General features: G+C 36.2%; 2 protein-coding genes across 7 annotated transcripts; both read right to left on the bottom strand.

Annotated features, from left to right (window-relative positions):
• Positions 1-16,743: 16,743 nt before the first annotated feature.
• On the bottom strand, positions 16,744-41,030 carry LOC109097936 (UDP-glucose:glycoprotein glucosyltransferase 1-like). 6 transcript variants are annotated; one of them, XM_042718736.1, is made up of 41 exons: positions 40,879-41,030; positions 39,895-40,033; positions 39,720-39,799; positions 39,318-39,448; positions 39,109-39,221; positions 38,330-38,504; positions 38,126-38,222; positions 37,930-38,011; positions 37,718-37,818; positions 37,018-37,117; positions 36,099-36,159; positions 35,189-35,280; positions 34,850-35,000; positions 34,651-34,770; positions 34,439-34,524; positions 34,039-34,174; positions 33,781-33,912; positions 33,366-33,530; positions 30,990-31,110; positions 30,356-30,454; positions 29,537-29,560; positions 28,291-28,385; positions 27,309-27,515; positions 27,024-27,155; positions 26,810-26,940; positions 25,306-25,401; positions 25,122-25,224; positions 24,634-24,713; positions 24,227-24,416; positions 23,264-23,422; positions 23,092-23,177; positions 22,910-22,994; positions 22,163-22,251; positions 21,974-22,078; positions 21,113-21,197; positions 20,331-20,513; positions 19,734-19,894; positions 19,320-19,434; positions 19,118-19,234; positions 18,841-19,006; positions 16,744-18,339 (listed from the first exon to the last, which is right to left on the bottom strand). In XM_042718736.1, the coding sequence occupies exons 1-41, from the start codon at positions 40,937-40,939 to the stop codon at positions 18,314-18,316; spliced, it is 4,677 nt and encodes a 1,558-aa protein (XP_042574670.1). In that variant the 5' UTR covers positions 40,940-41,030; the 3' UTR covers positions 16,744-18,313. The 6 variants fall into 6 exon arrangements, with proteins under 6 accessions (XP_042574670.1, XP_042574671.1, XP_042574666.1 ...); XM_042718737.1 differs by lacking the exon at positions 29,537-29,560; XM_042718732.1 differs by having other exon boundaries at positions 21,974-22,251.
• A 4,536-nt stretch (positions 41,031-45,566) lies between these two features.
• Positions 45,567-177,052, bottom strand: hs6st1a (heparan sulfate 6-O-sulfotransferase 1a). The gene is made up of 2 exons (XM_042718738.1): positions 176,202-177,052; positions 45,567-49,009 (listed from the first exon to the last, which is right to left on the bottom strand). Exons 1-2 carry the CDS (start codon positions 176,720-176,722, stop codon positions 48,286-48,288), a joined length of 1,245 nt encoding a protein of 414 aa, XP_042574672.1. The 5' UTR covers positions 176,723-177,052; the 3' UTR covers positions 45,567-48,285.
• Between the last annotated feature and the right edge of the window lie 64,764 nt (positions 177,053-241,816).

Here is a 241,816-nt window from a genome sequence, read left to right on the forward strand (position 1 = left end):
AAAAAGTGTGGCAAAAAACGCTGCACAACGAGAAGAGGTGACCGGACCCTGAGGAAGATTGTGGAGAAGGACCAATTCCAGACCTTGGGGGACCTGCGGAAGCAGTGGACTGAGTCTGGAGTAGAAACATCCAGAGCCACCATGCACAGGCGTGTGCTTTTGAACCAGAAACAGCAGCAGAAGCGCCTGACCTGGGCTACAGAGAAGCAGCACTGGACTGTTGCTCAGTGGTCCAAAGTACTTTTTTTTCGGATGAAAGCAAATTTTGCATGTCATTCGGAAATCAAGGTGCCAGAGTCTGGAGGAACACTGGGGAGAAGGAAATGCCAAAATGCATGAAGTCCAGTGTCAAGTACCCACAGTCAGTGAAGGTCTGGGGTGCCATGTCAGCTGCTGGTGTTGGTCCACTGTGTTTTATCAAGGGCAGGGTCAATGCAGCTAGCTATCAGGAGATTTTGGAGCACTTCATGCTTCCATCTGCTGAAAAGCTTTATGGAGATGAAGATTTCGTTTTTCAGCACGACCTGGCACCTGCTCACAGTGCCAAAACAACTGGTAAATGGTTTACTGACCATGGTATTACTGTGCTCAATTGGCCTGCCAACTCTCCTGACCTGAACCCCATAGAGAATCTGTGGGATATTGTGAAGAGAAAGTTGAGGGACGCAAGACCCAACACTCTGGATGAGCTTAAGGCCGCTATCGAAGCATCCTGGGCCTCCATAACACCTCAGCAGTGCCACAGGCTGATTGCCTCCATGCCACGCCGCATTGAAGCAGTCATTTCTGCAAAAGGATTCCCGACCAAGTATTCAGTGCATAACTGAATATAATTATTTGAAGGTTGACTTTTTTTGTATAAAAAACACTTTTCTTTTATTGGTCGGATATAATATACTAATTTTTTGAGATAGGAATTTTGGGTTTTCATGAGCTGTATGCCAAAATCATCAGTATTAAAACAATAAAAGACCTGAAGTATTTCAGTTGGTGTGTAATGAATCTAAAATATATGAAAGTTTAATTTTTATCATTACATTATGGAAAATAATGAACTTTTTCACAATATGCTAATTTTTTGAGAAGGACCTGTACTGTATGAAAAGATTATCACAGTTTGCATTTGGTGTGACTTAGTTACAGTCATATTTTTCCAAAAAAATTGCTCCAAAACATCAGGGGTCTCATTTATAAACGTTGCATACGCGCAAAATGGGCATAGAAACATGCGTACGCAATTTTTCACGCACATATCGTGATTTATAAAAAATAAACTTCTAGACCATGCGTACAAACTCTTTTTCCTGGAGTGAGAAAAGTAATGAAGTAAACAACAATTTTAAACTCTGTTTTCATGTCGACATACACATCTACATTAAATACTCCACTCACATTAATGGAGATAAACACTAAAATTACATAATTTTACAAAAAACATAATTACATCATTTTATTAACAACAGGCTACATAATATTCCTGTGTAATGCTATGTTTTAATGGCAGTGAGGAGTGCTATAGGTTTACAATAATTATTCTTTGAGTTGTTTGTTATTTTATTAAAAAAAATAACAAACAACAATGAATATTGGAATATTGGAAAATTGCGTACGCATGTTTCTATGCCCATTTTGTGCGTATGCATCGTTTATAAATGAGACCCCAGGTCTTTACACTACAACTTCTTTCCTACAGTAGATTCCACCAACAAGATATTTTGTCTATACTGATAAACAAATTTCTACACAACACAACAAAACAAAGCTCTGACTAAAATGTGAGTTCTTACTCTCCATTTCCTACCAGAAGTGTTCTGGAGACAGAGCCCGTTCTTGTCCAGTTCTTGGACATGCCAACTGGAATATTTTGCAAACCAGCTGCGTTTACACAAACTTGAGAAATGAGCAGAACGGTTCCCCAGAACCCAGACCACAAAACAACTCAGGCAATCATTCATTCATTCAAAGTTAGCACAAAACATTCAAGTCAGAAAGAGAAGCAAAAAGTAACTTCATGACACCCTTAAGAAATAACAGTTTCTTTTGGTATTTGTTTTGAAAGCGAACATGAATTAAGCTCTCGACTTCAGCAGCAAATAAAGTCTCATCTCCATACCTCACAGCAGGACTGTTTGGAGCTCCCAGTTGGTTTGTCCCTGCTTGAATGAGTTCTCAGCTCATCTGCATAGTCATCCTGAAGGGAACTTCATGCGCTTTTAGCAAAACCAGCCCTGTCAAACTTCTCCTCACCTTCAAAATGAGATCCATCCGCTTATGAAACATTCATTAATGTGATTCCACCTAATGAATCGGAGTCAACAATGAATTATGTATTGTTTTCTAATTATTTACTGTTTCCATAATTACAGAATCACACATTGAGACAAATCATCAGATTACAAGTGTGTTTTTCTCTTGCTGTTTATGAAGACCCTGATAAAAAAATAACAAACAACAATGAATATTGGACCCGTTGGACCCGAATCACAGCCTCGATGAGATCTTTCATTAGAGTTGTAATTTGATGCAATCACACAAACAATAACAGGATGGCTGCCTTGAATTTTTTTCTCAGAAGAAAGACAAGAATCATCGAACCATAATTTTCCATTTGTTCCCATTGCTCTCTATAGGAGAAATAACTGCAATATTACAGAGATCTTGTAATTTTACTTCCCAGCATGAACTTAATTATGGAAAGGAAATACTGTAGGAACGTTCCTCCATTTTCCTTAGGATCTATGCACCTGATGAGAAATCATATTGGTCTTGCAGGCTCTTAAAATCCTTTTCTGTGGGATTTAAATAATAAAATTCTACTAAATGAAAAACTAAACTAAATATCAATGCTTGTGAGCATATTCCAGATACAGTATTCCCTTCTTTTGTGCTTTTGTTAGTCAAGCCTAAGGAAGCCCAATTTCACCTCAGTACAAAAGGCTTGATAAAGTTCCAATTAATAAAGTGAAATATAAAGTGGCAGTTGTTAAATATAAAGTTGCAACTGTAACCATCTCAATTATATGAAAATTTGCAATTACAAGAAATAAAGTTGTAAGATATAAAGTAGATATACAACTTAATGTAAATGTATCTATAGCTATCTTTTTTTTTTAACTAGTGGGTGCAGAACACTGTAGTTAATTTATACAAGTGAGGATAGCAAAATAAAGTAAACTGTGATGTATTATACCCAAAAATTCTTCATACAGTCGACTATCAGTAAAACTGATTAAACATTTGGGTCCAAAAATTATTTAGACACTTTGACCTAACCATGGTTTGCTTAAGGTTATTTTGTTATTTTTTATTTTTGTTAATTGCTAATGCAAACATTTTAAACCACATATTGAACAAAATTATGCATTGCTTTGTAATTGGTTGACCTAAATTGGTATTATCTAACTGTATACTTATATTTAACAGCTGACAGCTATTCAAGCTAATTCATTACATACCTTCTATCAAAGTTATCTGACATTATCAAGACAAATTTGTTCTAACACTGTTTAACTCTGAGTTCTTTTCATATTTTATTACAATGTTCTTAACTATAGCGAATAAACTGATAATGTGAGAATTGTTGAAGGTGTCTGAATAAATTTAGCTTTGAGTGTATGAAGTTGCAACTACAAGAAACAAACTCACAATTAGAACATATAAAGTCACAATGAGCTTTTTATTTTCTTACTCTAAGACAACTGATTTCTAGAGAGGCCTGTGTGGGACTGAATTTCTGTGCAGTTTTTGTCTATGTGAGTATCAGTAAGTGCATTGATTGGTTGGCGCTTGTGAACATCTCTTAGCATGACGAAGAGTGAGGTGTTACAGCTAGGGAACACTTCTCTAATCACATTTTCATTTTGTTTTACTTAATGGATATTACTTGCTCCTGCTTTTTTGGTGCAGCATTACAATGATTTAAGCGTTTTCTCTCGCTTTCAAAGTGTCTGCTTAGCATTTGCTTTCATGACGGACTTTATTTATCTCCCTGTTTTCAAAAGTAATTTCAAGTCTTAATGAAATGCATTGGGTTGTCTAAATCCCTTTTTAAAGGAGAGTGATGGATGGATTGATGGACCCTTGAAAGAGTGTGGCCATACGGAGGGGTGTCAATAACTCTATTAGCCTGATCACGTCGCACTGGCCAGCGCTTGCACGCACATAGTCGTAAATCCTTCTCTAATGCATAAAAGCAACTTTAAAGTGCCAATGATTCTTTAAAAGGCATTGCGAAAGGCGTCTCCACCTTGACAAGAGTCATGACGAAATATCCATATGCTCATTTCCATTTCAAAACGGTTCTTTGCGCTGCCAAGGACAGAGTGTTAGTCCTCTTAACGGGTATTTTAGATTTATGTTTTGTGCAAAAACACTGGTATTATTATTGTCATCACTGCTACATAAATCATAAACGAACCAGCACTGAACTCAATGGAGTTTTGTAGACTAAATCCAATAAAAATGGCTTTTAATCCATCAAGCTTGTGAAGTTATTAGCGGTACAACCTGTGATGGAATGAAGTGAGAGATTTCAGAGGGAGGAAGAAACTGTCGGCTTCACAGACCAGATGGAAGGGTCCCGTCTTCACAGCCTCCCACAAGTTCCAGCTTCACCTCCACCTTCTGATTCCTGTGCTCCTCCTAATGATTTCAGAAGATTTTCTCAAAGCTTTGACAGACATTAAAGCAGGATGTGAGTCCGTGGAGGTATCGGCCCCCCTCTGATAGCCGGTACATTGATGTCTGGTTGATCTGAGGGATGGGCTGAGGTCTTCTGTCATGGCTGTCCTCTGTGAGAAAGACCAGGGTGAACAGTGTTAGATTTCCACCTGAATTCAACCTGGCAAATGATACTGAGCTATTTTAGTGCCTGATGTTTCAGACATATTTACGTAAGTCTTATTTCGACATAAATGACTGGCAGGCAATATCAATAGTTGTGCATGGCAGCAACGGTTCTCTCTAAGCTTCCACACACCAATCAAATTCAATCTGACTATTTTTAAAATGGCACTTGGACATATTTATGACTTTAGCTCACAGAGTCTCATGTCTCAAGTGACTCTAACAGATGGATACCAACCAAGGCAGAGAAAAATCTGTGAAATAGGCCATTAGCACTGATTTTCCATCTTTTTATGAGTTGTGTGCTTTCATTTAGCATCTAAGGGTGAGTAAGAAATGCATGTTTCATGCCCCCTCACACTTCCTCCTCTGTCTACCGTCGCATCTGATTCCATTTTCCCTTTTATGTCTTGCCAAATTTCACTTTTTCCCTCCACACAGTTGTTAACCTGCATCTCTTCAGCAGAAGGAAGCACTTTATGGCGTTTTACAAACACAAACATGATTCTAAAATGAGTTAAGAGGACACAAATGATATCTCAGTTGTAGAGATATGTCAGTGAAGTATAACTGAAGTGCTAAATAGTTAGTGGCTGTGAGGCTAGTTTAGTGGCTGTACAATTCAACAATTTAGCAATCTCACATTTTCTCTCTTACAGAGTTTTAGATGTGATGAACAATGTGCTCAGATTTCTACTCAAATACCTTTAAAATACCAACTTATCTAGAGGAGTCTGTCTACATCCTAAACTATGCATGATACACACACACACAAAGACCCACTTAAAATAACCCACATAATGCTTTGAATTCCACCACAAAATATCAACCACAGCTCATAAAACAAACATCCCAAGAACTCACTCTCAAATCTTATTTATTTGGCTGGCAATGATAAAACATTTCACTGCAAGCATGAAATAACACTTATAATAAGCGAAACACATGATCAATATATATTCATAAAAATATGAATGTTTATTTATTAATATTTAGATACACTAAAACTAGCCCAACCGTAAAACAGTATTTTCATTCTTATCAGTATTATAATACACAGAAAATATAAAGAGAAAAAAGTTGGTGAAACTAATATAACAGTACAGTTAATTTTTTAAAACTATGTTCATTATTAGTGCTCATTCATAATGGTTAATCTGTAAATCTTAAAATGTAAAAAATGTATATGTAGAAATTACATTTTATATTACACAACACTGTAAGAACTGGATAGAAGACTCATATTATAGCCAGAAGCAACAGTCATTGGTTAAAAATGTCTTATTGGTGGATTTGTTTCTTATAAACACGCAGGTTTTCGCTTCATAAGACAGTAATTGATAGACTGGGTTTGTGTGGATTACTGTGATGTTTTTATCAGCTGTTTGAACTCTCATTCTGATGGCACCCATTCACTGCATGTAATTCCAAATGCATCCAAATCTGTTCTGATGTAACAAACTCATTTACATCTTGGATGGCCTGAGGGTGAATACATTTTTATTTATTTTTCACTTTTGGGTAAGATATTATTTTAACCAAGATGAATAAATGCTGAAAATCTTAAACCTAGTCTATGATATCCACAGTAATTTTACAGCTCTATATATCTATCCATATATCAATAACTCCTAAGCAGTTACTTTCTTTTTTTCGTCTCTCCTTCAGAGTTTTAGGAGGAAAAACTGTATGAAATTGGCACTTACATAAATATAAATGAGAACTCCATTAAATTTCCTAAGCTATGAGAGATCAACCTCAGAGCGATCAAGTTTTCATCTGGGTTGAAATTAGCTCTAAACTTAACATCCACCACATTAACACTCAACACTCTTAACATCCTTCTCTTAGCCTAATTCGGTTCCTTTTTATTTCCCAACATTGCACTGACTAGAAGCACCTTTCCATGAGTGAGTAGAGGATCACTAATACAATTTTCATTGCAGACGTGATTAATTCATCTAAACCTCTTGTTTAACCCTCTTTGCACAGTGGTGGGGAAATAAAAGATGTTTCAATTCAACTCTCTTCTGAGTTGGGATGTCGTCCAACATAAAAACTAAAAAAAAAAAAAAAAAATCCATATTTCATTTGAGTACTTAAAACGCTGTTGTGCCGACAAGGCTGGATGGAGTCATTAGGCTGAGGCCCCTGGTTCCTCCGTTCTAAAGAGAGAACAGGACAGCTACACACACTAGGGAGGACACAAGGGATCAAGGGCAGGGAAAGCGTGCAAACACAAGCTCAGGGCTGAGTTATCAGTATTGACTGTGCTTCAGGCAGGACACCGGAGGATAGAGGGGGCTGTGTGTGCGTGTGTGTGGTAGATGTGTTAGCGCAAACCTCTTTATTCTTTCAACACCTGCTGAAGGTCAGTCAGATGCAGTGTTGCCAATCACCTGCTGGGCATGAGGTTGCAAAACACATCCCACACCACAGCCTCCTTACCCACTGTTAATTGACGGTTGTCACTTCTTAGAGAATGTCAATCAATGTTAATCAGATTTACTCTCTTATTTAAATCGGGTTTTCACGCCAGATGCATTTACAATGTCCTTTTGTGTACCTTCATAGCAGACTGATAATAGGAATCACGCTGAGGAACCCCGCCATGCCTTTGATTTTTTGCAAAACTGTGAACACACACAAAACAAAAAACCTTCATTTGTTGAAAGTGACATGTACTTGTTCTCTGTGGACATCAGAATCAAGCAATCAATATTTAATTGAGCCTTTGTTTTTGTGCAGAATTTGTAATTCATCGTTCTCTATATAGGGTAGCCTCAACTGCGCTACCACTGACATTCACTCAGTCATATGATTCTCATTTATACATGCTGAATATGTTTAACACACCTGATCAGACCTAAAAACATTGATTTAGTGCACTGAACATAATTTAGACTCTTGAAGGGATAGTTCACCAAAAAAATTAAAACAAAAATTTTTTAAAATGAACGCATTTTTAACGAAACCTGAGAGATTTCTGTCCGTCAACCAAAACTTTGATGCGTCTAAGTTAATTAAGACATCATAAAAGAAATCCATATGAACTGAGAGGTTTAATTCAAGTCTTCTGAAAAAACAGGGTAGTGTTATAAGATGAACAGATTACATTTAGGCTTTTATTTACATATGAACACTGATCAAAGCACATACACAGAGCATAGAAAGTAACTGATGACAGCATTTTCGTTTTGAGAGAACTAACGCTTTAAGGCACACTTCAAAGGTATGATTTTATTTGTATTTATATTAATAAATAATTGAATCAAGCTGCAAACAAATGATGCAAGGCTTTTTCTCAAAACCAACTTTCTCAGTCATTTGTCAACCTAACAAACTTTATTGGTCCAATGTTTTCCTTGGAACTGTATTTCTTTAAAATAAATGCCATTTGGTTTGACATTTTGCTATCTAATGCAAAGACATTTAAACACTGCATGTGTTGTAAATGTCCAAATGCTTTTTAAGCCACTGTATTCCTAATAACTGAGGGGTCATATAATCATATTCCGGTCAATCTGGTTAAGGGACAAAACAGAGGGACATTGCCTTAGTCTGCGGAACCGAGTCTTGTGTATCTTGTTGAAATATCACATAGTTTAAAAAAAAAAAAAAAAAAAAAAGATTAAGAAAACCTACATTGCAGGAGAAATGTGAATATGGTAATTGGCAAATACAGTGTGCAAACACGCAATCATCTCTTTAACAACGTGCCTGGTTTTGGTTTATCAGTGAGGAGGATCTAGATTTCTGGAAGTGTTCACAGACCTGGTTAATCAGCAGTGAGATCCTGAAGCCATCAGTCAACATGCTGTGCTCTAACTTCCGACGGCAAATGCTTCATGTTGATCATAATGGGAACTCTGGCACCAAAACCTATTAGTCTTGGCTAATCAAGTGAAAACTCATATACTATACGGCCTGTCTAATCAGCTGTGAGCACATATATTCACTGGCTGACATAAATGTGTGTACCAGGAAAACAACCGTTTTGGCTGGTTAGCATGACCCTGTTAGCCCCAGCTGGTAAAAGCCTACTATGTGGTTATGAAAAGCATATTTTCTAACTTATGGACATTCTGAAGAAAGCAACACACAATTGCTAACATTTTAGTATAGCTGGAAAAGCTAACAGATAGCTTTATAGACTATTTATAGACTTTCTTGGTGTGAACACACTTTCGCTGACCTCAGGCTAATGATCTAAATATAGAGCAGAGACTGTGCTGTGATTAATAGTAGCTAAAGGCTAATTTAGACTGCTACAATGAACACCAACTTATTAGGATTTGTCTGATCATTGTGGTAACCCTGTTTGTTCAAGCAGTGTGAAAATGACAAATCAAAATCTAACAGCTTAGAAGTTAGAAGGTGTGGCACATTAGCGTTTGTTGGTGAATGTGTGAGTCATTCACAAACCAACAAGAAACAACACAGACGTCTTTCACCCTGTCTAGGATGTCAATGTATAGCAGTAGGCTATATGATTAGAAATTGTAGTTTTACTCCTAAAAGCCATTGACTGGATGTTCTCAAAAGATAAGTGCCCTCTGCCATCATCTTTGTATCTGAGAGTCACTTTGAAAAACAAGACCAATTAACTATTAAAAACCTTGAGTGTTCGTCATGTTTACATGCTACTGAACGGTTTGCTGTCAGTGGCTCATAGAGTTACAGCGCCACCCAATGGCTCACCACATTACTGCATCATGAGCTAGGACTGGATGCTAAAATAAACTTTGACACTCATCCATTACATGTCATTAATATGTTTTGATACAGATTTGATATAACAGTCAACAAAAAGGAATAAAACATGTTCTGCAAGTGTCTTTCATCCTACCGAGACATTTGACCACCAGAAAAAAGTCAATGGGACCCACAGAGCCAGACTGTGGAGTGAGAATGACATAAAGGTTATGGAGGAGAGCCGCAAGGTTGTATCATCACCTGCTGACCCAACCGGCTTTAAGATGAAGGCTGCTAGAAACAGAGGTCGAGGGACCTGTATGGTTGAGGGACTAAACAGCAGGACTGCAGAACAGTCATGGCTTGAAAGGCAATCAATGCTATAAAAAAAAAAAAAAGCAGATGAGACCTTTTGCTCCTCAAGATTAACAACAAGGTGCAGTCATCAGCTCAGAATAGGTCTTGCAGCAGAATGACAACTCACCACCTTCTCAAGGAATACATTTTAAAAATTGTTTTTGTTAATTGAAATAAAACTGAGATAAAATATAAATATTGGATGAAAAATTAAATCTACAAATTACAAATGTTGCCTTTAAGTTTAAGGTGAAGTATTAAAATTCCAAATGATTATTATTTATTTTTAGAAGAATAAAAAAATAAATACAATATATAATAAAATAAAATAATAATAATAATAATAATAATAATAATAATAATAATAATAGAAAAGCAGCTAGGCTATTTCCAGTTTACTGACAGCCAAGAATCTATCTGAAGTGAAGTGAAATATAGGTGCATCTCAATAAATTAGAATGTCATGGAAAAGTTCATTTATTTCAGTAATTCAACTCAAATTGTGAAACTTGTGTATTAAATAAATTCAGTATACACAGACTGAAGTAGTTTAAGTCTTTGGTTCTTTTAATTGTCATGATTTTGGCTCACATTTAACAAAACCCTCAACAAATTAGAATACTTCATAAGACCAATTAAAAAAAAAAAAAAAAAAAAAAAAAAAAACATTTTTAGTGAATTGTTGGCCTTCTGGAAAGTATTTTCATTTACTGTACATGTACTCAATACTTGGTAGGGGCTCATTTTGCTTTAATTACTGCCTCAATTCGCCGGGCATGGAGGTGATCAGTTTGTGGCACTGCTGAGGTGGTATGGAAGCCCAGGTTTCTTTGACAGTGGCCTTCGGCTCATCTGCATTTTTTGGTCTCTTGTTTCTCATTTTCCTCTTGACAATACCCCATAGATTCTCTCTGGGGTTCAGGGCTGGTGAGTTTGCTGGCCAGTCAAGCACACCAACACCATGGTCATTTAACCAACTTTTGGTGCTTTTGGCAGTGTGGGCTGGTGCCAAATCCTGCTGGAAAATGAAATCCGCATCTTCAAAAAGCCGGTCAGCAGAAGGAAGCATGAAGTGCTCCAAAATTTATTGGTTAACGGGTGCAGTGACTGACTGGTTTTCAAAAAACACAATGGACCAACACCAGCAGATGACATTGCACCCCAAATCATCACAGACTGTGGAAACTTAACACTGGACTTCAAGCAACTTGGGCTATGAGCTTCTCCACCCTTCCTCCAGACTCTAGGACCTTGGTTTCCAAATGAAATACAAAACTTGCTCTCATCTGAAAAGAGGACTTTGGACCACTGGGCAACAGTCCAGTTCTTCTTCTCCTTAGCCCAGGAGTGGCTTAACAAGAGGAATACGACAACTGTAGCTAAATTCCTTGACACTTCTGTGTGTGGTGGCTCTTGATGCCTTGACCCCAGCCTCAGTTCATTCCTTGTGAAGTTCACTCAACTTCTTGAATCGATTTTGCTTTACAATCCTCATAAGGCTGCGGTTCTCTCGGTTGGTTGTGCATCTTTTTCTTCCACACTTTTTCCTTCCACTCAACTTTCTGTTAACATGCTTGGATACAGCACTCTGTGAACAGCCAGCTTCTTTGGCCATGAATGTTTGTGGCTTACCCTCCTTGTGAAGGGTGTCAATGGTTGTCTTCTGGACAACTGTTAGATCAGAGGTCTTCCCCATGATTGTGTAGCCTAGTGAACCAAACTGAGAGACCATTTTGAAGACTCAGGAAACCTTTGCAGGTGTTTTGAGTTGATTAGCTGATTGGCATGTCACCATATTCTAATTTGTTGAGAATTGGTGGGTTTTTGTTAAATGTGAGCCTAAATCATGACAATTAAAAGAACCAAAGACTTAAACCACTTCAGTCTGTGTGCACTGAATTTATTTAATACACGAGTTTCACAATTTGAGTCGAATTACTGAAATAAATGAACTTTTCCATGACATTCTAATTTGAGATGCACCTGTATATTTCAATTAATACACAAATTAAAACACTTTATTATTAAATACGGCAAACTTAAATATATATATTATCTTTTGTCATTTTTATTTCTATGCTTTTTTTATTAATTTAGTTTAGAAGGGCTGCTTCAACTTTTTATTTTAGTTAGTTGCCACAACATTTATTATTAATATTTTATATGTTTAAACTAATTTAATATTTTATTTCAGTTTTATTTCAATTAACGGAAACTATTTTAATAGTTTTGGTTGACAATAACAACACTGAACTAGAACATAGTTTTGACTTTCTAACCTTATGACATCGTTCTACTTTCTACCAATCTGACCACAGGAATCAGATCTAATCGGATCATCTCTTGCAATTTTGAGAAATCTTTTGTCATTTGTGTTTACCACGCGCATCTGTGAACGGCTGTGCTGAGCTCAGACTACTTGGCTGTTGAACATTTCTCATTAAACTCGGCAAATTCACTGCAGCAAACGAGCTTAAAGCCCAGTCCCAGCTGGCAACATGCTACTAAATCTCTTCTCCTGCTGGGCCGAGGATGACACGGGTACAGGCGGCACACGGACAGCCTCCTGGCCCAGACCGACAGACGTTAGCGAGATCAAAGTAAGGGCAGAAGGCATCGGGATGCCCGTATATACCCAGACAAGGAACGTGGCTTAACAGATGTGGGTGTTGGTCATTACTATCAGTGATCCGTTTTAATGTGCCCGCTAAGTAAGGGACGGCTGACCAGTGCCATCTGGATAGAGACACAGAGACACGGACACTCTCTCTCTCCCTCTGTTCTAGCTCCGGAGCCACGGAGTCTCCCCCAGCAACAGGAGGGCTGCCCATTTTCTGTCCGTCTCAGTCTCTCTCGTCCAATATGATGCCGCTACATCACTTCTCTCCCTCATGAGGCCTCAGCGGACCGAGATCACCATGACCGGCGAGCAGAGAGGAACGAGACAGCAGTGAGAGACAGATGAGATGGAGAATAAACCGGCGGATTAAAGGTCACAAAAGGCGGGAAGAAAGACAGGAAAGATAAAACCATGGGAAGAGGGGGAGAGGAAGAGAGACGGGGAGTGGGGTAAAGACAGACAGCACAAACTCATCTACATGCAAATTCATCCTCCTAAAAAGAGGTCTGGAGAAAAAAGCGGCCAAAGCAGCAGAGGACGAGCAGTCTGCGCCTAATGTACAGAAATAAATGGCATGCGCGTTGTCATGGTAACTATGAACTGACAGAGAGAAAGGGAGAAAGAATGGATCCAGGCTAAAACTATCATCTTCATGTAAATGATCCTCTTTCTGGCTCCACTGCTCTGCTCTCAATTGATATTGACAAACTTTTTGTTTTTTTTCTTCCTCTGTAAATAGCAGCATTAACTCTTTATGCTCCAGGAGATTTCAACACAGAAACTCCTGTAAAGTAGATTTAAACACTGAAACTACTGTAAACTTCTCACAAATGAAAACAGCGATTATAATAAAGGAATGGCTCTTTTCCCTTATATATAAAAAAGTACAGTCTACAGCAGGGCCGGATCTAGAAAATAATTTTTAGGGTGGCAAAGGGGTGGCATGGGGTCTATGGGGTGGCAACACCAAAGCAAGCCTCATGCGTAGTTTTTGTGGATTTATGGTCTGACATACACAGTTGTGTTCATAAATATTGTGTTAGCATTAAGTAATCATCTATACGGTTTAAAATGTAAACTAAATAACATTTCAATATCCATCATGGCACCAAGTCAATACACCATATAAAAAACTTCAACAGGTTATAAAAAGGTTTCTGAGCTTGTATCACTAAAGAAAACATGCGGATCTGTTAAAATTACATAGGCTACTTAATCATGTTCAGTGCAAGTTTAAGAGCAACAAAAACTTTTGAATTTCCTAACATTGGAAAGAAATACAAATATTAAAGCACTGCAACTATTTGGTTTTCTGTTATTAACAGAGATGAGAATGTCTGTAATCACCCAGAACAAACTCTAGCAACTATATACTCTAGCAACACATCAGCAACTGCATAGCAAGAGCCTAGCAACCACCCAGAATATCCTAGCAACCAACTAGCAACACTTTAGCAAACATCTAGAACATCTAACTGACCAAACCATTTACGTTTTTAAACAAGACTTTAAGACACACATTTGCAAAACTTTGCCTCTTTTTTTTTTCAAAACTTTACACACAAATCCAAGAATTGCACTCACATCTCTTGCAAAATGAAACACTACATTCAAAATATCACAAACACATCTTAAATACAAACATTTGCAAACACCTTTGCCATAATATTAATTCCTGTTAGATTTTGTGTTACATAGAGAATTGTGTGTTGTGTCCTGTAAAAGGTGTTTTGTGAAATTGAAAACTGAGTCAAAGGCAGAGAACTAGCGTATGGTTTGCAGATTTGGTGTGTGGTTCTGCTGTTCGAGTGTCAGCTTTCAGAAATTGTGTGACAAGTAAAGATTTTGTGTGTAAGCAGTTGAAGAAAAAAAAAAACTGTAAATGCTTACTATTCAAATACACGGATGACTTTCCTGCCTGGTGAACACTGAGATCAATAACACCGTGACAAAAAAAACCCCTCTTACTAGGATTCTGGAATTATTTTTGCAGCTCAATGTCTATAACAGCATACATAAATTAAATTACAGGTACAGATGTATAATTCAGCAATGTACTTTTGGGAAAAATCATTTTCATTTTACTACTGTAAAGTAATCTTGCAGTAGATGAAAAATTACTAGAAAAGTTTAAATACCAAAGAATTGTATGAACTTTTCATGCACCACAATACAGTACACTAAAAATACAGTATACAGTACTATAGCAGTTTCTTGGTCTCCTGACCTATATCTCTAGGCAGTCATTTCTCAGTTCTTCAAAAATGCAGTACACATAAAAAAATGGTTACAAATAAAATTTGACAGTCAACCGCTTGATGGTATACAACATGTGCTACAGTTTACTGTACATAGAATAGTGAAATTTCCAGTGCTATACTGTTATTATACTGTATGTATACCTAACTCTGCTATTAGTTTCCGTGATTGGCATCTACTTATTAATTTCATGTTATTGTTTCGGCGTGGAGCGAGCGGTCGGAGAATCATATCACCAAACAATTACGCGATGAATCTCAGATATATCTGGACAGAATTAGATTTCTCAGAGGACTTCTGAGTTACCTGAAAAGCAGTGATTATCTGATTCACGAACAAATGTAAATCAATTCGTTAGTGAACTGGGCCGAGCTTTGTGGTTTTGACTCAAAAAGAACCGGTTCATAAGAGTCATTTGTTAATGAAGCCGATTACGCTCCGTGCGCGTGCAACCATCGTGCACAGTTTATTAAAAGTCGTGTTTTTGAAATTTTTTTCCGTTACGCTGTCATCACAGCACATAAAACACTGCTTACATTTATATTTTATTTTCTGATAATTCTGGTGTGGCAGGTGAGTAGATCCCGCTAAACTAAATATTTGAGGCTGGAAAGATTTTTTAATGTTTTTAAAGTCTGTTATGCTCACTAAGGCTGCATTTATTTGATCAAAGTAAAAAGAGTATTTAAAAAAAAAAAAAAGATTTCTTCACAGTATAGCCAAGCTGAATTTTTAACAGCCATTTTTCCTATCTTCAGGGTCCCATCCTTCTGAAATCATTCTAACATGGTGATTTGGTGCTCAAAAATATTTCTTATCTATTTGTGAGGTTTAATATTTTTGTGAAAGTGTTTATTTTATTATTATAATTTTTTTCTCGGGATTCCTTGCTGAATAGATGCATTCTTGCTGAATAGAAGTGTTTAATTTATCTCAATAAATAAATTAATAAATAAAACAACTTACTGACCCAAAACTTTGACTGGTATGTAATACCATAGTACTGATGATAACATTTGAATGTACACCAGTACTGTACATGATGATATTCATGTACATGTATTTTAAAACAATTTCAAGATGCATGTCCAAAAACTATGGTATTGCCATGGTACTGAGTCCAAATAATAGTAGTACCATGGAACTTTGTTGTTTGTGTCAAATCTTAAAATCTAACCGTCTGCACCCTTCACAATTCATTAAACCATTGATAAGAGTCAAGGACACTCTTGTTGTGTAATAACGAGAGTTTGAGGTATTTAATTGACTTCACTAAGGCAAAATGAGCTCTAATTTGTGTGCTAAATGCCTTATTCAAGATCATTTGGGAGCTTAATATTATAATGACAAAACTGAAAAGAACTTGGAAAGAACTAACGATGAAAATACATTAGCGATGAAGGACAGATTACGGTCATGTCGTCTTAATGCAGATACGAGATATAATGTCTAAATAACAAGAAATTGCATCATAAATATGAGAGAGCTGCAACAAGATCTAAAGTTTCAAATATAGGCAAACTTTATATGCGCTTAATAAAATTAGCTTACAATGACATATGACAATATATGACACTAAATCTGCAATAATGTCTTGAGAAGGCACAGTAAGTGCTGGAAAAACGAACCATTTCTCATATATTCCTTTTATTTGCATCTGTCCATGCAAAGGCTGAAGAAATGTTTGGTTTTACTTGTGCTTAAAAGTTTTATTCCAGTTTTATGATAAACTATGGGACGTTTTAGTGCCAGAGACAGAGCATCTAAAATAAAGGTAATAATCATCATTCTCTCTATATATATTATTGTCATAGTTTCACTACTGGATTGTGCTGCCATCATTTGGTAGAATAATGCATTGCAATGAGTGGACTTTTTCTCTTTCTAAAAGTAGTGGAAAGAAAACTATTTTTAAGAAATAGTAATAATAATATAATTATTAGCTGCAGATTGTAAAAAAATAAACATTTTCTATTTGGTACATCTTTTATTACAAAATATTGTCATCCCACAATTAATCTTACAGTAATTCCAAAGCATCATAGTATTGATTAAATCAGTAATATTCCCCATATTAAGTGTACTCAGTAAAAGAACAGTAGATAAACCACAAGACACTGTATTTTACCTCTCAGACAAAATGATGCAGAAGGCACTGTACAAGCTTCACTTTTCTTTTCACTTTAAAACCTGACATTATACAGACTCTAGGATCTATTGGCGATTTCCATGTAATATTTCCAGGTAATAACCAGAAATGAAAAGTGTGCACATATCTATATTGCTTAAATGCAAAAAAAAAAAAAGCCCCAGCCCATGGTTTATGATTAAATGTTTGAAATTAGTGGTCATTCTCAAACCTATAAAAGCATTACCACAGAAATGGACATGAAAAAAACCTGGACAAAGCAACCACATTAATGACTTATTGAAATCCAGTGATACTAAAAGAAAACAAACAAAAAGTACATTTAAACAACCTGTAAATACCTGCTAGCAGCTTCTCTGAAGGAAGTTGGTGTTTTTCCACCCTCGTAATCTTCTGAAGACATCTTTCTAATCTTGTAGGCCTAAAAGGACCATTGACTGAGTTTCATTAACTGACTTTCATTATGAATCATTTTAATGTGGAGTAACCAAGAACCAACATTAGGCTGTGACAACACTACTGGAGCTTTTCAATGCCCACTGAGATTTTTCAGTAAATTAAAATGTCCTTCTGCGGAATGAAAAAAAATTATTTAGCTGTGACTAAATCGACCGAATAGATTGTTCCAGAGTTAAAAAGGTCTTTTGATGCGTCTCTTTGAAGAGGGATGTGATTTTAACATTTTCGTAAAACTAATCTGCTGTATGGAAACACCACTTTCAGAATCACAAAAACAGACTAGCGCTGGCTGGTTTACATAAAGATGAATCTGAATTTTTAAATGGAGCCTCTAACTGAACTGTGATGTGTCACAGGAAATGATCTGTGTTTTAAAGTCGAACTATTATGACATCACTTTGTTGCCATGGCATTTCAACGCCATGGGTGGCTTTTAAAAGAACAGTCTGCATGTCGTCTTTCATGATTTAATAATCATTTGCATGAGAGCGAGTTACAGAGGGACATTTATCAAATCTGCTTTAATATTAAAACTGCGCACATGCAGTTGCTCGTTCAATTATGTTATTCCCTATGGTACTACCTCAACCAGTCGAGACTGCGCTAGCTTTTTTAATTTTTTTTTTTTTGCTCTAGTGGAAATGGCATTGTTTATGGCATATGTAAGGCCCAGAGTGTTGTAGGGGGTTAAATATCAGAAGTGCCTGGATAGAGGAGATGTCCTCTGCTCGTGTCGTTTACCCAGAACCCCAACACGTCCACAAGCATTCAGATACTGTACAAAAGAGGGAATTCTGTATTAATTCTGTTCAAGTCAAGTTCAGCACGAATGTCAACCCATTCCTGGAGGATAGGCTTGGTTTAAAAAGGGTGAAGAAAAGATGACTCTTTGAACAGAGTCCCCTGTTCTTCAGTCGCAGAGCCTCAGCTCAAAGCTCTGAGTGTGTGTCACCACCTAACAGAGAGAAAGAGCAGAAAGAGACTCAAAATAAGCAAATAATTATAAAAAGCTACTCAGCATTTTGCACGATTAGGCTAAACTTTGGTGTTCTAAGGAGACTTTTTTTTGTTTTTTGTAACTAGAGATATTAGATAAGAAAAAAACTAGACATTAGATAAACTGTTAATTAATTAACTATACAGGTTTGTCCCAGCTCAGAGATCTCGACCTTCTCAACTGTATCCTCCGATTTAAAATCATACACTATTATTTAAAAGTCTGAAGTCAGTAAAATATATATATATATATATATATATATATATATATATATATATATATATATATATATATATATATATATATATATATATATATATATATATATATATATATATATGTATGAACAACATATCTAGTCCTATTTTGAACCATAATTGTGGAAAGTGCCATTCAACAGGTTAAAACATCACAGTGACATTCACTAACACAAACAGGAAAAGGACAGATTGGTTTCACCTGGGTGTTTTCTGTCTGTTTGCTGATAGCTGTCTGTGGTGCCTCTCTCTTTCTCTTCCAGGAAATTGTTGTAGATTCTCTTTATCTCCTGGTCATAGTCGCTCCACTCAGCTACTATACGCACAGCAGCCTGCAGCTTGGGCTCTTTTGTCTGTGGATTATTGCACTAAGACAGACAAATACAAAGTGTTAATTACTGACAAAAAACAAACATGAAAATCAAACCAATTGTTTTGACAAATTCACAACCGTTGTGTGCAGAGAGCAACTGACTTACCAGATCTATAGTCTTGGCTTTCTTTTTAGATGCATCATCACACCAGGTCTCACACCAAAGCCACTCCTGAGGAAGTGACTTTATTGGCACCTGATGGATCATGTTGTTGGGCAGATCCTGAGAGAGGAAAACACATCATCAATGAGGAGCCCAAATGAGGAGCCCAGTGAAAAGGCTTTCTGTGAAGGAAAGAACATCCCACCTGGTCCAGGTTGGACAGGCTGTTGGGGTCCTGACTCAGACCCTGGTACTGGCCTCTCAGTCTGTCTCCAGCTGCGATCTTCCTGAACTTCTTCAAATCGACCACATATAGAGCACTGGGGAGCACACAAAATCAAATCAAGTCACGTTGATCTATATAGAGCTTTATACAGATTGTTTCAAAGCAGCTTCACAGCAATAAACAGGAAAATAACATTTTTCAGTTACGAAACAAATTCAATTTCAACTGCAAAGCAGTTTTACAGTAGACAAATCATTTGATGTACTGGATCTTATGACTCTACTGCGGCATTTTAAATGGAAAAAATTGGGTTGTTTGGTATGAATCATCTTTTATCATTAAAAATGAGGTAGACAAAAATGCCAGACAACAATATTAGCAAACCATTCTTACCTGATGTGGTATTTACGTCCGGCCAAGTGACTGGCCCAGTAGCCAGACGTCCAGAAACGGTATCCATCCATCTCTCTTCGGCTCTCACAGAAAGGCGTGTAACCGTACGGCGCTCCCTCCAGATCGAAGTCCCGCAGCTCCTTCAGGTCTGTGCGAACTATCTGTAGGAAAAAGCACAGCAACAACATCTGTCAATCCTAGACGGTGTGTCTTTGTATTCACAGACAAAAGAAAGCAATAGCTGGAAATGGAATCAGGACATGATATGGTCAGATGAAAACCTGCATTGCCATGAAGAAACTAAATCTTAAAAATTTTTTATTTATTGTTGTTTATATTTAATCTTCAGCTGTATTTTTCTTTACCCAGAGGTGGCAGCAGTGTATCATCAGATGTTTAATGTGCATGCTGCCCTCTCCAGTTTGCATAACAAACACCTCGCATTACAACTACTTCTGTGCAGTTCCAGTGACTACAAATGGGTGATCTGTCTGTACATAGACTTTGGAAAATAAATCTCATAAGAGCATGCTTGTGCTTAGTGCTCACTAGAGACAGGATTTCATGCCACACAACTGCACTGCTCTGTTTTTGTACCTGATCCGCATCTACAAACAGGATCTTGTCCACAGCCAGGGGGAAGAGCACATCGAGGAACAGGATCTTATATCCCCAGATGATCCTTTGCTTTTCCGTCTGCTGGTGAAGCCAGCGTGGCCATTTATACTGTACCAACTCATACTGGAAACCATACTTCTCTGCCATATACGGAATAAACTCCTACAAAAAGATAGACAAAAATATTTAACACTACTGTAATTGTTAATATGAATTTATTAAGTAAGGATGCAGTAAACTAACAGTATAACATTACAAAATATTTCCATTTCAAATAAATCCTATTCTTTTAGACATTTTATTTATCAAAGAATCATGAAAAAAGCATCATGGTTTACACAATAATATTAAACAGAACAATTGTTTGCAATACTAATAAAGTTAAGAAATCTTTTTTTGAGCACCAAATTGGCATATTATTATGATTTCTGAAGGATCATGTGACACTGGAGTAATGGCTACTGACATAAATAACATAAATATAAAATATATTAGCTAAAATGCATAAATGCATTTTAAATCCTATTTTAAATAGAAAATAATATATATTTTGTAATACGGCTGCATTTATTTGTCAAATGCAGTATAAACAGCAATATTGTGAAATATACATATTTTTAAAAAAAAATCTATTTAATAGATTTAATTATTTGATGGCAAATCCAAATTGTTGAAAACAAAATATAATATACATTACATAAAATATATACAACATAAGGGTCTGGTAACAGTGCCATCATGTCAAATCTCGAATCCAGTACCTTAAAAGTAGGAGACAGGTAGTTTTTGAGGAACCAGAACTTGACGGGTGTCTTGGTGTGTTTGAGCACAGACATCATCATTATCCTGCAGAGACAGAGAGAGGCCAAAGCTCAACACAGAGTGCCTGCAGTGACAGGCCGCAGAAGAGTTATGCGAGTGACCTTCTAAACTGAGCTGCATTACACAACCAATAACATTGCCGCTAATAAGACATAGCAAGTCACAGAGATCAGCATTTAAAAACAGGCCTAAACAGAACTATATACGAGGAGGAAAATGTCACAAAAAGTCAAGATGTGACCCAAGCCAGGCGGTCATGTAAAAGTTATTGCATTTTCTTAATATGTGAAATTAGAAGATGTATGTGTGTCATTTTTCAATTTCACATAGGGATATACACAAGAGGACTTTTCAGTATTACATGTCAAAACTGTAGCCATCTCTGCTGCACAAGAATAATATTAAAGTCATATATTTGTCATAGCACAAATGTCATGATTCATTTGAAAACACGAACAGAGCTCTATTCTAATATATTTTGTCTATGAAAACAACGACAGTCCTGACCACTTGTACATTTGATGAACAGAAATATATTGGTTATGCTGAACAGGCCAGCAGTTTATGAATATTAAAATAATCAAGCTATGGCATTCACAACTACTTTAATATATTTTCATGAATGATCTGTTAAGCTGTTATATGTTTATGTAATCGGTCAAAATTGATGTTGTCTTTTTCTGATGCCATTATATATACAATATCAGTGTATTCAAGAAACCAAATATTTTCTTCACGTTTACAGTAATATTCATTAGCAATGCTGTCACTGTTAAATCCAACTGAAAGCAGCTGTTTACCTGAGGAACCTCTCATACAGGTGACCAGAGGCCACAGAAAAAATGTTAATGACACCATCTTTCTCCTGTTTGGGTTCTTCTGGCTTTGAACCTCCAGTAAAACCTCTGAAAGAGATAAAGAAAGAACCATTAACAGACAAATACTGTAAGTGAGAGCTACAGTAGAACTCAACAGGCAATGCTTTGTACCTGGTTATAGATGTCCAGAATCCAGAGTCGTTCTCATGGCTATCATCACTAAGAAGTTCCTCTTTCATCATATCAGGCTTTTTCTGCACCTGCAAACATGATATAGGGCTACAGAATCTATGTATGAAATAATAACTTCTTAGTAGGATGTTTAATATATCCTAAAATATCCTTTGTTATAGGGAATGCAAAATGCAAAATGCAGTTTCACAACCAGTAAGAAATATTAGGGACATTAAATATATTTCTCAATGTACCAGCGACTGGCAGGTGAAATTAATTTCGACGTGAAGTGAACACGACTGCCATCTTTTGATGAGGAAACAATAATCCAAACCCTGAGATGAGCACTGCTGCATAAACAAACACATTCCCTCTGGCCCATGCTGTATACTTAAAGCCCCAACGTGTCAAAAATTCAGATATATATAAACACACACTCATCCCAGTCCACATTCTTAATCCACCCACAGCCCCACAGGAAGCAGCAGACCTCGCATTGGACACACACCCACGCAACGGCTGACATGTGACAGCTTGTCAGATATTAAGTATATATACTGGAAAAGTAAAGACACTCTCTCGCTCTCCATCTCTCTAGTCTAGCAAAAATGGAAGGAATATCTCACACGCTCTTGTCTACAGCCACCTGAGCACATTTATCTCTGCTAATAACCTCAAACTACAGAGACAAAGACCTCGCATGTGACCTCACCCCGACACCTGATTCAGACACCCATTACTTACTTTCACTTTAATGATCTTGCTCTTGAAGTTGTTGAGGACGACGATTAAATCATCAGCTTCGGCTGGAGAGTCTGTGCCATCGTGACTGCGACAGGGGAATTAAAATAGTGAAGAGACCAATCAAGTGAAGAGACAGAAGGACATTAAGAGAGATCAACGTCTGACATGTTATAATAAGGTACCTGTAGATTTTGTAGATTTCATCCGACCTGCCTTTCCGCAGTCTGAGAATCCAAGCTCCTGGGTTTGCTTTTAGTTGGAAATAGCCCTGTTAAAGATGGATCACAATAAGCGACAATGACCTCTAAGGCAATCAGCAATTATTTCCAAAATTAATCTGTGACGTCCACTCACCAGGTTGGCCATGACGATGGTGTCGACTATGACAGGGTCGGAGGCAGTGCCCAGAGTGAACTGCAGCCCACGGGGCGGCTGACCTGTGGTTACGTCAAAACAATGACCCTCAAGTAATAAATATTCCAACTCGTACTCAGCGGCCACGACACTGTCAACCTGCAAATAAGAGGATATGACTTGAATACTAATGATTACAATAATGAATACCTGCACATCGCTTAATAAAATGTGTAATATAACACAAATAAAATTCATGTTAAAAAAATATTGGGTTTCTTGTCTGTTTTACAATAACTGTGCTTTGAAGAAAACTACTAATGCAAAGTATCAATAGCTTGATATGCATGCAGTAAAAATATATTTAAAAAGTAATATGTTAAAATAATATTGCAATTTAAAACAACTGTTTTCTATTTTAATTAATTTTGAAATGTAATTTATTCCTGTGATGGCAAAGCTGAATTTTCAGCAGCCATTCCTCTAGTCTTCAGTGTCACATGATCCTTCAGAAATCATTTTAATGCTGATTTAGTACTTAGGAAACATTTCTTCTTCTTCTTATTATTATTATTATTATTATTATTTTTCAAGATTCTTTGATGAATAGAAAGTACAAAAGAACAGCATCTACTTGAAAAAAAATTGTGTGAAATTATAAATATTAATTACTGTTTTTTTATATTATGTGTATTATTATACACATTAAACCTTGGTGAATAAAGAATACATTATTTAAAAAAAATAAATAAATAAATAAAAAAAAGTTTTTGTTACATCAATAAACTGCCACAAAAGTTGGACGTATCAATAAATATAAAGTACATGAAAAGTCCATATGTATAAATGACAAGTTTATAGGTTCTCTAAACAGTTTGAATGAAATTAAATAAAATATCCAACTCTTCACCTTATTTGACCTAGATTTCATCATTAATCAATAAGAGTGATGAGGATTCCTACCTCTTCAAGGTAGATGTTATCAAGATCATAGCGTGTGTGGACAGACTCAACCATCCAGCTCTCGGGGGTGTTGAGGTTGAGAGTAAACAACAGCGACTGTGGCATATCCAAGAATTTAGCCATCGGACCAGGAGCAAAGCTGCTATCTGCCATAAACGAAACCTCCGGCTCCAAAACATATCGATAAAAACTGAGGAGAAAAAATGGTTTCGTTTTAACAGAAACAAGAAAAGATATTTTAAAGCATAAGCTAGCCTAAAACAATAATGTAGCACTCCAGAGTAAATTACGTCTTGTCATGCCCCATGTTATTGCAGCCTGTAAAAATATTCAAGTAAACAGTGAAATGTGAAGGTGACTCTACGCTAGAGCATGTGTTCTAACAAAGACAGTGTCTCTCTTCTAACCTTTTCAGTGGGAGGTCAGAGAGCTTGGACTGGCAGTTCATGAACACTCGCAGGTTGACGTTGACCAGCTGCTTCAACACCTGAGTGGGCACACAGAAAAACAGGAAGTGACATGAGTCAAGGTAGAAACAACCAAACGAACCTGCTCTCAACGACAGCTGGTCTCAGAAACCGAGCCAACAAATGCAGACTGACTGCTGACTGACTGTACCTGTGAAATGTCACAGAGAGGGACCAGATGCCCTGCGATGACTAAATCAGGTATATACACAACATGTAGGACAAGCAGGACATGATTCTGGATCAACGTCCATTGGTCAACATTCTTAATAAATAATAATGGCTCTAATATAATCAAGGGGTCAAGGTTCGGCTGGTTAGCATGATCTAGTCCAGCCCCTGCTGGTAGATTCTGTATATAAACCATCTGGGTCCACATGTCCTACTTTTATAAGTTATGTTAAGTGAAGGTATGCAGAAGTTCTTACCAAAAGGAGGGGTGCCAGTTTCTGAGCATCTCTGGTCACTGGATCCACAACAGCTACAACATCGAAGTACACTTCTTCTTCCTTTGGTCTGATCTTTACAGCGCTGTGAAGAGAAATGAAGAGGAAGCTGACAACTGAATTCTGAGGATTTAGAGACGTCCTGTTAAGAAAAGAAGTGACTTACCTGTATCGGTCTTCTGCAAAAGTGTGCTCGATCCTTGCCTCACCTTTGGGTTGGGAGGACAGCAGGGCGTCCACCTTCATCACCAGATCACTAGCTCTAAATCACAATATATACAAAACAAACAAATTGAGGCTAAGACACAAAATCTACTTTATGCAAGTAAATGAATGCAAACAAGCTCACTTTCACGTGTTGTTGCATTCAAAGATGTCAGAACACCTTTCAGCTTGAAAAGAATTATGCTGTGCGAGACATGTGTGTAGACATGTTTATAACTAGATAGATGATTAACAATCATTTTATGAGAACAGACATTTGAACACAAATATTTCACCCCACTAAGGGGTGTGACTATGTTCTGTGACTGAATTAATATTATGAGCAATAATATTGTGATAAAATTATGGTTAGTTCAACATCAATGAAACCTTAAAATATAAATAGCATATTAGATTTAGAGTTCAAAATGTCCTGCAAAACATGATCAATCAAAACAAAAAACAAAACAAAACGAAACGAAACGAAACGAAACAAGAAAAGAATTAAATTAAATTAAAATAATTGTGTTGTTTTTATGTACTAGCATTTGACTCTATATATCTTTGAAAAATTACATTTAAATACATTTTAGCTTAATACATAAAATTTACCTAAATGTTAATATATAACTAAATATTGTATTGAGATTCAGTGCCACATTGTGTAAATTATTTAGATTAGATTCACAAAATTGATGCCACTGGAGATCAGACACTGGAAACGGTGGCAAAAAAAAAAAAAAAAAGTACTTTGTGTACAAGGTTTTATCTTTTCTGGCTAACATAGACAGAACTTAAATCAAAGAAAATATTCACAATGGGGTGAAACAAAGAATTCAAGTATTTGTGTCTGTGCTTCTCGTGGGTTTTTTTTTTTCAATGTAATAACATATATTGTATATATTGTATGCTTAATACATATATAACAGAAAGAGGACAAGAAACCAGATTAAAACCTGTCACCCACATGAGCACCATAGCGAACCAAATACACGTGCTAACCAAAGCCTTGTAAAAGGCAAAAATTTGCACAAACTCTCTCATAGAGGCCTAGTGTCAGATTCAAGTGCTGATAAAAACAATGACTGCCTCCTCTATTACACCCAACACTTCAATAATCAGCCCTCTAAAAGTTTACTGAGAGGATAATGAACATGGTGTCACTGTCTCAGTCTGCTCTTCCAGTAAATACACATAAAATGGCACGTTTATTACATCCCAATCTTCAAGGCAGACCGACACACTTCATTAAGAGGAAGAAATTACTGCAGAGAGTACATGTGATGGTTATGTTTAATGCACTGTAATCCTTCTACAGCTCTGACAGAAGGGCGTTCTGTACTCAAAGTGGTTTAGAGCTCTGCTATTGGTTATACAAGCAAACAGCTTATGTTATATATACTTGAACATTTGCATCAACCAATGAAAGTGTCTATAACCTGTTACACAGGATTGGTCTAGCATACCTGTCCTCCACCATGCCCAGCTGTTGAATTTTGGCCTTAATACGCTCCCCTGATGTCTTTAGGATAATGCTTTCCAGAAGCAGGAAATCATCCTGGTTGAAGATCTCCCCTTCTTCCAATGGACCAATGATCTGCAGAGAAAAACACAAAAAGCAGAATAAGAAGAGCTTTCACAGCATCAAAATTCTTGCTATAAAAAAAATGTCTAACTTACTCTTCCATTACTGATCACAGCTCTCTGGCCCTTTTGCAGTTTGAGGACATCCCGACAGTAGGCAGAGTGAGCCAACAGGAAGTTCACATTAGAGGACTCATATGCACTCTTAAACAGAGGAACATCCATGCCCTGTAGTGCAGAAAAATGCAGAAGGATCTGGTTAGATTGGTTCTATATTAAATTCTGCAGTTTAAAAGTGACATTCGCAGCAGCAATAGTGAAATAACCCAGAGCAAATAATCCATCACAACTGTAAATGAATTACAGGAGAGCTTATTTTACCCCGACAGCAAACTCTGCAATGTCACTCCCTCCGTAAAGAGCCTGTGCCGTCTCTTCTTTAGCCATTTTGGTGATGAAGTTTTTGGCATTGTTGGCGGTTTGGGTCTGCATGGCTCCCCATATGGCTCGAGCAATTAGGCTCTTCTCATTAGACGGGTTCTCGCTGGGATTATTGATCACTCCTAATCGTACATTATTACTGGTTTTCTAAATTAAAGAAAAAAAGAAAAAAAAAGACATCAAATTATGATTAGTTTAGACTTGTTTTTTTTCCCCACTCTTATCACACACATTTAAAGATTAAAGCTGTTATGTAAACATAAATATAAATATTTTAGAGCTGATATAGAAATATTTATAAATCGCATACTATGTTTAGTGTTTGAAATATCCAGTGTTGTTATTAAATAAAATAAAAAAAAAAGTTTTAGATTTAATTGAAATGAAAGCAAAATAAAATAAAAATATTAGATAAACATGTTAAGAAAATATTAGAATGTTGTTTAAGAAAATGATCAATGTTGTTATAAATCTGAAATGGGTTCAAGTACTACAATAAGTAAAACTAATTCTTAAAATAAAATAAAAAAAGCAATAACATAACATAACATAACATAACATAACATAACATAACATAACAAGCAGTAAGGAACAAAGCTATATGTGTACTGGTTTATGTTTTTATGTACATACATATTTTATTATTAATTATATTCAAATATGTATATAAAGCTTTATAATAATTACATACATTTTTATAAATATTGATATACTAATACTGTAGTGCGATTTGCTACTTTGTGTGAATACATTTAGATTAGATTCACAAACAAGGGTAGTAAAAATATAACAAAATTGACAGTAAATGTCTTCTATTCATCAGACAGAACGCTGTTGCAAAAAGTTAATTTTGTGCACTGCGTATGAGGTTTTATCTTTTACAGCTAACTTTGACGGAACTGGCTCAGTGACATTGTCCTACCATGTGACGTATAGCATCGTACAGCAGCTGTCGTCCCGAGGGCTGGTCAAAGTCTCCCACTACCCAGAAAGTCACTGGACGGATGATGCCATCATCTGCAAGTCAGACAAGGACAGACACACGGGCTGAAGAAAATTACACAGCCGAGACATGCGGTTTCCTCATGCAATCTAAAAAGGTGAGTGAAAATGATGTGAGGAACTGAAAGCATTCTTAGATTTTAACAGTCAAAAAAGGAGAGATGTATCTGAAGTGCACACAAAGACAGACAGGCAATTTCAACCTAGATATAAACCTGTAAACATCTGTAAAAGAAAGATATTACAGGGGACCACAGGATAGAAAGAGAATCTCTTTCATCCATCACACACTGACAGTTCTGACAGATGACAAATGCACAGCTGTGCTTAAATCAATAGCAAGCTTCAGACAACTTCTTCACTTGGTTAAAGGAAAACAACAACAATCATAATACACTAATCTTAAAAACTGCAGACACACTTAAAAAGGAATATTCTGGGACATTTACAACTTTAGCTATCAATATCATCAGTGGCATACTGTCAATTACCACAGAAAATAATTAAGTGTTGTCCCTCAGTATATTTTGAACAACAAACACTCATTCAGAGAAATGCACTTGGTTTATAATGAAAGTCTAGCAGGCCAGAGAATTTAAGAATATGAGGCTTGTATTTCAGTTGAAGAGCCAACGTTATATTTGTCTGAATTGTCCTTTTGAGGTTGGACTGCTTTTCTAGATGAACAAAATTCTGATGTAATTTCACTTCTATATATTACGTCACATCCCTTCATACTTTCATCCTGGTATCCTTGCATCACACACACTGAGCCTAAGAGAACCTGTACTTTTAAAACAGTGTGACAGAAAAATAGACATTTTAAATATTTATAGATATTTATTCAAAGTAGTTGCACACTGACCTGCTAGGCTTCCATTATAAGTGTATTCCTGTAAATGCATTCCCATTTGTGTACACAAACTAAGAGACAGAGTCAAAGTTAGCCTATTTCCTGTGCTAATCGACAGCATGCTGCAGATTTTGTACACAGACATTAAGTTTTAAATAACCCAGAATATTCCTTCAAGCAACAGAGAGTGTTATGTTAATGATGTCAATGTAGGCGTTTTCTAACAATATTTGCACTCGGTACTGTATGTTTAGATGAGATCTATGGGAAGTGGGCAGTCAGTTAAGTGAGTATAAGAGCTCAAGGCAATTACCAGAAGCATCCCTGGTTGACATCCCTGAAATCAGCATTCAAGTAACACAAATAAAAGCAGACAGATATATTTAGTGGAACACAGACAATTTTTGGTGTCTAAAGCCAGGTGTACACTGCGATTTTTTTGTGTTTCCTGTCAGATTATATAATGAAATTTTGGCTAATGGACAAAACTGATTGTACAACATTAAATATCTTTCATGTCAGACTGTGTGATATACATGTCAGCCAAGTCTTTGGTTATTACTGGGCCATTTAAATCACCAATCCATGTTAGTCATCTTCATTTGCATTTGACTGCTGATTCTCTAAAGCAAACTGAAGGACATTTTTAAATTATAATGCAAATGAAACACTAAATACTGAGATATTTGTTGCATATAATATACACAAGCTAGTATCAACTACTTTTTCCTCGCTGAGAATGTCATACTTATCAAACCAAGGGCCAGATTTACTAAGATTTGCGATATTTCATTTTTAGTATTTTCACCATTATTTAACATCCAACAAACGCAGTATTGTCAGAAGATCACTGACAGAATTTTCCACTCCCATCACTGCTTTTAAGGGATTTCGGTCTCATGCTAATTTGCCCTGTTTAGTAAATCTGGCAGTAAGACAAATATCTTTGACAACTTCTAAAATTTGATTTAGTTTGCCAAAATGGCAGTGTGCACCTAACGTAAGATGGACAGAACAACCAGAAATTATACACTTCAGAAAGGTCCCACAGAGAAACCCTCACTTTGTTCATATATCAGCAGGTTGGAGGAATTGTGTTTCTTGTGGAGATCAATAGCAGCAATCACCTCACCTTTCTTTGTCATGTAATTCATGCTGTTGGCCACTGCTGCGTTCTTGTCTTTGGTGTCCAGAAAGAGGAAACGTGCATATTCGTCGATAAAATGATTGTCTGGAAAAGAAAAGACAATTGGAGGTCAGGTGATGGCAAACACTTGGGAAGAAAATGATAATAAGGTTGTGCTTTGTTCTCTGTTAGAGGTTCATTCCCATTCATAATTGAATCCAACCAAAGCCATTTCAAATGCAGCTATTTCTAAACATGGAGTGCTATTTGAGTTCAGATTGAAATGGGTCTTTTTCTCAGCTTCCTGAAAGACTGCAAATATGCTATTCAAAAGCTATTAAAATTCAGTTTCAAATTCCTTGCAAAAACAAAGCAGTTTATGAATATCATTGCCGCAGTCTCATTTGTACGTCTTTGTATATAAATGGGCTATCAAGAACAAACAAGACATTTAGCACAGAATTCACAATGAGGCAGATATTCAATCCCGAGAGCATGTGAGAGCGTACGTGTTGTATATCTCAAACTAGCTCGTTTACCGGAAGAAAAGCTATTTAAGATTCAATAGAAAAAAAATGGGGAGCAGCAAAACACTGAAAAAGCACAATTTTGTTATGAACCCAATCAGACAAGAACTCACTGGTGGCAGAAAGGTCCAGATAATTCCTGTTGGTGCTCAGGATTCTGGAATTGATTCGTGGGACCACATTGGGCTGATTCATGATAAAATCCACTACATCATGGTCACTGTTCAGTTCACCCTGAAAAGATCATAAGAGTTATTTCAAAAGATGACACTGAAAATAAATAACCCTAAACTGTCATTCAAATAAATGAAAAAATAAATATCATTCATACATTCATACATACATACATACACACACACACACACATACACACACACAGAGTGGTGAACCTTCCCAGGAGTGGCCGGCCTACCAAAATTACTCCAGGAGGAGGTCATAAAAGAACTGAGAACAACATGTAAAGAACAGCAGGTCTCACTTGCCTCAATTAAGGTCAGTGCTCATGATTTAACAAGAAAGAGACTGGGCAAAAATGACATCCATGGGAGAGTTCCAAGGCAAAAGCCATTGCTGACCAAAAAGAACAGAAAGGCTCATCTCACATTTATTTATACAGTGCAGAGAAAATATTTTTGCACCCTTCCTATTTTTTGTTTTATTTTTTGCATATTTGTCACACTTAAAAGACTCAGATCATCAAACTAATTGTAATATTACACAAAGTTAATGCAAGCAAAAAAAAATTCCAGTTTTTAAATGACGATTTCATTTATTAAGGGAAAAAAGCTGCCAGAGCTGTTGAATCAAGAAATCACTTAAATAGAACCTGTCTGACAAAGTGAAGCATGCTTAATTAAAGAGCAACACATCATGTCGTGATATAAAGAAATTCAAGAATAGAGGAGAAACAAAATAGTTGACATGTATCAGTGTGGAAAGGGTTATAAAGCCATTCCTAAGTCTTTGGGACTTCAGCGAACCATGGTCAGAGCCATTATCTACAAATTAAGAAAACTTGGAACAGTGGTGAACCTTCCCAGGAGTGGCCGGCCTACCAAAATTACTCCAAGAGCGCAACAACAACTCATCCAGGAGGTCATAAAAGAACCCAAAACAACATCTAAAGAACTGCAGGCCTCACCTGCCTCAAATTAAGGTCAGTGTTCATGATCCAACAAGAAAGAGACAGGTCAAAAAACGGCATTCATGGGAGAGTTCCAAGGCAAAACCCATTGCTGACCAAAAAGAACAGAAAGGCTCGTCTCACATTTGCCAATAAATATCTTGATTATCCTCAAGATTTTTGGGCAAATATTCTGTTGACTGATGAGACAAAAGTTAAACTTTTTGAAAGGTGTGTGTCCCATTACATCTGGTGTAAAACCTATACAAAATTTCATAAAAAGAACATCATACCAGCAGTCAAATATGGTGATGGTAGTGTGATGTCAGGGACTACTTTGCAGCTTCAGGACCTGGATGACTTGCCATAATTAATGGAACTATGAATTCTGCACTTTATCAGAAAATCCTGAAGGAGAATGTCCGGCCGTCAGTTTGTGACCTCAAGCTCAAGTGCACTTGGGTTATGCAGCAGCACAGTGATACCAAACACACCAGCAAGTCCACCTCTGAATGGCTCAAGAAAAATAATATGAAGGTTTGGAGCAGCCAAATCAAAGTCCAGACTTAAATCTGATTGAGATGCTGTGGCATGACCTTAAACAGTCCTTTCATGCTTGAAAACCCTCCAATGTGGCTGAATTAAAACAATTCCGCAAAGAAGAGTGGGCCAAAATTCCACCACAGCGATGTGAAAGACTCATTGCCAGTTATTGCAAACGCTTGATTGCAGTTGTTGCTGCAAAGGGTGGCACAACCAGTTATAAGATTTAGGGGGCAATTACTTTTTCACATAGTGCCAGGCAGGTTTGGACAGCTTTTTTCCCCTTAATCTATGAAATCATCATTTCAAAACTGCATTTTGTATTTACTCATGTTATCTTTGTGTAATATTAAAATTTGTTTGATCTGAATCTTTTAAGTGTGACAAATATACAAAAAAAAAAAAAAAAAAAAAACACGGAAGGGGGCAAAAAACTTTTCACGGCGCTGTATATAGTGTGTGTTTTAATTTTTTTATATATACTGTACACACCTGCAGTATCACTGCAATATGGATGTGGATTTATGTAATGAGTATTACTTTCCTTTTTATGTATTGTATCTATTGCAGAATCCTAACTGGCAATAACAACTTATTACATAATATATATTTACAATAAATGTATCAATTAATCATGCAAGACTACAGAGTGCATGACACCTTAACTACTCTGTGAAATGAGTTCTTCCACTAAAGCTGGTCTGGAAGACAGACAGATCTATTTGATGGTTTTTTTTTAGGAAGAGTGCAATGATATAATGTGTTACTTTTTAACCCAAAAGGACACCATAGAGACTATGGGTGACAGACATGCAATTCTCACCAGGTAGACTGTGCGCTGAAAATAACTGGTGGTCTCTAGGATCTTGTGCATGACGACTGTCTCTAGTTCATCTGGGTCTAACTGCTCACGTTGTAAAGGCATTCCATTATACAACACCACAGGCAATGGGCCAACCCCAGTCTGCTCATAATATGCCTTTCCCTCCTGTGGAGACATAGAAGATATGACCTCAATAAGGGTTATGGGTACTGGGAGACACAAAGAGCTTTTAGCACAGGAACCACCTCTGGCTGACAGTTACATCCTTAATCTCTACAGTTGATAAAAAAAAAAACTACTTTTAAAAAATTACCTCATCCACAATATTGTGTCTATTTTGGCAAGAATATGACATCTGAGATGGAGTACTGCTGAAATATTCAAAGCACACACATTAGGAAGACAAATCCCTCACTTTTCTGTTGTTGTCGTAGGCAGAGTCAGGCCCCAGGATGCTGCTGATCTCTACATAGGGATATCTCTTCTCCAACACACCCACCACATGTTCCACCTTCAGTTTGCCTCCACTGGGAACTCGGTTAAACATCTGAAAGACATATCAAAAATTATTTTCTTGAAAAGTTTTAAGGCAAATCGATATCCAGTATGCTCCTAAACAAAATCCACCACTAAATTGGTGTTGTATGAAGCACTGGTGATGTTGCTGACTTACAGATATGATGGCATCGAAGGCCATCTGGCTGTCAACATCGTCAGCGATGTAGTTGAAAGCTCGAAGTAAAGCCACACCAGCATCCTGCATCCCATCAACCTCATCAGAATCATTCACCACAAACACCACTCCAATCCTGCAGACAGACGGAAACACAGAAATCATCAGAGAAAGACACAATAACTACACAGGTTACAGAGTTGACCAACCATTCAAGTCTGTGTGTTAATGCCTTTATTATAGATTGAGAGATGCTGAAAAAGTTAAATGAAGGGGTGAGAATGGCACAAGAAACTGAACAGATTTGAACCTTCTTTCCTGCAGGAGCACCATGGCTCTTACGCATTGTGAAACATTAATCATGTTTTTGTAATAATGTTCAGTCTATATTCAGATTGACCTGAGTGGGATGTTGTTGCTGTAAAACATCTCAGCCACGCTGATCAGCTCTGCTGTGTTCTCATGGGTTGGATCCAGAATCATCACCTGTCAGAATAACACAGACAATTTTGAAATGATCCGCAGAATTCAGATCTATATGTGGGCTTTACATTGTGAACTTCTAATGTCTGAAGGAAACGGTTATATTTACACAGCACTTGCGATACTCACCAGATTATGAAAGTTTTTCCGGATCTGTCGAATGACTCCTGGAAAGGTGGGCCGCAGCAGCTCCTGCACATTAGAGGGCCAGGATGCATATCGGCCATCTGTCTCCAGGTTATTAATCCACTGGAGAAATAGAAAAAAAGGGTTTATCCTCTATTCTCTGTCCCAGAAATCAAAAAAAAAAAAAAAACACATAGCTCACGTTAACACCAGGGTTGCGGATATCCACTGCATAGTCAGAATCTGAGGGCTGAACATTAAGTTTGAGGATGTCGTGGATGTAGGGTGTGTCTATAAGCAGACTACGCAGACCCTCCATGACCCTTGCCTCATTCCTCAACAAGTCAAAAACGCTGCAAACATTTGAACAATAGTGTATCATATAGGTGATTATTAAATACTGTATTATTATTTTAGTTACATTTTTATTATTAAATGATTATTTTCAGACTTCTGCTAAGTATAAATGTAATATTTATATTTAATATATCATACATATAGAAAAAAATAAGTTAGAAAAATAAATAATCCAGCTGCTTACCTGAAAATATCCTGCACATCCAGGTCAATATGGAGTCCATTGATAAACAGAGCTGAGTCCCCTGGCTGGAGACCTAATGTTCCTTTAAAATACTAGAGGAGACATAAGAACATGAGATATTAGGTGTGACATATTCACAATTAGCCTTAATGTAACCTCCCAAGCCCCGTGGGTTGCTAATCTCTGGATGAAACATATGTTTCTGTCACTTCATAGAGCAGAACAGAAGTTGAAAGAGATGCTCAATATGATCTATAATTCAAACACACTCTTTTGAGCCTTAGGCCATTTACACTCTATATAGTCATGCTTTTATCCATGGCACTCATGTTTGTTATTCGCTAAAGGCACATGCATTAGAGCGAGGGAGCTCGTTAGAGAACCTTAAAGAGGCTCCATTCGTCAAGTTACCCAGCATGCAATTACAGTGAGGAATGAGGAGCAGGTCCGTTACACGTCCTCATTACAAGAGGCAAGAAACAGCTTTAATCACAGAAAGGACATGACCGAAACAATGAACGAAGCCACGTTTAAACTGCATTCGCCACAATCACTTCATTCATTACCTTTTCAGCGACAAAACAAACAAATGTTCCAATACAGAGGAACGTGAAAAAAAGCAAGCAGAGAGGTGGAGAGGAATGATTCTCCATTCCACTAACAACCAAAACACTTTACAACTGATGTTCTTTCATTTTAAACATAGGTTTTAATATATGGGAAGAAAGAATCATTGTGAGACTTTGTCTTGACTTTTCTTGGTGAGTTATGAGGCATAAAACAAAGACTCGTCTGGGGCTCTTCTTTGAGTCCATTATCTCAGCGGTGCAGCAAAAAAACGTAGTGAATGAGAATACCTGCTGACGCCACAGCTTTGAGAACATGAAAAAAGGACAATGGTAGCCCTCACCTTTTGATTTTCCTCAATCTCCTTCCGGATCTCTGAATTAACAACCGTTTTTGTTATGGACCTGAGAGGGGAGAGAGAAATGTGCATGGTTATACTGAGAATGATTTATTAGTTCATCATGATGATTCATTATAATCAAATTTTGAAAGCACAGCCTACTGTAATCTGCATAAAATGTCTGCGCTGACTGTTTAAATCAACGCCGTTTAACTAGATAGAGATGAGATTGCCTTCACTGACGTCATTGCAAAAAATTTTTTTTAAAGAGTCGATGACTCAGAGCTGCAGTTAATTGCTCTGGGCGATACATGACTGCGTATTATACTCCATGATGTCAAGGATCACTTTAACAAAATTTCATTTTAGTGTGGGCGGCACATTTAAAATACATTTGCCAAAAAAAACAGCTGTGGCTGCACCGTCTGCGCCAAATAAAGCATATTATTTTCATCATAACTGCTGACAGCTCGTTTTTTACCCTTAAAGCGTTAATTAAAGCTTGGAAGGCAGTAAAGCCTCAAAACATCCAGCTCGGACTAAACTTTCTGATGACTTGAGCGGTCTGCTGCCAGGGCTTCTGAACTGAAAAGCACTTACTACTATAGAGCCAGTGAGGAATTAATGAATAAACACAGAAAAGTGGCTTTTGAAAGTGAAATAAACCATACACCACATATAAACAAGTTATGTCACACAAGGTTAAGACACAGTGTTTCCAACATCATTTTAGAGCCTTCACTGAAAGTGAAATCCTGTGCAAATTGGCAAAATCTCAGCTAATTCATAACATGTTCAATGTTATACAGTAGTGGAGTAGGATTTCAAACCAAATATATTAAATTTTTTAAATAAAGGATTTTTGTTGCTTTATCATGTCTGGTTAGGACTCAGTGTTTGTAAAGGAGAGGTGGATATTTACCTGGCTTTGGTGGGGAAGTTCTGGCTCAAATCCCTCATGACATTGAGAGTGTCCACTGAGGGAGCTGCCAGGATACGGGCGGCAGTCTGAAAGCTGAGATCTAGGAGAAGCATAAAGAGCACAGGTTATTCAAACCTGTATTTCTGCTCCTGAAATATTCAAGATCTAATTTGAAATAGCCATGACCTGTATATGGCATGCCAATTTCTCAGATTCCACATATAATGAATTTGATGTGCCAAAGCACTTTTCCAGTACCATTGGGAATAGTGCGTTCAACTGTGTGCGTGTTGGCTCAAAGGTTTTGCTAAATGTGACTAGTCTCTGATGAGTTTACCTTGATAGAGCAGTAATGAGCTCTGGGCTAGAGGGAGTTGTGTTTGACAACCACGCAAGGCCAGCAGAGCCACAGCTAATTAACAATGTGAAAAAGTTCCATTTGCATACTGTCAGAATGAGTATTGAGCTACCCGACTGCTCCTTTAGTCACAGGTAATATACTAATTGAGCTTGAAAGGCCTTGAAGTTGTGCCATTAATGTAAGTGTGCCAAATATTACAAGAGGCTATGCTACCTTAACCATGGTAAAAACACTGTAGCACACATTTCTTGTGGCCTTCGATATAAACACCTGCAGCCAACACGAATTTAATTTCAATTTTATAGATGCCAGAAGTTTCACCGATTCAACAACACTCACCTTGCATCTGCCAGACTTTAAGTGGGGCCATCTCATTGGTGCTCTCAATCAAATGCTTCCGGAGCTCCTTCAGCTGTTCCTTAAGTTCAGGATAAATGGTTCTGACAAATACAACACATGCTATCAAGATATACTGTTGTGTCATTTCAAACAAAGGGATGCATTTTAGTCAACGGAGAGCAATCTTTAATGTTTATGGAGTTTTAAATTACTTGAGCTTGCCAAACAGAAAGCCCTGGACTTCATCCACAGGATCGTTTTCACCTATTACAGTGGCATTCAAATCAGCTCCAGCTGTGAAAAGTGGAGAAAAGATAAATGAGTTAGCTAATTAGATGATACCTGTACTTAAATTATACTAACTTTCTTTCAAAGCCACAACACAAAGACTTTCGGCTGCCATCATACTTTGAACTTGTGTGTCATCTTTGGCTTTGTACTCTTGGTTTTTGATGGCCAGTTCCACTCCATATCCAGACAGGTGCACTTTACCCTTGCTGGGGTTCTGCATGGGTGACAGAGTATATGGACTTATTCATCTTAAGATGAAAAGGTAAAGAGATTCAATACAATGAAAATGATGATTAAAATACTAAAAGGTTTAATTCTCACAGACAGAAAGTGGCGTAAAACGTAAGTGATCAAGCCTTTGTTGGCTTTGGCCAGCATCAGCTGATGGAATCTGGAGAATTCTTTGGTGCCCAGCTCGGCATAAAGAATCACAACCGGTGCATCAGGACTGGCTGAGGGGAATCTGTGATCGCCTTTGAACAGGTATGGCTTGGGCCTGAAAATGAATAAATAAATACATAATGCAAAAGTCATTAAATACAAACAAAACAATATATAAATATTACAGAAAATAAATAAATAATTACAAAGTTTTGGTTGTGTTTGTTGACACTGTCAATACTTTAGTTTAAATGTATTTGGAAAAAAAGTGTAGGATTTAAGTGTTTTAATGCACTCAAGTGTTTAAGCAAAAAAAAAGTCTCTAATTAAAAAGGAAATGAAAACTGCATGCTCAGTACATATAATACAACATGAAAGTGTCTTTACGTAGATTTAGATGTCAGTCTTACTTTTAGACATGCAAAATTCTGAATTGCTAAATTATTTATGTTGCTGTGGACTGTAGAGGCATCATAGTTTCAAAAAACATTTAGTTACAGAAATTTGAAATGCTGCTTGTGTCCTGATAAGCAATATTTCCATGCATACCCAAGAGAGTACTTATTTAAAAATGGATTTTGTGAGTCACTCCAGTAGGCTTACTCATGGGTGGCAAAAGTGACATTTTTACATTTTTGGGGAACATTGGGAAATGTAAATATTTTTAATATATTTCTTAATGTTGGAGGGAGGCTACAACAGGTCTTGCTTTTACTCACCGTTCTACAGCACTATCCAGCATGACTTTAAGACTTTCTGTATCACAAGACATCTGTCCATGTACATTGAAGAATGCTTTACAGCCAGGTGGAGGAGGCTCATTAGAGGCGATCTACGCAAACAAACAGTCCAACAAACAGAGTCAAACATGATTTCTCCAGATTCACTTTACATTTACATTAAACAGCTGTGGAGAGGTCCTATTCACCTGCTGGAAGGAATAAACGGTGGATGAGTAGGCCCTCAGAGACAAAGCCAACTTCAGCAGGTTTAGCTGGACTGGGCTCAGCAGCACACTGGCTCTCTTCAGGATCAGATCGTAGTATGCCAGATCCGTGTCTGGAATATGGACAACAGTCTGGTAATCTGATTGAGCATCGACACAAATACTGGTGCTATTGGAACTATCTTCATTAACCGCAAGTAACTTTACATTATTTTTTGCATAACATACCGCAGCACAAAAGTATACATTATTTCAAAATATGATATTCAATACAACAGCACTTTCTTAAATACTAACAGCTTCATAAAAATAGGCAAACATGTTGACAAGCCTCAGCATGTCTAAAAAGTGAAAGTAAAAGATGGAATTCAGATCAAATATTACCATCATGGTCACTTTCAATATTTTGATTGGCTTCCACAAAGTCCCAGAACTTGTCCTGACTCTCTTCAGCAAGGAACTCACTGTAGAACATTATAAAGGCATCTTTTATTATTAGTAAAGTGTAGAATACAACTATATATTAAACATGCTGTCATCGTTGTGTGTTCAAGCTAACCTGGCCTCTAGCAGGAGTGGTGTAGAGGGCCATTTAGTGGTTAGTGTTGTTGTGACAGCTTTTGAGTCCCCATTGACAGAGCAGACAGAGCCCAGAGCCAGCAGTGCAGCACACAACATCCACATTTTCCCACAAAAGCCTGAGAAAATAAAACAGTTTAGTCTCTGCTTGAGGACGGGACTCACTGGTAATGGTACACCACTAATTCTAAAAAAGCTGGAGTGGTTAAACCGTAGCTATATATCGGTTAAACATTTCAAAAAGAAAGTGAAACAAACGTTGAAACGGTCCTCTTCTTATCTACATCAAATTAGAACAAACTGCCATACTTGCAAACTTTAACCATAAAACGCGTAAATATAAATCACACATGTAACCAGTCAGCCCTCATATGTTTTCCTCATGCATTTTTTGTATTTCAATTCATTTGACAGCTTGAAGAGGACAGCGCGACTTGACTCTCAGCCAATCAGAGCACTGATCGTGGACATTAAGATTAGCTTCACCAATCAGCGTTCTCATCGAGCAGGAGTTCCGGGTTCCTATTTAACTTCCTGCATTATAACGAAATCTTTCAAAGCATATTTTAGGAGGATGAATTCATTTTTAATGGCATCTAACTGGCAATCAGACCGAATTTAAATGCAGCAAAAACAATTAGTAACGTTATTTGTCTTATATAATCATAATGAGAAGGATTGCAATTCGATTTTTACAGGTTATGAGAATACGATGCGACTGAATTCAAGTACTCTTAGAACACAATAACCAAAAAATTATCTAAAAAGAAGAATCCAGCGTTTATATGAGCTCACTTCTCTGTGTAGCGCATTGGCAGTCCTTATAACTATGCAAGGATGACTAATCGCATACATTTGCTTCGACCCAGTGACTAAACGCATTAAGTGACGTGTTCATAAACACTATCATTGAAATAAATGCAACGCGACAGAATTATGCTGAGAATAAAGTAAGCAACCATACCAGCACCGGCTTCTAAACCTGCTTCGTGGGTTGCCATGTTTGGACGGTATAAGTGGTCCATCCCACGGTTCGTGTGTAAGTTCTGCTCTTTGTGCCTTTCCAAAATTATAGTTTGAAGTATATGCAAAATCACATATAATATTATAAGCGCCACATGAACAACAGTATTTATATAAAAGAGTATTGCATTGATTATAAAATGTCAGAAATCTGATTAAAGACAACAACATAATGCAATGTTTTTACTGGCTATATGTTAGACAGCTAAATTGTCATAGGCGCCATTCTGGCTCAAGAAGAGCACGCATGCGCTTTTAACTCAGATTTTAAAGGGAAAGAATGGAAACTGGATTTGTAGTGATAGTGCAGTCTGACTGCAAGATCTTTCTGTTTTATATTTTCATAGCACTGCTGTGTATGAAGCCTGTTTTTATGCTGCTTCTATTTTGAATATTTTTTTAACAGCTACCTCAGTGTAATACATTTCTAAAGGTAAGCCATATGGTATTGAATATTCAAGCAGTGACATGCTTAATTTGTGTATAAATATTTAAACACATATATATACTGTAAATGTATTTTTAAATCAACCTTTTTTGTCAGTTAGCCTATACTTTTAGCCAACTATAAATTGCACCCATGTACTGTTTTTACAAAAACACATCATGTGGCACAACTGAGTTACACTTACGTTGTATCTTTTATAACTGAAAAGAACCCCAAATCTCATTAATAGACAGTTCATTCCATTAAATTACAAAATCAGTATCTGCCATGTAACTCATTAACTTAAACACACCTAAATGACAAGTAGGCCTAACTCAGTGTCTAATGGGAATACTTAGCCTAAACATAGGGTTTGAATGAGTTGGTTTCACCTATAATTGCCCCCTTTAATTTCCCACCACTGCATGACACATTCAAAAACCAGGACAATAAAGAGAAGCTATAATTCAAACAATGATGCTTAATATATAATGGATTTTTAATTCAATACACTTAGTTGCAAACTTTTTTAAATTGGCACGTCTGGTTTTATGAAGTAACACAAGACTCTCATTGTGAATATTTGATTCTCAATCATCTTGTCAGAGGAAATACCCATCTAGACTTTAATATGATACATTGCCCTCTTGGGATTCATCTTTATCTTGCGTTACAGATGATGCTTTCAGGCTGTTAACGAAAATCGGTAACTTCAATTGGGAAGATTTTTTATTACCAGAATTCTACATCAAACAAAAGACTAATTGCACCGCATCATGAGACATGGCTGCCAAGCCTTAGGCTATTCTCTTTTTATTATTTGCCTATTTTTCCTGTTTCGATCAGCATGAGAATTAAACAGCCTGAAGAGATGCTCTGATACTGCTAAAAAGTTCAATGCCACTGCTGGGTCAGATGTCAAAATCCATGCTCTGTTTATCAATATTGGACATGATTGGACACCCTGGACCTGTTTGGCTATTACCACCCAAGCTCAAACTGACAAGGGCATGCTTGATGTTTCAGCCGGATATTTATACACATTTCCATTGGCCTTTCTTGTGGTAGAGCCACACAAACTGTGATGGTGTGGCAGAAATTGCATGCTCCGGCATCAAATTAAACTGTAGATCAAGTGTGACAGGTCGAAGTGTGCTTCTGAGGGGACAGGGAGCCCTGTGTGCTTTATGGGGTCAAGGTGGCTCCATTATACATTAGCCTGTTGACAGAAAAGAGAAAATTCTTGTGCAAAGCCACCCTCCTCTTGCCGCAGTGGCTGTTAACCTTTCTGCTAGAGCGTCTACCTTTTATATCCGAGGGGGGCTGTAAAACCAGCATCCTGCTGCGAATGGGGGCTGCTCATAAAAATCAATAACCCTGATTAGGAGGTGATTTGCAGAAGTCCTTCAAAGCCAACAATGAGAGGAAATGACAGCACAATATTCTGTACGACTGTAAAATTTCAGAGAACGATCCAGAAAATTAATGTCGACTGTCGCCACTAAATTCCTCAGGAAGTGCTGTATTCGAGAGGAATAACATTCGAATTTGAAAGCTTTTCGAGGATGTGTCATCATGTTTCCATGGCACTGACTTATATTTCCCAGAGCTAAATTATACGTCTCACCTTTAGAAGTCAAGTAAGGACCACACACATAAAAGGTGAAATGGCCACGTCAGTTCCACATCATCCCTTTTGTGCATTCAAATCAGCCATAAGCTAAGAGGCCAGGAGCACTTGTAACGTAAATTACAGTGGCAATTGATGACTAATGATTATAGATCAGTGCCACTACAACCTAATTTACTGTGATGAATTTAGTGAAACAATCAGGCAGGACCCACTTTAGATGTTGAGAGGGATGTGCTGTTACCCCCTCAATATACAAATATTTAGAATTCAACTGAGTTATCACTGTTAACTAAAACCATAAAAAAACCTTCTTTACATTAACATTTACATTAACATTAACTGAATATATATAATATAATATATATATATATATATATATATATATATATATATATATATATATATATATATATTTATATTTATTATATATATATTTTATATAAATGTTATATTATTTTTCTTATTTTTTTTATTATTGGAGAATATGTTAATGTTTCTATTATTTTTTAATGTAGTGTAAATATTTTCTACTAAATAAATTCAAACTAAAATGTGTTTGTGTATGTGTGTGTGTACATATATATATATATATATACATACACATGCATGTATATATTTAAGAAGAATATGTTATGTTTATATATTAAATATATTTATATATAATATAAAATATAAGAATATAAATATATAAATGTATATACATGTAAATATTTTCTAAATATATAATTTATGTGTGTGTATTTATATATACATAATAAATATACACAGTATAGACACATATATTATGTAAACAAAACTTTTATTTTGGATGTGATTAATCGTGATTAATCATTTGACAGCCCTAATATATAATATATTTTTTTTTATATAGTTAATGCTTAAAGGATAGTTACACAAAAATAACGTTTTTCCATCATACATATTCACTCGACTTTATGATTTTTGGAATGTAAAAGAAAATATTAAAGGGGGTCTGAAACTATATTGGACCCCACTGGCTTTCATTATAAGTGACAAAATGTGTTCCGCAGAAGAAAGAAAGTCAAGTTAGGAACAAGGTGTAGGTAAGTAAATTTCATTTTTGAGTGAACTATCACTTTAAAATTCCTGGTGCACTCCAGTCCTGAAAATATGGAAACACGCTTGAATAATTTTGGTCTTTTTTTGTTTTAATGAATTCAAAAAGCTGCTGAGGCCAATGGTTAATTGTTAAGCTCAAAACAAACGTATGTTGTAGCCCTTCGTCATCTAGGTTCAATACTTATTGTGCAGGGCTATAGAAATTCTCCTAATTCTTCTCCCAGTCACTTCATCTTCTCTCTACATACTGTATTTGTCATACTGGGAATTCTTATTATATCCTGGCAGAACAATGGCCTGGGTGCAAGTGATTCTCAGCGTGGCTCTTGTCCAAGAGACACAGTGTGGCAATTCATTACCCCTGCAGAACTCAGAGGAGCCGGAGTGATTACCCCCATCCATTTCAGACAATAATGGCTGTGGATACGGTGCTTCTCTGCCGTTCAGTTCAACAGGACAAAGAAGCGTGTCTTGATATCCGTGCCAGGAGGTATTTTGTAATTACCAGAGAGAGCGCTCTCGTCTGAGTCAGCTGCTTCTGCAGCGTAGCCTGGGCTTCAGCGGCTGATGTCTGCAGCGTGTGTGTGTGTGTGTGTGTGATGCTGTCAGCTTTATGTTTGAGCTCCTCATGACAGCGCTGGTGTATGTGTGTGTGGGGTCGAAGGGTCATTCCTGCTGTGCATTTTCATGTATCCATCATTTTTGACGGTATATTAAACTGTCAATATTAAAAAAATGAAAATCATATTAGCTTTATATTATCACAATATCAGAATTCCACTCCAAAGTTTAAGATCTGTAATATTACGTTTTTCAAAAGAAGTCTCTTATGCACAAGCTAAATTTTAATACAGTAATACTTCGAAATATTATTAGAATTTCAAATAACTGTTTTCTATCTTAATATATTTTAAAATTAATTCTTGTCATGGCAAAGTTACATTTTCAGCAGCCATTACCCTAGTCTTCTGTGTCACATGAGCCTTTAAAAATCACTTTTATTGTCAGTTTTGATAAATGCAATGTATCCTTGTGTGTGTGTGTGTGTGTATATATATATATATATATTTGGTATATGTTAACCAAATCTTAGAATGGTATAAATATTTGAATGAACATTGCCAATTTTTCCATGTTAAACAACAACAAAAATGGCTATTAATCAGAAAGAAAATAATATATTTATATAATACATACATATCAACTTTAATTTCTTTAATCAAAAGGTCTTCTTGGGAATATTGTTTTAATTCATAATAATTAAACAGGTTTTTAATATGTTGACAGTTTATGCTAATTATTAGCCACACAAACCTTCAAGGATTCCACTTAGAAGCATTACTATTTAAAAAAAATCATTCATTTTCACAAACCGAGTGAAGAGTCAAACTTACTGTCTGTATTAATCAATAAAAAGTAATGCATGATACCTTAACGGTGCTTGTGTGAGTTTAGAGACACTTCAAAATAAAGACAGGAAGCACTGACGTGTTTATATAAAAATGAAATCTTTTTTAATGGTGTATTTGATGATCCACTGTTGAAATGATGAGAAAAATACCCAGAGCAGACAAACTGGATGTGATAAATAAATGCACGAATGAGCAGAGCTCAGGGATTCGCTAGTGCTGCTTTCGCACGCTTACAAACACACATTCTTTCATTAAGAGTTGAAGTCGATTTGCTAGACTCACACAAGTCCAGAAACATACTCTAGAGGAGTAGGTGAAGGCAAATGCCTCTAGCTTCATTTTAGAGACTGTTCTGAAAACAGTCAGAATACAACTGATAATGCAACTCAGATGAGTTTTGCATTCTTAGCATTACCACAAGGGGCGCTATAGCAGGCTTTAGTTTTCTCTTTCATGTCAACTAGCATCATGGCTGAGCAACAGTTTGAAGAGAATCTAACTGAGTAAGTAAAAGTTAAACCATCTATAGCTAGTTACCTGAATAACAACGGTTTAATGGCACAGGCATCTGAAGATGACTCTGTGGCCCCCTTGAGTTTTGACTGTAGAGTATGTTTCTGGCCTAACATTTGAGAGTCGGATGCAGTGAACATTTTTAAAGCACACCAATACTCTATTCTGATTGGCTGGATGCCATTGTTGAATTAAGACTGAGAAACACTTGGTCACCAAACTATTTTGCAATGAGACCAACAATTACTACAACCCACTGAGGGTTTCCTTTAAGAGCATATCAGCTGAAGGGAATGACAGCATCACATTGAGATATTAATAAAGGGCTGCCTTAATAAAGATCATACATGTATTATGTGGATCGTTCACGAGAAGACTTTTGTTCCTGAATAACATAACAATACTCTAGGTTTGGTTAAATATGCAGTAAGTGAAGAGTAGTCTGTCTTTATGGTTACTGAGAAAACAAATTCCCATTGCAGAGCATTAAGTAAAGTCAAAACGTCCCTCATAACACCTTAAGAGTCAGGTAAACAGAAAGGACACATTTCCAGTGGGGTAATTCTTCCTGATACCTTATTCACATACTGTTTACTCTTAAGTTGTTGCGTAGTTGGCAACTTAAAGGAACGGTTTACCAAAAAAATTACAATTCTGTCATTATTTACTCAAATCACTATGACTTTATTTTTTTCAGTGGAACATAAAAGGAGACACAATGCAGGATATTCTTGCTGTTCTATACCGTACAATGAATGACTTCTTTAAATATAGCGAATTTAAATATAGTTTTGGTGCTCCACAGCTCCAGTCCCTATTCACCTTCATTGCTTGAAAAAGAGCAGCTTGAACATTCTGCAAAACATCTCCTTTTTAAGGTCACATGGATTAGCAGTGAGTAAATTCCCAAACTATTCCTTTAACCACAAACAACTCAAAGATTTGCATAAGGGGAGACATGTGACATCATTCTTGTCCCCTTACTGGCAATAGCTTTAGTCCCTGAGGACCATAGTAAGAGATTGGTCATGAAATGCATGCTCACACACATTCCTAACACCCAAACATGTTAGCATACTTATCTCAAACACACACAGTCATCCTCCATCCACCCGCATACTAAATAATGAGTAGTCTCTGGGAATTGGGAATGGTGGTGACATTTATAAAGGCTGCGTTTGCTGCTTCTTCATTCTGCTCTTGCGTTTCACAAGCTCTGTCTTTCACACACACTTACACACAAACTCTACAACGCTCCTGTTATTGACTGATTATCATTACAGAGTCAATCGCATTTAGAGTGCACGACTTCACTTAGAAACGCAGAGCCCATTCTTACTAAGTGTAAAATAAGACACAGTTTCCTTTTTGGATCTCCACCGGGTTCCTGCTTCGGCTACCATGAAAGTGGGTGCTGATGACAACTTAGAATTTGTCTCGGTCAATAACATCACGCAAGACATCTGTCAGATCGGACAAACGAAACATCTCTAACATTCGGTAAGGTTATATTAGTTCACTTAGCTCACGGGATTTTCGCATACAGTATGCTGAAAGCTTAAATAATGGCTATGGTCCACGCTCTGTCTGTCTGTCCATTGAAATTTGCAACCGACGTGCAAATATACATGAAAAAGGACTACAGAACACACTTTTTCAAGTCATCACTGATTATGAAAAGCTAATAAATTGCATCCAATAAGTGTTAGGCAGCTCTGTTGATCTCAGTGCTGTGAGTTTTACCTCTTTGAGGGACGAAAAATCCCTTTTAAAAATAATTAAAAGAAATAGGACCATAACAAACTAAAAAATAAAGAGACAGACCGTTATCGTCACAAATTCATGGCTGAAATGGCAGCAGACATTTAAGCAAATACCTCTATACAATTTCATTCGATTCATTCTTTTAAAATCTGCAGTGAATATAATTCCAGTAATTTTTATGTATGTTTGTTTTTTTTTTCCTTCTGTGGGCGAATGCGCCTGTAGAAGTCTTAGTTTTAAGTTCAGGCTCAGTGCTTTAAGTTAGTCATTTCTGACCTGACACACAAAGTCTTCGCAGTGGCAATGAAGAGCATCCTGCAATTTGAGTCCTTCCTCTTCGAGTCATCCGCAGGATATCCTGGAGCACAACAGAAGGGGGGAGGGCTGTATTTGATGGTGGCGCTAAAGTTCTGTCTCTTTCTCGTTCGCCGTGCTCCTCTCCCGCTTGATTTGACCTGGGGATCGCAGCTTTTTCCTCCTCGTCAACCTGTATTTTCCATCCCCCTCCCCCCAGCACTGCTACCAGCGGTTGATGATGTGATTCATGTAGTCTTCCGTGGGTAATCGGGACACCTCGGACTCCGGCACGTCATCCCTGAAAGCAGGATCGGAGCTGGGCCTGCGACGAAAAGGGAAGAGGGCGGGCTGGTTCTTTAGGCGCTGCTCTCTTCGCTCGAGTTGTCGCTTGTACATGTAGCGCTGCTGAAAAAGATCCCTGGCGTAGTCGTACAACTGCATGTCCAGGTCGTTGAGCTCCTCGATCCGCTGCACCGTGTCGTTGTCCAGGTCCACGCCGGCGGCCCGCGTGCTGTTGTACTGCATGAAGGGCCGGATGAACTTGAGGCGGAAGGTCCGTTCGAACAAGTACTGCGTTTTGCGCTGGAACTCGGTCAAGCCGAAGAAGGCCATGTCCCGTAGGTTCTTCTTGGCCGACTCGAGTAGCACCTGCGCGCGCTTCTTCTCCGGGATAAAGGACATGTTGTAGCAGCCCACCAGGCTGAGGTCGGCCAGCATGCGCACCTGTCGGTTATTCGCCAGGTTGTACGGACAGTCCATGAACTGTTGTAATGTGCAGCCCGACCAATCGGTGCCCTCGTAGCAGGGGGGCAGCTCCTCTGGTGTCGGCGTTCGCCCATCGCACATGTGCAGGGAGGTTTTCCACGTGGCCCCACGCTGGACATGTCTCCACTCGCTTAGGTACCGAGACACGGGGTCCCGTAACAGGGTAATGTAGTAGAACTTCCTGTAAGATGACAAGAAACAGAAATTGTTAGGACATGGGTAAAGAGGGAATTTTTTCAGTTTGTCCATTTCGGGTGATTTATCATCTACAGACACTCGTGAAAACGTGTCATCAAAAGAATTTAGAATTTTAGAATGGTTTAATCAAATAGATAACACATAACCAAATAGATTTTTTTTGGTGTGGTTCACAATGACTAATTGACCTATATCTTCTGAAAGGGAAGTCGAAACGTAGGGTTAATACGATCAAAGCACAGAAACGTAGTAAGGACATCGGTAAAATAGTCCATGTGACATCCGGGGGTTCAACCTGAATTTTACGAAGCAAAAAAAAAACAATAATAATTTATTCAGCAGTTCATCTCCCTGAGTTAACATCTTCTGCCATTTTGGAGAGTATCCCAGAATGTAATCAACGTAATGAGCGTTGTTTATGTTCAATAGACTGTGCGCACATGCTGAACGTAAACAACGCTCATTATGTTGATTTCTTTACACACAAAAAGTATTCTTGTAGCTTCGTAAAATTCCAGTTGAACCCCTGATGTCACATGGACTATTTTACCATTTTGTTTACTACATTTCTGTGCTTTGATTGTGGTAATATCCTTGCTGTCTATGGAGGGTCAGAGATATCTTAGATTCCATCAAAAGTATCTTAATTTGTGTTCCGAAGATGAAGGTTTTACGGGTTTGGAACAACATGAGGGTGAGTAATTAATGACAGAATTTTCATTTTTGGGTGAAGTTTTACGTTTTTGGAAAATTATTAGAGTGAGTAATTAAGATTATGATTTTAATTTTTGTGTTTATTGAATCTTGGGGCGCTACAACTACAAAAACCCTCATGATAATGATGCAAATGTGTAATTGTGAAACATTTAAAAATTAACATTTGATGTACATTATCAATCATACAAATGAACAATAATGTCAATCAAAATTCAGCAAACAATAAATTAATTTCTTAAAGTTAACATTAAATGAGTTTTTTTAATTGAATTTTGCAGTGTTTATTATAAAAGATCTAACTGTGCACATTTTTTGTCTTTTTGTAATCTTTGTACATTTCCCCCCGCTTTATATTTTTCTTGTTCAAGAAGCCATTTCACTCATATATACGTCATAATAGAGGAGAAAATATGATGACAATTTCCGTTCCATGCCAAAACTAAAAGCCAGTGGTAATAAAAGTGAAGTGACGTGAGTGAAGTGACGTGACGTGACATTCAGCCAAGTATGGTGACCCATACTCAGAATTCTTGCTCTGCATTTAACCCATCCGAAGTGCACACACACAGAGCAGTGAACACACACACACACTGTGAACACACACACCCGGAGCAGTGGGCAGCCATTTATGCTGCGGCGCCCGGGGGAGCAGTTGGGGGTTTGATGCCTTGCTCAAGGGCACCTAAGTCATGGTATTGAAGGTGGAGAGAGAACTGTACATGCACTCCCCCCACCTACAATTCCTGCCGGCCCGAGACTCGAACTCACAACCCTTCAATTGGGAGTCCGACTCCCTAACCATTAGGCCACGACTTCCCTTGAATAAAACTAACTGTCATGATGTTGACTGTCCAATTTTGTGAGAATTGGCCACAAGGTGGTAAAATATTAAATGCATTTATGTTTCCGCTTTTAAATTTCATTCAGAAACCTTTTGGAACAGAAAAAAAAAAAAAAAAAAAACTTTTCGAATGCATCAATAATGTGGACCTAAATTTGAATAATTGTAAAACAACAAAATGCATATCAATTACTGCCAATATTTGCTGTAAGCAATGTTTCCATTATTTACTTGTTCAATATATGTTAGTTATCAAGGGTTTAAAAAAAGAAAGAAAGAAAGAAAATCTAGTCAACTAATAATTTAGACAGCCCACTAACTAGTCGATTAGTTTTGCACATTCTTACAAGGAAAATAACTTTGAATTGTAACAGCTGGTACAGAATATTGCTGACATGACTGTGTCTTTAACATTTTCTGCACATTGATTTTTTATGGGTTTTTATTGACTCATTAAAACGCAAGAAGTGTGTAAATCTTTTTTTCTCATAAACCTGAACTCTAGCTACATTATTCACATCATAAATATCTGTATTGCAGTAAAGGACCAACAGCAGCCATGGTAATCTTTTACTGGTAGGTAAGAATTATAATATCCTCGCCTCCAGCTTAAAAATTATTTCAGCGCATGTGAACACAACCAGTCATAAAGGGGAAGTGAACTGTAGAGCTCGTGATTCTGATATGCTTCAGTGAGACTTAATGCAGATGAAAAGAGCATAACACGTCCCACAACACCTCTCTTCCATTCTGAACCTGCACTCCAACACCAAATTAGTGAATTCTTGGATGCGTCCCTCTTGTGCACTTGAGCGTACGTGATGCAGAATGAATCAGACATTAGTGTAGCGAACGGCGGAGACTTATTTATTTTAACAGCTCTGCTGGAGATGCATAAATGTATTCATCTGTGAAAGACAGGACTGAAAACGGCAACAAGTCAACCACAAGCTCACACATTATGTAAAGCAGTGACCCTGAGGGTAAATGAACAGAAAATTCAACAAATTCATCAGTACATTCAGTTTGATTTCTAGTAAAAACATCTTTAAAAATGCTTACAATAACATTGGCATAAGATATTAAAGTAGTATTGTATTAAATTTAAGCTAAGCTATGAGCATTATGCATAGTGATGCATAGTTTACCCTGAGGGTAAACACACAGGCAAAAAATATCTTTCAAACACAAATCCTGATTTCTAATCTGTATCCTCAAAGTGTTTTCTATACAAAACATCTAAACATCTTTGAAGTAGCATATATTAAGATAATGAAATAATATTCTGAGTGAAAATACATGCACAACTTTGACCCCTAGGTTAAATGTAAAGAGCAAAAGCCTTTGTCGCTTCAATTTCTTACACCCTAGGTTGACAACAAAAGTCAGGTTTTTTATTATTATTATTATTATTTTTCTTTCAGTATTTTTGGCAACATACAATCTTCACATTTATAAACACTCCATCATTACTGTCTGGCACTTGTGACTTCTGATAAAAGATTCAGTGTTCATTCTTTCATACAAGGTTCAATATCCTACAGTGTGTCAGAGCCACTATTGAGGATAAGACACACTCTTTCTTTGGGAACGTTACTCTATTCTTGTTCTGTTAGCTGTCAGATGTCCTTGTGTGATGTCTGTTCATACACAGATCTGTCCCAGACAGATGACAGAGTTGGAAAAGCATGCAAAAAAGGACCAGAAAAAAAAGAAGAAGAAGAAAACAGCAGTAAAAGACTGCATCTTGAATACAGGATATATTGGTAATCTTATTCACGTTGAACAACAATACTGTTTATTTTTTTTTTATTTTTTTTTTAGAAATTATAATATTTTTTTTATAAAAAAATATCATACTGTTCTAATTAGGCACATACTTTAATTCATTAAAGTGCTTTGATGGCTAATATTGGCTATTGTTTTTTTTTTTTTTTTTTTTGATAATACATTTTAAATTACTAAATCTATATATATATATATATATATATATATATATATATATATATATATATATATATATATATAAACAATACAATTATCTATAATTATATTAAAATAAAATAGTAATAAAAATAAAATAGTAATATATATATATAGCATGTATTTGATAATATAATATATTTAATAATAATAGCTATCATCAACTATCTGCCATAACATCACCTTTCAGTATCAAACTAAATTCTACGTTAGTGCATCCCTAGTTGTCTTCAGGTCAAATTATAGAAAGCTATACGAAGAAGCAATAAAAAGAAATTGAAAGTATTACTCTGTATGCTAACTTTTAGAAAGGCCAGCAGGTACAAGAGCGCTGATGTGTATTTTTCTGTACACACATGAACACACACACACACAATCACTGTCGAAATTTAACACACATAAAGGATGCATGTGGCCAATGGCAAGATGCAGTTTAATGCTTTCAGAAAGAGCCAACAGGGACAGAATAGGCTTAAAAAAAACCACACACACTGCTCAGAGCTCTGACTGATGGCTCAAGTCAAATCAAATAAGCTGAGCTGTTCTGATATACAGCGGCATTCAGCATAATTCTAGCAGAGTCCCGGAAAGAGCGAGAACACCAGCGTTTAAGCAGAACTTCGATCCCCGCATGTGGCAGCCTGGAAATATACATAATCTAGTGAATTCTCCTGATCTGAGAGCAGAGCAGTTGCTCTTTCCTCCTCGTTCTTTGTTCTGTTTAATGTATTCCCTCCTGTTGGTTTACAGGCTCAGCGCCACCCTATCCGATGACCTTTTTCCTCTGTTTTCAATCACTGTCTGTCTAAAGCCACACTCCTCTGGGGCATTGCTGGGTCGTGAGCGGCTTACTAACATGCAGTTCACATCATGGCCACTCAGTGGTGATATACACACAGAATTCTCAAGCATCTTTGGGTAACTAAGACGTACTTGCATATGCTACCATTAAACACAAATTTAGAGCCTCAGTATCAGTCACATTTAACTACACTCCACTCAAGCAGGATTTCTAATGGAAACTAATCAGCTAGACTGATGTAGAAACTACATGCAAGAAACAGAGAAGGCTTTGATTGCTATTTTACTCTTTTAAACGTAATACTTTTCAAATAATAATGCCTATTGATAGATAGATAGATAGATAGATAGATAGATAGATAGATAGATAGATAGATAGATATTAAATACATTTCCCAAACAAAAAGTATATAATATAAAATCCCAGTAATATATAACATATATAAATAATATATAAACTGAACAGCTAGACGGTTTTAGAAAAGTAGAAAGACAAGGAGAGCTTTAATCTTTCTTTCTTTTTCGATAATTCATACATTTTAAATAAAAAAAATTGGTTGAAATGGAAAACAGACATCAAACCAACATATTTTGATGCCTATTATATTTGTAAGTTAATAAATAAATTCCTCAAAAAAAAAAAAAAAAAAAAGATCACTATATTTTGAAACTAAACAGCTAGATTATTTAGGCCCTATATGTGAGAAACAGAGTAGAGAGGCAATTAGAGCAAGAAAAGAGGGGAAAGGGTAATGATGTGTCGGGGTCATTGCCATTGCCCTAGTAGTGCAACAGGGAAAAATGACAGAAAATTGCTGGCACAAGCATATCATGACACCATATGCAAACGAAACAAGACTTTTCCTGTAGCAAGGTCCTTCCTGCATATCCACGGACAAACAGCAAAGTCAGGGTCACACCACCACATACACACATACTGCAGGGACCTACAATATATACTCTTTCTATATTTATAAAATATATAGGGACTGGCTACAAATTGCACATTATCACTGTCATGTGTCATCGCCACTAAAGAGACAAAAAATACTGGAGCATCACTTGGGAGGCTAATTCAATAAATGTGACAAATTTAATGCAGCTATGATTTGTTCAGATAAAAGAAGAATGTAGGACTGCAGTAATTATTTCAATCGCAAAATCATTTTCCTAAACTGTAGCTATGGTAGAGTATTTGTTTGTGTGTATTTTTGTGCCCAAATGGGAGAAGGCGGATGCGGGCGCTATCCATTAATATCAGCACCAGTTCTCTGCTGTATCGTAAATCTGACTGTGAGGGAATCTGGGGAAATCTGAGTCTCTCTGCAAAGCGTCATTTGAAATTTATGAGCAATTTCCTCAGTCACAAACACAAACACCTGGAGGGAAGCAGTGCGGCAGAGTCACAACTCACCACAAAACACCCTCGCTCTACATCATACTACCTCATACTGCTTCACTTCATCATTACAGTGCGCAAATCTTGTTAAAGACAATTACCAGAACAGGTACAGTTTAGTAGGCCCTATGATTTCTACAATGCGGCAAAGGTGCAATCCAGTCATAAAATTGGAATTAACTGTTTGACACAGAATTCGCCGAAATTTATATAGACAGATACATCTAAACTGTACAATCAAAATGCGATATTGATTGCTGTCTATGAATATAAAGCCGCAAAAAGTACTATTTAAATATGAATCCTGCATGTTCTGCGTGTCTCTGTGTGAATGAAGGGTGCAGACGCACAATTTCGTTTACTTCACACGTACTGAAGCGTGCGTTTTCAGACTCTGCCGCCTTCATATGTGTACATGAACATATTAACATAATCTCAAGAACTGCTCTGATAGTCATTAAAATGGAACCATTAAAATGGAAAAAAATATGAAAAAATTATGAAAAAATAAAACATTTCATATGGCCTTAAAAATGTCATTTTTTGTTAAACATTTTTACATTTCTATTTAAATTGCTATTGAATATTGTACGTTTCAGAATTTCAATTAATTATACATGCTTTTTTATTTATACAATTTAATTTAACCATTAAAACTAGTATTTAGTAAATCTACTCTAGTATAGAAAAAAAAAAAACGGAAAAAATGGAATTTGAAAAAAAAAAAAAAAAAAAAAAAAAAAAAATTAGTGAATGCTAGTGTGACTGCTAGCCCATTTCCATGTCCCTAAATATGGTTTGGATCCCTTCTTCAATAAAAATCCATGGAACTATTACATACACTTTATTGCCCATCACTGTGTAAAACATTCTTCCAAAGTGGAATACTTGGGGGTAAAGGTTTGTTCAAATCTCTAACCACAGGTATGAGAAATTATAACAGTGCTGATTGCCTTAGCAAACACCTCTAATTAAAATCTATTAATACATGCTGTACTCATCTTCAGGGAATCTACTTTAGCAACTAAATGTGTTTGGGTAGCACTTAACTAGCAGCATAATTTAGTAGTTCAACATGGATCACCATATTCAACATCCGAAGCCCATCTTAATTTTCAGAGACCTGTCATGGTAATTGCCATGATTGCGATTTATGCAGACTATTGCTGATCGAGTCACTTCAGTTCAAAACCTGCTTAGAAAATGAATGCAAATGTAAATCTATTGACCTCTTTCATGGTGTTATCCACCATGTCAACTCGAACGCCAATCCTCGTAAAAGTGAAAACTGCATCTTCAGCTGTACCAAACCCCATGACGATAACAGGCCATACGATGCGTCATATGAGGACATGCTTCTACCACTGAAACTACAATCAATCCCAGAGCTGATCTGCATGTAAAATCACTGCTGGGGATAATTCATGTCTGTAAGGAAGACTGTGATTAGATTAAGAAGAATCTGTTTAATGATGTGTATAGTTCCGAACTGTCACATGGTTTGGAAATGGCTAAGGGCCATTTGGTCCTTCAGTGCGTCATGCTCAAGATAAAGGTCAGTCAGTCACATGAGACAAAACATGAACTGGTGGATCATATATGTGTATATATATATATATGTGTGTGTGTGTGTGTGTGTGTGTATATATATATATAAAATTATATATATGCATACATGCATATAATTTGAATAAAAAAAGTCTATTTTTTTACATTGTCTTTATTGACAACTTTGATCAATTTATTGCATCTCTGCTAAATAAAATGATTAATTTCTTTCAATAATAACAAAAAATGCACTGACCCCATCGTTCGAACTGTAGCATATACAGAAATCCCAGCTACCGTATCTCTCAGGACTTATTCAGTTTTCCAAGTTCACACACACACACACACAAACACACACACACACACACACACACACACACACACACACACACACACCAAAATGAGTGACGTCTTTAATCAGACCTCTACACATCCTCTCCAAAACCGAAGCCCTGAAGGGTGGAAAAATTTAAGGGATTTTGGGAATGTTATTAAAACAAGAGAACATTCATCCATACATCTTTTCTTTTTTGTCAGCTGCTCTCGTTCTGTCTCTGTAGGTTTAACAAAGTCGCTCACCTCAGGCTTGTCTGGATATGTAATAACAGCATGCTTGAAAACGTTTCTGTACTGCAGGGCAGAAATCTCTCTCTATCCCTCTCTCTCTCACTCTCTCTCTCTCTCTCTCTTTTCTGGCAGTCCCAACTCAAGCCCTGAGCTAATTAGGATGTGCTGATTGATTAGGCTGCAATAATTAGCTTTTGAGATGTAAATGAAGCTCCCATTGGTCTGAAATTGATTAGCCACTGTCTGTCCCTGGGGACGAGTCGGTGCAGCGTTCCGGATTGAGAGCCACCGCTTGCGTCCATCTCTCTCACTCAAACTCAGACTCTCAATGTTTGTAATCAAATACGATAATGGACTTCAGTGAAGTGCTGTAAAAAGAAAACTATCGATGTCTAAACAACTAGACATTTCTCTCCACTCTGAAACGATACAATGGTACAGCCTAGGAAATATAGTGGAGAGAATATATATATATATAAATGCATAAATGTAAATATCATGTCAAGAACCCATATACAAATAAAATCGTCATAGGAATCTGAGATATTGCATAAAGATATGTGTCTGAGAGAGATGCAGAGAGTACAATGAGAGAGCATCTGTTGCTTTCCTGTTTGAAGAGGAAAGGTTTTTTTTGAGCTCTCCCGAGGAAGGAACAGACACTGCTTCCACTCAACCAACCCCTGACCCCAAACCTGAGAGCATGTCTGTGACTTTTATTTTTCATGTCTCTCTGGATTGAAGCCTGAAAATACAGTCAGTATAACCATACTGCAACAGGCAGAATTCCCTATACTGATTATCCAGTCAGAGATGAGAAATGTAGCATTGTGAATGCTGTCCCAAACCTAATACTGAGTTTAAATCTAAGGCAGGGGGATAATGTATTCTTTAAGGATTCAAATTTAAATTTTTGCCTTACTATGATTACAAGACATTTGGTTGCTTATCTGGCATCTATTTCAGCCCACTAGGGCTGGGGGGTATATCAAGTTTGTACGTTATATCGATATTTTTTTTTATAAGCGATTCAATATTAGGCAATGCCGTTTATATCGATATACAGTAGTTTGACACAAGCTCTTCTGAAAATATCAGCGGAGGACACAGACTGAGCTGCTGTGGAATAATCCAATTTGTTATAATGTGACAAGCTTCATATTAAGGTGTTTAAAAACTGGTAAGAGTTAGTTTTTGTTTTTGTTTTGGTTTTTTTTTTTTGAGTGTCTGGGCGTGATATGCTCTGACAGAAAGGCTGCGAGTGCCGCTGACAGAGATACTAGGCTACTTGCGCTGTTTAATGTGTTTGAGATGTGCGGTTTCGCTTAATGAGTATCTTACATTTCACAAGTATATTCTCCATCTGTAAAAAAAAGTCTATTTTTATGATAGAACTGACTGTAAAGTGACTGTAATGGAGCTTTTGTTCTCAATTATTTTCATTTTTAATTTAATGAATTTAACTTCCGCTTTAAAAGCCTTATTTTTGTTTTTAGATTGCAATGTCACAATGTTTGAATGAAATGTGATTTAAACCCTTTTTTTGCACATAATATATGTGACACAGGACCACAAAACCAGTCTTAAGTCGCTGGGGTATAGTTGTAGCAATAGCCAAAAATATATTGTATGGGTCAAAATTATCGATTTTTCTTTTAAGCAAAAAAATCTTTAGGATAAAGATCATGTTCCATTAAGATATTTTGTAAATTTCCTACCGTAAATATATTAAAACTTAATTTTTGATTAGTAATATGCATTGCTAAGAACTTTATTTGTACAACTTTAAAGGTGATTTTCTCAATATTTAGATTATTTTGCACCCTCAGATTGCAGATTTTCAAATAGTTGTATATCGGCCATATATTGTCCAATCCTAACAAACCATACATCAATGGGAAGCTTATTTATTCAGCTTTCAGATGTTGTATAAATCTCAATTTCTAAAAATTGACCCTTATGACTGGTTTTGTGGTCCAGGGTCATACAGGGACACACATTACATGGGTACATTCACTTGATTTGTTTTCATAGCCTTTGAAATGTATTGTTTTGTTGGACAACATTGGGCAGTAAGTGAAATATATATATATATATATATATATATATATATATATATATATATATATATATATATTAAATACAGATTCTTTTTAATCCAAATACAAAAACAGAAATACTGAGATATATACCATACAGTATATCGCAAATCGGTCAAAAAAATACCAAGATATGAATTTTTGCCCATATCGCCCAGCCCTACTGCCTACTGTAAAATATGGACCCTGATTGGTCCAGAAATTGTACATTTAGTGCTTGTTGCTGGAAACTTGTTAGTTCAAAAGTAGATCAAATAAAAACAAAAATATAAAGCTAAATATTTTAACTAATATTGGCATCTGCTATGCATTTTTGTACTTATTAGAGTAGCACGCTGTTAGCTTAGCTTAGTAACATGGTACTGACAAACTCATCCTATAGAGCTCAACATTAAACTTTTTCAGCTGCCTGAGTTCTAAAAAAGGTAATTGAGACTCACACTTCAGACTTTTTTGTTTATTTCTGGGTTCATATATCACAAGACTTTTTTCTTGCAATACTTAGAAAGTGGGAAGTAAGTAATTGTGAATAAAAAGTCAGAATTGACTGTTCACAAAGACCCACCCTCCTTAATTACTGTTGCCATCTCCGACAAACGATGCCGCTCTCACACTACACATCATGTTCTCACGGAGTGAAAAATACATCGCAGAGCAAAGACGAAACTGACAACACACAGACAGAGAAGACAGAGCAGGTTACTTCTGGTATGAAACAAGGTCTCAGGACTCTTAACTTTCAAATTTTGTCATTTTTAAAGAGATTCAAACAATAAATATTGTTTTGTGGCTCTTTAATGTGTCGTGACAGATCACTGTATTGCCTCAGTTCAGACACGTGAACTGATCGTCTTTTCATATTTACGTAAAGCACGAAATGAACAATTCAGACTTTTTTCCTTGAAATTTTGAGGAAAAAAGTCTGAAAAGTGTGAAGTAGCCAAAAAAAAAAAAAAAAAAATCCCATCGCAGAAACAAGCTTCCATAAAAACGCCATATGGCAACAGAAAGGTGGAATATTCCTCACTTTGAGCCTCCCAAAAAACAACTGTGGAAAAATATACAGCATGTCTCTAGGTTCACAATGAATTCACTCACTATTGGCAGGTGTGGCAAAATATTCACTGTGGACCCTGGATACACCACAACTCTAGGTCTGTTTCCTGAGCACCTGGTCTTGATAAGTGTTGGCTGGTGGATGGTGTTTTAGTCAGCGCTGCGATTTGTTTGAACAGGTTGGGTGTATTAATATTTTTACCCCAGTGACTGATGATGCAGGTGCTCTATTGGCTGAACACAACGAAGTCAATCACAGATCACAGCTGTGCTGCAAACTCCTCAACCTCTGGCTCAGAGAAATGACATGAGAGAGTGACAAGTTAAGACAGATTAACTGTAGGATACACACGTACACACCCATGACATGCACACAAACACAGAGAATTCTGGGAAAGTGTCTGTATCTAGGGCTCAAACACATTCACACTGACCCATGTTGCATCAGACCAGTGGAATGTTTTGCATGGAAGCGACTGTGAGTTCAGCTCAATGTAAACGTCCTGCTGACTGTCAAATATGCCTGAGTTGTTAAGAAGTCTTTCCGAACCGCTGTCGCCACAGGGATCAGGATTCACAATCTTCAAACAAACACACACTACAGAGAGTTTGAAGTCATGACAAAAAATTTAACGAAAATAAACCATGCTTCAATTGTCTTACATGCAACTAAACAAAGCAGGAAACTCATTATGGTTTGAATAGCAATGTCAGAGTGGTTGGAATTCTGGCTCGCTGGACTTTTCTTTTGCTCAAAAAGATTTGCAGTATTTAAAAAGTGGTTCATCCCTGTTTTTTGTTCATTGTATATGTACATATATATATGTTATATAATGCACTACTGTTATGTAGAAAAAAGAGAGAGAGAAAAAACACCTATTCATCCAGCTAAACAGCTTCATTACACCATAACATGCACTGAGCTCATGAAGAACTTTAATTAGGTAGGTGCATTAATTCTGAATGGTGGCCCACAGGTGTGCGTGTGAGAGAAAGAGAGACGGAGGCTGTTGTTTTGTGGCCTGTAAGACTCAGCGGTCGTCCTCCTGCTGGGTTCTTATTAGAGACAAGGTACATGAGATTCTGCTGCTTCACGGTGATATGAACTGCAGGTACTCTTGATAATTGGCGGCGCTAGTTGAGGACATGCCACACTCTTATACGATATGGGAAAAATACCATTTTACCTCCGCCATGGAGAAAAGCTATCATGCCATTCAAATTGGAGGAGAGGGATATAACAAGATAAAATAATGAACTTAGATGTCACGTCTTATATAACACACATTTTCAGCCACAAATTATGCACAAACACACAAAAGAAATGCACAAATCTTAGTGACCTGCCACAAAACCTGCCTATCTAAACAACATAATTTGGTATTATAGCTGTTCCAAACTAGGCAGTTAATAATCTCCTATATCTGTCATGGATAAGAATGTCAAAACACCCCAGAATGCAATGTGTTGACAAAAACGTCAATTATAAATACAAGTATATTTCATTGCAGATATATGTGTGCTGTGGAGAACTCTGGTTGAGATTCTACTGTAAATCTGTCACATTAAAAAAGTTTTCATGAATACACTTTTTTGTGTACATATTCTGCTTTAGATATATGCGCTCTGTGTGGCCTCACACATCAACCTAGTCAGACATTTTGATGTAAAATAATCCAAGTTATCTAATTACTTTGCAAGAAATAAAATACGAAAAAAATCTGTAACATAATTAGCGACTTTATAGTAATAATATAACAATGTTACAAAATACTAGTGCTGTGTTCGTTAACATCTACTACAACCAATAGTGATTATAAGAAGTGCTGTTTGTGTGCTGATAATAAAGTGTCTGCCCATGTGAAGCACTGTCACTTTCCATTTAGGTTGATCCCATGACTGCATTTACTATTTTTTGTAGCCGTTTTTATAATTCCCTTTATAAAAAGTCCCTGTTTGACTCGTTTTTGAAGTGTTGTTACTGAATTCAGCGAAAGAAATCACGTCATGCATAATCATAACTGATCACTGGTGTACTCTATATAGTACTCTATATACAGAGTACTTGTGCATTATATGAATGATATGCAGTAGGGATGTCCTGAGTCAATCTCAAGGATCGGGATCGAGATCAGGGCCGATTAAGCATTTTTTTTAACTGATTGGTTTGGGCTATCCTAAGCCTGATCATTATTTAATGTCAGCTGTCATGCCAATGTTATGCAGTAGGTGGCGTTTTTGCCATTTAAGGGAAAAGGTGTTCAAATGTGCATGTGTGATGTGTGAAAACCAATGAAGCATGTTCTAGTGCTCACATTTGATGTACACTTTAGTAACAAATCACTCGAATGAATCATTTGCTGTTTATTTTGGTCATTTGCTGTTTACTTAACCTGTAACACATTGCTACAGGTTGCGTCTTTCTTCAGATTTGATTATTTTTTACATTGACTGATTTTAATAACTTTTTAACTTTAATGCACATTAGGAAAATACAAGTACTGGATTGGGACTTGGTATTGGCAGATACTCAATATTCAATGACTCGGATTGGATCAGGGGTACAAACAACCTGACTGGGATATCTCTTAGTATGTAGCTACTGTTGTAATGCTCAGTATCTGAAACAAACCAATACATTCATTAAACATCTTATCAAACAACTTTCTTAAGAAATGTTTTAGTTAAATGCATTATTGCTTTGTGAATCCAGACCCTTATGCATTAGAGGACTTGTATTTTAGCTGGAAGCGATGGTTTAACACACAGCTTTTTTTATTTCACAAGGCAATAACTCGAGTCGTGTCATGGATTATTGTGATGAAATCTTTTTCTGACGGCACCCATTCACTGCAGAAGGTAAATTGGTGAGCAAGTGATGTAATGCTAAATTTCTCCAACTCTGTCCCAGTTAAGAAATAATCTGGTGTGGAGTAAATTAAAAAAAATCCTCATTGTTGGGTGAACTATTCCTTTAAAATAAGATAAGCAGTCTTCCACTTGGGGCAGCAGAGGTCTTTGTGCAGGACCATGACCTGACTATGACTATACTCTTGTGCAGACAACTGACAATATCAATATCAAGCAAATAAACAGAATCTGACTGACAGGTAACAGGGCTCTACACACAATATATCACAGCGCTGCAGAATGTTAAGAGGACATATCGATGTGCGCCACCTTATTCCACAGACCTGACAGCTGTCATGGATATCAATCCCTTAAAATCCCCATCTTCCTCCCTGCATTCATCTCAATCAGACAAGAGCTCGGCCCCTCGACTCGCTGACTGACAGTTACAAAGTTAAAAGCCCTTATACACTACAGACAAAAAGCCAACAGTGTACAGCCGAGCTCCTCATCACCCTGTTTACATCTTCTAAACACTCCTCACAGAGCCCATTGACTCCACTTTGAGAAGCGTGCATGTGACGCCCCTGAAAGGAGAAGGCTGACTCACTTCTAGAAATCTGTCTATTTTCACACTGAAAAGAAAAGAGCTCCCTACGACGTGCGCTTCAAACGCAGCCAAGTTTGGCCACAAAAGACCCTGATTTGGAAGGAACTTGAGAGCCAATGGAGCTTGAGAGCATTCCATCGAACCCGACACTTGGCATCAAACCCAGTCTGATCTGAGAGAGTGAATGAAGGCTGACACTCTGTGGCATCTCCGTGAGAGAGCTATAGATGACAGGCCATTTGAGTGACAGGCCCCTTTTCAGAAATCACACGCCATTGAGACGCGGACACAGAAAGTGGAGATGTCTCATTGTAACAATGACTGCTGATGAGGTTCCCACAGGTCTACCACCACACACACACACACACACACACACACACACAAACGGTTCCATTTTGGGTCATCGTTTTATCTCTATCAATACATTCCGGCTTTGTTTCTTCTTCAGATGAATCTTCTCTTACCTGCACCTCCCCTGAGCAGAGAGTGAGTCATGAGTCCGGTTCTATCTCGAGCTGTGCAATCATTCTCCGTCGCAGCAGAACTCTCATGATGTACTGATGAAAGATAAACCTCCACAGAATATGTGTGCCGATGGTGCCGCGCACAAACACCTAGACATGCACGCTCACAGCTGCTCGGTGCCTCATGGGCCGTGCTTTCCACAGGCAGTCGGTGTGCGGCTGTGAATTAGTCCTGCCACTAAAAAGCTGGGCTGTCATTTATAATGTGCTCAGACATCTTCCGCTCACATCTCCTCTGAGTCACTCTGAACTCTGTCTGTTAGCACTCACAAACAAAACTAGAGATAAGACAGAAATGGGTGGTTGAAAAACTGCTGACTGAAATATCATCTTTGATTTCATAAAGACGCGCTCATAATGCAGACGTTCAAAAACAAGCGCCCACGTAACACACAAAAGGGCGATTCCTACAAATACTGTCAAGATGCGTCATATTTCACCACAGAATCAAAAAACAAGATATTCCTTTTTGCATAACAAAATTGAAACCTAATTTTCTTTGCTAATTAAAAATGTGGTAACACTTTACTTAAAGATGTATAATGCACTATAAAGGGTTATTAAATGGTATAATGCATTATAATTATTCATAATGTGCATTGCAATAAATTATATCTTGTTGTAAATAATTATAACCAAATTTAAAATGCATGGTGTAACAAGGAATTGATAAGTGTTACAATATATTAACTGTGGTTACAATTAACTATTAGATTGTATGTTGACATTACGAGATTACGTTGGTATGCAATTAACAAAGCTGACCTCTACTATTACTATAACAAAAATAACAATAATAATATTAGTTCTTTTTATTTAATAATAATTCTATAGCACTTTAAAAAGAATAAACATTAAATAAAAATTCTAAACACATATTTATCAGATCCTAAATTCATCAAAAGTGACAGCAAAAATATTTATAATTTTACAAAATATGTCTATTTTAAATACATTGTGTTCATTTGACTTTCCATTCATCTAAGAATGTGAAACAAATCATGGTTTCCAAAAACTGTTTTTGATTACATTGATAATAATAAGACCTATTATTTAAGCACAATGATAAGCAAAATGATTTCTGAGGGATTATGTGACACAAGACTTGAGTAATGACTGCAGAAAAATTCAGCTTTGCATCACAGGATTAAATTACTTTATAAAAGACATTAATATAGAAAATTGTTATATTAAATGGTAATTATATATCTCAATATTACTGTATTTTTGATTACAACCTCTGTGAGCATAAGAACATTTTTCAAAAACATAAAAAAAATCTTACTGACACTTTTGTTATTAATAGATGTTATATATTGTAGTTTGCTTCATTTGTTTAGATGTATTTTAATGTTTATGTACAGAATGTATATTTTATTGTGTTGAAATATGACTCAAACATATCTTTGACAGATATACCCACAAATACTTCTTACGGAACAAAAATTAGCATCATCTTTAGTTTATTAGGCTCATTTGACCTGACCCTCTTTCTGACACACGCATGTCCTCACATTTAGTTCATTAAATATGACACCACAAAGATGTCGTTCTAATGAAAAAGCTATTATTACGGGAACAAATATTTGCACTCTGTATAACTAGCAAACACACACACAACTGCAAGCCTTTGAAGTGTCACCAGGAGAAAGGAACAGAGTACAACAGAAAAGAGAAAATCCATGGTGTCAGTGAAAGACAGAGACCGAGAGAAAGAGGGAGAGAGAATTTCAATTAGCTTTTCTAATACCAACAGAGGGGCTGGGCTGGCAGCCGGAATGATTTATCAAAGTTATTGCTTCTCTTAATGAGAAAACATGTCACACGCCCGGCTTTGTAGAATGACAAGCTAAAACCAAACAGGGAGGAAAAAAGGCCCTTTTTTCTTGGAGGGTAAACACACACACACACACACACACATATACACACAACTGGAGGCAGACGCACTATTGGTGTAATAACAAAGCCCTTCTTCTCAAAGCGGAGGTAAATATCAGGCCTGTGCACTTCGCTCGGCAATCTTTTCATAATACCGAATCCATAATTAGAATTTTAATTGCACTCTGCATATCATCGTTTCTGTGTTTGTACATTTGCTTATAATAATCTGCCAATGGAGAAGGTGAACTCTGTGCCTGTGTTACCCGTCTGACTCTGTTCCTGAAGTGTGGGAGGGTTTTGTGGCTGGCAGAGGCACAAAGCTGTGATATAACTGAGACAAAGCACTGTGTGAACTTCACCGTAGTACCAACCTAGTACTACAGTGAAGAAGATGGCACATTTTCACATTCACAGTCACTGCCACATCCATTGAGAGGACAAGAAACAAGAGATTAAGTGTAGAGAATGATGGGCTGTTTGTGCCTGGATTTCCTTTAGGAATTTACCATGGTAACAGTAATTTTTTGTCCAAATACTATTGTTCCTACATTTATTTTTAAAGCCATAAATTATCTATCTATCTATCTATCTATCTATCTATCTATCTATCTATCTATCTATCTATCTATCTATCTATCTATCTATACGTTTTGTGTGTGTGTGTGTGTATATATATATATATATATATATATATATATATATATATATATATATATATATAGCAACCACATTGTTGCAAACATAACTGTTTCTAAGGAACTACATTACTTGGTGGAAGAATAATGTTTTATTAATGCTGTCAAAGATTATATTAATTATATATTAATCGCATCCAAAATAAAAGTTTTTGTTTACATGATATACACTCACCGGCCACTTTATAACCTGTTGCTTGGTAACACAAATTGCTAATCAGCCAATCACATGGCAACAACTCACTGCATTTAGGCATCTAGATGTGGTGAAGATGACCTGCTGAAGTTCAAACTAAACATCAGAATGGGGAAGAAAGGGGATTTAAGTGACTTTGAAGGTGGAATGGTTGTTGGTGCTAGACGGGCTGGTTTGAGTATTTCAAAAACTGCTGATCTCCTGGGATTTTCATGCATAACCATCTCTAGGGTTTACAGAGAATGGTCTGAAAAAGAGAAAATATCCAGTGAGTGGCAGTTGTGTGGACGAAAATACCTTGTTGATGTCAGAGGTCAGAGGAGAATGGGCAGACTGGTTAGAGATGATAGAAAGGCAACAGTAACTCAAATAACCACTCGTTACAACCAAGGTATGCAGAATATCATCTCTGAACGCACAACACGTCGAACCCTGAAGCAGATGGCCTACAGCAGCAGAAGACCATACAGGGGGCCGCTTCTGTCAGATAAGAACAGGAAACGGAGGCTACTTTTCGCACAAGCTCACCAAAATTGGACAATAGAAGATTGGAAAATCATTGCCTGGTCTAAGGAGTCTCAATTTCTGCTGCAACATTCAGATCAGTAGGGTAGGGTCAGAATTTGGCGTAAAGAACATGAAAGCATGGATCCATCCTGCCTTGTCTCAATGGTTCAGGCTGGTGGTGGTGGTGGTGTAAAAGTGTGGGGGAAATTTTCTTGGCACACTTTGGGCCCCGTAGTACCAAGTGAGCATAGTTTAAACACCACAGCCTACCTGAGTATTGTTGCTGACCATGTCCATCCCTTTATGACTACAGTGTACCCATCTTCTGATGGCTACTTCCAGTAGGATAATGTACCATGTCACAAAGCTCAAATCATCTCAGACTGGTTTCTTGAACATGACAATGAGTTCACTTTACTAACTGGAGATTCACATCATGGATGTGCAGCCCACAAATCTGCAGCAAATGCGTGATGCTATCATGTCAATATGGACCAAAATCTCTGAGGAATGTTTCCAACACCTTGTTGAATCTATGATACGAAGAATTGAGGCAGTTCTGAAGGCAAAAGGGGGTCTGTATATTTATTATGTATATATAAAGACACACATACAGTATATATTTTGAAAATATTTACATGTATATATTGATAAATTAAAAATGATATCACATATAAATATATTTCATATATAAACATAACATTTTTTTCTTAAATATATAAATGCATGTGTGTGTGTATATATATATATATATATATAATATATATATATATATATATATATATATATATATATATATATAATGTCATGTTTCTTTCTGTTTTATTTTGTTCAAAGTTACAACTTGCTTTCCTTTTTTCTCTTTCTCTGCCAACAAAGACTACAATATGAGAGAAGTAGCAATAGATGGAGGTCCATTCTCTGATGATAAAGTAGAGCTGGCCGTGGCTTGCCTGCACCGCTCGCCTGAGAACCCAATGTACGGACACATGCTGCTATCAACTCAATGAACAATCCTGATAAAGATGAATGCAAACTGCAACACTGACAGTCCCTGGCAACTAGGAAAATCCACAAGGCTAGTGAGAGACCATTCTGAAGCAGTTTTTATCTGTGAGGCAATATTAGTCTTCTCTGTATGGATACTTATCACCTGGGTGAATAGATGCAGCTTTTCTGTCTGCAAGGATTATTACAAGAGCAAGATCAATGCAACCCAAAAGCCGCAGGTTTAAATGCAGCCATAAAAGCTGATGGACAAACAAACTGATTAATAATGAAAGTGGACCTTCCTATGAAATGAATAGACTCAACAAGACTAGATTGAATGTCTGCAAAAAATCCATCCCTCTCCTTCTCAAACCTCTTTTGTCAGTCTGATTAAATGAACACTATAAATCAAAACTTACTGTATGAACCCATGTGAGGATTTTGGTGCATATCTGCTTTGCTTCCTGCTCAGAGGACAAAAGGTAACAGAGTTCCTCCTCATTCTCATATTTCCAGAATCACACACATTTCAGCCATACCTGAGAATACATGTGCAGTGACACAGCAGGAGGGATGGAGCAATTTCCACCCAGGACTCTGCTGTCAGATCTGGTGTGTGTGTGTGTGTGCATAGAAATAAATCAGCTTGTTGCTGTATGACTCATGCAACACAATATATCCCACTGATCACGGAATAAAACGAAAAACTCTTTGAATTTGCAGCGGATATTCATGTCATTCCACCACGGAGAGGACGAGGTGACTTCAGAGGAGAGAATCAAAAAAAGAGAGAGTTGAAAGTTTCGAAACACTGAAAGAACCTTGTCACGGGTGCCAGAGGGAATTCTGTTCAAAAAGAAGATCTGGTGCCTGTCAGAGCACATGTAAGGGCCAGGAAGACAGGAACAAATACAGAGTGGCGACAAATCAAAATCACAAAAGTAGACGCTTGTGCACTTCACAGGAGGGTAGGTTCCCGCTAGCTTAGACGTCGTCCCGTCAGTGGCACAGTGACACTGACTGACATTTTGACTTCTGCTGCCACCCATGAAAGTGCTTATCCCAGCTGTGACCCACATACAGTACTTAATCCAACCACTACAATACAGACACATTTAACCACAAGATCTGCTTTCACATGCACAAAAAAAGCTGGCTTTAGGGGGAAACAAGAGAGGAAGCGAAAGGAGAGGAAAAAATATAGCGAAATGTTTATTGCGGCAGACAAAGAGCGCCAAGTTGTGTGAACAAGAAAATCCATAATGATCCTCATTTGCATAGAAAGGAGACATGTTTGCGCTGAAAATAATAAAAAAAATACTTCATTTAAATACATCCCAGTGCTATTTCAGTGCATTATATGCCTGATTAAACTAGATTATGGGTGGTTAGTGAATAAGACAGCTTTTCGTGATGAAATACCACACACACAAGTGGTTGTTTAGTGAATTCTCCCCACAGTGTTTCCACATGACAGCAATTATGTCAAAGGGGGATGAGGATTTCCTTCTCTAGATGCCCAGTGGTGACCTCCGCACTCCTGAATAAAAGAGAGAGAGAAAGAGAGAAAAAGAAAACTTTCTCTGGTGGAGAGTGAAAGCCCCAGTGGGAGGCTCGGCACTCTCTTTCTTTTTCCTTCCTCCCCTCACTGCTGTCTGCTCTTATGGCAATGAAAACACCACTGAATGACCTCACCACAAAGAATGCTACACATGGGTACTGTATGTTAACAAGAACTACAGCATACACACCATACCGCAGTACTTTCATACACAGTGGTGGCCAAAATTATTAGAAAAGTAGTATTTTCAGCAGCTAAAAATGGTTGAAGCCAGTTATTTCTATCTTTTGCTGTAGTGCAGGGGTAGACAACGTCGGTCCTGGAGTGCCGATGTCCTGCAGAGTTTAGCTCCAACCCTGAAAAAAAACCTCACCTGCCTGTAGCCTTAGTAATCATGAAGACCTTGATTAGCTTGTACAGGTGTGTTCGATTAGGGTTAGAGCTAAACTCTGCAGGACATCGGCACTCCAGGACCGACGTTGCCTACCACCGCTGATGTGTGATAGATAGATAGATAGATAGATAGATAGATAGATAGATAGATAGATAGATAGATAGATAGATAGAGAGAGAGAGATAGAGAGAGAGAGATAGATAGATAGTTTATGGCTTTAACAATAAATGTAGGAACAATGGTATTTGGACAAAAAGTACTGTTACCATGGTAAATTCCAAAAAGGAAATCCAGGCACAAACAGCCCACCATTCTCTACACTTAATCTCTTGTTCCTTGTCCTCTCCGGCTGTAAAACAGGCCGAGGGGCAAGCCACATTTTTAATTTGCCATGAGGGAATTCTGTAAACTCTTGAGCCTTCATGCAGTAAAACCCTTCAGCACTTTAAACTTCACACCCTCTGTCTCACCCTCCATCTCTCCCGCTCTGTGAGCTGAAGTTTGGCTCTGAACCCCAGCACAGCTGCAGGGCAAAGTCCTGTCTACTCAGAGCACACTCGCCAGTGTGCCATGCATTAAGATCTGTGCGTGTGAAGTTACGCCTGCCAGTTTTGCTTAACATTTTATCACTTATCATGTGGAAACACGCTGTCTCTTTTTCGCAGCCGATTAAAAAAAGCCTGTCCCTGCTGTAGGACACTGCACACTTCTGTCAGCTCAAGGGATGCCTTTTTCTTTGACTTTTCTGTCACTCGTCTTGAAAACTTCTGCCGTGATGTAGTTCAGGGAGGGCATGGCATCTTAATGAGAATTCCCTGTCGGTGGAATGGATTTGACAGACTGGAGCAAACACACACAGATTTGAGTTTACGCTCCTGAGGCGATGTGAACCTGAGTAACTGATGTAATTAGTTGAGGTCCTCCAACGCTGCAGGTGGGCCGCACTCTCCAGACAATTATATAATTAGTCCTGAGGAACTCGTTACTGGAGCACATTTTAATATGAATGCTGGCGTAATTGTGTCCGTAATTGTGATGCAAACTGACTTGATGATATCATCTCTGTGGCTCAGGACCCCCTAATGAAATGAATTCAAACCTAAATGTTTAAAAAATCAAATATAGCTTCAAAGAAAAAATGGGGAATTGGCTGAGATGTTTATCCAATGCAAATCACAAAACCAGCATTTTAGAGATGCCCATTATTGCAGTACCATATTGGTTTTCAGCCAACATTATGAGATTTTAAAACCAAACCTAAACAAAACAAACAAACAAACAAAAAACACAAAACAAAACAAAAAACCAAACCAAAACAAAACAAAAAACAAAATAAACATGAAATGCAAATCACAAAACAAATGGTACTATATTCGTTATAGGCCAAGATTTTTATAAAATATATTAAAAATAAAACCAATTAAAGTTTAAATGTTTAAAATATAAGTGGCTACAAACATTTTAAATAACATTTAAATAAAATAAAATAAAGATTAATGTTAATAATAATGTGAGCACTATTAAATATCAAAACTAATTTTCACTGTGCAATATAAAGTTCTAATGCCTAAATTACTTTAAAATGATTTTATATATTTATGTATGTATGCATGTATCTATTTATGTATTTGGACAGCATCAGTCATTTTTAGGTTATTGGCCATAACAAGTTAGTTAGTAATATAGTGCATTCCTACAGTAACTGCAACGACATCAAACACCAAAATATTGTATATTTCCAAATGTGCACGGTGGGAGAGAGACTGTAGAGCGGGAAAACTGCCATTTTCCTGATACAGCTCCATCTCGAGTGAGTCACCTCTTCTTCACTGATGAAATAAACCCGAACCCGTGTGTGAGGAAAGGAAGGGGAACAGGACAAAGACATACAAACACACACTTACACACAGACAAAGTCAAACACACACTCTCAACATACAAAAAAGAAAGCAGGAGACTGTTTTATTTTTCAGTGTTTGGGATTTGCAAGTAAAATCACCTCCCTGCCAAAACAGAGCGTCTGAATGCATTACACGGGGATAGGTTTATCCTCATGAATACACACAAACGAATCAAAGACTCTGGGAGTGTGTGTGTGTGTTTGTGACAGGTTGTGTGTGACTGACAGCTGGTGATTTATCTACTGTAGACTTGTCTTGATGACAGGATACTGATTCATGGCCTCCTGTATCCTCATGCATATGAATGTTGCTGTTGATCTGGAAAAGGATCCTCATTTATACTGCAAGATTTTATTGAAAAGGGGGAGCGAGATGGAGAGTTTACTTGACCCCAATAACAGACAAAAGCCAGACTGCCATACAAATGGTATAAACAGATTTCACAATATAAATTAATCTCTCCAAACCTGTCAAAATTTTATTCCCAAGAACTTTGTGGAAGCATTCAATGCGCACAAAAATATGATCCACACATCAGACTTTGGTTAGCATTAAATATTAATATAGTTATTCACCAGTCGGTTGTGAACTGTCTGGACCTCAACATTATAATGTTTAAGTTGAAATGTACAAAATACATTAAGCACAATTTGTCACAATCTTGTAATAATTTTGAAGCGCGAAAAGTAAGAATTTGAATGGAACTGTTTAGAGAGTTTCAAGTGCAAAAAATAATTTAAAGGGGTGCTATTATGCGTTTTCACTTTTTCAGCTTTAGTTAGTCTGTAATGTTGCTATTTGAGCATAAAAAAAGATCTGCAAAGCTCAAAGTCCAATTGAAAAGGAGATTTTTTTTATTTAACAGAAAGCACTTTTCAAAAACTACAACAAACAACTCGTTTGGACTACAACAAAAAATTTCCGGGATTTGTGATATCACAAAGATCGACGAATGGGAGGAGACCAGGTTGAGCTGCACTAGAGAAGGCAACGAGTGTTATCACTATGTCAGAGACACGCTAGCTTTGCCAAGACAGACGAGCTTAGAATGGTTAAAATCATCCGGGTTTAAATCGTGCACAAATTGATTTGATTTTGAAAACTGTGAAACCCAGTATCACAAAAAGACTTGTATCATGTTTTTTTTTTTTTTAAGAAATTATAGAAATTAATACTTTTATTTAGCGAGGATGGTTTAGATGGATCAAAAGACATTTATATGATGATAAAGACATTTATAATGTTATAAAAGATTGCTATTTCTAAAAGATAAATGCTGCTCTTCTGGACTTACTATTCATCAAAGAAACCTGAAAAAGAATCTTCTCAGCTGTTTTCAACATGACAATAATAATACATGTTTTTGAGCAGCAAATCAGAATATAGAATGATTTCTGAAGGATCAAGTGACTGGAGTAATGATGCTAAAAATTCAGCTTTGAAATCACAGGAATTAATTCAATTTTAAAATCTATTCAAATAGAAAGCAGTTATTTTTTAATAGTAATTAGATTTTACATATATAATAAAATTGTCAGTGGGAGAAAAACATTTGTAGCTATATTTAAAAAAAAATGTACAACATTTTTGGCCTGCAACTTATCGATAACGATAGAAGATAGAAGTGATGGGAGAAGGATATGTAAATATATATATATATATATATATATATATATATATATATATATATATATATATATTTTTTTTTTTTTTTTTTAAATAAAACAATATAGTAATAGTCATGGTGACAAAAGATATTTGCAACTATATTTAAAAATATATATTTATTTTCGGTCTGTAACTCATCAATACAATACAAAAATACAATTTGATATTTATTCATTTATATACAGTATATAAACTTTTTTTTTAACCCTTTATAAAAATATTTTTGGTATTTCTGCAACTTCTATCAATAATGATGTTGGAAGAATATATAACGAAAATCAGACTCAAAATCTGGTTACCCAAATAGGCAGCACAGCTCCTTTGAGACTATAATGCCCTTCCCTTGCCCTACTCTACCCCTCCTCCTCCAAATGCCTTCATTCTTTCCCTATTTCCCTCTGCCTCCCTCTCCATCCACATGCTCATCCTCCCACTCTCCATATATACGGCTATCACAGTTTCTCCTTTATGCTCACACTCCCAACCGCAGTCATCACAGATCCCCTGCCGCTCATCTCTGAGTGAGACCGGCTGCTCTGGAGGTGATGAGTCTGCAGCCAAACTTGTTTAGCCTCCAGACATTTTCAGAGCGCTAAAATACAGCTGTCAGCAGCAGCCTGCAGGGAGCCGTGCTGAAGAGATGAACATGCCCGATTAAGATTTTAATTAATCCCAAAATATTATGACTGCCTTTGAGACTGATAAGCTAAAATGGGGTTTCGCAACATCAAAAATATATGCAACGACAACACATGCCCTCTCAAATTTTCACCACATCCCTCACAAATTTCTCTCACTTCGTCATTATTGCTCTGTAGAGGCATGGACAGGTGGAGTGAGAGATGGTTTTCTATCGCTCTCTTTCTCTCTTTCAAGCCTGACACTCCAGATCTTGGATTTATAAGCTTCTTATTCATTTGGTAGGAAAGATAAGCTAATCCGTAGAAAACGCGTATTTACACAGGAAAAGAAAAGGAGGAAGGCAGTGAATTGAAAAGAGAAACCGAAGATATGTAGCAGTATGTGTCTTTTTTAAATATAAAATATGAACACAATTAAATCAAGCCTGTATGTACATGAAATCCCATAAGTAAAAAACAAAAATAATAATAACAAAAATTATAAATGCTACAAAATGAAATTATTTAAATCAATATTGTAATTTGTTTGACTAAAAATTGTAATTGACTGACATCCCTGAACACTAAACTTTGTTTTAGAGATACACTACTGTTCAAAATGTTGGGGTAAATAAGATTTTTTTATTCATTTATCTATTTTAGTCTCTTATGCTTAGCCAGGCTGCATTTATTTGATTAAAAATACAAAAAATGTATTTGTTAAAACTCTATTTTAACATATTTTAAAATGTATTTATTCCTGTAATTTTCAGCAGTCATTACTCCAGTCTTCAGTGTCACATGATTCTTTAGAAAGCATTCTAATATGATTTGGTGCTCAAGAAACATTTTTGTAGAAACTGTGATAGGATTTATTTATTTTTTCTTAACAAAACAAAACTATATATTAATATTAATACATTTTATAAAAAATAAACTGGACCCCACTGACTGTTTATTGAAACATTCTTAAAAAATAAATAAATAAACTTTACAAAAAAAAAAATCAAGTTGGGAGGTAGGTAAAATATTTGTAGCTATATTTTTCAAATATTTAAAAATATTTTTGGCCTGTAACTTCATATCAATAATGATAGAAGATACTTTATATAAATAATGATGGAAGATATAAAAAAAAAATTATAGAACTTTATAAATAAAAAATACAGTAAACAAAATAAAAATATAGTAATTAAATAAAATAATATTATTTTGAAATTTAAAAATGTTTTATATATATATATATATATATATATATATATATATATATATATATATATATATATATATATATATATATATATTACAGAATGCTGCAGTTAATTAATCTAATTAATTGTAAATTAAATTTGGCTGTGAAAATAGCCCCAAAAGATCATTTAAACCTATTATTGTGTTAAATGTTTAGGTTACAATGGCAACATGAATAAGATATTTTGACCAAAACAGCTTAGTTACCAACAGTATTCAGCATACCTTCATACCTTCAACATACCATATATATAATTTTTTTTTTTTTTGACCATACAATGAAAGTCACTTGGATAAAAAGGGGATTTTACCGCATTCTTTTTCTTTCTTTCTTTCTTTTTTTCTTTCTTTCTTTCTTTCTTTCAAAAAAGGGGATTTTTTTGTCCATACAGTGAAAGCCAATGGAGTCCAAAAAACAAAACAAAACAAACAACAACAACAAAACACACTGGACTCATTGACACTTTATTGAAACATTCTTAAAAATACAGCATGAAACTCATTCAGGTTTGTAAAGGGTGATTAAATGATGACAGAACTTGCATTTTAAGGTGAACTGTCTCTTTAAATTATGCACTTCATATATTCATAAAAAAAAGCTGTAAAACCTCACAGATGGACGTAAACGAGCAACATACACCTGCCCTCTTCTCTGATAGCATCTTGTTTTATCGTCTACCGTATTTACCCTCCACATAAAGCACAATATACCCATCCCCCACTTAAAAATAAATGAAATAAAAAGAAAATAATAACAAAAGCAGCGAGCTGGTTGAGGCAGAACGCTAAAAGGATTAGTATTGCATATTAGAGCTCCATTCATGGGTCACCCACAAGTGCATTGTGAGAGGGCAATTCTCAGTTGTTAGATAAGACAATGAGACAGAACTGAGTGATGGGAAGATTTAGAGAAAACTGGCAAGAGGAGCACAGCTTTCATAGTGTTCATCTTGGCAGCGTCACAATGTTGTCACTGCCAGTGAAGAACTACCCCTGTGCTATAAGCATTGGACATCAAACACGTGCACAAATAAATAGAAAATTATTAAATAAATAAATAAACAGTTATTTGCTGCCAAACTCAGCTGTCAAGTAATTACAATAATTATTATCACAAGGTAAAACAAATCACTGAAAATGTGAATCCAATGGAAATTAAAGGAGAACCCAATAAGCACTAGAGATGAGTCGGGTTAGCTGTTCAACAGACTAGTCAATAGGCTTGCTGCGATAGACGGTGTTGGCAGTGATACCGTTTTATAGCAAAAATAATTTAGCTCAGTTAGCAGATGCTACAATTAAAAGCTGAACGCACCAGTCAATGCAGCATGCCAAACGACAGTCTCATGGTCACAGATCAGATTCCATTTATCACGTGATGAGAGCGAGTCAAGATGACTGATAAGAAGTAAACTAAATGCAAAAGCACCTGTTTGTTGATATTTAGGATTTTGAAAATCCTATTGACTTTTGTCATTTATCTAAGTTGATTTTGGAAGTTTTGTTAAACATTTTTACATTATTTGTGTAATTTATTTATTTTATTTGACATCAAGGTGCATGCCATGCCTCTGAGCTTTCTTAATCATTTTGTTAATAAACATTCTCCATTTATTTATTTGGTTCCACAGTGTTTGCTGATTTTCAGTTTTGTATACCTATTTAAACTCTGTGTAAGTTATTTGTTATTTTATATTAAGTAAACCTATAGCATGGTGTATTTTTATTTGTTTTGTTAATAAAAGTTCTGATGTATATATGATATAAAGTATATATATATATATATATATATATATATATATATATATATATATATATATATATATATAAGTGAGTTTGATGTTGTATTGTGTTGTTGCTTGAACTGCATTCAAGCAACTGACGTCGAATTACCCCTAATTGGAAGTAAAATATGCATGGCGCTTTTAAGCTTTTTAAAAATGAAGGAAAGCGAGGAATAGAGGGAAAACTCAAACAAACTAAAAACCAACAACTGCTTTATGCTGAATTGCCACTAATTTGAAAGTGAAAGTAAAATGTGCACCCAGGTTTTACAAGCTATTTAAAAGTGAAGGAAAGCGAGAAAAAGAGGGAACCCCCCACCCCCAAAGTGAGACTGGTATTATCGGTGTTGTTACTTCAATACACTCTTCAATATGCAAACACAATTACTGAATATTAACTGTTTTCATCCATATATGTGTATTTATATATATATAAGTGTGTGTGTGTGTGTGTGTGTGTGTGTGTGTGTGTGTGTGTGTGTGTATACACACTCACCTAAAGGATTATTAGGAACACCAAACAAATACTGTGTTTGAGCCCTTTCGCCTTCAGAACTGCTTTAATTCTACGTGGCATTGATTCAACAAGGTGCTGAAAGCATTCTTTAGAAATGTTAGCCCATATTGATAGGATAGCATCTTGCAGTTGATGGAGATTTGTGGGATGCACATCCAAGGCACGAAGCTCCCGTTCCACCACATCCCAAAGATGCTCTATTGGGTTGAGATCTGGTGACTGTGGGGGCCATTTTAGTACAGTGAACTCATTGTCATGTTCAAGAAACCAATTTGAAATGATTCAAGCTTATTTTTTGACATGGTGCATTATCCTGCTGGAAGTAGCCATCAGAGGATGGGTACATGGTGGTCATAAAGGGATGGACATGGTCAGAAACAATGCACAGGTAGGCCGTGGCATTTAAACGATGCCCAATTGGCACTAAGGGCCTAAAGTGTGCCAAGAAAACATCCCCCACACCCATTACACCACCACCACCAGCCTGCACAGTGGTAACAAGGCATGATGGATCCATGTTCTCATTCTGTTTACACCAAATTCTGACTCTACCATCTGAATGTCTCAACAGAAATCGAGACTCTTCAGACCAGGCAACATTTTCCAGTCTTCAACTGTCCAGTTTGGTGAGCTCGTGCAAATTCTAGCCTCTTTTTCCTATTTGTAGTGGAGATGAGTGGGTCCCGGTGGGGTCTTCTGCTGTTGTAGCCCATCCGCCTCAAGGCTGTGCGTGTTGTGGCTTCACAAATACTTTGCTGCATACCTCGGTTGTAACGAGTGGTTATTTCAGTCAAAGTTGCTCTTCTATCAGCTTGAATCAGTCGTCCCATTCTCCTCGGACCTCTAGCATCAACAAGACATTTTCGCCCACAGGACTGCCGCATACTGGATGTTTTTCCCTTTTCACACCATTCTTCGTAAACCCTAGAAATGGTTGTGCGTGAAAATCCCAGTAACTGAGCAGATTGTGAAATACTCAGACCGGCCTGTCTGGCACCAACAACCATGCCACGCTCAAAATTGCTTAAATCACCGTTCTTTTCCCATTCTGACATTCAGTTTGGAGTTCAGGAGATTGTCTTGACCAGGACCACACCCCTAAATGCATTGAAGCAACTGCCATGTGATTGGTTGATTAGATAATTGTATTAATGAGAAATTGAACAGGTGTTCCTAATAATCCTTTAGGTGAGTGTGTGTACATACATATATATATATATATAATATATATATATATATATATATCACACCACACACACACACACACACACACACACACAGCACAAGGCAGTTTGCTAACATTTGCTTTTATGTCCATGGACAGGATATAAAAAATAAACAAATACATATTTCCAGAGGAATAACTCCCTATCTTCTTAAGAAAACACAGTCAAAGCCTGACAGTGAAAAGCAGTGAGCCAGAAATCCCAACGTTATCAGTTTCCTCAGCTTCATACCTGCTTATATCTCTCAAACAAAACACAAATATTAATCACACACACACACACACACACACACACACACACACTCACAAACACACACCAGCAGTCAAGGACAACACGATAACACATCATAACTAAAGGCCTTCTGTTGTAAAATACCGTGGAGATACCAAGATGCAGCCATGATATCAGATGGTAATACTATGGTACTTTGATTTACACCACAGGACCAGTCGTCATTAAACAGACGGAGGAACGCTGAGCTCACCTCCAACAGGGCTTTATCGAGCCTGATAACTCCAACGTGTGCTATCATAACAGAACCAGCACACAAAGAGGAGACGTGAATGGCATTGTCTGGCCTAGTAAATAATAATTTGCATGTCACCATCTTTTCTTTTCTGTGTGCGGTACAGCGATGTATCTCATACTGCTGTAAAGTCTATTCAAAAGAAAGAAAGAGGAGAATGAGGAAGAAAAAAATACATGTTCTCTACTTTTGCTCAAAGGCAGAAAAGCATTTGCGGTAATCTCCAAAAAAGCAGACAAAGGCAGAGCTGACAGGTTGATTGTTAACAAATGGCAATTTTTTTTTTCAATCCTTTTAGAAACACCTGCGTCTCTGATTTTAGGAATCGGATTGCTTTGCCTCAAGCACATGTGGACACACCAGATACACTAACGTGGTCATGAACCACACATTCATAAAAAATACAAATAAAAAAAAATGCATACATTTCTGTCCTCAGAATGACTTTAATCTCATCTGGACTCTTCTCTCATGCGGTCCATCTCGCAGTGTGTGCAGCATGTGAATTTCTTAGATGTTCAAGAGTTGCTGTGTCCAAGGACATCAGAAGCAGCTGTTTTTAACAAGCTCTGACTCCAGCTTCTTTGAAAAGTCTTGGTCATTCTCGGTTCTAGACTCAACAACAAAGAACTCAGAGTTTGGAAGAAGGCCATGAAGTGGAATTGAAAAGCTTGAAAAGTTTGGTTCAGTAGCAGAGGATTAAAACAGAAATGAGACGTGTACGCAAAACAACACAGATCTGCTGAAGTAAGAGACTTTTCAGCTCCAGGAGTTACAACACAAAAACAAGCAATTAGAATTGACATTTTGGTGTGAACCGGAGGCTATTTGATGTCAGAGTTTACTTTGTTTGGTTGGTGTGGAAAGATGATGTCTGAATTGGTCTGTGCACTGCAACAGAATATTCATTCATATCACAACAGTCTCAGGGAATACATTTTAGAATGGGAATTGCTTTTCTTTAAAATAAATTCAATTACAATTATTATTTTCTTAGGGATAAAAATCTACCTCAGCTTCTGCTCTGATCTATTGCCCTCTTACATTAGGCCTACTATAGGGTTACAATTAACAGCAGAGCCCGAAATTCAATTTCTATTTATTTTTATTTTAAATTAACTTCTAGATTATACAATTTCTATTTGTTGTAATTTCTATTCGTTTCTATTTGTTTGTATCCTTTACACTGGCTGTCGTAACTTGTTTCATAAAATATTTATTTAAACGTACATTAAATAATTAAGACATCACTAACAGGTAAAGTAAAATATAATGAAGCATATGGTCTCAAAATGCTCTTCTCTAGACTTCCTTTCTCTAGCGAATAAGGAGCTGTAGACACTGATGGCTTGCCTGAGGTATATGAAATGCTACGTGATATTTTGTTTATAAGCTGTTTTATTGATGAATCCGCATTTTGAATGAATCCTTTGAACCAATGATTCAAAGATCCATTCATAAAGTGAGCCGTTTACTGAATTCCTGAATGAATCAGCCGTTTGAAGAATCGACTCATGAAGACATTTACCACCACCTGCTGGTAGTTTTAGTTTCTTCTTCTTTAGAGTATAATTTCATTTATTTAAAAAAATAAATAAACATTAAAAGGATAGTTCACCAAAAATAAATAAATAAACAAATAAATTCTGTCATCATTTACTCAACCTCATTTTGTTTTAAACCTGAATTGATTACTTTCTTTTGCACAACATAAAAGAAGGTATGTTGAATACTGTTGGTAACTAAGCTGTTTTGGTCAAAATATCTTATTCATGTTGCCATTGTAACCTAAACATTTAACACAATAATAGGTTTAAATGATCTTTTGTGGGTATTTTCACAGCCAAATTTAATTTGTAATTAATTAGATTAATTATAACACAATAACTGTAATATATATATATATATATATATATATATATATAATATATATATATATATATATATATATATAATATATATATATATATATATATATATATATATATATATATATATATGTATATATACAGCGGGTCTCAAAACTTTGGGCACCCCTTGCAGAATCTGTGAAAACGTGAATCATTTTCAAAAAATAAGAGAGATCATACTAAATGCATGTTATTTTTTATTTAGTACTGTCCTGAGTAAGATATTGTACATAAAAGATGTTTACATTTAGTCCACAAGACAAAAAAAATGGCTACAATTATTAAAATAACCCCATTCAAAAGTTTGGGAACCCTTGGTTCTTAATACTGTGTGTGGTTACCTGGATGATCCACGACTGTCTTTCTGTTTTGTGATGGTTGTGCATGAGTCCATTGTTTGTTCTGAACAGTTAAACTGAGAACTGTTCTTCAGAAAAATTCTTCAGTTTTCCAGAATCTTTGCATATTTGAACCCTTTCCAGCAGTGACTGTCTGATTTTGAGATACATCTTTTTACACTGAGGACAATTTAGGCACTCAAACACAACTATTAAAAAAGGTTCAAACATTCACTGGTGCTCCAGAAGGGAGCTGGGGGGTGAAAACTTTTGGAATTTGAAGATCAAGGTAAATTGTACTTAATTTGTGTTCCGGGAAACATACAAGTATCTTCTGTTGCTTACGAATTTTTTGTCTTGTGGACTAAATGTAAACATCTTTTATGTACAATATCTCACTCAGGACAGTACTAAATAAAAAATAACATGCATTTAGTATGATCTCTCTTATTTTTTGAAAATAATTCACATTTTCACAGATTCTGCAAGGGGTGCCCAAACTTTCGAGCCCCACTGTGTGTGTGTATGTACAGTGTATATATATATATATATAACTATATATATATATATATATATATATATATATTTTTTTTTTTTTTTTTTTCTTTTTTTGAAAAAATAATTCTTTGATTCAGCAAAAAATTCACAAAAAAATGCCATTACTTTGCCATCACAGGAATAAATTACATTTTAAAATACATCAACATAGAAGTTATTTTAAATTGTAATTTTGTTATTTATTTATCTTTATTTTCTTCTTTTTTTATTTATTTATTTTACAATATTACTGTTTATACTATTATTTTAGGTAAATAAATGCAGACTTGGTGAGAATAAAACACTTAAGTATAAAGAAATAAATACATTCATACATAAATAGATAGAAAAGTAATCAAATCATGTCTCAGAATCAGCCTAGGAGGAAAAAAAAGTGTGTGTAATATTGGTAAGCAACTGCTTTTCGCCTCCAACCAAAGGTTTCCAGAATAACTGCCTCATCAAAACCAGCATCTGTCAATCATTTCCTCTGAAGTGTATCTGCACACCCCAAGGCACCAATTCCTGTTCAATTCTCTACCATCTTGTACCAGAGAGTACCGGGGCCAACTGTGTTCCTTCATGCCTGAACTTGCTGCCCTTTCATTCTGTGCTGCAGGCTTTTAATGAGACAGACGGACAGGAATAACCCAGACACTCCTGAGACAGGTACTTTCGCAATCAGCCTTTATAAGGAGAGGGATCCGCCAAGGTGTCCACCGCCTGCCCACGTTCAGCTCGGCTGTAGGAGCATCTGCAGTGCCAGATCGATATCGCGCCTTAGGATTCAGACGAGTGGGGTGAACGGAGATAACCGGAGAGAATAGAACGCAAAAGAGTGGAAGGGCAGAGAGGTATGAAAATAACACGCAGGGAGGCGTGAGGAGCAGAGGGAGATGACGGAAGTGCAAAAAAAAAATATGAAGGTAAATGAGTGAGAGAACAAGGGAATACGGTGAAAAGAAGCGGTAGGAAATAGACTGGACTGATATAGCTGAGAGAGAGAAGAAATAAAAGCGACTACAATAAGGGTATGAGGTTAAATGAGTGAGAGAACAAGGAAGACGACGCGCGGAAGCAAGCAAGGGGGGGGGGGGGGGGGGGAAATAGACTGGACTGATATAGCTGAGAGAGAGAAGAAATAAAAGCGACTACAAAAGGTAGGACGGTTTGTGGATGTCCGGTTCAGTGAGCAGAAGTGTGTTTGGTCTGACATGTAACTGTTCCCCAGCTGGTCACAGAGGACTGGTCTGATGGATGAGGTGTTGATGGGAAGGCCAAGTTCTTCTTTAGAGGTTTGGGGGATGAAATAAAAAGTGTGACGAGAGAAAGAAAGAAGGAGAGGTTGAAAAAAAGCTTTATGAAACCCAATTCTCACCCCAGCGCCCCTGAAGACCGAAGACCTAGAGGCCATATGCTATTATGAGGGCTACGAGACCTCTAGTGATTTGATTTCACATTCAATATGTTCCCTGTAAGGCGCTCTGAGAGGACGTGCCCTGTGCATCATCTCTGAAGCCAATTAAAACTCAAACACTAACAACGTCCTGTTTCTTGATCACACATGCATCACCAGGAGATCTATGCGATGAGTGGTTATATATGGTAAATGCAATTTTTAAAGCTTGCTTATCTGCAATATGGTGCTAAAATGTTGCCAGTCAGCAGATGTTTTTGTGACGCTTATATATATATATAAATGTTGCTTGCACACAGATATAATGATTAAAATAGGATGTGATGTTTTCCATATGATACACTGTCAGTAATGCACTGCATACAGGTCATTTTCAATACATGCATTAATTAAAGTGATGTTTTTCTTTCTGATACCTTCTTTTCTAGGTTTTACAGACACTATTCAAGTACAGATTCAGATGATGAATGCTTTAAAAGACTGAGCGGGCAGAAAAACAATACACAAAAGGACAGGTATTCATTTAGTCATGCAATTGTTAATGTTAATACTGCAAAACGCATGAGGATTCTGAATCCCATGTGCACTTTATTAATCGAACATATATTTATAAATTATTTTTATTTTATATGGTGCTTGTTATTATTTTTTTAATGCTGTCAAACTATTAATCGCATCCAAAATAAAAGTTTTTGTTTACATGATATATGTGTGTACTGTGTATATTTATTATGTATATATAAAGACACACACAAATAGCATATGTTTTGAAAATATTTACATGTATATATCTATATTTATATATTTTATATTATATGTAAATATTTAATATATAAACATCACATATTTTTCTTAAATATATACATGCATGTGTGTGTATTTATGCATGCTATTTTACATAACACTTATATACATTTAATTTCAATGACCTTTTTATCTTCATTAATTCATTTTAAATGATGAATAAGACATTAATTTTTAAAAATACAAATATTCAATCAGGTTTCTCCATTAATATTAGGGATGCACCGATCATGATTTTTCATGGCCGATTCCGATACCGATTTTTTACAAGCAAACTGGCCGATTCCGATACCGATTTCCGATTTTTTTTTTCTTTAAGCAACAAACAAGAAGGAGGAAAGTATGCATTAACAAGATGTTTATTTTGTATTTAATAGGCCAAACTGGCTTTTTGGCTATTGAAAACAATAACCGTAACCCACTGAAATTAACGACCGTAACTGCACAGTAAGTAGCCTACATTCAATACAAACATAGATGGTACAGACATCAGCATTTAGCTTTTGTTTTTGAATTGGGTAGAAACTACATAGAACTGGCCTTAAATGAAAAGAGTAACTGTAACCATGTGAAATTAAAGGCAACAACTGCATAGTTCTACGATCCAAACAACACACATTCAAGAAGATGTTTCTCAATTAGCATTCAGTATTTGTTTTAGTTTTTAAATTTGGTTTTAAATAAAAAAAGGTCTTTACCAGTGAGACTAAATAAAAGTATGCTATATAAATAAATTATTCCAAAATGTTAAAATCAAATAATGTTGGTGCGAATAAAACAGAGGCGAAGTGTTTCATTCGTCCAATTAAAAAAAAAAAAAAAAAATTTAAGTGGTAATGATTCACACTCTATATTTGTTACTTTGAGCCAATGAAAAATAAATAACTATTGTCTCGAGTTAAAAACATATAGAGTGAATCATTACCCTAAAATTGTTTAATTGGATGAATTAAACTTTTTTTCAGTATGCTACAGCCGGTGATAATTTTTAAATAAAATTAAGTCGATGTAATTTTAAGATAAAAAAAAATTAATCATCCTATACAGAAGTGATGTTTACTTCTGGCTTTTCAAATGTGTGTGAGTGTTTTTTTATAAAAAAAAAAAAAAAAAAAAAACAGTTTTGTCACAGCTTATGCCCGTTTCGTTTCTCATCCAACACGCGAGAAGTTGAGCTGAACAACCCTTCACTGTCTCGCGGACAGGTACAGTACGCTCGCGCAGCTTCAGCGAGCGCAGGAAAGGGGGCTCTTAGTTTGTGCGCCAGTACCACCAGCGGCTGTTCACTTCCTGCTATCTGTGCCTCAGACATGTAACTCTGCACTTCCAGTGCTGAACGGCTGCCCGTGTCCTGCGCACAGATTTCGAAATACTTCTACACAAATGACATGATAGCGAATGATTACAATGTAGTCTCTGCACGCGGGTGCACTTCCGGAAAATCCGGCGAAAAAAGACCAAAAACCGGCCGATTGCCGATCGCGTATTTTAAGCAAAAACCGGCCGGTTCCGATTTATGGCCGGTCAACCGGTGCATCCCTAATTAATATGGTCATTAAATTACATAATGATAATAATAAAGCAAAAAGATATTTCAAGTATTCTCAGTCAAAGAATATTTTATTCTTAGATGGAGAAAACTGCAGAACACATCAACTTTTTAAAAGTATTTAATATCAACTAATCGTATAGGCTACAGGCTTATTCTAGCTTTACCGATGCTTTTCCTTTAATGTTTTTCTTCCAAAATCAACAGTATTTATTTTAGAAATGTTCAAAGGGAAAAAGAGGGAAAGCGTAACAATCAAATGCTGAATCTGGATAAGACCCCTGTCAACAAATCCATTCCTTTAAAAGCTTTTTATTATGCATGTGCAATACCAAGCCTGCATTTCCCGACCCATTGGAACAGGCCAGAGTTATGGTGATGATTGAGCCCCCATTGTGGCCACAGCACTCCATAATACAGCCAATCAATAAGTGCCTGTTTTCATGCTGCAGCAAAAATGCCTTTTGTCTGCCGTGATCGGGCTGCAAGACAACCTCGGAGTAAATCAAAGCTCATCTACAGCCCAGGAGAAAGCTGGGATGAGTGACTGAACTGAACTGAACTGAACTGCCCACAAGTCATTTCCAATACATGCAGCAATTAAATTTTATGTTCTTTTGTTTTTTCTTTCTTCTTTCTTTTTTTTGTTTTATTTAAAAGAGATTTATTTAGATGTTGAATGCTTGAAATGACTGAAATGAAAAACAATTCACAAGTATTGTTTCTGGTATTAAATTAATGGTTTGCTATTAAAGCTAAAACTGCTAAACACATGAGAAGAACTCTGAATACCATGTACATTTAATTACATTTACGATATTTATATACATTTATATTAATAATAAATATAAATATTTAAAAAATATTATAAATTATTTAATAATAAAAATAATGATAATAATAACAATAATAATAATAATAATAATAATAATAATAATAATAAACATTCATTAAATGTATCTGAATATGAGTAATTTCTTATATTTTATTCTTATTAATTATTTTAAACATTTTATAGTAGTAGTAGTAGTAGTAGCAGTAGTACCATTGTAAAAATTATTATTATTATTACAAACATGTATTTGAATAAGTAGTGATATAATATTTTCTCAATTAATTGGCATTTTAATTAATGTAGGATATGTTTATTAGTTTATTATTCTGTTATTGTATGTGACCCTGGGCCACAAAACCAGTCTTAATTAGCATGGGCCTGTTTGTAGCAATAGCCAAAAATACATTGTATGGTTCACTTCAAAATGATCTTTTTTTATGCCAAAAAATCGTTAGGATATTAAGTAAAGATCATGTTCAGTGAAGACATTTTGTAAATTTCCTACCATAAATATATCAAAACTTAATTTTTGATTAATAATATGCATTGCTATGAACTTCATTTGGACAGCTTGAAAGGCGATTTTCTCTATATTTTGATTTTTTTGCACCCTCAGAATCCAGATATTCAAATTTCAATAGTTGTATATCGGACAAATATTGTCATATCCTAACAAACCATACATCAATGGAGAGCTTATTTATTCAGCTTTCAAACTGCAAATAAAGTGCTAAGTTAACTGTAGTGCACACTTGGCTTTGGAAGGCAGTGTTTTTGCCATCTCGCGAAACTGTGCTGAAATTAATGAATCAATAAGACACTGAAGTGCAAAAACATGCATTGAAATGATGAATTGCAGATATCTCTACTATATGGAGAGCACAGCCTTCAATTCAGTCAATCATAACCACCGATCCATCCGAGCTGGAAAACTACCTCACATCCGTCTGACTAATGGACCGAACCGCTTGCAAGCTGCATCTGCAGACATCACTGCAACTCTAAATTATGATGAAAACAGGATTTTTTCTGATGTTTCTGCATTTGTGCAAATGCTCTCCTGATTTGAAAAGCAGCTTGAAAAGTCAGCTCAGATCAGAAAGTGCTTTTGCTGCTTCTGGTCCTGCTGGCCCACAGCAGTTACTGCAACGTCAGCATGCACTGCCATGGCTGATTACTCAAAATCATTTATACTCTCCTCCATTAACCTTTCATCCGTGCCTTTACCACTGAGCTATTCTGCCTAATTGTACGGTCCAGTGTAATTGTATCCACTATTATGCTAAAAAACAACCACTCACTTTAAAACACTTTGAAAAGGACACACTAGAGCCTTTCTGCATGGCACACAACCACTGTTTACTGTACAATCAATCCCAAAACAACATTTCCAAAGAAACCATTTCTTTTTTTAAGACGGATAGGCAGGTAAAGCCCTCTAAACCCCTTTGACAAATTGACTCCATGTGGAGACCTATCAGAGCATGTTCTTTTAAAGTATCCATTTGTCATTGGAAGGTATTATTTGGGGGCTTAAGTGCTTCATTGACTGGACGAGGACAGTGAATAGAAGGGATGAGGAAATTATTGTTGGGTGAGGTAGCTCGCAAGTGCTGAATGACGCGGGGAAAATAAGGAATGATGTCTTACAGGCCTCACATAAAGAGGGACCGCATGCAGCTGTAGACTGGAGATCAAGCACTCTAAAGTGTCTACAGCAATTTCCATGAGCTTCAACCTTTACCATCAAAGCAAAATGCTTTAAAAGGGGAGGTATCATTTTGATATATCAAGTGGCCCAGTTCATGTCAATTCACCCTACTAAGAAGACATACTCTAATGCTTACAACACCAAGTCTATTTAATGCAATTAAGCTACCAAAATCTGGCTATAAAAATGTTGATGTCACATCCATGATCATATTAGCTTGACAACATTTACTGTATGTTAATAATTATTCAGTATTTGGCAACTTGGCTTGCCAAGTCACTGAACTCAACTGCAAACCTGAAATCTATTCATAAATGGTTGTTAATTTTACATGCCAACAAGTTAGCTGAGGGTCATTTACATCTCAAAAGGCACAGAATGTTTAATGCTGAAGGTCAAAGAAAATGGTCATCCCTTACAGATAAAGGACTGTACATAGTATAGTGATGGCACCAAATGGTATTTCCAGGAATACCATAGCATGCATCTAAAAAAGCATGCAAGTAACATGGTACTTTGTGTTAATGATGCACCATAATTTTAGTAACTGAAAATATTTGACCAAATTATTATTATTTTTTTTTAGTTTTGGATTAAATCATTGACTGAAACTGTGGCATTTAATTAGCTCTTTTCTGATTGCGTGTTTTGACTGTGTACATTTCATGCACACAACATGGATAGGCTACAACATGTCAACTGTGTAATATAATTTTTTTTTGTTTTCAGTTCAATCTTATTATAAAATTTGAACCTTCTTTGTGAGTAACTGAGATTTTTAGTCTATGCTGTTTTTATTTTAAGCATGAATAAAACTTCCCTGAACATTACTTGCAGCACGACTACTATCCAATAATCGCAATGAGCTTTGTGTTTTGTTATTTTTATATGATGAAATAAAGTCTGAGTCTGAGTCATTTTATAATGAAATTCAAACAATAAATGCCATTTTGGCGCTCTTTAATGTGGAATGATAGATCACTGTAGTTGCCTCGATTCAAGCAGACCATGAAGGGATCATCATATTTTTACTACTAGTTATAGCACAAAATAAACATGAATGAACACCAGAAGGTATGATGAAATAAACAGTAGATATTACTGAAATGTACCAAGTTTCATGTAATCACTCAATGTTTCCTCAATAAAACAGCTTGTAAGCAACATTTCACGTAACATTACATTTACCTCAGGAAAGACATTCAACGCCTATACCTTCATGGTCAGCCGAAAATATCTTTCTAAAGTAATTTTAGAGGGTATTTTGCTAAATATAGGCACTATTTTATATTATTTATTCTTTTTTTTCTAATCTCTGTCTTGTTTTCTTTTTTTGTGTGAAAAAAATTTTGGAGAAAATTTTATATCAGGCTGATATGAAAACTGTCTTATGTGCTATGTTTTTATGCAACTCGTTTTTTTAATTGACTGTTGATTATAAAATAAATTTGATTATTAAGTGATTAAACTTCATTTTCAAATTTTGGATAAATCAAAACTTTAATTTTGGTGTTTCGGTGCATCACAACTTCATGGTGCTTTTTTGAAAGTGATATAACAGTTGTTAGTACAAAAAACCTTGACTAACATTATATGTGTGCTTCAGGGGAAAAAAAACAACAACAATATGACAGTGTAGAAGATGGTCCTTCCACCAAGCTTTTTTAAAAATTGGGACAAAAGCAACATAATCCCCTATATGGAGCAAAGAGACGAGGGCTACGGCCTAAAACAAAAGCGATGGGGGGAGGGATGCCTAGTTTTCCTCAGAGAACTGTTCAGGAGAGAAATGCTAACTCACTTTGTGGAAGTTAGAACTGTAACTGTTCTATCTGCCCTTTGGGAATTTACACTGTGAGCACGCCACACAAAACCACTGACATCCTTCTCATATTTAAGTGCACACGTGACCCAGCGCTTTGCTGACTGTCCCAAATTACATTTCATCGTTTTGCTAACTCACTTACTGTACTAAATGCTCTCAAAAAGAATTGTTCGGCAAATGAATCCAAAGCTTGTTTGCTTAGCTTAAAGCTATGACTTGGCCATAAGCCTGAACATGTGATTGTATGTGTTTGTTGACTGGTGTGTTTTAGTGCTGTAGAATCTTACCTGTCATTCAGCCAAAGAAAGTGCGATGAGGGAGGAACGGCATGCAGGCAGTGACATGAAAAGAGAAAGAGAGAGATATCAATTAACACAGCGGAACAGAAAGCCGTATTGTGTATGATAACATGATATTGTGTTTCGTCTCTTTCCTCTGGGTGTGTGGGGCCAGTTGTGACCCAGTGGGGCCTCTATTTCCACATCCTCATATCATGAACTTCAGCTGAGAGGCGACAGAGCACTAAAACAAGTCACAAGATATTGCTCTGAAACAAACCACATGCTCACTCCTCGCCTAACAGAGGACGGTGTAATAATAATGGAGGAAAATAAAATAAAATAAAATAAAATAAATAATGTGATAATACTGGAAGAAGAATAAAAACTGTTTGCATTAATCTCAAGTGAAATGCAACCATTTAAAGGGAAAAGTCATTTTCATTTCAGTAAAGCACAAAGACAGGAAATTATATGAAAAAAAGATGGAGGAGCATAACAAGAAAATGTTGTAAGCCAGATTCTTCATAATCACCACAGCTTCTCTGTACTAACCACTGGGACACAGTGCAGACTAACCAATCAATTTAATCAATTTGAACAACCTGTGATCTGTGACCTGTGATCTGTAAGAATCAAAACTTCATAGATTTATTAAGCTTTTTAAGCTTTTGATTGATTTTAGGATTAAAAACATGTAACTTCCAGACCTGCATGTGTTGCAGCGGTAATAAGGGTTCAGAAAGTGACCTGCAGGTGTTGGTATAAGCAGGAATGCGGATTTCCAGAATCCGGGCAATGCCAATGCTGTTTTTTTAATGGAATGTTCTGGGATGTGTTTTCTCATGCCAGACCCCTGGAAGCACACCAGCTAAATGTCTAACAAAAGAAGAGGAGGGAGGGAGGATGTTGTTTTTTGGAGAATATGAGGAGAGAGAGGCCAGTTCAAACTAAGATTTCCTCCAATGGTTCAGGTATGAGAGATATTTGACTCACAATTTCACTGGGGATTTGAATGTGTGTGCGTGTGTGTGTGTGTGCCAACTGCAGTGCACCTCTCAAATGTAACTGACATTTTAGCCCCCCGCTGAGAAAAAAGTCCACTGAAATAAGCGACAGAATGGAAAAATACAACAGCCGTCAGCCTGAGGGACAGACACACTGTATGACACGACTCCTCTGCCCATATTCTCCTCAATCGCAGGACAAAAGGTCCAGGAACAAATGACCCAAAACATTTTTAAGTAGTTTAGAATACTGAGTGTTCATATTTTGATGAACAGAGCAAGCTGACAAACGCAGATGCCTGGATGAGTGTCTCACGGGCCTAAATTAGAGCCATGTGATGGAGCCATCTGCATAGAAATATTTATCACAATGATGAACACACCCTCAATACAAAGAAAAAAAAAAGTTTAAAAGAATATACTGAATATTATATAAAATTTGTCTGGAGATCTACAATGGAGAAATACATTTTTTTTCTTTGAGTAAAATAAAGGGTTATTATAGTTCCCTAAAAATAAGGACTAAAAATGAAAACAAAAAAATATTGTTAAAATTATAATGGTGTGGGCACACCAAAAGCGAAGTGAATATTTGCATCGTGTTACTCGCTCTAGGCTATCTGTGGGAAGCTTTTCGCGTCACTTGCACGAATAAAAACATAAAAACAATAAAAACATTTTCTGATACAACCAGATGTGTCAAACTGGAGATGTCAATAAGCTCTTCACTGATTGGCTTGCACGACAATGCATTATGCAAATTTTTCACTCGATTTGGAATATTTCAACTTGCAAAGAAAACGCGAATAATGCCTGGCACGAATTTGCATCTTTTCACATCTTTGCATTGACTTTGTATGTAATCTACTCATGCAAATAATTAAATTAACTTTTTTATGTGCACACACCATAACAGTATCACAATAATACTGAAATATCACTGGTAAAATACGGCGTGAAAACCTTTATTTATTTATTTATTTTTTTTACATGTTGCACTAGAGTGAATTCACAGTGTCGTTCTGTGGTCCACTGCATAAGGAATGCCACATATTCCCACACATTATCTCTGAGTGAGTGATCACACCTCATGAATAACGGGAGTCCTGCCAACTGCCATCATCTCCAGCCACCAGGCCAGGGTCACCAGATGAAGTGAGTGCAAAGGAGAAGGTGCAGGTTGGATGGATGGATGAACGGTAGTGTCCTGGTGGCCCACGTGAGCCTTGACGTAGTTAACAGGCCCTTAATGAGGCTAATACTGAGACAGATGGTGCTGTTAAGAGAGAGCAAGACCAGAGACTTGGAACCTTCCGGCAAAGATTAACACTTGGCTTTGATGCAGAAAGCCAGGGACATTTGCATCACAAATCCACAATGCATTGCTTTGAGATAATGTACTTGAGCCTTCCCATGTGACGCTTTTCAGGTTGCAGTCTTTTTATCCTACAGTACCAATGTAAATGGTCATCAAAACACAAAATAGTCTTTGGAACATTGGGAGGAAAGGAAATTACATGGTGCACTGCTAGGCTTAATACTGTTGAGAGGAGATGCAATTTCTCAGCTCTGTATGTGGGTTCTACATGTACATGGATTATTACACAGGCTGTCTGACTCACAGTAACTCTAATCACCTTCCAGCTAGACTTGGAAATGTGCAGTCTGTGTACACCTTGTAATTTGTACACCATGTATATGCACATTTTTTTTTTTTTGATTTTGCGAGGAAATATGCACTGCCCCAGTCACATTTGCATGAAAATAAATTTGAGGCTGATAATTCTATAAAAAAAAAAAATGTACTCACAAAAACCTTTTTCACCCCAAATTCAAAATCTTAAAAACAATAAAAATAATTCCTAGAAATACATTTCATGTAGAAAGAGGCTCTGTAGAAATTGATAATAGGAAAAATAAAAATATTTAAAAAGAAAACAGAAAGAAAAAATATAAAATAAGTCACATTAGATGAAAATCTTTTGTGTGCACAAAAAAAAAACAAAAAAAACAAAAACAAACAAAAAACATATTTCACCCCATTTAATAATAATAATATTATGATAATAATAACAGTGTTTGCCCTGCCATTATATTATAATATTATAATACTATAATAAATGTTAATATACAACACAGAATTCCTGAGGGGGGAAAATCATAAGGCTATTGTAAAAATAAACAAAACTTGTTTTTATGCTTTCAAATAGTTAGACATGCTAAAACACAGAATTTGGCAACAACAAAACATAAGCTTGGAAAAAAATAAAACATTTCATGGGGCCCTAAACATGTAATTTTTGTCAAACTTTTAATACACTGATGTTAAATTGTTTAAGTTTCATGATTTTAATTAATGCTTTTTGTTTAATTAAAACTTAAAAAATGTTAAATTGTTTTTTTTTCATGATTTTAATTAATGTTATTTTGGTGGAATTTGGATTGTTATGTTGCTTATATTTTGTGATGTAATTATTGTTGAGTTGTTATATTGATTGTTGTTTTTAGAAGAGACACATTCACACCATGATTCCTTTAAGTGTTATATATATATATATATATATATATATATATATATATATATGTGTATATGCAAAAAAGTTCAAATAAATAATAAAATAATATAATTATTTATTTAACAAATACAGAAAAAAATGTGACCTGGATGAGATTCACATTTAGAGTCTGAAATGGCCAGAAATGATACTCCATAAATTATAACAATTTACAAAATTCTACAGGTTATCCTATAGCAACAAAGTTACTAACACAGCTTTCCTAAGAATGTGTCCTGCAGCGTGTCCACTCCAGCAATAACAGAGATGATGGATTCATTGAAATTGAAGTCGCTGCAGAGCCCTCTGACACCGAGCAGCCTTAGGGGACTGCTTTCCTTGTCTTCCTCTGATCCACTCATGTCTGTGCATGCTTGCATGAACAAAGGCTTCCCCCCGACACAGAGTTTGATTAACCGAGGGATGATTCTCGCCACCAATCCAATAAAGTGCCACTTACAGGATGGACATGTTGTGGCTGTAGTTGCCAGGCGTTAGGGAGCAGATGGCGCAGTGCACTGGTCAACTCATGCCACCTCGCTGCCGTAATTACATCTTCCTAATGGGATGTGGCTGTGGCCCAATATGGCCATCTCTGGATTCACTGCGAGCCTCACCTAGTCCTGCTACAGTTTTAGCATGACGGATAGGGATCAACGACACAAGGACTAGGTGGATGGGTCAGAAAGATGTCAGTGGTGAAGTACACAGTGAGAAGGACATCAGCATGATTTTTGCAAAATACAGAGGGGAACTACTGATCCCACTGTAACAGGATGTCCTGTAGACTAGGGCAAAGCAGGATGTGATGGAGATAATGATAAGAACATGGCTTAAATTTAATGTGTAAATCAAGCAATGATGATGTGAACTAACTTAAAAATAAAATAGATTCGCTGATTTTTCTCTTGAAAGAACATTGCGTTTCTCATGAAGAGATCTCAATCATGTCAAACTCTGCAGACTTCATAATTAATCATGGGTAATCACAAATCTGAGTAATCAAAAGGCAAAAATCTCAATATGAACTCGAATATTTCTCATCCAGTATCTAGTGATCAGAATATCATGACGTGGTTAAAAATAAATAAATAAATAAATAAAAACACTATCTACTAGGGCTTTATATATATATAGTATATATATATATATTATATATATATAGATATATATATATATATATATATATATACACAACTATATATATATATTTTTTTTTTCAATATTCATCACAATGTTCACAATGTTCATTATTCAACATTCATCACAATGTTCAAATCATGCTATCAATGGGGAAGAAATGCAACTTAAACAAAACTTGCTACCTTTTGTTTCCCATGAAATCAGTTTTTATTGTTTCCCAAAGTTTGTTTTCTGTTTTATTAAATCCAATGAAATGAATTCATAAAACTTTAAGTTATGCAATCTTCTAAAATGCAATCAAATGAAAGCATAACAACTAATTTATAACAAAACACTGTAATTTAAATATTTTTTATTTTGTGTGTGTGTGTGAGAATGTATATGTGTGTATATATATATATATATAATATATGTGTGTATATATATTATATATATATATATATATATATATATATATATATATATATATATATATTTTTTTTTTTGTTTTTTTTTTTTTTTTTGGGGGGGGGGGGTTTTTAAACTAGGTGCTTGCTATACTGCATACATTAAAGCATGTATGTAAAAAAATTTTTCCTAAATAATAATAATAATAATAATAATAATAATAAAATCTCACATTTTCTCCAGAATATAAAAAAAAAACTGTTTGTATCTGAGACATACTTGATATTTACATGAAATTCTGAGCAATACAATAAACCTCTGAGAAACAAATTTTTTCTCAGGGTAGAATCATATTCTATCCTTAATTCACAAGCACATTTAGATCAAGTTTGAGGCTGAAGAAGGTACAGTAAATGTGGCCTTGATGCTGCAGAAAACTTCCACACAAACAGACTGGCTTTATCTACAGAAAAAGGGACAAAACAAAACGCCTATTCAGGACAAACAAGCTCAAACCTACAGCAGAGCCTTTGTCAGCATCTAGCGAAGGTCTGCAAAAGAACCCAGGCGGGCCAAGATGCCCGAGGCTGTCTATTTTCCACCCTGACTGCCGTCCCTTTGGGGCTGGTAAACTGAGTGGAGGGGAGGAAGGGTGTTTCATACTACATGTTCAAGTCTCTGCTCCATGCCCAATTAATCCTGAATCGGTGAGGTGGGGATTCTGCCAAACATGTCTCTGTTGCATGGCAGGGGCTTTTGGGCTAATGAACAGGGAAGAAAGGGGCCGAGAGCAGGGGGAAAGACCTCCCTCGTCCTGGGAAAGGTTTAGACGGAGGGGTGTGGGTCATTCGGGGGCCGGTCCCCTTTTTCACAGGCCTGCACTAGATTTAGCATCAGTTAATGAGAGACTGGGCCGACATGATGTTATGGTAACGTTTGACAATCATTACATCAGGATTAGCGCTCGGGGGATTACATCAACCAAGCATTAGTGAGAAATCTCACTGAAGGCATAAACGTTAGGCTCAGTTTCATCCAAAAATGAGATCAACGTTGCATAAATATCTGTATTTCACAGCGGAGTAAATAAGCAACTCTTTAGCAAATCTGCAAAATCCGTTTATTTACTTAGAGAAATTCAGTTGTGAAATGAAACACTTAAAAGAATATTATGGGTTGAATACAAGCTACGCTCAGACTGACAGCATTTGCAGCGTAATGCTCAGGCCAATATTTTCTTGCTTTCTTAAAAAAAAAAAAAAAAAAAAAAAAAAAAAAAACAACTATGAGGCATTTACAATGTAAGTGAATGGTGCCAAGACATAAAAATGTTGCACGTTAACTTGACTTTAGTGTAGAAAAATAGATTTTTAACCTTTCCTGTGAAAGGTTATAACCAATTGTACTTCATTGTCATGACAACATCAAACCATAAAATGCATTTTAAAATTCTCTATAGCATAAATGGACAGGATTTAGCAGAAGTAATGTAAGTGCCCTAGTTAATAAAAATAAAATAAAATGAAAACATTAATTTCATGCTACGTAATCTTCAATTTATTGACATATCACTTAAGACTTACTGATATGACATTATAATTAAACGTAATTTTTTCTTTATTGCACAAAGCACGTTTCTTAATATTATGCCTAACATGTGTTTTAATAAGGATTGTGTAATCTCTGTATAATATCAGTCTTTAAATGCAAGATATTTAAAATATACCTGAAGTATACTTGCAATAGTTCCACTTTAAGTATACAAGTTTAGTATACCAAAATATTTTATTAAGCATGTATTTGTATACTTAGTGCAAAATAAGTGTATCTTTTTTCACTATGGTGCTTTTATAAAACTATAATTTTCACACTGAATTATCCACATTTCCATTTACTTACATTAAAAAAAAAATAATAATAAAAATGCCACAAATGCTGTTAGCTGAGCTTAAAAAGGATCATTCACCCAAACATGAAAACTATGTCATAATTTACTCACTTTACTGTCATTCAAAACCTGCTATTCAAACAATACTAGAGCCCAGCTGATTTCTGTTGACAGCTTTCAAAAAATCTTTTTTTTTTTTTTTTTTTTTTTTGTTTGTTGCAAAGGAAAAAAAAAACATACAGGTTTGGAATGACATAAGCATGAGTAAATGATGACAAATATTCCATTTTTGGGTGAACTGTGCCTTTAAGCTGTTTGTGGCATTTGTGGCAATTCTCAGTTTGGGATGAACTATTCTTTGAACTTGTATTGAACTTAGAATATTGCTTAATAAAATCCAACTCGTCACCTCAAATAGGTATTGTATATTTGGTACGAAGACAGTCCAAAATCCCATGCTACCTCATCCTGTTTCCTTTGAGCCTCTCTTCTCACATTCTTTCATAACCTGACGGGCATTTAGATGTCTGGGAGCTTCTCTGATGAAGATTTGCATGTATAATTGAGAAGGAAGAGTGCAAAAGTGCATCTGGTTAGCTGCCGACAAAATGACATCATGATGAGGCTGCTTATAACATCAAAATGCATGCAAATGCACACTAAGAAACCCCTCTGCAACAGTGTCGTGCAATGATACGTGACCAAATATTGTTAGAGAGTGCAAAAACATTGTGAAATATTCCTGACGAACAGAGGGCTCATTATGAGAGTGAATGTGCTCCTACGCAGCTGTGGGTGAAAGAGGCCCATTGTGGCGAGCTGCATTAATCCGAGACCACACTGCCGGAGCCTAGGAGAAAAGGACCGGCCCTCCGGGGCCCCCCTCCCGACACCTCGGTTCCGCTGGTCGTTGTGTGACTCGCTCTGCCTGGCTACGGGGAAACGCATTACCTGCTATGTTTGAATCGACGATCCTATCGTCTGCAGTGACCCACTTTTAGAGAGTTTGTCTGAGACCCCAAACCACAGTTTTACTATGAAAACAGCAGTTTTGTATTAGAATAACAGCTTCGAGAGTTTAATAATGAGTTACTAAAGTAAAGAGAAGTTAGAGATAATGAGTTTTCTGGGAAAAGATGAACTTTTTATTCAGTTATCAAAAACGACTGTAAACAGACTGATAACTAGGCCAGCTGTTCACTCTGAATCTCTTACTCTCTCATGCTAAAACCCTTTTACTTAGACTCTCTCTGTTCAAGATTGGCTCTTTAGAAGTCACAACGTGACCGCGCTGTTTCTGGTCAATCCTTACCATGCAGTGAGCCGCTGTTCCTAGATTCGAGGGCACCATGGGTCTGAACACTACGTTAGAAGACAAAGTGTGTGCTTTGACTGTGTTCTCTCCCAAATCAATCTCTTAAGCTATTCAGCTGTTTCAGTTCCTGATTGAAGCCAAGAACTTCGGAGAGAATCCTCTCGCCATGTTTCTATGGCTTTTTTCTGCTCTTTAAAAAGAGCAAAGTATTCCCAAATGGCCAGAAAATAGTGTATTTTTTTTTTTTTTTTAGTTATGACAAGTGTGTGTTTTCTGACAGGAAAAGTTTTGAGAATACAGTCAGAGATAGGACTAGGGTTATTCTGAAAATCTACATTTTGATTACTTAGGCTCTCAGTGGTAGTCCTTTAAGGCCAAAATATAATTAAAAAGAATTATAAAATGCCTTTCTAAAGACTGCTAAGCTAGGTGACTAGTGCCAAAATGTCCAAAACTTCAATTAAAACAGCAATATAAAATAAAACTTGCATAGTCACTTTTGTCTAAGGATGTCTACACCAGGATTTAAACCTTTATGAACCGTGTTGGTCTTGTCTAGATAAATAGGTTTCATCTAAAGGGATTAGTTCATAATGCCAACAACAATTCCTCAGGCTAATGTTATCGATGCGAGATAAACACAGTCAGCAAAACAGAAGCAATCTCAGCCACACCATCTTGGTCTTTCCAACTTAATTTTCCCCCTCAGATCAATAAAGTCTGTCTGAGGGTTTATATATAGTATATATATGTATATATACACACTTCAATGAAAGTCAGAGTTACAAAATTATCAAAAAATTATTTGTAGAAAATGCAAATGGAAGAACATGCATTTTCAGCACTGCTAAGAAAAACAATGAACTCTGGGAAAAAGTTTCTAACTGAGCTGATTTCAGAGAAAAGCACGGCTGGCTGTCAGGACTCTGTGCCAGTGTGCATATGGGCCTGCGGGCAGGATGGCGGTGATGAGCAGTGGGACCGGCTAATCAAGAGATTAAGGTCAGAGTGATGAAAGGTTACACTGCTGAGGACGGTGGCTTAGACCCCAGGGGACATGACCAGGTAAGACTGAACTGGATCTGAAAGCGGGACAAACAGCGGGAGACGCAAAAGATGGAAAGAATGCTGCATTCCGCTTCCTCCCTGACAGTGATGCATTAAAGCAATAACACGAGATGAGACGCGATACAGAGCCAATAATCAAAATAACACACATCCTATCACTGCATACAGAAAATGCTCAACCTATATCTTCAGTATATCCATGCATTTCAGAAATCTATGTATACACAAAAAATAGATAGATATGGCTAAAAAATAAATATTGTTTATAATATTTCAGAGGTTTTTCAGAATCATTCTAGCATTGTTAATGGTGTGCGTGTTGTGTCTGGAGTGCCAGAGGAACAACTATCAACACTGCAAAATGTATTAAAGAAGCAGCAGCAGACAACAGATGGCGTGATGAAGTGATGATAGAAAATAACTGGCACAAAGAAGAATAGAAAACTTGGAGACAAAGTCATTAAAATCAGCTTTAATCTTATAATCTGCACAAATCAATCCTTTGTCAATCATTTGAGGGCCACTTTCCTGACAGACAGAGAGCGAGATATACTGTATAGAAGGCAAGAACAGAGGGAAAAAAATGGCAGAGCAAAAGCCTTTGCATCATCATCATATGACATCCATGTGATCTGACAGACTCTGACAGGCAGATTCTCTCCACTGAAACGTAAACCAGCTTAGGGGGCCATTTTCTATTTTATCCTTAAGCTTCGTGACCTTCTACCCTCCGGCCTGCCAGTAACCATCAAGACACCCCTTCCTACACACACATACACGGAACAGACGCTTTCCTCTGCTGCCCCAACACCCCTGATTAGATGCTGAGGAATTCCAGCATAAATGCAGCTGTCAGCTTGGCTCTCCTTCCCATCAGACCAGCCATCTCACAGATAAAGGAGAAAAACACAGGGAAGGTGGAGAAAAAAAAGCAGATGCGGAGCCAGGCTCAGATGGTAGCGTGGATCCCCCGAGGGGAGCCCCTGTGCGCCTCTGGCCAGGCCAGCTTTAGCCTTCCTTATCCCTGATGTAACCTTCTTGATGGACAACAAGCTGAGAGCTTGTGACAGCATCCTCAAAAAAGATTCCTCTAGACCTTAATTGCTCTGATCAGTCTAAGCTAATGCCAATGTCTTTCAGGTATATGGAACTGTGACAGTAGGGATTTAACCTCTTGCATGAGACGTTCTTTGGGTTCCTCTGTATCCGAGTCACAAGAGACCCACTCCCTAAAAGACTGAACAGTCATTCATAAATCCTTTTCTCTCTCAGAAGATTCCTCTCCTAAAGACTTGGGTTTTGGGAGGCTTTGAGAGGAGGGGAGGTCCTGACACTCGAGTGCCTTCCTGAAGGGTTAATGAGGGTTTAGGGAAGGAGGTGGCTCTTGTTTCGACACTTTCATTTATTGAACCATTAGGGGGAATTAATACAAAGCTGGAAGAATGGGATTCAGCCGTCGGGCATGCAGTGATTCTAAGTGTGTTTTTTTTTTAAGGTGAGGAAGCCTTGGGTTAATATGGAGACATTAATATCAAAGGATACATGTGTCGTCTTCTAGAAAATTAGTCACATTAAATTATAGACAAAGGAGACTAATTGGTCCAATTAAAGTGTGAGATTTAGATGGTTCTGCTATTAGTTCCCCAATTAATCTTTGCCAGTTTATTGCAGAGGTCTATATAAATAATATATATATATATATTATACATATACATATATATATATATATATATACATATACATATATATATATATATATATATAAATATGACATATACACAACTCTATATATATATTTTATTTTTCTATATATACCATTTACAAATAAAGAGTACTGCTATATATGTAAGACTGGAAGAAAAAAAAAAAACCTTATGGCTACTGACATCAAAATAAAACAAATTTGGCAAATTGTAAATTTTGACATGGTTTAAAAGGGGTTTTCAATCTTTTTTTAATGACAAGCACCCCCACTCCCAAAACGGTATCCATTATCCATTTTCTATACGTCTCTGGTAAGAGATTAGGCATTTAGAGTGCTGTGCATTAAATCAGTTAACAAGTTAATCAGTAAAAAAATAGAAACATTTGTATAGCAATTGTTACTTCTTTCTTCACTAAACCATATGCATATTTTCTGTGATGTTAAAAACTTGAGGTTGCCAATAGATGGAAAAATAAAATAAATGGCAATACAGTACATTCAACTTCTTTCTGCTTCTTTGTTTTCTTTTCTTTCTTCTTTTAAATACTTTCTTCTCTGAAAATTTCCACAGGGCCTCTAGCATCTCAATTTGAAAACACTTGTCTCCGGAAACTAGCTTTGCTGCCGCTAGCAGAGCAGAAGTTGCAGGTCATGCCTCAAGGATTCTGTGCAAGCAAGATAATGAATACTATTTAAACCCATGTCTTCTGCATAAGGACAACATTCTTGAGTCTCATTCTGCAGTGATGTCTTACAACCACATTCCTAGCATGAACAAACAGTGAGATAACTCTAAAAACCGAACACAGAGAGACAGAGAGAACAACCAGATATTACTTGCGTGTCAGTTTCCAAACCAAGCTAGCAATGTCTTTATTCAAATTCTGAGTAGAAGGCTCCAAAAAGTGATTACGATCGCCTTTTGCAGTTTGTAACCCGGCAGCCTGAGAGAGCTGAAACCTGACGACGACAACAAAGAAACCGAAACTCGCACCGCTCTCTAATGTCACAGGACAGCAAGATAAATGCTGAGACACACAGTTTGTTGTTTGGGGACCAACAAAAACCAAAACAAATACAAATGCATATCCCTCATAAAAACAATAATAATAAAAAAAAAATAATTAAAAAAAAAAAATACATGAAGGGAAACGAGGCTGTTCTCAGGAGGGGGGAACAAATACCTGGGCCCGGGGCCCCTGAGAGCAGCTTTAATCAAATGGACACCGGTCTCTATGAGAGGAAGTAGATCTAATGAAGGGGGCAGAGAGGCAGAGGCTGTGGGACTGATGATACATTGAAAGTAGTGGAAAGAACGACTCCACCAAAAACATGTTTTTTATTTGTTTCGTAGAGGTGGAGGTCTTGCAAAGGGAAACAGGGAGGCGACTGTGTGGAAACAAGCAGAAAGATACTTTAGAGAGTGTGTAAAAGGATGTTGGTACTTCATCTTACATTTACAAGGTGGATGCTCTATAATGGCATGCTCTCTATTGATCTGCTCTCCCATGGCGCGCGTTTGCAGAAAAGGACTTTCGCATTGATTCTGAGACTTCTTCGAAAAAAATTGATATGAGCTACACGAGTGAAGGCGGATGACTATGAAGAGAGGAGAGTGAGCTGTTATCATCCAAAGGCCCGAGTTTTCCTTCACAATAGATACCGGCGCATCACTTTCAGAGCTGTATTGTGGGTCTCCATTGCAGCGAGGTGAATATTAACATGCAAATCGACCTGCACGCTCTAAAAGTGGAAGCCAGCCAAGCATTTACTGTTAAAAATCCCCCATATTCTTCACTCTCATGCTAAATTTGCAAGCCCATGTAAACATCTATTTTAGTCAAGCTTGAGAGGATGAGAGAACAGAGGGACTGTTAATATTCTCTGCCTTATTTATATTCATAGTGGGACAATGCTTGAGGGAGAGATACAGGACAAGGAAGACGACGGAAAAATTTGAGAGTGTGGGAGAGAGAGCGAACACAGAGCAAAGTAGAATTTGTGACTCGAGGCGGAGCGGGTAGAGCTGACACTTTAGAGAGCAACGTTGGAAGAGAATGAGAGATGACCAGAGGAGAAAACCCAAAGTTGATTTGCTTCGCTCTTGCTCCCCTCGGCCACTGCTGACATCTTTGTTTGGCCACAAGTATTCCGATTATGTCTTGAGTTCAGAGGATAAGAAGAGTTAGGGATGTCTGTGGCACATTCCACACTCTTCAGAGTAAGAAAAATACAGTCTTATCAAACTTTCATGGTAGACTTTGGATGCAGAGAGGTTTCTGCACTCATATTGGGAATAGCGTCTAAAAAAAAAGGAAAAATCTAGATCAAATGCACAAAGGCCAGGGATCTTTTCAAAGTCTAAAGCCGCAGGGTTTTTTTTTCTCTCACATCCTCTAAATCAGGAAAAGAAACTCAAATCCATGTATGTAAATGGCGGTGCTATGTCAAGGATCTGATTTGAACGGTTGTGGCAACCAGAGAGTGGAGGTTATTCATGTACGCGGGCATCCGAGGTAGACATCACAATTGGGACTCCATGCACGTTACCGGGCTCTCCGTGTACGCCCGCGGCTCCTTCCCTCGCTGGAGCTCTTAAACTAGGACAGTGTCTGAATTCACCCACTATCCTTCTCAAGAGCACTCAAGAGCTGTAACGTGCCTTAAGTTGGGACGTTACAAGACACGCTTCCTTCGAAGCATTTGGAGGGTTTGGTTCATGTCTCAATGAGTCTGGGACAGACGTGTGTTTGATTTTAAGAGATGTTAGTTGTCTGGAGATTGGTGCAGTAGCAGCTCACATGGTGTAAAAAGGATACAAAGAGTGCTTCCCTCAGGCACGAGTGCTGTTCCCATTACTCAGGTCTTTCCTCACACTTATAAACCGAAAATATCCTCCCTCTACACTAACCTTCCTTTGACCCGTCTTAACAGAGACCTCAGCACTGTGACAAGAGGAGGCTGAAGCGATCTGAGAGATTCTGCAAATGAGTGAAGTCATTATTTGTGGTGGGCTATCGCTGCTCTCTGCTGTACCTGAAAAGCCGAGGAAGAAAAGCATCGCTTTACATTCTCTCAAGCCAAAAGGTTGGTTTCCACAGCAACCCTACTGCGACAAGCGGAAAATAATCAGTAATCCATACAAATGACCTTCCAATGACATTTATTCCCTGTCTGTGATAGTACCTGTCTGTAGATTCTATTTAACAAGAAAACCCAATATAATATTGAATGCCAAAATTTTTTTTTTAAATAGGGATATTAAAGTTAACGCCTTAACAGAGGGCTTTTCAAAAAAAATTATAAAAAACATACATACAGTAAATATTACACATATATTTTAAAATAAATATATGTGTGCAATATTTACTTTTAATAAATAAAAAAGTATTTCAAGTCCAATTTTAAAACATATATGTGTGGTACTTATTACAATATAAATTGATATAAAGCAGCTTTACAGAGTAGGGTTGAACATTTAATTTACAAATCCCCCCTTTTTTTAATTCAAGAATTCAAATTTTAATTGATTTGGCCACACCCTACAGGATGCGAGCTGGAACGAGAGGAAGAGAGGTTTACTAAAATGTGAGAAATTCATAGGTAATGTATTTTCGAAAAGTTCATTCATAAAATGTAATGAAATATGCAAAACCAATAAAATTTCTAAAGGTTGCATTTCAGACTTTTGACTGTCTGTCTATCTATTCAAACTTCAAGGCTATGTATACTTTTCCAAAACTTTTCAAACAAGGCTTTGTCAAGTCAACATTAAAGTTTGTGAGGACAAGTTTTGATATTCTAGTTAAAATCTACAGTTATACAAGGTTCTTTAAATGTAAGTTCTTTTTAATTCTGCCTTAATTAGCAATCAAATTCAAGTGATCTCTGAGTGATTCTTCAGTGCTGAGAGTCAGATACATATCCACCTCAGACCATTAGCACCATGGTCACAATCCAGACATGTGCTGAGCCGCTCAAATGAGACTCACAACAGAGGTGAACAACAGCTGCAGAGCTGTACCTCCTCCTCATCTGTGTGGCGGAGACATGTTTACCACCAGCTGCAGTCTATACCAGTCAGACAGCGAGACGCTTCACTGCCTACAGCCCTCCAAGACTGATATCACTGCTTACATATTAATCAATATCTTAATTAACAGCACAATATGAAATGATTTCATAAAAGAGTGTTCCAGGTTCAAAACAGTAAAGGTCAATTGACAGCATTTGTGGCATAATGTCAATTATGGTGACCACAGAAAATAATATTTGAGCAAAAATCTCAAATACAGTAAGGCCTTTACAACTGAAGTACAAGTGTCAGACAATAAATGCAATTAAATACACAGAATTCAAAGGTATACATAATCGACAGAATCGCTTACTGACCTTGAAAGTTAAAACCAATCAAACTTCAATCTCATGACCACATAATCCTAGAAAACTTCCACATGATGTGCACAAGGATACCAGAAAGGTACTAAAATCCACTGTCAGAAATTAAGCTGCATTAATGCCAAACCAGAAGATCATCTGCATGTAAGGAAAATTATCCTTACAATGATGATTTAGCTCAAATAATAAATAGGTGCTTCAACAAAAATACAAGCTTCACATTTCTGCTATTAAACCTCCTGGAACACCTATTTACTTCCACTGTAACCGCATTAAGTTACATCAAATGCCAACTTAATGTAAATGAGTGGCACAAAACACTGGGCAGAAGACAATCGCTGACAGGGGGAAGCGGTGACGTCCATCATAAGACCTCCAAAATCTGTCAGATTTTCTGGTACTTAAATCACATCATTGCATAATTCAGATTTTAATGCTGCTTTTTTAGACTTTGACCAGTAAAATAATCCCATTAAAGGTATTAATAAAATGATATGATTATTATTAAATACTTATACTAATGTTTCTTCTTTATGTTGTGTTGAGATGTTTTCTGCCACATTCACCACTGGCTTACACTATTTGTTATGCAAAGCTGCTTTGGAACAGTGTGTACTATGAAAAAAGTGCTACACAAGTAACACTGACTTTACTTGATAAACAGATACAAGCATTTGCGGCATTCCACAATACCATAGGTATGGTGCGTGGGGGGGGGGGCTATACACACGGGATTAGTATTATCTGGGGACCTTGTATGATTTTGAAATGAAATGTGGCCTGCCAAATGCTGGCCAAATCACAAAGATGCCGATTTGCATGGGACTAATATTATCACAGGACCTCGGTTTTCGGCAAAATATTGTAGGTCATTTGCGGGGGAATTTTTACTTTAAAAATTACAGACATGTCTAATTCGCACTGGATTAAGATCACAGACAACCTCTGCGAATATTACATGACTGGAGGTCACCAGGTAATACTAATCCCGTGCGAATAGGTGAAGTCAATAATTAAACAACACTGCATAGTCAGTGTTGGTATTGTATCAGACACTTGCACTTAACATTAGGTTATATGAAAAACAAGCTCAAATGAAGTTACAAAAACGTACAAAAGTATATTGGCTAGACGGCAAATAACCTACTTTGCTCTTCAAACACACAAAAGCATTAACCTTTACAGACATAGTGTCTGAGTAAAGAAAACGCTGTACTATTCAAACAGCAGTTATTTATTTACCCTTGCATTGCGAAAAAGCGGAGATCTGTCTCCAGGCTGTGCACAGCACTCAGTCTGAATACGTACGAGTTACGAGGTTTCGCTGAGAGCTTGAGGATCCAATAGCGTTAAGAGCTTTAGTGACAAGCACTTTGTAATACTTATCATTGGTTAAATATTTGTAAAACCCTCTTATTTAAAATAATAATAACAAATTATAATAGAGATATGAAGTTTGGATAATTTTTCAACTGCCATACCCTGCCATACGGAAACGCCGCCCCTGGTTACAAGAGTGCATGAGAAAGAGAAAAATAGCATGAGAAGTGACAGAATGTCTAAGGACACAGCAGGGTCCTCATGCAGGGTTGATTAAAAGACAGAAGTTCTCTGACATTTTTTCCAGCATCACGTGCAGATGCACAAACATGACAATGTTTGATTTTGGCAAGTCTGAAATGTGTTAAGGGAAAAGGGCGGGGTGGGGTGGGGGGTGCTCTGTCTTTCCAAACTTCCTTTCGTATACAACTTTACATTTGATGCGTGTTTGTTTACAGAATATGATGAATCTCAAAGTCAATTTTCTCCTTCCAAATCAGAACACACTCGCACACATAAAATTAAGTGAAAAACAGCTTATCAAATCATCTTATGGATCTACAACACTCTCTAATGTTCCATTTAGTAAGCAATCAAAAATGCTTCCAGGAAATATACCAACATTCAAATTGAACAATAATGAAAGCCGACTGCTCTGCCAAGACAAAAACAGAAACATCTGTGCCAGAAGATGTAATTTATTCATTTATAGTCAGCTGAGAGACAATATTTTGATGAATAAAACAAAATTTTCCTCAAGAATGACACAACGAGAGAATCAGGCTCACGTGTGCCACAGAGGAGTTCCTGGAGCAGGTGGTCTTTCTCCCACCCCCCGTTTCCACACACACTTTGGGGGAAAAGGCTAATGTAGTCCACAGAAAAACAGGCTAGGAGAGCCAGAAGATAAAATATCTGCCTGATAAAATCATCGGAAGAACTGGAGAAAAACCCCAATGCTGTTTGTCATTCGACAATGAGCATTAACCCAGGAGACTGGCTATAACTGCTGGAAATGGGCAATAAAATTCAAGCCCAGAGATACAAAGTGAGACATATTTATGCATAACTAGCCCACAGCATCGCAAACATGCGCACTAATTCACTTCTGATTGTGGGTTGCATATGCTGCATGTACCATTTGAGGAAAGCAAGGTGAAAGATGTGCTTTGCTGTGTTAATGATGTCTTTGGAAGTTTGTAGACACAAACCGCTCACAGTGGGATTCTATTTTTATCAAGACACAATATCATGATGTGATATGTTGCAATACTTGCAATATTATTGTACTATGTACCCAAAATCACTGTATGCACTTTCCCATTAAGGAGGAGAGAATGATTTAAAATGTGCTAATTTTAACTTATATTTTCCTCTAAATTATGATACTGACACATGATAATGTATATAGACAGACAGACAGACAGACAGATAGATTTAATCCAGAAACTCTGTTTGAGCTGAGGAAGAACTTAACACATGAAAGAGAATGTAGGAGAGACAAAGAGAATGGGAGAGAGAGAAACAAGTGAAAGTGTCAAGGGAGACTTTAAGGCAAATATATCAGTGTCTGCACAGGACCTGTGCTGATGTGGGAAATGCAGCCTATTGTTATTTACACAGGAAAAGGGATCGGGGAGGCAGAACGGGCACAGACGGGCTCAAATGTCCGTCCACAGCAGGGCACCAGCTGACATCCACATCCACACACACACACACACACACACACACACACACACACACACACACACACACACACACACAGTCTGTCTGTCTGTCAACACAAAGAACATTGCAACAGACCAAAAAAGTACAGTTGTGTAACAGTTAACTAATGACTTAATTTGGATATAATTTATGGATATTTCCAAACCCATACTTAATTTTGCATTATGTGGATATTTGAAGACTCTCCAAGATGTTTGTTTGAATACAATGAAAACATTTTGTGACCAGAGGCTGTCGAAAAACATATACATTTTAAAAAAGCAGCATAAAGAGAATCCATAGAACTTGTACACTACATTCCAAGTCATCTGAAGGCATTTAATAGCTTCCTGCAAGGAACAGACCAAATAGTGGGTGTTACATTGTATAGTGTACAAATCTGACAACAGTGACACCAAGTTCTTGCTTGTGAACATGACCATTTTCCACCTATTCCTCACAGACTTGGAATATAGTTAAAGAGTCATATACCAATATCTGCCATTTTTTTGATGTGCATTGTAACAGCATATATTTAAAAAAATATATATATCTAACATCACTAAATGCATTTATATGCGAACATATATATATACAGTCGTGGTCAGAATTATTGGCACCCTTGGTAAATATGATCAAAGAAGGCTGTGAAAATAAATCTTCATTGTTAATCATTTTGATCTTTTATTTAAAAAAAAAAAAAAAAAAAATATATATATATATATATATATATATATATATATATATATATATATATATATATATATATATATATATATATATATATATATATATATATAACCTTTCATTGAACTAAAACAATTGAAAATGGGGGAAATCTCATTCTGAAATAAATGTTTTTCTCAAATACACGTTGGACAAAATTATTGGTACCCCTTGATATTCTTATGAGTAAAATATCTGTGAAGTATATTCCCATTCATATTTACAATATTGAGCATACCAGGGTGATTATAAACATGAAATTATCCAGCCATTACTTCCTGTTTCACAGTAATATAAATAGGAGGGAAAACAAAGGCCAAATTCCCTTAATCATCCATCACAATGAGAAAAAACAAAGAATATTTTTCTGATGTGCAGCAAAAGATAACTGAGCTTCACAAATTAAAAAGTGACTTTAAGAAAAGAGCTAGAGCAGTAAAAATTCATGTTTCCACCACCAGGGCACTAATTAAGAAATTTCCAATAAACAGAAAATGTTACACATCCGCCTGGAAGATATCATCCTAATGCACGGTGAGGAGAAGAGTTTGAGTGGCTAAAGACTCCAAGGACCATAGCTAGAGAATTGCAGAAAACAGTTGAGTCTCATGGTCAGAAAATCTTAAAAAAAAAAAAATTAAAAAAAAAAAAAAAAATCAAACAGCCCCTACACCACATGTTGTTTCTAAGGGGTTTCAAAAAAAAAAAAAAAAATCAAGAAAATTTTAAATTCATATTCTCCCATAAAAGGTTACATTTATGTGAATTTTTAAAATAAAATATCAAAATGATTAACAATGCAAATTTATTTTCGAAGCCTTCTTTGATCATTTATTTGATCATACCAAGGGTGCCAATAATTCTGACCATGACTATATATATATATACACACACACACACACACATACATACATATAAAATATTTTGCATTCATTAATTACAATCACAATATGCCTTCTCTGTACAAAAATGAGCAGCTCAGACAATCTTTTTTGTTTGAAAGAACAAAAAGATTTTTGTTTGAAAGAATGAGAATGAGTAAATTAATTTAGGGTTTTATTCTTGGATGAACTATCCCTTTAACAGAACAAGCAAGCAAAATAATTAGGATCCACTGCAAAGCGATGTGATGTGACAAAACCATCAATCACTGGCAAGCATTTAATAGGATGCTTTCAATTTCAGATCCACTCCCAGAATTCTCATCTGACATGACTGACACGTTACTCTTGCCCTGCTTTTTGCGTCTCACTAGTCAGTTAGAGTGAACTGATATATTCCACAGGAACAACCCCAGATCAACTTTGAGTCAAAACGCGCGGCCTCGAAAGAGACAAAAGAGCTTTGTTTGGCGGGTCTCTAATCAGCAGAGGACGGCGGCGTATGAGCGCAACTGAATGCCTCTCTCCATCCCAGACAGCATTTAACATCGCTCCTAATTACTGCACCAAGGCATCACAAAGAAGCACTTTAGCTCTGTGCAGAATACCAGACATTCATTAAGACAGAATGTAACAAAAGGACAAGCATATGAAACCTTTGTCTCCATTTCAAAAGTATTTCTATTTTGTTCTTGGAGGAAATTAACCACTCTCGTATCTTGGTTTGGATATTTACGACTTATTTGACTAAACATGCATCAACACATGAGCATCCTGAAGGGTTGAGGTGAACTAGGAAAATCAGCCAACAGTCTGCAGTCCATTATTCCAACCAACCTCTCCACCTACTTGCAGGTTAATGTACCAAGTGGTAACGGCTGAGACGGAGCCTAAAAGCAGCCGCCGGCACTTATCTGGCTGTCAAGGCCGCAGCGGAGACATCTAAAGGGAAGGTGTAATGTTTCAGAGACTGAAGGCGTGAGCCTGCCCATCGCCTCCCCTTAGAAATCATTAAACTGTCTGTCACATCTAGACAAAAGAAGCGCTCATTACAGTGTGCAGTGGTGATAATGTAATGTCACGTTGAACACACCCAGTCATTGACTCTTCTTGTTTCAGCTCAAATACACATGATGTAACTTTATGACCCATAAAGTTACACAATAAAGCCATAAAGGACCAAAAAAGCATTAGAGCAAAAAGAAAGGAAAATAGATAAGACAAGGAATAAACACTGAATTTAATGGATGCATTAGAATCCCTTTATGTGGATTCAGCCTTGACAAAAGCAAAATAAGACAAGAAATATGTGTTTCTATAATTTAAACTTCTAACAAAAAGAAAGAATCAACTCCTATGTGAAAATTACTAAGTAAATACGCTTTGTTCTTGCTTTTTTTTTATCAATTCCCAAGTTATTATGTAGATGAAATTAAAACAGTACACAGAAATAAAAGAAAGAAAATATATGTCTACAATTACTGGGGAAAATGAGTGAGATTTTGCTTAGGCAATACTAATGTATTTCTGCTGTTTACTATGTTGCTATGTAGTTGCTAGGGTGTAGGAGGTGGTTCTTAAAGTGCTCTGGAAGGTGGACAGGTGATGGTCACTGGCACAAGTCAAAAAAACAAACACGCAAGTCTCCATGTTATTTTGGTTGTGCTTTTGAAGTTTAAACAGTAGGTTATGGGTTCGAGTCCCATGCATGAACTAAGAAAATGTATGCATTTCATGCAATGTAAGTTGCTTTTTATAAAAGCCAAATTCATAAATGTAAATGCCTGATCTCTATACTGTAGAAATTCTAAATGTAAAAAATGTAACCATAAATAACGACAACAAATGCAACAGTGAAAACTTTTGAATTGGTCAACCGTAAGTTCCCTTACTATACTGTATATGATGAAAAACTGTAATAGATCTAACCTTACATTTCATACAATAAAATACTGTTAAATGTAACATTTTTGGGAGTAAAAAAGTACAACTAATTGCATATGTGTTACATTTCAAAGTTAATATTAATGTTGAGGTTTGAATTTCACCTCAGCAAAGCAACCATGAAAAATAAGTCATTAATAGAATCTTAATTAGCGAAAGTGGATTAGACGAACTTCAGTGATCTCTTACAGAGAAACACCTTACAACAGAGACTCGTGGGATTGCTCACTGCTACACACACAGTAGAGCCCCTCAGAGACATGTTAATAGAATGTTCCTGCACTAGCTAACCGCTTTAGCTTTGAGCGCGTGGAAATGGGCTGGATTTACGGTTTTTACGCCTCAAGGGAATTGACTTCAAAGTAAAGTTGACTAAAAATGTCTTTATTTAAGTCGCTGCCAAGTTTCAATAGTTTTTTTTTTTTTCTTGAGTGGGAAGAAATGATTTTTTTTGGTAGGTGTTTAGGGGAGAGATGTTATAGAGTGTGAGCATGTGCGAGGTGTAAAAATATGTGTGTGTGAGAGTGTTATAGAAAGCATTACGTTCGACTTTAAACATGGTGTTTAAAGTAAATCACAAATGTCACGAAAACATCTGTCGAATGTCATTTTGAGATCCAACAGGGAACACTTTAACAGATTAGCTAACAATTACACCTACAAAATGAGATCTTTCATATAAAAATGCACACCTTGAACAGACGTCTAGGGGTAAGTGCATGTGCTATAAGTGTCGTCGTACATCCAAACCCAACTCCCTGAGAGCTTCCACTCGGAAGTACCACATCATCCCCTCTGCATCTTTTTCATTTCCTGTTCACATGGGTTTGGGAGGAATGTTCTGAGCTTGCTGAGCAGCACTGGAACGTATACATTCTAGAATAACTGTCCTGTGAATTCATCCAAGCAACATCTGCTTTGTGTTTCAAGTCCAAACCCTACAGGAAGCCATTCTGTAGTCCCTGTCAATTACGTGGATGTGACTTTCTGCCCTCTCCTGTGGCACCTGCTGTAGGACACAAAGCAGACAGACATTGTACAACCTAGAGAAATAGAAAGAGAGGGCAGATATTCTCTGGTTCTTTGCACACTAACATACACATGACACACTCTGACAAAGAGACACGTGTATTCACACACACTGAGTTAGACCCCAGTAGTCTCTCATTTCTGGGCATGATAAGTGTGAGATCTATCCCAGCATGCATCTGTCTGACGCCTTTGGAACTGGGAAATTCATCTCCTCGGTTTTCTCCTGGATACCTCCAGCACACCGCGCTGGAATGTGCATGTGGAGACTGACCGGACCCGGAACGCCCTTTCCGTGGAGGCTTCTTCCCTTTCTGTCTCAATACATCTGCCAGCGTCTCACGATCATAATAATAACATAGCCATAATACCAGAGAGCCAGCACAGCTCTTTAACTCGAACAGACCCCTGGTCTGCATTTCAACACAGCTGGAAAACCACATGTAGCGTTTGGAGTGAATAATTCATGAATTTGTGAAAAAACACACATGATGCCAGATATGAGGTAATCTAGTGACCTACTCCCATATGCACATGGAATTATGGAGGCAAAGAAAAATGTCTATATAACAAAACTGGGACCAATACAAATAAAGCTCTGTGTATAAGATCTAAGCTTTTATCATTAAAAAAAAAACATTTCAAAGAGAGATGAGACAAAATTAGATTTAATGGGACAAGGAGGCAAAACGTGAGATGTAAGGAGATGAGAGCTAAGGGGAGATGAGTTGAGAGAAAAAAAGATAAAATGAGATGAAGAGTGACAGGAATAGAAGACATCAGAAAAGTTGAGATGAGAAGAGACAAAGTGAGACAAGGAAGACATAAAATGAGAAAAGCTCAGATGAGGTGAGAACAGATGAGAAGAAAATGTTAAAAAAAGATGAAACGATGACAAGCAAAAAAAGACAGACAATACTAAATAAGATAACACAATAAGAAAAATAAAAGAAAAAACAAATGAAACTAAAAGAAAATAAAAAAATGAGTAAGAAAGGAAAGGAAAGGAAAGGAAAGGAAAGGAAAGGAAAGGAAAGGAAAGGAAAGGAAAGGAAAGGAAAGGAAAGGAAAGGAAAGGAAAGGAAAGGAAGAAACAAATTTTCAACCAGAACTTTCTAGAATAAAAAAATAGAGCATTACCAATATTGGCCAATTTTTGTTAATAATAGTTTAAAGATGATTTGCTGGTTGAATTATATTGAAACATTATATAATATTTTATATAATGATAACTAATTTATAATTTACATTATGAAACAACATGATAAAATACGATACGATAAGACACTACACTACACTACACTACACGAGAAGAGAAGAGAAGAGAAGAGAAGAGAAGAGAAGAGAAGAGAAGAGAAGAGAGAGAAGAGAGAGAGAAGAGAAGAGAAGAGAAGAGAAGAGAAGAGAAGAGAAGAGAAGAGAAGAGAAGAGAAGAGAAGAGAAGAGAAGAGAAGAGAAGAGAAGGAGGAGAGGATATGATATGAGAGGAGTATATAATGTATGAGTGGGGGGACCCCCATAAGTGCTCATGTCTTTCCCACGACAGACTGTTTATTAGTTTTGCCCTTTCAGAAGCTCTGCTGAGGGACCCGCCATGATTAATGTTTAATGAAGGAGCTGACACCACTTCCAATTCAGCCTCTGTCTACCTGAGACACATACCCAGAGCTCCAGGTAATTGAAGTCACAATGAGTCTCTTTTGACTGTGAATGGAGTAGAAAACAACAACCATCAAGGGAGGTGGAAGAAAGTTCATAAAAGATAACAACAAAGTTCATAAATACAAGGACGAAAAAAAAAAAAAAAAACACGATGCAGTCAGCAATTTTAAATGCAATTCAGAAAGTTGATCACAGACATGAAGTAATAAAAAAGGTTCCTGTGGAGTTTGACAGTTTAGTTCTAAACTCATTCAACAATCAAACACCTATTTTATTTTTTCTTTCATCTCTTTCTCTTGCTGGAAGTCTCTCGAGAAGTACAGAATGATTCTTACAAGCCAACCACCACCATATAACCGCTTGTGTGTTTGCACTATGAAGGCTGTGAATCTTCAGTTCCTACAGTGACTAAAGGTTAACAGCTCTACAGATGAATAACGGGCCCCATGACGGCTAACTTTATGATTATAGATCTAAGCCAATGCAGGTATTGACAGGCCAATTCAGGTAGAGATTGTGGGTGTGATGAAAAAAGCCCACTAGCAGATTCAGTTCTGGTCTGCACTGATTCATTCTAGATGAACCAGTTCTTTTTAGTCAATCAAAATTGTGCAGTGTAACCAGTGTGGGCCAATTTCTAAACAAATAGAGACTCTTTTGATCCAATTCTGTTTAGTCAATAACAGACCACAACCAATGTGGGCCAATTGCTAAAAAAAAAAAAATGACTCTTATGAACTGATTCTTTTAGTGAATCAAAAACATGCAATGTGATTAATTTAGACCATTTTTTTTAAACAAATGACTCATAAACCAGATATTTTTAATCAATCAAAACATAAAGCATGACCAATGTGGGTCAATTTCTGAAATAAATAACCCTTGCAAACCAGATTTTTTCAATGGATAGTTCAAACAAAAATGTACTCAAATAAATCAAAATCAAATAGCAGATTAAATGAATTCACTTGAGGTAATGGATTCAAGGTAGATGCCACATTTAATTTGACATGAAAACGAGTCTGTAAAGGATAAACTACAAAGGGGAACAGGATAGAGTTTGTTTATTTTTGTTTAATGTACTATTGTGTACATCATTGTCTTAACAGTCATTCAATGAAAAAGTGTAAAAGAGCTAAATAATGGCTGCAACCACATGATACAGTAAATGAGCAGCTTGTTAAATCTGCTTAAATCCTGATTAAAATAATTCAAGCCTATTTAAAAATGCCGTTTTCCCTTTAACACCAACTTATCCTACACTTCATCTTGGTTTCTGGTCTGCAAAATGATCTTATGAGCCAAAATGGCAGAAGATTCTTTGTTCCTGTGAGATAGCCGAGAGGCTCACAGGCTCTGAGGGGCAGTGATGTCTGCCGTCTAGATACCGACCCCACTAAGCTGTCAGCAAGCCCTCACATCTTCCTTCTCGTCCATTTGGTGTGGAGTGCTGTTTTGTCTCTAGATACCGACCCCACTAATCTGTGGGTTGTGAGTTCGAGTCTCGGGCCGGCAGGAATTGTGGGTGGGGGGAGTGCATGTACAGTTCTCTCTCTCCACCTTCAATACCACGACTAGGTGCCCTTGAGCAAGGCACCGAACCCCCAACTGCTCCCCGGGCGCCACAGCATAAAAATGGCTGCCCACTGCTCCGGGTGTTGTGTTCACAGTGTGTGTGTGTGTTCACTGCTCTGTGTGTGTGCACTTCGGATGGGTTAAATGCAGAGCACTAATTCTGAGTATGGGTCACCATACTTGGCTGAATGTCACGTCACTTTCACTTTCACTTTCTGTGTGTGTGTTCACTGCTCTGTGTGTGAGAGGAAAAGTACAAAGCAGATCTCTCTCTACATGTGGTCTCACACACATTCGGAATGAGAAGAAGGTGGCACGGTGCCTGTGGTCCTGAGATGCCCTGTGGATGCTTATAAAGGGTAATGGACAACTGCCGATAGCTGATGTAGCATGAAGATGTTTCTCTGCACGAGACAGAGAGAGCAGAGAACGATTAAGAGGGTCAAAGGGATTGTTCACCCAAAAATAAAACTCAACATTTATTCAGCCTCATGTTGTTCCAAACATGTATGACATACTTCTGCAACAGTAGAGATTTTGAGAAACTTTTGAGGAACCACACTGGACCAACCTCTCAGAGAAAACTTTCTTCTTTTTTAGATTTTCCAAAAAATATTTTACCAAAACCTGCACCTCATTAATAAAATAGCTAATTAATAATACATGAAAAGAAAAAAGAAAAGGAATGAAAAAAGAAAATATTAAAAATGAAAAGAGAACGGACAAACAAAACGAAAATAAAAAGTAAGTCCAGATGAGTAGAATACAGAAAGAAAAATAGAGGAAACAAAAAGATGAGATGAAAAAAAGAAAAATGATGAAGAGATAAAACAACAAGAAATGAAAAGGAAGGCAAGAAGAGGTAAAAATAAACAAAAAATGAAGTGAAAATTGAGAAGTGAAAAATTACTTATTAACAGGTTCTTATTAATCAAAAAAAAAAAACATACAGCACAGCTGTTGGCCAATTTCTAAACAAATGACTCATATAAACTGGTTCTTTACTGAATCAAAATAATGATGATTGTTGTGGGACTGCTGATGAAGTGATTACTATTATGAAGTAGTTTTTTAGTGAATCAAAAAACATACAGCACACTGCACCTAATGGTAATTTAATAAATAATGATAATAATAATAATAAAACGAGGCAAACAATCAGACCATTCTACATCATCTCTGCCTTCTACATCATTTATATCTCAGTCAAATATTCTCTCATTTGAGTGTTGTTTGGTTTCTGTAACTCAAGTCAAATGGGACAATTGTCCTACATATAAAATTCTACTAGAAGAATTCCACTTGAGTTGCGTACATTCATCTGGAGATCCACTCATAAAAACTCAAAGACGTCTGGTCTGACTCGAGCTCCTATTTCCTCTAATATTGGAACAATATTCTTTTTACGATGAGACCCATCAATACTGCATTTGTTCTGTACACTCGACCCATAATTGTGAACTTACTGTTTGCTCTGCGAAAAAAATAGGGTTAGTCAAATTAGCAGGTTTCATTCCATCAATGTTCATGATTATTTCATATTCTGCTGAATATTTCAGGCAGGGTGGAGGCCGCCAGGACATTAACTATTAACGCACTGCTGAGGCTCAAAGGCAAGATGCTTTTATTCGAAGCTGCATCCTCGAACGCGCAGTCTAGCCTTCCTGAGATGAGCGCCTGGGGAGCTGTCACAAGCTTCAAGAGTGACGCTAACCTGAATGGATGGGAGAGAGAGGGGCTTCACCAGAGCTAATGACGCTGCCTCAGGGATGATCCTCATTGTCATACTTGTTTAAACATGCACGCGCATGCGCATACGGGCTTGCGTGCAGACACAACTATCGACTGAATGCACAGAAAGACATCATTTAAATGATAGCTCTGTGTATGAGACCTGCTGAATCAGGTCAGAGGTCAGGGATCAAAGGTGACTGATTGTAAAACAGAGCTTAAGCATGTACGAATGATTAAAAATGCTTTTTAGGCAGCTCACTGTTCTGAAACACAGTCCCTCTTCCTGTCCTGAATCGTTCATAAATGGCTTCAAATAAGTAATAATTAAAAGAACAGTTTACCATAAAAATTCTCTGAAAAAGATTCTGACGAGCAGCCACATGAAATTACTGTAAGGGTAGTCCATGCGACTTAAAGGGATACTTCACCCAAAAAATTACAATTCTTTAATTACTGACCCCCATATCATTCCAAACCCGTCTGACCTTCTTTCATCTCCAGAACACAAATTAAGATATTTTTCATGAAATCCAAGAGCTTTCTGTCCCTGCATAGACAACAATGGAACTACCATGTTCAAGGCCCAGAAAGGTAGTAAGGACATCATTAAAAAAGTCCATGTGAACAGTGGTTCAACCGTAAAGCTCACGCAGGCATCGTGGTACTCTCCTGAATGCATGTCGAAGACTAACACAGAAGAGAAGAAATTATTCTAAAAAGTCATTATTTTTGTTTTCTTTGCACACAAAAAGTATTCTCGTAGCTTCGTAAAATTAAGGTTGAAGCGACACATTTGTTTCACAACAAAACCCGCCCAATTGCTACTTAAAACTAGCCCAATTGTGTTTCAAGGGGGGTCCCCCGGTGAAAATTGCGTTCCAGGGGGTTAAATACACGTTTTATTCAAGGGGAGTTCCCTTAGGAAATTTTGCCTTCCAGGGGCTAAATATCATGTTATTGAGGTCGCTTAAACACGTGGACATAAAAAACAACCCGCCGCAACAGTGGTAAAGTAGCCCAATTCCATGGGAAAACCACAGACCTGGCAACACTGCCAATGATGTCACATGGACTATTTTAACAATGTCTTTACTACCCTTCTGGGCCTTCAACATGGTAGTACCATTGCTGTCTATGCAGGGTCAGAAAGTTCTCGGATTTCTTAAAAAATTTCTTAATGTGTGTTCTGAAGATAAACAAAGGTCTGACAGGTTTGAAACACCATGAGGGTGAGTAATTAATGACAGCATTTTAATTTTTTGTCTACTGAATTTGGACAGCATTGAATGAGGAACAGACTGGAATAAAAGAAAACACTGACTGAAAATTTTCACTAAATCACAACAAATATGGTGCTGTTGGATATGCCATGTCAGTTTAAAACCTAATTTTAAAATAAGTCTGAATGATTAAAATAATAAAATAAAATAAAATAAAATAAAATAGCCCTTCCCTCAGTCCTCTCACTGTATGTCTAATGTAAATTTAGTAGTAGTAGGCCTAAATAAAATAATCATGAGCAGTTTGTGTTAGTAGAGTGGTACAGTATGTGAATGTGCGTGCATTCACCTCAAACTGTCAATCAATGTTGCTTCTCTCCCATTAAATTCTGTACATCTTGCCTGAGGATGTGCTGAGTGCTTTGGTCTCATCACAAAAGTGGACTAACAAACAAAGATTGAACCAGCTCTGTCAAGCCGTGTTTAGCCGTGATGAAAAGCAAAAGCTCTGGTCTGAGTTTTACATCTGATGCAATTCAGCCAATCACAGTTCATATTTTTAAATGACAGGCAAGACAATCTGTGAACCGATGAACTTAAAGCAGAACATTTAGGAAAAAACAGGTCTATCTATCTATCCATCCTTCCATCTGTCTTTCCTGCAATCCATCCACCTAACTATCCATCAATCTTGCCATATAGTGTACTACATACATCAGACAATTCCTGAACAGTCTTTGGTGGTGCTGTTTGAAGCTAGTAGAGCAGTTATTAACAAAGCTGAAATCCTCTGGTAGAGACGAGTGATGATACTGCTAACACCTGTTCACACACACACACATTAAAAACAAAAGTGCTTTCAGTTATAGCTGCAAATGGTGATGAACACAAACACACACACATACAGTAATGAGCTCCACAGCTGTTCAGCTCCTGGCTGGGTGTTGCTCCTTTCGAGTGGGGTAGATGTTGGCGATCTCTTCTTACCTCTTTACTGGATCTCAATTAAACATTCATCTGTTTGCACACCAGCTGTTGCTGTAACCGACTTGCTCTTTTTCACACAGTACTAAATACACATGAGAGCTAACGGACACAATATGCCTCTCTCTAGATGACGTATGCGCTCAAATATAACGAAGTATCAACCCACCAGGTAAATGTTTCCTTAGCAATAGATGCTTTGCTTTGAGTATTCAATGCCAAAACATCAAACACTTGGAGTAATCTTGCCATTTTCCCTTCCTACCATGAATGTTGCTCATCAAACTAATCCAAATCCATGTTTTCATCAAAGTACACAAGCTGTACAAATACTAAATAGTTTCCCTAAGAGTGGAAGCAAGATCAAACAAGCGGTGTGTATACCTGAGAGAATTATCGTGCAAATACAAGCAGTCGTTCAGTCGTTCTCATGCAAAATGTCTCTTTAAATGCAGCTCTGCGAGCTTCTGCCTCATACACCTAGCATATAAATCTGGTTAATGATGCTTTCTACAAACAGAAAAAAAAAACAAGAATTGTCTTTGTTTCAACACTTGAAACTCCCCTAAACTCAGAAACCTGCTGCTTTTCAAAGAAAATGCTCTTCTGATGGAGTCTGCATGAATTTATTATGAAATGACATTGTCACTGCAGTGAGAGTTGAGCTCATCCTGAGGGGAGACAGGAAGAGACAATGAGTTTGAGGAGAAAAGTGATGTAAGTACATGGGTTTGCCAAGGTCAAGAATATCTTTGGGGTTAGTTTATGTGTACAGCCATCCACATGCACAATGTTGGTTTATTATATAACTGTTCATAATTTGAAGAATTACAACAAGATATGTTTACATGACAGAATTAACAATAGACAGTGTTAGAAGACAAAAGCAACAACACACAGAATGATAGACAGATAGAATGATAGCCAAATATAAAAAACAGACAGATAGACAGACAGAATTGATAAATATACATAAAAACAGAAAGAGGGAGAAAATGATGAACAGCTAGATAAACAGAATTATAGAATGACAAACATAATGGCAAATGGACAGATAGATAAACAGATGGACAGAATGAGAGCCTGAACAATAGAATGACAGACAGATAGAAAGATAGATAAACAGATAGACACTAGACAAACAGATAGATATACAGACAATCAGAATGGCAGACCAATGACAGAACATCAGATAGACAGACTAAATGACAGACCGACAGATAAAATGTTGGACAGATAGATAGACAGAAAAGCAGAAAGAGAGAGAGAATGATAGACAGATAGACAGACAGAATTATAGAGCAACAGACAGAATGGCAGATGGATGGAGAGACAGACAGAACTATGGACAGTTAAATAGACATACAAACAGAAAGACGGACATAGAAACATAGAATGACAGACAGACAGAAAGACAGATGGACATACAAACAACAGACAAACAAACAGATAGATAGACAGACAGAAAGAATTGCAGACCAATGATAGGACAACAGACAGACAGAAAGATGGAAAGACTGAAAGAATAACAAACTGACTGACTGATAGAAAGATCGAACAACAGAATGACAGACAGACAGTTTTACAGATACAGACCAATAAACAGGCAGACAAAACAATGGAAAGAGAGAGAGACAGACAGACTGGCAGAATGATAGACAGACAGAATGATAGCCAGATAGAAAAAACAGCAGACAGACAGACAGACAGACAGACAGACAGAAAAACAGAAAGCGAGAGAGAATGATAGACATACAGATAGAACTCAGAATGACAGACAGAATGGCAGAGAGATAGACAGACAGATAAACAGCATGACATACTTAAAAATAAAATGACAGACATAGACAAAGACAGATGGACAGACAAACAGACAAAAAGATAGAAAGAATGGCAGACCAATTATAGAACAGACAGACTGAACGACAGACAGACAGATAGACAGAATTACAGAGTGAATGAAAGAATGACAGAGAACAAAATAATAACAGACAGAGAGACAGTTTTACTGATACAGACTAAAAAACAGGCATACAGAACAATGTACAGACAGACAGAGAGAACAATAGATAGTTTGAAAGAATGATGAATAGAAAGAAGATTGATGATGATAGACAGATTAGTCTTATATAAACAGACCTTCTTATGGGTGTGGCCAATTCATTTAAAATTAAGAATACAGAGTAGATGTCTTATTTAATCCTTATATCCTACAATGTCACAGTAAACTGTAGAGAAGACAAACAGAAAGAGAACAAATAAAAAGTGTGCAAGAAAAGCGTAGTGGCAGAGGCACCAGAGGGAGGTGGACACATCCTGAAGCTGACCACCTGCACTGCCACAACAATGAGGAAACCAAGAGCATCTGGGAACATAATGACTGCAGCAATTAACTGTGCTGAAGGGGAATCACTCTGGAGAATTAACAGGATCTTCACTGTGTTTCCTGGCAGCCACAGGGTGGGAATAAGAAAGCAGTGGGACACGTGGTGAAGGGAGGAGCTATTTGACAGTTAAGCCAACATCAGTGGGATTCCCTTGTTTGACTAGTTCACCCCTACTGAGCACAAAGTGCCACCCAAGGGAGAGATTACACTCAAGAAATCATTACTGAACAAACACACACTCACACAATATCAGTCTGCAGTCAATTAATGATGCAGAGGACAAACGGCGTCACTCTTAACTAAGCTGTATTGTAGGCCACAGTTTGTAATTGGCTTAAAATGAAATGGTTTAAATGGTTTTATTAGTTCATGAGAGGAAATGGTTACAGAGCTTTGGCACAAAATTTCTCCAGATGTCCCATGATAAACAGTAATGGACTGGAAGAAAAAAACAGATCCAAAAATGTGTTTGTTTGTGCATTCGTTCGTTCATACGTTCACTCATGTATTTGCAATTTAATTAAAAAATGTAAATTATTAAAACTGTTTTTTTTTCTCACAATTTTGTTTGAATGAAGGACAAATATCTGTACAAAGTTTGCATGGTCAGTTTCAAACATTTCGACATTTCCTTTCTCATTTCCAATGTCTAAAATAGGCGTTTACATAAATTTAGCACAATTAAACTACACAATAATAATAAAAAAAAAAAAATTGCAAAATTAAAAATGCAGGTGAGGAGATTCAAGATAGAAGTACAATAGCACTGGGAGCTGCTTGGGGGACAAAAAAAAAAAAGGTTCCCACAAGGACACAAATCATTTTCGTTAAGAGGGGCAGGCAGAATCTAGAGTGGGGACAACCCTGTAAAGCTTGCCTTTTCGCTATGTGAGTGCCAATGAAAAACCCTCAGTTAGGTACAAGCACCAAAAATTGGATAGAGCTTATATCAAAAGAAGTGCAAGAGAAAATCGGTGGAAAATGGCCTGAAATTGTCCATGATATATGTATTTTTTATAGCAATTTCTTTTTCCAAAATAATACCACTATTTGAAGCTCGGCTATGGTGGAGAGCTGGATTTTTTGGTGTTTCTGAGGTTGTCATCTATTCCAGGACTGACCAGATCGAAATCGGTCACACACTGATATTAATTGCATTGATTAATTGTCATCATGTAATTAATTTGATTATACTGTATAACATTTAATTTTTAACAGCTCTGTCTATCCCTAAAGATAAATGGTCCTTGGGCAGATCGTTCCCTTTCCTCCTTGTTCTCACCCCTCTCTCCTCTCCAGCATCCTGTCATACTTATCAAATTCACCAATGAAATGAGACACTGCTGAAAGTGTTGTTATGACCCCTATTTCCTCTTTCACACACAGACTCTCTCCAAAGCAATACCAAACACACAACTGCACAGCTTTAATATACAGAGAAAATATGTGACTAAATGAACAGACCACAAAAATCACTGCTTACTAAATTAAGAACTCAAGAGCCCATTAGAAAAACAGACAAAATCTATCCAGGGCCCTAAGATAATACTAAATTAAGAACTCAAGAGCCCATTAGAAAAACAGACAAAATCTATCCAGGGCCCTAAGATAAGCAGTTAAAAAGTCCTAAAAGAAGATACGCTGTGAGTCTGAGAAGATCATTAGAGCAGGTTAATCCCAAAAAGCTTCTTCAGTCTGCTTTTGACAGGAAAGCCTTCATTCCATCAGGTCGTCAGGAAGCTGAAACTCGCTCCAGGCCCTAAGAACCCCCCCTCCCTCTAACCATACTAATGTCAAAAAGCAGCTCACTACAAATGTATCTGAACATCTACCTCATCATTTTCAGTTTTTATAGTATAACTGCTTTGCCCTGTCACTTTGTTCACTTTTTAATCATACTGAGCTATTTTTTTATGCACTAAAATCTTGTTTTTATCTGCACTGTTGTGTTTCAATGGTCTTCGAAACTATATCCTGCTCCCCCACCCACACAAGCGTGCGCTTGCCCGGCTATTTTTTCTATTATGTCCCTTTTTTATCATTGTATCTAGGTAGTTTATCATTTTATATTTATAGATTTTTAGGCTTAAATATGCACCGGGGGTCTGAGATGTAAACGCAATGTCGCCATTCTCTGTATGGTATGTACATGTGGAAGAATTGACAATCTTTAAGGCCTAAAAAACTTTCAGTTTCTTTGAAGCGGGTCGTAGTTTTAAGGCCAAAACTTTGCATCATGCTTTCAGTTTCTTATAGTTAAATACAGCTGGTCGATATATAGATGTCTTATAAGTAATTGAATTTTGATAATTTGTTTAAATATTTGACTTTATGTAATTAAATGGTGCTTAAAGGCCAAAAAATATTGAAAAAAATAATTTAATGTGGATGAAAAGTAATAATATTTATTTAGCTATATCACCCAGCTCTAAAGCTCAGCAAACTCATGGATACGTGCTGCCGGGGTCTCTCAGAAACATTCAATTACACAATTCCACTTACATAACCTTCATTACATAACTTTTTCATTTCTCGTTCTTCAGACTTATAACGTTCCCCTTAATGTACAGATTAATATAGCAGCATTCAAAAGAGCCGCTGTCCCTGACCTCACATTGTTATATTGGTCCAGCTAAACCTCAATGTAATCCCAGCCCAAAGAATAGCGAAAGCTCTTCACGCTGATAAAAGCACATAACATTACATTATTTCCTAAATTCCTGGCCGTCTTTCAGCACATATTTCTCCATCCAAAATACATAAATGACAGTCCTTCATAATTCAGACATACAAGAAAGTAGGTCATTACAGTATGACAAAAAACAGACCAGACAAGCCCACAAGTTCTGCTTTGTTGATCCCAACCACTAATGTAAGTTTTTGGCCACTTTTAAAAGTTCCAGAAAGATGTCCTTGCTTGTGTGGGTGGAATCCGTAAGCTCAGACAAGACAAGGACATGAAATTCAGACATCAAATGACAGAGACACATTTAATGAAACATGGATGGAGAGGCTTACCTGTGAGTCAGCAGAGGGTCAAGACCACGGGTGGGCAGGACAGCAGAACATAAAGGATAGGAGAGAACGAAGACAGACAGTTAAGTTGTGCCAAAAAGTCTTCAAGTACAGAGCAACAATGAGGCCCGGCTATGAAAAACAACACATGGTAAAGAAGTATGAATCAGGTATGTATTGCAATAAAAAAGGTAATGAATGAACAAAAGAAAATTTGATAAAATGCAAGACTTCTGCCAGATGGAAGGTGAAAAGTAGGATGAGAGAAAGACTATTGCACTTGCAATTTTAATGTTTCATTGCATCTCAGTTTGCTTGGTTATTTTATTGTGTTATTTTATTTTATGAAGATTTCTTCTTACTGCATTTATACTGTCATTACATGTAGTCAATCTGCAAAATAATGTAATATAATAAAATACAATACAAAATAACATAGCTTGTTGATGCTTACTTTTCCTCAGAGCGCACATGTGCTCCAAATGTGAAAAATGTTAATATATAAAAAAAAATAAAGAAAATCTCCTTAGGGGTACATTGAAAATTTATTTTTTTTTTTTTTTTTTTTTATGACAGTATACTAGGTTTTTAAATATTGCACAACAGTGCCGTGTTTTGACTTTAAAAATATTATACCATTTTGAAGTATAATAATCACATTAGGCTGTGCTGCGATTCCTGCATTTAATTTCCTTTAAATATAATATAATATAATATAATATAATATAATATAATATAATATAATATAATATAATATAATATAATATAATATAATATAATATAATATAATAATGATTAGAAGCTTGCCTTAATATGAAAATTGTGACAGAGAAAAAGGTCATATTAATAAAATAATTTAATAAAACAAGCAAATTCATGATTAATTTACAGTATAGTGAATTTTATATTGTATTTTGCATTTACTATGCTTATTAGCATAACTAATAACTCCCATTTTCTCCCATTCTGTTTCAGTATTTTATAAGGCCATAAATATATGCAAAACAACAATGCCAATACAGTAGTTTGAAATTGTGAGAGTAATAGAGTGAAAGAGAGAGTGATGGCCGAGGGTTTTCTAAAGGGGTGGTCTAGGCGAGGTGGTGTGAGATATGGAGGTGTTCTTCCAGCAGGCTGCTTCCTTTCAGCTGTCATCTGTCTCTGTCAGCGCGTGAATTCTCATACACGACTCTCTGAGCTCAGCAGAGCACAGCTGTCTGCCCCTCTCTCATAACAGGCAGCAGGACAGCAAGATGCCTGTCACCGCTCCAATACAGCAGCACACACACACACACAAAAGAAGAGCAACACCTGATGCTAAGAGTAGTTCTGAATGGAATCTGAAAACCTTTTTTTTTTTTTTTTTTATTATTTTAAGGGAAACGCCTGCAGAATTCCATGGCATACATTTTATATGTCAACATAATTTCTACTACTTCAATTTAATGTGCAGAGACCACAATATGCAAGTCTTAACTCATTTTCAACATTTGAATTCATCACCTGCATCATCTGCATATAAGAAAAGGTCATTATAAAAGGCCATTTTTAAATCATTAATGTAAAATAAAAATAAAAAAAGAATGGACCTAGTACACTCCCCTGCGGAACTCCATATGAAATAGGCCAACAATCAATTTAACAATCCAGGAAAACACCCCATTTAATTCCACAATTTGACACCTCTAAACAAGGTAAGACTTGTTTTTAATTCAAATGAAAGTCAACAGGGTTCTGTGTTGTCTGGACCCCACCAGCTTTCATTAAACTGTTTCAAAAAAATGTGTCAAAATATCTTTTCTTTTCTGAAGAAGTAATAATGTGCAGTTACATTAGTGAAATTACACAGACAAAAAAGGTCTGTTGCCAATAGTATAGCATGGCTCACAAAGAAGTCACTTTCCAATCAGTCAGCTTTCTGTTTGTCAATGCAGTGAATCTGCATGAACAACTCCAACCCAATACTAAATCTATGTGGGAAAATCTTTCAATATACATCTTGCCCCTTGGTAATATTATTAGAAAATACGGGATTAGTTTCCATGGTTATGCTGATGATACTCAACTATATATCTCAACAAGACCAGATGAAGCTTCTAAATTATCTAAGCTAACAGAGTTTGTTAAAAATGTATATGGACAATAATTGTCTTCTATTAAATTAGGATAAGACAGAGATATTACTTATTGGACCAAAAAACAGTACACAGAATCTCTTGGATTACAATTTGCAACTAGACGGATGTACTGTTAATTCCTCTACAGTCAAAAATCTGAGTGTTATATTAGACAGCAACTTGTCTTTTGAAACTCATATTTCCCATCTTACAAAAACAGCATTCTTCCATCTTAGAAACATTGCCAACCTATGAAATGTTACCAGTTTCTGATGCAGAAAAGCTAGTTCATGCATTCATGACCTCTAGACTGGACTATTGTAATGCACTGCTAGGTGGTTGTCCTGCATCTTCAATAAACAAGCTACAGGTAGCTCAAAAATTCAGTGGCTAGAGTCCTTAACAGGTAAAAGAAAAAGAAAAAAACAAGAAAAGATGATCATATTACCCCAATTTAAAAAAAAAAAAAAAGCTGACACAATCCCTTCTAATCCCTTTAAATAAGAAAGTTCTAAAGTAGCTGAGGTCAACAAATTAAGCAAAATTTTTAATAATTGAACATTCTTGGAGCAAGGACCATATATAACCTTGAGAAAGACAGCAGTTTGAATTCTCCAGAAAGCTTCTTGTGGAATCCGTGTAGGTCTGTGCATTCCTCTAAGCATATCAAAAGAATCCCTAATAAAAATGCACAGTCACTGGTGTGGGATACAGACTGGGTCACTGTGGTGCCAATCTCAGTCCATGAACTGGAAACTGTATTATGCCTTTCACATGTGGGCAACGAACCGCGGGGTCAGGTTTGTGTTATTCCTTTGTTGTTATTTTGCAGCATTCAAAGACGGATTGTATTCTTATAAACACCAGAGAACAGAGTTTCCTTTCCAAACCAGGTCAATACTTCATCCTCCAGCTGCATCCAATAAATCTCAGAAACAGTTGCAGGTCATCTGCACACAAAACCAAGCAAAACAGCTATTACAAAACCCTAAACAGCTCATCTTAACGTGGGTGGCACTAAATTTCACACAAAAAAGGAGAACTGAACCCCAATAAGTAGAGCCTCAGAGCTATAATAGCTTTGAAACAGACTCCAAAAGAGAGAAAATATCTCCATTCCCCCTCTGTGTTTGGCCCAGAGCCCTGCATACACATGCTTCAGCCAGACCTCTAGGAGTTTACTGCATAATTACAGTCAAAAACATAGGAGCTGATAGTAACAACAGCTACCGCTGGGCTGTGACCTTCTCACTCCTTTTGAAGTGCGTAGTGAGTGAGAAAGAGAGAGAGAAAACAGAAAAAGAAAATTGAAATTATTTTGGGAAAGGTCACACAGCTCCCATAGCAGCTTGCTTCAGTATGTATCTGCCATCTATGTAGCATGCTAATTCCCGTAGCCAGAGGGGCGCTTTGTAAAATACACGTATATGCTGCACGTGTATAAGGCCTGATCTAACCTGACACATATACATTTTTTTGCTTGTCTGTTTACATTCAGTTTACATTAAAACAACCGATGACAGCAGCACTATGTAGCTATGTTAGTTTTTAGTTTTATTTCAAAAATAGGTTGACAGTGCAATGTTATGGAATTTAAAAAAATACAAAGAATTTAATATATATATATCATATTTTCTGTAATATAAGTCATGTTTTTTACCATCTGAAACATTCTGCTACTTATATTCCAAAGCTGAATGTGAGGTATATGAGACCAAGTTTATTTGCATTGCACATTTCCAATAATTTTAGTCAGATGCAGCTTATTTCCATAATAAATAAATACATATACATATACATATATATACATACATTATATATATATATATATACATATATATATAATATATATATATATATATATATATATATATATATATATATATATATATATATATATATATATATATATATATATATATTTTTTTTTTTTTTTTTTTTACGAATTATAAAATGTGCACCTTATATGTATCATTCAGTTCTATTTATTTTGCTTTCCTTTACTTCAACCTGCTTTATACATCCACAGCATGTAAGAACTTGAATGATTTTCTTGTTGAAATCCTTTACAGTCATGCCAATAAAGATTTATTGACTCTGACTCTGAGAAAGAGAGAACTATTAAAAATATGGCACCGACTGTAACTAACACTCCAGAATGAAACACTGGCTTTTGTGGCCAACGTTCTCAAACCAATAAAGTATTACATTAACAGGAAAAGCAAAATGTATGGGGTTGTACTTCTCATGCAGACTTCAGCGTTGAGAGGTTATGTTCCACATGGTTACGTTATATTACGTTCTGTGAGATTATGTTATTGCCACCTTTGCAATTACTAACATGCGTTAAGTACGTAAATGTTTATAAGTCTAATAACACACTGCATTCGAGTACATTATCTCAATATGTTCACAGTAAATCTGTTATAATGTTTCACACCTGTTGTGAAACGTGCTAAAAACTCAAAGGAGGAAATCTAGAAAGTGATGTCACTTAGCAACTTCATTTTCCACATGGCTGTTTCCTGGCTCCGGTTCGAGTGCGCTAACACGCTACCTGGCGATATATCTGAGCGAATGTGGCAATAATATCAGAATTCTTTTATGACAAGCGAATGCTTTCGCTCCCATTACTGTATCCTTGGCTCTAACCTGTCATTAATGTGGGAGTGCGGCTGGGTAATAATTAGGCTGATTTCCTTCATTCAATCACACTCCGTTTTGCTAAACCAACTGCGCGAGGGGCCCGGGGTGGGCCAAACGGTCCCCTGCCTGTTCCCCACAGCTGTAATTTGAAGCTGTTTGCATGTAAATGGACTTGCGTCTGCAAGGTGTGAAATCAAGCCGGTCGGGTTGCCCCTCCTGCCAAATGCAATTACATGGACTCACGGTTCAGCCGAGCTGTAGCTCCTCGCTAAACGCTGGCCCCGACTAATTGTACAGAGCTGTTACGGAACCCAAGATGAAGGAGGAAAAACGAGCAGGATCCTCCGAGCTAAAAGCAGTCAGTTAGAAATGCAATTACAGCAGAGGAGAGGATGGCCGGGCCGACAGTAGAGGTTACAATGACTGAAGCACTTGGTGTGTGATAGCCCATTACCAGTCTGCATGATAGTTTCAATCAGCATATAATAGGCGTGCATTCTGACAAAACGACATTTTTTGCAAGCAACATATAAATCGCAATTATTTTATTATGTAATAATAGATGTTTTGCCATTGCTTGATGTTATGGAGGGCCCTGGAGAGCATGAAATAGACTTTTTCCCGTCTGTTGCCTTTCACGTCACAGCTTGTGTGCTGACAGGATATTCTCTAGAGAAGGGCTCGAGACTGTGCACTTTTTTTGCGGTGCCATCAGCTAACGTCATTTTCCTGTAGATTCAAAATGATTAGTCACATGGCATTTACTGCTAAAAAAACTTCCTGTGAGAAAGTATGCTATTCTTGTATCATACATTCAGATTTTACATACATTTACCTTTACCATTCTCTAACTTTTACTTACCATTATCTCACTTTAAATTAATCATTAAAAACACTATTAATTTAAAAGGAATAGTTCACCAAAATAGCTCACCCTCAGGCAATCAAAGACGTACATGAGTTTGTTTCTTCATCCAAACAGATTTGGTTCAATTTAGCATTCCATCATGTGTTCACTAATGGATCCTGTGTAGTGAAAGGGTGCCGTCAGAATGAAAGTTCACACAGCTGATCATCGCAATAATCCAAAAGCAACCTGCATGTTAGTATTAAACAAATCCATCAAGACTTTTCTAACTGAAATACACGTCCTTTATCAATAATATTGCTTTCTGCAGTGAAAAAGTCTTCCCGTCTGAATCAGGAGAGAAATATGCACAGATCAAACACCGTTTACAAGCAAAAACAGTCCAAAATTGTTCTAAACATACGTTGGAGAATTATGATGTTATAGAGGATAACAGGGGATGTACTTTTTTTACTTGGAGGAAGAGTTATTACGGACTGGTATTTTGTCCAGAAATGGCAGTTTAACATTAAAACCCCATAATAATGGATTTGTTTCCTACAAACACAAAGCTTTTCACTTCACTCCACATTAATTGGTGGACTGGAGTTGTGTGGATTACTTGTGAATTATTGTGATGTCTTTTTCAGATGTTTGGACTCTCATTCTGACGGTACCCGACTACTTTTCTACGACCCAAATAAATACCTATTAATAAATTCGAGTCCCATCCTACATTATTTCTCTCTAAATAATCAGTTTTGTTCTAAATATGAATGCTGTTTCATACTGGAGTACATGAAAAATGGAATATCAATTCAATTCAAATGCGACCTGTGTACTCCACAGAAAAACATGGAAAAGATCTACAGGCCCCCCAGGGGTAAGAGCCTCCAACATGAGTAGAAAAGCATAGACTGACTCTTCACACTCAGATTCAGAGGAACTGAGGCATTTGGAACTACAGGGAACCCATGGAGTTAAAAAAACAAACAGTACTGTGCAAGTCAAAGCGTGCCCTGGCATGTGAGCTCCAAACAACACAGCACAAAGAGGTGAAAATGACCCCAGAGACCCGTCAGAAGCAGCAGGCCTCTCTATATCTCCTTCCTTTTGTCCCAAAACTCTGATTTTCAGGTTATAGCACATTAAAGAAAAGGGATTCCTGGAAAAAGCACAAACATTCCAACAAAAGAAAGTCAAGAGCTCTGTCACGTTCTTCTGATCTCCACCTGAGATCTGAGCAGTAAAGTCTTGCCCATATACCACTCTTGGCCTCAAGGCACAAGGATGCAACTGCTATGCCTGCTGTAGTTTGCTTTAAACAAGACAATAAGCGCAAATTTTTGCAATGGTAATGTGTTTGGAAGGCTGGTTTTGTGTGTAACTGAAATGAATCCAGTGATTTGATAAGGTGGGCCTCAAGAATCCCTGCTTTAGGAAGGTTCGGGCAAGTTAAACTTGATTTTTATTTATTTTTTCTTAACAAGTGGTAAATTGGAGAAACATGAAAAAGTGTGAATAAATAGGAAAGCATTTTATTCGATTTTAAATGTGATATAAAATATCTCATAAACATCCTGAAATTATCTGATTCAACCAAAGTTCTTTATTGATACCATTTTCCACAAGACATTTTAGACAATCAAAATTTATAAATGGAAGTATGGGAATTAGTGGCCAAATTATGAAACAAATGAAACAAAAAATATAGCTTTTTCAAAGTATAATAACAGCAAATTTATAAGGTAGCACCTGTTTTTAAGCAGTGTTAAACAGTGTTGCTGGCTGCTTTCCTTCAATGTGTCAAAAATAAAATAAAATAAAATGAAAATATGTTAAAAAATGAAATCATTTAAATCTATTATGTATATGCTCACAATAAGAATAAATAACTTATGACATTACAAAAAAATATTTTAAGTATTTATTACAATTTTGTGTCAAAAAAAAACTGTTGATTGGTTAAAATGTTGTTTGATGTAAGTGAGTGTTTGTCTGCATGAAATCCGTGACCTGTAATTAGGACGTCCTTCACAGGATAACAGTTCACGCAGTGCTAACAGGATTGAGGACAGATTATGAGGTTGCAGAGGCTAACTGCAATCTTCAATCTAACGTTTGACCACAAATAAACCTAGATTACACCTACGGCCCGCTCCATCCTGCACATCTCCTATCACAACACCAAATTACACAGTCAGCTTACACAGAGGCCAAAAACAGCCAGATAACAGACTAAAAAACACTGCTCAATGTGTAAATACACCATGTCTCTGTTAGTGGTTAGCGACAATCAGCACTCTCTGCGGGTGCTGTTTGTGATTTGTAAGGGCTTTTTTATTAAGTGTTGCTAATTTGTGTTGTCACAATGGCGCCTGCTTAATCGTACTGCCTACAAAAATCTGACAGGTACGCAAACTCATGGCAGGCACTGAGAGGGTGCAGAATAAAAGCAGTTCAGATGATCTAAGCACTCTTTTTGCTCAGTGTCCAAACAGATGGGACAGGACTGTGGGGACATGGCCCTTCCCCCATTTCTCATTTGATGTGTTTGCTAATGCTCTTGACCAGGCTCAACAAGAGGATAAGAACTTTCCTCATAAGTTAAAGTGCAGAGATATCCTCGGGCAAAAATCGCTCATTAATTATCTTGTAATGCTCGATAAATAATCAGGCAAGAGGAAATATGTACAGTATGACAAATACAAGAAAAATATGAGCATATTCAGATTCTTCTGAGCAACCCTTGCGGATAAAAAAAACAAATAAAATAATACATTTTTAAAATATTACAGACTAATATATTAGTCAATGCAAGAAACTGCTGTTATTGTGTTCATGCATTAATTCATTCATATTTATATATTTATTTTTAATGACTGGATGTTTTTTTTTATGTCAGTTGGTTTGGATTGATTGATTAAATAAATTTTTTTTTTTTTTTATATGTGTGTGGAGATTTTGAATTTTTTAAATAAATAAATAAAAACAAATAAATACATTATTTGATCTAAATAAGTTAAACACTTTTCTTAAAGATTACATTTAACAGTGTTATTAAATCCTTAGTGTTTCTAAAGATTAACTTTAAGTGAAGTAAAGATAATCTACATAAAAAAGAAATGCTTAATTAAACATCCGAAAGCCTGAATACCCAATGTCAACAGAAAATGAAAATAATCTGATGAAAGCATTCAACTGTTTTTTTCTTTGGAATGACATTTCCTGTATGTAAACAGACGTATTACAAAGAGACTGAATTTCTAGATGTAATAAGCAAACTATTTATATACTATAATGACATGTACACACTCTGTCAACACTTCAAAGACATCCATACTAAATAATAAAAGATAATACAACAAATGAGTCACTCTACTTACATTCTAATCCATCCAATTAAAATTAATCCATTCAACAAAGCTAAAACTATAATTACTTTCATACAACAGCAATGGGTTGCGAGATTTATGAGGCCTTTTTATCTCACATCCATATGCCACCACACAAAATACTGATAAAATATGTACATTAGGAATTATTTCTGGAGTTCAGACCACATCCATGTACAGAAAAACAACGCACGCATCCACAAACATGTAAAGTGCAGCAGGCTGTCTGGCTGGGAAATATTCAGGGCCTCATTAAAATAAGGAAAAGACCAAACTTATTTTTAAATCCTTTTGTTGCTTTCCAGAAAGCCTTCCCCCCAGCGGAGAACCTTCAGAACGCTTTCCAGCTCTCAGACGGCCCGCAAGACGGCAGATGGAGGAAAAAGAGAGAGCAGAGGAAAGGCAAGATAAAGATAAAGAGAGAAATATGAGATGAGAGACAGAGAGAATAGGACAAAAGTGCACAGATGGAGCATAATACAGGAAATAGAGGGCAGACAAGTGAGTAAAAGAGAGCGAGATGCATCAAAAGAGGGGGAGAAAAAAAGCAGAACAACAGTGTTGGCTAGTTTTTTCAAGCAAGGCATCCCACGTGAGATAAATGATGACCAACAAGATCAAACTGATTTCCCTTCTCACCTCAAAGACATCTGTGGTTACTGGGAAGTGATTGAGTAATGTAGGTGTATTATTATTAACAGTTCAAAGGAAAAGGCGAGACTGCACAAGAAAAGGTGAGAAAAGACAAGAGGAAAGAAAAGATGAGAACAGAAGAGACCAGATAAGAAGAGAAGACAAGAGGAGCCAAGATAAGAAGTGACATTATAAGAAAATATGAGCTGAGGGAAGAAGAGAACAGGCAAATGATGTGAGATGAGACATAAGTAGAGGAACAAATCTTGGATAACATTTGAGAGAGAAGAAGAAATAGAGAAGAAGTGAGGTGAGAACATACAAGAACAAAAGAGACCAGATGAGATGAGACAAGAAAAGTCAGGGTGGAAAGAGAAGAGATGAAACAAAAGAGAAAAGATGAGCCAAGATGAGAAGAAAAGTCACGAGAAAGGAGGAGACAAGGGAAAATTAAGTGAAAAGATGTGAGAAGAGACAAGATGAGTACAGAAAAGACAAGGTAAAATGAGAATAGATAAGACAAGAGGAAAGGAGTCTTGGATAACATTTCAGAGAAAGAAAAAGAAAGAGAATGAAGAGACGAGAACAAATAAGGAGAGAAGAGACCATCTGAGAACTGAGAAGAAATGAGAAGAGGCAAGAAGCAGCAAAACAGGAAAAGGCAAGGTGAAAAGAAAGAGAGAGACAAAAGAGAAAGAAGCATTGAATAAAAAAGAAGACGAGGCGAACAGAGAAATGGCAAAATGAAGTGAAAAACAAGAAAAGACAATGCAAAATGTAAAGAGGTGGGACAAAAACAGAATGAGAATAGAAACAAATCTTGGACAACATCTGAGAGAGAGCCAAACCAAGACAGAGGAGAGTCAAGAATAGATGAGGACAGAAAGAAAAAGAAGAAGCAAAAATCAGCAAAATGGAACAAGCCAAAGTGAAAAGAGAAGAGAAATGATGAGTCACGATGAGAAGAGATGAGACAAGAAAAAAATGAGACGTAACAAATCTCAGATGATAATATCTCAGAAAGAGAGAGGAAGAGAGAGAGAGAGAGAGAGAGAGGGAGAGGCTTTGTTAAGGGGATATCATAATTACAATCTGGACTTGAAGCATCAGCAGTGAAGGAGCGATCTCTCCTCCATCTGTGTGTGTGTGATAACTAGAGGGCATCTTCAGAGCGCCCACACCAGCTGGCATAACGCAGTCAGGCAAACTCAGCAGTATATCCAGCACTTTCCTGAAAAAAGACCATAATAAAGACAGTGCCACTGGACCTATTAAACACGCAATCCAGACTAGAGACTCAGCCCTGTTAGAGGAAATTACAGTACAATTCAGTAAACAATGTCCACCTACAAACTGCCAGTCATCTTGATTACCAAAAGCTCCTTGATCCCCCCCCACCACCGCGTCCTCAGACAGGTGTTCTCTTCAGGACATGACCCACCCGGAGGGGGTATTTAAGCTGAGATAAGACAGGAGAAGACCTTAAGGCTATGACCCGGCCTCTGGCACTGCTGTTTATTTCTTTAGATGGCACAAAGGCCAAATCTCTGATGCTAATCTAACAAGAGACAGTTAAACTTCTATACCAAGTTATATCATTTGTATTGTGTCTAGCATAACAGAATACCCATTTCCTCTTTGACTAGCCTGATTAATTATTTTCAGCATTTTCGGTGAACTTGACAGTTGTTTCTGTTGATTGTTTTGAAAGCAGCACAATGAATATTTTACACCTCCTCAGCAGTCACCACATATGATAATTTCTTTTGTTAGTCAATTTGACAATGAGAAGAGACAAGAAACAGACGTTAGTAAAGAAAACGCTAAACATGATTATCAGGAGCGACACTGAATTCAGTCAGATTTCAGTGAGACAAAGAACAATTTTTTTATTCAGTATCATTTCCCATGTTGTTATAGCAACAAATGTATTCAAAGAAGTGAGCTAGACAATGAGGGGAAGTAAAAGTGAAGACTTTCAAGTGTGTACAGGTGATCAGTGGAAACATGCTATTTCTGAAGGTACACAAACACATACATTTTATACTGGAGATTGCAGATGGTGAGGTCACTTCCTCCAAAGGCTTAGCCACTCTTTTACTTTTCTATATATGGCACTTTTAGCTTTAGTGAGGAGATGAAGCGCAACCGAGGAGACACAAGCTCTCACCCCTTAACCTAACCACCCCCTCTTAACTCAGTCACTAAGCAAATCCCCTTCACCTCCTCCTCCTCTTTCTGTGAGAGTTAAATGGAGTTCTTGAGTGCTGGACAAGCAGCTCTCCAATCAATTAGACATACTGAAGAGCAATGAAGAGCTTCAAAAGGCCCAAGTGTCAATGAACTCTTCACCTTCATGACACTTACACAGACACTCCCTTCAGCCTAATTCACAGTCCTTTAGTGGGACGGGTCAGGGGATCAATCTTCAACTGGGCCACTGCAAATATATAAATAATTAAATAATTACATAAATATACTGAAATGTAAAAATGATTAAAGGGGTCATATGATGCTGCTAAAAAGAAAAATATTTTTGTATTTGGTGTAATGAAATGTGTTAAAGCGGTTTAAGGTTCAAAAAACACATTCTTTTCAACATACTGTACATTATTGTTTCTCCTCTATGCCCCACCTTCTGAAACGTGTCTATTTTTACAAAGCTCATCGTTCTGAAAAGCAAGGTGTGCTCTGATTGGCCAGCTATCCAGTGCATTGTGATTGGCCGAATGCATCAAGCGTGTGACAGAAATGTTACCCCCCTTAACATATTGTGATGCCCTGTCTGGCCGGAGAAACGAGATATAAACATAAAACCCATTATAAACGTGATATAAACATGATTTCTACTCGTGTCCCCTTTTGGAAGGCAAATACAAAGTAGTTTCGCTTTCACAGTGAAACACACAGCGTCTATACAATATGGTGACGGTGGAAACAACAATACTACAACAAGAATAAAAGGTACGCCTTCTTTCTTTGCATGAACATCTGGGCGGCACTATACAAATCTTCCCACATACTGACGGAGAGATGTGGGGGCCTGTTAGAACGAGTCGTTTCAGGGGGGCGTGGAAAAGTCTCAACTTTTATAAAGAATATCTCTTTGGATTTGAGACTTTAGTCTTTGCAACTTTACAGATCTTCATTATGCACCAAGATCTTGCAACACTCCAAAGAGAAAGGAAAAATTGAAATCACATCATATGACCCCTTTAAAGAATACTAACATGCATAGGAGGATTTTCATGGCTTCAACAGCAGTCTTTAAAGGCATTTAATTTAATTAAAAATCACCATGCAAACAATGTGACTGACTTTTTATTAAGTCACACATAGCATTTATTTAGATATAATTTAGCCATGATGATTTAATCCTAATTGAGAGAGATTTATTCTGACCAGCCATTAGAAAATTTGGCAAATGTGTTAACTGCATTACATATGTTTAACAAAATATTTAAGAAAATCTTGCCCTCAAGTAAATGCATCAAAACTATGACTTCACAATTTGGAATGAATGAATGAAATTAAATAAATAAATACATTAATCACAATTGTATGTATGTATATATATATATATATATATATATGTATATATATATATATATATATATATATATATATATATATCTGTCATCAGTTTTAAATGGAAAAAAAGATTAAATGAACAGATCTTCAATGTGGTCTTTGGCGTCTGGTACTGCTGCAGCCTGTATCTACTTGTTTCTAGAGATCTGAGTTTAACCGACTTTAATACCATCAAGAAACATGAGGAGCTCATTATCTGCCCACAGCAACCACAACTATAGTTACATAACCGCACTTGAAGGACTTCTATATTATCAGCTAATTAAATGTCTCTTTTTTTATATCATTTTTAATTGTTGTGGTTGTAAAACAAAAGACTACACCTGCGAAGATTAAACAGCGTCCTATTGGGATTCTTGTTGGGTCATCTTGAATCTTAATAAAGTTAGATAATGTGGGAACTTAACGGCACTTCATATGACTTCATGCAAACCAAACATTATCACCAACGAGCATCACTAATGAAGCATTCACCGTAATAATGCAATCTGACCTTATAGGTACAAAAAAGCTTCGCTGCACTACCTTAAAGATAAACACAGCTGAGCCGTCACAAAGACAAGCAATCAATCAAGTGCTCAGCTCCTCATTATAAAGTTATGTCTCCAAGCAACGCTCCACGGCTCTAGTTTAAGAGAGCTCTTAAATTGGCGCAGAGGCCTCTGGCTTCTGTTAAATCATAGTTTCCTGGTTCCGTTATAAGTCACCTCATCCTGGGGTCAACAATGATCCATAATGGGTCACTATGAAAGGTTGGAATCAACTAATGAGGAGCCAGAAAGGCTGCCATGGAACCCTTGCAAGGTATATTAATGGTGCTAATGAGAACTTTGTTCTCCTGAGTTTCCTCACGGCGCTTCCCTGTAGAGTCCATACAGTCTGACCCTTTCCACTGAACCAGAGAAGTCTGTCTAAAAGAAACGAACTGTGCAGTAAATCCACAAACAGATCTTTTGAAGTTCAAGAAGCAGACAATCATTCCCACACAAGGTCTGACTAGCAGCACCTTCAACAACTTTCGCAAGTTAAACTATCATATGTATCAACTGCACTCATCTTTTTGGCATAAGGCTTCTTTATAGCCATTAAAAATTGTCAAAGAAGCCTCTCGTCACAAGTGAAATTACCCAGCCACTCATAACATTATGACTCAATCGATACCTTCAACACAAGAAGAGAAGAGTCATAACCTTGAAAGATGATTTCTATTCGAACAAATGTTTTTCCTGAATCAATGGGAGAGGTATTTCTTTTTTATTTTCATTTTAAAGGTCACATAGCCTACACATTTTATTCCTTCACTAGAGGATGTGAGGCGTCTTTAATGTGGAGTTGATTTTGTTAGGTGTAAATGCAATTTCCTTCGTGAAGACACGTCTTGAGAAGAGATGAAGACGGAGCTCTATTTGGCAGAACTGTAGAACATAATGCAGCAGTTAAGTTTTGGGACATATGCAAGGACACCTGCAAAAGCAAAAGAGACTAAAGAGAGGCCAAACCACAAGTACAACAGAGTGTCATTAGAGTTGTCGATTTATCCAGATCTGCCAGCGAGAAGCTCATAACACTGTTGACACAGATGGCAACTGTACAGGTGCAAATGAAGGATGAGCAAAAAGAGTGTCTGTCAGCGTTCATGTTTTCGTGTGCATTAACCTGTCAGTTATTCTTCGGAGAGTTTGAGATAAAAGAATGAACTCTGCAGCACTCACCTGAAGAGAGAAAGAGAGAAATACAAACACATAACACACAAATATACAGCTTGCCAGTTCCCTCTGTAGAAAAATCAATTTGGCACAGCCGCTATAGCAATAGCTAATCAAGCTCCAGGAAGTGGTTTGCTGAAACTATTTCAGATCCACTTCCTTTTTTGTTAGAATTTACTTTCTACATCTGCTAAAATCCAATGCTGGGATTAAAACACTTAATGAGAGTGTATTTTTGGAAACTAATACAAGTGGACATTGGTCATAAGATCAACAATGTAAGTTCAAGTAGGGATTTCCAGATCATGTTTCCCATTTTCCTCCTCATCATTTCCTGTCCTCTCTAAAGTGTGCTGGGCTGTATTAGAACCACAATATATTTGAAAAGAAATTGGTAGTGAACCTTTTCATGCATTTTTATTTGGCCATCAAGTATGCTAAAGAATTTAATTAACTTCAACAGCAAAGAATCAGTTAGTTTGATTCTTTTTTGTACATCAGTTGAAAACTCTCCATTGCAATGAATCAATTAAAAACTGATTCATTCTGATTCAATTATTTGTGTCACTCAAAAAGGTTCACCCATGTCCCTGTGTTGCATTTATCATTAAAATGCTTTAATAAAAATGCAGGTAAATAAAAATGTAGATAAATACTGATGTTTAGGTTTTATATTGATACATACATATTATGTCCGCATTGAAGCAGTCATTTCTGCAAAAGGATTCCCGACCAAGTATTGAGTGCATAACTGAACATAATTATTTGAAGGTTGACTTTTTTTTGTATTAAAAACACTTTTTTTTTTATTGGTCGGATGAAATATGCTAATTTTTTGAGATAGGAATTTTGGGTTTTCATGAGCTGTATGCCAAAATCATCAGTATTAAAACAATAAAAGACCTGAAATATTTCAGTTGGTGTGCAATGAATCTAAAATATATGAAAGTTTAATTTTTATCATTACATTATGGAAAATAATGAACTTTTTCACAATATGCTAATTTTTTGAGAAGGACCTGTATATTGATATATACACACATATTTTTTTTTTTTTTTGATTGACTGATTGCAACATCATCCAGGCCTACACTGTGCCTATAAAAACTGGCAACAAAAACAAAATAAGTCAACAATCCAACTGACTTTTCTTCTTAGGAAATCTGTTGTAAGATCATCACAAAATTAGAAAGGGGTTTAATATTTGAAATTTTTTTAGTGTGAATTAACCATCTTTCATCACCGATGCTCTGAAAAACAACCAAAAGACTGTCATGAAAGCTTTGGGCTATCTATTTATTACCGAAAATCTTTCTGTCAGACCAATGCCTGTTGAGACACTAAAGTTCCCATCATTTTAAGGAAGAGAAAGACAAATGCAAAGAGAAAAGGGAACAAGGGAAGAGGGATGTGAGGCATGACTGGGTCCCATCTTTTCTGACATGTTAGAGCAGATAAAAGTGCTGACAAACTCCCTATCACTCTCAGCGCTTTTAATCTTTTATCAATCCGCAGAATGCATTCAAACAAGCCTAGCATTTTAACAGGTATTTATTCCCTCCTCTTGTAGGTACTCTCCTTATCCCTGTGCACCCACTTTAATTGAAATTGAAAGTGTGTGACAATACTGTGAGCTTGCCGTGCCCCTGAGAGTGACAGCGATGATAACGGAGCGCTGGGGAGGAAGAATGCTTGTATTAATATTTAAGCACTGTGGGTCGGTGTGGAGCCGTCACAGAACAGCAATGTAAACGGAGTGTTAGATTAACCAGACTTTCAGTGCCCTGTTCTCGATGGTTTGAAGGTGAATCACATGCATGATGAGAGAACTTTAGTCTAAAGGAACAGGATTATTCTCCAAGTCAGATGAGCTACAACTGGAGTTTACACAATATAAATGGGCAATGGTTTATCATGCAAACATCAACCAGTAGCAGTAAAATAAAATACATTTAAAAATGTTAAATTGTATTATTAGCAGTAAAATAAGAACTAATTAAAATGCAAAAATTTAATTCATTTAAAAAATTATAATTTAAATTGTAATTAAAATTAAACAATTAAATTCAATTGAAATTAAATTAACTGAATTGACATTAAAATATTATTTATAAATTATAAATAAATAAATAATGATTGATAAATTATAATAACATAATATAATTGTTATAAATAATAATTATAAATTATATATGCTTTATCATGAAAATATCAGCCAATAGTAGAAAAAAAGTAAATAAAAAAATAAAAGATTTACATAAAATAGCAGTAGTAAAAATACATTAATGATTAAATTTAAAATATTAAATAATAAAATAAAATAAAATTGTAACAACCATTACAACCATCCTTAATCTTATCAGCCAAAAATGTAATTAATTATTAAAAATAATAATGACAAATAAATAATGACAAATGGTTTGTCATGCAAACTTCAGCTAAAAGTAGTACAATAAAAAATGTATTGTTTAAATAAATTTAAATAAACATGAAAAACATTAGTAGTAAAATGAAAAATTAATTATTAAAATGTAAAATTAAACTAAACTAAAATAATCAGCCAACGTAAACGTAATCTTATTAGCCAAAACGTCTGGTGCATATGCTACACACCACATCCTTCTTCCAGCTAACCAAAAAAGCTTTGGTCAATTACAGGCCTGTCAACAAAGATAAACCTGCATATGAATTAAAATACTTTGAAAAAATACTGTAATTTGTCATATGAGAGGCAGAGCAGATATATAAATGCCAGCTCTCAATGCCCCATCTAAATAAAGCCAACAGAAGAGATGTCAACCTACTCGACTCCATTTAAAGGTTTCGTCAGTGGGAGGCTGTCTAGAAAGCATCATCCTGTTTCCATCTAAACTAAGGTTAAACTCTTTCATTTGGCCTCTTTCTCTCTCAGTATATGAGAGAAAACAGACTCCAGCCACAGTGTCGAAACAATCAATCTATTAAACACACAACAACCTATTTAAAGGATTTTAACCTTCTTGACATAATCGCAAAATGCAAAAAAAAAGAAGACACAAAACATACATGAACAGCAGAAACATATGCAACAAGAGAAATGCATGTGTGTGTGTGTGTGTGTGTGTGTCTCATACAAAGCCTCCAGGTGGGGATTAGGTGAAGAAACAGAGTATTTTTGCCCTTTTGTCTCCCTGGGGTAAACGGGGGCAAACGAAAAGCAGGATAAATAGAAGAGGGGACGGGAGGGGGGTGAAGTCTAGTTAGTGAGCGTGTTGGGATCTGCAAGTGTTTACACAGTTCCACAAATCAAACGCAGCCGACACACACTTACTGTGCTCATCAGAGGAAGAGCGAGAGGGGCAGAGCGAGGTGACAGCGAGGTGAGCGAGACACACAGAGAGAGGAAGAGACAGATCATCTTGCTTATTGGTTCTAAACACATGGTTGAACCAAATATGTACATTTCCCAGCAGTCCAACAGCCAAATCATTACATCAATTCAGCAGCCGTCCTTAAAATAGTTCTACAGCAAGAAGTGAATTGAGAAAACTGACTGGCCATAAATATTTATTAACAGTTACAGTATGACCAGTATTTTAGTTAGATAAAATGTCTTTTTTTCTTTCCTTCTTTCTTTCTTTCTTTATCCACTTGTTTTTTTCAGTGAATTGATTGATTTGATTCACTCGTTCACTCACTAGTTCACTCTCTTTTAGTTTATCTCTTTTTTTTTTTTCTTTCTTTCTTTCTTTCTTCATCCACTTGTTTTTTCAGTGAATTGTTTTTGATTCACCCGTTCACTCACTAGTTTACTCTCTTTTACTTTCTTTCTTTCATTTCTTCATCCACTTGTTTTTTCAGTTCACTCTTTCTTTCTTTCTTTCTTTCTTTCTTCTTTCTTTCCCTCACCCACTTGTTTTTTTCAGTGAATTGATTCATTTGATTCACTCGTTCACTCACTAGTTCACTCTCTTTTTCTTTCTTCCTTTCTTTCTTTCTTTATTTCTTTCTTTCCTTCTTTCTTTTTCTTTCTCTCACCCCTTTTTAGTGAATTGTTTGATTTGATTCACTCGTTCACTCACTAGTTCACTCTCTTTTTCTTTCTTTCTTTCCTTCTTTCTTTCTTCATTCACTTGTTTTTTCAGAGAATTGATTGATTTGATTCACTCGTTCACTCACTAGTTCATTCTTTTTCTTTCCTTCTTGCTTTCTTCATTCACTTGTTTTTTCAGTGAATTGACTGATTTGATTCACTCGTTCACTCACTAGTTCACTCTCTTTTTTGTTCGTTCTTTCTTTTTTCTTTCTTCATCCACTTGTTTTTTCAGAGAATTGATTGATTTGATTCACTCGTTCACTCACTAGTTCACTCTCTTTTACTCTCTCTCTTTTTTCTTTCTTTCTTTCTTTCTTCATCCACTTGTTTTTTCAGTGAATTGATTGATTTGATTCACTCGTTCACTCACTAGTTCACTCTCTTTTTTGTTGTTTCTTTCTTTTTTCTTTCTTCAGCCACTTGTTTTTTTCAGTGAATTGATTGATTTTATTCTCTCGTTCACTCAGTAGTTCACTCTCTTTTTTGTTCTTTCTTTCTTTCTTTCTTTCTTTCTTCATCCACTTGTTTTTTTCAGTGAATTGATTGTTGTTGATGAGTCATTTTTTTTTTTTTTCTTTTTTTTTTTTCTTTTTTCTTCTTTTTTTTTTTCTTTCTTTCTTTCTTCTTTCTTTCCCTCACCCACTTGTTTTTTTTTGATCTTTTCCTTTCTTTCGTTCATTTCTTTCTTTATTTTGTTCTTTCATTCTTTTTTACTAGTTTTTCAATAAATTGATATATCTGATTCACTCGTTTATCCATGTTTGCATGCTTTCTCACTAAGTTTTAGTCACTCATTCGTTCATTTTTTCTTTTTCTTTTTTCCGTTACTCACCCACTCAATTGTTTTTCAACTAACTGAGTTGATCCACTCCTTTGCGGTTCACTTGCTCATTCGTTTGATTGCTTTCTCACTAAGTTTTAGTCTCTCACTGGTTCACTCTTTCTTTCTTTTTTTTTTGATTTGGTTGTTAGTTCATTTGTTTTTTCACTTTTCTTTTCGTTCTTTCATTTGCTGGCTTACTAAATTTGTCGCTCACTTATTCATTTTCCCTTTTTCTTCACTCATTTTTCTTTGATTTGTTTGTTGGTACACTTGCTCTTTTGCTCAATCACTTGTCTCTTTGATTTGTTTATTTGCGTACTAAGATTTAGTCACACCCTGTTTTATTCACTCCTTTAATTTATTCCCTCACATCTTTACTAATTCATTAACAACCTCATAAGTGTTCTGTTTCTAAGTTTGTAACACACTTTACTATCACAATAAATAGTATGTGACAATTTACTGCAAGTCACATTCTGATCAAGTGTTGAATGATAGTAGTTTACATAATGTGTATATAAAAAAAAGAAAAACAATGCAATATACAGTGATCAATTAAGGCAAAAGGGCTATGTTAAATAAAGAAAATATGAAAAAAAAAAATCAGTAAAATATAATGGAGACTCACTTAAATTGTTCATATCTTTATACATTAACTCTCTTGTTTATTCCAACCTTCACTCAATTGCTCTTTCATTCACTCATTCACACTCAGCATGTTTCTTTCCGCTCTTTAAAATGCCTTTCTCTCGGCCTCTCAGCCAGGCGTCCTGTAGTGTGAAATGGTTCCGTCAGTAGAATTAGCATAGCTCTTCTGCAGCAGATTGTATAACATAACTTTGGCAAAGGGCTCCATATGGCTCTCCGTTCACTCTCCGGCCCTGCCCACTGACTAATACTCCTCTCACTGAGCCTGAGTGCTGCATTAACATAATTAAAGTGGCCACACACACACACACTTTAGCCTTGGCCTCTATTCAACCGCCCTGCTCTGATCCAGGCTGTAAAAGATGTCAATATGGCAACTTGGTGTTCTGTTTGATTAGAGTAGTTCACGTCTGTTATTGTCATTAGAGATTTTTATCTCCGACCCCAAACAGACGGATGCTATTTGATATGTCAGTTCAACGAAGGGTTGTAACGTTCGCTCGGTGTGTGAGATAAACCTTGTACACCCTGTCATATCATTCTATCGTTTGCTCTTAGATGAAAAGGCAGTGTAATTACTCACTTATTGCTTTGTGGTAGGATGTTATCTAGTTATCACTGGTTTCCTGACATGCCAGCCCACGTGTTGACTCAAGTGTTGCACAATACTAGAAATAATTATAATCTGCAATACTGTAAGTGACTCTATAATGCACAGAATAAAGAGCTTGTGCTGTGCCCAAACTAGCACAGACACTGAATGTGGACATGAATCACTAATAATACAGGATTTTCAATGCAATCTTTTCAAAATAATAAATTTTCCCCTTTTAAACATCAATTTGTGGTTATGACCTTGATATGGACTATGAAGTTGCATTACTTTTGTTGAATTGCTTGTCGTTTGCCTTAGGGGTCGACCGATTATCGGCGTTGCCGATTATCGGCGCCGATATTAAGCTTTTTTATTGTTATCGGCATCGGCCATTTTCAAAACCGATTTGCCGATAAAACCATTTTATTTTGAAATGCGCAATCTGGCACTGATCCAGCCCAGCCACCTCAGTCAGAGCGCACCGCTCTGTGGCCTAGACTAAGCCCCGCCCATCGTCCGTCTGATTTGTTGGGAGTCACGAGCCTGGCCAATCAATACGGCTGGCACGGCTGGGAAAATGTTCCGCTCTCACACCGAAAGCACAGGAGCTGCTTCAGTGATCATCATCACACATCAATAAGTTATCTCTCGAAGGTAAGAATGCAGTAAACGTTCCTGAAGTTGCAATAAATCACTACACTGAAGTTGCAAAAACACCTAAATATAATCGATTTATGATGACAAGTCCCGTTCAGTTATTATACTGTGAATTCCCGGTCAATGTCCGTCATTGCAGTGATATGCTTTAACGGATCATCACATCAGTGCTGAGATAGTGAAACTAAAACCTACTTCTCTCACCATTTCGGCCAACTTAACGTTATATTGTGAATAGATTATCAACACGAATTAATTCACTCACGTCTGCTGCGGTTTTTTTTTTGTGTTGTTCACATAGCTTCACTGAACAGCGTCCAGTATTGCATGTTAGAATAAAGCAATATTGCACGTCCAGTATTGCATGTTAGAATAAAGCAATATTTATCCAAATATGCGCAATTTTTTTGACTAAGAGCCCTTTATTCTAACATGATTGCAAAATAATTTATCATACAGATTCAGAATTACCATTATGCAATTTTGAAGAGCTGAAAGGGCATCAAGCGCGAGCTCTGACGCCCTGACGCGACGCGAGTTCCCTATTCCTGATTTAGTTATCTCCGCGGCCGCGCTCTCTCATTTGACTAATAAGGGTGCGATTTGCCGGGGGGGGATGGGGGGGATTTCCCCCCTTCTGGTCTATGCATCCCTGCCTCTGCTGAATAACTTTTATCCCCGGTGGGGATAAAAACATCTTGCAAAACCCGCTCTGACGTCCAGATCTGAATCAAATGATTCGCGATACGCGATCCGATTGAAGCGCATCGAAACAGTGAATCATTTTGCGACGCAATGGTTTAACTGATTCGGAGTTTCAAAAAGCTCCGTTGTGTTTTTTTGCTCGCTTTCTCGATGTAATTTGTTTTTTGAATAACCGTGGACATTAAATCATAACAATTAATAGGCCTAACGTAGGCTTACAATGTTTTTATTAAACTGAGATCACACTAAATACAATTTCCGTCGTATTAAAAACATTTCATAAAATTTTTCAAAAGCATCCCCCCTCTGTTTATTTCACAAATCGCACCCTGCTAATAACCCTATGCTTATAACGTAAATTGTCAATAATCTCACATTGCACGTTTCTGGATGACGCTGTCCTGTATACTTCCTAGTTTGTATCGCCTAGATAAACAGTCAAACAAACATTTTACACATCAAAAAAAAAAAAAAAAAAAAAAAAAAAACACTATTACAATATGGGTTGTGTGTGATTTTAATGCAATTCTGGGTTGCAAATAAAATGCTAAATATAACACACACACACACACACACACACACACACACACACACACATATATATATATATATATAGATAGATAGAGAGAGAGAGAGAGAGAGAGAGAGAGAGAGAGAGAGAGAGAGAGAGATTACATTTATTTTCCATTATTTGTTCATTTGTTGCTGTTTAAATTTGCTTTAAGTTTTACTTAGTTTACAGAATGCTGCTGATGGATGCTCCCAGCACTTTTTATGTTTGTTGTTATTATTAATATTAATGTTGTTATTATGAACAGTTCTCAGAATTAAAGATGTGTTAAAATAATTTAAAGAGAGAGTCTTTGTCAGAGGCCTTTTTATTCTTAATTTTGGACATTAATTTTCATTTTTACACTAGACACATATCGGTTCAAAATATCGGTTATCGGTCTCCTTGATCTGTAATAATCGGTATCGGCATCGGCCCTGAAAAATGCATATCGGTCGATCCCTAGTTTGCCTATTAAGGTCACTGCAACAATAAAAGAAAGACACCTGTTTTATTATACAAGTGCATATTTTTGAGAGAATGTCAGAAATGAATGAGAGCAAGTGCGAAAGAACAAAACCTGACGAATAAGGGCCATGTGTGTTTGTGTGTTCAGTGCCGTGATTATGAGCCTGTGTTTATGTTTCTAGTAGCCCAGTGTAGACTGGCTACCGCACACTCGGTTTCCACAACTCCCTTTCGCCCCCTCACACACACACAGAGGGCCACAAATCACCCCCACGGATCCTGTTTCGCTCGTGTTCCCCTTTCTGCTGCCCGGTGAAAAGAGTTTCCCTGGTGAGAGACGCCTTCTTTTGATGTCAAGAGTTTGGAACACGCCTGCTCGAGCACAAAGGACAGAGAGAGGGAGAGAGAAGGAGAAAACAGAGGAGAGAGCTGCTTAACAATTTTTCACACTTGCCAGCTCTCCAAAAAGGCAGAGGGGGGGAGAGAATTCCATTCCGAGCACCGTGAGGAGCAGAGTTAAGACGGATGGATGAGACGATAACGGCCCCGGAGCGCCGAGGACTCCAGCACAATCATCACACTCTTCTTTTTATTAGCTGGTTGTTTCACGCAATGCCATCGCCAGGGTTTCGTCCAGAAGAACCCTGAGGAAAATTTATTGCTCAGAGGTTGCGCTTTCATAGCTCAGCCGCTTAATGGAGTTCTCAGTGTTTCATTTCAACTTTGTCTAATAAGTTTCTCCTGAAATTCTTTGGGAGAAATACATTTAGGCAGGACTTTTTGACAAAAAGTAACAATACAGAGCTGTAAAATGAAATGTGGATGGTATAGCTCAGAAAGTTTTGTCCTGGTTGACAAAATAGCATTGGTGTCAGAGATTTCAAAACTGTAATTCTCCCAAGACCAAATGACCTGGTGTATAGAATCCACATTAATGAAACCATACACTTACTCTATCAAAAATGACATTGTTTGTTTATTTCTGCTAAGTCATGGGGTTCAAGAGGCCCTAGAGGTTTGTGAGAGAACTGCAGGGGGTTTGAGAGTTGATGATAAACTAAAAATTAATACAACTATAAAAATGCATATTAGCATTGCAAAGATTAAGGACAGTAAGATTTTTTTAAACGCTTTGAAATTAACACTTTTATTCAGTAAACAGTAAACTGATCAAAAGTAAGGGTAAAGATATTTTAAGGTTATAAAATATTTATATTTTAAATAAATGCTGCTCTTCTGAACTTTCTATTCATCAAAGAGTCTTGAAGAAAAAAATGCATTAAACTTTCCACAAAAAATATTAAGAAGCTCAATGGTTTTCAACTTGCCTAATAATAAAAAATGTTTCTTAAGCACCAAACCAGCATATAAGAATGATTATTGAAGGATCATGTGACACTGAAAACTGAAGTAATGAATGCTGATAATTCAGCTTTGCCATTACAAGACTTAAAAAAATTACATAACTGTAACATAACTGTAAATAGAGTTGCATTTGCAAGAGATGTGTGAACTTTGATTATTAAAACTTTCCCACTTGGTAGGCTCTAAAAAACTAAATTATGAGCAGAGAAGCAACAACAATTTTAAGTCCATTTGCTTCCCATTTAAACATATTGCTATGCAAGCGAAACTACTGAGATGTTAAAGAGATCTCATTTGTGATTTTTTTCTTCCTGTACAAGAAGACTTAAATTTGATAAAGAGAGAGACTCAACAATGCAAAAACAAACAACTCCAAGCTAAACGTTTGCATCCGTTTTGCATCATTAAAATAAGGGTGCAAGACAATGGCACACAGGAGAAAAAAAGCTCTGTTTGTGGAGCCCTGATCTCTGAGAGCACAATGACCTCTAACAAAGGCATCTGCATATGAAGAAATATCCCTCTGAGGATTGAGATGAAGATCACATGACACAATTTGAGCCCAATCTCTGTCCTATCGCAAACAGAGATCTGATCTCTTCCTGATAGCGGACTTTCACTTCCAGATGGATCACTTCCTACAGAAGCTTCATGACATTAAAGTGTAAAACAACTTTTACACATTTTACGTGCTTGCAATTCATGCAAGTAAACTTCCTCATGCTACATTTTAAATGCTCCAACAAATTTTTACTATACATCATAATTACCAATTATAAGCATAATGATCTCTCTTCCAAAAAAGAAAACAAGCTGTGTAAAAAACAAACACTCAAGTCCATTACAACACAGTACTTCTTATAAGCAAAACAAGTCAGACAGCAGCACTCCAGCGGCGAATTTTACCGAATGCATTTTTAGAGGTTCAAATATTCCGCGAGACACGAAATGTGCATTAGCCGTCTCCAGATGATTCAGCAGGCTTGTCAATCAGATGCGAAGTGACTGATGACGACGTGAAAATAAACACGGTGGAGAGAGATTAAAAGAGAAAGAGAAATACATCGTCTTTGACCCTACGAGTCTGAGGAAGTGCTCTTCTTCGGCGCAGGCCTCGAGTGCGCGGCTAAAAACACGTTGTTATAGTAAGCTGTTAAGTGCACTTTAGAGTCTTGGAGCTTGAAAAGCTTGAGTTGCTCTGTCAAAATGCTAAGTGACTGTGAGGGTGGACACGGTGGATCACAGAGAAACACTTCGTCGTAGTCATCTCCTTCTGTCAGACACCTTTTACTCTCTCGCTTTCACTAGCATCTGCTTGTAGCGTAGAACTCAGCTATTAACCTCCAGGACCACCTTAGCCACAGTCGAGAACTTCACACTCACACCACATAAGACTGACGTCATGTCGTTACCAGACTTGATGAGATGAAGCAACAAGCCTGCAACTACAGTTTTATTACAGAAGACTATATATACAAAATACAATATACACTACTGTTCACAAATTGGGGTCAGTAAGTTTTTTTTTATTATTATTATTATTACTTTTATTCTACAAGAATGCATTAAATAGATCAAATATGACATTTATAACATTATAAAAGATTTATTAGAGCCCTATGATATCCACTACTAATGATGGTACTGCTACTAATAATCCATTTATTATTAAATTTTGGATTATTTAAGGAATATTTATCAGAAAAAAATATTTACTAGAATTTATTTAGCAGAACAATTTAAATACACAACACAGTATGTCTGGGGGGGGGGTAAATAAAATAATATATATGGATTATTTTTATTTATTTTTTTTGTACAAAATCAATTAATAAGAGATGCTTTTGATCATTAATATTTAATGAAACCTTAAAATGGAATCCAGAAAATTTATTGGAAAAAAGAATTTGATAAAAAATAAAACTGAATTTGAGAAGATAAAAAAAAACATTTAATAGGGCCTTAAAACATTTATTTTTGTTAAACCTTTAATAAATTGTTTTTGTTTAATATTGTAAGTTTCATAACTCAATTAATTAGACATGATTTTTGATTTATACAATTTTAATAACTAAAACAGACCTAGAAAAATTAAAGTGCAAAAAAAATAATAATTTGGGAAAAAAATAAATGGATTTCATAGGGCCCTAATTATTAATTATATTTAAAATAACTTCCTTTCTTTTGAAAGAATCATGAAAAAATATATATTAAGCAGCAAAACTGTTTCAATAGTGATAAGAAATGTTATGTATTATCAGCATATATGATTTCAGATCACGTGACACTGACAACTTGAGTAATGTCTGCTGAAAATTCTGCTTTATCATCACAGGAATAAATTCAATTTTAAAATACACTTAAACAGAAAACATGTATATTTTAATAGTAATAAGATTTCACAATATTATCGTCTTTTTACTGTATTTGTGATCATTTTTTTATTTGAAAAATAAATGCAGCCTTTTTGAGCATAAGAGACTTCTTTCATTAATATTTAAAAAAATCTTCCCAACCTAAACTTTTGAACAGTAGTGTATTATATTATTATTATTATTATTATTTCTGTATAAACTTTTAAAAAAGTAAAAAAAAACATCTTCTTACCCATCAAAAGATACATAAATTATGACCCTCAAAAAAAATTAAGTAAGAACTGGTTGTTTGTTTTCCATTTCTTCAGTGTTAGGTAGCATCGTCCACAGTGAAATCTCTCTGGTGTATATAATCATTGGCTAAATTTAAAGATTTAGTCATTGCTAAAAGACCACTACCAGTGAAATTACTGTCCTTACAGAATAACAACTTACTATGGGGGTTAAAAGCCTTGCTCAAGGGTCCACAGATGGACCTTGACCTACTTCTTGCATGGATCAAACCAGCAACAGGCTGCTTACCATCCCTGCAAACTGCACTTTACCACACAACTAGCACTGCATACTGTGCTAACAATTCTGATGATGCGCTGTGCATCTCTTGACTGGTTAGATCATGAATTATATAAAAAGAAGGTAGATAAAATGCATCTAAAGAACCGTGAATTACGCTTGTGTTTGCATGAATCCTTTGCAATGGTAGCAGAGAAAGAAACCAACATTCCCCTACATGCCAATGATTAGCATTTTCCCACAATTCAATTAGCACGCTTGTCAAGCAAAGAGGGTTGAGCTCACATGGCCCTCTGTTTGATCCAGCAACAGTGCCTAACAAACACACAAATTTCAATCAGATTGCGCAAATCTCACAGATCCAGGTAAGAGCCTCCTGGTTTCGGCGTGGTGGACATCAGGAGGGTCTTGAAGAGTGTGCAAAAAATGAAAAGTGATCTAGACAACAGGAAACCACAGGGGTCACTACCACTCGTGGCAGGCAGAAAAATCCTTTCAATACATCACCATACAAACACAGAGTGAAAAAAATGACATCTCATTGTGTTCCTGCCAAGTACTTGCGCTCCTTCACTCTTTCATATACTCACTCTTCATTTCCTCCTCCCTCCATCTCCCACTCTTACATTATGGCTTTCTGTCAGTGGATATACATTTTTTTCCCCCGCTTCCTCTGCAACCTCCAGCATTTCTCTTCTCTTGCTGATTGCAAATCATGTTCAGTAATGGACTGAGATGCTGACAGCTAAAGGTCACCTGATTCATGTCACAGCAACAGCCGGATTACGGCAGAATATTTCCCACCCGCCCCACCTCACCATACATTTTTTTCTTCGTGCCTCCACTTTCTCATAGTCAGAGATACACTTTCTCTCTTTTACTCATTCATCCACTCTCTCTGCCTTGTATAAAAGGTGAAAGCAGGCACCACTTCCTGTGCTCAAGAAAATCACATTAGCTGGTGCAAACTGAGCAAATAAATCAGCAAATAAACCTACTAAAACTTACAGGATCATCTGTTTACTGAGTGCTCACTTGTACGTTTTAGTCCCCAAATTAGTAAAATGTGAGACCCAGTAAATAATAAATATACATAATAAGTATACACAGTACACACACATATATTATGTACATAAAAACATCTATTTTGGATTCAATTATTAGTTGCCCAGGAAAAATAAAAATCTAGTAAAAATCTAATTATTTCTTATACAATGCATAATAACAAATAATTAGAAAATCTTATGCAGTATATGCCCATCAAAGTTATTAGTAAGTGGTTCAACACTGAATGGGTTTTATTTTGAAATTTCGGTTTTTTTTTTGGGTTTAATTGGAATGTTGCATATGTAATTTTTGAGTAGGAATTGTTTATTTCATACGAGTCAAAGAGAACAAAATTGTCACTTCATGATAAACTGGTACTAAATATCACTAAGAAAAGTAGGAGAAGTCACTGAATATAATAATATAATATATTATATTATAATATATTATATTATATTATATTATATTAATGCCATAGTGCAAAGTATTCACAAAATGTGTTTCCATCTCTTATTAACACTTTCATTAACACTTTTTCGCACAAGTCAAAAACCACCTGAAGGGAGAATTAAAACTTTTTAGCAAATCAAGTGTTTTTCTTTTTTTCTTTTTTTTTTATTTATGGTGTTTCCATCACTCGTTTCTGATGCAATACTTAAAACAGGGTGATGGAAACATATATGATGTAGAAATCTTAGCCCAGTGTTTCCAATACATTGATTTATTTGTGGCGGCCTGCCACAATATCAAAACTGACCACCAAAAATAGATTTTCCAAAAGGCTTTGGCTTTGTTGAATAAAGTTGAGCACCGCATGTTTCAAAATCGAAATCCGGTGCGGGTGTTTTTAGATCACTGTATTTCTGAAAGAATCCAACTGTCTTTAGAAAATTTTGGATGTCATTTTAATTTCATCTTGCATGTAATGTCTGATAAAGCAGCGTTTGTGAGCTAAGCGCTGCTTTGTGTACAGTCGTTACCAGGGAAACCTCTATCTCTCCCGCTCTACAAGTGCCTCCTGCTGGCAGAGAATGATTTTGCATATGTATGCCGCCACAAATAGAGTGCAAGTCTGTGGGAAACACTGTTAGCCTATTTGCAAAAACCTGCAGTTCTGGACGAGAGATGTCTACCATACTACACTTGGATGTAAGAAATGGTTGTTAAATATGCCCTCAATTGCAGCACACTAAATCTAGCCCAACATAATGGTGTGAAGAAAAGAAAGAACTTTGTGTAAAGCATTTTAGGCAGAATTTGACCAAAACACAAACTCCCCAACAAATGTCAAATATGGTCTGGAATTTGACAGTTTAATGTGTAGTTAATGCTCCGATTTAATCTTTGAAGAGCAAATTCATGCCTCCATGCCTGACCAATGACTGCATGACTGTGATCTTCAGTCGCTGCACAGACCTGCTTCTTCCAGAAGCTGCTGTGTGATCTACTAACAAGTCAACAAAGCTCTTGTGAGTCATCCATCATGTTTAAGCACTGATATGAAGTGTATCAATGTCTGCTGAAATGTCAACCCTCGAATAAAAGCTGAGGAGCAGTCAGTTCTCAGTCTATCACTGGAGTCACTTTAAACCCAACAGAGTGAATCACAAGGGCTTTCACCACACAGGACCTCATTTTTATGTTCTTTTTCTTTTTGCCATTTTTATTGACTGGGACAGGAAAGAGAGAATGGGACCAGTAAAATGTCACATCCCAGATCTGAACAAGTGCTTCCTGCACAAGAAATTTGTCTAGAGCATGTGCACTATAGCCTCTAGACCACAGTTCCAACCAGTATAGCTGTTATTAACTATAAAAAACAAAACTATTAAAAATCATTTTCATCAATTTAACCATGAAGCTGAAATAAATGTAAAATAACTATTAGATGAAATTTAACTTAAATGAAGATTAGAAATGTTGCCATGGCTGACATAGAAAGTTTACGCTTTAGTACTAAAATGACTTAAACTAAAAATGTAATTTAAAAAAGCTAAATGTAATAAAATGTAATAAAGTTTAACAAAAATTTTAGAGAAAACTAAAAAAAAAAAAAAACAAGCTAATTTGGTGGGGAAACTTTTAAATTTAATTTAATGAAATACTTTTTTTTTTTTTCAAATAAAAAAAACTATATAAATCATATAAATTAACAACAAGTAGTAATCATATAAATTTGACAGTACAAATTAACATTCACTTTTGTTGCATGGAAAAGAGCAGCTCACATTCTAAAAAAAATCTCCTTTTTTTTTTCACAGAAGTCAGTCTGTCGTATGGGTTAGTAATAACATGAGGATAAGTAAATGATGACAATTTAAATTTTTATGTCAACTTTTCCTGTAACACAGATTACCCAAATATTTAAGATTATTAAAGAATCTATCTTTTCAAACTCACAAACTCATTCAGAAAAACAATACCCCCTCACTGAAAAGAAAAATGTATGTGCAACAGCTAAAGTTGCATTTTAAGCTTGTTGCAGATGTAGGGTGAGGTCAATAACAATAACCCCACTTTTCCATGCAAAAGAATGTAAATCTTTCTCTGGAAAACAGAAGAGATCTGGGCACTTGTTTTTAAGAGGCCTCACATTAGCAGAGATCCCATCTCCCTCCTGCTGCTCTCACAGAGACTGAGACAGAGAGGGGCTTTTGTGGGCTGCCTCCTAGGGCCACTGACACGGGATGACTGACGGTCCAAGCGGGCACAGCTGAGAGCAGGAAAAGATTAATGTGCTTCATATGAATAGTCCATTAAATAAACATTCCCAAACATAAAGCCGCTTTGTGTCAATACAGATCTGTAAAGTAACTTAAGTGGGAGTATGGCATCCCTAATGTTCAGGAAACAGACACTTCTTGTGAACAAATCTGTTTAAAATTTAAATAAACAATGGAAAAGGAGTGAATGACTTCTTGAAAAGTACTGTGGAAGTTAAAGTAATCTTTAAGTGATGTAATCTGGTGGATATCACCATGGTACTTTAAGTTATACCATGATGTTGTATGATAAAAAAAAATAAATAAATTACTATAGTAAAATGTGGTGCTCCAAAGTACTTTAAAATAATTAATTAGGTTGAGTTCTAATATATATATATACTTATTTATTTTTCATAGAATGACATGCATCTAGAAATTCAAACATTTTACAGTTCAAAAAAATAAATTTCTGGACAGAGAAAGTAATAAAAGTGCAAAAATGTAAAAAAAAAAAAGATCAAAGGGTTAGGGATGTACCAATTCACTCAACTCACGATTCTATTCATGATTTTGATTTCACGGTTCAAATCGATTCACGATTTTTTTTTTTTTTTTTTTTTTATGAGTGTATTATTTTAAACATAATTTTTGATTGTTTTAAACTAATGTATGGGTCGATATTATTTTGTGTTGTAATTAGGGCTGGGCGATAATTCGAAAACGATAATTACTGCGATATAATTTTCCTTGAAAAAAAAAATGATAAGAAAAGTTTGATACATGTTCGATATAATGTTTATGCGCCAAAAGCGGAAAGAAACAGCGCGACTCATTTGAAGCGCGCCACACGGACAGTTTATCCACTCAGATTAAAGTTCAAACTGCCGTGTGTGGTGCAAACTCACTAGAGCAGATGTGTTAACTCGATCACGCGATCACAAAACAGCGCTGTGAGATCCAGTGCTTGAATTCAGCGATGAACACAAATGACTCAGTGATTTAAACTAGTTTAAAGCTAAACAGGAGAAACACAGTTATAGTTATATTTTTACCATGGTATTAAGGTGCTATATTTGTAGTTTTATCTGTTTTTATCATGATTTAAATGTATGCTACTATGGGAGACCCTTGGTCAGAATAAATTTAAATTTAACCATAGGTTGCTACAATTTTTATAGATGTTACTGATTTTGACAATGAACAAAAATTTACCTCTACTCTAACTCAAGCTACTATCAAATGTGCATTTCTAAGAGACAAAAAAGTGATATTACTATTAATATTATCAGGCAACCCAAATCTTTTTCTTGATTTAAAAAAATTACACTCTTTAGAACATGCAGAAACTAAGAAATTCATTTTTCTATTTAGATATTTATTTTGTTAAGGGAAATTAATGGTCTGGTTTCTACAACTTTCCCTTTGGAGCAAAAATCTGTCTTTAAACTCGAAAGAAATAAAGATTTTACATTTATCGTGATAATTATCTATATCGACTGAGCCAAAAAAAAAAACAAGATGTGATGTTTCTGTAAAAGTAATGCTGGAATCGACTATTACATTTAGTGAATGATTTACTAAAGTTTATTTGCTTACACTTTCCTAGTCAGGCATTGCTAATGTGTAACCGATCATACAAATTATACATCAGGTGTTATGCAATTTCTCTGTGCAAACAAACACAGGAATAAAGTGGGAAAAGCTGCACACAAGCTATCTTGGAATTCTCACGGCTGGGTTTGGACTCAAACAGTGCTTAATAACACAGCGGGGGTTTCAGCAGAGGGGGAGCGTCTCTCCCTCCACCGCCAGAAAAGCATCAAGGCAAAACTTTCTGCAGACCGAAAGGCATGCTGGGTAATTCCCGCGAGGCTTTTGTTGAGCAGCGGTCAGATGAGGTCTATAACAGGTTCCCAGGAGAAGGACACAGAACAATCGGTTGCCCACAGAAGATGTGGAGAAGCAGAGAAGTTTGGGAAAAGTCTCCTGCAGATGAGGAGGGAGAAAAATCAGCACCTCTTCATTCATTTGGATTCCTCCTTCACTCCGTCTCAAACTCCAACCTGTCTCACTCAACTCCAGCGAGTCAAAGAAAGAATCTCGCTTCTCTTTCTCACTCTTCACCCCTCCTCTCTCGCTCTCTCCTCTGCAGAGGCAATAAATCAAGCCTTTGCTCTCTCTCTCTCTCTCTCTCTCTCTCTCTTTCGCTCTCACTTTAGCAGATAACGCCTCACGGAGCTGCCAGCTCGGTGGAGTTGTCGACAGCATGGCCGTATCAGCAGAAAAGTGCATAATACAGGAACATTATGTGCTATATTATGGTCCCCACAAATAAACTTTCCTCCCCAGTTCAGTGCTCTCTAGAGTGGGGGGGGGGGGGCACAGGATACTGGGAAGGGGTAGCTAGGAGTCTTAAGCCCAACTTGGACAAGACTTAAGTAGCTTTGTCTGGTGAGGTCAGGTAAATTCGCGTTTCTCAGACATGCATGGTGATTTTTATTCTGTTGGGATTTAACAGGAGCAAGCTGTCTGGTGTTTTTCCGGCTAACTCTTTTCACTTAATTTGATCTTCATTGAATGCTGTAACTAATCCTGTCGGATACATCTTCCTTATAGACAATTTTCTGGATAAAATGACAACAGTGCTGGCACGGCATCCAACATAAAAAGAAAATTCGAGAAGGAGGTTCATAATGGCCACTGAAGAAGCTATTTCATCCCTTAATTTTATACACAATATTATAATTAAATAATTATGTGATGAGTGGGGCGGGGCCGAGAGCCGTGGGAACGGAGCGAGGCCGGTGGAGTAATTGAAAATGAGCGACACCTGCACCACTCACCAATCTCGAGTCCCATGGAGGAGCTCCGGAAGGATAAGAGGAGGAGTAACAACAGTGAAGGTCGAGAGAGGACCAGGTCTGGACTTTATTTTGTTTTGTTTCTGTTTGTGTTTATTTTATTATTAAAGTTTTTGTTTGAATGTTTGCCAGTTCCCGCCTCCTTCTTCCCGTGACTATGAACGTTTGTTACAAATTAAAATTAAATTAAATTAAATTTATGCATTTAGCAGACGCTTTTATCCAAAGCGACTTACAGTGCATTCAGGCTATCAATTTTTACCTATCATGTGTTCCCGGGGAATCGAACCCCCAACCTTGCTTGTTAACGCAATGCTCTACCACTTGAGCTACAGGAGCACATTACACCTAGGAATGTAACAATCTCATCAATATTGTGATATCGCGATAGCAAAACTGTCTCGATATTGTCGTAGTCACATGACGATATGAAACAATAGGTCTTCTGGTCATTTTTAAAATATATTTTAACTTTTTATTCTAACATAAATGTCTTTAAAGATGTGTTTTGAGCCATTATGCTTTGGCACAGTATCTGTCAAACGAACTAAAACCGAAAGCACAATATGGCTTAATCGCTTTATTAAGTCTGTTTTTTATGTTGTTTTTTTAGAAGAGAAGAAAATTCTTTGTTGAGGTGATCTGGTGGTGTTGTTGTGTTTTCCACACCTCAGAATGATTCGTTCTCAACGTTCACAGTGAATGAATGCAGTCAACTTTTAATTCATGTGCTGCGAGAGTTTATTGTGCGTTTGGGAATGCAACAGCCACCAGTTAGGCTTCATTTTCGTGGCAGATGATTACAGGATCTCACTAGATTTGTAGTGAGACGAGTTTTTGTAAGACTGTTTTACCTTCAAAATAAAAGCTTAAAAGTGCACTATGAATTCCTGACAGCTAGCATTTTAAATGCAGTAAATACAAAATATCTCTTTCAAGTGTGGAAATTAGGAAAGACGTATTTTAATTCCCCTATAGTGTAAAGCAAAACTAATATACCTATGAAATATTCATTTTTATTTGTTTTACAGTGCATTTGTTTTACAATACATGGTTATTACTGTCATTGTTGTTGTTATTATTATAGCTATTCTTATTTGTTCGGCTTCCTAAAACACTAGTTTGAATGTAATTTAGACTGAGGCAGTATATCGCACATAAAAAGAGGATCGAGACTTTTTTCTGACTTAGGTTTTCTTAACCCTCTGGAGTCTAAGGGTATTTTTGGGGCCTGGAGAAGTTTTGTCATGCCCTGACATTTGTGCTTTTTTCAGTTTATTATAAATATCTAAATGGCTAAAGTCTAATCTCACTGTAATCAGCACAAACTGGGCTATAATAATATGTGAGCAGCATGTATGTACATGATTGTGTTTTTTGAGAAAAAAAATGTTATGCGTGGTTAGTGAAAAACTAAAAATGTTAAATCACTTGAATAAGGCAATAAAACACATACAGAAAATTGGTTCCCAGGACTTTTGAGAATTGGAGCTTGTAGCCTAGAATTTTTTTTTTCTAAATGATGTGAAAATCATCTTGTTTACTCACTTACAGAAAACAATATATTGATTTAAATTTTCTAAGACACTTTTTGTTGGTAAAAGTCATATGCGAGTAGGCGTCAACTATCATGAATTCACACCTGAGAAGACAAAGGCCTGCATAATGAGCTGCATAATGAGCCATTCAGTCAGCTGTGTCACTGAGAGGGATGAGTTATAAGAAAGAATGTGAGGAAAAAATAAATGTATATAATTTTATGTTTGTAGTTTATTTAGAATATATTTAATTATCCCACAACATAATTTAATATTCACTTGTGAGTGCAGTTAAACAGTTTATTAGGAACAATCAAAGCTGACTTTCAAACTGAATTTTTTGCATCATTACTCCAGTCACACAATCCTTCAGAAATCCTTTTAACAATCTTATTTTCTACTAAAAAACATTTATTGTTATTATTATCATCATTATTATTATTATTATTACTATTATTATTAATGTTGAAAAGAGCTGAGAATATTTTTTTTTCAGGTTTTTTAGGGGGGATAAATTGAAAGAACAGCAATGATTGTTACATTTAATACAGTTACATTTATTGGTACATTTATATTATTTACATCAAGCTTTTGAATGGTATAGTAGTGAATATTGTTATTGAAACTTCATAATATTTCACTTGATTATACATTTAGTCAGGAATTATAGTTTTTAAGTCTTTAGAAAAAGTCTAACTAGTAAAATGTTTACACGTTATGTGAAAACTAGTACAAGTATATAAATAAATAAAAAGAGACTTTATTTGTTTATGATCTCTGCTGAATAAAGTGCTTCATTCTTTTTTTCTGAGGAAATCCAAATCTCAAATCCTCAACCACATCACATCTTTTTGGGGTGAATTGTGTCTTATTCCTCTCATCGCGAAGCAAACAGTTAAATAAAAAAAAACTTGAAGAACAGTCTCGCTGCATTGTCTTCTGTTGTGTGGGCGTATTCAAAAGCCGCGTGCTTCAGTGAAACATTTGAATCTCAAAGGCGCGCTCGGCGCGGGGGCGTGGTCGCATTAGAAGATAATGAAGGGAGACGTGAAAAACGGACATCGCGTTGTTTTCATATGGATTACTTTATCACAGAATATTTGTTTTTGGCAGCACTTGTTTAAAAGTAGACATGTCAGGCTTTCTATAGATATCTCTCTCATGTCTCTTCGTTGAGTATTCACTGAGTTACAGTTCATTTTAATGACGTGTTTGTATCTGAAGATCAGCGCAGACAAAGGCTGCAGACAGCACTCCTTGTTTGTTATCTTTATTTTATAAGTGCACAAATTTTTTTTGTTATTATGTCTTTATACAAAAAAAAGTAGACCCTTTACAGATTCGATTGATGTATTGCACTTATCTGTACGATCAGAACTGAAAGTGTAATTTAAGTTCTTTTCGGGGTTATCAGGGGAAAATACCCCAAAACGCGTATACGCGTTAATCGACTTCAGAGGGTTAATTAAGAACATGGGTTGGGTCTCTATCTCTCAAAGTGCATTAGATAGAATAAATGTACAATATTGTCTCTCTTTTTTCCAATCTTTGTTTTTTTTTTTTATTAATATCGCAATAAATATCATATCGTGGACTTCATACTGCATTATTATTGTATTGTGAGATTTTGATATTGTTACATCCCTAATTTTACCCAATTTAACTTTGAAATACTCTGTATGCAAGTGCCATACATCTGCTATAACACCCATATCCAGACAACAAATGCTCACACCTTGGTAAGATCTACAGTGATCCTAATGCTATCCGAATCAGTTCGTTAAAGGAATATTTCACCCAAAAATTTAAATTTGCTGAAAACTGACCCTCAGGTCATTCGAGATATGAGTTTGTTCAGAATGAGAGTTCAAACAGCTGATAAAAACATCTCAATTATCCAAATTGTGAAGCAAAAACACTAGGGCTGCCCCCCTAATAGTCGACTAATCTTTAGGTGATGAGAAAAGGCTTAGTCGACCACATTTTTTTTAGTCGCAGAAAGAAAGAAAAAAAGCTTTTTTATTTTTGCCTGATGCATTCATAATCATTGCTTCTGCTGGTGCGCTGTGTGGCAAACCTTATTAATGCGATACATAGGCAATTAAATGCTCATTACTATGATTTATGGTTTATTAATATAAACGTGCGATTAGTCGACTAACCACTTAACGTGAACAACTACTGGTCGACCAGAAAAATCTTTAGTCTGGGGCAGCCCTAGAAAAGACACATTCTTGGACTCTCATTCTTGCAGCACCAATTCACTACAGAGAATCCATTGGTGAGCAAGTGAATTAATACTAAATTTCTCCAAATCTGTTCTGATGAAAACATGGATAGTCTGAGGGTGAGTAAACTTACAGCAAATTTTCTTTTTTGAGTGAACTTTTCATTACAGAAATTCAACCTCAATAATTACTGTACAACTCAAACATTGTATAGAAAATGAATCATATCTTTATAGTGCTTTAGGATCTTTCAGCGCATTTCATTGCACACTAACCAACTAAACCAATGCCACCACTGCAGCTTCAAACTACTTTCTACAACTCCTAGATGATGTTTCGTACATTCACTGGATACTGATCCAATACTACTGCGAGGTGCATTAATTATAGATACACCCTTGACCTCTCATAAACATTATCAAAGAGCATCAGTAGGTTACCGGGAGATATCTTTAAAAATGGATCAATCAATTTTCCAAAGTTTTCAAAGACACACACCTTGCATGCACAATATCTTACCAATTTATATATATATATATATATATATATATATATATATATATATATATATATATATATATATATATATATATATATATATATATATATATAGAGGATTCGAACTCGGGACTCCCGTACTTTTCTATTTACGATTTCATCAAGAGCTTGATAAAAAAATGTTAAAACATTGAAGTGAGAAGAACCAAATCACTAATATGCACAAAAGTTGCTAAAAGGGGAGCAAGCATTTTTTATAATGTTTTTAAAACATCTGTTTATAAGAAGGAGCTTGTTATGCAAATTGTGTGGTTATGCAAATGCTCATTAAAGGACTGCTTGTTAAGTGGGAGGTATCTGTACTGAAAATCAGTAACCTGTGCTTTTATAAAATAAAATAACATAGCCGCAAGACAAACTCATGAGCATAAAGTCATTATTAAGAAACTTCTGTTGTTTTGTACCTACAGCTCTGGTATTATACATCTAATATTACGGTGGATAATTAAATTGTACCATACTTGTGAGTTATAACAGTCGGTAGACAGACCGGTGTTCTGCTTTGGCTCTGCTTTAAAAAGAATTACCTTCATTACGTAAGAGATAGCCTTATGTATGGCCAGCAGGCCATTATCACTAATAAACCCAGAAAGGATGATCAGGATCTCTTGTATTACACAGAAGGGGTTTATAACTCATAATCACACTCATTACGTGGCTACTTATCAAATAAATACCTAAAAGGACTTAAAATATAAATCTGAGTTAAACATTATTTTAAAAATTAACATTTTTATTATTGTACTTAAGGTGGCCGCAGAGAATACATGCTACTGCATGTTACAGTTATTATAGTAGGTTTTCCAGTGCTGCTATGAAAAATTGCAGTGATTGAAAAGTTCAAATCAAGTATGAATATTAAAATCTTTTATTATGGCCTCGTTCATGTAAACTCTGTTTTCACTTGTAAAACTTTCACCACTTTCTTGATGCATCATGGACCAGTTTCCGAGGCAGCCTAGGATATTCAAAAGTTTTTACATAGAAACAAATGCTAAAACAGTCTCCTAACATCAGATGGTCTGAAGAAAGAAGTTTTTAAGGGAAAGTGAAGACACCTACTTCATTTGTGGGTTGGAGGAGGATGAGAGTCTTTATAAATCGGAGGCAGAATTTGTGGCTTTGCAAATTAAAGCTCGGCAGCAAGCCAACTCACATGGGGAGAGTGGAGGTCCTAATTATGAATTATAAAAATGTTTGCTAATTAGTCATTGCATGGCAATTTGTCCACAGCATGTGGAAATCAATTTGGTGCCATCGCCGAGGGCTTTACCTGGCAGCGTGGCACACAATGATACTTCAAAGCCAATGTCCGTCATAATGCCAGCAATGTTTCGGAAAAGGGCTACACTGGCCAAAATTAGAAAAGTAAAGAAAACTGGAAGATTCCAAATCACACAGGAGGAAAAAAAAGTAATAAGAGCGAAAGACAGAGAAGAGCAGTGAGAATATTTTATTAAGCAAGAGCGTTTTGTAAACAAGGATGTAAGATGAAGAAAACTGCACACATACAAAGCGACAGCAGGAGAGAAAGAGAGAGAGAAAGAAAAAAGACCAGAGCGAGCACATGTTCAGTCTAGCATTAGCAGCAGAGTTGTGTTCATCTTCATGTATTCATTTATGGTAAACACAAAGGGCAGGCTGAAGGGTGGTCAAGTCTTTGTTTATTAAAAAGCCATTAGAGATAGAGGAGGCACTGAAGCGCTCATTCATGCAGTGCCGACATTAGGTCCAGCTCAAGGGCACGTTTCTCTTCACGGGCCACAAGATTCATATTATCAGACAGCAGCCAGGCACTTGCAAGTAAGTTGAGAAACTGGCCTGGCTGTGAGGTAAAACAACAAGGAAAAAAAAAAACCTTATAATTTACAAAAATAAAAAGTGACCAAGTGTGTCATTCTCTAGCAGTCAGCTGTTTAAAAAGAAAAAAAAAGCATTCCATTGATGTAAGGTTTGTTAGGATATGACAATATTTGACTGAGAAACAACTATTTGAAACTCTGGAATCTGAGGGTGCAAAAAAAAAAATATTGAGAAAATCACCTTTCTTAGCAATGCATATTACTAACCCAAAATTATGTTTTGATGGATTTACAGTAGGAAATTTTTACAGTAGAAAAACACACACACACACACACACACACACACAAATGTACCTTTTTTGTTTTTGCAATTGATTGATTGTATGAGCCTAATTGATCTTATGCACATTTAAACATTGGCAAAACTATCCACAAATAAGTTTTTTTTTTTTTTTTTCACAAAAAAAACTGAGGTGCATAACCTCAAATCAATGAGACCTATGACCAATCAGTTCCAAAAAAAATAGCGTAATTATAGAGATACAAGCAATTTTTACTGGTAACACCAAATTAGGTAAACCATTTTCAGCACAGCACAAGGCATTAAACTCAACCTGGTATCACAAATAAATACTATATTCATACTGTAAGCCATTAATAATGCATTAACAGCATAAAACACAGAAATGTTATTGCAAACAACAGCAGAGAACTTAAGGCCAATGTCATCTTAAAGAACACATACATCCTGAGCTTCTCCAGGTAAGCACTTTGTTTGCTAGAGCTCAGTGTCCTCGGCTAATTTATGCTGATCCTAAAACACCGGCAGCCCGTCACAACCTTCCCTTGAACTGCCCTAGATCAGTTCACCAACACTTACAATCTGTTAGCACTTTGTCTTCACACAGTTGAGATGTCAGATGACAAAAAAAACACACTCTCTCTGAAATGTGAGTGATAGTACCTCTTAGCACAAGACTTTCTTTGAAAAAATAAGAAAAAAAAAACAGCTTATCTAACAGAAACACTATTGAACGCTGTCGAGCAATTACCGAATCTCCACAGACAACAAGCAGAAATGGGCCAAGATAATCAGCAAAGAACAAGGTAAACAAGAGGCTTTTCAGTAGTCAGTGCCAGTGATATGAAAACGGCTTTTCATCCTATAATAGAAACAAAATGAAAAGGCATTCTTTGCTATGATGCCCTTGAAAGGGATGTGCAAAGTTACATATTTTCAGTCGTTGGGTTGCCTGACTGACTAGACTAATTGATCTTAAGGAATCCTAGTATAATTAGGCTGGTTTCAAGTTCACCGGTCACGAATTAGACATTTATTAGTGGGTATTTACAAGAGCCCTACAAAAATAGCTGGACAAAGCGCACTGACATGGAACAGAATGCATCTTAAAACTTGGATTATTTTTAGACATGGCATTTTAGATAAATAAACTGTTGTATAAAAACTAATTGAACTGTTTTATAAAATCACATTTAAACTCATGATATTTGTGCCAAAACAGCACTCGTGTCATATTACTCTCGCAATATTCTCGCAACTCATATAGGGGCATTTTTTGCCCCAATATCTTGAATTTTAGGGCATAACTGCATTTATGGAGTTGTTACCCTGCATCATATTTGTCAACAGTCAACTGTATGGACTGTATGGCCGGGCCAGTGCGTTAACTGCATTAAAATATTTTAATCACATTATTTTTTCATAACTAACTTAATGAACACGTTAAACTGACAGCCCTATTTTTTAATTCCCCAGATTACTGACCTCAACCTTGTATCACAAAGAAATGTCATTTGAATACTTTACTGTATTAAATGTAAATGGTACAGCTGTTATTTAATGCATCAACACAAAACAAGTTAATGGCAACAGGATTTACAGCCAGCAGCATCTTTATATGTGAGATTACATTCAATTTGGATTATTTTTTAAAGGCAGGGTAAGCAATTTTTCAAAAACGCTTTGGAAAACTGTATCGGGCCGAATAGCAAACCAACCTGGTAGCCAATCAGCAGGAAGGGGCGTATCTATTCATGATGCAGAGGAGAGAGAGTTCAGTTAAGGGACGGACATTAGCTGAGACGAGCAACAAAAAGATAGAGATGGTGGACAAAAAAAACAAAAGAGGAAAACATCTGCGGAACAAAAGAAGTCTTAAGGCAAGAAGTAGGACCTGTTTAAATGTCAGTGGAGAGAACATTTACTTTTACATTTATGCATTTAGCAAACGCTTTTATCGAAAGCGACTTACAGTGCATTCAGACAATTGTAATTTAGTGGCAGCAGGTACATGTACACTCAGACAAAACGACGTCCGAAAGCACAGGTCTTTTGATTTCGCGGTGGACGGGCACAGATTCCGCATTACCACATAACGGGCTTTGAGCAGCCTGTATTTAATCCACACTGATCTGATGGGATTAACACATCGAGGTCAGGCTGCTGCTATCAGGCCTGCCTCCAAGCACTTTTTCTTACCGGCCCGGGAAAACTGGCCTGTCAGAACCTCCGCTTTCTGCTCCAAGCAGACCTGGAGACCGCCAAGCCATCTGGCTCACGCTCCCAGAGACAGAATCCGGGTTCACATAGAGAGCTGGAGGATTTTATAAGCTCTGAGCTACTGACCTCCAAACCACAAAGATCACACAACCGCTAACCACATCAGACTATAATTTGTGGACCGGCAAACCAATATGCACACACTCTTAAGCAAAGGGCTAGACCTACAACAGTCGCAATGTGGCTTTCTAGTCCTCGTTGCCAAATATGGAGAACAACATCTTCAAGAACTGACTGTAGTGAAGAACATCTTCATCCAATATCAAGCACTACTTGAGAGCTTCTGCTAATTTCTTTACACCAATGGTGCTTTGTGCTCCACACATTTGTCTCACTATCATCTACTGTGCCAGGTAGAAAAATCATGGAGTTGACTGAACTACACAAGGTTTGTTTACAAGTACAAATGTTCTTCAATCAGAATGAATACAATCTGATTTCAGATTCTAAAAACGCTCTTTTTATATGAAGGTTTAACACTGCAATCTGATTCACATATTCGTTTGCAAACAAAACTTTTAAAAAGCCATTGTAATTTAATCTCTGGAGCTACTGCAAGTATTATTGTCACTTCTGCCTTGACAACTTATCTAAAAAGAAAGCTGACTGTCTCCTCCATTGACCAGTTTGCAGTTTGACATGAGATGTAAATAAACATTTGTACATTCATATGACATACATGGCATGTAAAAATACACATCCCAGGACTGTGCATTTGTCCAAGGTATTTTTAAAGGAATAGTTCACCTAAAAATAAAAATTAGCAAGAAATTGTATATTTAAATATGAGACTCCTATATAATAAGCCTATTGCTTTCTCCAGTGAAAAAGTCTTGTCTGAATCAGGAGAGAAATATGCAAAGATCAAGCACTGTTTACATGCAAAAACAGAAGCTACTTGTGGATTATTGTGATGTTTTTATCAGCTCTCATTCTGACGGCACCCATGCACTGCAGAGGATCCACTGGTGAACAAGTGATGTAATGCTAAATTTCTCCAAACTGATCTACATCTACATCTTGGATGGCCTTAGGGTGACTAAACATTCAGCAACTCTTTCTTTTTTGTTGAACTATTCCTTTAATTCAATTGGGAAAATGGTCAGATTCAAGCATTTACATGCTCAATTCTTCCTGTTGCTCGCATTATATCATGTCTTCACCACCCCTTTCAAGTTTGACTGTATGATTACAGTCCACTTGCACACAAACAACCATCAACCTGTGAGTGAGTGTGATGTTTACATGTCCACTTATAGTGACTTCAGGTGCAAAAATCTACAGTGATCCAGGCTAAAGGCATGAGGTTTTGAAGAAAAACTGGAGCTCTAAAATTTTTGCTTATCACATGCTTATCAGGAAAGCAGTTGACCTAGCAAAGGTCTAAATAACATAGACGAAACAGAATTTAATTGTTCCATGACACCATGATGGGAGACTGTGGGGGTGTCCGGTACACCAAATATTGTTATTCAGCAGCCAGTTGTCCATTAGTAGGGCCTGCCATTTAAGAAATTACAGTAAATCTTCCATGAAAATACATTCCCTCTAATGTTCTAGTCACGCTTGGGGTATACTGTGCGGCCCATATCCATAAAGCCACAGTGTGGAAAATTATCTTGCCTGTTTGATTAGACACTGACACCGCTGAAGGAACAGGAAGAAACGGAGGGAGAGTGAAAGAGAGAGAGGCTGAAGAAATGAGTGTGGATATATACGAAATTAAAAGAAAAGACTGACAGCAGTACTGCAGGATTTTTCTGTGTCTGTTTATTGAACTGTGACTCAAAATCTGCTGCAATATCTTTAAATAGACAGGACATAGGAAAAAAGTGACAGTATGTGCACACGGCCCAGAATCCTCTCTCATCGCTCAACACACATGCACAGAAAAACACACACGGGCATTTTCCCAGGAGAATACATACACTATTTATAGATACACATACAATGAGGTCCAAAAGTCGGAGGCCACTAACCACAATGCTTCTTTTTAGCATTTTTTTATTTTTATTAAATACATTTGTTTCGTTACTGCCAACATGACAGATTACATGAAAAGCTGAGCCAAAAAAATTAGAAACAGTAAAAAAAAAAATATATATATATTAAAAGAAATGATATCTTAATTCTCCCTTTTACTTTCATATTCGATTAATATCATAATATCTGATTTTTTTTTTAAGTCGTCATAACACCTTTTTTCAAATATTTTCTCTTTTTTTCTAAATTGGATCTTCAGTGTGATCTAAGACATCTATTTCGTCTAAGTAATTAGATGACAGATCTTTCACCCTCCATGATCTTGTACGCAAGCTCATAGAGGCCTAATGATAATTTGCAAATTACTCTTTGCAGCTCACAATTGCATGCCAATATAACATACAATTTCATTTTCCCTCTAAATAGTCACAATAAATGTCAAGTATAACAGGAACATGACAACGTGGTCTGGTACCCCATCGGCACCTTGTCATTTCAAGTTAATTGTGTCTGCTTCATCACTGCGCCAGGCCTCCTAACCAGGCTGCCCCCCAACTGGGATTCTATCTTTATCTATGATGGCTAGAAATGAGAAATCACGGCAAACAGATTACTTAAAGAGACAATTCAACCATAAATGAGAATTCTGTTATGAAAGTGACAGAAAAGTTCAATTTCAGTAATTTCCTCACAAAGTAGCAGAAGAGTCAAACAGAAAACTTTCATGATTCTTTTTGGAGCCTGACAGCCAGTGGTCACCTTCAACTTTGCTGTAAAAAAAAAACAAGCTAGATTTTTTTCGAAACTTTAAACTTTTTTTGTTTGTTTGTTTTTTTTTTTTACTTCATTATACTTTTAAATGTAATATTTAGCAAATCTCAAAATGAATATAAATTTTTCATACTGTGAATTATAATGTTGCCTAATGATTTCTAAATTCACTTTTGGCATTAAAGTCATTTTAAAGTGGGTCATTGTTCATAAAACAAAACCGCTGGTGACTGACTACACAAATACTTGCTGAGAGTGTTGGAAACATTCTCACACCTCACACCCACACGAAACGTCACTCTCCTTTGGTCTCCATTCACTGGTCTTTCAGAAACTCCTGTGCTTCATGCCTGAGAGCAACACACACCACTCTCCAGATGGCTTCCTGACTGAAACCGGTGCCTCAAAGAGAATGTGGTGATACACATCTCGTTAAGCAATTAAAATGCCCCCATCGCTCTCACGTCCGCCTGGTCCCTGGGGGAGCAGTGTGGTGTGAATGCGATTTGGAAAATGTGACTCTAGAAATCCCAACAATCCGAATAAGACCTATGTGTAATTAAAAGCTTGTCCCTCGCCACATAAATGGCCAAGAAGAGGAGAGCGGGCATCGCTTCCAAAGTCTCGCTAGCCGAGCGAGACTTAAATGTAAACAAGCCCGTTAAACATGTCTAACAAGCATGCAGATTGGCACAGCTGTCAGATGGCTTCCTGGCTGTTGGTGGGAATGGCGCTGGCTTCCATGAACTGAAACTCACTAGACTGACAACAGGTGTTAAACTCTGTGCTGTGGCCGCCCAAAGTGCACCTAATCTCACAAATAAGCAGTTAAGACTGAAGAGGGTAAGGGTGAAGTACATCTTAAAATCGTTCAGAAAAAAAAAACAAGTAGTGGTCAACCAATACGGATTTTTGGATGGCCAGTACTGATATTTTAGAGAGCAGGATAGCTGATGGCCAATATAAAGCTGATATAATATATGATATCACACCATTTAATTTGAAGACCATGAGCCAAACAGAAAAACTGAACAGTCAATCCAGTAAATTAAAAATCCTAAATAACTTTCAATATATAGCAGCCTTGGCAATGTATCGGTCTACCACTAAAAAAGCATTTCATCACCATTCTAAATGTGAAGTAAACTTTCAGATTTATTGTCAACATCATGACAACACCTATAATAATTAGGGCTTCAGTTTGCAAGTAAAATGATAGCAGATGCAACCAATCAACAAAGTGTGATTCACAAACAAATGACCCTTATGAATGGTTCTTTTTTAATGAATTAAGCTCCACATACTTGCTGATCTTCTGACAATAACAAAGCACAAAATTACCATTAAAATGAACGCACATTCTTGTGAAATGTTCAATGACTAACAAAACTGTTATTATGAACAACAATCTATAATGAGCAGTCTGGTAATCTGGCAACTAGCAAAGTTTTTTTTTTTTTTACTTGTAGGCTAGATATACAAGCATAAAATATGACAGTTCACGTTAATATTTGGTTGTATTAAAAACACAAGTCTAAAAACACAAGCACAGCAAGACAAACAGCCCAGCAGTCCTTAGCAGCTCAAAATCTCCACAAGAGATTTCACGGGTCATAAACAGTGCAGCTTTTCTCAGCCTCCTATGTGACCACCATCACGGCTCAATTGCCTTTTTAACATTTTTTTTTTTCATCCTTTTAATTTTCCTTAAGCACCCAAATTCTGAGCATTTTTATAGATCAAAAAATCTCCCTACAGCTTCGAGACATAGCAATGAACAAAGTTTCAATTCACCCTACATTGGCCCTTTGAAATCACTGTAACTAATGTAAAAAGAGCGCTTGATCTGTGCAACAAAGCAGCATATCAAATCCGAATTATCTACGCACAGTATTTCCCATCTAATTATCAGAATAATGCAGATATTAAAAACGCGAAATGACAAAACTCCTCTCACCTCTTTTACCGCTGACCCTGTGCTAATTTCACAGACAAAACGAACATGTACACATTCGTGATGAATTAGGGGAGAATAGCACTGGTGTGGTCTGTCTGCCTTTATCACAGGAGAGATTAATCAAGGAGAGGAATGTGCATCGATATCAGTGCTGCATTCCTAAGGTCGCCAAAAGCAACAAGAGTAATGGCATCGCTGTGATACGAGGGATGTTTTACACTCGAGGGGATGCTGGATCTAGACTGTGTTCTTTCAGGAAGAGGAGTCGGGCTGGTGATTACTTGCTAAATCTGATCTGATGTATTTGACTTTGCGGAGCTTAGATAACTTAATCTAAAAAATCCTATTAAAAACTAAAACAGTCTACGTACATGGCTCTGAGATGGATTTCACATCATTGCAAATGTAAGCATAATACATTCCACAAACTGTAACCTTCTCCAATGCCCACTAGCTGTGGGTCTAAATGCTTTTATGAGACCACCATATATCCATTCGGGAAAGGTAATTAAGCCATTCCTTAACCAAAATACAAACCAAGATGACACTGATTACCAGTGGCTGGTTATTCCTGACATGACGACTGCTATGGAGTGTCCTGATGTGGTGAGTCCTGTAACCACTATCCTGGCAGCCAGTGTTCACTACAGTGTTTACAAGGGGCTGTTTTACAACACAGTAATTTTCCACCTCCATCACTGGAGAAAACACAAACATGCAAAATGGAATGACACAAACATCTAACACAGCAAGTTCTGTTTTCCACCTGAAATCGAAGGACAGGCACCATGAGAGCTTTACCTCTCATATCATTTTAACATGGTAAACATAGTTTTGTCCAAAATGCATTACATTTGTCACTAGGTATGAGCCAATAGTACTTTCTAATGCTTTCTTACTCCGTTTGAATGAAGTTAGCTCAAGCAACAGTTTCTTTTCTGAATTTTTACATGTAGTAAAATACTATGGTATAGGCCTACTATGGTTTCCATGTTCATTTTTTGAAAGGTCGCCATCCAGTTTCACGTAACCACAGAAATCCAACTTGACTCAACATCACTGGGATATTCACACTTGAAATCGTTAACCCTTTGTCAGTTTTAACCCCAAGTAAACTTAACCCTGGGTTATCTAGTTTCGCATTGTTCATACCATACCCTGAGTGGTCAGGTTTCCGATTTCTCACTCTGTACATCTACAACCTTTGGTTTAACGCTCTTTGCCTGTGTATGATGTCAATGACACTGGTTTGAGGTGGGAAAACAGCACAAGACCTGTTTTAAAAAACCGACTGCACACCGTTCAAATGTTACCATGTAGATCTACTGTGCTTGTGTATAGTCTGCTAAAACATATGATACTTTTTCAGTAGTTGCGCCACCATCACTGTTCGGCATTTAACCCTTTCTCTTATGAGTTTTCTTGAAAGTTACGCGACATACGTAGCCTAAGTGCGTGAATATTTAATGACAACACTCACTGTTTACGTTGTAGCATCTAGTGTCAGGGTTAATCTAGGGTTAAAAGCAGTCCTAACCTTCTTTACGATGTGAAAAGTTTAACCCAGGGTTAAAACTAGCCTTTACCCAAAGTTTTTAAAAGAGGTTAACCCAAGTGTAATATGAAAAGCCAATGCAACCAGTGAAATTATGCATAATTATTAGGCTACTGTATAGTCTTGTATACTGCAGATGAGGGCAAGTGTTATTCTGTACTCGCTAAAGTTCTTCTACACACTGGCTGTGCCTCAAATCCCATTGTGACTGCACACGCCTATGATGCCCCAAACGTTTTTGGTAGGCTACAGAGCTCACGGGGTTCTGAGACACAGCCAACACTTCAGACAAAACAATTCTGTACAAGCATCACCTTTGGTTTTTCATCCTGTTCTCCTTTTTGTTCAAAACCCCCGGAACGCAGTTGGTCAGTTCGGTCCAGTCCGCGTGTAAGCCACAACTCCATCCGGTGGAGAACCGGGAGAAGAGCCAGGTCTCTTTCCTATTGGGTCGGTAACAGGTACACTTCTTCTGTCCCGGTCTACAGTCGCACGGAACCTCCAGCCTGACATTCTGGACCAGGTGCCTCCCGAACGTGGTGCCGCCGGTCTTCTGGATGTGGAGGAACACGATCACATCTTCCCCTTTGATTTCAAAATCCACAGTCCGCTCCAGATCCCTGATGGGGAAATAGTATTTCTTCACGTAATGTGGATCAGGCGTCGGGAAGAGATCCGCATCGTCTTCCAACATGTACCCATGCGGAGAGCCGAAGTTCATCATCCCCGGAGCCACGTACTGATACAAAATCAGCATGAACAGAACCGAGCCGACAACGATGAACAGAAATTTACTGCTCCTCTCAACCATGTTCCTTCCAGTGAGGAGGTTCATGTGTTACCATTTCCCGGTTGACTGTTTTTTTTAGGGTGTCTCCATATATAAACACACAGCAGTCAGTGCATCGCGCGCGGAAAGTGAATCGTCAGACACATTGGATCAGGATGGAAACGGTAGGACTCATTGCATCAGAAGTGTTGCAGTATACGATCCAGTACGGCGCGGTCTCCCTCCTTCCACCACTGTATGACACAGTGTGTTTAAAGTCCTCGACACATTACTCTGAAGCTCCTCCAGCAGCATACACAGCGACACCCACTTTCCCAACACGCGCGCGCTCCACTCTCTCAAACACAAACGAGCACAATGTTTTGTTTCTAGTGAACGCCCGCGACTCCTTTTGCATTGATATTTCTCTAAGCTCAGCGGCGTTTTTTCCCATGAGGCAAAGCAGCCAGTGTCTCCTCAAAAAATAATAATAATAATAATAAAAAATAAAATAAAATAGAAATAAATAAATAAACAGGATAAACAATCAACAATAAAAAACACAATAAGAAAGCAAATTAAAAAAAATAATAAAACCAAAAATTAGAACAGGTGCATCATGAATCTGTCTGAATGCCTCAGTAACCATCTCCCACATTTCTCACTATTACCACCTTTAGTCATGTCCAAATAGAAATGAATTTTGAAATGACTCGAATCGTGTAAAGAGTTCATTTGCAAAAAAACCAATAAACGGCACATTTAAAAAAGAACTGACTGCCGTGCAATATTCTACACATATATCATGTTCTTAAAAAGCTGGTATGTTCTCACAAAAGCTGGTATTGTCCACTGTCAAGGCGAGTTCATGTTTTACAGCAGAAACCAACAAGCGCCCTTGTCGCACGCAGCAAGCAGTATTCATTTCAGGTGACAATGCTGCTAGTCACTTCAAAAAGACTTGCTAGCTGAGCATAAATTATGAGGATGGATCATTTCGACGAACTTGATGAAACCATGATATCTTCTTGAGGGCATAAAAGGAAAATAAAAGCTGAAACTTTTTCTTGGAACCTTACTAAAGCAGCATGTTACAGTGGAGAGGGAAAAGCTTCCTGTATCACGTGTAATCACAAAGCTTGTCAGGCGTTTACATTGTCAGCTGAAGAGATTACAAAGATTAAACAAGTGTTTTTGTTCAACCCTGAAACATAAAATGTGGAGTTATCTGCTTTTGCCAAAAAAAAAAAAAAAAAAAAAAAAACTTTTAATATAAAAAATATACTTTTAATGAACTTTAATTTTGTAAGGTACCTATATATTTTTTTGAGTTATTATTATTATTATTAGTAGTAGTAGTAGTATCTTTTATTATTATTATTATTATTATTATTATTATTATTATTATTATTATTATTATTACTAAATGGCATTTTGATTGATATTACTTGGAATGCACAATAAATAAATAAAAAAACATGATTTATAAAAATAATAAAAAATGGAGTAATCTGTTTTTGTAAATGAACCCTTCATGCAATGATTTGTGCATTTGTTGAGGTTTTTATAATTAATGTTTGACAATGCACAAACCTGATGAGACTTTGATTTAATAAAAAGCATTTTAGTATAAAGAGAATAAATATTAAATAAAACCAACAAACAAAATATGTAAAGTTGTATAATCTTTCTTGTTAATGGTAAGCAAAAATAATAAAATAAGAAAAAAATAGTAAATCAAATGTTTATGTCTACTTATGACCTGATATGCACAACAATCCTACAAATGATAAACAGGCATGATGATACAATGTCAAATAGCCAATAGGTTTTCAAATGCTTTATATGACTGCTGCTGTGTATAGCCACTCAAAATGTTTTAAAGTGCTGGCTGGGAAATGAAATTATTTACATGGTGTGATAAAATACACTTTGAAAGGTAAACTTGCCTTGAAAGATAGAATGATAATTTATCATTGAGCAGTAAAGTGTAAAACAATGTTTTTATGTGTATATTCATCTCTGATAAGATACAAATCATAATTAATTTCAAAAAGAAGAGTTTGTGTAAAGGATGAGAGACCACTTTTAACTTGAAGAAACAGTGAAACATAAAATTAACAAGAGAAACGATTAGCTAGTACTCAGCCTGCACTCGTCCACCACAGCTAGTGGGCAGTACTGAGAGCTGTGCTCAATTGTATATACAGTAGAGATCTGTAGTTTTGCATTGACATTGGCTTTTGTACCATGCCTCTTAGAATAGATTTTATTATTTAGATATTTTTATGGGTAATTGTATGTACTAAATTTCAAAGAATTTGTTCAAAGAAGCAGGCAAAAAGAATTTAATATATTATTGAGTTCTGTAAATTCTAATATTGGTATTACACAAACAGTTTTCACAGACATTAATTCTATTTTGTCATCATATGAGTAAACTCACTGACATCCATGCAAAACATAATTCTACTAAAAATATAAAACTAATGCTTATCATTACACATTACTTAGCTAATTCACTACCATTAGTCATTTCCCTGGCTTATATCTCTCTACTCAGAACACCCTGATCTTGTACAAATTAACTCAAACAAATTATGTTTGCAACTTGCTCGCTTAAATACCGCAAGCCAAATTAACATATTTTTATTTACAACTTCAGCGGCAGCCTGAAGAAAGCCTGTCATTTGATATCATGATTATTGCGCCTGGGGACCGACTGCATAATGAAGCTATGGAAATGCTGCGTTGTGGCTGATCATTTGTCGCTGAGGAGGTTCACTGAGATGAATTGTAAAGTGTGTCCTGCCCTCTGGTTCTCTTCTGCAGATATACAACAACTCCAGTTTCCACATGGTGGACTCCATCGTGCAGAACCTTTTCACTTAAGTACATTTCTCCATTGTTGTAGCAGATTAAATGCATAGAAGATGCTTCATGTATGCACTGGATGAATACAGGTTAGCTAGTTAATGTACAGTAGTGCAAACAGGGATACTAGACTTGCCAGCTGTCATGTATAATATGCGATCAATAATATGCAAAAGATATTCAGAGTTTTGTATGAGACTTCCATGAAATTAACCACAAATAGAAGCATGAGAATTCAATTCAATGAGAATTGTTTGCATGTAAAGACTAGAATACATTAGACAACTTTTAAAATTGGAACTGATTTTAAAATACTAGACATCACACACTTGCCAACTTTGTAAATGGTTACAGAGATAATTAGGAAACATAAACGACTGAGGATCACACACTAACTAGTCAGTTTCTTTCTCCACGGGATGACACTATATAAATAAAATAAGTGTAAAAAAAAAAAAAAGATTATGTGGCATTAGAATTTACCTCGGTTGGCTAAATTGATGTGTGCACTGATATGTGAAACTTAAGTGTGAAATATATCTATTTAAAAAAAAAAAAAAAAAGATATTACAAAATATGTCATTAGTAAGCCAAAAATTCACTGCATCTTTAGCACTTAACAGTCAAACCGTGACTTTTTTTTTTTTTTTACATAGATGCTAACATATACACTTAAAGGAATATTTCACCCAAAAATAAACAATATTTTATCACCAGTTACTCACCTTCAGGCATGCATTTTTTTTTCTTTTCTTCTGCAGAACACAACATATGTATAAGAATGCTAGTATCCAAACAACTTTGGAGCTCATTGATTTTCATTTTATAGAATCAAAACACAGTGCAGACATTTTTCAAAGTATTCTCTTCAGTGTCCCACAGATGAAATGAAGTTCTGCAGGTTTGGAACAAATATGAGGGTGAGCAAATGATGACAACATTTTCATTTTTGGATGAAGCATTACTTTAAATCTCAAATGGCATTTGTTGTTTAAAGAAATTGATAATTTCCTCTACTTTCTTAAAAGGAAACTCAAAATCTGATTTTCTGCGCAGTGTTTAATAATGATGGGAGTATTGATTTGCCACAACTATCTCTGTTCTTCTGTTATGAATTGTTTCTGTTATGAAAGAAAGCAACTTTTACTGTGATACCTTCCTGCAACTGTTTTCAATTTGTGCACAGTTGTGCACTGAAAGCCACAAGCCTTCTCTATCTCTCCTTTATACACACAGGGCTGCTTTTGATTAAGGCCTGAGACTTGCTTACTAGAGCACCTCTGACCCCTGGCGTCACTGTGTCCTTCTACTGCAGCACATTGGAATGCTGTTGTTGTTATTGTTATTTGTCTCCAGAGAAGAGCTCATAATTGAGGATTTAGGTAACAATAAATCTCAAGTTCATTACTAAAAAAATTATTTCATGGACAGAATTGACAGATTAAAAAAATCTATTGTTTGAGAAACACACAAAAATCAAACCTTAACATAACTCGACACTCAACTGAAGTTCATAATACATGATAACATTCACTACTACAATTACACATAAAATGACTGATTAAAAAAAAACATCAGCAGGAAATATCTATATAATATTATATAATAGGGGCCTGAGTCTAGTTGATGACAACCATAAACATTTAGAGTAGGATTATCATTTCTCTGAATGCATTTTTAATCCTAATCCTACATGGCATCTCTGACCTTAAGAGATATAATACATTTTTTTGCGTGTGTCGCACACTCATACAAATACACATTTTAGTGCATGAGATGACAAAGCAACCAATGGTTATCTTTTTTTTTATTCAGACTGTTTTTAAAAAGATCCAAAAATACATATCTGGATGTTTAGCCTTGGCACGCAAAATATTTTTTTCTTCATGTTTTTCATCTTCAACTTTCCCTATTACCTCCTGCGGTTAGATTTACTCAACTGCCTTGACTAAATTAATGATGTGCACAGCTTTAACGGATGCATGTGGGAGTTATTTATTCCTTGTTTTGACACTTACGGTGACAACAAGATATAAGAGCCATTTTTAAGACCTGTAAGAGTGAGAGAGAAAATGAGTGGAAGGTCATAGTTACTGTATGCAGCTATTTTTTGTGCCCGCAAAGTTGCTGAATGTGTAATATTAATGGACCTGCATAGATAAGGGGGTGTTTCAGCAGATTGTGTGAATATTGCTTACCTCAGATGGCCAGAATTGGCATAGAAAAAAGCAGAGCTCTATTCCCTGCAGGAAAAGAGAGCTATGCCAGGCTAGACACATGATCTGGTCTGAAACTGAGGCTTGTGTGAGTTTAGATTGTAAGAAATTCTGATGTAAGTCCTGAATCATCTCATATGGCTACCTGTACCCACTCGAGGAAGATTGCAAATGTATTAAAAGAAACCAGACACTGCAAAGCCAGTCAGTTTCTGCATGGCATACACATTCACCTAGGAGAAGAGAATTATTTGATTGAAGAGAGTTATTGTTTTTTAGCTTTATTCCATGGCTCTATGGAATATTTGATTTTGATTGTTCAGTCACAGCATCAAGACGTTGAACTTATGTAACCATCGTTCATGATGACACTGCATATCAACTTTATACAATATACTTTCATGTCTCCTGTATCACATCACAAACTCAGACTCTCTTGTTTCATTCAAACGCAAATGTAGATGAGTTTGTCTCTTCATCGGAATGGGTTTGGAGAAATTTAGCGTTACATGACTTTCTCACCAGTGAATGGGTACCGTCAGAGTTCAAACAGCTCATAAAATCTTCACAATAATCCACAGGACTCCAGTTTATCAATTAACATCTTGTGAAGTGAAAAGCGACGTGTTTGTAAGAAACAAATCCAACAGTAAGACATTTTAACTTTAAACCACCCCTTCTGGCCAGATGACTCCATGATCCATAATAAAGCTTCCTCCAGTGAAAAAGTCCATCCACTGTTGTCTTCTCACATCAAAATCAGTTTTGAACTGTTTTTAATCGTAAACTTGATCTGTGCATATTTGTCTCCTAAATCAGGTGACTTTTACACTGAGAAACCAATATTATCGATAAATTATGCATATTTTAGCTGGAAACAGCAGTTTGAAGTTCAAAATACCTTAATGACAGATTTATTTCTTGCAAAGAAGGAGCTTTTCACTACATAAGATGTTAACTGATGGACTGGAGTCGTGTGGATTACTTGTGGTGTTTTTATCAGCTGTTTAGACTCTCATTCTGACAGCACCCATTCACTGCAGAGGATCCATTGGTGAGCCAATGATGTATAAGGCTAAATTTCTCCAAATCTTTTCAGATAAAGAAAAAAACTCTTCTAAATCTTAGATGACCTGAAGGAGAGGAAATATTTAGCAGATTTTCATTTTTGGGTGAACTGTTCCTTTCAGAGTTAATTATCAACAATTAAGTAAAAAATATTATTACATACCGTTGCTGTATTATTATGTGTCTTGTTGTAGACAATTTTTTCTTAGCAGAACTTTTAAGATAATTCAAAGTCAAGATTATGGCTTAAGTCAATACTTCATGTGCATTTATTTATTTGGCGAGAAGCCAGAAATAATGTAGCCTACAGCTAGTGGGTTATTATCGCAAATTATTACCTGTCTAATTGTTTCAGGACAGCTGGTTATAAAACTCATAATTTATGCCTCTTAAGCCATCTAAAGCTAACAAATGTAGAATGTAAAGACATTTATAACACATCATGTTCATTAATGTAGGCTGTGCGATTTTTGCTCAACTGCACTTCATTTTAGAATTTCATGTCGAAAAAAAGCGTAGGACTGATCATAATTCAAGAGTACTCCAGTAATTTATGCAATCAGTGAAGCAATTCAACAAATGCAGATATTTTTGACAAGGAAGCTTTTCTTTTCCATAATAAGCTTACCTGTGGAAACAGTTTTCAGTTACTTATTAGCCCAAGAACCCCATCTACGGTGCTGCATCAAATCTAACATTAACTACATTTACTTCACCGCTCACCGGAGAGCCCAGGACTCTCATAAAATGCATTTGTGATTGAAAAGTGCAACGCAAAAATTATAAGTGCCTGTCAATATAATAGTACTTACCTAGCCTACTGTGTGTGATTTTAAGGCACCCTTACTGGTGTACTTGTTCAAGGCAATAGAGTCACAGTTCCTGTTTTTTTTTTTTTTTAAACATCTTTCTTTAGACGCTTTTTTTTCTCACCTGCTCAAATGAGGAAACTTTCTTTGTCAAACACACAAAGGCACCTGTATTTGTTCCCCGAGGTTTTTCATTCAATTTGAAATGTTATCAAGTTGGTTAAACGAATGAATTATAAAATGAATTATTCATGTTCTCCACCTGGAGTAGAGAGAGAGGGGGAGAAAGAAAGAGAAAACATGATAATGAGAAAAAGAGAAAACATAACGCAGCATCTTTGTCCAAACCAGGCTGTATAGAACTAATGAAAAAAAAATCAGTCATTGCAGCTCACCCAGGTGTTCTCATTTATTGAGGAGATGTCATATTAACAGCTTTTGATAGTTTTCATTTGGTTGTAAGTGTGTCTGTGCTCCAAGGTCACGTTGTGCTGGACAAGTGATTTAAAGTGTTCAGTAACCCCACTGAACTTCTCATGTAAACCCTTGTCAGTGGCTAAAAACGAACATGGTATCTAACAACACACAGAGATGTATGCTGTTAGCTCAAATTAATATTAAAATTCTGTCATGTTTAACTAACCCTTATATGAATATTAGGCTTTGAAGCTTCAAAAGGCATTCAAAAACACAATAAAAGTAAAATATAAGTTTTTTTTACTCTCATGCCATACAACAGTTTTGTGTCCCAAACAGACCGAAACTGAAGTTGAGGTAACTTAATTTAGCCTACCATTCAAAAGATTGGAGTCGGTAAGATATTTTTAGAAAGATGTCTCGGTAACACTTTCCAATAAGGTTCCATTTGTTAACATTAGTTGACTACATTAGTTAACATTAACTAAAAATGAAAAATACTTCTAAAGCATTTATTAATCTCAGTAAATTTTAATTTCAAAATTTACCAACAAATTAATAAAAATCAAAAATTGTATCTGTTAATATTATTTAATAGTCAGGATATAACATGAATTACCAATGAACAGTTGTAATTTTATTAACTAACATGAACAAAGATGAATATTTACTGAAACAACTGTAATGTTTATTGTTGGTTAATGTTAGTAAATGCATTAAGCAACATTAACTAACTCAAATTTATTGTAAAGTGTTACCGAAGTCACTTATGCTAACCAAAGCTGCATTTATTTGGTAAAAAATACATAAATAAAAAGGAAATAAAATCTTACTGACCCCAATCTTTACCTTTGGTAAAATACAAAATACAAATAAAATACAGTACAAAATAGAAATAAACTTAAATTAATTTAGTAATTAAAATGATTGTATTTTTATGCTAACAAATTTAACAGAATTAGATGTTAACATCAAACTTAATTTTGAGTCACCATGTTATCTATATCATTATCAACGTAATTCACGTGATCATAATTCAAGAGTACTCCAGTAATTTATGCAATCAGTGAAGAAATTCAACAAATGCAGATATTTTTGACAAGGAAGCTTTTCTTTTCCATAATAGGCTTACCTGTGGAAACAGCATTCCAAATCAGTTGCTTATAAAGGTGAATATGATGCCTTTTGTAGGTTGTGAGGCAACAGACTAAATTTTGTACTAGAGGACTGTATGCAGCCTTAGCATTCTCCCTGCATCTTTATGGCACTGAAAGAAAAGCGAATGAGTGAAGTGTGCTGTCATGACTCCTCAGGGAGCAGGTTCTGAGCGGAGCAGGGAGGGGACACACACTGTGGTCTAACTTGTGGCTCAGGCCCAGAGCATGCAGACTCATCCGTGAGATTAATGAGCCTGGCCAAGCGAAGGCTCATCACATTAGCATAGAGATATAAAATGTGACTCTGTCAGGAGGGGAGGCACACTGGTGACTGCTCTGAGGAAAGATCACCCTGGATGCAATGCAGATTCATCTCTGCTCGCGGTTCTTTCTGATCTCAGCATTGGGCGCTGCTGACTCCATTCATATAATTGCATTGTGAGACATCGACTGGTACAGTAAACAAGGCTGATGAGCTGTGCACATAGGTGTTTTAAGAGTCCTGGTGGCTGCATAAGTGAACAAATTTGTCTGTCTGAGATTCTGTATTTGAAAAATATCATTGGTTTCCAAAGCCAAACAGTAAAAAACTAAACAATAGACATGGAAGAACAACCCATTTCCATAGCTAGTTCAAGCACCATAGCCTGATTACTGGATGGAAGTACCAGCTGGTTTCCTATTGCTAACAAAGAATTGTTTTCTTAAAGAGATAGTGCACCCAAAAATTAAATTCTGAAATCAATTTGTAATGCTGTCGGTTTTTTTGGAAGAATACTCTGGTCACACTTTTTTATATAATGAATTGTCAGTGAGGACTAGCATCATGTCCTAACTACAGGCGACATGACGCACAATAAAAGGTATATTTTCCATGTTAATCAGAGTTTTTTTTTTTTTCTAAGTAGCCATGATGGCAACAAGCAAAATTTCTAATTTAGAAATGGTTTCTATTTCCGCGATGTCGCGGCTGGAACAACAACATACAAACTACTGTATATGACAGTAGATAATATCAGGTGATTATGTGCTTTATTCAAAGTTAAACGTGTCTAATATGCATTTAAATATAATTTTGTATGACCTTATAGACATACTGAAAGCAACAACAGATAGTTTACCTCAGATTTTGAAAATAAATTAAGGCAAAGATGTCCGTTACAACTGTGAACTCACTGCGAACCAATGGGTGTATTCCATAACAAAGATATTATCGGTCACACAGTATGTACATTTAAGGATGTTAAAAAGCTTTAATATTTATGAATTAGATCCAAAATAGAAGAAGTTTGCATGACTCTTGCCATAAGTCTTCTAAAGCCATATGATAGCTTAGGGTAAGGATTTAAAGCTAACTTTATGTAATTTTTTATTTATTTTTTTACCTACATTCTGATGGTACACTGACGTCTGAGGGTATATTTACATGACAACAATGTAATAAAAATATGAAAGTTTTTTTTAAGCTAAAACAAATCCATGAAAACGACTAAGAATGCACTATTTTGCATGCCAGGCCAGTGGCTGGTGATGCCACTTTGTAATGAAACACACGAGCACTCTTTCCTGTAGACTGAACATGTAATATGTACATTTTCCTTATTTAGTCAAGAACTGTCACGTAAATGACCCCTTAATAAGATGAATGGCTTTCTCCAGTTCACAGAACCTGAATAAACAGTTTACTCAGATTCCTTCTTTTTATGTTTAGAATGGCATACTGTAAGTGTGTATTGAGACAGAATTTTAATTCTTATTGCCTATTTTTAATTATTTTGTGCCTATATATATATATATATATATATATATATATATATATATATATATATATATATATATATATATATATATATATATATATATATATATATATATTAAGAGTGAATGGGAACTAGTGGTTGTCTTCAAAATGACTTAAACGCAACACCATATCAAGGAAGAGGTTCACATGACTCTTGCACTTTATTCCAAGTCTTCTGAAGGAATTAGTGTGAGCAACAGACTGAAATTTAATTGCTCACTAAAATATTGGTGAGTTCGTGAGAAAAACAGGAACATCATGATGATTCATGATTCATTAACACATAGCGTTCTTTTGAATGATTTAATCCAGTCCACAGAACCATTATTCTGAATGATTTGTTTACTTTAATTTCATGTTTGGAATGGCATGAGGGTGTGCATACTGAGAAACAATTTTAATTTTTTGGGTGACCAAATTCTTTCAAGTGACAGTACCAAATTATTTGAGTCATACATCCATACAGCACATTTACTGTAACTGAAATATAAGCAATGCAATCTTTTAATATAAAATTAACATCACATTAACATTTTTAACTGCTATTATTATTATGTTATCAAAAATATTCACATCTCAAAACATCCCTCTTTTGAATTTCCCAATTTCACAAGTAATATCATCCATCTCTTATTTCATGGCCCATCTTGATCTGACAGGGTGTTCAGGAACATGGGGGAGGGGCAGAGACGGACTTATTCATGAAATGTGAAGAGAGCCTCTTTATGCCTGGGATTGTTTAAACTAATTATCTCTCAATTTCAATCAATCCTGGCATGTGAATATAATCAGCAGAAAACACAGCGAGAGGGAGATCAAAACTGCGTCTCAACAAGCCAACAGATTAAAGAGTCTGCCATGCAGATCATGCATTAATGATGAGCGAGAGAGAATGAAAGAAAGATGATTTAGTGTTGTCTAATCGCACACAAACAAGACAAAGAGAGGCAACGAGACTTTGTTTCAACTGAATTAGAAATCCGAAAAAAGATAATACATCATAAAAACATCACTTATTATTTACAAACAATATATCTTAATCATATTGTATCTCATTTTGCATATAGTATAGGCACACACACAAAAAAAAATTTCAATATCAAGTGGCACCTACATACATAGAGTAGACATCTCTACTCTTTTCCTCTCCAACTCTTCTCTCTCTCTATAATAGATATAGATCTATATGGATAAATTTGATAATGTTTTACTTTAAAATTACATGAAATAATCCCATAATCCCAGATTTATTACTGTTAACCAAATAATATGTTCGTACCTTAGCATTTTTTCAGTCTTTTACATTAAAATTACAACTTTTTTTTTTCATGGATGAACTGCACTTTTGCGGAAAACTTATGTTTTTAGAAGCTATGCAGACATTGTGAATATGAGTGTCTAAAAATGTTTCAAAAATAGGCCTACCCATGAATACTAATGAGATCATAGAAACCAGCCTAGACCTGCATGAAAATTTCAGCAGGTTTTTTTTTCTTTCTTTCAGCAAAGTACGCTGACAGATATACACACTCCATTTGTATTATTCTATTCTCTTTGAAATGCACCAGTATTTTACCTCCCTAAATGTCTCCGGTCACCGCAGCCTTTCTAAAAGAACAGACAGTTGAGATGCCTGCCCGGATTCAGGGCATAAATCCACACAGACTCCAACCAGATATTCACTCGCTAGTGAGTCAGCAAATTAACAAAGCGAGAGACCGTTAATAAGTGTGCTCACACCTCCATGTTTTCCTCAAATGTATAAAAAATAGCCCAGGGAGACATCAGCCCACAGAAGAAGAAAAAAAAAAACCTTCTAAGAGAAAATCTCCAATAAATAGGAAGCAAGAAAGAGGTAAATGTGTATTTAAATGCAACCTTAATTTCCTCATGACTGTTTTTCAGGTCTGCATCTCAATGCTAGAAATTAAGACAAATTTTGCAAGATTCACAAGCTTGTGATTTGATTCAGTTTCGATCTCCATTCAATATTGATTCATTATATAGGCAATCAGATGCACTAAATCAATCTGTCATGCTACATTAAAGGGCACCAAAATGTTTTTTTTTTTTTTTTTTTGGAATTTTGTAATAAAACTGACAGAATTTAAAAGCTTTCAAATGTATCAAAGCCTATAGTGCTATCTACTGGATGAGAGGCATGCTAATCTTTAATTAAGTTAGTTTGTACATAAACTGAAAATAGCATTGATTTTTGGGATTTAAGACTCAGTAATGGTTTATCAAAATTAGAATTGATTAAAATCGAGAAATTGGTTTTATCAAAATAAGAATTTATTAAAATTGAAAAATTTATATTTTAAACCAGCCTAGAATGGAGAGTAAACTATCCACGATAGGGGAGTTTAAAAACTGTCTGATGCTCAACTTCTTTACATTTACAGAATGTCCCTGGGCCTTTGGCCAGTTCCATGTGTCAGGGGGTGAGATGTGTTTTCCTGGCTTGTATTGAGAGGTGAGTGGACAGTAGCTCAACTCATAAATATCTGACAGGGCTGAAATCTAAGGGTGTCTCAGGACAGAGAGAAGCTACAGCTATGCTATCACGTCATATGTGGCATCCCACAATGCAACAATACATATGAGAACTATACTTTTTAATTAAGCCAAATTTAAGCATGTTTTGACTTATGATTGGTTTGTGTGTGTTATTCAATCTAATTATACCAAACCTTTCCAAAAATCAAATAATGCAAAACATAAAACACTATTACAGACTGTTACAGTGAACTATCCAAACCATTCCAAATGAATCACTCTCGAAACGGAACATGGTGTGCCACATCACAAAGTCCAACCATTCGTGAGCACCAGGAGAATATTGTCATTACATGTGCTTGGTGGCAACTCAATTCTTAGTCAGTCGCTATACTAGCAATCAGATATTTTTTTCCGATATTCAGTGTCGTCCATAGCAATGCTGTAAACGAATGTTTTATGTAAGCTATTTTAGATCCCCTAATAAGACAAAAATGCTGAAACTGTATATTGAAAAGTCTCACCTCATTAGCACAAATACCTGTTGTATGTTACCATAAGTCCAAAGAACTTGTCATGTATTAGTGTAGATCTGCTGACACAGAACAGAACTGAAAATGATGTGATGTTGAGTACTGCGGTAAAACAAATCTCTTCATTTACATGCTTTTATATTAGAAATAGCTGGATTCAGCAGTGGTCATGAGTGGTTTTATATTGTGACACCATTTAATGCATTTTATTACATTACAATAAAGCAGAGTCTGCTTTATTATTACAATAAAGCAGACTTGACATTGTATTTGCATTGTGTAGACTTTTAACTAAAGCAACTTATATGGCATTTTGTGACATTTCATCAGTTCATGCGTTCAGTTCATGCAACAGAAAAATAATAATAAAACCTATGTTTTGAGGCATTTATGTCAGTGATTAACTAGTGGCAGTGGTAATGGAGAAAGGCAGCAACCAGGCATAACATAAAATTAGTTTATTTGTATTTATTAATCATCAGCCTAATTATTATCTTCAGTTTTTCAGTCAAATGAAAGTCAACATTAGTAACATTTAGTTCAACATTTCACTTGCCTCACTAAACACTGATTTTTACATTCTGGCAAGTGCTGGAAAATAGCAACCTTAAATTAGCCTTGATAATTACAGAAGTTAGATTCAAACGAAACTCTGGCCCCTTGACATTTTCTCTTCTTCAGCTCTTCCTGTGTTTGATATCCAGAGAAATGGTGGGCGAGGAAAAGGCTGTCCTTCTGTCCTGAATATTTGATCTTTTCCGACGTGATTAGGCAAGAGAGTTTAAAAACCCACAGTCTGCCGACCTATTCCAAACATTCAGGATCCCTTCCTCTCAAAGGGGCACAGAAGACAAACAAAAACATGTTTTCTCTGGCATTTGGCCACAAGATTCTATAATTATCCTTCTTTAGCTGGTTTTCTCCTCTTCCAAACTGCTCCAGACTTGCACTGTTCTCTCTGGCAGCTCTGTACTTATTGCTACGGTGTTTAGGAGTTAATAAGAGGTTTACTTGCACCTACTACAGAAAAGGGAAAACACAAAATAAGCAGTATTTAGGGAAAAACAAAAGTATAATAGCAACACATTGTGCACTCGCCTGAGCCGCAAGTCAATGCTGAATCCAAATGCGAACCAACATGTCAAATGGCTTCTATAAATACCAGCAGGTTAGTGCACAAACAAAATTTCTCCAGTCAAACAAAGGCTACATATTAATTTTATTGCACCCATATTTCGGCTCTAATTGCTACAGGCAGCAATTAGGATGTGTAACGTAATTTAGAGCATGCACTGACCCGTGAGATTGCCTCGGCAAACCGCTTTGACAGAACTTCACCATGAACAGAATAAGCAGCATGAGTTTTACATATCATTCTCTCTATGGTCGTCCCCAGGCTTCTTCATTTCAGCTCCAAATTAATTTACAAGTCACTAGAAATAAGACTGTAAAGCAGGAAAATTATCTCTTGACAAGGGAAATAACATGCTCTGTCTTCATTTTTGAAAAAGAAATATAAGAGTCGCCAAATCATCATGCACTTTTTTTATTTCTGCCCTGGAAATATTTGAGGTCAGATATTTAATAAGGGTCGGAGCTCTTATAATAGGAGAGTGTCTCATTTGAGGATACTGAAGTCTTGTTGTGGTCAAAATCCACAAAAGCCATCGTCTCGCCTCTCTTGATTAGTATGTGACGAGTGAAAGCATCTTGGTTTGACCTTGTCACTGGGGCTTAAATGGCCACCATAATAGGATGTCACTGGGAGGAAGTGAATTTAGCCCTCAGAGCAGACTGAAGCATTGTTAAAACATCCCAAAGATGATCACATTTCAAAGTCTGCTGATGCTATTGAAGAGGTTCACACTTCATATGTACTTAATACATAACAATAATTATCAAAAAAACACCTCAAAACTTGAATCTAACACTTCAGTTGCTCCATGTGGACTTACCGACACTTACCGATGTGTTAAATCTTATATGTTAGTTTTTATTTTTTTGTAAATCTTGTTAGGTGAGTCCTTTCTGAGTGACTCACATGTATTTTTCTTGCCATCTTTGTTTTCTCTCGCTTCTCTTATTTCATCAGGGGAGAAAAGGAAAAGGATCTGAGAGTGCGGAATATTCTCAAATAACGAAGCTGGTTTACTCTCGGAGTCACAATGAACCATGTCATCCATCTTTAGGACTGTCATCCTGATTCTATATTTGAATGGCTTCAAAGGGAACGGAGATGTGAAGTGCCGACTTGTGTTTCGTTGGGAGTGTCTGACTCATTTAATAGTCGTGAGCTTCACAAGAGCAGCACACTGTTGTTTGCTCTCCTTATGAAGAGTTTTGGAGCTTGTGTTTGTAAAGTTTTTGGATGAAACTATAGGAATTACGAACAGGAAATCTATGAAAGTTTAAAGTAAATTCGGGTTAACTGGGCCACCTTTTTGACCATGAGATGATTGTCATAAAGTGGCCTGATTTCCACCATAAGCTATTAGGGTTTAAATAAAGGTTCTTTATTGGCATTGATGGTTCCACAAAGAACCTCCATAGAACCTCTCAGAAGCGAAAATGGTTCTTTGGTTCTTCAGATTAATGAAATGTTCTTCACACTTGGAAAAAAAAAAATATTTTAAGAACTGTTTACTGAAAGGTTCTTCTATGGCATCACTGCAAAAACACACTTTTGGAAACTTTGTTGGTTCCATGAAGAAACTTTTATCTCCATATCCACAAAAGATTCTTCATAGTGGGCAAATGGTCTTTAGACTATTAAAATGTTATTTACTGAGAAAATGGACAGAAAACTTTCTTTTAAGAAAACTGACAGAGAACTGCTCACTGAAAGGTTCTTTGGGGAACCCAAAATGGGTGCAAAAAACACTTTTTGGAATCTTTATTTTTAGTAGTGTATGTATCAGTATGTACAGAGCTCGACAATCATTTTTCATCTCTTTTGTATGTTGAACAAAGGATCTTGTGCACTAATGCAAACGTAAGCCATAAATTGTGCAGTTATGAATTCAAATTGAAATTACAGGGGTGGATATGACAAAAGGCTAAAATTGTATAAAAATATAAATTACACAAAATGGGCAATTTGCTGGAAATTGTTGAGAAAAATGCTCCTAACTTTTCAGCTTTTGCTGCAAACCAATGGCTTGTGGTATAAAGCAGTATTGATTTGTTTCTTTTTTCAATCCATTCAAACTGATGTTTACAAACTAAGTTGTTTCCATTTCGACAGAACCCTGTCTAGCAATGTCAATCAGCTAAATAATGTATACTTATATGTATACTTTCGTGATAAAATTTAAGCTAAAAGCATTCATAACATCTAAAAAGGTCAGTTGAAATGAATAGACGTGCGACCAATGCTGATTCTGATAGATAGATTTGTTACAGTAAACCAAAGCACAATGAATGACACAATCTCTCTGGCCCATGAAAATTCTTACAATCAAGCTTTGTTATAGCATTAAAAAAATAATGATGTGATTACATAATTTTATATTAACTGGCCACATCTAATGGATAAGATTAACTCAGCATTTTGTAAATACATGTATTATTGAGAGTATGACTCAATCAATACTAATGCTAGTCCGAGTGCATTTCAAAAATAGATACTAAATACTAGGAAAGAACTGTCAATGAGCGCTGAACTGATGTGAGCGGACATGCTTCATATTACATCAGTAGAGCAGAGTTATATGTGTGTGTCATGCGCCAAATAATTTCATGGCATATAATCAAGACGAATTAATCAGGAGGAGGGAATGAGAATGACAGGAGAGAGAAAGAGCGATAAAAAGAGCGAAAAGAAGAGATGGTAACCTTTAAGCAAACCTTAGTCATTCATCAGTCAGTCCTCGGTTTGATACTTCTCTCCATGTCTCTAGTGGGATCTGGTTTGCATGTCAATGCACTGCGGAGGCGGCACCATCTCCATACACAGCCTGGGAAGAGAAAAACATAGTTGTGATTGATGACTCCGGACTCTTCTGATTGCATCTCTGTTACCACATAAATCACACATTTACCGATGCAATGCTGATGCATTTTTTACCCTCCAGTAAGAAAGAAACTTCAGGGAGATTTTCCTAACGTGGCAACACAGATAACGCGTTAAACACAGTGAGTGTTGCGGCATCGTAATGCGATCATCAAAATGGCATGGCCCCGAAGATATAAGGCAAACTCTGATTAGGGAGCATGCATTAGAATTCATGGGAGAGCAAAATTTATGCAGGTACAAACATTTCCAGCCACAACCACAAACAAGCTCCACTGTATGGAAAACCAAAATATTTAAAGGAACAGTTCACACCAAAATTATATTTCTGTCAGTATTTACTCACGTCGTTCCAAACCAATAGCTGTCATCTTTTTCTGTGAAACACAAATCGAAAAATTTGAAGGATCTTCATGCAGATTTTTTATACTACCATTTGGAGCTAACTATGGAAGCTTGTTTCTGCCTCAGGATAGTTTTTTCTTACAACTCTTAATTCAGATTTTTTATTTTATTTGTGCAATTCTGAGTTTATGTGTGGAAATTCTGACACAATTCATATATATTTTTTTTTAAATAGAAAGGTTTGAGTTTAATTTTTTCTTGCAGTTGAAGCTTATAACTCACTTTGACATTTCTAGCTCAGTTGCTACAAAAAAAATCAGAAGTGTGAGATACAAACTAAGAATAATTTAGAAATTAAAATAAAAAGGTTATTGCAATTTTTCACAATTCTTTTTAAGTTTATAACTTGTGAGTTTTTGACTGATTCAGTTGTGAGAAAAAGTCATAATTGTGAGATATAAACTCCAAAAAGACCCACAATACACTATAAAGCCCTATAAAAGTAGTCTATACAACATGGGTGAGCATGATTTCACCAAGTACAACATGTTCCTGGATCAACATCCTTGTTGATCCTGAAACAACATTCCAATCAACCAATCAGAATTTAAATATAACTTTTCAGGAAATATCTGTTTTAGGCTTACAATCAGGGTTAGGTGCTTCTACACCCTTGTTAATGAGCTATCATTTCCCACTGATTTTAGGAATAAATTATGGGTAGGGTTAGGTTTAGGTTTAGGGTTAGGGATTGGGTTAAGTCTATATTTTTGGACAATAATGTTGATCCAGAATCATCAAAATATGTTGATCCAGGAACATGTCCTACTTGGCAAAATCACGGCGACCATACAACATGTGCATTAAAATCCAGTCTTCTGAATCTGAAGCCATAGGACAGATTTAAGTGTGAAAATGACTGAAATTTATGTCATTACTGTATTCACTGAATCAATGAAGACTTTAAGAGAAATTCTGTCATTATTTGCTCCCACTCTGTTCCAAAGCTGTATGCATTTCTTTCTTCTTTTCTTCTGCAGAACATAGAGGAAGATACGTTGAAGAATGTTGATAACCAAACAGTTTTCCCCCTCACACAAACCTATTATATGGCTTCAAAAGAATGCAGTTTCTTATGTACTAATAAGTTTAACTAATAACATTATGTACTAGTTATTATCAGAGCTGTCATTGTATGAAAATCCTGAGGGAAGATTCTTCAAAAATTCCCCTTTTTGAATGTGAATGTAAAAATAACAGCATATGGATTTCAGATGTCATCGGCATGAGTAAATAATGAAAAACTTTAAATTTTTGCCTGAACTATTCCTTTAAATGAAACTATATTCATGTTTTTCAAATTGTCTTTTCTTTGCTCTCCATTGGCAGCCATCACATGTTTCTATTCATTAAGATGGCAAGTGCATGACAAGGTTATCATGCCACTGTAATAGACCCATTTGCGTCAATGCGGAGCCCTCAATTACCCTGTCAAGCGGTTCAAGCGAATGCGAAACCTCTCGTTCGAATGTAGCGAGGACATCACATTCAGCCTCCTGTTTCAAGCACAGATGAGTTTGTTAAACCTCATAAAGCCAGCGGGGAGGAAAAGTCATTTCTGCAGAACTTTTTCTCCGCAGGCCATAGGCGCTTGTTTTCGGAGGGCTTAAGTTTCACTCATCTTATCAGAATGTTCCTGCATATGGAGCCTTGCAGGGAGTCTGCTCATTGCGAAATCCCGCCGGTGACAGCAGCTACTGTACCAACCAGTCGCTCTTATCTGGAAAGACCCACCAAGGTACTGAGAGAAGAAAACAACAATCATCACCGGACAAAAGTTGCACATTTCATGCACGTGTGTATGTGTCCATAATCTATATAACAGCTGCATCGTGTGGAATTTTAGGATCACAGTCTTATAAAGCTTCTCTGCCAGGCTGCAATGCACTGCAGGTGGTCCACGCTTGCCGAAAATGTGCAACGCTACCGCAGCTGCTATAGAGCAGGAACCACAGGAACGAGTCTGTCCGCCTCTGGCTAAATCAATAACTATCAATCTCTCCAAAAGCCGGGCATTTCCTTTAGTTTTACTGCCAGTGAAATGCGATTCGGCTCCTACAGGCACCGAATGAGGCCTTTTAGGCTCTTGAGTGCGGCAGTGTCATTTTTACACTTCGAATTATCAGCATCCACTATGATTAACAAAATTGTCATTGCTCGCAGCACCCTCTGTAATATTTGCGACGTGATTTATGCGAATATTACGACCCACAACTTATTTATGATATTGAGTCGCGAGGCTTGGCGCGTATTGGATTTTTGTCCTCTCTTGTTATCAATGTTTCAGTCTTGATTGATGACTTATGCTTTAATTATTTATTGAAATACTGTAAGTGGATGATAATTAGAGAATATCTGGGCTGAAGAAAGTGCTGATCTGAAGGGCAGTGCTGAAGGTTGACAAAGTTCATCCGGACTGCTCAGAATTCAGCTGCAGTGTGCACTGAACTGCAAGATCCGATCAACTGCAAACAGCCTTGTGGCATACTAATTATACACTGACACATGTTATTCATGCTTCCACACACACACACACACACGTATATGCTTGTTCCTTATTTATCGCAGCAACTGTTCATATTATCATTCATGGAGCATTTTATGATGGCATTTTTTGACTTTTTGACATTTTGAAAAATAAACTTTGCCTTTTGATAAATTTACATTGCAAAGGCGGCACAGGGGCGCTTCTGATATGGGAGTGAATGTGTGTCTTTACACTGATTGTTTCATGCTGCTCAGAGGTGGCATAAATGGATTTACACAGCAATTACATCGGTATACTAGGGTCTAAGGGGGGTCAGAGCAGGTATAATTTAGCTTGGCTCCTATGTAGCATGATGTTTTATGCTGAATTATTGAGCTAGCAAAAAGCAGCCTTACCTTGGCTGTATAAAGACATTTTTTAGGTATATTTACCTGCCATTCAAAAGTTTGGGGATTTAGAAAAAGAAAATAATTTAGAAAGGATGCATTATATTGATCACAAGATGCAATAAAGACATTTATAATGTTATTAAAGATTTATATTTATATTGCATTTCAAGTAATGCAAGTTATGTAATCAGATTACTTTTTTTATGTAACTAGTTAAGCAACGCATTACTTTTTAATTTAGAAGAAAATATCTGTGTATAGCTGTGTAATGAAAAATCCGCTTTGCATTACAGGAATAAATTATTAAGGAATACAATATTTTAAAATATATTAAAATAGAAAAAGTTATTTAAATTGTAACAATATATCACAAAGTGGCTGTTTTACTACATCTACATGTACATCGCTCTCTCCACCCTCAATACCACGACTGAGGTGCCCTTGAGCAAGGCACCGAACCCCCAACTGCTCCCCGGGCGCCGCAGCATAAATGGCTGCCCACTGCTCCGGTGTGTGTTCACTGTGTGTGTGTTTCACTGCTGTGTGTGTGCACTTTGGATGGGTTAAAAGCAGAGCACGAATTCCGAGTATGGGTCACCATACTTGGCTGTATGTCACGTCACACTCACTCACTTATCTTTAATTAAATAAATTCTGCCTTTGTGAACATAAGAGATGTCTTTGAAAATGTTTATATATATATATATATATATATATATATATATATATATATATATATATATATATTATATATATATAATATATATATATATATATATATATATATATATATATAATCTTACCAACTCCAAACTTTTAAATGACATATTACATATTTTTGTGGGAGTAACAATAAGAATGAATAATACAAATAAATAAATTATAATAAATAACAATATAAAAAAAATTAATTGTTCACAACAGAATGTTTTTATTTATGGGAACTGTGTAAATAAAGAAGCATATCTGAATATTTCCTTATGCATGTAAACAATGAAAACATCTTCAAATTTAGCCCAAAACAACTCTTCATCTGGTGTTAGTGCTCTGTTATAATATTCCATAACCACTTCATAATAGCTGAATATTTGCAGCTGTTTACAACAGCAGAGCTCAAGTGAGACTCATGTGTTGATAACTTGTCAAAAATATAATTTTAGTCTCCAGTCTAACTTGTTCTGCATTTATGCCATGGTGGGGCACAACAAAACCTGCCTGCACCTGTTTTACCTTTCCATTCAGTGTTTTTGTGCTGATGAGCAGAAAAACTCATCAAAACAAATTATTTGCATCAAAGCAGTGACAGAACATGCAAGCTTCAGGAGTCAGCAGTGTTCGTGGCACTGGGGTGTGTCTCAGTGCTCTTGCAGCGCCCTTCCCAGAAATGAACTCTGAACACATGCCGTCACAGACAGCAGAAGAGCGTTCAAACTCATCTGCCATCAACTCTGTGGACGTGGATCAAATTGCACTAAAATATATCTGAGTAATACTAGTACAGTATTTTATACACAATAGAAAAAAAAAATGTGTGGAATAATACCTAGAACCAGGTCCAATCTATTGATTTTTTTTTTTTTTTGAGACAATTTGCATGTTAAGCAGATCTGAGAATATAACAAATAATAATAATAATAATAATAATAAACAAACATGAATTTTGCTCAATTAAAGTTCATCTTTTTTTTTCAAACATTGTGATACTTTTTAGAGTATTCAAAATTATTGGCTTTAGTCTTCTGTTTTTCGTGTTTAATTTATTTTCACAAAATAGTACATTGATTTAATAGTATATTGATTTAGGTAGAAACTATTTTTACTCAAAAATTGCTAGTGTCACAGTTTAGTCCATTTCTGCCCCTCGTTATTTGCCTTATTTGGTTCCCTCCTGAGTTCAGTTCTATGTCTGGTGTCTTCCATGGTACCTTGTGTGTATTCCTGTCTTGGATAGCCTGTCTTTGTGTGGATAATAATAAATGCATGTTTATATTCCTTCATCTTCATTGTGTGCTTGTTTTCTTAAACATGAGAGTGTGACAGCTAGTTAATATCACATTTCAGAATCTGCAGGTTTTCGTTATTGTATTGTGTATTTTTGAAATTTTTAGTAGTTTTTAGAATTTTAATATCTATTACCATTTATCAGTTATCAATAATAATTTGACAATATTGAGCATATCAGCCAAATATTGAGTATCTGTGCATACATCTTTGGGATTTATTATATGCAGTGTAACCTGCATTTGAGGACATTTTTGGCATACAAATATTTTTGACACATCAAAAGCTAAACATTGGGCTTGTTACACAGGTTCATATGAAAGAAAATGCTATGTTCAGTTCAACACATGGCTCCTCTTTCTATGCCCTGCTGCTTGTCCCAGGCTGGTAGGCTGGTGGGCGGTTGAAACGTTCTTCTGAGATGTTCACAGGGCACAGCTGATGAGAGCTACAGCCAGTGTTTTATGAATCTGTAATGGCCATCATATTTCAGCTAGTCAGGCCCGTATGTTGTGTACACCATGCTGGAAACCAATTTCCTTCATTTTGGGATCAACTTCGCTTCCGTCCAGTGAGCAACTGCTGTTCATTTCAGTGTCTGCTGCATCTAATTACAACCACTTTATGTTGCTTGGAGGAGGCTTTAAAAAGCTATTAGATCCATTATGAACTATTCTTAAATCAGATCCATTATGAAGCCAATATGAATTTAATTTCTAAATAACCTCATGTTTTGATGATTTTGACCAACTTATTTGTGAAGAATCCTGAAGAATAGAAACCCTCACTGCACTTCCTGCTTATTTTCTGTTGTATAAAATGGCAACAGCAGCATGTGCAAATCTGAATACTGGCAAGACTTCAAATATTGCTGGAATGAATCCTCTGGAAAACATAGAACTTGTTACAATGGGGAAGAAAAGCACAATGGTTTAATCATCTTACTGTGAGGTCCGTGCCGGGGTAGGAAAAATCTTATCTTAATGTTTATTCTTCCCTAAGTGTTCCCATATATTTCAATAGTAAGAGGTTCTCCTGCTTCCTGTGATATTCAGGAAGACTGTGCTGTTGGCTGGCTGCACTGAGGGAGGGTTTTGGCTGACCTGAGCTTCTCTCATGTCTGTTTACTGAACCCCCGTGTAAACTTTCACCAACATCCTTATGAAAGAGAAATATTTGGGCTCGGATAATTCCCTCCTGTTGTTACACAAAGGGAGCTGCCAATGCTTTCACCGTGATACAGCTGTATACAATGGGAAAATGTTCAGTTAATTGGCCAAACCGAGGAGGAGGGCAATTTTGGCAGTCCCAAGAGACTCCCAGACTCTGCTCTTCTAAAAAAAAAAAAAACACATCATATCGCTCATTCATCCATAAATGAAGGCCCTTAATAACCCGAGGTCATTCCCATCGCCCCTTTGATGTCTGTGGCTTAATTATATATAAAGAGTGAGTCAAAGGCATATTAATATTTATTGTAATTTCCATTTGTAACTTTGCCAATGCAAATCAATTTTTATTGACAGTGTCAAATTTGCAGAGGAACAGGCATTGGAATGATGGATGTAATTAGTGCTATTGACTGAACTAATCCCAGGGGATATACGATTTTGTGTGGGTATATATATGTTTTAAATATGAGAAAGTGTAAATATAAAAATATAAGAGAACAGAGGAAGGCGGGAAGTCTACATTTGGGAGGTTGACTTGTACAAAAATAGGTAATGTAAAATTGAATTAAATAGCATGGGTACTTTGTCAAATATTCACTTAATTAGTATTTCATGGTATATTGCAAAAAACATACTTGTGTTAAAGTAAAATCAGGATCAGGTATCAGGATTTAATTGTACTTTGGTACTCAAAAGTAAAAATCATACACAACCATAGCAGTAGCAGTAGTTTTTACTTGAGTGTCATTAAATAGATTTAATAGTTGATTATTAAAAACGTTAGTTTCTGTTTTCAGCCAAATAAAAACTTTAATATCAGTATCTGGAAAAAAAGTTTTTGTCAAGTAGTTTTGTTAGTATTGGTGGAGTTGATTTTGAAAGTTTGATTTTGTTGAGTTTTTGTTGAGTTTGATAATTAGTTAATTAATTGTGTTTATGTACTTTGAATCTCTGAATCTGAATCACTGCTTTAATTAAAAAGTTGCAGGAGACAAGTTCCTACCAGAATAAACCCAATTACATATAACCCAGGTTTAAGTTTCCATCCCTGGCATTAGAGGGGATCCACAACCCTGTCAGCAAAAGTGTGCCAAAATAAAGTGTGGGCTGGACCTTCAGCAGTGAAGAGTAAAATAAATATTCAATCATCTATTTCTCTTATAGAAGATAAAGCAAAAGTAACAATAAGGCCTTGTGGTATATAAAAAACATTGTTTTACCCTTTTTTATGTGTTTTTTTTTTTTTTTACAAGTGTTATACAGTGGAGCTTCATCTACTCCAGCTTTCTCACCATTGCTTGGTTCAGATGAGTCAAAGAGACATCAGGAAAATGGGATTTATTTTCTCCTCTGTTTGACCCTCCTGTACGTCTCAGGGGAAGGGACACAACCCGGTCACAAACCCAGGATCTGCCACTTTGTTTATTTAAAGTGCAAGGCATCTCACTGACACTGTATTAAAAGATTCTTTATTTGTGGAAAAATAGTGTGAGATCTCCTTGGAGAAACCATGTTGATTTCACCTTTTCTCTCTTCTAACCCTTTGCACTTGTCTACTCCCTGTCAAAGGCATGCATGCCAATGTGTTAATCAAAAATCACAAGTCTATCTTTACATTTTTGTTTGCCATTCGTTAAACAACATAACACATCACACCATTTTTCAAGCCCGAGATAAACCCAATTCCATGACCTTATCGAAATGTTTTTCTAATGAGAAGAAAACCTCATGATATTGCACAAGAAAGCCTCTTTATTGTCAAATGCTGTAGTTGACCTGTGGTCAAGGCCTTCAGAAATTGTCAGAATAATGGACTGCTATTCGCCCTTTAGGGAGTTTAAACATCTTAAACACCTCCTAGAAGCATGCTAATGGTGAGATGACTTGTTTGTTCTCACCGCCTGGTTCACTGGTTGGTTATGTGGAGCATTACTCCCATTAACCACAGTTCAAGTTTCTGTGGAGTAACCCATGTTTGCACTAGAATGGAAATAGAGTCCAAATATTTTTGTATTGATTTAAAAAGAGTTTGCTACATTGAGTGCAAGGAAAGTTTGCATACAGGGTGGAACTCTTGCAACTTGTGGCTTTAATTTCAAGAAATCAAACAACACTGAAAATGTCACATAAAAATGAATTTAATTTACATCCTGTTTTTTTAAACCACAGAACAAATTTACTGGAGCACTACAGAAATAAACAATCTGGCTTTGAGAAATGTGTGTCTTTTTTCTGTAGTGGAGCTGCATGAGAAATATTCAGTATGTTATTTATTCATCACATTAAAAAATAGTTCATCTAAAAATGAAATCACTTCACCCTGCTGTGATTCCAAATCTGCGCTATAAAAATGATTTCTGAAGTTGTAAATCAAACAAAAAAATACTGAAGTACATTTTACAATGTGCAATAGTGTTTTAGTCTTTCTGCTTCGAAATTTACCAGCAATTTCTGAGTGAAAATTGGTTTGAAGTAAATCCTACACCAATTGTTTTTCACTGTGTATGACTTACGTTCTTCTGAAAACCCTAAAAAAAAAAAAAAAAGATATTTCTCTCAGTGGCAAGGGTTTGCGAGTTAACAGCTAAACCTACATCTGTACATTGCACAAAGCTATTCAATGGCTTCATGAGACTTGAAATATTGCAAAAGTCTGAAGAATTACTTGAATGGTGCATTTGTAGGAAAAAAAAATAACATCATGTTGATTTGAAAAGATATGAGGGTCAAAATGACTGTTTCTTTAACCTCTACAGCCTAAAATAGATTCTGGCACTTGTGTAAATGGTAAATGAAACCATATGGGAATCTTGAAGGAAATCTGATGTGAAAGTAAGGACTGACTGTCCAAACTGTACAGTATATTCGTGAGATCTCACTTTGCTGTGGACTCCAGCCATTTGTACCCTGTGTCTCATGGTGGTAAAAGCAGGGCACAGGAAACCAAGAAACATCAAAAAAGCACAAAGATCTCCCTCAGAAAGTCTCTGTGAAGCTGCAGGGGTGCAGAGAACTCTCTCACATCAGACAGACTGTCTGCCATATATTCCACACTTAAAAATCAACCTGAGCATCTGATGCGGTCTCCCACTGGCACACCACACTATCAGCAACCATTTAAAACCAACTCTTTCTACAGAAATGCTAGTTTTAAAAACTGCACCCAAAAAAGATAGAAGACATATTTAGGAGGGTATTATGTGTTATGACATAAATATGTAAAAACGTGGCGCCGTTTTGCTGTTTTAAGTCAAATTAAAAAGATAGTATACTGCCCAAAAATTATTGTAAAAACACAAAAAAAATATGAAGCAGAAATGTCAGGCTGCTGTTTGCCTTCATTGAAAAAAACGGATTTGTATTGACATGAATTGAATAAATGACTATTAATTTCTTGGTAAATTGTACCTTTAACTCAAGCTTTACTAATATAATCAACTGAACACAGAAAATAATGACCTTATAAGAAGTTTTTGATTATCAGTCTTTCTTGAGTTGATTTAAAACATCTAAATATTTTGTTAAAATATCTAAAATAGTTCAAATATTTACAAATCTTTAAACAACAAAATTTACTTGAGAAGCAAGCAACACTTCATAAAATATGTATTCTTACTGCACTATTTTTTCCCACTTGTTTAATCTGGTTTATTCTTAAAATATGCATGTTAAAGACAGTGTTGCACATGTACAGTAGATTTGTAGGCTTTTTTCTTTTTTTTTTAACAGTGTAAGTTTTATACCACGCATAAATGTACTGCTAAAGACAACTATCACAAACAAATACATGCATTTCATGTTTTAAAATACACATGTTTAGACCTAGATTGTTTGCTGAGCTAGAGGTGAATCAGACAACAGAGCAGTTCTGTTAGACACCAGTGTATCTGCTTACATTCAGGCCAAAGTTGTGTGTGTCTGTGTTTGTGTACTTGAGGTCAACCAAGCGCTCTGTCAGCCTTAGAGTGAGTCATTACCTTCACATCAAGAAATATGTATGAACCACAAATTCCCTCTGAACAAGCTGAGTGGGAAAAGGCACTTTAGCCGAGACAAATATTCCTGCTGATTGCAGGAGAATCTTACTGTGAGCTCCCCTGAAAGTCAACAGGGTATTGAGCTTGGTGCAACAATACAAAAACATAGCTATGTACTGTAGATAAGTCTATGCAGATAAGAGAAATGTGCATTATTAAACTAACAAATCTGAGTGCAGTGACAAACTGGAACCAGGATAACAGCGTAACTGTATGTTTGGCAGATATTTTATTGCACATACTCTATCTAGAACTTTTGGCTATCAAAGAACTTCATGGAGATATATCAAATACTCATTATATGGATTTTCAAGACGAATTTGCTGGCAACACTGTAATGACTTCCATAGGTTTCCTTTAAAACAAACCATTTCATTGAACTGATTCATAACTTTGATTCAAGATTCATTTGAGTACTAAATAAGTAAGTATTTTGCATGTATCAGAAGGTGTTATAATTATTTGTTGTGCGACAGCAGTGTGGAAAAGGGTTTTATTTATTTTGTTTTGTTAAAATTTTACACTATTTTCAAATGTTTGAGATTGGTTAGATTTATGTATGTTTTTGAAAGTCTATTTTGCTAAAAAAAAAAAAGGCTGTATTTATTTGATTAAAAAAAGGTTTTGTGAAAATTGTGAAATATTAAATTTTTTTATTTTTATATTTTAAAATGTCTTTTTGTTTTTATTTATTCCTGTGAATTTTCTGCAGACATTTCTCCTTTTTTGAGTGTCACATGATCCTTCAGAAATCATTCTTACATGCTGATTTGCTAGCAAACATTTCTTATTATTATCAAGTTACATTTAATCAATTTAATGCATCCTTGCTGAATGGAACTATTCATTCATTCATTTAAAAATATAATAATAATAATAAAACATAGTATACATACAAATATATAAATAATGCTTTGATTATTTCTCATTATATTTTTACAATAGTTTAGATTAAACATTTCTAATTAAATTTACATTTAACATATCTAATTACATTTCTAATGGAAATAAAGCAAAAGTTGATCTAGCTATATCCCCCAGTCCTAACTCATGTGTGCTTATCTGAAAATCTGATTTGTACTTTTGGGAGTGTAAAAACTGTTGTACTAAGTGAACATAGTGTTCCATGGAACAGGGGTCAACTATGACCTTCACTATCAGAATGTCAATCCCTTGTAACTGCACTTGACATGATTTATGCCACCATTTGTCCCCTTGATTGCCAATATGACCTTCTTTAGCTTGGTGTGTGTACAATTTAAAGCTGTGAAATCCTCCCTCCAGATCTCCTGACTGGCTGACACCACACTGACGACCTTGGCTTCGGCAATCCTCCCATCCGGTTCACTACAAGTCAGCATTTCTTAAAAGTTAATTCACGAAAAATGAATGAATTGTACCACTAATTTATTTGTTTAAGCACCTACCTATCAACAGCAAGGATGTTTGCAAGTAAATGTAAATACATTTAGTTCCTGGTTAAACTGGTTTGTGACTAAAATGCTTTGCACCCATACTGGTTTATTCTGCATATGGTTGCCTGCCACTTTAAGTTCAGATGAACCGACCTGTGATTTACTTCTGATGAAATCGCTGTCATTTGTTCAGAGTGACATCTGAAAGTGACGAATCCAAAGTGGCGCATGCCTGATCTTTTTAATATACTCCCAACAAACATATTCAGATTGATTTTATTGTGTCAAGCCCTTTTTTCCATGATAAGAGAACACATCTTATGAGAAACAAATCATTTTAAAAGCCGATACACAGGTTGTGTCAAAATGCTGACATAAAATTGGGCTGATTTATTGCTGTGTTGATTCGATTATGGTTCTGGAAGATCGGGAGACTTGGCGACATCGCAAGCAAGCAGCTTGGTTAACTGTGCTCGGTTAACTGGTTTTAGAGCAGTTCTGTCCTGTGCTCCATGTGGATGTTGGAACAGATGTCACCTCTTAACATATTCTTTAAAATGTCATTTGCTCTATTTACAGCATGTATGACATTGCCACCCTCTCCATCTGCTCTGTAATAATAAATTCAAGGACAGACAGATCTAAGCAAAGCATTACTGAAGTTACACAACGGCAATAGAATCACCTGGGTTGACTAGTTTATGTTCTGTTGTGCCTGTTCTCAACATGCATTCAGATACTAAAGAATAAAAAAAGCAGTTATAGGCTGCAACTTATTGGATCTATGAGCTCTTAAGCCACGTTCACACCATGAATGATAACTTTAACAATAACTATATTAGCAGTTACTGTACGTTGTCTCCTGCTTTAAATGCTCAAGCTCTTGAAAGTCTCATGGATTCTGATTGGCTGTCAATATTTTTATTGTTCTTCAGTTGAAAAAAAAATACAACTTTACAGTTCTAGTTATAATAAAAGAACAGAAAAGCAGCTTTACATTAGTTATTTGATTATGCAGACAATATTAAAGCAGTCAGGAGTATAAACTGGATAATCAGAGAGTCATATATGTCAGTAATAATTTTAGTAATGGTTTCAATCCCAAAAACTGGTCTCCAGATGCAGCGAGTTTTCGCCTGAGATGTAAGATGCTTTAAAAAAAAAGATGGGAAAAAAGTTTTTTTTTTTTTGCCCATGTACTGTCCACCAGGCAAAAATCATGAATCTGTTCAATGTTTCTTTAAACAAAAAGAAAAAACACTACACAGCACCAATAATGATGCTTTCAATCCCAAAAACTGGTCTCCAGATACAGCAAGTATTTGCCTGAGATGTAAGCCGCTTAAAAAAAATTCATAAAATCTAAAAAAAAAAAAAAAAAAAAAAAAAAAAATATATATATATATATATATATATATATATATATATAAAGAGTCTTTTTTTTTTTTTTGCCCATGTACTGTACACCAGGCAAAAATTATGAATCTGTTCAATGTTTCTTTAAACAAAAACAATTAACACTACACAGCACCAATAATGAAGCTGGGACATGTTCATTAGTAAAAGCACAGTCATATCCAGCTTGAGAGGTTAATAAATAATCTCTGAAATGCTTATTGTCTGCAATATTACACATATTGTTTACTTGATAATCTTGTTTCATCATTCGTGAATATTCATAGAAAGAATACAGATGATCACAATATTCATAGAAAGATATTAATTATCACAAATGGCTGACTCATAAATGCCATTGATTAAAAATTCTCAGGAGGGTTTTTAGGAAGTGATATGATGTGATGTGTACAATATAACGACAGTGTGTCATATACATAATGAAACATACTCTGACCTTTTGGAAGACACCTCTTCTTTGTGTTTGAAATTATTGCTCTCTTATTAAAATAACATTGCCTGCTTGCCGGTGGTTTTATTTAAATGATCAGCTTTTCAATTAAGTTTGACTGTTTAGCTGTTACTTCACAGTCTAGTCACAAAGTGCTAACGCCACATTCGCTTCACACATCATGAGTGTGTCTCCGACAGCCATTAAAATCAGGACACTTCTGCCTGACTAAGATAACAAGTGGATTTTCCGTGGAAAGGCAGTGTGTGTGTGTTCCCAACCAATGCATAATTTGCTGTGTCGCGCTCCGGGACAGAGATTAGGCCACATCAGTCGCCCCGTGCCGCTGGTAGGGGAGCTTCTGCTGCACCATAAACCAGTTCCCTGATCTCAAGTGCAGAGTTCAGCAGTTCTTCAGCGCAGTGGAACAGACAAGTGAGCTTAAATATTCATCGCTCGTAACTACAACACCGCTGTGTCTCCTGATATGATTCCACTCCAGAGCGGGACAGGGAAAGAGTTAAACATTAAATCATGAATTCTGTCTGTTAAAGAGAGTCAAGCTAGACCAGAATTAATTTACATGCTCTTATATTTGCTGTTTGGGGGGGACAAAACCTTAAACCCCCCCAAAATTATCCATTAAATGATCCATTTAAATAAAATAAATTACATTCATAAGTCAACCTGAAAACCTGTTCACGAACCCATTTTAATGCCTTTATATATTGTATTTTTGAGTGCAACGGGATGTAATTTAGGTTAAAATTGTCTAGAACATAAAAAAATGGAATGCAACTAATAAAAGTAAAATTTCTAAATATTTATGCAATTTAAAATAACATTTTATATTTTAATATAATTTAAAATGTAATTTATTCCTGTGATAATATAGCTGAATTTTCAGCAGCCATTATTCCAGTCTTCAGTGTCACATGATCTTTCAGAAATCATTCTAATAGGCTAATTTGGTGCTCAATAATAATGTCTTATTATTATCAATGTTGTAAACAGTTGTGTTGCTCAATATTTTTGTGGAAACCATGATTTTATTTATTTTTTTCTTTTTATCTTTATATTTGTATCAATTAGATTTGTATTATATTTTGTATTAACATCTGTATTTTCATTTACATAGGGAAGGTGTATGAGAAATTGAATTCATTGTGTAAAACATGAAAAAAAAATCCTAGTTGGAACATTGAATACATTATTATATATAAATCATAAAAATCTAAGGTTTTACCCCATCACTCATTCAGAAAAGCATTTTGTTTGAGTGATGCGTTTTAAATTTTTAAATGCGTTTTAAATCTCTAAAAGTTTTTTTTTTTTTTTTTTCTGAAGCAAAATACACTTTTTGGGCTGCTGACCCAACAAAGTCAATTCATTAGAAGTTAACAAATGCCTTTCATCACTTTCCCTCTGTTACATGTGTCAGAGTCTTCTCGGTCTGATGAGAAAGGGAGGAGGGACATTCCTCTGCTCACTGTTTCCACTTCAGTGCTTCAGGGCCATAATATGCCTGGGAACGGGTCAGAGACAGACCCTAGAGGCTCTTGGCACCCTGCAATAGACCTTTGACTCACTGATAATGAAAGGTCAGACAGTTTCCTTTCCTATAGTAGAATCCTATAAGCTTCTCACATACCAGCAGACATTTCAAATGAAAATCAAAGAGTAAACCCATCCACACAAGCTAAAAATGCAGATCACCTCACATACAAAGTGTCACATGTTTGGGACAAAGTAAATTGACCAAACAAAGCACAAAGGGTGGCAGTTAAGTTGCAGGTATTAAAATACAGGAAAAGGAGTGGGGAGGAGAGGGATTAAATCATCAACCTGCACTGCAAAAATAAAATAAAATAAAATAAAATATTTTTGTATCATCCAATGAATATAATAAAATTAGGTTTTGTTTACAGTAACAAATGGTATCTTGAATTTTTTTTTTTTTTTTTTTTATCCTCTTTTAAAGAAATATCTGACCACATTTTTTGAGGTTCATGCTTAAACCAAGACGCAAATAGCAAATGAGGTAAGAAATATACTTACTTCGAGATATATTTCATAAATGAATATATCTTGTTTTAAGGATCTTTAAACATTTTTTACTGGAAGACAAAAATACTGATAAAGAAAATGATTTTCTGCAGTGTGTCAGGTTAGATTAGATTGCATATCTAAATCACACAATGTTAGTTTGATGATAATACAACAAAAAGGTTTATTTTCAAAGTGGGACACAGGCATCCCATGAGATATGTAAATGATTCAGGCACTGATTCATCTGAAATCAATTAATTAGAGAAAATATGGACAAAGTTGGCATCGACACAGATCAGGCAGCTCTGGCAGACTAATCACGGCAATACACTGAAGAGACCCTCACAACTTCCTAAATCAAATGATCCGATATGACAAAACCCCTGCTCACTAGGTTCAATCCGAAATCTGTTCACAACAAACCAAATTAAACCTTTGATACATACAAAAAGGGGGGAATTGGTAGTTCTGCATGCTGTGTGCAAAAGCAGCCAACTACTTTGAAGTTGACAGATCAAAAAAATTACAGCATTAAAGGCAAAAAGATTGCTTTATGGAACAAAGCAAACCTCTTTGTGATCTGTGTATATGCAAACACCATGCCCGTCGCTTTACTGTCAAAGAGCTGAGAGGTCGCAGAAGACGGCCTGTTCCGTGATGAATAAATTGTGTTTGAAAATCTCCATGAAAATGAATGCAGTCAATCTACGATGAAGTGTTCGGGACTGTTCAACGGCTAACATACCGGCTGTGGGGTGATTGAACAGGCAGGAGAAAAATAGAAGAAAAGATAAATGCAACGCTAGTCAACTCAGAAAAAAGATTACATAGTTTAGCCTCAAATCTTGAGAAATCACTTCTGAGATATGCATATTAAAGTAAAAAAAGAAATCTTGTTCTGATTAGATCATTGATGGTTTTCAGAAATATATTTGTCAGTTTGAAAGTTAAAATCAGTCATTTGTGACTCCAGAGTTTATGAAATGCCTTGAGGAAATGCAAATCTACTGACAGGAGCTCTGGAGCAATTGGATCTTATTAGAGCAGATGCAATAACAATGACTGGCATGGGTGAACTATCATAATTTGTGTCAAATCCTTGGTTGGTCTTGATCCACTGATAATGATGCAAACCTGCAGAAGACAGAATCTCCAGTAATCTTTTGGAAACAGGGTGTTTCAACACCATATATGGCACTTTTTGGTTATTTTCAGCTCGCATTGAATGAAGCACTAATCTTAAACAGCTCTTTTCTGGTGTGCTTGAAAAAACCCAGAAGTACTACATGTGCAACTGATATGCAAAGAATGTTTTTGGGGGGTGGACTATTCCATTAATGAACAGCTTAAAACACTCACTCCACATTAGCATGGGAAAACAGGCAATCCAAAAAGCATCCACTCAAAACAAGAAGTGTTTTTGCATTAAAGAACACCTGCTGAGTGTTTAATGATATAAAGTCGAAAAGTACCGTGGCAGGTGTTTTAGTGTATCGACGAAGTTCAATTATTTCGAAAAATCCTTCCTGAGCAGAAACAGTGCCTTGAAATTGAATTCAGTGTTTGTAATACTTTCAGACAGCCAGAGCAAGACATCCAATTTCACAACCAGCAATCTTGCCACTTCCAAGTCTGTGTGAAAACCCTGCGACTCGACACTAGTACTCTGGAAGTGCATTATCAATATTACAAAAACAAACTTGTTGAGTGTCACGTCTCAATTTGTAAATTAAATATTGTCTGCTGATTGGGTTGAAAATTACCTTTAATCTTGAATCCTCTAAGGACAAGCTTTTCAACCTACATTTCTCATTTGGATTTAAAGTTAACATGAAAAAATTTAAAATGGACCCTAAAGGAAAAGTCCACCCACAAATGAAATTTCGTCATCATTTACACATCCTAATACCTTCCAATGAGTTTCCTCCTTCTGTAGAACATGACAAATATTGGTAACCAAACTGTTTTGAGTCCCATAATTTGGACAAAAACTGTTTGGTATCCCACATTCTTCAAAATATCTTATTTCTTGTGTTACATAGAAGAGAAAAATACATACAGGATTGGAACAACATGAGAGTGAATAAATGATGACATAATTTACAATTTTTGGGTGGACTATCCCTTTAATTCAAGTTCTTAATGCAACCTCTTAGCATGCGATTGTATCCCCTGAAAAGAGCCATGAGGCAAATCTGTACCCAGAAAAAGTGAATATTACTCAACACATTAAAAGTGCAGTGTCAAAATGACCCTGAGAGCATTCAGGAGCCTTAGCAATCTTGGTGAAAGTGACAGCAGAGATTTGAGAGCTGCTCTTAGGGAGGGAGCCAGGAGCACTCAACAGAATCGCTCTCCTGAGAGCCATCAAAGGAGATTTGTGTTTAACAGAGACTTTTAAAAACTGAGGTCTCTTATGAAATACACACTGAATATTCAATACTCACTTCTCTGTATTATATTACACAGCGTTAGGTATCTGAGATTTCACACATCTTGCCTTACACAGCATTAAGATTTGAATGTTCATCCCACTCAACCTTTTCTTACGGCAATAAAAAAAAAATATTTGGGTTTATTTATTTACTTACTTTACTTTACATTTTACTTAAAGCCTTTATGTATAATGCATTATAAAAGTAGTTTTAATGCATTAATTATACCTTGTAATGCTTGTTTTGTTGTGTTGTTTAGTATTGTTAATTATTGTGAATTGTTTTAGTTCATTAATTATTTTATCAATTCATTGCTACACTATGAATTTTAAATTCAGTTATAATTATTCACGACAATTTATAATGTATTACAACGCACACTATGAATAATTATAATGCATCATACCCTTTAATAACTCTTTATGATGCATTAAACATAAGTAAACTGGCTTTAAGTAAAGTGTTAACAATACACAGGGCCCTAAGAAATTTTACTAAAAAAATTGGCTAATCCTTGGTTGGTTATGCTGTTGGTTTATGGTTTTAAGTTCCTGTGCTTTCAGCCATTTATTTCCTGCAAAGCGTGCTTCCTGCACAACTATTGACATTTTTAATGCTGTAACAACATTTTGCACCACTAACACTTTTAATAATTCTAATAAATAAATCATTCTAGTTCCAAACAGCAATAATCACACTTTAAATCAAACCTTGTAAATGTAAAAAAACAAACAAAAAATATGAAGACTGCTTATTCTTTGTCTTAAAAACTGACTATATGCTCTCTCAGCCAACGCTTTCCACAAATCCAACTATGTATCCTCAAAGCAAACTTTGAAAGCTAAACCTCTAAGGAGGTTTTCTCAGAGGCAGCATATGGCCAGACGTGCCCTGAGGAGCTCTTACATATTAAAGCTGTAGATGTAAGTGTGTCTGGAATCAGCCAGACTTTAGACAGTGAAAGAAGACAGAACGGAGGTGGTGAAAAACTTCTACTTTTATCCATATAAGATAAGACCAGAAATCTGCTGTTGACCGCTTTCTTAAGAACAATCCTAGCATGGAATAGATTTGCCTTTGGCAAACAATGTTCACACAAAAACACTTTCTCATTTTATTCTTTAATTCAAGAATTCTTTGCTGAAATGAAGAGAGTTACTCGATGGATCCTTTTAAGCATGGAAGTTATAAATTCTGGCCAGACAAACATACAGCATTCGAAAGAAAGAGAAGCCAAAGGAAGGAGACAGTTAGATGAAGACTGTTTTATTCGCATGATCAATGATTTTGCCTTGAGCTAGTGGGAGTCGGTATTGACTTGCATAATAGCTCTTGCACTTCAAATATAGCTGATGTGGGAGGACTAGCAACATGTTCATGAACTGTGCAGTCTGCAGATCAGAGAATCGCCCACAGTCAGAAGCACACAGCATATTGCTGGCGTGTGTCATCTTGTGTGCTCTAGTCCGAATCTAATATGGCACAGGGTCTGTTGCGTTTCAAGAGGGGGATCATTTGTATTTCATTTCGTGCTCTTGTTTCGAGCTCTGGAGATATCGATTGTCAAATGTGGCTGAGGAAAATGGCCATCAAATTCATACAAGGCTTTCCATCTTCTCAATGAATTATGCACTGAGAGCATGCTGGAGTGGGCTGCAGAATAGCTTAAATTTAAAAGAGTGGCGTGATTAAGTTGTTAATGCCTTGATGTGTGATTTGGCGTGATCTGAAAATCCAATAGTGCGGAAACAGACTGTCGATTATCTCGGTTATAAGGCTGTGAACCTCTGTGTGTGGATCACACTGATTGTGTTTAAACTGCAAAAATGATATTGAATGCTGCTTGGTCATGCAAAACTCTCTGCCATGATGCTGTGGCATTCAAAATCCCAGACGCCTTGATGATATTCAGCTCTCTAGATAAAGCACAAACCCCTACTTTGATATACACTGGATTTTTGCCCATTTTATTGACTGCCAGTTGGGGGGAAAACACAACTACAACAACAACAAAAACGTGTCTGGTTTCTTCTAAAAAGTGCAAAACCTTGTTGCTAAGTATTGTATTTTGGCATCTAGCTTGTTATTGTCTATGCAAGTGTGCATCTTATTATGACATCTTGTGTATCCTGTCCAGTATTGGGGGCAACACAATAACAAGTAACAAGTTACGTAATCTAAATTGCAAACTAAGAATATGACAAACTTGCCACAATTAGTTGTTGTTTTTAGGAAGAAATGTTATATTGTAATGCATTACTTTTAAAAGTAACTTTCCCCAACACTGATTCTGTCATATAAGTGCTATTTTAGTGTCATGTTATAGTATTTCTTAATATTTTGAAAACATTTTTATTTTATATAGTCATTTTAAGTTAAAGTTGTAGCATTTTTTTAATCATGTGTTTTTTACATGTACAGTTCTTATTAATTACAGATTTATTTATTTGTTTATTTATTTATTTTTATACAATGTTAACCCTACTTCATTCTCACAAAAAGAAATACATTTGTGAGAAAATATTTTCAGATCCCCATATGAGATTTTCAAAACCCCATATGTGCATTTGGCAGATTTTATGTACCAGCTTCCTTTACCAAAAATCTTTACGTTGTGTTTGCAAACAAATACCTCTTATGAAGCAAAGCTTTTCGCACAGGGATCCTGAAAAAAAAAAAACCTCACGGTTCAGTGATGGAGTGGGTTCTGAATAATTCACTGACTGAATGATTCAAATTCCAACTGCTCACTCATGTGTATTTCATGAATGTTTTTAAATGACTTGTTAAAAAGTTCAACAGTCATTTTTACATGAATGAGAACACAACAGAAAGATGCATAATAGTGGTGCAAGAAACATTGGCATACAGTATGAAAGCTAATACAGTACATAGGCTATATGATGTTTATTCTTGTGAATTTTTTTTTTTTTCACACAAAATATAATACTTACTTTAGCACAAGGGACTTGCAAAAGCCCGTGTTAGTGAAGAAAGTGTCCTTGAGCAAAGCACTCAACTTCAGTTTGCTCCAGGGGGAATGTTGCTGAAACACGTGTACCGCAAGTCGTTTTGGATAGAAAAGTCTGTTAAATGACTGCCTACTAGTGTATCTAACAAATTCACTTTTAACTTGTATGCAGGGCGGTCGTCAGGGGGACGTGGAATGACAGAATGCATGAGTGAAACAGAAAAAAGGAATTGAAGCTGCTGCCAGAATCAATATCATCTGAATCACATGCTCAGTTATTTACCCTGCTAAGATGTATTGTTTAAAAAAAAAATTGGCAAGGGTGTTACACAAATCTCTATCCTCTCTAGCAAAAAAAAAACACAGCTCAGCTACACCCACTTGCCCTTATAATCTTTCATGCTGCTGAAGTAAGCAAAATTAAAAATGTAAACACACATTCATGAGGAAAACATACCAGAACTGATTACATCTGCTGCACAAGCAATCACAATGCCACGCACCACAAGTCAGCACCTGATAAGCTGCCACAACAAGCTCTGAGCTGCCAGCTCAGCTGGGCCAAAAGCAAACATATGTAGAAAGGAGTCCTCTATGCGGAGGGATCTGGACTTAAATAATTCAGAGGGTGAGCTCTGAATGCCGGAAGAACCTGGGTTGTATATCCCTGTGTTCCAGACACTGTGACGCCAGAGCGTAGCTCTTTTCTGGGCGTCCTTAATGTCTGACATGATCAAGGAGAAAGATCTCAGTTCCAGGGGAGGAGGTGACAGAGATGTGATTAGCTGACAGGAAGGTGTATAATGACCAGAGAGAGAGAGTGCAGGGAAGACACCTGGCTGACAGGTCAAACTTAGTTTAAGGGCCTTCGCATCTCATATTGTTTGTTGTTGGGACAAGGTTAAAGACAGAGACCATGACTGGGACATATCACATCTATCACAATCCACAGCGTGTACGTGTATGTGTACAGTAGGCTATGTATATAATTCAAGCAGTAGCAGACAAGCAAGAGTGCTGTTGTTCCCAAGTGTCAGCAAGACTGTGAGTGGCGCAGAAATATATTGTTAACTGATATTAAAAACAGCATGATTGGCAAGATATGGCAGTTCATAACACAGCAAGCGTTCTCCATTCTAATGTGTTTTTAAAAGTATAAATTGTAATTGGTTAAATGAATGATTGACTGACACACTTATAAAGGACAATCGCTTGTCGCCACCTACTGGAATAACGATGAAACGTAGGCCATAGGCAGTCTAAGTACACAGTATAATTTGTTTATATGTATTTAAAATATACTGTCTTTGTTGTTTCTACATTAAAGGGGTGATGCGATTTAAATTTTTCCTTTCTCTTTGGACTGTTACCAGCTCTTGGTGCATAAAGAAGATCTGTAAAATTGCAAAGACTAAAGTCTCAAATCCTAAGAGGTATTATAAAAGTTAAGACTTGTCCACGCCCTCCTAAAACGGCTCATTCTAACACATCCCCACATGTCTACGTCACGATGTGGGAAGATTTGCATAACACCTCCCAAATGTTCACGCAAAGAAAGAAGGCGTAACTTTGATTCTCGCTGTTGCCGCCGGTGCCATGTTGTCGAGATGCTGTGTTTCGTTGTGAAAGCTTAGTTACTTTGTTTTGCCTTCCAAAAGACTAAAACTCAGTGGTTAAGTTTTATTTACAACACTGTTGTATTCAACCCAAATATTCAGATGTGTGCAGCGCATTTTACGGAGGACGAGGACTGTTTTCTGGGAGACTAGCCTACAATGCCGATGTCTTTCTATAAAGTGGGGCAGTTACAACTTTGCAAGGACAGTCTGGCACTTCTGACTCACAGCCTGTACGTGCGAAGTACGTTTACAAATTTAAAGAATTTGCCACTGATGATTCAAACTCGAGTTTTGAGCAGTGTAGAGTAGCGTTTGTTGTTTGTTGTTTCTCCGATCACAAATGCAGACATGGTTTTATGTTTATCCGGCAATGCAGCAATGCAAAACACAGTATAAGTAATTATAATCAGTAATTATGTCCCCACTGAATGCAACAAATGCCTCGTTTATAATGGATTATATTGTTTTTGTCTTGTCACGCTGGGACACGGCATCACAGTATGGTAAGACAGAGTTTCCCAATCTCAGTCCCCATATCACATACAGTACTACTTTTGATCTATTAAACCATAGGAGCCCTGCGAAGTCGACATCACAGGATATTCCACCATGATTCTAGTTCGAAAAGAGTGTATATGTTCCATTCAAAGGGCATTAAAGTGTGCGAGATGTGAATTTAAATTGTATTTATTTACAGAGGTATATGATGTCACACTCGTCTGTGTGAGAAGACGCTGCAGCAGTGCAGCACAAATCCATAAATGAATGTTCGGAAGTGAAATAAACTTCAATGGATTTCCCCAGCTCAGGGAGTAGCGAACAATGAACACAGTGCAGGGATCATATCAATCTGAGCGTAGTTCATGCACGTAGTTCTCTTCTAATGAGCTGGTTATATGAATCAGTTGTGTTAACTAAGAGAGACATGCAAAATATGCAGAGCAGGGGGGCGCGAGGACTCGGATTGGGAACCGCTGTGGTAAGAGGAGTAACATTTCCATCACACGCTTGAGGCATTCAGCCAATCACAACGCACTGGATAACTGGCCAATCAGCATATACCTCGCTTTTCAGAACGATGAGCTTCGTAAAAATCAACACATTTCAGAAAGGTGGGGCATAGAGGAGAAACAATAATGTACATTATGTGGAAAATAATGTGATTTTTGAACCTTAAACCGCATAAACACATTGCGTTACACCAAATACACAATGTTTTTGGCAACGTCATATGACCCCTTTAATTATACACACATTTGTCTATACTTATATATACCAATTAAATTCCACAGTAGATGAAAAACAACATGTGTAAGACATGAAAATGTGTAAGACATGAAAACTGAAATCAGTAGTTTATGCTACAAAAAAAAAAAAGATTGTTCCATCTAATTTTGTTGATGATTTGATCTGTTCTTGAAGTGTATGCCTAGCAAACCATTTTGATCATGTGGGTCTTCGAGCACATAGGAGCTGTAAGTGCATGACTGGCAAGCTGCCCGGGGGCGTTACTGTGATGGCCGCAGAGTGGACTGACTTCCTATAAAAGGACCTTGATACATACTGACAAAGATTGACAGTCAAGATTGATAGTTTTCAAATGAAATTGTCAGTGTCTAAAACACGCGGGAGGATCATAAACTACCGCTCAAGCCTTTTAAACTGAAGCTTTCACATGGTGTCTGTCTCATCTGCCTGTTATTTTCTCTACCTGCTGGCAACTTTGTCGGTGTGACTTACTCCATCACTCAGTCTTTAGTAAGCCTTGCCCCACTTGCGGAAACCTTTTATGCTGGTTGCTATGCGACATACGCGTCACTACTGTAATTCCTATGTATAAGGGAACACAGATGGGCGCATTTTGTATCAAGGTCTTGTTATACCTCTAGAAATGGCCCTTTGAGTGCTCATACAGGCGGCTTCTTTTAATAGACTGCTTGCTTTGAGAACAGAGAAAAGCGCTCTGTCATAGAGTTCTACTTAAGCATGCTGCTTAGGTAAAAGAGAACAGTTCTGCAGAGAGGATAGTTCCCTTTCCTGCCCTTCTGTCGGGTAGCCCTCAGCATTTTGAGGGGTGAGCTGTGCAGTCCAAGCCAAGAATCTAAATAGTTTCATCTGTGCACACACACCTAAGGGGATCTCTTCCCATTACCCTGCACCTGCTGTTTCAGTCAGTTTCCTAAAGCAAAAGAGCATGTCTGGCACCCGCTCAAGAGTCTTTAACACCGCAGAGAATAACACTGTGAGAAACTCTATATTATAAAACTGAAAGTTACGGCACTGAAATCTGATTGGATGAGCTATGCTCAAAGCTGTTAAATAGCTGTTATATGCACACCTTTGACCGTGCATCAGCTGAATTACTAATGCACATAGTGAGTCTGAATTGGTTCTTTTGAACCATTCCCTTCAATGACTTGGTGAAAGCTGTTATTTTACAGTATCACATGTTACTTGAAATAGTGGTGGGAATGTATTATAGAGTGCTGCAGGGATGACATGTTTTAATAGCCAACATATTTCAAACCAATTCTGGTTTGAATGTCTTTAAATCAATGTTTTTTTTTTTTTTTTTTTTTTTAACTGGATTTTGGTTAAACGCCTGAATAATATTCTACCATGTAAAATACACAGGTAAACCTAGTGGATTTTTTTTAAGTGTTTTACTTGTCTTGGAAAATGGTGGTTGCTAGCAAGTGGCTAATTGGGACTACAGAGGTTGCCAGGGACATTAAACTTCATTATGCGAACAGATAAACCCATCTAGTCTGTAGTCTGCTTTCACAGCCTTGTTTATAATCACACTATTGCAACTTTTTTAAAATGATTCAAATTTTCAGGGAAAATGTTTTTACATGAAGTCTAAAAAAGGTTCAAATCTTAGTAATGAGGACCATGAAGTCATGCAACTGTAGCATAGTTTATATAACCTATGCATAGCTTTTTACTTCATTGGGTTGGGTTAATTTGTGAATATTATTATGATGAACATGTAAGAATCATAAACTTTTGTTGTTCACAAAGCATATTTTCTACAATAATCCAAAGCCAATGGAAAAAAACCTATTGAATTTTTATGGAGGGAACTAGGGTGATGCTACATTAACCCAAATCTAAAAGAAACCTTCAGTGACTGATTCAGCCTAATTAGTGAATAAATCTTTAAGACCAGTTTATTGAACAGTTTCATTGAAAACATCTGACTCTAAGAAGTTGGACCGTGTTAGTTTCTACTTTGCTAGGCAACCGTAAAAACAGTCTACCATAAGGCTAAAAACCCACTTGGCAGACAAATTGTTTATAAAAATTAAATAATTATAATTAAATACAGCCTTCTTGGAGCTCAAACAGTAGATCATGGTGCTAGCAACACCAAAGTCATGGGTTCAGTCCCCAGAGAATGAAAGAACTAGAAATGTATAGCTTGAATGCAATGTAAGTCACCTTGGACAAAAGTGTCTGCCAAATGCATAAATGTAAATTATTATCATTAACAAATGTATTTATTGAACATTGATGTCTTCTATCAAGCTGCTGGCATTTAATTAAAAAAAAGGCCACTTGAGGTTAGGGTAAAATTACTGTCAGCCTCTTGTGGTTCATTTTAGCTGACGTGAAATGCATATCATTGCAAGACTGCGTGTTGAGTTTTCTTTACCAACCAAGTGTTTTATCATTTATAATTGTAGATTATACATATCGATGCAGACATTGCCGTGGGAGGCTGATCTGACAGTAATGGCCCAATGGTAATTGAGGTTTGGATGTGTTCATGGGTGTATTTACCCTGTAGGGAATGGAAAGCGCTGATGATCAGAGTTCATAACTCGCCCCAGGAACTTCGACAGAATGTGCCTCAGCAAATCCTTCTGTTTCCAGCCCAACAAATTCCCCCTGCACCCGTTCCTCCCATCTCCACTCAATCTCAACATCCTCAGCCGTTGCCCCAAACCACAGCTCGGATCCCCTCAGCAGACTTATTAGCCATCTGGCTCCAGAGTCGAGAGGGTCCCCGGGGCGGGCGTCACACTCAAAACAAACCATTCTAATTCCCCCGCCTCTGCCTGACTCGTTTTTCTCTTTCAAAAATCAAGATTTGCCAGCCTCAGATATACCAATATTACAGCCTGAACGGACAGCACAAACACACATCTCTTCTCCCAGTAAGAAGGCTTCTGTAATTTGTCATGTCCATGATGAATTATGCCTTTTACTGGAATCAAGCCTACTAAAGGCTGCTGGTGCAGAAAAAGAGCGATTGTGACTAATTTCATTGTGTCTGCTACACAAACACTTGCAAGAGGCAATCAGGAGGCCCATTATGCCAAACAATCCTAGGTCACTGACCTTCTGTGTCCTGAGGAGAAAACCAAAGTCAAGTGTGAGGCGATCTGTTGTACAACACAGAGATTTCATTCCCCCTTTCTTTATCGAAAATCCCCTTCCAGCACTGTCTCTTCCTCCCTCCCTCCAACTCATGTCCCAGGGTGAGGCTTTCTTCAAAAACATCTTCTCTCGTAATAATAGCCACTGGCTTTTATTCATGTTTCAATCATGAATCAGAGCTGGGCTGCGGGGCCCAGTTCAAGTCTGAGACACTGGTTAAACCACAAACATTCTGAAGCACAGAACTTCCCAGATTTTATATTTAACCACACAACACTGGGATTTGTTTATCTTGGGGGGCATTAGGGAGTTAGTGTGGGTTTACTTACTGTAGCTGTAATTCAAGGAGAAAATTTGATAATCTCTCTGTTGAAGCTGGTTGACCAAAGTACTTGTTACTATGTTAAAGCTGGTTAAGCTAATTAAGAAGTCTGTTTGGGACAATTAATCAGTGTTGGAAAGGTTACTTTTGAATAGGTTGCAGGTCATTAAAATGTAATAAGTAGTGTAACTATTTCAATTTTTAAAGTAAAGCAAAATTACATTTGGTTACTTTTTGATTACTTTTCTAAATTTCTCACAAATGTTTTCAACTGTTAATCATTTTGTAAATCATTTGAAACAAGCAGTGTTTACCTTACAGTAGTACTCTCAAAGTACTTTCAAAAGCCTTCTTCACTTGAATTTGGATAATAATTTATTTTTAAAGCACAGCCACCACAAAATCAGACTTTAGCACGTCCTTTTACTTTGAGATCGTTCTGAGGTTAAAGATATAGCTTAGTAGTTATTATACTGTTTTTGATATCAAATCCTTGAATAGCTTCGACAGGACAGACTGGCACCTAACAATACCTTGGGGCTTAAAAAAAAAAAAAAATTCAGATAATCTTGAAAAATAAAGCAAATAAGACCACATAAACCAAATAAGAAATAAAACAGTTACCAAATAAGCATGTATCCTATTCTTTGTCCTAAGAGCAGTCAATGCAATTTGGGAAAAAATCAATCAAATCTGTATGTGTGTCAAAATGTTCAGATGTTATTTCCCTTTGTATTCATTGACACTGTATTCATAAACTGTCATCTAATTACAAATTTTTTTATCAATAACTGTAAGAGTTTCATTTATTTTGTAATTTAATTATGAAATTCTGTTACATATAATTAATTACACCCAACACTGCAAGTACCATATATTATATATATATATATATATATATATATTTTTTTTTTTTTTTTTTTTTTGGAGCTTGACATATTCTATTGTATGGAATGACTTGAAGGTCAGGAAAGATGACAGAATGTTCATTTTTGCTAAACTAACCTTTAAAAAAGGTTAATTACTTTTACAAGGTTAATTGTACAACTCTTGTCCAATCAAATTTAGAGTGTATTTGGGTTTGGCGAGTTTTGTCACCTTGACAAAGGGTCCCATTTTTCATCTCCTTTAAACCTACTGTATAACAGACCTGCATTACAGCTTCCTGAAGCACACATTAAAAAGCTCTCAGCTCAGGCAGGTTAACAGGGTTATACAAACCTCTTTGTCTCATTTTCATATGAACAGAGTACTTTTAACTACCCGGCACCATGACACCTACCGGCAATTACTGATCCCAGACCTGCTCTGAATCAATCACACCGGAGCGAAAGACAGTAAGAAAGAAGCCATGTGAAAATGCATGCTTTCACAACCCAGAAAAAGAGTGGGCCTGTATTTAACCTTTACTCATTAGGACTTTCCCTAAAATCTGGCCACATGGCCACTTAATTAGTTTTGAGTGGAGTGACTGAATCAGCAAGTACCTTTTGGCCTGGAGTAGGAAGTGCTAACTCATTAAAGAGATAAAACCTGGACTGTGCTATTCCAACATAACATGCTTTTCTGAAAAAAAAAAAAAAAGCCCTCCAGCACTCTTGTTACTACCATTGAGATGAATGTGAATGCTTATGGATAACTTTCTCCAGGTATTATAGACCTCCTTGGTATAACTACAGTACACACTATGCACTATGCACTCTCCCATGTATGAGTTTTATAAGGTTATTTTTTCATCATCGGTGTCTGATAGTCCTTCTACTTCCACTACATAATAAAAATTGCGACAGTAGAGTGCATAAAGTGTCCAAAATTCCACATTTCGTTTTTGGTTAAATAAGGGCATCATCTGGGTATTTAAAGTGCACTTTTCCTTGTTGGAATTGTCAGTGTGAACACACTAATTGCACTATTAAATACTGCACATAAAATATTAGTTATGAAATTCGCCTTAAAGCGATAGTTCACCCAATAAATTATAATTCTGTTATTAACAGGGTTCGTACAAGGTGCTTAAAAGTACTTGAATTTGACCTTTTGACATCTAAGTCCTTGAAAACCCTTGAAAAGTACTCTCTTCAGGTATTTGTTATAATGTTTGTGTGTATATATATATATATATATATATATATATATGTTTTTCACTTAGGTCTATTTTTATTACTAAAAATATCAGATTACTCAGATGTCAAAAATAATCAGTAGATTTAGATCACTTGATTACCAAGATAATCATTAGTTGTGGCTCTAGATTATTTAAATGTTTTAAAAAACAACTACATTGTTTTGCTTTTTATGGTTAATTAAAATTTTTTCATTAAAAAATTTTTTTTTAAATTAAAATTTTTTTTAAAATAGTATTCAAATATTGTCTCATTCTAGTGAACCGAGTATCTGGATTTTGTCTCATCTCTTGAGCTAAGTGTATTGTCACACCCCTAGTGTCTACACGCATTGATATAGCTCATAATTTTCCAAGTGAAGCTTTTACTCTTCAGGTCAATGATATATTCATTAAAAAATCACTTTAAATAAGGGAAGCGATAACTTTGCCATAGTACCTTTTCAAGTTGCCACAGCCATTGCATGCTTTGCATGTGCTGCACTTTATTTGTACCATTTTGTTTTATTCGTTTATTTATTAGAATTTAAAAGATAATAACGATATTGTGATCTTTGATTTTAGTCCGTGAAAACTAAAAAAGTAGTGTTTGAAAAGTCCTTGAAAGTCCTGGAATTTCATTTTGCAGTTTCTGTATGAATCCTGTATTAATTACTCACCCTCATGTCGTTCCAAACCCATAAGACCTTCATTCAACTTCGGAAGTCTAATCAAGTCACCTTTATTCATATAGCGCTTTTAACAATACAGTGTAAGGGAAACAGGTCAATTTAGCTCAAAGGGAATCATTTAAGATTTTAAAGGGAATTTGAACAGAATCACTGTTTCACGGCTGATCACTGAAACGGCCAGCGATTCACTGAACGAGCCGTTTAACATCAAATCTGCGCTGGATATTAATATCCAAAGTATAGTGAAAACACTATTAATTAGCACAGTAACAAGATCGGCAGTTTAAGACATTAACTTGTGAGCACAAAACACAAGATACTTCTCTTTTCAATATAAATAAGGCTTTATTAGATAAATCTAAGACATATAAACTAATCTAACACATAAGCACACGCACTCACACATTCACACAAGTTGCAGGAGGATAGAACGTTAGGAAAGAGTGAGTTTAAGAGAATGAGAATGTGAAATCCCAAGTTTACAGCAATACGTGAAATTGCATAGACATGAACAACCATTTAATCACTTAATTAACCCTCGCACTGAGTTCTTCAATGAGGTTAAAATTATATTAGATAACACCAGTACAGATGTGAGTCTGGAGGTTACTTGCGTTGCCTGTTTAACGGGGTTCCCTTTGTCGTCGCTGAAAAGGGGGTTTCCCGAGGTTGCTGATTGGCTGGAAGTTCAGTAGTCGTTGAAGTGACGTCTTGGGAAGCCCGTGGTTGGGCGTAGGCTGAAGATGCAGAGTTGTGGGCTGGTTGTGGTTTCAGACGGGCACGCGAGGTCAGACTCGGTGACACGGCGTTACAAAACTTAACTCAGAACACGAAACTCTCAAACGGAAAAGAAAAAAGTAAAGTTTGACGAGACTAGGTGGTGTTTCTTCTCATCGTGGCTAAGTAGCAGCAGGCGTGCAGGCCGAAGCACGCTGGAACGGCGCTCGAAGAACGCTAAAAATGATGACAAAGCATGACTAAAAGCTTAAGCTAAAAAGCAAAGGCTAAAAGCCGGCATGACTGATAGCAAAAGCTTGACAAAAGCTAAAAGCTAAAAGCAAAATTTGATGGTGTCCTGAGTATTTAAACTGGCCTTTTGGCCACACCTCAAATGTTGTCTTGACCAATTAGATATTGTCTTTTCTCGTGGTGTTGCGATGTTTGTCCCACCCATTCATAAATCATATGTTATCTTATCAAGCTCGTGGTCCGAATTTTCCCGCTCTTGCAGGGTATAATTTGGACATGATTCCTATAACAAGAATATGATACATTTGACAAATAACTGATGGTCAGAAACGTTTCAAGCAAGAATATTCGAACACACACATACTAAACATGAATATGATCCCTTAAGCTATTCAAGAGTTATTTAAAAAGACATACACAATAAATGATTAGAAACATTAAAATCAAATGTGGGGGTTACATGTATGATATGGAGTTGAGCAATGGACTGATATCCATTTAGAAGTCTTTTTTTGAGTTCATTTTGGTGCATATATGCATTGGAAGGCATTCTCTGTGCCATTCTGGGGAGTAAGGATATGTCCTGTGGAGACCAGAGGGGTTAACAGGTCTCCTTAGGAATTTCAGTCTGGTTTTGCTAGGTGGGGGGGAAGTCAATCCAACGATCTTGTTTAATCTCATGGCTTTACATGTGAGGTTTAGACTGTCCATTTCTTCGATTACTTGCCCCAAATTAGACAATCTCTTCTTCGAATTGAAATTGTCAATAATTGTTCCAATGGTGTTAATGTTGAAAGCTGCTCTCTGAAAGAGTTGGTTGGTTATCAGATTGTGGTGCTGGGAGTTGATTTACAACATCCTGCCTTTCTGTGGAATTCGGCTCATGTTTCAACCAGGCTCCCGATCGAATCTTTAATTTGTCTGGTTCACGCTACAACAGAGTGTGCCAAAGCAGCTTTACAGTATCAAATAGGAAAATAGTGTGTCAATAATACAAAATGACTTTCAGTTAAAGGCAGTACATCATTAAAATCAGTGATGTCATAGTCCAGCAGGTTGTTCCATGCTGCAGCAAAGGAATGTTCAAAGGACTCATCTGGTTCCTGTGGTCTTGTTCCGATGGCTGTCTAGGAGACGAGGTCTTCACTGGGGAACACAAATGAAGATATTTTTTATTAAATCCGAGAGCTTTCTGACCCTGCATAGACCGCAACATACAGTAACTACCATGTTCAAAGCCGAGAAAGGTAACTAGAACATTGTTAAAATTTTATAAAGCTAAGAGAATACTTTTTGTGTGCAAAGAAAGCAAAATTAACCACTTTATTCTACAATTTCTTCTCTTCTGTGTCATTTTTCACACGCATATTCTTTTATATTTCTTTTAACAATGTCCTTATTACCTTTCTGGGCCTTGGACATGGCATTGCCTTGCTGTCTATGCAGAATCAGAACGCATTTCATCAAAACTATCTTAATTTGTGTTCTGAAGATGAACAAAGATCTTAACGGTTTGGAACGATGTGAGGGTGAGTAATTAATAACAGAATTAACATTTTTGGGTGAACTAACCCTTTAATAAAGTCTACAATAGTATTTGAAAAAATTTATTTCTATCACCATCATTTCCACCACAGAATTTTATTCAACACAACATAATTTGAAGTGTGATGGAAAAGGCACTGTCATGGAAATATTAATGAAAACTACAAAAATGCCAGAATTCTCCTGCTGTTGGACATTGTTAGTAGATTAATTTTCTCTTAAAATAATTAAATAATTAAAATCCAGTGTTCTTGTTACAGCATTTCAGTTAGGTTTTTCATTACTCTCCTTGGTCAAGCAGATTTCTAAACCATGTTTATCTCAGGATAATTTAATGTAGCTACATATAAAGAATGTATTAAAGTGCAACATTTTCTAATGATAAAATGTTCTCCTAACCCAGTTTAATGTGCAGAGTACATTAAATTGGGCTAGTTTTAAAATGACACTGTTTTGGTAGTCTGTTTGAAATTATAGCAATAATGGCCACATTGCTAGCAATATATATATATATATATATATATATATATATATATATATATATTTGTGCATATTATTCTTGCAGCCTTTGTTCACAATATAATAACATCAGAAGAAAAAAGGCAGCCATCATGTGATGAACCTGGTATACTGATAAAAAAAAATTAAATAAAAAAAATGATGTATGCTGTCATTCACAGAGAACTTTCTTTTATATCTATCTGTGCTATTTCATGTGCCTTCAGCAGATCTCATTTGTACGACGTCCATCAGCTGTCAGAAAAGCTTGAATGCTCTGATGGTCTAGTGAATTCAACTCACAATCAGGAAATAAAGGTAATGAAAAAGGATGAAAGATTTCTGTGCAAGATGGTGGAATAGGAGGAGGTGATGTCATTCCTACTGTGATCTAACAATCATTCTCATCATTTTCTTTTGTTGTTTCTCATTCTCTCTGTTACATACAAACATTATAAAACATAACAGTGTTAATAGAATTACACAAATAACAACACTGTGAAAATTAACTTAAAGGGGTCATCAGATGAACATTTTTCACAAGTTTATATAAAAAGTCTGTAACATAGATTAGTTAAAATATCTGTGAAACAAACACCCCTTTTACCTTGCCAAAAACAGCTCTTTTCAGAGCAAGATGTTTTGTTGCATGCCGACCCTGACCCTCTGCTGACCCCACCCCTTTCTTCGGAGCCGTTCTCTGAGAGATTGTTTACTTTAGCCACATTTAGCTGTGGAACTTGCTAACTAACATGTTATTAGGAAAGACGATTTGCAAAGATTCATAAAATAAAACCTTATACTCACTTGTTCTGCAGGTGAATCTGGATCACAAATGTTTTGCACAAAGATAGTAGGGCTGCATGATTAATCGAATGCGATTATCATGCACATTTTGTCAGTAAATCTCCATCACATGCTTTCAGATGGAGCAGCATTTACTGCTCAGAGCGTAGTTCACTGACAAGCTACGCAAAAAAAAAAAAAAAAAAAAAACCCGCAGACAATATAATCGCAAGATTATGTTATTGAAGATATAAGAAATTTTGCGATAATGATAGCTGTTTGTGTAAATGCTGCTCCATCTGAAAGCATGTCAAAATACCACATTTAATAAAATGTTTTTGCTCTAAACTCACATCATAACGTCAGTCGAGTGTTTTCATTATTACATCCAACAACAAAGCACTTCAGTCACTTAGAAGTCACTCTTGTCTACATCTGCTCCGGCAGTGAAACAATGGCAGACTGATGACAGCTCACTCAGGGCAGGTCTTTGATAAAACCAAAGACTGATGACACTGTCAATCAACAATCGTGGGTTAGGGTTGGGGTTAGAGTTAGGGTTAGAGTGGCCTTGACCAATGTGATGTCACACTGGCAGGAATCTGAGAACGGCTTGATTTGAGAAAGGGGTAATGATTTTAGGAGATTATAAAAAAAAAAACACTTTGTGGATTTTTATCATTATAGGGTGGTATGTACACACACTGCCAACACACATTTATGTTCAAACAACATGTAAAAGTGCATTTCACATCCGATGACCCCTTTAAGAAGACATGACTTCTCCAAGGCAACAACTATTACAAGTATTGCATCTTTTTGAATGGAAACAAGTATCCTTGAAATACACAGTGAATATATTCTGGATTTCTGCAGGAAACAGTTTAAGGAAATGTTATATATACTAGGGATGTAACGATTAACCGTGAGCCAGTTGAAAAATCAATTCAAATATGTGACGATTCAAATCAGTTGAGATGCTAAACAAATCACGATTCATTTAGGGCTAGGAGTTTATATGAATGTTAGTCTGAGGGGAACTTACTGTCTTTAGAAAAGTTTAGATTGTATTTTTTCTTTTCATCTTGCCTCTGTATAATGCATATTAAAGTTCATAAGTGCAGTGCTACTTTGTTTGCTGGCAGAGAGTGAATCTGCGTCTCGTTCAACTCCACTGTTTCATGCAGATATTTTTATGTATAGTTTCACAAAACTGAAGTCAAACCATTCTGTTCCTGCCTCAAAATTTTAAATTATGCAATCTAATTTAAATTAAAAACTGCTCATGTTGCATGTATTCAGCATCTTTGTTTGATCAATGTAATGGTTGCCTCTAATTTAAATGGAAAGAACACAGACAAAGCCTTATTTTGTTTACATGAAGAGATTTATTTTATTTGTGTTATTATTTATTTGATTTGGGGCTTGTTTTAAAATTTCAAGTTAGTTTTGTTGTTTACATTTACATTCTATTAAAATTTTGTCATTTAGCAGAGCTTTTATCCAAAGTGACTTATCAAAACCAACAAAAGAGCAATAATATGCTATATGCTAAGTACTATATTAGTATATTATTATAGTTATATTTCAATTTCACAATGTAATGTACAGCATCTTGTCCAAGCAATAATAAAAACACACATTTATTTCATTAATAAATTTCATTAAAACAAACAAAAAAAAAAAAGTGAATCGAATCGAGTTGAGTGAATCGTTACCTCCCCATATATATATACCATTCATAAGTTTTGGATCGGTCAGAGTTTTGTTTTGTTTTGTTTATTTTCTGAAAGAAAATCATTATTTTATTCAGCAAGGATAAAAGAAAACCATTTCAAATTTCAAAATTATACATCTTGGGAAAAAATGTGTCAATGCTTCTTGAAACCAAAGCAATTTTAAATGTAGTAAAATATAATATGGTTATTTAAAATGTAATAATATTTCACAATTTAGAGAACTTGGTTAAAAAACTGATAACAGAAATATGTTATGTTTGAAAAAAAAGGATAATATTTTGTTGTGTGCCATTTCTAATCAAGCAGTAATTTTGTCAATTCTGAAAAGAAAAAAAAGTAAAAAATGTTATTTGTGTAATTAGCACAGATAAAAAGTCTGCCACAGTATTTGAAAAAAATGTAAAATTCATTTCTATTGCCATCATTTCCACCACAGAATTTAATCAAACACAATTTACATAATGTGAGGTGTGATAGAAATGGCACTGTGATGGAAATATTCATGAAAGGATAAAAGCAGGGATAAAAGAAAACTATTTCAAATAAACGCTGTTGTTTTTCCATACACACACACACACACACAAAAAAAAAAAAAATTTAGGTTTCCACAAAAATATTCAGCAGCACAACAGCATTTTATATGTAGTAAAATATAAATTTATTGTATATATTTCACAATATTACTGGTTTGCCGTATTTTTGATCACATAAACACAGCCTTGGTGTGCTTAAGAGACAATAATCACACACACACTTTAATGTCCCATAGATATTTCAACTTTTTTCTCTTTGTAATAAGAAGGTCTTACGCTTACCTTCATCACTTACATCAAATTCCAATTACCTAAGTTTTGCCTTAATCCTAGACTTTTAATATTTAAATATGAAAATCCATTATAAAAATGCAACAGATAGACCACATTAATAATGAAAAAGAGATCAGGTATACGATCACAGCTTGCATATGATTTCCCCTAGCTAATATAAGAAGCATGCTGTTACATATGAGAAACACCACATTGTTATATTCAGAGAAAGGCTCCTTCTGCGGCATGAGCTAACAGGCAGTTATTATGCCCTGCACAATCTGTCAAACACATGATATCATAGTTATTTTGAGGGGGAGGGTTGCTCTGGAGGCTTACATTTCCATACAAGAGTGCATGTGTAATGTCTCTGAGCACTTTATATCCTTAACATTTCTGCAGAGACCCCACACAGGCAGGAAAGCCTCCATCTTCTAAGGGTAATCACAACTGTAATTGGATAAAAGAAAGGCAAACCGACACCAGGCATTTTTAAGGAAGGTTTATCACACTCAGTCAGGATACGCTAGAAGACATACGCACTAGCCCATTCACGCCGGGCCTACGTCTAGCTCAAACGCTTCTGCTTTCAAATGCAGACACATCAAAGGGGGAATGGCTACAGTTATGTTTGTTGTTTGCGATGCAGAATTCTGCTGTCTGAGTGGGATCAAATGTTCCTTCATCGGTTTAAGAACAATTGTTGATATGAGAGTATTTGATCTGATTTGAGAGTACCAACTAATTTTGACTGAGCTTATAAAAACAACCAATAGTCTTTGTTCATCTACAGAAGATGAAATGTAAAAGACATGATTGGGGGGAAAAAAGCAGATGAGTTTAGAGGAGATCGTAATCCGGGTTGGTGATTGATGGCAGTTGATTCTGCTCACAGCAAGGGAGGGGGAACCTGTTTTCTGCACATACAGGGGCCATCTGGCATACTGGCAACACATTTGTGGGGTGAAGAAAATCCTCTGACTCCTGTCTTATGATGTTTAGCATGTGTGTGTTTGAGTGTGTGTCTCTGCACACCTGTTAAAACCACAGTGTTTGTCTGGAATCCATGTGTGTGAGGATGCGTTTGCTGATGCACGAGAGACTGCTTCATTCCACACGCTCGCACCGAAGGGAATGTGATTTCAGTCTGGCCAAATGCAGTCTGGGAAAAACATTTCAGTAACCTTGACCTTCATTTCAACTCGCCGCATATTGACCTGGCTGACAACTGATGGCCTGTCCCACTTTTGGATGCCTCCGTGTTTAAAAGCTTAAACGCCACAACACTGACAAAATATTGACAAGGGACAAAAACAAATCACCACATAATCCTATAAACTTACCTTACTTTACTTTACCTTACTTTCCCTTACAGGTACAGGATTACAAAGGCTGCTTTATAAATTATGAGTCTTTTAAATTGCATATTAAATTGCATATCACAATATTAAGCATTTGTGAAATAATTTCATACCATAATAAACTATTCATGCAGATTTTTTTGAGGCAATAACAAAGCAATTACCCTTAACTGTCAAACAACAACACTAAACAAACACTACGGTTCAAAGTTTGGGTCAGTAAGATTTTGTTGTTGTTGTTTTTAAAGGGGTCATATGACATCGCTAAAAAGAACATTATGTTGTGTATTTGGTGTAATGAAATGTGTTTATGCGGTTTAAGGTTCAAAAAACACATTATTTTCCACATAATGTACATTATGTGGAAATGCGTCGATTTTTCATTCTGAAAAGGAGGTGTATGCTGATGGGCCAGCAATCCAATGCATTGCGATTGGCTGAATACCTCAAGCGTTTGACAGAAATGTTACGCCCCTTAACATACTGTGATGCATCTCCCGGCACAATGAGACAAAAACAATAAAACCCATTACAAATGAGGCATTTGTAACATACAGTGGGGACATAATTGCTGATTATAACGACTTATACTGTGTTTTTACGCGTTGTGTATCATGCTGCGTAAAAATAAGACCATGTCTGCGTTTGTGATCGAAGAAACGACAAACAACAAGCACTATTCTACACTGCTTAAAACGCACATTTGAATTATCAGTGGCAAATTCTTTAAATAAAAAATAAAAAAAACTTTCTTTCAGGCTGTGAGTCAGAAGCGCCAGACTGTCCTTGCAAAGTTGGAACTGCCCTGCTTTATAGAAACAGCCTTTGTGCCACAGATGCATTGCAGGCTACTCTGCAGGTTCAGGGAACAGTCCTCCATTAATTGCACAGCACTCATCTGAATATTTGTGTTGAACTGTTCTGGAACAGTGTTAACCACTGATTTCTAGTTGTGTCCTCTTTTGGCTTTCACAACGAAACACAAAGCATCACACACGGTGGGTTTGAGTGAGGAACGGCCAGCGGGCTTGTGGCAACCACATGTGATGGCCCCTGGCTGGACTCCACTTCGTCCTCGATGAAAGCCGATCCAGCGATCCACAGCACGAAGTTGATTATTTCCTCAGTGACCAGCATGGATCAGCTCTAGGCATGACAAAGCGGATATATATATATATATATATATATATATATATATATATATATATATATATATACACACACACACACACACATACTATATATAGACACACGCACCGTTTTTTCTTATTGGACCCCAAACTTTTCAACAGTAGTGATAATTTGTTCTCTACTGTACTGCCAGTAATCACTGTTTATTCCAAACAGTAACAGTCATTCCAAAAAAGTAATTCCAGAAAAGCTAGATGGATAGTTAGGGATAGGTTTTATGAACTCAGAAATGGACTGGAAGACTAAAAGCAATTTCATGCTTCAGAGAAAGGAGTTGAGATGTGCCATTCATCCTGTGCTTACCTCAACCTTTATTAAGTACAAAAAAATGAGCAGGTATTAAAATTAATAAACCAAGAGTTATGTTAATGAGGATACGAAACGGGGTTTGGGGTAGTGAGCTCAGAGAAAAAAAAAGAGAGAGAAAGAAATAAAGAAGGAAGAGGGAACACAGATAGATTTTAATATCCAGCCAATATCCCAAATCTTCACTGAGGAAACAGACAACAAAGATGACATGGAAGATCTTTTCATGAAAATTTACCTGAGAGGCCCATGCCAAGCATCCCATGAAACTCCTGACATTTACTGCTAAATTGATTAAATGACATTTAACTGAAATTGATATATTATGACTGAGGGATAAAGGGTTAGAATGAAGGGAAATGCCAGTTCTACGTCAAATGCTGAGGTGAGCGGACAATCATTTGTTAGCAAAGAAAGAAAGAAAAGGAAAAGACCATAAGAAAGACAAAGAGAAAGACAATGAAAAGAGAATGTGATGGAACACATTTCTTCTGCCCTTGATTGGATGCAGGCTAGAAGGTTGTATTGCACTAAAATGAGAATGACCTCAGCCATCTAATACAACTTAATGGGTGTAGTCACTGCCATTGAGATATCCAGCTGGGTATTAATAGCTCAATTAAAGAAAGAGTATTGGATTTCTTTTTCAATTGCTACATTGAAAAGAACATTGATAAGTGCAGAAGCAGCAGGGATTGATTTTACTTCTAAAGTCAAGAGATCACAATGGTATTAAACCTTCTGTGAGATATACGGATCATCCAGGGCTGCCGGCTCCCTTGCTTTCTTCCTCTGTCTCTCTCTTAAACCCAGTCTCTCCCTCTCATGAAGAAGGTGGATGTAAGCAAAGCCAAAGCCAGTGCTATAATGGAAGGGGTGAAATTAGCACTACAATAATTTACATTAAGTTTTGTTGGATTCTCTGCTTGTTCTAACAGAGATTGATGTTTACATATTTGATAAAGAATAGTTCACCCAAAAATGCAGTTACAGATGATCTACAGCTTTTCGTTTTACAAGACGTTTATTGATGGACTGGAGTTGGAGTTTGATTTTAAAAATTCTTTAAGTTACATTAAGTGGTATTAATTTTTATTATTTTTAAAATTATAGTGGATTTTTTGACTAAAAAACTCTTAAAACTACATAACTTTGGCAAGCGGAATGATACAAACAGTGAAACGGCTGTTGGAGTTCTGTTGGACTTTAATATCACACTCTTATCAGCCAACCAGAAAGAACTGTTGTATAAATGTTAATAAATGCTTTAAAAATATATTTAATTAATATAGCTAATAGCTAGTTTGTAATAGTTATTGTTAGTTATTGTTCTTGATGTGAACAGGATCCTAACATGGAATTTTGTAACAGATCCACAACACTCAACATGCTGCAACATTTATGACTTAATTATTGATGTTAGCATGTTGCAAAGCTAACAACACAATATTAATAATCAAAGCATAAAATACACTACACACCTTGCATACACATGTAAACATTACTCAAGTACACAGCATTTTACATGGCCATGAGAAAAAATAATTAATTCTGCAACATATTTTGTAACACTAGTGTTGTCTTTTTAAATGTTACAGCTATAATTCAATAAGTGTGATAAAGTCAAAATTCTGTGGTAATCAACAGTAATGTCACAGAACCCAGAATATTCCCATAACAGCCATGCAAGCCATATTCCAGGCTTATTATGGTCATAAATTATGAACAATCGCAAAACTAATCAGCGTTGTTAATTGCAGAGATTCTTCATCGGTAATGGCTGAAGTTAGTGTGAGCAGGCGGCCGTACTTGCGCTCTCTGATGGATGTGGAGACCTGTACAGGTGCAACAGGCTGTTATTGCTATGCACTTCTGAGCCATAATAAAGATTGAACCACTGCTGTTCTGCACCTGTAAATGGGAGTGTGGAGGACAAATTGTCAGAGAAGGACCGTGACGCCGCTTCTTGAGTCAGAATCTTGTCCTTCGCGCGGCGGTCATGAATAATTCAGCAGCAGAGCTCTTCACACACTCTGTCAGCACTTTAATGTGCCTTTACCTGGTTTAGAAACAGCTGGATCTCGGCCCCCCCTCCACCCCCTTTCTGCCACTCAATTCCCTCTGTGCTGCTCGGAGTCAAATGAAATGTGTGTGTGTCCATGAGAGGAAATTGTATTTTCATCCACTTAAAACTAAAGCAAAAAACTAAAGTAACTATTTAAAACTAAAGCAAAATAATAATAAAACTCTTGAACTACAAATAATGATATATATTTATAATAATTATTATAATATTAATAATCTAACTTGTGCATGGGAGAAGACATCCGACCTACAGATGGCAGTATGATGTGTAATGCCAACAAGGTTACTGATACCTTAAAATGGACTTAATGGAAATTAAATCTCAATGGCTTCTACAAAATGGAAATTTTATACAATTTTAAAATTGATACAGTACAAAAAACTAATACAAAAAAAAGTGGCAGATACACTGAGATGCATATGTATATTGTTTCATAGGACTTATTTTTAATTTTAAAAAGATAAGTCTTTAACATGCATTTAAATTAAGTTTTAATGCATTTTATACTTTTTACCAAAAAATATGGTGTGATAGAACCTTTTCACTCTTCTATTTCTTTAATAACTCTTTTAAGATCTTCCTCAGATTAACTGTTTACTACAGTCAACACCGTAATGAGAAATACGACTGTAAATACCCTGAAAATTCAAGGACACTGAGAGCACTGCATAAAACAAATATTTTTAAATGTCGCATGCATCCATATCCCCAGGTAATCCCTGCTGAGACAGTTGAAGAGTTTGCAACAGACTGTCACTTCGAGTCTGTTTCTCAGGCTCATGGGAAATCAAAGAAGAGAAAGCAAGACAGAGACAGAAACAGAGAGGGAGCAAGAGCAGGAGAGAGGAAGGCGGAGAGAGAAAATTATCACACAAAACAAACAACTTCTGCACATTTGTGGCAAAGTGGCAAAAGCTTCCTTTCCACCATCAGAAAGCATTTCTTAAGCCAGGCGAACATTGAAATTCCCACCATCAATATATAAATAACATGAAATGTAATAATATAATATAATATAATATAAAGATCCACCATCTTTAGTAACAATCAAGTCTCCATAAACAGCATGATCATTAAAATGCTCCTCTTTTTTGTTTGTATCTGAAGGAGGAGCTGTAATTGGGAAGAACTGTTTGAATTCACAAATATTTGAGCTGCCTCTGATATTAGTCAACCTTAATTTGACTTCCCCATGATGAATCGGAGTCGGGTTGGGCGGGAGAGATCTCCGCTCCGACAGAAATCCATAGCGCTGGACATTTTAATCAGGTTCACTTCAGGTTACACTCAAAACTAATCAGCCTTACTGCATGCAACCCGTAATTTGGTTAATTGTGTTATTTGGCAGTGTATCCAACAGCTGGGAAGTTCACGTTGCAAATGTCAAAATGCTGAATCTTAAAGTGGCATGGGGCAATCAACAGACAGTCTTTCTAGATATGTTTATGAACATTTAACCCTGTAAAGACTGACAAATGAAATTATATTGAAATTTTTGGCAGAATTTCTTCTTTATTTTTGGAACATCACATTTGATACATCAAGATTTTATGACTCCTATAGTATGACTCAATTTTATTCAGAGGCCTGAAACTGAACAAAAATATGAAATTCAGTGCACTGCAGTTGCTAATGTTTAAATGGCCAAAAAGAAAGATGAAATTCTGATAGCTTGTAATCTAAATAAATGAGATCTATGTAATAAAATGATAATTGAGAGATGGACAAATAAACATTACTCAAAAGTTCATGTATTGTATTTGATATTCACAATTTAAGATGATTTTCTAATACATTACTTATGGATAATCCGGTAAATTTAAGTTGCTTTAGTCCAGTATATGTTTAGCTTGTAAAATTACTAAAAAAAAAAAATCTTACAGAATAAGAACAGAAAGTTGATATTTTAGAGGCTGTAGAAATTGGAGTATCAAATATAATACAGATGATTACCGTATTATTCTTTACAGATGATAAATGATGGTGAAAAGTTATTTCGCGCTCATTAGATTAATTGATAAGGCAGTGACATGCATCATTAGATCGATGCTGACAGCAGACCAGGGTTATCAGTATTCACATCAAAGAAAGATGCACTGCAAATATGGATCTACAGCAGTTGCTTATAGAATTATTTATGAAAATATTTCAACACCATGAAAAAACAGAGTGAAGGACAAATTCACTGCATCTTTGCATGTTTTGTGAGTGCCAACTCCATGCTAACGGATCTCGGACCAATCCAAGTGCTTGCCCTCTAATGGATAATCTCATATTTCTCCAGGGACATTGAAACAATGCAGGAGTGTAGATGCAGGCCAGGCATGGGCTTACATCTGTCCCACAGCACAACCTAAGAGGCTTTTAGTTGTTTTCTGGAGTTTGGGATCATGATCATTCCTTCCCAAAGTTCCTCACGCCTCCAGATTCCAGCTCTAATTTCACAGTCCACACCTCCTGAAAGCTGCACCTAGAATGCACTCCCAGAAGCCTCTTAAAGTATTGCAGTTACATAGATTGCTTTCCCAAAGAGGCGGGCAAGAATTTAAACAATCCACAATGTCTTTAGCCATTGACTTTATATCTGTGGGAAAACTCTGGCTTGTTTGAGTCAGCATGTCTGTATATTAAACAGAATTGCAAAAGTATTGATTGTACTCATGGTACAGATTGAGTCTTATAACATTCTAAATCTAAAACATATCTAAAACAAGAAAACATCTAAAAAATGTTTAAATGTTTTGTTTTATGCATGAACATCATTAAATATTGTACAGTTTCAAAAGGATAAAAACTAGTGTGGTAAAAAAACAAGTCTTCATATCTTTAAAATCTACTTAAGTTAATGTATCTTTATTTGTTTAGATATTTATAGGCTAACTAGAAACAAGACAAAATTGCTAATATAAAACTACCTTTAACACTAGAACTACCAAGGCAGTCATTTTGACCATTTTAAAAACTTGTAATGTAATAACTTTGTTGAAATAAAACCCATATAACTATAATACCCTGACTTTTCCTAAATGTATGTATATTTTATTATAACATTGCTATTTTATTAAAAATGACAAAACACTAAAGAGTTACGAGTATTTCTACCTTGAATGGACAAAGCGGTCAAATTGATCATTCGCATTATAGACGGCGTATAATTTCTGCTCTTGTGACTTTTTCCCGTGGTTGAAGATGCACATCACTGTTGCCTAGCAACTTTTGTTCTAGTTGTTTTTATATTCAATTGTCAAATTCCCGTTCGTAAGTAAGAAGGGTGGGTGAATACATTTAATTCGAGTGGTGTTGTTATTTTTTTTGCAGTTGTTGGTGTTTTGTTATGGTGGAATAATGAATGGTTGTTGTTATAAATACCCTACTTCAATGTTATGACAAAATAGACATAATAATAATAATGATGATGGCTATTATTTTTTTTATGCTAGTGTAATGCTATATCTAATGCGTACAGGCAAATTTTAGCCCCGACAAGACTATTATTGTGAAATAAAACAAATTACGCTTTTATTTTCTTTTTTTTTTTGTGACAGTGGCAATGTTTATTATTACCTATACTATCATAACAGATACATTTATTCATGGATCATGATTCCAGTGGTGGCTGCATAGAAATGTTTGCGATTCATGTGATCCAAACATTTCCAATAACTCCAGATGTTGTAAAGCAGCCTACAGAAGTAAAAATGTGTTAAAAAAAGTAATCACTTCCGAAATTCACTTTCAAAAATGTTTTATCTACAGAAATATTCTGCTTCAGTTCATATTTGTTGGCATTTAGACTTTCAAATGCAACATTTTCACTGCAGTGAAAAACTTTTGCTCTCCCGCTTGCCAGGCACAAAGCGGGCATGCACATTCGGGAGCTGTCTATATAGCTCTTACACTATTAAATTTTGGGTAATGACATCATAAAATATGACGACAGGCATTCAAAGCTTCATTGTAAAACCTCAAAAGAAGCTTCGAATGTAAATATGATATGACAAAAATGGCATTCAGTTCTGTCTAGTATGAATGGTCAGAATGACTGCTATGGCCATTCTAGTAGTTATAGAATTCTGGAAGTTCTAGTGTTAAAGTTTTAGAAAAACTTCTTCCTGCCTTATTAGTGCTGAGCGGGTGACTTGAAATTGGTTTCTTAAGTGTGATTTCCTTCCACCCAAAATAATCCCGACTTGCCCTTATTACAGCTGTGCTGGGCTTGATGGCTTACTCAAATGTTAAACGTGACCTTTACGAGACATTTAAGGTGGGAGCACGGCTAATGTGTTTGTGTGTTTCTACAATAGCACTGCGTGAAACGTGCTACAGCCTGCATCCACTGAGTCAGCTCTGAAAAATATTCCTTTGTTTACACTGAGTGACACCACAAATTGTAATACGCAAGAGCAAAAATATACCCATAATTGAGAGAGAACCTACTGGATTAGTGTTTAAACACCATGTCAAGTTGTCCATTACAGCAAAGAGACAGCTAAATAAAGGAATCCACCCTTGTACGGTGAATACAGGCACCACATTGAACACTGTAATACTGCATTCTTAAATAGCATAAGCGCTAACCATCAAAACTGCAGGAGTCTGTGAGGAAGTGAGTAGCATTTACAGCCTCAGCGTGGTTCATCTCATCTTCTGCTTCACAGTCCACAACTATTAAAACATAAGACCTGTCTGCATTAACTGCTGCTATAAATGCCCATTGACCTGGCTTGTTAAAAAACAATTATAGAATCAATTGGGCAACAAAGATATAACTGAAGCCCAATGTGTGCAGGTACATGTATGAGTCAGAATTAATGTGTAGTATGAACAAAAATGATATGACTATAGTATTTATCATATTGAAGCATTAATATCTGAAATATTTATGCTAATTATGTGATTATTGACTTGATCACTTCTGGATTTCAAAGCAAAACCCTTGAATCTTTCTTGATGTCACTATAATCTAGCAAGGTTTGCATATCTAGTGATTATTTGTTACTTTACAAGACAGTTTCATTGGTTAACATTAGTTAACATGAACCATCAATGAAAAATCTTATCTTACAGTACATTAATTGTAACATAAAATGACATTTACTAATAAAATAAAAAGTTAAATCTCATAATATTTTCATGGACCTGAGCTAACGTGAACTAACAATGAGCAGTTGAATTTTTATTAACTTAAGAAAGATTAATAAATACTTTTTATAGTTGATGGTAGCTACTGAAAAAAAAATACTTTTTGTGTTCAACAGAAGAAAGAAACAACTTGAGTATAAGCAAATGATTATTTCAGTAAACTATTCCTTTTAGCACCAAATTTGTGTGTAATATGCATTAGCTTGTCAGCGAACAGACTGTGGTTATATTTTAGGTGAGACTGTAGCTCATATACTGCTAAATAGTAATAAAAGAAAATGCTTTCAAAGAGTACATAAACATGCACACTTACAGTCTAAAGCTCTTGCTCTTTCTCATTCACACACACATAATACAAATAGCATGCAAATCTCAAACAGCTTTCACCATCATTTGATGTTTAAGTGGCTAAAAACCTTGAAAACAGTTACAGAGAGACTACAGTAACTCTTAAGCCTTTTCAAAGGATGATACCGCAGAAAACAAGCATCACTCTCCTCAACATTCACCTCTCGCCATTTGTCATTTTTACTTTAAGAAAACGTATTCCTTACAATTCACATTAAACACAAGGCCATAGGCTGTGATTAAAATGTAGCACCTCTGAAAAAAATATGTAAATAGACGTTGCATGAATAGCAGGCATATCTGAATACCTCACTGAAACAATATCAGCTCTGGAATGTATCAAGTCCTTCACATACTGTATGCATATTCATGTCCCTTATGTGATAGATATGCAGTTGTTTCATGTAACTTTAACCTTTAGGCACTTATGTTTAAGAGGAATTAAGCCATTAGATTGACTGTCTTGTTAAAAGAAATAAGACATAGAGCTACTTCATGTTGAGGACTCATAGATGCATAAAATATAAATACTGTAGATGTTCAATTCCAGGTTTATTTGACTTAATTTATCTTTTTATAATTCTGTAGGACATATCACAAAGCCCCTTTAAGATAACAATCTTGGCAAATAATTTGTCATTTCAGTTTCTTCAGCTTAAACCATGCAAA

Source organism: Cyprinus carpio, chromosome B2, assembly GCF_018340385.1.
Source record: "Cyprinus carpio isolate SPL01 chromosome B2, ASM1834038v1, whole genome shotgun sequence".
In the NCBI taxonomy this organism is placed as follows: Eukaryota; Metazoa; Chordata; class Actinopteri; order Cypriniformes; family Cyprinidae; genus Cyprinus; species Cyprinus carpio.

Bases quoted from the DNA above. Each gene is read 5' to 3' on its own strand.
- LOC109097936 (XM_042718732.1), bottom strand. From the start codon at position 40,939: ATGGACCACTTATACCGTCCAAACATGGCAACCCACGAAGCAGGTTTA. The intron at 39,449-39,719 runs GTAATATTTGAT...TCCATATTCCAG, and splicing joins TATTGAAAGTGACCATGATG to ACACGGATCTGGCATACTAC. The intron at 38,223-38,329 runs GTGAGAATTAAA...TCACCCATGCAG, and splicing joins TTTTACGCCACTTTCTGTCT to AACCCCAGCAAGGGTAAAGT.
- hs6st1a (XM_042718738.1), bottom strand. From the start codon at position 176,722: ATGAACCTCCTCACTGGAAGGAACATGGTTGAGAGGAGCAGTAAATTT. The intron at 49,010-176,201 runs GTGATGCTTGTA...GTCATCTTACAG, and splicing joins AACAGGATGAAAAACCAAAG to GAAGTTCTACTACATTACCC.